Genomic DNA, 272,104 nt, shown 5'->3' on the forward strand with positions numbered 1-272,104 from the left:
GGTCCTGAGGGTGCGACCCATCAACAGCTCGGCTGGCGAGAGGCCTGTGGACAGTGGGGCCGAGCGATAGTCCAGCCGGGCTCAACAGAAGTCAGATCCGGCATCAGCAGCCTTGCAGAGGAGCCGCTTCACGATATGGACACCCCTTTCCGCCTTGCCATTGGACTGGGGATGCAAAGGGCTGGACGTCACGTGTGTGAAGCAGTATGAAGCGGCAAAAGAAGACCATTCTTGGCTCGCAAAACAAGGCCCATTGTCAGACATGACGGTGAGCGGAATTCCATGGCGAGCGAAGGTTTCTTTGCATGCTCTGATGCCAGCTGATGATGTCAAGTCGTGCAGGTGTATGACCTCCGGATAATTGGAAAAATAGTCAATTATGATGACGTAGTCCCTGCCGAGCGCATGAAAGAGGTCCACACCCACCTTTGCCCAGGGGGACATCACCAACTCGTGGGGCTGAAGTGTCTCAGGGGGTTGCGCCGGCTGAAACCTTTGGCAGGTGAGGCAGTTGAGCACCATGTTGGTGATGTCGTCGCTGATGCCCGGCCAGTACACAGCTTCTCGGGCCCTCCGCCTGCACTTTTCAACTCAGAGATGGCCTTCGTGCAGTTGTTCGAGGACAAGCCGGTGCATGCTGTGTGGGATCACAATCCGGTCCAACTTGAGGAGGACACCATCAATGACGGCCAAGTCGTCCCGGACATTGTAGAATTGTGGGCACTGCCCCTTGAGCCATCCTTCCGTCATGTGGCGCATCACATGTTGTAGAAGGGGGTCAGCCGCAGTCTCACGGTGAATGTGGGCCAGACGTGCATCAGTAGCCGGCAGATTGGCCGATGTGAAGGCTACTTGTGCATCGACCTGGACGATGTGCTCACTGCTCTGGACAGGGCATCCGCGATGATGAGGTCCTTTCCCGGGGTGTAGACAAGTTGGAAGTCGTGCCTCCGGAGCTTGAGCAGAATGCGCTGGAGGCGAGGGGTCATCTCGTTGAGGTCCTTCTGAATGATGCTGACCAGGGGGCGATGGTCGGTCTCCACAGTGAACTGCGGAAGTCCATACACATAGTCGTGGAATTTGTCGATGCCGGTCAACAAACCCAGGCACTCCTTTTCAATCTGCGCATAGCACTGTTCTGTGGGGGTCATGGCCCGCGAGGCATAGGCGATCGGGGCCCATAATGCAGTGTCGTCCCGTTGCAGGAGTACCGCCCCAATGCCGGACTGGTTGGCATCAGTCGAGATCTTTGTGTCCCGAGTACTGTCGAAGAACGCCAATTCCGGGATGGTGGTGAGCTTGATCTTGAGCTCTTCCCATTCCTTCTGGTGTGCGGGCAGCCACTGGAATTCCGTTGTCTTCTTGACCAGGTGGCGAAGAGCCGTTGTGTGCGAAGCAAGGTTGGGAATATACTTCCCCAAGATGTTGACCATCCCGAGAAAGCATAGCACTGCCTTCTTGTCTGCCGGTTGCGGCATGGCTGCAATAGCTGCCACTTTGTCGGCATCCGGACGCACCCCTGACCAGGATATGTGGTCCCCCAGAAATTTTAGCTCAGTTTGGCCAAAAGAGCACTTGGCTCGGTTGAGGCGCAGGCCGTGATCTCGTATCCGTGCAAAGACACGCTGGAGACGACTGATGTGCTCCTGTGGTGTGGTGGACCAGATGATGACGTCGTCAACATAGACTCGTACCCCTTCGATGCCCTCCATCACCTGTTCCATGATGCGATGAAACACCTCGGATGCCGAGATAATGCCAAACGGCATCCTATTGTAGCAGTATCTGCCAAAGGGAGTGTTCAAAGTGCACAGCTTCCTGCTGGACTGATCCAGTTGAATCTGCCAAAAACCCTTTTAGAGGCATCAAGCTTGGTGAAAATTGTAGCCCGGGCCATTTTGCTAGTGATTTCTTCCCGTTTGGATATGGAGTAGTGTTCCCTCATGATGTTATTGTTCAGGTCTTTCGGGTCGATGCAGATCCGAGCTCGTCGGAGGGCTTTTTTACACACACCATGGAACTGACCCATGGCGTTGGCTCCGTGACCCGGGAAAGCACTCCTTGGTCCTGCAGATCCTGCAGCTGCTGCTTGAGGCGGTCCTTGAGTGGTGCTGGGACTCTACGAGGTGCGTGAATGACTGGGGTGGCGTCCGGTTTGAGCCGTATTCTGTAAGTGTAGGGCAGTGTGCCCATGCCCTCGAAAACCTCCCGGTTGTGGGCGAGGAGCGAGTGGAGCTGCGCCCTAAAGTCTGCATCCGGGAAATCGGACGTGCCTTCTGGAGACAGAGTGTGTACTCGCTGAACGAGGTGGAGGATCTTGCACGCCTGTGCGCCTAACAGAGAGTCCTTCGAGGATCCAACTATCTCAAAAGACAGTGTGGCTGTGTATGAATTGTGTGCAACCTCGAGCTGGCAGGACCCCATGGCCGGGATAACATTCCCGTTGTGATATAACATTCCCGTTGTAATCAACCAGCTGACAGTGGGATGGCAGAATCGGTGGTTTGATCTTCAAGGTGTGGAAGGCTGACCATGCAATGAGATTGGCGGAGGCACCAGTGTCTAAGCGGAATGTGATTGGTGATCGGTTGACCGTTAGGGTGGCACACTATTCATCGCCCGGATTAATGCTGTGCACTGGCATCGGCTGGTGGGTCCTACTTGGGGACATCCGGTTCCTGTCTATTACCGCAATGCGGAAGGGTTCCCGGTCGTCGATATCACCGGTCTGCACGTCGTCAGGTTATGACTCGGTGTATGGGGCCTGAATGGCCCGCACGTCCCTGCGAGGCGGGCAGAATTGCAGAGAGTTGGCAGGTTGAGCTGCTCGACAGCAGGCAGCGTAGTGGCCCATCCTGCCACAGCGGAGGCATTGTCGCGCTTTGGCCGGACATTGCCGTTTTAAGTGTGCGAATCCACAGTTGCCGCACGTCGTGACACCATGGCGTTCGTTGCACCACCACGCATGCGCGGTGCAGTCCTGCGTAGAGCGCGCCTGCGCATCACGTCCCTCTGCGTCGACGTCCCCTCTTTTGGCGCATACAAGCGCGGGAGGCCTCGGAAAGCGCGCGAAATGGCCGCCCTCATCCGGGCCGCGGGCCGGGAGGAACTCGATCGACTGGACCCGTTCGCCTCGCAGGACCCCTGCCGTGCCGATTCGGCCGCCTGGAATTGGGAGTACCGGCTGGTCGCATTTTCATGGAGGACGCAGGTTTCGATGGTGGTGGCTAGGGTGAGGCGCTTTATTTTGAGGAGCTGCTGGCGTGGGTGTCCGAGGTGACCCCAAAAACTATCTGATCCCGAATCATGGAGTCGGAGGTGGCCTCATAGCCGCAGGACTGCGCGAGGATACGGAAGTGTGTCAAAAGGCTCATCCTTACCCTGCAGGCGCTGCTGGAAGAGGTACCTCTCGAAGCTCTCATTAACTTCCACGCTGAAGTGTTCCTCAAATTTTAGAAGCACCGTCTTGTACTTTGTCTTGTCCTCGCCTTCCTCGAATGCCAGGGAGTTGTAGATGTGGATGGCGTGTTGCCCCGCCGTGGAGAGGAGGAGGGCGATCTTCCTGGTGTCCGATGCATTCTCCCTGTCTGTGGCTTCTAGAAAGAGCTGGAAGCGCTGTTTAAACAGCTTCCAGTTGACGCAGAGATTTCCAGCGATTTGGAGCGGCTGCGGCGGGCTGATGGTGTCCATGGCGCAGGATGGCGGATCTCTGAGGAGGTGCAGGTAGGTCTCAGTCGCTGGTGAGTTTCCAGTCCTGGTATCATGTCGTGTTGGGTGTTCCGATACACAAACGAACCAACACAGTTGTAGATGGTACAATTCTGTTTTATTATTCTGTACAATAATAACTATTAACTTCTGGCTGTGTTTCGTACTTCACCAGCTTTCCTGTAGACCCAGCCCTAGCACTATCTTAGTGAGGCACTCAGCACATGGTGTATGTCTGAGTGGCACGCTGTGAGCTCTGTGCTCTGAGCTATCTCCTGGTAGAATGAGCGGGAACTGTGGTGTTCCCCGTTTTATAGTGCGTGTGCTCTCACTGGTGATTGGCTGCGATGTTATGTGTGTGCTGGTTGGTCCAACTACCTGTCCATCAGTGTGTGTGTGACTGCACCATGATATGTTAATATGGATATCATGACATTCCTGATGGCGTATGTTTTTCCGTGAACCCTGGACTGAGCCCAGCGGCGCCACAGTCGGGTGGGAGCCGTTCCGCGGGCAGGGGGGGGGGGGCTTGGGGTGGTGAGCCTGGTCAAGAGGGGCAGTTTTGGCCAGCAGGGTCCGCGCATGGCCGATGCCATGTTGCACGGCGCGGCAGCTGTAGGCCGCCGCCGTGCACATCCGTGGCCACGGACCCGGCAATTCTCTGGCTGTATCCACAGGTAAAGCCGGGGGCTTTGCGCTGCGTGCCTGCTAGCCCCCCACCGGACGGAGATTCGGTGCAGCTTTTGCGCCGTTTGTTCGGTTGCAAAATGCTACTGTTCCCACGCCGGCGTCAGCACTTGGTCTTCAAATCGGAGAATCCAACCCTAAGTGTGGACGCGAATCGAGAGTCCATGGACTTTCACAACAGAAAAATTGGCGCCGCACCTGCACCAATTCTGCTACTATTAAGGGGCTAGCACTGGTGCCGTGTGGAACACAATCGATTCTAATGGAAAACGGTGCGGGATTTGTCGGGACCATGATTGACACTCAGGAGGTTGACAAGCTGCAGCCGCACATACACATTACACTCCCCACACACATTTATTTCAACCAAAAAGATGGCACTGGTTGTGCTGGAGTGCGCCCTTACAGCTGATGGGCCATCTGGGGCCAGAAGGCACCAAGGGGGGTGCCCTGGTGGGGCACCTATATGACCCGTGGCACCAGGTTCAAAGTGAGCTGTTAGCGGTGTGTGCAGCTGCATGGTTGCCTTGTCAGCTGCAGCAATGTGGTCCGTGCCTGCCCACCCCGACCGCACAGCCCACCTCCTTGCCACCCCCCCCCCACTACTCACCCCAGCCCTGGCAGAAGCCCCTAGCCAGCGGCACAACTGTCAGCAAATTATGGTGATGTTGGACACATACTCCCCCTCTCCCTCTCCACTGCCGCCACGCCAGTTTTACGATTTTTAACAGCACAAGTGAATCACGGCGTCGGGATCTCGGCCCATCGGAGACGGAGAGTCACGGAGGCCCTGGAGAGTACCGGGTCGGGCCCACTAATGATATACAAACGGTGTCTATGTACGTGCGGAGTGAAACGCATTGGCACCATTTTCGAGGTGACAGCGAATTGCGATTTGGCGTCAAATCGATGCCCGCCGTCGGAAGCTACTCTCCGCCCAATCGCATTTCCTGATTTCAGCGTCGGCTAATGGAGAATCCCGCTCAATGTGTTTCCTCTTTCTATGTAAGAAATTAAATGTGATATGAATTAATAGTTGTGATTCCATAAACTTGCTCATTTGTAGTACTATACTGAAGGCCAAAATTGTTTGGTAGAATGGAGTACATGGGTGGAATATACAGCAATAAAACCTGCACCTGCTTTAAATAGTACAGCCTGTAGGTGAAGAGCTGTTGGGAAGCCCTGATCTTAAGGAGATTGAAGGCGCTGCTAGAATATCTAGAACATACCTGTACAACAAAACAATAATCTTATGTCTCACACAATTCCTTACACATCATATGAATTTCTTGGGCCCTGCTCCCCGCCACAAACTCCTCTCCTCCTGAACGAGATCCCTGCAAGACAACATGGCAAGTCAACCCCGGAGCTTACATTACTTTCTACCTTCATGTAGCATATCGGATTGCTTTTCTATATTAAAGACATTATTAGAAATTAAGTTCTTGTTGCTGAGGGATCTCTTTGCAAAGTAATGTTGTAACGTGTGCAACATATTCCCACTACCTCTGAGATTACCTCCGAGTGGGCAGCACAGTAGCATAGTGGTTAACACAATTGCTTCACAGCTCCAGCATCCCAGGTTCAATTCCTGGCTGGGTCACTGTCTGTGCGGAGTCTGCATGTTCTCCCCGTGTGTGCGTGGGTTTCCTCCGGGTGCTCCGGTTTCCTCCCACAGTCCAAAGATGTGCGGGTTAGGTCGCTTGGCCATGCTAAATCGTCCTTAGTGTCAAAAGAAAAAAGGTTAAGTGGGGGTTACTGGGTTACGGGGATAGGGTAGATAGGTGGGCTTGAGTAGGGTGCTCTTTGTAAGGGCCGGTGCAGACTCGATGGGCTGAATGGTCTCCTTCTGCACTGTAAATTCTATGATTACAGTCGAACTGTATTAAAGCCCTACTCAGGAAAAACACGGTAATGGTGTCTTCAGCATTGTAATTATGTGCTAGTCAATAACCCTGATGGCAGGTTAGATTTTATTAGTGGTGGTCTGCATCTCTCCTAGGAAAGCACATGGGTGTCACCAGCTAAGGCAGCAGAGTATATCTATTATCATCCAGGCTACATCCAGTCATTTATTTTCTGGTTTTAAAAAATGGTGGCAAAGTACAACAAATGGTCATTCTGCTGTTAGCAATTTCTGCCCAGAAGTGGAAGCTATAAACTTACCCCAAAAATATGTGACCTACCAGGTGCATCTTTAGACAATTGAGAGGTGTTACAAATATCCCGTGGAGCATCTGGAATGAATCTGAGTCATAAAAATACAGCCAAGAAGTTACTTTTACGGCCTACTCGCAGTGTGCTTAAGTTGGGTTCAGCCAATATGGGTTCAGCACAAAGTCTATTCACTGATAGTTTACATTCTGAATTCACTGCTTCTGCATAATGTGTGGGTCCGAGTGACAGTGTCTGTAACTTCTGTTGGCAGGGCGTCAACACATGGCTACAAGATCCAATGTGGATAGACTGACAAGTCCCATCTAATCTTCTCTTCACCCTCCAAAAGAAGCAATCACAGTGGTGTTCTTAAAAGGAATGACAAAACACGCAAAGGGTCAGGGTGCCAAAACAAGGATACCTTTTAGAGGGAGTTCCCAAGAGGTGCAAAGTGTCACGTTTAAGGATTTGCCAGGACTTGTAATTTAAACGCTGTGGTGTGGTGTGGAAATCACTTGTGCATTTTCCATGTTGTCTTAGCAATGGAGCATGCCTATCTTTAAGGCAGTAGGGAGTGGAGGCACAGTGAAGATCCTCATTAAATATATCAGGGTGCTGGACTAAGCTCTATTGTACGAAACGTGAAGAAAATAAATAATTATAGCCAGCAAAAGAAAAATACAGGTCATAAGTGTTGACTAAATTTTTTAACTTCAACCAACAGAGGAATCTTCAGCAGTAACTGGAACAATATTTATAAAATCCCTATTGACAGGCAATGAGCTTGCATATTTAATTTTATATCACCCATATAACATAAAAATTTAAAACATGTAACCTAACCATCAACTGGGAAAAATAAATAACAATATGAAAATCAAGCTGAACAAGCACGGTTAGATCCCATTCTGTTGACACTATGATAGATTTTACACCATATATAAAATCTTGCTTTGAGTGCATCTGGCCTTTACTAATTATCTAAAACAGGCTGCCTGTAAGTCTGGCCTGACTTACCCAGCGGAAACCACTACTTTCCTATACACATTCTAGTGGATACCTTAATCCTCCATTGTCCTATAAACTACGATGCAATTGCAATATTTTCTAAATAGGTCAGGTTCTATGCATGCAGGATTATAATTTCATGTGTGCAAACAAAATGTTGTCGTTAAGCTGAGTTTCTTTTGATAAGGTGCAATGGGTTACGTGTTGACCTAGTTACCCCAGGAAAGTTAAAATGATAAACTACACAACTATGCTGATTATTTTGGAATAAATCCTAGAAACTGCTGTTGGTGTATCATGGAGGGGTCGATTATGTCACCTCAGAGTTTTCAGTGGCTCAGTCCACTGATTAAACCCCTTCCCCCCGTTTTTCCTGTTCTTTTTAAAGCTTTGCGAAAATGTTTGCTTTCGCACTTTCATGGTTGACTGCGGGCACTGAAGCAGCAGAGTAATAATCTTGAGAACCAGTTGTGAACTGAAGCAAGGAATCACTTAAACATCTGATGTAGCTCTGCAGAAGCTGTTGCCGGGAAAATGGAATGCAGCACAGTTAAGGATGGTCCTGGTTACGAGATTGAGGAAACACAAATGGAAGGTGCCACGAAAGGGGGAAACATTGATTCCACTTTTTTTTACTGACTATTTTCAGCAGCTCTTGTGGCACGAAAAAGAATAAATGTCTTTGTTTGTATGGCCTAACAATGCAATACTGTCCCCCACTTAAATGTTAGACCACAGGTATTCTGTAGTACTGTGTGGTGATATGCCTATGGGCTACAGCATAGATGGATGGTGTGTGAACTCCACCAGCAGGTGGCGGTGTAGACACACCATGCGGTCTCAAGACCAAGGTCATGTGACCAACGCCTCCCATATAAGGGGAGACACATCCGGCTATGATCAAAAGATTGCAGATGGTAGTAAGACATACAAGTGAATGGCCAGTGCTAGGTGTAGTGCCAGAGGAGTAATAAGCAGACTCCATGGTAACGTGCTCTTTAACAGATTGCTATCTTACCACATGCGACTGGTTTGGGCAAGTCATGTCTTTTGGTGGATTCCTTTGCAAGGCATAGAAGACCGAACATAATATATTGGGCGGGATTCTCCGACCCCCCGCCGGGCCGGAGAATTGCCAGGGGCGGCGTAAATCCCGCCCGACGCCGGCTGCCGGATTCTCCGGCCCTGGAATCGCACCGCGCTGTTCGGGGGCCGTTGGTAGCGGCCCCCCGGCGATTCTCCGGCCCGCGATGGGCCGAGTGGCCGCCCGTTTTCGGCGGGTCCCGCCGTCATCTATTACAACAGGTTCATACTGGCGGAACCTGGCTCTACGGGCGGCCGGCGGAGTCCTCAGGGGGGCTCAGTGGGATCTGGCCCGGGGGGGGGGGGGGGGCCCCACGGTGGCCTGGCCCGCGATCGAGGCCCACTGATCCGCGGGCGGGCCTGTGCTGTGGGGGCACTCTTTCCCTCCACGCCGGCTGGTGTAACGGTCCGCCATGATCGGCACGGAGAAGAACCCCCCTGCGCATGTGCTGGGATGATGCCAGCGTTCCCGCGCGTGTGCCAACTCGCGCCGGCTGGTGGAGGCCATTTGGCGCCGGTTGGTGTGGCGCCAACCCCGTCAGCGCCGGCCTAGCCCCTGAAGGTGCGGAGAATTCCGTACCTTCCGGGCGGCCCGACGCCAGAGTGGTTCACGCCACTCCTCAGCGCCAGCACGGCCTGCCGGTTAGGAGAGAATCCCGCCATTGATCTTGTCTTACGTCGCAGCTGAATTTCCCCCAGTTGCCAGTCCAAACCATCCTCTGGGAAAAGTGGCAGTTAAGTGTCAATATAAAGAGCGCAATGGCATGCCTGAGCTGTCTGCTGCATTAAGAGTACTCTCAAGGTTAACTGAAGATTTTTGATTCTTTGAATTTGTGCTGCTTGCTGCTCAGGGACTTTTTATTAAGTTTTAACATTTTATGTAAAATTACAAAACATACAAACAAATACCTTTAAAAAAACACCAATCCCCCCAACAACCTTCCTAAAAGAACAAAAGCAAAGCAGAAAAAGTCCGCACTCGGCGTTTTTGCCAACCTCCAGTCCAACAGAATCTGTCTCCACACCACCAACGAGGTGAAGACCAGAACATCCGCCCCTGCACCCGTTCGCAGCTCTGGCACAACCGATACCCCAAAAATTGTCACCAGGGGCAGGGTCCTAGCTGGATATTTAGCATAGCCGACAGAAACCCACCAGCTTAGGTTAGAACAGGACCAGAACGTGTGGGGATGGTGTGCGGGCCCCCTCGAGCAGCGCTCACACCTATCCTTCACTCCCTTGAAAAACATCTCATCCTAGTCTTAGTGAGGTGCATTCGAAACACTACCTGTAGCTGGATAAGGCTCAGTCTAGCACACAACGACGTAACATTCACCCTCCACTGCCCCTCATTCCACACCTCCTCCTCCAGGATTGGCCCCTCACACCTCTTCTACCAAACTCAACTTGTCCCCCATTATCCGCACATACATGTCGGATGTACTGCCCTCTTCCAACCCCGAAATGGAGAGAATCCGCTCCAATAAGGGGATGGCTGCACCACCGGGAGAGCTGAAAAATGTCTCTTAACAAAACTCCGCACCTGGAGGTACCTAAACATGTCCGAGCCCAACAGCCCAAATTTCTCCTCCAGCTCTTCCAAACTGGCAAACAGCCCCCTCAAAAATAAATCCCCCACTCTCTCCCTTCACGCATAAAATGTGGTGTCTAACTTTGCCGGTTCAAACAGTTGATTCATACAAATGGGAGTCAGCCTGCTGCCCCAAACTTAAAATGCTGGTGCAGTCCCTCCATATTTTTAGAGTGGACACCACCACTGGCTCGGTTGAATATCTTGTTGGTGCCAATGAAAGCTGCGCTGTTACCAATGCCCCCAAACCTTTCCCCCAACATGACTCCGACTCCATCCGAGAGCCTCTGGCTCTCTGCACCACCTCAAATCCTTCTCCATGTTTCTATGTTCTTAAAAACAACCAGACCAATGCCCCAGGCCCATACTTCCTATTCCCATGCCCCAATCCCAGCATACCCACCATGCTTCTCTTTCCCTCCAATTACCATATCAAACACCCTGCTCTACCAACCCACATGACCCTAATCTCCAGGAAAGAAATCCCCTCACCAAACTCCATGAATAAGAGCAAAAAATGTAACACACTGTATTGCAATATTTACAGTCGCCCCAACCCAAAATACAAACACAGGAAAAATACCCCACAATACTCCTCAACTCAGTCCTGTGGGGATATGCCTGTGCACAGTTCTGTATATAGTTAGCGATGCGACCTCCAACCAGCTGATGGCGATGGGACTCGACACACTTTTAGGGACAGCATGGTATCACAGTGGTTAGCACAATTGCTTCACAGCTCCAGGGTCCCAGGTTCGATTCCGGCTTGGGTCACTGTCTGTGCGGAGTCTGCACATTCTCCCAGTGTGTGCGTGGGTTTCCTCCAGGTGCACCGGTTTCTTCCCACAGTCCAAAGGTGTGCAGGTTAGGTGGATTGGCCATACTGAATTTGCCCTTAGGGTCCAAAATTACCCTTAGTGTTGGGTGGGGTTACTGGGTTACGGGATAGGGTGGAGGTGTGGGCTTGGGTAGGGTGCTCTTTCCAAGAGCCGGTGCAGACTCGATGGGCCGAAAGGCCTCCTTCTGCACTGTAAATTCTATGAAATAGACACCCACCAGTTAGTCATAAGTCGTACAAGAGGATAGTCGCACAAGGAGTAGTTCCAGGAGAATTCATTTAGTAGCCATAGTCTATTATAGTTTGTTAGTTATCTTTCCACGTGTTGTGAATAAATCATCTTTCTAGTTAAACAACTAGATGTTCTGTGTACATCATTACAACAGTTATAACGCAGAACACAAGCCCAAGTCCTTTGTCCTTGATGAAGGGCTCAGCCTGCTCAGGCATGTCAAAATAATGATCCCTCAAGTCCAACGTGACTCTCAGCCTTGCTGGATATCCTACCCCAAACTGCACAACCTTCTTGTACAGCACCGCATTTGCCTTGTTGAAGGCTGTCCGCCGGCTCGCCAGTTCAGTACCAATGTCTGGTAGATGTGCACCATGTGCCCATCCCAATCGATGTTCCCACTCTTCTTGGTCCATTCCAGAACCCGCTCCTTCCTCTGGTAACGGTGAAATCGGACGATCACCGCCCGTGGCGGCTCGTTCAGCCATGACCTATTCCGCAGAGCCCGATGTGCCCTGTCCAATTCCAGAGCGGAGAACACCTCATCTCCACCCACCAATCGAGAGAACCATTTCTGAAAAAGCTCTGTTGGCCTCTGGCCCTCTGGGAAGCCCACCACTCAGATTCATGCACCTCAACCTCTTCTCCATATCTTCCATTTTGGCCTTCAGGCCCTTATTCCAGTCTGATATGAGCAGCATCTCAGCAGTCGCTGATGTCCATGGCTGAGGGTCTCGGCAGAATATCCAACTCACTGGGGTACATCAAGGGGTGACCTTGATGTACCAGGCTGACCTTGATGAGATGCTGCGGGACATGTCCCGCTTTCAGATGGGAATGGCCGAGGCGCTGCAGAGCTTGTCCCAGTCACAAATGGGCATTGCCGAGGCGTTGCAGAGCATGGCCCAATCATTGAGGAGCATCGCCAAGAGCATCAACAACTTGGTGTAGACATCAGGGAGCTGCCAGGGCTGGCAGAGCCAGATGCCAAAGGGCTAGCTGGTTCGAGCCCCAGCTGCCCCTCTGTCCCAAGGTGAACCTTGGAGCCCTATGGGCAGGGTGCGCTGGGTGCCAACCAAGTCCTGTCCCATGGACTGGGGATGGTCCCCCGAGTTTCGCCCCCCTGATGAGGCTGCATCTGGAGGTCAGCCCATGGGACAGAGCTGCACGGCTGTGCATGTGCCGTCGGCAAATGAGCTGGGGCCCTCTGGTCCCAGAACCCACAGGTGACGCCCGGCAGGGGCATTGAAGGCCACGGGACGAGGTAAGCAGCTGACTGCCTCCACCTCAGTTGTGCATCCTGGGAAGACACCGAGACATAGCGGTAGAGCTAGGAAGGTGAAGCATGTTGGGGATCACTGAAAGCATCAGGGGAGAAGGGAAAGTGGGTGTGAGGGGGAAGTAGGTAGGGGGTGAGGTGATGGTAGGGAGTGTGAGACCGCACCATCAGAAATGGGGAACTGTATGACACCTGTGACACATCAAAAACACTTGAGCACAACCAGTATGACACCTCTGTCATATTCTTCCCCCGTCCCATGGCAGTCCACCACTCCAGACGTTGTGCCACGCCCCTCCCCAGCCGAGGGTTGTCCCCCACCCACCGAGATCTGGGATGGCAAGCCCAGCACCCGTGGACTCTTTGCCTGTGAGAAAAGATAGCTACTCCCCTCCTCGGCTCCCCACAGAAGACATTCGGCCAGGTTCATGTTTTTCAAAAGGAGTACTAATTGGCGCCAGCATGACCACCTGCTAGGGAAACCGATGAATGACAGAAGGCTATTGGATATGGGAGGCTCCCGTTAATTGTACGGAAATAGGGCTTAAGTGGTGATCATTGGTTTCTTGCCTCGCTACTACGAGATTGCGATTTCGCCTATGGGAGCGGCCGGTTGCATCGCAAACTGGTGCCTGGCCCGGTTCCCGTTTTCGGCCTCTCCCACTTTTCACCAGCCTTGTTTCGCTCGAGCAAGAGCGCGACGAGGCCGGAGAGTCACACCGATAGTTTTACAAACATTTTCTGTCATCCATCTTTTCAACCAGGGCCCATGGTGGACCAATCATATAGTTAAGTGAGCTACGCCAAGTGACAGGAAGCACAAAGAAGTTTAAATCATTCAAATCGTATTCGTTTGATCACACTTTTGTTCTGATGAGAAAGTTTCACACAGATTTTGTGTTGGTCTTCCAGCATCTTTATGATAAATGGGTTCTGGCTCTTTTTCCTGGCAGCAGAGGTGGTCCCCTATCACTTCTCAAAACAAATGAAGAGGAAAAATGGCATAACTACTGCAGATGAAATGAAAACCATATTAAACCACCACAAGCTACGCAAAATCTTTACTAAAGGAGTTCCAATAATTTCCAATTGTTCCATGAGCAAGCAGATTGCAACATTTTGTTTGAAAGCTGGAATGTCCTTTTGCTCAACGCTTTAGATGAAGTGGACATAAAAAGACATGAGTACCGCATTAAACATTTTTCTTTAGCAACCTTGTCTGACTAATTCAGCACCCCACCTCCCCACTGCCCATCCCTCAGGCCCCTATCCCCCTCAACTTACAGGCCACAGTTATCTTCCATCACCCCACATAAATCATTATTCTTCATGAATAAGCTTAGAAAATGGATGTTAGTTGGCCCATGTAACATAACTGCAGTTAAGCTCGACTTTTTTCCTCATTTCCCACACATAACGCACATGCTTTCCAGCAGGGGTCACTGGCATCAATCAAAAGCAGAAACCCTGCACCAAATAGTTTTATGCCAACTGAAACATCAGTGGGCTCTAACGCACGCATCTCAATACAACCATCCTGGCTGTTCTGATTTTTATGGATAGTTGGGCCAATGAACCATAACCAGACTAAACCAAACCACAGCAGGACTTTAAATGTAATAAATATAGCTCAATGTTGTTGCAATTGGTTCTTACCGTGTCACAACATTTACACTTTAAATGGACAATATGGGGGCGGCACAGTGGCGAGCACCTTTTAGACCCGGGTTCGATCCTGGCCCCGGGTCACTGTCTGTGTGGAGTTTGCACATTCTCCCCGTGTCTGCATGGGTCTCACCCCCAAACCCAAAGGTGTGCAGGGTGGGTGAATTGACCAGCTAAATTGCCCCTTAATTGGAAAAAAAAGAATTGGGTACTCTAAATTTTAAAAAAAAGTATATATAAAATAAATAAAAGGACAATACTGCTAAAAGTTAAGGGAGCAGCTCGCCAAGTTCTACCCCACTCCAACTGATTTTAAGACACCAAAATAATTAAAGTAAATAGAAAGACAAAGCCAACGGCAAAGAGTAAAAACAAAAATTAAAGGTAGCAACCACCTGTCAGAGAACGTACCCAGTGATAAAAGCAAATTACTGCGGATGCTGGAATCTGAAATGAAGGAGAAAATTTCAAGTAGCAAAACAGTATAAATGGTTTAAAAAGCCAATTAGATGTGTTTCTGGAGAGAGGTTTGGCAGGAAGTTATATGGGCAATTGAGACCGCATTAAAGGTGCTGATGGAGAGATTGGAAATTGGAACCTTCTCAGACCTGATACGGCTCAAGGACGAATCCTTCTTCTCACCATTCCTGTACACCTACATAGACTGTCCTCCAAATCCCGATTGATTCCAATTTTGCCTTTTACCCATTGATTTGGCTCAATTGACTACATGGCCAAAACCTTCCTGTCTTCGTTTGCAGCTGGGATTTTCCGCCATGGACAAGACCAGAGAATCTGCTGCATGACTGGATTCTGCTCAAGTCCTGCTTTTGGATTCCTACTACATATTCAGCGATTTGTTTTTAGATATGTTTATAATAGAGCCTTTTTTCATATCTCGCCAGCAATTATACCACTAATGCTGGAGTTGCAGCAAGAAAACATACAGAATTGTGGCATGTTTCATTAGGAATTGATCTCCATCCGGTTGCAGAATGGACAACCGATGATGATGCCTCCCAGATGAAAGGTTGACTGCTCCAGAAAAATCCACTGCTGGATGAAACTAGTTGTGATAATGAGTAACTTAAACATCTGTTCAGACTGAATGCACCAATGTGATCAACACATCTGCAGAAGGTTAAGATTTAATTAAGCAATAATGGACATGTGTCTGGCTAAATTGAAGACAGGCTCTTTTCAATACAGGACATAAAATACGCACGTGTTGTTCACCAGAATGACACCTGAGTGCATGTTAAAGCTCTTCTGAGTAGGGATCAAACTACCTTAATGAATAATAATTATGTGATATTGTAAAAATTTCACCCACAAGGAAAAATTGTATGACCAGCGTTCAATGGTGATGATCATCCTTCAACAATCGAACGTCCAAGTTCCCATAAATCTGAACTTTTTAAGGTTACTAAAGTTAGCCAACAGGTGGATTTTAAGCTTATTAAAATTTTCTAACAGGTTACTATCTTGCTTTAACTGCTGTTTAGTTGGTTATTAAATGGGGGCAGACTGAGCACTTATCAAGGGTGCCAAATGCCATTTCCGGAGATATCACGCAGTCTCTGGAGCTTTTCTCCTCTATGTATTAGGTGACATAACAAGATGCAGCTGCCGACAGCTCACACATTTGGCAATGGCGGTTGATGGGAGCTCGACAAGCTCTGCTGAAATTGGACCGGTGTACCAGAAGGCAAGTGTGACTGAAACATAGACGCATACTAATCAGAAAGAAGCATGCAGAGGAATTTGAAATTGTCATGCCTGTGCAGTTGCAAACACTTAATATGCTTTCTTCACTGTGCATTTGACGCCCCCTCCAGTTACCTTAATGTCATTGTGTGCAATCACATACTTAAAAGCTCTTTCCTGGCAGCCGTCCTTACCCCCTTATCCCAGCTTAACATGCGATTGTTACCGTCTTTCCCATACAATTAAGGTTCCACGTAAAGTCCTTCAAATCTCCTGCGATCTTTTTTAAAGCTGCTAAACATATTAAAACCATTTAAATTTATATTGTTCCTAAAATTTTAAGAAATAATGCTCAGATATAGTTTAATTTGAATTCAGTATAAAGCATAATTCGGTCATTCACTTATATTAATATTTTACAATATTGAATATTTTGGAGATATGTAACTTCAAATCAATCTAATCTGAAATAAGCCATTATTGCAGGAAGATTTAACAATGCACTTTTTAAAACTTTTATTCTTAGAACTATGCAAAGATCCCACATTTGAAAGGTGCTCTTCCTGCTTTTCTTTGTCAACAGTAATTACAGGATGGTTGATTTGTTTTTCTGGTGTTGACCATGGGCATGATCTAACGGAAAAGTTTCTAAGTGTGATAGCGAGCGGGAATTGCTGGATGATTCCCGGTGGCCGACCCGGCGAGACCGCTGCTGGCATCTAACATCAATGAAGGCTGGTAATGATGCTCCACGGGCTTAACGTCAGAAATGACTGTCTCGCCAGCTGATTCGCCTGGACGGCGCCTGCCAGTGTCCTGCTAACAAGGGGAGCAGCACTTAAACCGATCCCACAGAGTAAACCGCAGGCAGCACGCGGCCGTGCCACTGCGCAGTCCAGCCCCACATTTCGGTAGTGCCGACCTGGCCAGACTGTTGGACATGGTGGAGTCCAGACGGGATACCCCCCCGAGGGTGTCATAGAGTCAGCCTCAGGGCAGCCAGTGCCAGCTAGCAAGGAGTGGCAGCCGCCGTCAGCGTGAGGAGTGTCACAAGGAGGACCGCCAACCCAATACTGCAAGAAGCTCAACGACCTCCCGGGTGAGTTGACTGCCACGCGCCCCCCACCCCTCCCTCCACCCCCTGATGACCCTGCCGTTGACATCGCACCAACCCCCAAGCACAATACCTTGCCTGTACCCTAGCGTGCCCCGGTACCCACCTGCGCACCCCACCCATCACCGGCAGTAGTGCCCACACCTGACCCCCGCTGTAGTACACCCTCCTTCCGTCCCGCGATGCATGAAGTGTACGGCTCACAATGCCCTCTCTTTGTCCCTGAAAGAGATGTTGGCCCACAACGGACAGCAAAGGGCCCAGATGGGCAGCTGGGTGCCGGACCACAGACTCCTCAACCCCTACAAGGAACCATCTGGAGGTTGCAGAAGTGACCAAGGACAGATTCGTCACCGACGTCAAGGTAAGCCTATGTCACGGAGGTGAGTATCTGGCGTCACCCAGATGATCCGTCACACATGTGTTGTTCATGCCAGACAGAATGATCCCGGGACGCAGCTGGGTCCCAGTCAGATGCTGAGCCTCTGGAACAGGTTATCCCGGAGCTGATGTAGATGCTATGGTGCGGACGTGAGATTCAGAGAGGGATGTCAGCGACTCTCCAGGGGGTCGACAACCGATTGGAGGAGTCCAAAAGGCGCAGGAGATGGCACTGGTAATGCGTGGCACCGAGGCCATCACTGCTAGGGTGGCGACCGCAGTGGAGAGTCTGGAGCATGACGTCAGCACCATGAGCGGTGGTGTCCAAGGGGCTGCACAGTCAGTGATGGTCAAGGCTGAGGGCCTCGCCAGCATGTCCCAGTCACGGAGGACATGCCTCAGTCGCAGGAGGCCCTTGCCGAGGTACTGTGGAGCACATCCCAGTGTCTGGTAGACACGAGCATGTCTCAGCCACTGAAGACAGTATCCCAGGTGGAGGACTGTGTCCCAGATACAGGTGGACATTGGCGCAGCACTGCAGAGCCAAGCCTGGTCACAGAGAGACATCGCTGAGGGCATGAACACCATGGTGCAGACAATGGGGAGCCACCAGGGCTGGCAGAGCGTGATGACGCAGGGGACTATGGAGCTCAACCCAGCTGAACATGGCCCAAAGTGACCCCCAGGGCCCTACCCAGGAGGAGGGAGTGCTGGAGGCCATCCCGTAGCTCACCTACAGGGAGACAATGGCGTGACTAGCTCTCTCCCATCCTGACAATGGTGCGTCTTGGGATCAACGGGCAGAACAGGGTGGAACGGCAAAGCATATGCTACTAGTAAGTGGGCCGGGAACTTCTAACCCCAGGCCCTCCAGAGGACACCCGCCAGGGCCATCAAAGGCCACAGAATGTGGTAAGCAACAGGTTGCCCCACCTTTGATGTGCATCCTGGGGAGCCACCTAGTCTTAGCGGCAGAGCACTGAGGGCTAAGAAGATTGAGTGTCACCAAGAGGGCACTGGGGACTGGGAGGCAGAGGGTGCGGCACCATCGGTAGCAAAGGACAGTTAGTGTCAAGATTGCACATCATTAAAACACGTTACACCCTAGACATGTGAAGCCTCTGTCATATTATTCCACACTATGGGCCGGCCTGCACCCCCTCCCCTGTTTGCCCTCTGCCCTCCTCTGGCCCCAGCCCCCGGGCACGATGGTCCCCCACCCAAGGCATACCCCGTACAGGTGATGGGTGTGAGCGCGCTGTCAGCAGATAGACAGGAGTCAGACTACGGCATAGATTGAGGAGCGCCAGAGCTCAGCTCACAGCAGGTTATCATCACCCGCCTGTCGTATATTGACCCACTGACAGTGCCAACAAAGGCCCATCACCCTGGAGTGATGTTACACAGGCCCTGGGAGGATGACGCAGGGTGATTGCTAGGGGAGTGATTGGGAATGGTTGTGGGGGGACGGGGGAGGGAGGAGAGAGTGAGAAGGGGGTGAGAGGCGAATCGGGTGGCGGGTGAGGGGGATGGTGGGTGGGATTGGGAGAGGGGGTGAGGGGATAGTGGGTGGGATGGGAGAGGTGGTGAGTGGATGGTGGGTGGCATTGGGAGAGGGCGTGAGATGACGGACGAAGCCACATCCTATGTAAAATGGGGGAGGATGAAGGACTGCCTGGCCATCCAGGCATGTCGGGCCCTCACTGTCACCGGCTGTCCTCAATACACCGGCTGCTCTAGTGAGTTCTCCCCAGGCTCGTCCACCAGCCCCTCCTGGTCCGGCTCCTCCTCGCCCTCCTCCTCTGACGAGGTCGCATGTTTGCCTCCTCCACCTCCAGCATGTCGTCCAGCTGCTGTGCAGATTCTGGAGGGCACAGTAGACCACCAGAAAATGGATGAACCTCTGGGGGGTGTACTGCAGTGCACCACCAGAGCTGCATCGGAACCACATTTTAACCAGTCCGATGCACCGCTCAATGAAAGCAGTGATGGCGGCCGACCCCCCCTGACCGGGCCTGTTTCCCCTCCCCTACAAGGCTCCCCCACCCTCCCAAGCATTGGGGCAGCAGCTCCAGTGTACCTGGGCTGATTGCCTGATTTCCAAGATGGCTACTCTCCTCCTCCGATCACCGCAGCCGCCATCCTGTTGGCTTCATGTTTTTAAATAGGTGTGCGAAAGGGTACCTGCATGGCCGCGCACTGGGGAGCTGGTTAGATCATGGGAGGCCATTCGATAGGGGGTCCTTCCTGTTAATGGATGAAGATTGGCCTTAATTGTTGATTATTGGTTTCTCACCATGCCGTGGCAGGACCCAGATCTCGCCAACGGGAACGGGCCGTTTCGATTGGAAACCAATTGGCGCCTGGCACAGTTCCCGATTTCGGACTCCCCCGTGATCTAACCGGCTCTCTTGGATTCACGCCTGACATGGCACGACCGTTAGATCGCGCCCGCCATTTTACAAACCATTAAATAACAGAGTTGATGTTACGTCTTTCGCATCTTCCATCTAATATATACATTGCTACTTCACACTCAATCACTCTTTTCAAATAACTTCATATTTTACATGGGATGTGTGCATTGCTGGCACTGACAGCATTTATTGTCCTTTCCTAATTGTCCTTCAGATGGTGGTGGTGAGCTGTCTTTTGAACCACTGCAGTCCACGTGGTAAAGATACACTCACAGTGCTGTTAGGTGGAGCATTCCAGAATTTTGACCCAGGAATGACGTTATAGTCCCAAGTCAAGATGGTGTGTGGTTTGGAAGGAGATTTGCAGGTGGTGGCGTTCCCAGATGCCTGCTGCCCTTGCCCTTATAAGTGGTCCAATTTGCAGGTTTGGGAGGTGCATGCTGCAATCCATTGCACTGGTGGTAGAGAATGCCGATATCTTAAATGATGGATGGGGGTTGACAATCATGCTGACTGCTTGTCCTGAATGATGACAAGCTTCTTGATTGTTGTTGCAATTATATTCATCTAGGAAAGTGAAGAGTATTTAATCACACTCCTATGTCTTATAGGTGTTGGAAAGGATTTGGGGAGTCAGGAGGTGAGTCATTTGCCACATAATACCCAGTATCTGACCTCTTGTAGCCTCAATATTTATGTGGCTGGTCCAGTTAAGTTTCTGGTCAATGGTAACCTCCTGGATGTTGAAGATTGAAGATACAATATTGCCAATGCCATTGAAAGTCAAGGGAAAGTGTTTATACTACCTCTTGTTAGGGGGAGTCATTCCCTGACACTTGTGTGTTTCAAAAGGTACAGCCCAAGCTTAAGTCTGTCTAGTTCTTGCTGTATGCATGCATTGACAGCTTCATATCTGAGAAATTGTGAATGGAATGTTACTCTGTGCAATCATCAGTGAACACCCTCACTTCTAATCTTATGATGATGGGAAGGTTACTGATGAAACAGCTGAAGGTGGTTGGGCCTTACACAATGCTCTGAGGAACTCCTGCAGCGATGTGTTCAGTCTGAGACAATTAGCCTCCGACAACCACAAATATTTTTATTTGTATGAGGTCACAGAAAATCACAAAATTGTAGAATTGTTACGGCGTAGAAGGATGCCATTGGACCCATTGTGGCTGCACCGACTCTCCAAGCGAACATCATGACTTAATGCCGTTCCCCTTTTTCCCCATTCCCCTGCACATTGTTTCTTAAAGAAAAACAATGTGCCACCATAGCTGGCCCTACCAAGAGCAAGGAGCTCCCGTGGTCATCACTCAAGAGATTGCCAGAGCACACAAACCTCTCCAACATGTCAAGGTGGTGATCCGCTATAGATATGACTCCAGTGAGCAGAGGGTTTTCTCCCTGATTCCCATTGACCTCAAGATGACCTAGGGTTTTTGATGTCACATTTGGTCAAATACTGCCTTGATGTCAAGGGCAACAACTCTCGTCTCACCTCTGGAATTCAGCTGGGTTGTCCATTTTTGTATGAAAACTGTCATTTGGTCTGGAGTCATGCAATCCTGGTAGAACACAAAGTGAGCATCAGTGAGAATGGTATTGGTAAGTAAGTGCCACTTGCTGACACTGTCGGTGACAGCTTCCAGTGAAAGTAGACTGATGGGGTGGTAATTGGTCAAAATTGGATTTGCCCAGGTTTTGATGGTGTTCCCTAAGAGCTTCACTCCAGCTATTCACAGTTCTTACTACTTCAAGGGCAGGTAGCACAAATTGTACCAATATTAATATTTTTGAGGCTCTCAATAATTATTAGTTGATCCTTGTATTTTACACTATTTAGACGCAACCAGAAAGTAGACATTTTGAAATCCATGTTAGGTCGTCTCACCTACAATTTTCCAGTTGAGATGTTGTTTGGAAATAATGCCATCAGCATTTGCTCAGACAATTTGCTTGCTTTATTTATAAATCCACTCAATGGCATACCATGAACCTTCATTGGTGATGCTAGGCGAACTTGCTCACTCATGACTTCACTAAAATTTGATTTCATCTTAAAATACATTTGCAGGAGTTACTCCCTCTGTAGCAACTATGGCTGTGCAATTATCCTAAGAATATATTTCCCCTTTATTTAATCTTCCAGACTCCCTTCATACTATTTGCATCTCCCCGCAAATTACATTTGACCTCCGCTGTCTTTTTATTAACATGGTTGTCTTCCTTCTCCATCATAATGATTCCTTTCCCATTGTCCACATTGTTGGTGCCTTAAACAATTCCCTGCCATTTTCACTCCACATTCAAAATCTTCCTGCTCTTTATGCACTCTGCACCTGTTTTATTCACTCTGTTCCTAATTTTCTTGCTCTCTATCTTCACTTTTCCCCTTGTTGCCCTTATTCTTTCCACTCTCATTACTTTACCTCCAGTTTGTCTATTCTCGCCATTCTCCATCCTCTTCACTCTACCTCCACGACAGTTCGATCTAGTTAAATATCTAAGAATATAACCGACAGTTAGTATTCCACTTTGGCCGTATGGTAACGGTGCAGGGCGAGATTCAGCGGACATAAAACTAAGACGCGTTTAGCGGGGTGTTTCTCAGTAGCTGCAGCGCCGAGAATCATCCTGCTACTCAACGGCACTTTGCTGGATTTTTTGGCCTCGGGGAGTTTCTCTCCACCGAGGCTGCACTGAGAAAGATTTCCTGCTGGCGAGCTGATTCACCAGCAGGAACGGCTGTCCGCAAATAGGGGTGCCATTTTGATCGACATCCTCGATCTTTCTATTCCTTCCCCTTCAGCCCCCCCTGCTTTATCAACCCCCCTCTCCCCTCACACCCCCACACCTTCTCCAAGCCCCTGGAAACCTCCACTCACTCCCCCCTCCAAGTGGCAAGGCCTCTCCAGGCCCGCCCCTTGACAGTGCCAAACTGGCACCTCAGCACCCTGGCAATGCCATCCAGGCAGCCTGGCAGTGCCCTGGACCCCCTGACAGTGCCAGTGTGTGGGTGGCACTGTCAGGATGCCGGGTTGGCTTTGCCAAGGTGCTTAGGTGACAGGGTGAGTTTCAGGGTACCACTCTGCCTTGGCCACCAATCACCCGGGGTCTCCAATGACCTACACGACCCTCTGTGGTGCCATTACGCCTCGTCCAGGTTTGTGTGGACCAGTACTAAATGGTACCCTGGCGAGGTCTCCCAGGCACGACTGTTGACTCCCGGGTAAATCCAGCGAGCGGGTATATAAATCAGCCATTATGCTCATTTAAATATCCAGAGCGTGCTGGGCGGAACGAGTTGCGTGACCCGATTTGGGGCTCGAGCCTGACTCGCCTGATTCCGGGCGCAACAGTGTTGCTGAATCGCGCCTCCAATCACTGAAATGAGTAATAACGATAAAAAATTTAAGAGCGTCATTGATATCCTGAAATTAGATGTACCAGACCATTCAGTATATCTTGTACTAAATCATTATTACAAGTACGACAGATATACAACTGGAGCTTAATTGCTGCTCCTTGTTTGTTTTCTATTTCGCTCCTTATTCTTGCCCTTATCCCTTATTCTTTCTCCCCAACATTTGTACTATTACCAAATGTCATTCTTGTTAATTTTCCAACTAATAATCTCACCATTTATTCTCTAATTTTGCACGTTATTGCCATTCCATACATACTATAGAAGTTTATTAACATTTTCTTACTTTGTTTATTCATCTGCTTTGCTAACTGTTAAGTGATGTGCCTACATGTAGCAGAATGTGATGACACATATGTGGCTGACTTTGCTATGTCTATACACCAAGTATTTATGCCAATAGTATCCATGACAAATCACTTTATTGCATTGTACAGGTGGCATCAATTCTTACAAAATTCCAAAAATGTAGACAACCCTTTCTTGCTGCAAAGGTTAGTTTTTTTTGTGTTTGGATTCCGCAATGGAACCATCGAAAGGTGAAGTGCCTTCGCTTTATTTTACATAATGCAAGGAGACGGGAATATAAAGAAAATATTTCAGATTAACAAGAAAATGAGTCCGATTACATTGAAGCAGGAAAGGATTTGTCAATCATATCAACCGAAATAAACCTAAATGTTAAACTGCAGATTGTTTCTCTCAACCAAACATTGAATATGAAATAAAACGGTGACAACAGTTATGGCGAATGACTCCACTCCCCACTTAAAGAAAACGCAAAGTGGAATGGAGCAAAGGGAGAATGCCTGAAATATTAATTTTACGTGATCTTTGCTCATTACAAAAGGTATAAAACTGAAGCATCCTATAACTGTCCTGTAACTAAGTAATAATTACCCTGATGTCAAATTGATTTCAGTCCCAATGTCGCTTAACTATTTGCCCTGAGGGTGATCATAAAGTCCTAGCTTAACTTTCAGGCCAGGCTGAATATTTTCAAAACACAGGGTCAGGCTACGATGATCAGATTCTCCATTTGATGCATCTCAACTGTGGCAAGACTAAGATCCGAAACTCAGTTTGTGGAGATAGGGGGCGGGATTCTCCACTCCCGCGCCAAAGTGCCCACGCCGTCGTGAACGCCGTCGAGGTCAGGCCCGACAATGGGCTAGGATCGGGGCCGCGTCATCTACACGCGCCAGGCCTTGTCGCCGCGTAAAGGCGGCGCCGCATAGATGACGCGGCTGGCGCCGCATAACTGGCGTCACCCGTGCATGTGTCGTTGCCGTCCTCTCTGAGTCCACCTCGCAGGAAGATGGCGGACGGATCTTGCGGGGCCGCGGAAGGAAGGAGGTCCTCCTTCAGAGAGGACGGCCCGACGATCGGTGGGCACCGATCGCGGGCCATGCCACATTTGAGGTACACCCCGGTGCAGGATCCCCCCTCCCCCGTCCCCCCAGCATTCCCACCCTGTTCCCGACGGCAGCGACCAGGTGTGGACGGCGCCAGGGGGAGCCCGCCGTTTTGGCCTGGCTGCTCGGCCCATCCGGGCCTGAGAATAGCGGGGGTTCCGGAGAATCGCCATTTTCGGTGTCTCCGGCGATTCTCCGGCCTGCGGCCCACGGAACTCGACGGGGCCATTCCCGCCACTTGGGAGAATCGCGGGAGGGCGTCGGACCGGCGGCCCGGGAAATTTTGGCGGCCCATGCGATTCTCCCAACCGGCGCGGGAGTGGAGAATCTCGCCCCATGGAATCACGGTTTGCCATTTCATACAGTTCTAGGAAGTTGCATTAAAGTATTTCTTCTCAGTTCAGTCTCTGAATTTTCCATGCGATTCTTTGACTCTTGGTTGTTTAAACTTAGATTTAAATTTTAACGAAACATTGCTATAACTGACTGTTATCACAATGCAGTTAAAAATTATGCTCTATATGCCCATCGGCCAGGATTTTTAGGGTGGCTTAGTTTCCTTTCTCGCCATCTGAAGTGTCAGCAGAGAACACATCCCCACCGACAGTGCCTGCCCCGAAGCCATTTAACACTCCAAGAAGCATTAATTGGCTGAGACGGGATTGCCACCTCTCACTCAGAAGGACGTCCCATCTCAGGGAGCTGCAGGCCAATCTGAATGGTCATCAACTCTCTAATCCCTGCAGCGCTCAAAGCTGCTGTGGACAGGACTGGGACTGCATGCAGTCCCCGGACTTAAATCCCAAGATTCCAGGAGAAGGTAAATTTGAGTATCCCAGAGTGGGGAAGGCGGTTGGGGCCCGGGGAGTGGACAGAGGGAGTACAGGAGTTGGCAGAAAGACCCCCCAGAGGGAGGACCCGCAATGGTCAGACCTTCTGAGGCTGGGGAGTGGAGGTGTGCTTGATGTTAAAAGAGAGCTGCTGATGGAGGTTCTCCCCCCCGCCATTCTCTTTCCCTCCATTCTCTTTCCCCCCATTCTCTTCCCCCCATTCTCTTTTCCCCCCATTCTCTTTCCCCCATTCTCTTTCCCCCATTCTCTTTTCCCCCATTCTCTTTCCCCCCATTCTCTTTCCCCCATTCTCTTCCCCCATTCTCTTCCCCCCCATTCTCTTCCCCCCATTCTCTTTCCCCCATTCTCTTTCCCCCCATTCTCTCTCCCCCATTCTCTTTCCCCCCCATTTTCTTTCCCCCCATTCTCTTTCCCCCCCATTTTCTTTCCCCCCATTCTCTTCCCCCCCCCATTCTCTTCCCCTCCATGCTCTTCCCCCCTGATATACCCTCAATCCTGACACGAGAGAGTGTCTTCGTAAAACAAAGGCTTTAATAAACAGAGAACTTCGCCAGCCAGAGAGATGAGTGCTCACTGAGCGCCACCCACAGGATGTCACCTTATATCTGGCCCCTTGGGAGGTGGAGCCGGAGGCGGAGTCCCCCAGGGTGCCAAACCCGGTCTTAAAGGGACATTACATGCATGACCTTAAAGGCACATTACCCATTCATCACATTCACCCCCTGTTTAAGAAAAACACAGAGTCCGTCGGGGCAGAAGTGGGATTACATGTCCATTCTCTTTGGAGGCTTGATCATCCTTGACGACCTTCTTAGCTCGGGTGGTGGTGCGGTGGAAACGGACGTCTTCGATGAGGGTACATCCGGGAGCACGGTGGTCGGAGCTTTTGTGCGGTGCAGGGTAAGGGGTTGGGGAGTAGGGTGGGTAGCTGGGGGTGGCGGTTGGGGGGTAGGGAGGGTAGCTGGGGGTGTCGGTGACATCACCGGCGTGGAGGAAGGAGGAGAAGGCGTGAGGGGGATGTGCGGTTGCTTGCGACAGGCAGTGTGGGGGTGCAAGGGGGAACATTGGCAAGGGGGGGAATGTCAGTAGGGGAACCAGCAGGTGCCAGATCCCGCAGGGAGACCGTATCTTGCCGTCCATCGAAGTGCGCGACGAAGCGCACTGGGGGTTTGCATGTAGCAGCTGGACCCTCTCGACCAGAGGGTCCATCTTATGGCTCCTCAGATGCCTCCGGAGAAGGACAGGTCCCGGAGTTGTCAGCCAAGGTGGAAGTGAGACCCCGGAGGTGGACCTCCTGGGAAAGACAAACAAGCGATTGTGAGAGGTCTCGTTCTTGGCCGTGCAGAGGAGCGACCTGATGGAGTGGAGCGCGTCGGGTAGGACCCCCTGCCAGCGGGTGGTTGGGAGACTTCTCGACCGTAGGGCCAAAAGGACAGCCTTCCAAACTGTCACGTTCTCCCTCTCCACCTGCCCGTTTCCCCGCGGGTTGTAGCTGGTCGTTCTGCTCGAGGCGATGCACTCGCTGAGCAAGTATTGACGCAGCTCATCGCTCATGAACGATGTACCCCGGTCGCTATGGATATAATCAGGGAAACCGAACAGGGTGAAGATGCTGTGCAGTGCCTTTATAACGGTGGCCGATGTCATGTTGGGGCAGGGGACAGCGGATGGGAAGCGGGAGAATTCGTCGATGACGGTTAAAAAATAGGTATTGCAGTTGTTGGACGGGATGGGCCCTTTGAAGTCCATGCTTAGTCGCTCAAAGGGCCAAGAGGCCTTTACCAAGCGAGCCTTGCCTGGTCGATAGAAGTGCGGTCTGCACTCCGCGCAGATTTGGCAAGCCTCGGTCATGGCCCTGACCTCCTCGGTGGAGTAAGGTAGGTTGCGGGACTTAAGAAAATGGGTGAGCCAGGTGACCCCCGGGTGACAGAGGTCATTGTGGATAGCCCGCAGGCGATCCTCCTGCGCGTTGGCGCACGTGCTGCAGGACAGGGCATCTGGGGGCTCGTTGAGCTCCCCTGGACGATACTTAATATCGTACGTGTAGGTGGAGAGCTCGATTCTCCACCTCAAGATCTTTTCATTTTTGATCTTGCCCCGCTGCGCGTTATCGAACATGAAGGTGACCGACCGTTGGTCAGTGACGAGGGTGAACCTCCTACCGGCTAGGTAGTGCCTCCAGTGCCGCACGGCCTCCATAATAGCTTGCGCCTCCTTCTTGACTGCAGAGTGCCGGATCTCGGAGGTGTTGAGGGTTCGGGAAAAGAATGCTACTGGCCTGCCTGCCTGGTTGAGGGTAGCAGCTAGGGCGATGTTTGACGCATCGCTCTCGACCTGAAAAGGGATGGTTTCGTCCACCACGTGCATAGCGGCATTGATGATGTCGGCCTTGATACGGCTGAAGGCCGACTGGGCCTCTGCCGTGCGGGGGAAAATCGTGGTCTTTATGAGTGGGCGGGCTTTGTCCGCGAATTTGGGGATGTACTGGCCATAATAGGAGAAAAGCCCCAAGCACCGTTCAAGGGCCTTGAGACTATGGGGTAGGTGTGTCATTTGAAACATGGAAGTCTGGCAATATCTGGTCTGAGAGAAACATGAGAGGATACAGGGAAAGATCCCACAAAGGGTTAACAGCAGCTGCCAGGGAAGGATTGTAAAATGCAGATATCCTTGGTCAAGCAGGCTTAGCAAACAAGACAAACAGGATTTTTGTTTGAAGCCAAAACAATGGCTCACACCTTCATTGAAAGTAATTATCTTAGTGAGCAGCTGGAAAAGAATGGATGAGGTTCAGTTGAATTTGGAACAATTCTAGGTGTGAAATTTTGCTAATACACTGGAGACTATCAGTCTACGAGAAACATAATTCAAAGCCAAAATCAAAGCCAAAATTCTGAGCTGAGGACACAATTGGAAAATAAAACTATAGAAATGACAGGAATTAAAAGTAACACCTTTTGAAGTCAAAGCATTTTGAACATCACAAAGGAAACAATGTAATCAGAGACCTGAGAGCTGAGGTCATGTCAAAATGAGTACTTAGTTGGATTCGAAAGTTTAGATCAAAGATACTTTTTACAATCAAAGTAAATAAGAGTTACATTACAATAAAGTCATAAAAACTAGATAACTGTTAGAAAAATATATAAACACGAAGAAAGGGGATAGCAAGCAGAACCAGAACCAGAACTCAGAGGGAGAGAGGGGAGAAGCAGAGAAGGAAGAAACAGTTCAGAATCAGATTACAGTCAGCTCGGCCATGGGAAAGAGACAGGGCAGAGCAGCCGAGCTAAAATAGCTAATACATCTAAGGAAGACTTTAATTTAAAGAATAGGCAGAGTCAGCTCAGAGTCAACTCAGAGACAGCCAGCAGAGCCAGCTCTCATAACTCGGTACATGGGAAAGATAGGACACAGCAACCGAGCTAACCAGCGAATACATCTAAAGAAGACCAGACTGTCTTCAACCAACCAGAAGGATCCAGAAGCAAGATCTTTTTCCTTTCTGTAAAGAAAGTAATTGCAGCTTCTAAAAGAAAAAATATAATAATAAAATAACTTAATTTAACCTGAAATAGTGGTTATTCCAAAGTCTACTTTACTTACTTAGCAATGCGGGACCCAGGATCGATGCTACTAAGAGATAAGTAGATGAAACCTTCGGTGAAGGTATGGGTTATACCGGGGGATAACTTGAAAACATAGTTTGACCTGAATAGCACCCACTGAAGCTTGCATCGGAGTCGGGGAGTGAGAATCCCTGATCACCATTTAGAATGTCGACCCTTTTTGGTATAGGGGGAATTCTAAGAATAGTGGTGAGTTTTCAAAAACATGGCGCCCAACATTTTAATTAAAACCCTGTTAATTACACCTAGCGGGTTGCTTTATTTTCTACATGGCACCCTGCGTGTTAACACAGTGTTAATTACGCCCAGCCGGTTGTTTTGCTTTCCCCATGGCACCCAGCGTGGAGGCCTAGAATATTTGCCGTTTCTAGTTGAGCAGAATGGGAGCTAGAGTGGGGGCTAGAATATTAGAAGTTTCTAGTTCCCAAGAAACGGTTGGAATATTAGAAGTTTCTAACCAGCACAAAGTTTAGAATATTAGAAGTTTCTGGTCTATGTGTGAGTCAGACTTTACCTGCCGAGTTTAGTCTGGAAAGCCATGTGTGATTGACTTTTGTAAGGATATTCTGTGGATCGAGAGGACATAAAACTCAGGTTGGGTGTGAAATCAGCAGACTAGAAGATGCTGACCCTGAGAAAAAGTCTGCAAGACATCTTGGTGACAGCACTAAAAATCTTGCATCCATTACTGGTAAAAGGAGGCCAAAAAATAAATCATCCTTAGAGAAAGGCAGATTGTGAGGTTAAATCCTAGAGAAATGGGGGACGCCTAGAATCTTGAGAGACCAATAACCAATCGACCCTTAACTAAAACAGGAAGATAGTGCCTTAGTTAGCCTTGGATAGGGCCCAGAAAGGGTACTTATGCTTAACTTCAGATTGCAACTGAAAGGGACAACCAGGAACAGAACTTAGAATTCAGAAAAATGGCAATTAGAATAATCCTCTTGCTCTGAAACACGGTCAAGAGAGTTGAAGCAATGAAACAAGAGTGGAAAAGATTATCAGAGGCAAAAAACTCCTGCATAAATGAAACTTTATCAGCATGGAGGGGTCTCGATTTTTGTTAAGAGTAACTAAAACCCCACTGAATAGAGGTCTAGGATCTCAGTGGATAAATGTGTGTGTGTTTAATAAGGATTTGTGAAACCCTACAAAGTAGAGATCTAAGATCGGAGTGGATGAATGAGTGTGTGTCTGTTTAATAAGGAGTTGTGAATTTCCTTTGGTGTTTATATTTTTTTTAAATGTTGTATTTTGTAAAGCTGAGTTTCACATCAATTAGAAGTTATAAATGGCAGGTAGAAATGTGATCAGTATTATGAGGTGGTAAATCAGTATGTTCAGAGCTAAATTAGTCTCAGAATAAACAGATAAAGAATTTGTACTGGGCAGCAGTCAGCTGCTTGCAGGCTTTGTAACTGAGTGTTGAAATTGACACCGCATAGCTCCACAGGGTCCTAGTGCCCAATGATCACAAGATTCACTACCAAAAATAATGAGGTTTAGAATGTTAAATACAATGAAGAAGGAGCTTTGGAGAATAAAGATATTGGATCAACAGTTAAATTAAGAGAATTACTTGCAGTATAAGGAAATGAGAATCTGATGGCAGGAAAAGATTTGATAAAAATTGATGCAGATAAAATTAAGATACTAAAAACAATTGATAATTCAGAGGAAGTTTGGGTGAAGCTATCAACTAAAACTACAGGCAAAATAATCAGTCAAGCTGTAAAATGTAAAGACAAGATCGTTCAGAATCTGGGTAAACATACAGTTGAATTAGAGAAGAATGGTGTCTGGAGCAAAATAAATTGTATCACAATTAAAACACATGACCCAATTGGTGGGAAGACAGTGAATTAAAACCCATTAGCAGCATCGATTGGACAGATGATAAAGTTAAAATGTCATGTTTGGAGCTTACCTAAATAAAAATCCAGTCGTAATCAAAATAAAGTAATTAAAGTAAATGCAGTAGCAATATCAGGAATGTATCAGAGTAAGGTTTCGACCAGATTGGATCACTGAGTGAGCAAAAGAGGAGGAGTTTGAGATTCTTCGAATGACAGAAGGAGGAGGCTTAACAGACCTTAATTGTGTGACGTATATCAAGGATAAGGAAAATAAGCCAGTTTTTTAAAAAAAGGAAATAAATGGTGGCAAAAGAAATCCGGAAGTCCTGGAGAGGGCATTTCTGGAGTGTCCAAACGAAGATAGAAAGTACAAATTAAAGAATAGGGCCCTCTCCACCCTTGACCTGTTCATTTGATTTTTCAGATGGAAAAAATAAATAACAGACAAACCAGTTCACAAGAAGGAAGAGAACTACACTCCAGAAAAGAATGTTTTAGACAGGATTGGGGGGAAACTAATGATACAATTGGCTACATATTTGAGGGAATTAAATGACAAGAGCCTGTAGGAAAACTTTACGGGTTAGAAACAAATCAAAATTTCAAATTATTACTGAGCAATGAAACCTCCGGTCAGACATCTCTAATTGGACATCAGCTGATGGATGATCTGCCGTCTCCACGGGGTATGTACTACATGGTGGAGTTAGTAAGGGTCTCGGCAGACAGCAGCGACTGAGGAGGAACCCCAACATGATAAATGACAACAGTTTAAGAATTTTTGTAACTTGATGCCATGGTGGGAAAATTGTTACTAATGCAGCAAACAATATTGCATTGAAGAGCTATAATAGTTATTAAAGAAGAAATGTCATGTAAATTGTTAGGGACTGTTCTGTATGATAATGGGGGTATGTGTGCCGTTCAAGAACTTGATCAGCATTTCTAAGATGTATGAATGTTTTAATAGAGGGGGAATAGTGGTAGCATAGTGTGTTTTCTTGATTTAACTACATAGAACATCACAAATAATATTGATGTTGTTTACACGCCATATTTTGTATGTAATGACTATTGGTCCCAAAGCCACAAAGGGTGTGTCGATATTGTACTTTATTTTTAGTATTGAAATTGTGATAACAGTTGCAAATATGTAAAGTTGTAACACACGGTCTATTTGTGTGGTTAGGTGATGAGTAATGTATTAAGATAAGATTTAATTTTTTTTAAACTGTGTATTTATACCGGGAGATACCGGGAGATAACTTGAAAACATAGTTTGACCTGAATAGCACCCACTGAAGCCTGCATCGGAGTCGGGGAGTGAGAATACCTGATCACCATTTAGAATGTTGGCCCTTTTTGGTATAGGAGGAATTCTAAGAATAGTGGTGAGTTTTCAAAAATAAGGGGGAGTTACTTGAGGGGGCGCATGCGGTCGGGGTTGGGCCCGAGGATCCCGTTTTCCACGACATAGCCGAGGATGGCTAGTCGGGTTGTGTGGAAAATGCATTTTTCTATGTTGTAGGTCAGGTTGAGGGCCCGGGCGGTCTGGAGGAACTTTTCGAAGTTTGCGCATGGTCCTGCTGATCATGGCCGCAGATGGTGACATTGTCCAAGTACGGGTAAGTAGCCCGCAGCCCGTACTGATCCACCATTTGGTCCATCGTCCTCTGGAAGTTTGGACCCCATTAGTAACGCTGAAGGGGACCCTAAGGAAGTGGAAAAGCCGGCCAGCTGCTTCAAAAGCAGCATAGAGGTGGTCTTCCAGGCGGATAGGGAACTGGTGGTAGGCAGATTTCAGGTCGACCGTGGAGAATACCCGCTATTGCGCGATCCGGTTGACCATCTCTGTTATGCGGGGGAGGGGTACGCATCGAGCTGCGTGAAGCGGTTTATAGTCTGGCGAGAATCCACGACCATCCGTTTCTTTCCCCGGACCGGACTACCGCCACTTGTGCTCTCCAGGGGCTGTTGCTAGCCTCGATGACCCCCTCTCCCAGTAAACGCTGGACCTCCTGACTTGATGAAAGTCATGTCTTGGGCACTGTATCGCCGGCTCCTGGTGGCGATGGGCTTACAGTCGGGAGTGAAGTTCGCACATAGAGAAGGGGGTGCGACTTTCAGTGTCACAAGGCTGCATACCATGAGGGGGGGCAGGGGTCTGCCGAACTTCAGTGTCAGGCTTCGGTGGCTGAACTGGAAATCCAGTCCGAGCAGCAGGGGGGCGCAGAGGTGAGGGAGGATATACAGTTTGAAACAGTTTGAAACGGGTGTATTTGGCCCCCTGGATCGAGAGATCTGCAATACAATACCCCTTGATTTGTACCGAGTGGGACCCGGATGCAAGGGCTATGGTTTGGGACACGGGATGGGTGCACAAAGAGCAGCGCCTTACCGTCTCAGGATGAATAAAGCTCTCCGTGCTCTCGGAGTCGAAAAGGCATGGACTGTCACGACTGTTGACCTGTACTTTCATCATAGAGTTCTGCAGATGTTTTGGCCGCGTCTGGTCGAGGGTAATCGCTCCGAGTCCTCAGCCGAGTCGGATTCGTAAATTGGCCGCCGCCGTCGGTTGCACGTGTCGGGTTGAGAAGATGGCCGCTGCCAAGATGGCTGCCCCCATGATTCCCACGAGGCGGATGACGCATCAGAAGGGTGTGTCTGGTCGATGCGCAGCCGCATTGCGAGGCCTGCGGGCCTGTGAGCCTGATTTTCGGGCCTGCTGTTCTTTGTGTTTCTGGCCCTTGGGCCTGGCCAGGCAGACCCTCTCAAAATGCCCCTTTTTCCCACAGTCACTGCAGATGGTGAAGCGGGCTTGGCAGCGTGGGCATGGATGCTGGCCCTGCCCACAGAAGTAGCACGGTGTGCCCCCGGTCTGGGCAGGTCGCTGCGCGGCGCAGGCCCGTAACGTGGCCAAGCCTGGGGAAGTCCGAGGGGACTCGCAGGGTCCGCGGGGTACGTGCCCAAATTATGTCGGGCCACTTCCAGCGAGGAGGCGAGCGTTGGCGTGTCCTGGAGGTATTTTGCCCCATTTTCAAGTAGCCGAATGTAGGTCAAGCGGATGCCGGACACGAAAGCGTCTCTGATGTGCAGGTTCATATGTACCTCATTGATGGGTTTTACGAAACGCTTCCTTAGAATCTCGATCGCCGCGCTGTAGTCGGCCGCCTTCTCGATCAGGCCGGAGATTCTGTGGCTCACCCGGGCGTGGAGTAGGCGCAGCTTGCGAGGCTCAGTGACGGGGACTGCCGAGGAGTCCAGGTAGGCCTCAAAACACCAAAGCCAGTGTTCAAAAATGTCTTTGACTTCCGGCGTACGTGCGTCCAGGTCGAGCTTTTCTGGCTTGAGACCGCTATCCATCCTATCGTAATCTGTTTATTAAATTGATATACCCTCAATCATGACACGAGAGAGTGTACTCGTAAAACGAAGGCTTTAATAAACAGAGAACTTCTCCAGCCAGAGAGATGAGTGCTCACTGAGCGCCGCCCACAGGACGTCACCTTATATCCGGCCCCTGGGAGGTGGAGCCGGGGGCGGAGTACCCCAGGGTTCCAAACCCGGTCTTAAAGGGACATGACCTGCATGATCTTAAAGGTACATTACCCATTCATCACACCCCCGATTCTCTTTCCCCCCATTCTCTTTCCCCCCATTCTTTTCCCCCCCATTTTCTTCCCCCCATTCTCTTTCCCCCCCATTCTCTTTCACCCCATTCTCTTTCTCCCCCATTCTCTTTCCCCCTATTCTCTTCCCCCTTTCCCCCATTCTCTTTCCCCCATTCTCTTTCCCCCATTCTCTTTCTCCCCCCATTCTCTTCCTCCCCCATTCTCTTGCCCTCCATTATCTTTGCCCCATTCTCTTTCCCCCTCATTATCTTTCCCCCCCATTCCCTTTCCCCCCATTCTCTTTCTCCCCCCATTCTATTTCCCCCATTGTCTTCCCCCCTTTCCCCCATTCTCTTTCCCCCTCATTCTCTTTCTCCCCCATTCTCTCCCCTCCCCCCCCCCACCCCACCGATACCCACTTACCGCCTGAGGCCAGAACACAGTCAGTTTTCAGGCTACCCCCCCCCCCCCCCGCCCCCCCCGCCCGGAGGTCAGGAGTCTGGGCCGGGGGGGGGGGGGGGCGGGGGAGAGACGGTCTGAGAAATTTTAATGTTACCCTGCCTACAATCCCAGAAAAGTGAATGAAAAATTCTGCTCATAATGGATAATTGATGGAGAGGCATGGATTACACTCACAAACATAGCAACAAAAACAGATCAAATAACAAGATTTATCATGTCGTCAGAGAGCACTCAATCTGTCAAAACAATAAGCAAACTGCACTTAAATGTTATTTTACTGCAAACATTCAAGGTTCATTTATCTAACCTATAACAGATATCTGCCTGCTGCAGAAACAAAACTGCTTGTGGTCTCTAGTGGCAGGTATGATAATGGTTACATGAAATGGAATTGCCTTCTGAAAGATTACAAATAAATGACAGCCCATGTGCTGGAAAAAAAGGTTTAAAAATAGAATGAATAATAATACCAGCATTGTATTTCTATTGATTTGCTGTGAGCAGAGACTAACTCCTTCTGTGGGTTAGACCAGTTTTTTTCAAAGTGGGGGTCAAGACCCGTGGGTGGGTCATGGGTGTTGAAAATGGGTGCCAAAAATGATCCCCAAAGATCACCTCTGATCTTTTTTTCCATTTACTCCCTGCGTAAACATTTGCTGCCCTAGTCTGATCCTGTTCAAACACAAAAGTGTACATTCATGGTTAATACTTAGCCAATATACAAATACAACGGTTCAGTATGAAACCTAATGGGCAGGATTCTCCGCCGGGGGGATTCTCCGTTTTGCCGGCGCCCGGGGCTTTCCGAACGGCATGGGGCTGCCCCATTGACTGGCCGGCGTAACGGAGAATCCCGTTGGCGGGTCGGGGCAGATATTTTGCGCGGGGGGGCGGAGAATCCAGCCCAATATTTGGGGAATCAACACTGGTGACATTACACTGCAACATTACACACAGGTCTGGTTCTGTTTTGTTTAAAACGTGCATTTTGTAGAAGGCGGCATTAGAATGAGGGCATCTCGGACAATGGCACAGCCAGAATAAGGGATTTTGATGTGGAGGAAAAGCCTCGTACTGCCTCATCCAATTTAAGTTACGTGCACTTTATGAAAAGAAAAGTTAAGAATTGGGAGCGAGGTGTATTTTTAAATGTACAGTGAATCCCATTTAGATTGTGATTGTAGCAGCAGTACTGCAGCTTGCCTGGTCAGTGCACTCTGCCTGTGTCACTAATTTCCTGCCATGAATGCCGGCTATGGCTTCAGAGTTTGACAGTACAATCATTATCTCACAACCCAACTCCCATGTGCATTGAAATAATTTGCTGTTGAATAAATTCCCAAATGAGATGACGTCTGAAAAACGCAGATTGCTGATGCACAGTAAATTAATGCATTGTCTGATTTCGGACATTTATTTTGAATTTATGTGTTGACAAGAGGAATAAGATTTATTGTATTTCTTTAAAGTTAAATTCAGGTATCTATGTTGATAGAGCATTACCAGGTCAGGGAATGTATTGCAGGTAGGTTGGATGGTAAAAGGGTGTCAAATTTTCATTGATTAAGCAGCCTTTCAGTACTTTGGAGCCCAGAGTTAAATCTGGGGTTAGAGTTGAAAACGTCCGATTGGACAAAACCAGCGATTTCAGCGTCAGGGATGTAAAACTGTTTGTTGGTAAGTGAAATTTGCAAAGTATAAGGTGGAATTATTTTGTTGCTATGCAACATGGCTTTAAGTATGCAGAACTGAATCCAATTTACCGTCATAAGCGAGGAAGATCAATTATATTAATTTTAAATGCATAAAAGTGAGGACAGACTCACTTAGTTAGTGAATTGTTGTGGGTCGCAAGGGCCAAACATTTGATAAAAGTAGGTCGCTGGAAAAAGGTTTGAAAATCACTGGGTTAGACAGTGAGTTATAGGAGGCTTCATTCAATACAAGTGATCAGGAGCAGGGAATGGGAAAAGGACAGTCTAAAAGACAGTTCACTGGATGACCATCTCAACTCAAGTGTTGCTGAGGAGGACAGATCGGTTCACTTCAGGGGCCCAACAGTCACAAGGAGACTCATGACAAACACTGGACTCTACCACTCCATCCTGTAAAGTTGAGTAAAGGCTGTTCGTGATCCCAAGTCTATTCTGCTTCTGGGCATCAGGATGTGATGCAGAAGTCTCCAAATGTGGGTGGATCGGATTTGCTCTCCACCCCTATTTCTGCTCCTTTGTGCTTAGGAACTGAGCATTCTCCAGCACCGAGAAGAAATGGGTCATTATTATTCATTAAAGATTCTCACTAGGTTCCAGTCTTTTCCTATTTTCCCATACTTCAAATCGTCTAAACGACCTGTGACCCCACCCAATCTGGCTTGGCCTGAACTGCCCAGTGAAGCCTGTCCAAAAAAATCAGTAGCCTGTTTTGAGACACTGTACCTTGATGCAACAATTTTAATATAGTTGTGCTTTTACACTGGCAATTATCATTTTGTTTACTTGTACACTGAGATTGACGGGAAGAGTTAATATGGATCCACTGATTAAATTCTAACAGTAGTTTGTGCATTCTCCAGCCAGCTCTGGGTGCTTAACCAAATCGAAACATTGACCCAAATTTTATGGCAGCACTGATAGCGAAACTAACATTCTGGAATTCAAGCAGTTGCTGTCTGTAATTCATTGCTTCTTCGTAGGGTGCATTGTTGAAGTTCAGTATTTAGAAATCAAGGAGAAATCACTGAGAACTTTCACTTTCACTCTATTAATATCACTGTATAAACCCTTACAAAAAACGATACATTGTTGAATGTGGTTTGAAAACTGTCAACAGGGGTGGTACCAGGGGATTGGAGAGTGGCGAATGTCGTGCCCCTGTTCAAAAAAGGGACTAGGGATAACCCTGGGAATTACAGGCCAGTTAGTCTTACTTCAGTGGTAGGCAAAGTAATGGAAAGGGTACTGAAGGATAGGATTTCTGAGCATCTGGAAAGACACTGCTTGATTAGGGATAGTCAGCACGGATTTGTGAGGGGCAGGTCTTGCCTTACAAATCTTATTGAATTCTTTTGAGGAGGTGACCAAGCATGTGGATGAAGGTAAAGTAGTGGATGTAGTGTACATGGATTTTAGTAAGGCATTTGATAAGGTTCCCCATGGTAGGCTTCTGCAGAAGGTAAGGAGGCATGGGATAGTGGGAAATTTGGCCAGTTGGATAACGAACTGGCTAACCGATAGAAGTCAGAGAGTGGTGGTGGATGGCAAATATTCAGCCTGGATCCCAGTTACCAGTGGCATACCGCAGGGATCAGTTCTGGGTCCTCTGCTGTTTGTGATTTTCATTAATGACTTGGATGAGGGAGTTGAAGGGTGGGTCAGTAAATTTGCAGACGATCCGAAGATTGGTGAAGTTGTGGATAGTAAGGAGGGCTGTTGTCGGCTGCAAAGAGACATAGATAGGATGCAGAGCTGGGCTGAGAAGTGGCAGATGGAGTTTAACCCTGAAAAGTGTGAGGTTGTCCATTTTGGAAGGACAAATATGAATGTGGAATACAGGGTTAACGGTAGAGTTCTTGGCAATGTGGAGGAGCAGAGAGATCTTGGGGACTATGTTCATACATCTTTGAAAGTTGCAACTCAAGTGGATAGAGCTGTGAAGAAGGCCTATGGTGTGCTCGCGTTCATCAACAGAGGGATTGAATTTAAGAGCCGTGAGGTGATGATGCAGCTGTACAAAACTTTGGTAAGGCCACATTTGGAGTACTGTGTACAGTTCTGGTCACCTCATTTTAGGAAGGATGTGGAAGCTTTGGAAAAGGTGCAAAGAAGATTTACCAGGATGTTACCTGGAATGGAGAGTAGGTCTTACGAGGAAAGGTTGAGGGTGCTAGGCCTTTTCTCATTAGAACGGAGAAGGATGAGGGGCGACTTGATAGAGGTTTATAAGATGATCAGGGGCATAGATAGAGTAGACAGTCAGAGACTTTTTCCCCGGGTGGAACAAACCATTACAAGGGGACATAAATTTATGGTGAAAGGTGGAAGATATAGGAGGGATATCAGAGGTAGGTTCTTTACCCAGAGAATAGTGGGGGCATGGAATGCACTGCCTGTGGAAGTAGTTGAGTCGGAAACATTAGGGACCTTCAAGCAGCTATTGGATAGGTACATGGATTACGGTAAAATGATATAGTGTAGATTTATTTGTTCTTTAGGGCAGCACGGTAGCATTGTGGATAGCGCAATTGCTTCACAGCTCCAGGGTCCCAGGTTCGATTCCAGCTTGGGTCACTGTCTGTGCGGAGTCTGCACCTCCTCCCCGTGTCTGCGTGGGTTTCCTCCGGGTGCTCCGGTTTCCTCCCACAGTCCAAAGATGTGCAGGGTAGGTGGATTGGCCATGATAAATTGCCCTTAGTGTCCACAATTTCCCTTGGTGTTGGGTGGAGGTGTTGAGTTTGGGTAGGGTGCTCTTTCCAAGAGCCGGTGCAGACTCAGGGGGCCGAATGGCCTCCTTCTGCACTGTAAATTCAATGATAATCTATGATTAATCTAGGACAAAGGTTCGGCACAACATCGTGGGCCGAAGGGCCTGTTCTGTGCTGTATTTTCTATGTTCTATGTTTAACTGCGTTTTTAATGGCACACTAAATTCATAATTATCACTGAACAGCCTTACTAATCCTGAAAAACTCATTTTATATTTGTGGAATATCAAATTTCTCCATTATAGTCAAAAGAATTGTAGCCATCTGGGATGGCCACTTACAAAGTAAACATGGATACTTGCAAAGACTCACGGGAAATATGGCCAATACAGGATTCAGGCAAACCCAGAGCCTAAATGTTTATTTGCTAACCAGACAGTATTGAAACCCCTAGCCGACTTGCATTCTAATGACCCATTTCCCCAGGACAAAGGACGGGTACTCAGGTATCAGATACAATTCCAGACATATTGGCACCACTCTCTTCACCCAGGAAGCCCAAAAAGCCAAGGTAAATGACCGCTCAGGACACGCCCAGCCATCAAGCACCCGCCCCTTTATTGGCTCAAATCGAAGGCTGTAGTCAAAGCCTGCCGAATTATTGAGTCCAAAGCTGAGGACCGCCCAAAAGAGTGCAAAACCCCAAAGGATAAAGAGAGACACTGCCATGTGTTCGATCTCTTTTGGCCCTGGCACACCGGCACTCTTCGGCCCGGCCTATACCTGAACCCAACTGCAGCACCACGACCAGAAGCAAGTTCAAGATCATCGATCGCTACCAGACGGATGAGCCCAGCAGAACCAAAGTTACTTCTCCAGACCCGACCTCTCCAGATCCGAGCAAAGTTCTTGTTCCTCTGCCTAAGCCGGGTGCCTAAAAGTTAAGTACAGGTTGTCGTAGTGTTGGGTGTAGTTTAGCTTGATGTGTTTTTATGTTGCATGTGTGAGTTAATCTTGTGTGTAAATAAACCATTATTGGACTTGAACTAACTGACTGATTGTTGGTTCTTTGATCAATATCCGGTTGAACCTTGTGGTGGTATCATCTGATACCTGACGACTCTGAAAAGCAATATTACTCGATATTAAGAAGGGCAACAGTTATTAGTGACGCTAGTGGGATAGTATTCCACTCATCAAAATTGGCAACAGAATAGACTTATTTTTCCTTTTAAATTTATTTATGACATTTAATCCCATATGTATGCCCTAATCATTAATTTTGCTCTCTAAAATTAACCTATAAATGAAAAGTTCAGTTCATCTTACTTTCTGGCTTGTTTTCAATGTGAATATTTCGATATTACCCTTTTGCTGACATCTCTACCATTGGATGCCTGGAGATCTCCATGTCTTGGTGGCAGATTCAAAATGGTATTAGGAAAGGGAAAATTAGGGCAGCACGGTGGCGTAGAGGGTTAGCCCTGTTGCCTCATGGCGCCGAGGTCCCAGGTTCGATCCCAGCTCTGGGTCATTGTCCGTGCGGAGTTTATACATTCTCCCTGTGTTTGGGTGAGTTTCGCCCCCACAACCCAAAGATGTGCAGGGTAGGTGGATTGGCCACGCTAAATTGCCCCTTAATTGGTTATTTGATCTAATAATTACCTTCTGTGGCAGGGTGTCTAATTTTGCCTTAAAGCCCTCCTGGGAAGAGCCATGGGACACTTTATTATATTGGCGAAATGTTTCATAGTTCCTTCATTCTCTGATATTCTGCCATAACAATTTGCACATCCCCTGATTGCATCCTGTTTCTGTAATTTTTCTCTTTATCAACTTCTTTAATCTTAGTCTTTCTTGACCACTCCTTTTTTAATCCCTCCTATTCCCATTGACAATCAAATAGCAAAATACTCTTCCGTGTGATAAATGTAAGAAATTGTCATATTTTGTATTTTATATTTTTTTCAAAGTAATGTTATTAAAACCTGGGTTGAGATGCATACAGACAGTACCATATGCTAAAGCTGTGGTTAAGGAGTCTGAAAAGTGAGATAATCATTGATTTTGAAGATAAAGAGTTCTGATAATGGAATATTGTTTATGTTTAAAGGACAACTGAGGGTGTAGATATTATATGAGGGGTGTTGTGTCTGATCCTGAGGAAACAAGTCATGGTACAACTTGTGGGAGTTACAGGAGAATACCTTATGCTCTGGGTGCAGATGATGTAATTAAGAGGAGGAGCCAGGTCTGTCTGAAAAGTTAGTTTTTCTCAGGATTTTAATCTGAACTGAGGTGTTTCAGTTCTGGTCTTGAAATGCACTCTCTCCAAAGATTCTGTGCAGAGAAAATCAAGTAAAAACCTTGTTGTTAACTTTATTCATGAGTGGTATTTGGACTATACTGATTTTCTTAATTGGAATATAGAAGCAGGTTTAAGAAGTAAGTTAAAGTTTCTTTTTCACTTAACAACTGTTAACTGTGAAGCTTCTTCTCTGTTAATGTGAAGCTATTTCTCTATTGTTGATGTGGTTAATTCTGTGATTAAATTTAAGCTTGATTTAACATAAAATATACCTATGGGTCAGTGTTATAACTCCCACGGTGCAGGAACATTTCCTCAGAAATTTACAAATTGCAGATGGTTGGGTTCTTGCCCAGGATCCTGACAAGTGGAAGAAAATATACACACTAAGCAACCTTTAAATTAGAATTGATTGGCCTCTCATCTATAACCAACTGAAAACTCTGATATAAAATGCAAATTAATATTGTGTGCCATTTGAACAATATGAAAGTAGGATTGAAATTATCTGCTCGGCACTGGGACTGTTTTCTGTCTCTTTCAAAAAGGGACAGTAGTGGAAATTAAAATGTTTGTTCTTCCTCTCACTTGCAGCCACTTTTACAGGGGATATTAATCTTGCTGAATTGTATATGTGGCAATTACTGCACCCGTTCTCTCCACTCCCTACCTATTTCTGACAAAGGCACCAGAATTGCCGAAATACCTTTGCATAGTTCTTTCTACTTCCCTGTTAAAGGAAAATTGTCACTATTTTGTGAGGTAAGTGTGGAATGGCACATACTGGCAAAAACTGCAAGAACCATGGATGACTTTGATCTACATGTAGATTGGACAAATCAGGTTGTCAAAGGTAGCTTAGAGGATTAGTTAATTGAGTATTCTTGTGATGATTTCTTGAGCTGGCTATTCTAGACCTTGTAATACAAAGAACAAAGAAAATTACAGCACAGGAACAGCCTCTTCGGCCTTCCAAGCCTGCACCGACTATGCTGCTGGTCTGAACTAAAACTCCCTACCCTTCCGGGGACCACATCCCTCTATTCCCATCCTATTCAAGTATTTGTCAAGACGCCCTTTAAGAGTCATTATCGTATCTGCTCCCACTACCTCCCCCAGCAGCGAGTTCCAAGCTCCCACCACCCTCTGTGTAAAACACTTGCCTTGTACATCTCCTTTAAACCTTGCCCCTCGCACCTTAAACCTATGCCCCCTAGTAATTTACTCTAAAGAACAAAGAAAAAAAAATCTATAGAACAATGTGCAATGATACAGGATTAATTAATTAACTGATAGAAAAGGAACTTCTAAGTAGTGTTAGAAATAATTTATAATTGTATTTGCATGTAAGAAAGATGGATTCAGTTTTATTTTGATTTTTTGTGAACTTGGTGCCAGGAAGTCTGGAGTGCCTCCCAGTTAAAAAAGTTTTCTGAATTTGTTTGAATACATGCATTCTTTGTTTTTGTTGTTTTTTAAAAGTAGTTGAGAGCATGTATGTCAGAGAGGGAAAACAGGAGTTCTAAGCTCTCTGATAAGCAATTCTGAAAGCTGCTGGGTAAGTGAGTTTAGGAAACCGTGTGTTTGTTCTGCGGTTGAAATAATAGTTGAGTTTAAAGTGTGGTTTTAGCTGCCTCAGGGAGAGATGCCAGCTGCGGAAAGAGCATCTAATTCAGGGTTCTTCAAACTGTGGGTCACGACCAGCTGGTGGGTCGTGGGCAGGTGTTGTGAGGGATGCGGAATGATTGGTCGTGACGTTTCTGATCGCGGGAGAAATGTCCAATGGCTGCGGGCGGCTTTTAAGTCGAATGATGCAGTCTTCCGGCCAGAAGCGGTGCCAGAAACAAGGTCACGTGCCAGGCACGTACACTGACAACACGCTTTTGTATGTCCGTGCTTTTGCTGCAAATTCGCATAGGAGAAATTCCTCCATTTTCTTGCGAGCAAGCAAGGCATCAGGACTTTGAAGAACTGACGATGAATCATTGTAAACAAAGACAAACTGAAATCAGAAACAAAGCAGTGTAAAGATGATTTGAAGTATGGCTTTGTTAATTGTGCCAATGCAAATCAGGATGCAAAGCTAATGTGTGTTATATGCAGGGTCGTACTGGCAAATGAAAGTTTAAAACTCCAAACTTCAAAGGCATGGCGAATTTGAGGACAAACCTCTTTTTTCAAAGGATGCAAGGAGAACTTAAATCATCAGCTGGAGGCCTTAGCAGAAATGTAACATTGAATGACAAAGCAAGTAATAATAATAATATTTTATTGTCATAAGCAGGCTTACATTAACACTGCAATGAAGTTATTGTGAAAAGACCCTCGTCGCCACATTCCGGTGCCTGTTCAGGTACACAGAGAGAGAATTCAGAATGTCCAATTCACTTAACTGCACAACTTTCTGGACTTATGGGAGGAACCGGAGCACCCGGAGGAAACCCACACACAAACAGGGAGAACATGCAGAATCCGCGCAGACAGTGACTCAAGCGAGAATCAAACCTGGGATCCTGACGCTGTGAAACAACAGTGCTAACCACTGAGATAGTGAAAGCCAAGCAGGTTCACCTGTCACATTAAAGGTTAGCAAAAATGGTATGGCACGAAGGTCAGCCGGGTTCCAAAGGCCAGCCAGTTGGCAAAATTGGGTCCCAATAAAACGTTTGAAAGACAATGGGCAGGATTCTCTGACGCTGGGACTGGATAGTTGGTGTTCTACTACTACGAAGGTAGCGCGAGTCCCGCAGCAATTCAGGTTCTGTTAATGGGCTTGCACCGGTGCTATGTGGAAGTAATGCAATTCCATTGCAAAACGGCCTCCGATTTGCCAGGGTCGGGATTGACACTCGAGAGGCTGGCAAGTTGCAGCCACATATAACCACTCTACTCCCCACACACACACATTCCAGCCAATAAGATGACACTCAGCAGAGCGGCACACCATTTTGCAGAGGTGAGCTCAAGACCTGCTGGATGCCGTGGAGGAGAGGCGGGGCACCCTGTTCCCTGGGGTGGGAAGGAGACTGCCACCTGCCACCGTAAACCGGGGCTGGGTGCATGTGGCAGAGGCCAAGAGCGCCGTGGGCCCCATCGCCTGGACTGGCCAGCAGTGCCAGCAAAAGCTGCATGACCTCCTCAGGGCAGTAAGGGTGAGTAACCAGCATCGTGCCCCTGGCACCATCCACATCCCACACACCCGTAACCTCCCCCCACCCCCCCACCCCCGCCCAGAGGGCGATCGAACCCCACCCGCTGGTAATTTGCAAACTCCCCATCCTGCACCACATGCCAGCACCCATACCACCCGCCATGCCCCAGTGCCCTGGGCACAAAGTCCAACAGCTGCCCACTCCCTGTGCTGCACACATCCGACTGCGTAACACTGTGCACTCTATGTCCCCCCATATCCCCACCCCCCCTCCCCCAAGGAGAAGGCGGCATATAACCGCAGAGAAAGAGAAGACTGGAGGGGGACCGCTGGACCTGTGGCCCCTTTCCATCTCGGAGCAACGGGCACTGGACCTATTTGGTGGGCCCAGAGAGCGGGCGGTGGCCAAGGCGGAGGTCGACTTCGGTGAACCAAGTGAGCCCCACTGAGCTGCAGTCGCCCTTTAGCACATTTGACACCACTCTCACTGTGTATGGAGGTAACATAATAGCATGGAAAGTGGTTAGCTAACAGGAAACAGAGTATGGCTAAATGGGTTATTCTTGGGTTGGCAAGCTGTAACTAGTGGAATTAGAAGAATGGGAGATGACCTTATTGGGACAAAAGGGTTTCTCAGGGGGCTTGGCAGGGTAATTGCTGAGACGACGTATCCTCTTGTCGGAGAGCCTAGCACCAGATGGCATAATCTCATTGAAAAGAGAAATAAGGAGGGATTTCTTCTTTTAGAGGATAGTTAATCTGTGGAATTTTTTACCGCAGAAAACTATAGAGGCTGGGGCGTTAAGTATCTTCAGGGCTGAGATACACATATTTTCAATCTGTAAGGGAATCGAGGGTTATGGGGATAAGGCGAGAAAGTGGAGTCGAGGATTATATCAGCTCCGCCACGATCTCACCGAATGGTGGAGTAAACTCGATGGGTCAAATGGCCTACTTCAGTTCCCACTTCTTATGGTCTTACTGCCCCAGGGATCATTGCTGGGGCCTCACCTATACAAAACCTATCGACTTGGGTCCGATAGAAGGGTCGAATTTAAGGTTGCTAAATTTGTTGATGACCCAAAAAGATAGGTGGGAAAATAAGTTGGGAAGACGACCTAGGCAGTCTGTATAGGACATGGATAGGTTAAGTGAGCAGCATTTGGCAGATAGCTATAACGTGAGAAAATGTGAACTTGGCCAATTTTGCAGGAAGAATAGAAAAGCAGCATATTATTTAAATGGGGACAGACTGCTCAACTCTGAGGTACCGAAGGATCTGGGTGTCCCATTGGAGTTTAGAAGAATGAGATAGAATCTTATTGAAACATTTAAGATCCTAAGGGGACTTGACAGGGTAGATGCTAAGGGGATGCTCCCCCTTATGAGGAAGACTAGTACTAAGCGAGGCAATTAAAAATCAGTGGTCTCTCATTTAAGACAGAGACGAGGAGGCATATTTTTGCTTGGAGGATCATTAGTCTTTGGGATTCTCTTTCCCAGAGAACAATGGAGGCTGGGTCATCGAATACCTTTAAGACTGAGTTAGATAGATTATTCATTGGCAATCAAGTCAAAGGTTATATGGGGGCAGACAGGAAAGTGGAGTTGAGGCCACAATCAGATCAGCCATGATTTTATCAAATGGTGGAGCAGGCTCCTGCTCTGAATGAGAGTCATTACTACAGGCACAAGATGGCATTTTGTTAACAGAGTGATATGTTAGAGCCACAGCTGATACAGGTGATGTAGGTTTTGTTATCGTCTTATGTATTGATAAACATGATTCAAAAGTTATTCAGTAGTTGTTTGGTAATAATGATAATATATCTTGGGCTTATTTACTGTATAAGACAAAAGGCCCAAATCACTCATACGGGATTGCGTAAACATGCTGTGGGTTCAGTTATTAAGACTGGGCACATGAGAACAGTTACATATAGATATAAAGCTTGAAGGCATGAGAGACTTGTGTCTGTGCTCTGCTCAAAGCAAAAGTGGAACTAAGACTGGATCATATGAAATATTTTCCTTCCTTTAAAGGCATTTTATGACACCAACAAATTCAAAGAGTGGCAGTAATGTGTATTTACTGAAAATGCCATTTTGTTGACGCTTTTAGCCTTGCACTCATCAGGACAACTGCACGAATACCAATATCAGTAGAAATAACAGATTTATATTGTATGAGAAGAGGATGATGATTGCTTGACAAGTGGACTCTGATTGTTGGAGGCAGCGTCCTGGAGATTGCATCAGTTGATGGTGGCTGACAGTTAACTGGTAAACATCTAAAATTTAAACTAGGCAGTTTGATTGGCCAAGCCATTACACTGAGGAATGAAGCAATGAATGGGGATCACTTATTTTGTTTAGCTGAAACAGGCACAATGTGTGTCCACGTTCTTTCTGTCTGCAAAGAACAGCACTCTTTGTACGAATATATGTAGCTTTCAGTACACATAAATGTGCCACACTGTGAGCCCAAATGACAATCTTAAATTGATTGTCAGCTCAACGTTTAGCACATATTTTGCAAATGCTGTCCATCGTAGAATCTAATGTTGGATACTGTGTTGTGCATTTTGCAAGCACTGGCTTATCACTGCTGCCTCACAGTACCAGGGATCCAGGTTTGATTCTGACCACACGTAATTGTCTGTATGGAATTTGTACATTCTCCTTGTGTCTCTGTGGGTTTCCTCCTGATGCTCCGGTTCCCTCCCACAGTCCAAGGATGTGCAGGTTAGGTGGATTGGCCATGCTAAATTGCTCCTTAGGGTGGAGTTGCAGGAATAGGCTTGGGAATAGGGTGGTCTTTCAAAGAGTCGTTGCAGACGCAATGGGCCAAATGGCCTCCTTCTGCACTGTAGGGATTCTATGATTCTATGGCTGGTTTGGTACGGTCATGCTGTCTTTAAGTTTATACAAATGTTCACAAAGGAGAAGGGCCATGTTGTTGAGGAGGATAGTGCGATACAGGCTGGTAGGCTGGAGGAGGTAGATATTCGGAAGGAAGATGTGTTAGAAACTTTGAGAAGCCTGAGGATAGATAAGTCCCCTGGGCCTGATGGGATATATCCTAGGATTCTTTGGGAGGTGAGGGATGAGATTGCAGAGCCTTTGGCTTTGATCTTTATGTCCTCACTGTCTACAGGAATAATGCCAAAAGACTGGAGAGAGGTGAATGTTGTCCCCTTGTTCAAGAAAGGGAATAGGTATAACCCTGGGAATCCTAGGCCAGTTAGTCTCACTTCGGTCATAGGTAAATTATTGGAAAGTGTCCTGAGGGATAGGATTTATGATCATTTGGAAAGATACAGCTTAATCCAGGATAGTCAGCACGGATTTGTGAGGGGTAAGTCTTGCCTCACAAGTTTGATTGTATTCTTTGAGGAGGTAACTAGGTACATAGATGAAGGTAGAGCAGTTGATGCCTTATACATGGATTTTAGTAAGGCGTTTGATAAGGTGCCCCATGGTCGGCTCATGCAGAAAGTAAGGAGGCATGGCATAGAGGGAAATTTGGCCAATTGGATCAGTAACTGGCTATCACATAGAAGACAGAGGGTGGTGGTAGATGGTAAATTTTCATCCTGGAGCCCAGTTACCAGCGGTGTACCACAGGGATCAGTGCTGGGTCCTCTGCTATTTGTGATTTTTATCAATGACTTGGATGATGGAGTTGAAGGTAGGGTTAGTAAATTTGCTGATGACACCAAGATTGGTGGAGTAGTGGATAATGTGGAGGGCTGTTGTAGGCTGCAAAGAGACATTGATAGGATGCAGAGCTGGGCTGAAAAGTGGCAGATGGAGTTTAATCCTGATAAGTGTGAGGTGATTCATTTTGGTCGGACAAATTTGAATGTGGATTACAGAGTTAACGGCAGGGTTCTGAAGAATGTGGAGGAGCAGAGAGATCTCGGAGATCATGTCCATAGATCTCTGAAAGTTGCCACCCAAGTGGATAGAGCCGTGAAGAAAGCCTATAGTGTGTTAGCATTTATTAACAGGGGGATTGAGTTTAAGAGCCGTGAGGTTATGCTGCAACTGTACAAAACCTTGGTTAGACCACATTTGGAATATTGTGTGCAGTTCTGGTCATCTCATTATAGGAAGGATGTGGAAGCATTGGAAAGGGTGCAAAGGAGATTTACCAGGATGCTGCCTGGATGGAAGGTAGGTCTTAGGAGGAAAGGTTGAGGGAGCTAGGGCTTTTCTCATTGGAGCGAAGGAGAATGAGAGGTGACTTAATTGAGGTGTATAAGATGATGAGAGGGATAGATAAAGTGGACATTCAGCCACTTTTTCCTCGGGTGGATGTAGCTGTTACAAGGGGGCATAACTATAAGGTTCATGGTGTAAGATATAGGAGGGATGTCAGAGGTAGGTTCTTTACTCAGAGAGTGGTTGGGGCGTGGAACGCACTCCCAGCTATGGTAGTGGAGTCGGACACTTTAGGAACTTTCAAGCGGTTTTGGATAGGCATGTGGAGTGCACTCGAATGATTGGGAGTAGGTTGATTTGATCTCAGTTTCAGACTAGTTCAGCACAACATCGTGGGCCGAAGGGCCTATACTGTACAGTTCTATGTTCTATGTTCAAATGCTCGACCTTTTTATGGTGGGGAAGGCGCTGCTGGCTGGGGTTAAAGGGTTGGAGTACTCAGTAATTGCAATATCAGATCATGCTCCGCATTGGGTGGATATGGTACTAGAGAAAGGGGTGGTACAGAGACCAGGGTGGAAGTTAGATGTGGGACTGTTGGGGGACCGAGGGTTCTGTGACCAAACTGAAAAGATAATCGAGGAATATGTTGGTTTTAACTGTACGGGTGAGGTGTCGAAGGTGGTTGTCTGGGAGGCTTTAAAGGCGGTGGTGAGGGGTGAGGAAGGGACTCCAGACGAGCTTTGACCGACTATCTACCAAGAAGGCGGTGCGCCAATTGAGGTGAGCAAGGGGGGCAGTTTACGAGCATAGAGAGAAGGCGGTATGTTGGCGGGTCAGCTCCGGAGGGAGGCTGCGGCAAAGGAAATTGTCCAGGTGCGGGACAGGGCAGGGAAGTTGGTGGTAGCTCCAGATCAGATTAACAAGGTCTTTAAGGAATTGCTTGTACAGGTCAGAGCCACCTGGGGGAGGCCAGGAGATGCAGGAATTTGTAGATGGTCTGGAGCACCCAAGGTTAGGGGAGGGGGACAGGGCTGATGTATTGGGCAGGTAGGTTCGATGTGGACTGCACTCTATGCAGGGGAGCGAGAAACAGACGTCTAACACTGGAGAAGATCCAATACTGTTTTATTTAACGATAGAACTGATATACATATTCAGCTGTGGGTCTGAACTGATTGGAGACCTTTTAGTAGCCTGACCAGACTTACTAGCTACCGCATGGTGTTTGCACTTGCTAGCTCGTGGACTCTGACTGTCTCAGTGGCTGGGTCCAGAGAGAGCGGGAAACCTAGTGCCCTCTGGCTTTATAGTGGTAATGTCCTGTCTGGTGATTGGCTGCACTGTGTTGTGTGCTTACTGGTCATCCTGTGTGTCAATCACTGCCTGTCTGCATCTTATTATATACATGAGTGGATATTATGACATCTGCCCTTTTTAAAAAATAAATAAATACTAAGGTGTGCGTGCGTATATATATATATATGCCTGACTATATACAAAATGTGTCTAAATGAACGTATATACATAGGAGGTGTCAATAGTGCCGATACTTGGCAAACGAAACAATATTTACAGAGGTTAAATCGATGAAGTCACAAAATGTACAAAAGTTCAGTCTACAGATTCAGTCTTTGTGGTGGGCGACGAATTCTTGTCGATTGCCGCAGAGGTGGATCAGGAGCCGCCTGCACATGGATAGACGGGATCGCTGCCATCGCGGTGGTCGCATGGGCCGGCAGGATTGCTGGTAGATCGGTGGCCTCGTGGCAGGGTACGTCTGGAGGAAGCATCGTAGGCAGCGGGGCAATTTGGTCAGGTAGCGGGCGTGGAACTCTGCAGTGCCCGTCTGTTGCGCCGTAGCAGGGAGCCATCAGCCATGCGGACAAGGAACGATCTTGGGGCCACTTGTTTGATCACAACAGCTGTGGCTGACCAGCCGCCCTCAGGCAACTGGACACGAACATGATCACTTGGGGCCAGCTCGGGTAGATCCATGGCATTAGCATCGTATGTGGCCTTCTGTTGGAACCGTGACTGCTACATTTTCTGTAAGACCGTGAGGTGGTCAAGGTCTGGAACATGGATGGCTGGAACTGTGGTGCTCAGAGTGCAATTCATGAGCATCTGCGCTGGAGACAACCCAGTGGACAGTGGGGTTGCCCTATATGCCAGCATCGCCAGGTTGAAGTCGGAGCCTGAGTCTGCAGCTTTGCACAGCAACCGCTTTACAATATGGTCCCCTTTCTCGGCCTTCCCGTTTGACTGAGGGTAGTGGGGACTGGAGGTTACGTGACGGAAGTTGTAGGACTGTGCAAAATCAGACCATTCCTGGCTGTAAAAGCATGGACCATTGTCGCTCATTACCGTGAGCGGAATCCCATGCCTGACAAACGTTTCTTTGCAGGCTTTGATTACCGCCTTCGACGTGAGGTCGGACAGTTTCACCACTTCTGGGTAACTAGAGACGTAGTCGACCAAGATTATGTAGTCACGCCCCTTGGCGTGGAAAAGGTCTACACCTACTTTGGACCACGGAGAGGTCACGATCTCGTGCTGTTGCGGCGTTTCCTTGGGTTGAGCTGGTTGAAACTTCTGACAGGTGGGGAAGTTGAGGACTGTGTCGGCAATGTCCTGGCTGATGCCCGGCCAATAGACCGCATCCTGAGCTCTGCATCGGCATTTCTCGACCCTAAGGTGACCCTCATGGAGTTGGCCCAGCACCATAGCCCGCATGCTCTGAGGAATTACGATCCTGTCGAGTTTCAGAAGGATTCCCTCCACCACCGTCGGATCATCTTTCACGTTATAGAACTGGGGACATTTCTCTTCTGCCAGCCATTGGTAAGGTGCTGCATCACATGCTGCAGCAGGAGATCCTTGGCCGTCTCCTCACGAATTTGGACCACCCGTTCGTAAGAGGCCGGAAGGTTGGTGGCACACAACTGCACTTGTGCTTCTATGTGGCAGATGAAGTCACTTTGTTCACACGGTGTGGTAATGGACCTGGATAGGGCATTTGCAACGATCAGCTCTTTGCCTGGCATGTAGACAAGTTCGAAGTCGTAGCGGCATAGCTTAAGAAGAATTCACTGTAACCGAGGTGTCATGCCATTTAAATCCTTCTGGATTATATGGACTAGAGGCCTGTGGTCCGTTTCTACCGTGAATTTTGGCAGGCCGTAAACTCAGTCGTGAAACTTGACTATCCCTGTCAGGAGGCTCAGACACTCCTTCTCAATCTGAGCGAACCGTTGCTGAGTGGGCGTCATGGCCCTGGAGGCATACACCACTGGAGCCCAGGATGCGGAGTCATCCTGCTGAAGGAGCATCGCCCCAATGCCGTCCAGGCTTGCATCAGTCCATATCTTGGTTTCCTTGGTTGGGTCGAAGAACGCTAGAACCGGGGCTGTGGTGAGCTTTACTTTCAGCTCGCGCCATTCCTCTTCATGCGTGGGCAGCCACTGCAATTCCGTCGACTTCTTCACGAGATGGCGGAGGGCCGTGGTGTGGGATGCCATATTGGGAATGAATTTCCTGAGGAAGTTGACCATCCCAAGGAAGCGGCGACCGCCTTCTTGTCCTCCGGGGTTTTCATGGCGTTGATCGCCGAGACCTTGTCGGCATCTGGCTGCATGTCCTGCTGCGAGATGTGGTCACCCAGGAACTTAATATCCGATTGACCAAATGAGCACTTGGCCCTGTTGAGCTGGAGACCATGTCCATGAATTCTCTGGAATACCTTCTTGAGGTGAGTGATGTGTTCCTGGGGCGTTGTGGACCAGAAAATTACGTCGTCAACATATACTCGCACCCCCTCAATGCCCTCCATCATCTGCTCCATGATGCGGTGAAATACTTCGGAGGCAGATATGATCCCAAAAGGCATCCGGTTGTACCAGTAGCGACCGAACGGGGTGTTGAACGTGCACAGCTTGCGACTGGACGCGTCCAGCTGTACTTGCCAAAAACCCTTGGAGGCGTCCAGCTTAGTAAAGAATTTGGCATGAGCCATCTCACTGGTCAATTCTTCACGTTTTGGTATTGGGTAATGCTCCCACATGATGTTGCGGTTTAGATCCTTAGGGTCAATGCAAATGCGAAGCTTCCCTGACAGCTTCTTTATGCAGACCATGGAGCTGACCCAGTCTGTTGGCTCTGTGACCTTCGATATGATGCCCTGGAGGTCCTGTAGTTGCTTCTTCAGACAATCCTTGAGGGGTGCCGGCACCCGGCGTGGTGCATGAATTACAGGGGTGGCATTCGGCTTGAGCAGGATTTTATATCGGTATGGGAGCATGCCCATTCCATCGAATACGCTGTGGTACTGCGTGATAATGTCATCTATGTCGGCTTGCAAGTTTCCATCAGGCGAGGCCGTTGCCGGTGATGATGACATGGTGTGGACTCGCTGAACCAGGTTCAGGAGCTTGCAGGCTCGAGCACCGAGCAGGGACGCTCTGTCAGGCCTGACGATTTCAAATGCAGTGTTGCCTTGATCGTCTTGTTGGATAGTTGACAGGAGCCACTGGCAGCTATGGCATTGCCATTGTAGTCAAGCAACTGGCAGGCCGGTGGAAGAATGCTTGGTCTGGCGCGGATGGTGTCGAGGTCGGATTTTGAGATGAGGTTCGCTGATGCGCCGGTGTCCAGTTTAAATCGGATGCAAGCCTTGTTAACTGTGAGGACAACACACCACTCGTCGTCGGGATCGAGAGGTGTTTTGCCGTTGTGGTGGAAGGCAGCGCATGTGTAGTTATGATGCCCACCCGGTATGGGAACTTGAGGCACTCAGCATCAGGGTCTGTTGGGCTGTCGGGATCGGAATCTGGCATGCCTTGTTGTATTGAGCGGACACTTCTGCACCGCAGCTGGGATCGCTGGCTGCTGAGCGGTGGAGCAGATCTGCAAAGGGCTGCGTAGTGGCCAAGCTTGCCACACTGTAGACACCGGCGTCCTTTTGCCGGGCATTGACACTTTAAATGGGCGGAGCCACAATTCGGACACGTCATGACGCCGTCGTCAGCGCGTTCCGTGCACCATCGCGCAGTGCGGTCGGTCAACGTACGCACCTGCGCAGTCGTGTTGTCGGGCTCGTCGTCAACTCGGTCGTGGCACGCATGCACAGGGACCCGGGAAAAGCGTGCGAAATGGCCACTCTCCTCGATGCTCAGGCCCTGCATTTGTGCAATGGCCTGCACCCATTCCGCCTCGTGGGAGGCCAGCTTTGCAGTTTCTGCCGCCCTGATGTGGGAGTAACGATTCTTAGCATGCTCATGGACATCGCACATCTCGATAGCGACAGAGAAGGTCAAATGTTTGACTTTCAGGAGCTGCTGCCGAAGGGAGTCGGAGTGGACCCCGAAAACGATCTGATCCCGGATCATGAAATCAGCCATCGAGTCATAGTTACATGACTGCGCTAGGATGCGGAGATGGGTCACGAAGGACTGAAAAGGTTCACCCTTACCCTGAAACCTCTGCTGGAAAACGTACCGTTCAAAGCTCTCATTCACCTCAATGTCGCAGTGGCTGTCAAACGTCAGCAGGACTGTTTTGAATTTCGTTTTGTCTTCGCCATCAGCGAACCTAAGGTGATGTTGATGGCGTGGTTCCCCGTGATGGAGAGAAATAGCGCAATCCTCCTGGCATCCGATGCTGCTTCGAGGTCAGAGGCCTCGATGTACAAGAGGAACTTTTGCTTGAAGATTTTCCAATTGGCGCCGAGATTGCCGGAGATGCAGAACTGCGGAGGAGGCTGGATGTTTTCCATTTCATTGGATGGCTGCTTGCTGGTCAATGCTGATTCACTCGAGGTAGGTCCATCAAGATCAGTATCACTCTGGTACCATGATGTGTTAGACAGGTAGGTTCGATGTGGACTGCACTCGATGCAGGGAAGCTAGAAACAGACGTCTAACACTGGAGAAGATCCAACACTGTTTTATTCAACGATAAAACTGATATACATATTCAGCTGTGGGTCGACACTGTACTGAACTGACTGGAGACCTTGTAGTAGCCTGACCAGACTTACTAGCTACCGCATGATGTTTGCACTGTGCTAGCTCGTGGACTCTGACTGTCTCAGTGGCTGGGTCCAGAGAGAGCGGGAAACCTAGTGCCCTCTGGCTTTATAGTGGCAGTGTCCTGTCTGGTGATTGGCTGCACTGTGTTGTGTGCTTACTGGTCATCCTGTGTGTCAATCACTGCCTGTCTGCATCTCATTATATACATGAGTGGATATTACGACAAGGGCTACATTAGAGGGGACGATAGTGGAGCAGGAGATATAAGATGTGATTGGAAGTATGCAGTTGGGGAAGGTGGCAGGACCGAATGGGTTTCCGTTGGAATATTATAAAAAATTCAAAAATAAGCTGGTACAGCTGATGGTGGGAATGTTTGAAGAGGCGATAGGGAAGAGGATGTTACCACAAACTTTGAGGCTGGCATCAATTTCCCTGTTACTTAAGAAAGATAAGGATCCGACGGAGTGTGGGTTCTATGGGCCCATATCACTTTTAAACGTGGGCACAAAGATATTGGCGAAGGTGACAAAACATTGAATTCTTTACCCGTCAGTCTGGCCTCAATAAAACTCGATATGGATTTGTAGGTATAGTATTATTTATTTTTAACCAACTTGCAAGGCTGACTCACTTCACAGAGACTCAGAACACAGAAGCTGTCTCCTAAAATCTCTCAAACCGAGTGAGGTCGGAAACAAAGAGATCTCTGCAACTACATTCAAATGGCATCAAGTTTCACATACAAGATTCCCATTGGTCATCCTATACCCCTCCTGACCTGGCCATATATCCCGATTGGCTCACTTCGCATTCCTTAACCCTGGGCCTCTTGCTACCCAGCATCCTTTTCCCCATCCTCCTTGCCATGCTTTCTGAATTCCTTTGTCCTTTGTGCTTTGTGAACTCACTACTATTAGACTGGCTCACATCTACATTACTGTAACTAATATTTGAACTAACTATTTTATATCACATTCATCATTCCCTCCTTTTATCATTTCATGATAACCTATCTGAGATTCGTCGCTGCATTTCCAATTCCTGTTGCAGCACCCCATCATCCGCTGCACCCTCGTGGATCCTAACAGCCAAGATTCTAGGAACGGCTATCTGTTCCAGTGCACCCTGCATTCTACCCATCACGCATTTAAGGATGGCTAGGCCCACAAAGATGCAGCCGAGTGCCACTGCTAAATACATGGCCATATTTATCAACCAGTCCTTCCAATCTCCGAATCTCCAGTTACCCCAAGAGCCAGGTTCCTGCATACCGTCCAGGTGATCCCATAAGCGATCCATAAATTTAGTGATGTTAGCGGTTAGGTCTTGAACTCCCATGATACACTTGCCCTGCACTATGGCGCATACCCCACCCTCATGGGCCAGAAGATAGTCAAGAGCATACCGGTTCTGCATGGCAAACAACCGCATCTGAGACAATTCCTTGGTTATTGCCCCAAGGGCTCCCAAGGTTTCGTTTCCCAGGATGGTAAGGCCACAAATAAAATAATTCCTATCGCTGACCGCCAAGGAACCCCCCCCCCCCACACCTCCCAGTGTCTAGACGCTCAGAATTCCCCATCCGGCTAAGTGGCCCAGGTTGGGTGCGAGAACCTGAGGTTTTTTTCAGTTCTCGCAGAATTCGGCAGAGACTGCCCGGCGTGCCAACTGATTGTGAAGTATCCACGCCAAGGGGCAGGGGACTGTGATAGAGACTAGAGTCCCGATAGCAATTTGGCGGGGAAATGGGGGTGACTAAATATTGGTCGCTGTGCCATTAAAAAAAGTAGTATCCTTGCTCCGTGTGCAGGCTAGCATCACAATCAGTATATCGGTTGCGTAGGGATCCCCCAGTAGCCCAGTTTATCCAGCTTTGGAACGCCCATTCGGGCCTCCCAGCAATGCGGAAAGCCCTAGTCCCAACAGTGATGTGAGAGACATTCGCCCAGCCACAAAGGAGCTGGAGGCCGGCGTTCAATGGAACGCACGTGGTGTTGTAACAGACGCATTGGCCAGACGCCTGAGTGATATGACACCTCCTGTCCGTACAGGTGGGGAACAGACATTTATATTCATTTCCACCTCTACCAGCAAACAGCCGTACCCGTCACTGCTGAAACAATTCTCGTACGACCGGGAGTCTCTATTGGGAGTGAAGTGGCTAGGTATGTACGCCCTCCACCGTTGCAGCCTATCATACTGTGAGTGGGAATTATCCCGAGGAAGGGGAAGGCAAATAGCCGGTGGTGCTGAACCCGGATCGTAAGGAAGAGTGACTTGCTCGGGCAGTGGCTCGGAACACTGACAATGACAGACAACCCGTCCCCAGCCATACAAGCGGTGGTAGATCTGGTAGAAGAGATTCATACTACCCAGGTTTTCCTCATTCTGGGTCCTAAATGAATTAAGTATAGCTCCTGATAACCTACGTTCTAGTTGTACTCCCCTTCTCACACGCTCCGTCCTCTCTCTAGTCCCCCTCTCTCCCAACCTCTTCCTACCCTCTCCGCACGGTCTGACTTTACCTTTATGGCACCAATCTTAACACATCCAAAATCAAATTTACATGTACTCCAAAAACAAGGCAATGTCCATGTAATGTTCCCTTCCCATCGCCGGGACCGGTGCAATTGCTTCATGAGTCCTGCATTGTCCGTTAACCTGATGACCTTCCACGAGTCAATACCATGTCCTCGTATATGGGGACGTCACCTCTGCATAAGTGAAATGTCCTTGTATTTTGGTTGAGGTTACAGGTGTAGATGATACTTCCCTTTTCCATTTCCGTCGCCGATGTCACTCCAAGCGAGGCGGGGCCGAAGATTACACAGGCGGTGCATAGCCACCCCATCATGCTCCATGCCTGTAAAACAGCTCTGGGGAAGGGAGGCAGGTTAGTGACCAACCTTTTTACAGTGGGGGAGGTGGACCCAAGCACTCCGCCCCTCCACTTTAACTGAAGTGGGGGTGGTAAGGAGAACTTGGAAGGACCCCTCTTATCGTGGCTCCGACCCTTTCCGAGTCCAATTTTTGACCGTGACATAACTACCAGGCTGCACTGAAAGTGAGCTAGGTAATGGAGACGGTGACGGGTAAGACCCGCGGACCTGCCCATGAAGCTTCTTGAGAACCTTAGTGAGGGCTAGAACATAGGTAGTCATTGCTTCAGTCATATGGTGAAACTGAACCAGTCTGGGAACATGCAGGTTCCAGGGAGTTCTAAGGGGCCTGCCATAAAGGATCTCGGCAGGAGAGAGCCGGGCCGATCCCGCAGGTGTAACCCACAGCTGGAAGAGGGCAATGGGGTGCAATTTAAGCCATGTCAGTCCCGTGTCTGCTCTTAATTTAGTCAATTTAGTTTTGAGAGTCTGATTGTGTCTCTCAACCAACCCGGTACGCATAGTGTAACTGCTGGCGTATGCCCAACTGGGAGCAGAACTCTTTGTTAATCTGTCCAATAAAATGAGGCCCGTTATCAGAACTTAACTGAGCTGGTATGCCGTACCAGGGAATGATTTCCCGCATCAGAACTTTAACCACAGTAGCAGCTTTATTATCGGTAGTCGGATACGCCTCGACCCATCTGCTGAACACATCCACAATAACCAAAACATATTTATAACATTGACAACATTGACACCTTTCCAACTCAATGCAATCCATTTGGAGCGTCTCAAAGGGACCACTGGGCAACGGGGTTTGCCTCATACCACAAGGGATACCTTTGCCGGTGTTATATTGCTGACAAATCAAACACCGACTACTGATACTCTGGGCCAGCCCCTGCATTTTAGGGTGCCACCAAGTGTTCAGCAACAAATCACTAGTCCCCCGAGCCCCACAATGAGTTGCAAAGTGTACACATTCGATGACCCATAAAGCCAGTACATCAGACATACAAGTCTGATGTGCTGGCGTGGTCCATAAAGAAGAAACAGAATCATATGTGCAACCTAACCGTTTCCACATTTGTTTATCACTCAACAGCGTCCTCCTGTAAGCTTATGACGTCTTGGATGGTTGGCATTGGCTTGTCAGAGGCAGACCTATTTATTGCAGAATGTTTAGTCTGACTTAACATTTTAGGCACCATCACTTGCTGAATTTGCGCGGCTGTCCGCACTGCACAATCTGCTCGTTCATCACCAACGTCAACTGGGGTCTTACTGTTTGTATGGGCAGCGCATTTAATGACGGAAATCTGCGCGGGCATAAGGAGGGCCTGAAGTAAGTCATTAACTAAACCCCGGTGGGATATTTCTGTGCCGGCCGAGGTAAGGAATCTCCTATTCTTCCAGAGCTGTGGGTTGACATATTCCAAAACGTCACGCCCCAGGTGATGCTGACGTTGAGTGCTAATCGTTTCAGGGACCTCAAAATATTTTATGGAAGTGCCGTCTGGCATGACTTGAAGTGCGTACTCTGTTGGGTCTGAATGATCCACTGCCCTCCTTACCATAGGCCCCAGATCCTTGGCATGGTACAGGTCGTGGACCTGACGTGTAACATGAGGGCCTACAGAAGCTGACTGTGGCCATAAATGTGGTGGTATTGGTACAAAATCGGCTGCACCTTATTTTCCCGTGACTGTGGCTGTAATCTTGACTGGCCATTCGGTCCCATTTAACGGCCGGTATTTGTCCTCCAACTCCCTGTTCTGTCCGGTTCTGTCATAGGCCAGGGTAACGTGGTGCAGTGAATGTTCAATGTCTAACGTCCACCACTGGGGTGTAATAGAAATATAGCACTGTTGTCTCATCCTCCATGATTGAACCGTTACCCCTTCGTCTCCGCACTCTAACTGTAGCTGGAAGATACACAATAAATCTCGGGCCAACAAGTTACAGTCCAATCCAGTAGTCACCACAAACTGATGATCTGTAGACTTATTCTCATAAGTGACTGTCACAGGTTCAGAAATAGGATACTCACACACCTGTCCTTGGAACCCCGACAAATGCTGGGTGTGGTCGGATAGTGGTAGTCGACGTTCTGATTGTACCGAAGACATGGCTGCTCCAGTGTCGATTACAAATGGGTAATGTTGATCTTCAATCTGCAGAGAGATAATAGGTTCCCTGTCCGATTGGAGAGTCCTTATGACTAAATTAGCTAGTCAATCTTGTGTTGGGAAAGGGTTTGCCTGGGAGAAGTCGGTGTACTTCATCTGTCCTCCCCTTGGTGGGTACCCCCTCCTTGGTAGTCTCCTTCTGCTGCCCGTCTTTTAAAGGGGCATTCCTGATGCCAGTGATCTGTACGGCCACAATTAAAACATGCATTGTTCCCTCTATATCTGCCACTGGTTGGGGTCTCAGATCATCGTTTTTCATTACATACTCAGTCTTAATCTTTGTAACTGAGCCTCCTTCCTGGTCTACACCCTCCTTCCAATAAAATCTGACTGCCCTGGCCATCTGGGAAGGGTCGTTCTCTGTCCAATTCATGTTATTACATTTCACAGCAGTAGCCACGGAAGGTGGTAGGCAATGCATTAACATAGCACAATATTGAGGGGAATTCTGACCATTTTGGTACAGCAAGTCGCCTGACTGCCCACGGTAGATTTCATTAAAATGTTCCAGAAATTCCTCTGGCTCCTCAGTCTTTTTAAGTTTGAGGTCTAAGATAGCAGAGATGTTTATGGGCTTTTGAAATGTGGCATTCAACGCATTCAGGATTTGTGCCCGTCTATCATCGTCCAAGGCATGGGCTTGCTGAAGTGCGGCATGGCTAGCATAATTCAAGTGGTTGAGGTTACTGCAGTGCTCTGCTGGGGTTAAAAGCTGTTGGACTAGGGCCCAGAGGTCCCTAGAATCAGCTTGATAAACTGAGATGGTAGTTCTCAGGTTGTCCACGAAAGCAGCAGGAGATTTCTTCCTGTCATTCAACTCCCTGGGTCTCCATGGGAAAAAACGTCTATCGTGGGCTGGGCTGCTGCTGTTGCAACATCAGGGTTGGGTATTTTCCGAATCGGCAACTGTCTCAGAGTCTCACTAGGGGGCGCTTTAGCGGATTCCTCTGGCTCTTCAAAGACTTTGACGTCCTTCCCTTCCACTAGGGGGAGCTCCGGCTCCTCAGAACCATTCCCGTCTTATTTCTTTGTTCTCATACTTTTATGTCCTACCATATCGGTCTTAAACGATCTAGGTGGTATGCGTAATTGTTTCTGGATAGGATCAGGCCCCTCTCTCATTGTCTGAGATCGGGTCCTAGAGCTAACTGGGCTTGTGGAACAGAGCTCCCCTTCTCTAACAGACAGTGAAGGTGCAGAAATAGGACTCAAACTATCAACCGAAGGGACTGGAGAGGCTGGGATGATTTGAATCTGGGGAGCAGTGACTGGATATAAATTATGGTACCCTGGTGGTTCTGGAATTAGAGCAGACAATGCTACTGGTGCAGTCGGGATTCCAACCGACATGGTCCAATTCTCTAGGTCACCATCTGCCTCTGTCAATGCAAGGCCAGCCATTGAACTATGTAGCCCATTTAAAAAAAACTCGAGTCCACCCTCTCTTTACTTGCGCGTTTTTTGAATGCCCATTCCTTTTTCAAGATCTCCAAAGTTTTCTGGTTCCCCCTTCACTAATTGGAATCCCCATTTTAAGGGCATTTTCTTGCCAACTTGATAACATGATCTTATCCCTCTCCTCTTGACAATATTGTCTCCATAATCCAATTAACTCTTTAGCTTTCATACTTTGGCTCTTTTTTTATTTTTTTTTATTTGCCTATTTATGACCAATAGCAATTTTTGCTGCTTGGCAAAGTTGTTTTAACAGTTTTCTTTTAAAACTTAAAATGTTTGAAAATTCAAATTGAATTACTGCAAACTGCGAGCTTAGTTCTGATCTAAACTCAGAACTAAATTTAAGATTTGCTTAACACAAACTTGTATAACTTTTACAACTTAATTAATTCTTTATCTCAACAACTTTTCTTTTAACAAGTTTTTCTTACATTCACAAAAATGTTGGCTGCTATCAATGAGGGAACAGTTAGCTGCGGTGATTTATACCGGAGCAAAGTCAACTGTCATCTCCAGATCTACACTTTTTAAAATGGTGTCAGTGAGTTTCTTTAAGTTTCTATTAATTCACAAATAAAATGAAATAAACATTATTTCAAGTAATTCAAACTTAAGATTCTGGCAATTTCAATCAACTGCTTGCTAAAATAATTAACTTGTATCAAAAAGGTGGAGAAATCCACTGGTTTCCTTTAATTAATTCAAAACGTAACTTTGCTGGAGTTTCACTGACTCGAAAGAAAGGTATCCGATTACACCACAGGCTGCCTGTTATATCAATGCCCATGTGAGAAGCATTGTCTGTAGCCTTTAGCTTTGGCTGCTGTTAACCCTTTGAGAGACTTCTACTTTAACTAACATGCAACATCCAGTTCTATGCGTCTTTGTTTTGAAATTTATCCAAGCAATTCCCCATAATCTCTAACTAGTCCTCAAGACTGCGTTTCATGCCACTATAGTCCATGGATACAATTTTAGCTTAATCAACTATAGTTTCAAAAACACTCGTGGAACTGAACCATCCTTCCGATGCCCCATCAGTTCATCAAAAACACACACACGTGGAATTAAACCATCATTTCGATGTCCCATAAATTCCAAAACACACACGTGGAATTAAACCATCATTTCGATGTCCCATCAATTCCAAAATTAACCCAAAACTGAACTATCAATATTATGATATCCCATTAGTTTAATTTTCTAATCTCCAGACTGACCTTTGATTTCGTCGAGACGATCTTTCCGTACCAACCGTGAGTGACCAGACCAATCAGACCATGAGAAGAGGGGAAAATCAATGTGGTCATTTTCCAGCTACACACACTGTGGGCCCATTTCCACTTTCCTTGTCCAACATCAGTCTAATTCTGATTTCGCAGCTGGCCGGTGACCGTCTGGAGAAATCCCGGGTTTTCGGCACCAAATGACAAAACATTGAATTCTTTACCCGTCATTCTGGCCTCAATAAAATTCAAGATGGATTTGTAGGCATAGTATTATTTAGTTTTAACCAACTTGCAAGGCTGACTCACTTCACAGAGACTCAGAACACAGAAGCTGTCTCCTAAAATCTCTCGAACCGAGTGAGGTCGGAAACAAAGAGATCTATGCAAATACATTCAAATGGCATCAGGTTTCACGTACAAGATTCCCATAGGTCATCCTATACCCCTCCTGACCTGGCCATATCTCCTGATTGGCTCACTTCGCATTCCTTAACCCTGGGCCTCTTGTTACCCAGCATCCTTTTCCCCATCCTCCTTGCCATGCTTTCTGAATTCCTTTGTCCTTTGTGCTTTGTGAACTCACTACTATTAGACTGGCCCACATCTACATTACTGTAACTAATATTTGAACTAACTATTTTATGTCACATTCGTCAAAGGTACTGGCAGGTAGGCTGGAGGAGTGCCTCCCGAAGGTGATAGGAGAAGATCAGACGGGGTTCATGAGAGGGAGGCAGCTCTTTTCAAATATTAGGATGGCATTGAACGTGGTTATGGCACCGCCGGAGGGGAAGGAAACAGAGGGTGGTTGTGGCATTGGACGCGAGAAAGCATTTGACCGGGTAGAATGGGGATACTTGATGGCAGTTCTGGAGCGGTTTGGGATTGGACACAGATTTGTGGACTGGGTAAAGCTATTGTATAAGGAGCCGAGGGCCAGTGTCCACACAAATAACATCAGCTCGGAATACTTTCTTCTCCACCGTGGGACTAGGCAAGGATGTCCTATGTCCCCACTATGGTTTGCACTCGCGATTGAGCCGTTGGCCATCGCGTTAAGAAGCTTGGGGGTATGGAAAGGGATAGTGCGTGGTGGGGGATAGGGCAGAGGGTGTCCTTATATGCCGATGACTTGTTATTATACGTGTCGGAACCAAGTGTGTCAATAGGGGGAATACTGGAGTGTCTTCGGGTGTTTGGGTATTTCGCGGGGTACAAATTAAATCTAGACAAGAGCGAATATTTTGAGTGTCTCGGCCAGGGGTGGGGGCAGGGGTGGTGGGGCTGCCATTCCATAGGGCAGGGACTCACTTTAGATACTTGAGTGTGCAGGTTGCTCAGGATTGGAGGGGGGCTCCGTAGGTACAACCTTTCCAGTTTGGTGGGGAGAGTGACACTGGGGTGTCGGGTACAGGCAGTTAAAATGAATGTGCTGCCGCCATTCCTGTTTATTTTCCAATGCCTGCCAATTTTCCTGCCAAAGGCATTTTTTAGAGAGATTGAAGGAATGATTACCTCGTTCATATGGGGAGGGGAGGTGGCCAGAATTAGAAAGGTGCTACTTCAGAGAGGAAGGCAGGCAGGGGGTTTGGGTCTTCCGAATCTGATGTATTATTACTGGGCGGCCAATGTGGAGAAGAGGGGTTGACTCTCAATGGGTCAGAATGGAGGAGAGTTTGGGTAGGGGGTTGGGATTGAAGGCGCTAGCAACAACGCTGCTCCCGACGTCTCTGGGGAGACACTCAGCGAGTCCGGTAGTAATAGCTTCGTTGAGAATTTGGAGGCAGTTTCACCAACACTTCGGGTTGGGGGCAGGGTCAATGGAAATGCCGATTTGGGGGAACCATAGATTTGAGCCAAGGAAGTGGGGTGGAAATCTTCGGAGATGGGACGAGAAAAGAATTAGGACACTAAAAGATTTGTTTCTTGGAGTCGGTTTGCAAGATTGAAAGAGCTGGGAGCGTAGTATGGGCTGGAGCAGGGGGAAATATTTAGATACATGCAGGTTCGAGACTTTGCCAGAAAGGAGATACAGAGCTTCCCAGTAGAGCCGGCTTCCACATTGCTGGAGGAGGTGCTGACGACAGGGGGACTGGAGAAGGGGGTAGTATCGACGGTTTCCGGGGTTATTTTGGAAGAGGGGAGGGTGTCACAGGAAGGGATCAAGGCAAAGTGGGAGGAAGAGTTGGGAGAGGTATGGAGGAGGGGTTCTGGTGTGAGGTGCTCCGGAGGGTGAACGCCTCCACCTCGTGTGCGAGGTTGGGGCTGATACAGCTGAAGGTGGTCTATAAAAAGAACAAAGAACAAAGAAAAGTATAGCACAGGAACAGGCCCTTCGGTCATCCAAGCCTGCAACGACCATGCTGCCTGTCGAAACTAAAATCGTCTACACTTCCTGGGTCCGTATCCCTCTATTTCCATCCTATTCAGGTATTTGTCAAGATGCCCCTTAAACGTCACTATCGTCCCTGCTTCCACCACCTTCTCCGGGAGCGAGTTCGAGGCACCCACTACCCTCTGTGGAAAAACACTTGCCTCGTACATCTCCTCTAATCCTTGCCCCTCGGACCTTAAACCTATGGCCCCTAGTAATTGACCCCTCTACCCTGGGAAAAAGTATCTGACTATCCACTCTGTCTATGCCCCTCATAATTTTGTAGACCTCTATCAGGTTGCCCCTCAACCTTCTTTGTTCCAGTGAGAACAAACCAGGTTTATTCAACCTCTCCTCATAGCTAATGCCCTCCATACCAGGCAACATCCTGGTAAATCTCTTCTGCACTCTCTCTAAAGCCTCCACATCCTTCTGGTAGTGTGGCGACCAGAATTGAACACTATACTCCAAGTGTGGCCTAACTAAGGTTCTATATAGCTGCAACATGACCTGCCAATTTTTATACTCAATACCCCGGCCTCAATGAAGGCAAGGATGCCGCATGCCTTCTTGACTACCTTCTCCACCTGTGTTGCCCCTTTCAATGACCTGTGAACCTGTACACCCAGATCTCTCTGACTGTCAATACTCTTGAGGGTTCTACCATTCACTGTATATTCCCTACCTGTATTAGACCTTCCAAAATGTATTACCTCACATTTGTCCGGATTAAACTCCATCTGCCATCTCTCCGCCCAAGTCTCCAAATGATCTAAATCCTGCTGTATCCTCTGACAGTCCTCATCGCTATCCGCAATTCCACCAACCATTGTGTCGTCCGCAAACTTACTAATCAGACCAGTTACATTTTCCTCCAAATCATTTATATATACTACGAACAGCAAAGGTCCCAGCACTGATCCCTGCGGAACACCACTAGTCACAGCTCTCCAATCAGAAAAGCACCCTTCCATTGCTACTCTCTGCCTTCTATGACCTATAGAGCACACCTTACAAGGGCGAGGATGAGCCGGCTCTTTGAGGGGGTAGAAGATATCAAGCGTCAAGAATTCAAGCAGGTCTCCCCGCCATGCCAGGGAACGGGGTGGAGAGGTTGATCTCCATCATAACAGGATCTGCATTCGGGCGATCAACGAGGCGAAGGCTACAACATCTGCCTCCGCACCCATTTCCAAACCCGGCTGGTTCGACACCCTGAATATGGTCTCCCGAATGTTGCGGGGGGAGGAGGGGCCACAAACCACGTTCATATGTTTTGGTCCTGTGCAAAACTGTTGGATTTCTGGAAGGATGTTTTTAGGGTAATCTATAAATTGATGCACGTGAAACTGGACCCGGGCCCTCAAGAGGCCATATTCGGGGTGTCGGACCAGCCGGGGTTGTAAACGGGTGCGGAGGCAGATGTTGTAGCCTTCGCCTCGTTGATCGCCCAAATGCGGATCCTGTTATGATGGAGATCAACCTCTCCACCCTGTGTTCTGGCATGGCGGGAGGACCTGCTGGAATTCTTGACGCTTGAAAAGGTCAAATTTGAACTGAGGGGAAGGATGGATGGGTTCTACAATTCAGGGGCGTTATTCATTATGCACTTTCAAGAATTGGAATACATCGAACATTAGTCAGGGGGGGTGGGTGGGAGGGTTGGGGGGGAGGGGACTGTATGTGTTAATGGTGACTATGGGTGATTCCTGATTCCTTTTTGTCATTTGTTTATGTTAACATGCGGGCTAATGTTTGAGGGTTTGGTGGGAGGATGGGATCGATGTTATTGATATGGGGATTGACATTGCATTCGTTACTGATTATTGTTTATTGTTGCGTGTAAATTTGGGAGAAAATGTGAAAAAGGAAGAGAATAAAAAAATATTTTTTGAAAAGTTAACACAAATGCTAGGGAATTAACTGTCAGTCACAATCAACTGGTGCATTCTCCATCGCAATGCACCTACCAATCAGAATCCCTTAGCGACCAATCAGAGTCCTCTTCCCATATAGTATAAAGTTGTTGTTTCGCCTGACATTGGCATTCTTGTGATTGTCCTGTTGAGTGCAAAATGAAAAGCTTCAACAAAATGTATTTTTTCAGCAATAAGTCTTTAATTAGCACTTTCTGAACCAGTATTTTTATAGTATGTATTGCATTTTGGGAAATTTATAGTCCACTCATTAGCACCCCAGTTCAAATTTTCCAAGACTTTGCTTAACGATGGCTTCCATTGCAATCAAATTCATGAGCAATCATTCTTAGTATCAGTTGTTTCCTTTTTTATCTTGTTGCTGTGTCATCTAATATAGAGAAGGGGGGGGGGGCGGAAATGGTGCCGTTGATTTATTTTTTTGAGTGTTCAATCTGGGTCAGGTTTTTGGAAAAAATAAGGAACTGTAACCTTTTGGTAAAAGTTTAACTCAAGTATACACAGAATTTGGAAAGAAGTCATTCAGGTCTGATAGACTAACTGTTCAGGTAAACATCTTTGTTCAGAGCAGTCATGAAGAAGAGCCTCTGTCTGAAACATTAGCTACTCCTTTTTTTTGCAATCCCAATGGTATTGCTGTACATTTCTAGCATTTTACATTATTTAAATCTAAACTGTGGCTGAAAATTAGAGTCAGGTTATTCATCGCATTTATCAAAGTGTAAACCTGGAGAAATCGTTGCACAAAGACTAGTGGCAAAAGAGACATTTTGTCATTTGAATCCGCAAAGGAGAAAAGAGGTGAAGTATGACAAAGAAGTGGAATGTTGGGAGCTCGGGAAGTTCAAGAACATTTATATATGTTCAGATGACAACAGCTAGTTAAAGTGTTGACCCCTTAGAACAATATTTGCTGCACTGAGGCGCAATGACAGGATGTGAGAGCTGTTGAGAATCACATATGGACAACATTTCCTTCATTTTTTCCGTTCTATCTGTACCACTAACGGCAGAGCAACTCAATCAGCAAGCTCTCTGACAACTGCCCTGCTCCATGAGACTGCCTGATTGGTGGTGTGTTAAAATACTCTAGAACCAGGTGCATTTATTAAAAAGGCATTGTATGACTGAGCTTTCTGTTGACATGCCATATAAATCCATATCACACCCAATGTTGGAATGTAATTTAACTCATTGCTTGTCTTTTCCTCACTTGTACGTGTGTCACAATGATGTTCAGTACCAAAAATCTTGATTGGCTTAATCTCATGGTCCACCAGAATCATAATAGAGGCGTTTTATTCAACTGAAAAAAAAATATGTTCCCACTTCACATTACCTGCATCACGTAACTAAGAGATGATGCACTAAGTCAGCCATTGGACCCTCTGTCACGATTAAAGCCACAGCTCTGTTTGAAAGTTTATTTTTGTAATTCAAGGGTACTCAACTAGAAAAAGTGTTAAAAGATTCATTAATAAATTGATAGGATTTATCACCCATCCTCAACTTCTCTGCATCATGTGTGCCGGTGACCAAGGCCATGTGAGTTGACCTGTAGGAAAGATATGAGACTGAGCAATACCAGCTTCTCACTCACTTTCTTTTTGTAGTTTGCTTTGGCACTGCACTTGCAGTACAGCCAAGACTGACAACTCATTGTATGAGGATACTGCAAACATAAACTTAACACCTAACAGTTCAGTAAAATACTGCATCACCACGCATTCTCACAGCATTAGATCAGAATTGATTTGTTCAAATTACCAGTGTTTATGATGCATGGTGCAAAAGGATGTTCAAGGGAAATATATTTTCTTCTATTAATTCAGGAGCCAAATGGCTAATGTCCTGCCATGAATTCTCGTTATAAGCTGTTAATTATGTGTGGGCACTGTTATAATGAAAGAAACCAATTGTCTAACATTAAAGATAGCTGTTAACCAATTAAGCCTAATACAATTATTATGCTACCAATTGACGTAGGCAGGTTGAAGAACAGGATTTCTTTCAAATCACAGGATTACAAAATTGTTCCAGTGCAGATGGAGGTCATTTGGCCCATCGTGTCTCCAAACAAGCATGATGGTTTAGTGCCATTCTCCTGCTTTTTTCCTATACCCCTGCACATTGTTTCTATTGCACATACTGTAAGTATGTGCAAGTCTGCCCCTTTAAATCGGCCCTCTGACCCACAGAGTACAAAAATCACAGTGAGTCTGCTTTTACTTTATTTTTATTCAACAGGCAATTAATTTAGCCAAGACTCACCAGTAGTTTCTTTTTGTAAACAGTCCAGGTCAACAATTAAGGAAGAAAGCTGGTCTTTGTTGAATTAATAATTAGCTCAATTATTTTTATTACTATCTATTGAAGCAGTTACAAAGCGAGAATGCAAGAAGATGTGAAAGCTCAAATCTGAAAGATCAAAGAGAAAATAATAAACAAAAATGCTCAAGATAAAGCGATTAAGTGTTGGACCTTTAAGAAAAAGCTGAGTTCAAGTCCTATGGCTGGAAGAGTGCTGTTCTCAGCTGTCAGATTATAAAAGACAAGAACCCCATTCCTGAATAAGATATATTAGCATTGCTCATATTGACCCAACAGGACTGTAGCTTCTTAAGAAGATGAATCAGTAGGCCCAGTCAGCTCATCAAATCTGCTCTCTCCACAGATCATGTACAATCCATTCTGTAGCCATGTCTATGTCATGTATTTAAACCTTGTGGCTTGGTCATGCAACAACATTGAGAGGCTAATGGAGACGTCCAAAGCCCAGACTGCCTTACCTTCTGGCTCAAATTACAAAGGGTGAGGGTAAAAACAGAAGAACTTGTCCATGTGGGATTTTTTTTTAATGGAACAATTCCGGAACCAAGTAAGTATCTTCCTACAGAGTGCAAAAACACATTAATGACTGACTGCACGGCAAAACCAAGGACATATTTTTAATGTTGTTTCTCCTTTCAGCAGTAATGCAACCTGACTCCAATAATTTTACCCACAACCTGCCAATAAATTTCTCTGTGCACCACATCACATCTCAGATCCCTGCTCGTGATTGCACGTGACAGCTTGTTAAACCTTAAATGCCAATTACACACTTTTCTTGCTGAGTGCAGATTTTTCTCCGAATAATGATGAATCGAGGAATTAATAATCACTTGCCTTGAGCCTTGTTCCACACTGAATTATAAACAGGCAGGTAAACCTGATGCCCATCCCCGATAACTGTATTAGCTGTCAAAAAGATCCTGCTTTACTTCATAAATCTGTCAACACATCTTTATGCTTCTTCGCAAGCATAGCCACTCTGATCAGGGTTTGGAAAGCACATGCTGCCTCTGTCTGCACAAAGAAAACAAAAGTTTCTCAGTAGCAAGATTACTACAATTTGCAAAACAAAATGTTCTTTCTTTCCTGCTAAGTCTAAAGTCAGATCACTTCTCTAGGTTTATGGGTACAAGTATACAGTTTTCATTCTTAAACTATGGAAAAAAGATGTCATCTAATCAGGGACAGTTAATGTGCTCACTGCCAGACCGGGCTCCTTTGAACTGGATAATCAAAACTGGCTGTGTAATATAAAACATCTTTTGAACATAGAAACTGCAAATTCTGGCTGAAGCAGACACAAATACGTAAATTTTGTGAATCATCAGATGTGTTTGCAGGCAATATTATCTTGCTGCAATGAAGGATCACTCTTGCTTTGCCATACTGGAGTGTGGACGGTGCCTGTTTTATTTGGCGTGACATAATTGCACATCTTGAAATTCACAATTTACCGAATTAGGGGATTACTCATGTTGATTGACATGAAGAAGGTCCAGGTACAATATATGATCCCCTTAGACTATTTTAATAAATGGAAGATGCAGAATCCTTTGAAGTCATATAGGCTCCACTTTTATGTTATTGAGCATCATATGACTGTCCATAAGCAGTAAAAGCTTAGTACCATATTTTATTTTAATCAACTCCCAATCTTGGAAATACTTGTGGGCAAGAGAGACTGGGACTGTATTCTCTAGAGGTTTGACAGATGAGATGATCTCATTGTAACATGCAAAGATTCTTACAGGGCTTGACAGGGTAGATGTAGAAAAGATGTTTTCCCCTGGCTGGTGAGTTGAGAACCAGGGGATATTGTCTCAGAATAAGAGGCAGGACATTTAAGTCTGAGATGGGGAGAAATTTCTTCACTCAGAGGGTGGTGAATCTTTGGAATTCTCTAAACCAGATGTCTGCGGAAGCTCAATCTTTGAGCATGTTAAAGACAGAAATCAAAGATTTCTGGATAAAAATTGTGATAACCAGCACGGGATATATGGGGCTGGATTCTCTGAATTTGAGACTAAGTGCTGAAGCCGTCATGAAAACTGTGGTGTTTTACGCCAGGAAAACTGATGTCAAAAGGCCACCGAGTCCCCGTTTTGCTGGGGGCTAGCAGGGAGCCGTCGTAGAGCTCGCAGCTCTAGCTGCCGATTAGGCCCCCAGTACTTCCAGTTCAGAAGCCGCGCAGGTGCACGGCGGCTGTCTACAGCGGCTGCGCCTTGCTCCATGGCGGACTCAGCCCGCGGACCTGGACCACCAAAGTCGTGCCCCACATCAGCCCTGGACCGTCCACCCACATTGCCCCCAGCCCCGAATGAAGCCCCTCACTGCCCGCCGATTGACCCTCCCCCGACTCTGGCCACGCGAGGATCCCGGACGATGTGAGCACACATAAACCACGCTGTCGGGAATTCGGCCGGTCGGTAACAGAGCATTGCAGGGCAGGCCTCAGGCAATGGCCTGAGGCGGTGGATACTCGCTGATTTTCAGGGGCGGAGAATTGAAAAACCGGCGGCATTCCTAATTTTGGCGCCAAAACAGATTATCCGCCCCATCGCCGAATGCAATTTCGCCGACGGGGAGAGGAGAATCCAGCCCATGGTGTGGGGATGGTTGTTTTCCATGTGCACCTCGGGGAATATGAGCCCCTCTCCTCGGGGCGGGATAGCTTACTTGTACTTATATAAAAGATCAGTCAGTATGAAACCGACCGACAGAGATTTTAAAAATATATAAATTTAGAGTACCCAATTCATTTTTTCCAATTCAGGGGCAACTTAGTGTGGCCAATTCACATACCCTGCCCATCTTTGGGTTGTGGGGGTGAAACCCACGCAAACACGGGGAGAATGTGCAAACTTCACAGACAGTGAACCAGAGCCGGGATCGAACCTGGGACCTCGGTGCCTTGAGACAGCCCAACTACTGCGTCACCGTGCTGCCCTATCTGATGAAAGTTAACCTAGGCTCATGTATATACTTGTGCACTTGTTGTTTAAATAAATGTCTTTTACTTTTACTCGTTGTGGACCCCCGTGTCTTACTAAACTGGCGACGAGGATAAACGGGGAGCTGTTGGCATGCAATCAATTCAGCTGGACCACCTCCCCACATTATATTTTTTACATAAGAACTAGGAGCAGGAGTAGGCCATCCAACCCATTGAGCCTGCTCCGCGATTCAACAAAATCATGGCTGATCTTATTGTGGCCTCAGCTCCATTTACCCTCCTGCTCACCATAACTCTTAATTCCTTTACTGTTCAAAATCTGTCTATCTTTGCCTTAAAAACATTTAATGATATTCCCTCAATTGCTTCACTGGGCAAGGAATTTCACAGATTCACAATCCTTTGGGTGAAGAAGTTCCTCCTCAACTCAATCTTAAATCGGCTCCCCCTTATTTTGAGGCTATGCCCCTAGTTCTAGTTTCACCCGCCAGTGGAAACAACCTTCCTGCTTCTATCTTAACTATTCCCTTCATAATTTTATATGTTTCTATAAGATCCCACCTCATTCTCCTAAATCCCAATGAGTATAATCCCAATGTACTCAGTCTTTCCTCATAAGCCAATCCTCTCAACTCCAGAATCAACCTAGTGAATCTCCTCTGCACCCCCTCCAGTGCCAGTACATTCTTTCTCAAGTAAGGAGACCAAAACTGTACACAATACTCCAGGTGTGGCCTCACCAGCATCCTATACAGCTGCAACATAACCTCCCTGTTTTTAAACTCCACCCCTCGAGCAATGAGGGACAAAATTCCACTTGCCTTCTTAATTATCTGCTGCACCTGCAAACCAACTTTTTGCGATTCATGCACAAGGACACCCAGGTTCCACAAAACAGCAGCATGCTGCAATATTTTACCATTTAAAAAATAGTCAATTTTGCTGTTATTCCTACCAAAAATTCCTACAACACTTCAGTAGTTCCATGGTCACCATTACTGAGCCTAGCTTTTTACTCCAGATTTCTAAAATTAATTGAATTAAAATTCCCAACTGCCAGTGTGGGATTTAAACTCATATCTCCAAGTCATTGGCCCAAGCCTTTGGGTTACTATTCCAAGAACAACCCTTAAACTACAATATCTAGGAGGTCCCCTTGTTGAAGGTACATAGATTCATTAGTATCTAAAAACAAAAGATAAGCTACCATTTTGGGCATGATTGTTGATCAGAACCTACCCAAAATGTTAACCTGTCATTGAAGGAAGCAGACCCTATTATCCTTTGATGTGTTATAAAATATTTCCATGCAATAAATCTTCAAATGATAGTGTAACCAGTGCAACTGTGGCCAATTTTAAAAGTTTCTATTTATCACTCTCGAAAAGGAGTTCCCTTCTCTTTATGAATTGAGAGCTAATGCTGTCTCAAATATGTTATGTATTAATTGGGTGTGAATATTGGAGGAATGCCAACATTTGCAGACCCATATAATTTGCATGGAGAATGTTGTGCCAGACACAGGGCTGGATGCCGAGCCGGATATTTATTTCTATTATATCTTACAGTCTGTTAAAAGGAGAAGAAAGACTTGCATTTATGTTGCATTTTTCATGTTCTCAAGAAGTCCCAAGACTTTATAGCCATTGCACGGCTTCTGAAGTGAAGCCACTTTTGCAAAGCAGAAACCCAGCAGTAAGTGCAGCGAGTTTCCACAGGCAACAATTGGATAATGAGCAGAAGTAGGCTTGGTGGTGCAGTGGTATCGACCCTTCCGCTGAGTTCATGCCCCCCCCCCCCCCCCTTCAGACTTGATGGTTATGGGGGGGGGTGGGGGTGTAGTGTGACCAAACAGGTTGATTATCAGCCTGAAAATCCATCCAATGTGCTTGTTGGGAGGCAGTCAAGAGCAGGAGAGTTTCCTGGTCAGTCAAACTGCAGATGGTAAATGCAAACCATGGCAATATTACCAAACATTATCATGGACCTGTCCAATTTTAGTCCATGGTTGCCAATACCCTCTTAGGATATCTGGCCCAGTCCCACTTTCCTTCATTTGGGTCCATTACCATGAGGTTGCAGCACTTCCACGTGCACATCCAGACATATTTTAAATGAGTTGAGGGCTTCTGCCACTACTGCCCTTTCAGACAGTATCTTCCAGGTCCCTACTACCCCCAGTTTTGGAAATGAAATCCTTCTCTCCCCTCTAATTTTTTTATCAATCACTTTAAATCTTTGCTCCCTAGTCACTGACCTCTCTGCTAAGGTAAATAGGCCCTTCCTATCCATACTATCCTGGCCCTTCAAAATTTTACGACTCAATCCAATCTCCCCTCAGCCTCCTATGTCCCAAGGAGAACGATCTAGGCCTATCTAACCTTTCCTCACAGCTCCATTTTTCCAGTCCTTGCAACATCATCTTAAATTTTGTCTCTACCCTCCCGAATGCAATTACATCCTTTCTGTAATGAGGTGACCAGAACTGCACACAGTACTCAATGTTGCAGTCTAATTAATGATTTGTACAGTTGCAGCATAACCTCCTAGTTCTTATGCTCTATAACTTGACTGACAAAGGAAAATATTCAATTTGTCTTTTCAACCAGCTTATTGACCTGTCCTGCTATCTTCAGGAATATGGGGACATTCACTCCAAAAGCCCCCCACTTCCTCTACACATCTCCGTTTTCTCCCATTAATTATGTATTCTTTTGCCCTGTTTGACCTCCACAAATGCATCACCTCACTCTTCTCTGGATCGATTGCTGCTTCAGTAGATTGGTTCGCTGGGTCTGTGTGTCTTCTTGCATCTGCAGCATCCATGATGCTGTGTTCTCAGGTGAGTCTTCAAACCTTTTACTTCTTGTTCCTTTTCCAAGGATTTGTAGGTCGTTCAGATCTTCAGTCTTCTCTTGATGTTCTTTTGGGTCTTACTGTCTGTCCACTGCCGCAATATCTCCGGATCGTGTACATGAAGTCAACAGAAACCATTAGTTGCCACCATGTTTTGTCTTGGGTTTAATAATAATAATCGCTTATTAGAACATAGAACAATACAGTGCAGTACAGGCCCTTCGGCCCACGATGTTGCACCGAAACAAAAGCCATCTAACCTACACTATACCATTATCATCCATATGTTTATCCAATAAACTTTTAAATGCCCTCAATGTTGGCGAGTTCACTACTGTAGCAGGTAGGGCATTCCACGGCCTCACTACTCTTTGCGTAAAGAACCTACCCCTGACCTCTGTCCTATATCTATTACCCCTCAGTTTAAGGCTATGTCCCCTCATGCTAGCCATTTCCATCCGCGGGAGAAGGCTCTCACTGTCCACCCTATCTAACCCTCAGATCATTTTGTATGCCTCTATTAAGTCTCCTCTTAACCTTCTTCTCTCTAACGAAAACAACCTCAAGTCCATCAGCCTTTCCTCATAAGATTTTCCCTCCATACCAGGCAACATCCTGGTAAATCTCCTCTGCACCGGCTCCAAAGCCTCCACGTCCTTCCTATAATGCGGTGACCAGAACTGTACGCAATACTCCAAATGCGGCCGTACCAGAGTTCTGTACAGCTGCAACATGACCTCCTGACTCCGGAACTCAATCCCTCTACCAATAAAGGCCAACACTCCATAGGCCTTCTTCACCTCCCTATCAACCTGGGTGGCAACTTTCAGGGATCTATGTACATGGACACCTAGATCCCTCTGCTCATCCACACTTTCAAGAACTTTTCCATTAGCCAAATATTCCACATTCCTGTTATTCCTTCCAAAGTGAATCACCTCACACTTCTCTACATTAAACTCCATTTGCCACCTCTCAGCCCAGCACTGCAGCTTATCTATATCCCTCTGTAACCTGCTACTTCCTTCCACACTATCGACAACACCACCGACTTTAGTATCGTCTGCAAATTTACTCACCCACCCTTCTGCGCCTTCCTCTAGGTCATTGATAAAAATGGCAAACAGCAACGGCCCCAGAACAGATCCTTGTGGTACTCCACTTGTGACAGAACTCCATTCTGAACATTTCCCATCAACCACCACGCTCTGTCTTCTTTCAGCTAGCCAATTTCTGATCCACATCTCTAAATCACCCTCAATCCCCAGCCTCCGTATTTTTTGCAATAGCCTACCGTGGGGAACCTTATCAAACGCTTTGCTGAAATCCATATACACCACATCAACTGCTCTACCCTCGTCTACCTGTTCAGTCACCTTCTCAAAGAACTCAATAAGGTTTGTGAGGCATGACCTACCCTTCACAAAGCCATGCTGACTATCCCTGATCATATTATTCCTATCTAGATGATTATAAATCTTGTCTCTTATAATCCCCTCCAAGACTTTACCCACTACAGACGTGAGGCTCATCGGTCTATAGTTGCCGGGGTTGTCTCTGCTCCCCTTTTTGAACAAAGGGACCACATTTGCTATCCTCCAGTCCTCTGGCACTATTCCTGTATCCAATGATGACATAAAAATCAAAGCCAATGGTCCAGCAATCTCTTCCCTGGCCTCCCAGAGAATCCTAGGATAAATCCCATCAGGTCCCGGGGACTTATCTATTTTCAGCCCGTCCAGAATTGCCAACACCTCTTCCCTACATACCTCAATGCCATCTAATCTATTTACCTGGAGCTCAGCATTCTCCTCCACAACATTATCTTTTTCCTGAGTGAATACTGACGAAAAATATTCATTTAGTATCTCGCCTATCTCTTCAGACTCTACACACAACTTCCCATCCCTGTCCTTGACTGGTCCTACTCTTTCCCTAGTCATTCGCTTATTCCTGACATACCTATAGAAACCTTTTGGGTTTTCCTTGATCCTTCCTGCCAAATACTTCTCATGTCCCCTCCTTGCTCGTCTTAGCTCTCTCTTTAGATCCTTCCTCGCTACCTTGTAACTATCCATCGCCCCAACTGAAACTTCACACCTCATCTTCACATAGGCCTCCTTCTTCCTCTTAACAAGAGATTCCACTTCTTTGGTAAACCACGGTTCCCTCGCTCGGCACCTTCCTCCCTGCCTGACCGGTACATACTTATCAAGAACACGCAGTAGCTGATCCTTGAACAAGCTCCACTTATCCAGTGTGTCCAACACTTGCAGCCTACTTCTCCACCTTATCCCCCCCAAGTCACGTCTAATGGCATCATAATTTCCCTTCCCCCAGCTATAACTCTTGCCCTGCGGTGTATACTTATCCCTTTCCATCCTTAACGTAAACGTCACCGAATTGTGGTCACTGTCCCCAAAGTGCTCACCTACCTCCAAATCCAACACCTGGCCTGGTTCATTACCCAAAACCAAATCCAATGTGGCCTCGCCTCTTGTTGGCCTGTCAACAAACTGTGTCAGGAAACCCTCCTGCACACACTGTACAAAAAACGACCCATCTAATGTACTCGAACTATATCTTTTCCAGTCAATATTTGGAAAGTTAAAGTCTCCCATAATAACTACCCTGTTACTTTCGCTCTTATTCAGGATCATCCTCGCCATCCTTTCCTCTACATCCCTAGAACTATTTGGAGACCTATAGAAGACTCCCAACAGTGTGACCTCTCCTTTCATGTTTCTAACCTCAGCCCATACTACCTCGGAAGATGAGTCCCCATCTAGCATCCTCTCCGCCACCGTAATACTGCTCTTGACTAGCAGCGCCACACCTCCCCCTCTTTTGCCTCCTTCTCTGAGCTTACTAAAACACCTAAACCCCGGAACCTGCAACATCCATTCCTGTCCCTGCTCTATCCATGTCTCCGAAATGGCCACAACATCGAAGTCCCAGGTACCAACCCATGCTGCCAGTTCCCCTACCTTATTTCGTATACTCCTGGCATTGAAGTAGACACACTTCAAACCACCTACCTGAACACTGGCCCCCTCCTGCGACGTCAAATCTGAGCTCCTGACCTCTATACTCTCATTCTCCCTTACCCTAAAACTACAATCCAGGTTCCCATGCCCCTGCTGCATTAGTTTAAACCCCCCCAAAGAGCACTAACAAATCTCCCCCCCCCCCGATATTTGTGCCCCGTAGGTTCAGATGTAGACCATCCTGTCTGTAGAGGTCCCACCTTCCCCAGAAAGAGCCCCAGTTATCCAGAAATCTGAATCCCTCCCGCCTGCACCATCCCTGTAGCCACGTGTTTAATTGCTCTCTCTCCCTATTCCTCATCTCACTATCACGTGGCACGGGCAACAACCCAGAGATAACAACTCTGTTTGTTCTAGTTCTGAGCTTCCATCCTAGCTCCCTGAAAGCCTGCCTGACATCCTTATCCCCTTTCCTACCTATGTCGTTAGTGCCAATGTGGACCACGACTTGGGGCTGCTCCCCCTCCCCCTTAAGGACCCGGAAAACACGATCCGAGACATCACGTACCCTTGCACCTGGGAGGCAACATACCAAACGTGAGTCTCTCACGCTCCCACAAAATCTCCTATCTGTGCCCCTGACTATAGAGTCCCCAATTACTAATGCTCTGCTCCTCTCCCCCCTTCCCTTCTGAGCAACAGGGACAGACTCTGTGCCAGAGGCCCGTACCCCATGGCTTACCCCTGGTAAGTCCCCCCCCCCCACAAGTATCCAAAGCGGTATACTTGTTTCTCAGGGGAACGACCGCAGGGGATCCCTGCACTGACTGTTTTTTCCCAGTCCCTCTTACAGTTACCCACCTATCTCCAATCTTTGGTGTAACTAATTCCCTGAAGCTGCTATCTATGACCCCCTCTGCCTCCCGAATGATCCGAAGTTCTTCCAACTCCAGCTCCAGTTCCCTAACTCGGTCTTGGAGGAGCTGGAGATGGCAGCACTTCCTGCAGGTAAAATCAGCAGGGACACTAACGGCATCCCTCACCTCAAACATCCTGCAGGAGGAACATTGCACTCCCTTCCCTGCCATTCCTCTAACTTTCTACCAAGATCTGGCTAACAACTAAATTAAATTTTTATATTAAAAAAAAAATTATTAATAACAATAATAAAATATGGTACTTACCTCACACCAAAGGGTTTTATTATTAGGTTAGAGGAGGAGGGCGGGTGGGAGACACTACACGTGTAGTGTCTCGGGTTTCCTCTCCACCAGAATTTATTGGTGAGGGTCTTCCCAGAAGTCCGCGGGTCGACTTCCTGTTCCCGCCTTAAACACTAGAATTTAAAAAAAAAAATTTAAAGGAGAAACTTACCTCCCAGAAATCACTTCCGCACTGCCCCCGCTGAAATGGACTAGCCTGCTCCGCTCCTGCTGAAATCGACTTGGCCTGCAAGGTAAGTAAGTTGTTAATCTGTACTGTCACAGGTAGGCTTCAATGAAGTTACTGTGAAAATCCCCGAGTCGCCACATTCCGGCGCCTGTTCAGGGAGGCCGGTACGGCAATTGAACCCGCGCTGCTGGCCTTGTTCTGCATTACAAGCCAACTATTTAGCCCACTGTGTTAAACCAGCCCCTGGTTTGGGACATGGATGGGATTTATTTAGGATCTGTTGCCCTAAGAATGCTACCATGGAGTGTTATTTGTAAAAAAAAAATCTTGCTTGTTGACAGATCTATGTACATCTCAGTACTCTACATGAGGTTGTACTTCTGTTTCCCAGCAGATCTCAGTCCCTTAGTCATGTGAAATCGTCTCATAGTTAGATCAGTAGTTACATTAAAATTAGGTTCTCCTGATGCTAACCCTTTACTCTACAGAAGCTAACACACTTTCAGCATCCAATTCAGCATCACATTTCATGCATAAAATAACAGTACACATATAAAACTGCATAACCTACACATGTAGCAGAGCATGTGTGCGAACAAGCATTCCAAAACCTTTTGTGGAATGTGTTTACAATGAAAATTTGGTTGTGCGAAATTTCTTTTGGTGAGCATAAAATGGTTAATCACTTTGATGTTAATTTTTCTGGTTTTAACCCAATCTGGCACAGTTTTTCTTTCCATTCTGAGGGAATTTTAAAGTCTAATAAGATCCAGCAGCACAGGGCTTCAATTTGGAGCCACACCTATTAGTTTTGGATCGAAGCATTTTTTGTTGCTAACAAGGAATAGGTTGAAAACTAACTTCAGGCAGCATTGAAAGAATGGAATTCTAATGAAGTGAGAAAACATAACCTAGTACCTCACTGGCCTTACCCCTTCACCTTGGCTAAATGTTTCATAACAGAGAAAATAAACACCTCTTGGGATTAAATTGTAGAAGGCCCTAATTTTAAGAAACTTGATTTCATGGTTGCCTGGAGGAGGAAAGTAGACTGGAATAATAGAGATGGGTGGAATCTCTCATTATTTTGCAAAGATAATTTAAAATAAAAGTTAAATCCTCTTTATCTAAAAAAAAATAAACCTCTGGTATGTCTGGTGATACTAACATGGTTAAATGTCTTGGCCACTTAGAATCATAGAATTTACAGTGCAGAAGGAGGCCATTCAGCCCATCGAGTCTGCACCGGCTCTTGTAAAGAGCACCCCACCCAAGGTCCACACCTCCACCCTATCCCCATAACCCAGTAACCCCACCCAACACTAAAGGCAATTTTGGACACTATGGGCAATTTAGCATGGCCAATCCACCTAACCCACACATCTTTGGACTGTGGGAGGAAACCGGAACACCCGGAGGAAACCCACGCACACACAGGGAGAACGTGCAGACTCCACACAGACAGTGACCCAAGCCGGGAATCGAACCTGGGACCCTGGAGCTGTGAAGCAATTGTGCTATCCACAATGCTACCGTGATCTGAAGAGGTTTTTATCATGCGACTATTATTTTGAAGAAAAAAAAATCGATATTATGGAAATCATCTCTGTACATCCTCTTGTAATATGGATTTGAAACACTGCAGTAATTGTTCTCTCTGAAATCCCTAAGGAGCTGGGAAAATTAATTGGTAACAGATCACATTATTGGTACCAGCTTCCAACATGATCTAAATAGGCAAATATCCAAATAGGTTTAGCACTGTGTGCTCTGTGGAACTCTTTTTGGATCGCTGTCTAGATGTGTTGCCCATTTAGAAAAGATTTCCAACATCTTTGACCGATCTTATAAAGTCAGTACTTTTTCAAAACTTGGAAATCAAGAGCGCTCTCAAATGTTTTAATTTGATCACGGGATGTGGGTGTCGCTAGCTGGGGCAGCATTCGTTGCCCATTCCTAATTGCCCTTCAACTGAGCTTGACCATTTAAGGGTCAACCACATTGCTGTAGACCTGGAGTCACATGCAGGCCAGACCAGGTGAGGATGGCAGATTTCCTCCCTAAAGGACATTAGTGAACCAGATGGGTCTTTTTATGACAATCAACAATGCTTTCATGGTTATCATCAGACTTTTAATTCCCGATGTTTTTTTTATTGAACCTGGATCCCCAGAGCATTACTCTGGGTATCTAGATTACTAGTCTAGTGTCAATAACACTACCCCAGGATTTTTCAAAGTGTGGGTCGCGACCCGCGGTTGGGTTGCTGGCAGGTGCCAGAAGGGTCACAGAGATCAGGGTCGCGGTGTTCTGATCCCATCAGCTGCTCACGCAGAGTTTCCCAACATTAGCATTAAGAAGGCTGCTGGGAACATCCTGCCTAAAATGTCAATCCAGTTCTCTAGACAGAGCAATTATCTGATGGATTTCCTGCAAGCCTTGTACCCCCCCAGCCCCCCCCCCAACCCTGACCCCCAACCCCTTCTTGGCGGTATCTCCGCTTCAAAAATAATGTGGCGCAAAACGGTTGGAGGATTCTTCAACCTCTCCTGGCCAAAGCTGCGGCCCAAGAGTTCACCTAGACACGGCGCACCTGCATTTCCACCGCCCCTGGACATGGACCCCATGTGTTCTGACCTAATGCAGAACAGTGGTCTGGTTTACAACATGTAGGGACCCATATGCCCCCCTCGGGAGACCATCCTTGTGTGTGTGTGTGTGTGGTGTCCCTGTGCTGACAAATAGCTTGAAATCTTTTGCAGATCTTCTTGCAGTGTGGTTGCTGCTGAGGGGCAAGATGCATGTGTGTCAGCGATGGCCTGGAGGCACATTCAGTGGGAGGGAATCGGTAGCCATTGCAACAAGAGCTACATTATAAGAGTCAACAGTCTGCACAAAGTGACTGCAATGACGTGTCTTCTGGTTGGGGAGATATGAACACATCACAATGATTCAATTGAATATCTGAGAAAATATTGAATATTTGAAGAAATTTTTTTCAATGTCCATTTTGTCTGATTAATGACAACCAGAACAGTTAATTTGTCAGTTGTCTGTGGGTTAGTTTTAGCGTTATCAGCATTCATCGATATCAGTGACCTTGTTTATAATAGTGTGCTTTGAAGTTGAATAAACTAAAGGTCGACCTTCCTTCCCTCTTTGCCAATCTAACTCCAGATTGCAAACCCGTCGCCACCAGGAGCAGACGGTACAGCACCCAGGATAAGGCCTTCATCAGGTCCGAGGTCCAGCGGTTGCTTTGGGAAGGCATCATCGAGGCCAGCAACAGCCCCTGGAGAGCTCAAGTGGTAGTGGTTAAATCTGGGAAGAAAAACCGAATGGACTACAGCCAGACCATCAACAGGTACACGCAGCTCGACGCGTAACCCCTCCCACACATATCTGATATGGTTAACCAGATTGCACAGTACCGGGTCTTCTCAACGGTGGACCTGAAATCCGCCTACCACCAGCTCCCCATCCGTAAATCGGACCGTCCATACACCGCTTTCGAGGCAGACGGCCGTCTATATCACTTCCTTAGGGACCCCTTTGGCGTCACTAACGGGGTCTCAGTCTTCCAAAGGGAGATGGACCGAATGGTCGACCGGTATAGTTTGCGGGCCACGTTTCCGTACCTAGACAATGTCACCATCTGCAGCCATGATCAGCAGGACCACGACGCCAACCTTGCTAAATTCCTCCGCACCGCCACTCTCCTCAACCTCACGTATAACAAGAAGTGTGTGTTCCGCACAAACCGCTTCGCCATCCTCGGCTACGTGGTCCAGAATGGAGTTCTGGGGCCTGATCCCGACCGCATGCGCCCCCTCATGGAGCTCCCCCTTCCCCACTGCCCCAAGGCCCTCAAAAGTTGCCTGGGGTTCTTTTCATATTATGCGCAGTGGGTCCCAAACTATGCAGACAAGGCCCGCCCACTCATACAGTCCACTCACTTCCCCCTGACGGCCGAGGCCCAACAGGCCTTCACCCGGATCAGAGCTGATATTGCCAAAGCTGGGATGCACGCTGTAGATGAAACACTGCCCTTCCAAGTAGAAAGCGACGCATCGGACGTCGTCCTTGCCGCCACCTCAATCAGGCAGGCAGGCTCATGGCATTCTTTTCCCGCACCCTCCATGCCTCCCAGATTCGGCACTCGTCCATCGAAAAAGAGACCCAGGCTATCGTTGAGGCTTTGCGGCATTGGAGGCATTACCTGGCCGGCAGGAGATTCACTCTCCTCACTGACCAACGGTCGGTAGCCTTGATGTTCAACAACACACAGCGGGGCAAGATCAAAAATGATAAAATCTTGCGGTGGAGAATCGAGCTCTCCACCTATAATTATGAGATTAAGTATCACCCTGGCAAACTCAACGAGCTCCCAGATGCCCTATCCCGAGGTACATGTGCCAGCGCACAGGTAGACCGACTCCGGACCCTGCATGACAGCCTTTGTCACCCAGGGGTCTCATGGTTGTACCATTTCATTAAGGCACGGAATTTGCCCTACTCCATCGAGGAAGTAAGGATAATCACCAGGGACTGCCAGGTCTGTGCGGAATGCAAACCGCACTTCTACCGGCCGGACCGTGCGCGCCTGGTGAAGGCCTCCAGCCCCTTTAAATGCCTCAGCGTGGATTTCAAAGGCCCCCTCCCCTCCACTGATCGACACACATATTTCCTCAGTGTGATCGCTGAATACTCCCGGTTCCCCTTCGCCGTCCTTTGCCCCGACATGATGTCTGGCACCGTCATTAAAGCCCTTAATTCCATCTTCACTCTGTTCGGCTTCCCCGTCTACATCCACAGTGGCAGGGGATCCTCATTCATGAGTGATGAGCTACGTCAGTTCCTGCTCAGCAGGGGCATCGCCTCCAGCAGAACGACCAGCTACAACCCCTGGGGAAACTGACAGGTAGAAAGGGAGAAGGGACGGCATGGAGGGCAGTCCAGCTGGCCCTATGGTCCAGAAATCTCCCGGCCGCACGCTGGCAAGAGGTCCTCCCTGATGCACTACATTCCATTCGCTCATACTCTGCACTGCCACTAACAATACACCACATGAACGTCTTTTTGCCTTCCCCAGGAAGTCCACATCCGGGGTATCGCTCCCAACTTGGCTCACAGCTCTGGGAACCGTGCTTCTCCGTAAACATGTGCGGCTACACAAGGCGGACCCTTTGGTGGAGAGGGTGCACTTGTTCCACCCAAACCCACAATACGCCTACGTGGCGTTCCCCGACGGCCGCCAGGCTACCGTCTCCCTCAGGGACCTGGCACCAGCAGGTTCCACCCCCACACCACCCCCGTCGCCCCCATCGCTACACTTCCCTCCCCCGTCGCTCCCATCACCAACCTCCCTAGGACCGTCCGTCCTCCCCCTGCCCACGCCCGTTGATGGAGAGGATTTCGGCACGCTCCCGGAGTCAACTTCGATCACGTCTGTGCCAACATCGCCGTCGCCATTTCGTCGATCTCAAAGGACCATCAAGGCATCAGACTGGCTGAACCTCTGACCGGCCCACCGGAGGCCAAGAGACATTATGTTTTTTGCTGCTCTGTAAATATTAAAATTTCTGATTGTATATAGTTATCCATCACCCCCGTCGGACTCAATTTTTAACAGGGGGTGAATGGGGTAAACCACTGTGTTCTGATATTAGAGGTTGTACGGTAGAACTTGCACTACAGGTTCGCCTGTGGCCCCTGCATGCTAGCTCCGCCCAGGAGGCGGGGTATAAATATGCGTGTCCTCCAACTCCCAGCCATTACGCCAGCTGCTGTGGGAGGCCACACATCTGACACTAATAAAGCCTCAGTTTGGATTCAACTTCGTCTCCAGTCAAATTAATCGTGCCTCAATGTGTGACCCTGGACAGTGAACTATTATAGATGGAAGGACAACGCAGACATATATGACCCTGTCCTTACTCAATGTTGACATAAATTCAATGCACCAGAGGCTACTGGAACAGGAAAACTAGACAATTTCTTTTCCCTCCATTTTCTGGTGCAGGAAAACTTTAGTGTCTCAAACACTGGACGCGATTCTCCGACCCCCCACCGGGTCGGAGAATCGCCAAGGGCCGTCGTGAATCCCGCCCCCGCCGAATTCTTCGAATGGAGAAAAGTCGGCGGGGCGTCAATCGCGCCGCACGCCTCGGAGAATGGCACGGGCGGGCGTGAGGCCATGGACTTCGGGGCTGCCGATATTCTCCCGTCCGGATGGGCCAAAGTCCCGCCGACGTGACCCATGGGTCACGCCGGCGTAAATCAAAACACCTTTAAACCGGCGTCAACCAGTGCTCATGGTTGACGCCGACCAGCATGGAGGTGGAAATAACTTCTGTCCAGTTTACATGGCTAAGAAAATGAATAAATTTAATACCACAATAATGTCATCATGACTTTCGCACCCTATAGCACTATCAGTTTCCAATAACAAAATCAATGCTGTTAATCAACCATGCAGCAGCTACCACTTTTCATAGATCTCCTGATAGTCAGCGACGCTACAGCATTCCTCCCTTTGTTTTCTGAATCTACTGGACCAGTTTGCTTGCACCATCATGCAGAACTCTACCATTTTATTTTAATTGCTTGCTTTAGGAATTTCTTTGCAGGGAAATTATTAATATTATCCTGTGCCTACACACTCTGGAGGTCATTGTAGACTGATTTTGGAGCATGCAGAGCAAGATTCTGTTTTCTAAACAGGCTCCAATAGCCCATTTGCAGATAGAGGCACAAATTAGACCGGTAAATAATAGTTAGGAACAGACCAACTTGCATTACATAACACACCTTACGACGGCCCAAAGCAATTAATGGACAAATGAAGGGTGGTATTTTTCATTTGGTTCAGGCGAGCAAAGCTGTGTGTGGCTCACCAGCTACAATGTAGGCTTTTCCCACCAGATTTTAAACATTTTGAAAAAATTGCTGGAGGTGTGGCTCATGCCGTCATACTGGTGGGGCGGGGTAGGGCAGGGAAGGGCCAGAAAAAGCCGGCAGTCAGGAATCCTGATTTTGGGATCTCCGAATTTAAAAAAGGAACCTCTCCCCAACATACAGGAGGAACCCCCCCCCCCCACACCTAAAGGAGCCACCCAGAGGGCCTCCCACTGCAAGTGCCCCCTGGCACTCTGACACTGCCCCTTGCCAGTGCCACACTGGCAGTGCCACCCTGACACTGCTGGGGCAGTGCCAAGGCACTGCTCAGGCATGCCCCTCTCCCCTTGGGGCTATACTTACCTGTGCAACTCCAGAAGGTTCCCTTCAACTACTTCACGTTTGTGAAAAGCAGTTGTAACTCTTGCCAGCGTGACGTGACGTGAATTCCAAAGGTGGGAGGATGATACAGCAGGGAAGCTCCAGCCGCTCCATTACTTCTGCCAGCCCAATTGGGGCCCCCAGGCCCTCCACCAACTCCTCATCCACCTTCGGGAACTCCAACGTTTCTAGAAACTGCCTCATCCCCTCTTCCCCGGCTGGTGGTTCCGACTCGTACAATTTACTATAGAAGTCCCTAGACACCCCGTTCACCTCCGCCTGGTCCAAGACCATATTCCCACCTGTGTCCTTCACTTTCCAAATCTCCCTCGCCACCTCCTGCTTCCTCAACTGGTGCGCTAGCATCCCGCTCGCCTTCTCCCCATACTCATACACCGCCCCTCTCGCCCTTCTCAACTGCCCCACCGCCTTACCCGTAGATAATAGCCCAAACTCCACCTGCAACCTCTGCCGCTCCTTTAGCAGCCTCACCTCCAGGGCATCCGCATATCTCCTGTCCACCTGCAGGATTTCCTCCACTAGCCTTTCTATCTCCACCCGCTCTGCTTTCTCGCTATGTGCCCGAATCAAAATAAACTCCCCCCGACCACTGCCTTCAGTGCCTCCCAAACTGTACCTGCCGAGATCTCTCCCATATCATTAATATCTACATATCCCCAGATGGTCTTCCTCACCTGCTCACGCACCTCTTCCTCCTCGAACAGCCCCACATCCAGCCTCCACTTTGGGCGCTGGACCCCCTTTTGTTCACTCATAGATCCGCCCAGTGCGGGGCATGGTCCGACATCACTATTGCCAACAACATCTTGTCAAACACAAGAAGGTCTATTCGGGAATACACCTTGTGCACATGGGAGTAAAAAGAAAATACTTTTGCCCACGGCCTCCCAAATCTCCATGACCCCCCCCCCCCTCACCTCCGCATGTGCTCCATGAACTCCCGAAGCTCCTTGGTTGTTGCCGACACCCTCACTGACCTCGACAGCTCGACAGGACCGTATTGAAGTCGTCCCTCCCATAATTGTGAGTGTTGTTAAATTAAACTAAGTCTACATTTTACTTTGGTTTTATAAAAAATTGTATACCTCAGAAGGACTGTTTGCAATAACAATATATAATCTACTTGTATGACATTCCTCTCTCTTCTATTTTAACAGAGGTTTTAATATAGTTAAATCCTTTAATAATTGACAGAGGGCCGTTGCACAATTGCACCAAATGTTCATGTGGTCACATCATGTGGATTAAAATGCCCAATGCTAAAAATATGCATTATCATGTGATCGATGGATTCTAGATGGTTCCACAACCAACCAATCACTCACTTTCATAGCAAAAAGAGAAAAGTGGAGACTATAGTTTTTAAGAGTTCCAGTTTAATTCTAATTACACAGAGGGTGCTGAATGATGTAAGGAGGGGGGGGTTAATTTCAATCAATGTCACATGTCTACTTTCACTTCAAATTTTGTAACGCCCTTGTTTGTGCAGGAACTATATAATATATTCTCTGCATAGCATGTTTCTCAGTCAAACATCGTTTTGGCATGCCTCCTACAGACCTCATCGATGGGGTTTGCTGTATTATTTTTGGATGCCGTTGATACCTGTTTGGCATGTCTCACAAGCAATGAATCCCTGTTTCCAAAATCATGTGTGTAAAGAGGAGCTGTAATTTAATATTGGCACCCTTTTGTTTTCTTACTGATTTTTCGGTTAATTTATTTTTTCTTTTCAAACTGCAAATACCCAGGTCTTCATCACCAAAACAGTTTGCAGGAATGATTCAACTCAACCATATTAGGAAATTCGATAATTCCTGAAAATGAGTCTGGAATCACAATGCACACTTAACACATGCCTGCTTCTTCTGATGCTGCTTGCTCATTTGCACAAAGCATACTGTTCAATGGCTACATGCTGGAGCAGTAGGCGCAAAATCAGGTGCACAAGACCAAGCTAGCCTGCGCTACTTAAAGCCAGCATGCACGTATTAATGGGGAGGTACGTTTTGTCTGGCACAGGTACTGGAAGTCATACTAGCAATGAGGTTTCCCCGGGAAAAAGAGAAGATTGGTATTGTAGAGAGAGGACTGCAAAGTTTTCCAATGCAGTGCTCAAGGCCTAAACACAGGAGGTGAACAAGAGGGCCAGGAGGCTGCCCAGAAAAACACTACAAAGGTATGGGAACCAATGTCTGACACCATCAATGTCAACCCTGGCTTTAGTCCCAAGGATCAGGATGTAGCACCACAATAAGTTCAATGATGTCACACAAGTGCTAAAGGTCAGTGAGAACATCTTCAAATGCCATATCCTTTTAAATAAATCAAATCTTCACTCACTGCTTAATGTACCACTACCCTGTCACTTGCCTACCAGCAGCATCTGCCAAGTACTGTTTGCCCGCCTCACACTCACAGCTTGTACGCATTGCCAGTTATTCACCATAACAGGTACATCACCCAAACAGAGTGTACTAAACTCACAGATACTCTTCCCCCTCTCTTGCAGGCACAATATCACAGGCAGCAACATGTAACCGGTGGGAGATGTAGAGTATTGGATACCGTTCAGTAGGTCTTAGTGAAGTCTTCATAGTTTTAAGTAGGTTAATTGTATGTACCTATTAACAATAAGAACTATGTACATATATATCGTAAAGGGTTCAAGTTAGGAGCTGGTTCCACGCTTTCTTGTGCACATGGCTCTTTCCAACACTAGACTGACCCCTAAGTAAAGGAAATATGTTCTTTTACATCACTATGTGGGTGGCACTCCACTCAGTTCCATGGCAACCCTATATGTGCCAGACCCTTATACTACATAAGAGATGGTACAGGTCATCATTGGAGCAGCCATGACTGAGGCCATGACCATTGACAGGGCTGAAAGCATTGAAGATGACAATATGTCTCTACTCAATCCTCCTTCACATGCCTCAAAAGATTTTTGATTTACAAGCTGCAGATGATGTAAACCAGCACCTCTCGGTTTCCTCCTCGCCCCTTCACCACAATCCTACCCTTGTGCCTTTCACCTTTCAGATCCCAAGAACTGCCACCCGGCCAGGCAGTGGTGCAGGAGAAAGATACGAAAGAGAAAGAAGAGACTGTTGCTGAAGAAATGTCATTATTCACTCTTGCACTTGGAGCCATCAGTTCAGACACTGAGATTGTGTATACTGTAGAGGATAGTCTGGAGGATGGAGTGGACATCAACCAAGGTGGAGGACAAGGATAGTGCAGGGTCAGCTTGCTGGAGGGTGAGGTCGCAAATGAGTTCAGCCGCAGGCGAATCAGACGAGAACTATGGAAAAAGATTGAAGATGATGTATGCTGAAATGCTTGATGCATTGGTATGCCTTCCAAAAGTCCCACAGTCACTAGCAAGGCACCATGATGTGGAGATGCCGGCGTTAGATTGGGGTGAGCCCAGTAAGAAGTCTTACAACACTAGGTTAAAGTCCAACAGGTTTGTTTCGAAGTCACTAGCTTTCGGAGCGCTGCTCCTTCCTCAGGTGAATGAAGAGGTATGTTCCAGAAACATGTATATAGACAGATTCAAAGATGCCAGACAATGCTTGAAATGCGAGCAAAAACCTGTTGGACTTTAACCTGGTGTTGTAAGACTTCTTACTATCAAGGAGCACAGAGGAGCCTGGCACCAACCTGGTACAGGGTTTTACACAGAGCTTGGATACAATCCTTTCCAGCACAACCAACCCGATTACCACATGTGCGGACAGAACCATGATGCAGTGCTATCAGAAGCCATCCTGGATTCTGCAGTGGAAGCTCAGTCTGAGGTCAGGAAAACTCAGACTGCTGCCATCTTGGGTGCTAATACCAGTGTTGAAAGGTGCTTTCGGGATTTCACGGCAATCCAGCAATTTGTCCTTCAGTATGAGCCGCGTGGCCAATGGATAGCCCTTTCTCACCCAGTAGCTACCATCTGGTTTGTCATGGTGGCTGGGAAGCTGGTAGTACATTGGACTGATGTGAAATAAAGACATCATAGCTGTTACTAAGATACTGGACATTGAGCTGCATGATGCACTGCGTTTGGGTGCACAGCAGCTGCACATTGAGGAGTGGAACCCTTTACTGTTGTGGCATATCTCTGTATTTCCACATGCAAAGTGTGATGTGTGTAGTCAATGGCACTCTGCACCATAGGGAATCTACTAACCTGGCAAAACCATACGCTCCCTCTGCCTGATTCTCTGGAACAAGGGAATGTAATGTACTTTACCTCTATTTACATGCAGATAGTCAGTGATCGCCATCATATAGCAGTGGATGGAGAACTGCCTGGAAAGAGCCAGACTCATAAAAGACCACAGTCACTTTCACAGTTGCTGGCAGATTTCTTGAACACCTCTTTAGTGAAACGGCGATATCACACACTATTCCTTGATGAGGTTGCAAATGGAGAAATGCTCCCTGAAGACCGTGGTTGGATGTGCTGTCCAGCTGAGAGCCCCTCTTCCCCTTCTCCTCTCGCTCTTCCAGTAGGCCATCCAGTGTTGCTTCTGTTCATTCTGCCAGCAAAGTACTAGTCCCATGTCTGGAAGCTAGAGGTTAGAGCGGAATTCTTGAAGTCAGGACTAAGCTCCTCACCATGTGCCACACCATTCCCTGCAGACATCATCAATTTAAAGTGGCAGTACAAATGTCCAAATACTTTCACTAATTCAGCAAAAGGCGGGAAGAATCAATCCACAACTAACCTGAAAGTGGTTGATCCCTTTAAATAACTCTGGCAGAGGAGCCCTTCCTGTTCCTAAATGTATTTTCAGCTGTGAAGGTGCATTAGCTGCAGCATTCAGATCGAAAATGGTATCACCAGAGTCAAATCAGCAATACACATTGACTGACGCCATGATCTGCCAACTCCACAGTCTTCTGAAGCACTCTGCAAATGTCCATGTTAATGACCTGCCCAAAATGGCTTCCAGCATGACCAGTGATGCACTATCAATTACGACGAGACGAGAGTAGAGAATAATCGAGGCTTTATTATACAGAGGTGTGTGGCCTCCTACAGCTGCTGCCGAAATGGCTGCAGTTCGGAGAGCATACACATTTATACTCCACCTACTGGGCGGAGCCAGCAGGCAGGGATCTACCCCCATACCTGTAGTACAGGGGCCTTACCGTAATACCCTCGTATGCAGTGCAGTATATACAATATAATACAACAGTGGTGACTACCACATTCACCCGCTGTTAAAAATGAGTCCAGCGGGGGTGGTGGAAAACTATTTACATACAGGTTGTCATAAAAATTTCAGAGAAGGTTACAAATTTAGACGGTCGGGCGCCTTGATCCGTCGTTGAGAGCGCCGAAGTGCTGGTGGCGAGACAGGCGTCAGCTCGGTCGTCGGTGACTCCGGGAGCGTGTCGACATCCTCTTCATCCCCGGGTGGGACCAAGGGGAGGACGTGTTGTCCTGGAGCGGGGGCTGCGGTGGGGTGCGCTAGGGGAAGGGAGGGTGGCGCCGGGGCAGAGGGGGGGTGGGGGACCCAGCTGGTGCCAGGTCCCTGAGGGAGACTGTGTCTTGGCGGCCATCAGGGTATGCTACGTAGGCTTACTGCGGGTTTGCGTGGAGTAGCTGTACCCTGTCAACCAACGGGTCCACCTTGCAGAGGAGGACGGGTCCTGGAGCTGCCAGCCACGTTGGGAGTGAAACCCCGGAGGTGGACTTCCTGGGGAAGGCAAAGAGACGTTCATGGGGGGTTTCGTTCGTCGCCGTGCACAGGAGCGACCGAATGGAGTGAAGTGCGTCGGGGAGGACCTCATGCCAGCGGGAGGCCGGGAGATTTGTGGACCATAGGGCCAGCTAGACGGCCTTCCAGACCGTCCCATTCTCCTGCTCCACCTGCCCATTTCCCTGAGGGTTGTAGCTGGTCATCCAGCTCGAGGCAATGCCCCTGTTGAGCAGGTACTTGCGCAGCTCATCGCTTATGAATGAGGATCCCCGGTCGCTGTGGACGTAGGCAGGGAAACCGAACAGAGCGAAGATGGTGTTGAGGGCTTTGATGACAGCGGCAGACGTCTTATCGGGGCATGGGATAGCGAAGGGGAATCTGGAATATATGCCGACCACATTGAGAAAATACGTGTTGCGGTCGGTGGAGGGGGGGGGGTCCCTTTGAGGTCCACGCTGAGGCGTTCAAAGGGGCGGGAGGCCTTCACCAGGCGCGCACTGTCTGGCCGGTAGAAGTGCGGTTTACACTCCGCGCAGACCTGGCAGTCTCTGGTGATTGCCCTGACTTCCTCGATGGAGTAGGGCAGGTTGCGGGACTTAATGAAGTGATAAAAGCGGGTGACCCCTGGGTGACAGAGATCGTCGTGCAGGGTCCGGAGTCGGTCCACTTGTGCGCTGGCACATGTACCTTGGGATAGGGCATCGGGGGGCTTGTTGAGATTACCGGGGCGATACAAAATCTCGTAATTAAAGGTGGAGAGCTCGATCCTCCACCGTAAGATCTTATCTTTTTTGATCTTACCCCGCTGTGTGTTGTTAAACATGAAGGCAATCGACCGTTGGTCTGTGAGGAGTGTGAATCTCCTGCCGGCCAGGTAATTCCTCCAGTGCCGCACAGCTTCAACGATAGCTTGGGCCTCCTTTTCAATGGAGGAGTGCCGAATTTCGAAGGCATGGAGGGTGCGGGAAAAGAATGCCACGGGCCTGCCTGGTTGAGGGTGGCGGCCAGAGCGACGTCTGATGTATCGCTCTTGACTTGGAAGGGGAGCATCTCGTCAACCACGTGGATTGCGGCCTTGGCGATGTCGGCCTTGATACGGTGAGCCTCGGCCATCAGTGGGAAACCGGTGGAGTGAATGAGTGATCGGGCCTTGTCTGCATAGTTAGGGACCCACTGGGCGTAGTACGAAAAGAACCACAGGCATCGTTTGAGGGCCTTGGGGGAGATCCATGAGGGGACGCATGCGATCGGGGTCGGGCCCTAGAACTCCGTTCTGAACCACATAGTCGAGGATGGCTAATCGGTTCGTGCTGAACACACACTTCTCCTTGTTGTGGGTTAGGTTGACGAGTTTGGCGGTGTGGAGAAATTTGGAAATGTTAGGGTTGTGGTCCTGCTGGTTGTGGCCGCAGATGGTGATGTTATCCAGGTACGGGAAAGTGGCCCGCAGTCCGTACCGGTCAACCAGTCGGTCCATCTCCCGTTGGACGATGTCGTTAGTGACGCCAAAGGGAACCCTAAGGAAATGGTAAAGGCGGCCGTCCGCTTCAAACGCGGTGTACGGGTGGTCTTCCTTGCGAATGGGGAGCTGGTGGGAGGCAGATTTCAGGTCCACTGTCAAGAAGACCCGGTACTGTGCAATCTGATTGACCATATCAGATATGTGTGGGAGGGGGTACGCGTCGGGCTGCGTGGACCGATTGATGGTCTGACTGTAGTCAACGACCATCCTGTTTTTCTCCCCCATTTTCACCACTACCACTTGGGCTCTCTAGGGGCTGTTGCTGGTCTCGATGATACCTTCCCGCAGCAGCCGCTGGACCTCAGACCTGATGAAGCTCCTGTCCTGGGCGCTGTACCGTCTGCTCCTGGTGGCGAAGGGTTTGCAATCCGGAGTGAGGTTTGCAAACAGAGAAGGCGGGTCAACCTTAAGGGTCGTGAGGCCGCACACAGTAAGGGGTGGTAGGGGCCCGCCAAATTTCATTGTTAGGCTCTGAAGGTTGCACTGGAAGTCCAGGCCGAGTAGCTTGGCAGCGCAGAGGTTGGGGAGGACGTAGAGCCGGAAGCCGCTGAACTCTACGCCTGGATGGTGAGGGCGGCGATGCAGTACCCCCGGATCGCCACTTGTTGGTCTGCTGAGCGTAGTTCTCCTTCAGTAGTGCCATGGCCACTGCGTAGGTAGGCGCGTCCTGGGTGAGGGGAAAGACATCGGAGCTCAGCCGTGTGTACAGAATCTGGAGCTTCTGTGCTTCTGGGATTGGGTCTGTCGCAGACCCGATGTATGCTTCAAAGCAAGCTAGCCAATGTGCAAAGTCATTTTTGCGATGTCTGCTTGAGGATGCAGCTGCAGGCGGTCCAGCTTGATGCGGAGATCCATCTTTGTAAAATCTGTGTGAAATAAATTGATGCACTATCAATTACGACAAGAGGAGAGTAGAGAGTAATCGAGGCTTTATTACACAGAGATGTGTGGCCTCCTACAGCTGCTGCCGAAATGGCTGCATTTCGGAGAGCACACACATTTATACTCCGCCTACTGGGCGGAGCCAGCAGGCAGGGTTCTACCTCCGTACCTGTAGTACAGGGACCTTACCGTAATACCCTTGTATGCAGTGCAGTATATACAATATAATACAACAGTGGTGACTACCACAACCAGCAGCAAAAGTGAAGTGTGGAGACCACTTTGAACCTGAAGAGGCATTCATAGTGCTGACAATATGGGCACTGTGCAGTCAAGGGAGATTTTGCGGATAGGATTGGTGGTGGTGGCTCTGGAGCAGGTGAATAAGGTGTTTGAGGACTTTTATAGGGGTTGGAGTCGCCAGCGGATGAGACGGGGATGAGGGAGTTTCTGGATTGACTGGATGACTGGAGGTGGGAGAGGAGGAGAGAGCCAGGTTAGAGGAGCCATTAGGGGTGGAGGAAATGCATGGAGCGATTGGGAGGATGCAACCAGGTAAGGCACCAAGGCCGAATGGGTTCCCAGTGGAGTTTTATAAGAAGTTAAGGATAAGTTGGTACCGCTGATGGTTGAAACGTTTGAGATGCGATGATAAAGCGGGGTTGCTAGAGACAATGAGGTAAGCTTCCATTTCATTGTTACTTAAAAAGGAGAAGGATCTGATGTGGGTCATTTAGGCTCATTTCTCGACTGAACATGGATGCCAAGATACTGGCGAAGGTGTAGCTGTTGAGGCCGGAGGAGTCTCTTCCGAAGGTTGTGGGGGAGGATCAGCTGGTGTTCGTTCAGGGCAGGCAGCTGTTGTTGAACGTGCGGCGGCTGTTGAATGTGGTGCTCTCTCCATCAGAGGGGAGGGAGTTAGAGATGGTGGCGTTAGATGCGGAGAAGACGTTTGACAGAGAGAAGTGGAGTTATTTGTTTGCGGTGCTGGAGTAGCGGCAACCCACTTCAGGTACTTGGGGGTGCAGGTAGCGTGGGATTGGACACAGCTCCGTAAGCTAAATTTCACAAGCCTGGTGGGGAAGGTGAAGGAGGATTTGGGAAGATGGGATAGTCTCCCTGTCGTTGGTAGGCCGGGTGCAGGCAGTCAAAATGAATATTTTGCCACGGTTTCTGTTTTTGTTCCAGTGTCTACCGGCCTTTTTGCCAAAGGCATTTTTTCAAGGGGTGGATAGGCTGGTCTCATCGTTCGTGTGGGCAGGGAAGGGAGTGAGGATAAGAAAGGCGGTGCTCCAAAAGGGCCGGTAGTCGTGGGGCTTGGCCCTTCCGAATTTGTTGCACTATTACATGGCGGCGAATGCGGAGAAGGTTTAGGGCTGGAAGAAGGAGATGAAGATTCTCTGGATGCAGGTGGAGGCAGGTTCTTGTATTGGATCCAGGTTGCAGGCGCTGGCAACGGTGTCACTACTCTTCGCCCCGGTGAGGTATTTGGGTAATCCTGTAGTGGTAGCCACGCTGAAGATTTGGAGGCAATTTCGACAGCACTTCAAGTTGAGGGCAGGGTCAAGGGTGATGCCGATAATATGGAATCACGGGTTCGAGACAGGGGGGATGGATGCGAGGTTCCGGGGATGGGCGGAGTAAGGAATAAAAGAGATGAAGGAGTTTCTTCTGGAAATGCGATCTGCAATCTGGCAGAGTTGGGGATGAAGTACAGACCTCAGCATGAGGAGGGCTTCAGGTATATGCAGGTGCAGAATATTGCAAGGAAGATTTCCCCCAGCTTCCCGGTGGCACCGGCCTCCTCGTAGTTGGAGGAGGTTCTGTCGGTGGGGGAGATGGAGAATCGGATTCTACGGCAGGATTATGGAGGGCAATAGGGGGTCCATGGAAGGGATGAAGGCCAAGTGGGAGGAAGAGTTGGGAATGGGGCTGGATGAAGGGTTATGGCACAAAGTGTTGCAAAGGGTCAATGCCTCGACCTCTAATGTAAGGCTGGGGGTGATTCAGTTAAAAATGGTGTATAGGGCGTACTTAACGAGGACAAGGATGAGACGGCTGTTTGATGAGGTGGAGGATAGGTGTGAGCGGTGTGGGAGGTGCTCTGCCAATCATGTCCATGGTTTGATCCTGACCAAAGTTTAGAAATATTAGGGATTGTTTTTCAGCACCATGTCCGAGGTTCTGCATATCCATTTGGAACTGGGTCCCATGGAAGCCATATTCGGGGTGTCGGACCTGCCGACGGAGCAAGGGCAGACGCTTTAGTCTTCGCCTCATTGACTGCTCGCAGGCGGGTCCTGTTGAGGTGGAGGTCAGCTTTCTGCCCCCAGTGCCTCGGTGAAGCTGGGGGATCTAATGGAGTTCCTGTATTTGGAGTGGGTGAAATTTACTCAGAGAGACGGATGAGGGGTTCCACCAGAGATGGGTCTTGTTTATCTTACACTTTGGGTACCTGGTTGCTACTAAGGGGTGGGGCGGAGAGGGTTTGTAAAGTGTTGTAAAAATGTAAAAACTTTGAATAACATTTTTTTATAAAGCATGCAATTGGCCCTAATTTTTCATGGCCTGTGCACTTTTACGCACCGGCCAAGCGGCATTCACGTTTTTTCACCATTCCTGATCTAGGGCAAGGTAAAACGTCCACAATGAAATAAAAGAATGGAAAATGCTTGAGGGTTGAAGTGTTAGGAGTCATGCTGCCAGTTGTTTGATTCTCCATGATAGCAATTGTCATTGGGACAATACTGCAGCTCCCCGAGGGAGCTATCAGCCTTCAGGGAGCTCATTGCAAACACCTGTTGCACTGTCACTTCTCTTGGTGCCTGCCCTCTCCAGCAGTACTCAGCCTTTCAGCGCATGTGTTCCACACTGTCTGGCTGTTAACTGGCCAGCTAGCGTGAAATCGGGCTCCGGGTCTGATCATGGCCAGAAGCACACTTCGCGCCCACTTTGAGGTCTGTCGATTGCGTATGGCCAATGGACAGAAGATTCGGACCTTGGTCTGATAGCTTTTTTTTCTTCCTGTTAGGAAGAGACTGACTTCTACACAATAATTGGTTATTATCTGACTGACCTCACCGTTAAGTACAGGGATGAGCCTATCACTATTAGGTGGAGAATTTCCTAACATTGTCCATTTGCAGCCTGTACCCCTTTCATCTTCCGTTTACCACACATTTGCAGTCTTGCCTCTAAGCCTGTATTCAAGTCTGTCCATTTAGGATTAGGGCCCTTAATACAATGGCCGGAATTTGAACTTTCTGCACCCAAAGAGGGCATGGGGACATTAAAATGCGTAAATCCATCCCTTCCATCTCCAATCCACTGCATTACTAGCCAACGGAAAATTAATGATAGCAAATAATGGTATCAATGAGGCACTCGGAAATGTAAGTGGGGGTCTACATAATAGTTAAAGTCATGGCTGTTGTGTTCTGCTAGTGACTTGTCCAAACCTGGATTCTTATTAATGCACACGTGGTAAGGTAACAATCAGATACAGAGCAAATTATCATGGAGTTTCTTTTTACTCCCCTGGAACCCCCTATGCACGACTGTCCCCTTTTACGTCTTACAACCTTCTGAGGATCACCAGATCTGCCCTGGTGTATATCTGAGTGCCTTGTCACATGACCACTGTCTCGAGACCCCCATGGTGGATCTGTACCGCCACCTGCTGGTTGGAGATCGCACCACCAATTACATACAACACCGTCTACAGGCCTATCACCACATCCCCCTTCCTTAGGAAACATTGAAGTTTGCTTACAAACATGATAACCATCATTACTCTTTACATTAGTAATAAGCATAAACATTATAACAGGTTTGACTAGGGTGTCTATAAACTTGATATGCCTGGTCAGTGTCCGTTCCTTTCGCACAGGTCATTGTGCCTCCCTCACGGGATCGCCCCTGTGATCACGTGGGTTGTTGCCAGCATTTTTGAAAACTGGTTTGCGTGCCGGCCTCTTACTTCCTATCCTATTTACTCTGTGCGTTTGGAAGGCATGCAGCCATGATGGCCACACGTGCATCACCAGCTTCTTTTTTCCCCGTTTCTTGCCACAACGCTGTTTGCTGCTCCTCTGTATGTTTTCTGTCTCTTCTGTCTCTGGCTTGTCAGTTATGACCTCACCTTCCCTTTCACTTTTGACAGTGGGATGAGCTAGCTCTCCCAGTCTTCTCATCTTCCTCCGTCTTGTTTTAACAATTGGTTTGCAAATTCTTTTTCTTTTATGTTTGGGCTTGGCAGCCCCTGGTTCGGTGCTGGTCTGCACCCTGTGCTGGGAGGCCACGCGGATGCTCAGGTGGAACCTGAGACACCGACGTGTCATCGCAGGGTTGTGTGACCGTGCCCAATTCTGCACCCTCAACGGGATGTTGGAGCGCCTCACTTTCTGGTGCCTTGGTGGAGGTTACATCTCTGACAACGGGTGCTGACCCTTCTCGGCTCACTGGAGCAACGCTCAAAGGCTCCTCATCACTGGAACTGATGATACAAACATTCTCCGGGTCTGATGATCCCGGCGTTGGGTCATCCTGGTCTTGCTCGAGAATATGTGTGTGATCCGTTGAGCTACATAACGAGATAGTCATCAGCTCCATTGCTGTTTCACTCTATGAGTTGTCATTGTCTTCAATATCAGAGTTAATATCATCGTAATCATCATCAATACCTTCCCACTCATCATCATCAATATCACTATTGTCATATTCATGATCAATATGTTCCCACTCATCCTCTATATCCTTGAGGATCAGAGGGTTGACTGTTTGAAACATTTCAGAGGCCTGAAACAATTCACCAAGTTTCTCTGGAGAAAGCTTCTCTAAGATTGGCACAATGTTGTCTGTTTCTAGCTTGTTCAGTAGCTGGTTCACCGAGGTATCAGCCACTGCGATCTCAGTTTTCATTTTGGAATGCGCCACCTCAGAGCTCCCCGCCCTTCCCAGTGTCCAGCGCGGTCTGGGCATCCCCCGTGACCACCTTGTCACTCCCGCAAAACCACTGGAGTAGCGCTTCTTCGGCCTCTTCATTAAGCCTGTCATTGCTCCTGCAAAATAGATTTATGAGCATTTCATATTGGTCTTCATCTGGCTCACCTTGTCTGCAATAATTTCTCCTGTAAAATACAACATTGCACAGGGAATTATTTGTTCACGCAGGAGGCAGCCAAGTTCAAAGTCAGCATCAAGTTTTGTTGCTGAACTTTTGTTCAACATTCCACGCTGTCGAACTTCAGGAGGATTGAAGAAGTTATAGAATCCGGATTGCTGCTTAAAAACACACCAATTTTTTTTTATATTACCCGAGAATTGAGGCTGGTGGGGTCCCTTTATACCATCAATTTCTAACTCTATCCTTCTATTGCACCTAGTCGCCAATGGTCACAGTTCACAAGGTCAGTTCGACCACCAAATTTTAACTTTGTCACTGCCGTCGTTAACTTAAAATCTTCAGCACTCTGGTACCATGTTGTGTTCGCTGTTTGATATCTTGCAAGGAATCGACAGAACTGCTGCTGACTTGTCCAAACCAGGATTTTTATTAATGCACATGTGTTGAGGTAACGATCAAATACAGAGCAAGTTATCATGGAGATTCTTTATACTCCACTGAAACTACCCCTATGCACGACTGTCCTCTTGTACATCTTACAACCTTCTCGGGATCATTGGATCTGCCCTGGCTAATATCTGAGTGCTTTGTCACATGACCACTGTCTCGAGACCACATGGTGGATCTGCACCACCACCTGCTGATTGGAGGTCGCACCACCAACTGTACATAACACCGTCTACAGGCATATCACCACAATGGCCTGGTGACATCATTGGCACCCCATATCGTTTTAACCTCAAGTGAGGGTGTGTCGTGCACTGGTGCATCTTGCACTACCTGCAGCCACAGCAGGATGTGCTGTGTGGCAACAAGAATTTGAAACATTTTCTACCCTTGGAACTCGTTGGGGGTAAGGGTGAGCAGGAATGCTCTCCCAGCCCAGGTCACCCAATGAGCCATCAGGACTCTAAAGTCTTGACCTCCCTCTAACTATGCCAACTCTCTCCAGTTGCTTTGAATTCCCAAGCCCTAACCTACCCTCCATTTGCTTGGACCACCTGACCTAATGCTTGCTCACCTCAGAACCCCTCTCCACGTGACTGCCGGGCACCACTTCCTTGGATCCCAGGCAGGAATCTCCTGCTGCCAAATTCCCAATCCCATTGGTCAGGTAGTGAATCTGGCTGGGTATCAGGTGGGAACTTTTATTTAAATGAAGCCCTACTTTCATATCCTGAACTCTGCAGGTGCTCCAGTCACAACCAGGCTCTTGCACACTCACTCCCTGTGAAATGTTCGTGTATGGTATTGATTTCAAAGGGGAGGAAAGTGCAGCAAATTATTTTCTTGATCAAAATAATTTTTGCTCCCCCTCCCTCCCTCCAGAAATCCCCCAACAACCTTTTTCTCCAGAGATAATAGATTTGGGAGGTTTGGTTTCGAATTTATTTTAAATTTGGAGATCTTCAAATGGAATTTCCTTCCTTGCTACCTCGGTCACTCTTGAGGTGCTACTTAAAGGGAATATTCTGGAATGGCAGTACAGGCATCGGACCCTGTATGTGGAAGCTCGGGACCGGACATCTGTCGGGTTTAGGGATGATAATACATAAAATAAAGTGAAAAATAAAAGGGTTTTATTCGGATTGCTACCCATACAGGGTGCCAGCTTCGAATGTAGCTGCTGTTGGGATCCTTTCGGATTTTGGGACATGATAAGGGGCACTGCAAATGCCAAGGGCCGTGACTTCAAAGCCACATTCAAACTGTCTTTCATGGAGATCACATTACTGGCTATGAATGCAGACTTCTTAGAGCAAACATGATTTTGAAACAGTAGCATGCTTCATATTGTACAAATGCACCTTTCAAGCTGACATTATTTCGCAGACAAGTGGATTTTCTAAAAATGTTAAAGGATTACATATTGCACTAACCTCTACAGAAGCTTCCATACAGTTTCTATTAACCTTTTGTTTTCAGAGCTAAAACAATTTTGTTTTTATCTGATGCTCACATTGCAATGAACTTTGACATCTCGCCACAGAAGTTCATAATGGGTCACCAGTTATCCATAATGATTAAAGCAGCCTGGAATCCCAAAGATGGACAATTTTTACCCCACAGGGTCGGGAGGGCACTTCATTTGTGTGAGGTTAATGAATATCCACAGTACTACATGTGCATCTCAGGCATTCAGTTAGTTTACGCTGTTTGAAACGTCAGCACTGACTAGGAGCAACAAGTGGCCATGGCCTTGTAGAAGTTTTATCTTCTGTGTCCTTCACTGACCCCAATCTCTAACAGTACATTGTAAGATATGTTAATGTATTAAGTAATACACTTTACTTTTTATGTAATTTTGCGAAGACTTTTGATGGAAAATGAATGTGTACGTATTAAATGTTCCAAATATATTCTACTTGAACCAATATTTGCGATGTATTTAAAAATTAATCAACAGTCAATCTTAATCTTGAAACGGCAACAGTCCCTTAACATACAGGCTTGTGTTATATAAAATGAACAGAAACTTGTTCCCTGTATTGAGCATGTTTAGGTGTCAGCACGATATCTCCCCGAATCAGCAGATTTCAGCAATGTTCCTATTATCGGACTGGAAGAACAACTGGGTCATGGCTGGGGTCAGTCAGCAGTCGGTAGAATAAGCTGCCGTATACCTACGGTGCTGCCTAATGCAGCCTCCACCTACTCAGTACACGGATGCTAAGACATGATTGGATTAATGATTCTCAAACATTTTTAAAAATGGGCCTATCTATTTAAATTATAGCACAACTGTAGCACAACGTTATACTCATGATATGAAGTTGTTAAATATAACATTTTAATAATACTTCCAAGGAACAAGATACTTACCTACAGATGTCATCAAGATGGGTATGTCTGCTTCTCATAGAATCAGGTCATCATTGGCATGAGCATGGTGAGAGTACAGGAGCACAAAGCATGCGAGAGCCCAGAGAGAGAAAGAGCAGAACATGAAGAAAGAATGAACAGAACAGATTGAGAGCCCCCAAGAGAGCTGGAGTTTAGCTGGAGAAAATCGAAGAGAGCAGAAGCCCGGAGGGAGCAGGAACCTGGAGAGAGCACGCACCCAGAAAGAGTTCAGCACGGGGAGAGCTGGAGCACAGAGAAAGCTGTAGCACAGTGAGAGAGCAAGAGCATGGGGAGAAACCAGGCGGACATGGAGGGAACAGGACTTTGGACGAAACAGCAGAAGCATAGGTAGAACGAGCAGGGGGAGAGCAGGAGCACGGGGAGAGCAGGGGCACAGAGAGAGCAGGGGCCCGGGAAGAGCAGGGGCCCGGGGTGAGCAGGGGCACAGGGAGCGCAGAAGCACGCGGAGAGCAGGGGCATGAGGAGAGCAGGGGCACGGGGAGAGCAGGGGTACGGGGAGCGCAGTGGTATGGGAGAGCTGGAGCACGGGACGAGCAGATGCACTTGACAATCAGGTGCATGGGATGAGCTGGAGCTTGGAGAGTGCAGGAGCACGGGACGAACTGGAGAAGGGGCACAGGGAGAACAGGAGCATGGGGAGAGCAGGGGCACAACGAGAGCAGTGGCACGGGGGAGAGCAGGAGCACGGGGAGAGCAGGAGCACGAGGAGAGCAGGGGCATGAGGCGAGCAGGGGCACGGGGAGAGCAGGGGTACGGGGAGCACAGGAGTACGGGGAGTGCTGGAGCACAGCGAGAGTTGGAGCACGGGACGAGCAGATGCACTTGACAATCAGGTGCATGGGATGAGCTGGAGCTTGGGGAGTGCAGGAGCACGGAACGAACTGGAGCTCGGAGAGAGCAGAAGCATGGGGAGAGCTGGAGCAGAGGGAGAGCAGGGGCACGGGGAGAGCAGGGTCACGGGGAGAGCAGGGGCACGTGGAGAGCATGGGGAGAGCAGGGGCACAGGGAGAGCAGTAGCACGGGGGAGAGCAGGAGCAAGGGGAGAGCAGGAGCACGAGGAGAGCAGGGGCATGAGGAGAGCAGGGGCACGCGGAGAGCAGGGGCATGAGAAGAGCAGGGGCACGGGGAGAGCAGGGGCATGAGGAGAGCAGGGGCACGCGGAGAGCAGGGGCATGAGGAGAGCAGCGGCACGGGGAGAGCAGGGGTACAGGGAGAGCAGGGGTATGGGGAGTGCTGGAGCACAGGGAGAGTTGGAGCACGGGATGAGCAGATGCACTTGACAATCAGGTGCATGGGATGAGCTGGAGCTTGGGGAGTGCAGGAGCACGGGACGAACTGGAGCTCGGGGAGAGCAGAAGCATGGGGAGAGCTGGAATAGAGGGAGAGCAGGGGCACGGGGAGAGCAGGAGCACGGGGAGAGCAGGGGCATGGGGAGAGCAGGGGCACGGGGAGAGCAGGGTCACGGGGAGAGCAGGGGCACATGGAGAGCAGGAGCACAGAGAGAGCAGGAGCACGGGGAGAGCAGGAGCACGGGGAGAGCAGGGGCACGTGGAGAGCAGGGGCATGGGGAGAGCAGGATCACGGGGAGAGCAGCGGCACGGGGAGAGCAGGAGCACAGAGAGAGCAGGAGCACGTGGAGAGCAGGGTCATGGGGAGAGCAGGAGCACGGGGAGAGCAGGATCACGGGGAGAGCAGGGGCACATGGAGAGCAGGAGCACAGAGAGAGCAGGAGCACGGGGAGAGCAGGGGCACGTGGAGAGCAAGAGCATGGGGAGAGCAGGGGCACGGGGAGAGCAGGAGCATGGGGAGACCAGGAGCACGGGGGAGAGCAGTGACACAGGGTAGAGCAGGGTCACGGGGAGAGCAGGGTCACGGGGAGAGCAGGGGCATGTGGAGAGCAGGAGCACAGAGAGAGCGGGGTCACGGGGAGAGCAGGGGCACGGGGAGAGCAGGAGCACGAGGATAGCAGGAGCACACGGGGAGCAGGGGCATAAGGCGAGCAGGGGCACGGGGAGAGCAGGGGCACGGGGAGAGCAGGAGCACGAGGATAGCGGGAGCACATGGAGAGCAGGGGCATGAGGAGAGCAGGAGCACGGGGGAGAGCAGTGACACAGGGTAGAGCAGGGTCACGGGGAGAGCAGGGTCACGGGGAGAGCAGGGGCACGTGGAGAGCAGGAGCACAGAGAGAGCGGGGTCACGGGGAGAGCAGGGGCACGGGGAGAGCAGGAGCACGAGGATAGCAGGAGCACACGGGGAGCAGGGGCATAAGGCGAGCAGGGGCACGGGGAGAGCAGGGGCACGGGGAGAGCAGGAGCACGAGGATAGCGGGAGCACATGGAGAGCAGGGGCATGAGGAGAGCAGGGTCACGGGGAGAGCCGGGGCACGGGGAGAGCAGGAGCACGAGAATAGCAGGAGCACGTGGAGAGCAGGAGCACGCGGAGAGCAGGGGCATGAGGAGAGCAGGGGCATGAGGAGAGCAGGGGCATAGGGAGAGCAGAGGCACAGGGAGAGCAGGGGCATGGGGAGAGCAGAAGCACGGGGAGAACAGAGGCACGGGGAGAGCAGGGGCACGGGGAGAGCAGGAGCACGGGGAGAGCAGGAGCACGAGGATAGCAGGAGCACATGGAGAGCAGGGGCATGAGGAGAGCAAGGGCACAGGGAGAGCAGAGGCACAGAGAGAGCAGGGGCACGGGGAGAGCAAGGGCATGGGGAGAGCAGAAGCACGCAGAGAGCAGAGGCACAGGGAGTGCTGGAGCACAGGGAGAGCTGGAGCACGGGACGAGCAGATGCACTTGACAATCAGGTGCATGGGATGAGCTGGAGCTTGGAGAGTGCAGGAGCACGGGACGAACTGGAGCAGGGGCACAGGGAGTGCAGGAGCATGGGGAGAGCAGGGGCACAACGAGAGCAGTGGCACGGGGGAGAGCAGGAGCACGGGGAGAGCAGGAGCACAAGGAGAGCAGGGGCATGAGGCGAGCAGGGGCACGGGGAGAGCACGGGTACGGGAGCGCAGGAGTACGGGGAGTGATGGAGCACAGCGAGAGTTGGAGCACGGGACGAGCAGATGCACTTGACAATCAGGTGCTTGGTATGAGCTGGAGCTTGGGGAGTGCAGGAGCACGGAACGAACTGGAGCTCGGGGAGAGAGCAGAAGCATGGGGAGAGCTGGAGCAGAGGGAGAGCAGGGGCACGGGGAGAGCAGGAGCACGGGGAGAGCAGGGTCATTGGGAGAGCAGGGGCACGTGGAGAGCAGGGGCATGGGGAGAGCAGAAGCACGGGGAGAACAGAGGCACGGGGAGAGCAGGGGCACGGGGAGAGCAGGAGCACGGGGAGAGCAGGAGCACGAGGATAGCAGGAGCACATGGAGAGCAGGGGCATGAGGAGAGCAAGGGCATGGGGAGAGCAGAGGCACGGGGAGAGCAGAGGCACGGGGAGAGCAGAGGCACAGGGAGAGCAGTGGCACGGGGAGAGCAGAAGCACACGGAAAGCAGAGGCACGGAGAGAGCAGGAGCACAAGAAGAGCTGGAGCACGGGCAAGAGCAGGTGCATGGGGAGAGCAGTTGTACGGGGAGAGCAGGAGCATGGCACAGGATGAGGGAGAGAAGCGGAACCCGGAGAGACCCTGAGCCCAAGGAGAGCAGGAGCCCAGATGGAACATATGCATGGGGGGAACCATTGAATGGGGAGAGCATGAGCATGGGGTGAGCAAAATAACAGGGTAAGCAAGGGTACAGGGAGAGCAGGGGCACAGAGGGAGCCTGTGTCTGGGAAGAGGTGGGGCATGGAGGAGCACCTACCCGGGGGCGCAGGAACATTGGCATAGCAGGAGCACCTTGGGAGCAGAGCGCAGAGGAAGTAGAGCACGCCTGCTGCTGCCATGTACTCACGCTTTGACCCCAATGTCCTGGATAGTCATTCACCTACACGGCTAGTTTTCTGTTGCAGATCCCCAGAAAGCCTTGCAGTCTTAGTTCACAGTAGGTCAATTTATCTGGGGTCTGTCGAACACAATGTAATCACCATCATTCCACATATTTTATTCTATTCAAGAATATTTATGCAACTGAGCTCATTAGCATTTGAGCAGTTTGACTGAAACCGGGTACAATCCTTTGGCAGATGGGTTCTGGTTTGGCTCATTTCTCTTTTCACTGAACAACACACACATGCACAACACCCAACTTTAGACACACAATGCCCTTTGTTGGTGTCCTGCCAATTTTCCTTGAGTGAGTTAGGATGAAAGACAACCACAAAAATAATGGTCTCTACAAACTTTTTGTTTAATGTTCCATGTGCTTGTTGGTTCCTTGGTGTCTAAATCCTAGTAGCTTAGGGTAAGGTAAGGGGGAAGAAAAGAGGGATTGGGGAAGCTCAATTCTTGTTACCTCATTCTGAATAAAATGCACCTGCCCATAGAAGTCCCCAATTTCACAACCAATTGTTGAGATTGGCACATGAGGCCTACCAACTCTGCTTCTGGACATCCTAGCCTTCGTACCCTTACACTCCAACTAGGCCTGCACTGGGACACAGGCATTTTAAAAAAATAAAAGATTTGTGGAAAAGAAAGAAAAAAGAAAGTCAGACTCCCTTTCAATCTTCTAAAGTGCATTTCCTGGTTTGTGGATCATTAAAGCATTCATCACTTTCCTAGTGATTGCCACAAATGGAATTTTCTTCACATCCCCAAACAAAATTGTGAATGTGTGTGTGTTTGCGGGGGGGGGGGGGGGGGCAAAAGGGATGGGAGGTGGGTTGTAAGATTTCTTTTTTTTTCAAATCCATAGGAAAGAAACAAAGAAAGACATCCTGTGACAGATAACAGTGCTAATAATTCCACACAACACAGTAGCATGACAGAACAGCAGTGGTTAGCTGTACAGCAAGATTCACAATAGTCACTAATCAAAAGGACAGGATTACTTCTCTTGATGGCACAGGCTCAGCACAATTCTGGCAGCCAGTGCCTCAGCAACACAAAGGTTAGCACTGTTTGGCTTTGCACAGAGAGTTAATCCCTGATAGTTTTGTGTACTTTTTGTATTACATGAACCCTAAACTGTCTAGTTAGGCGACAGCCTATGTGTTTGTGTGTTGGATCCTTTTGGGTGTTTAGCCCAGCGGTATAGAACGATGCTGCTGATTTGTGCTATTCTTAACAAAGAAATAAAGGAAATCAGAGCAGCCTCAAAATACCAGAAAATTAGGACTTGAAGACTGAAGGTAGGATTGGTTTACATCCCTATAGATGCGGGTCCTTCCATCGCTTGCTATAAGTAACCGCACAAATAAATTGATAGGTGTGCCTCCGCCCCCTTTTTTTAGTTTCCCAGTCGTTTCATGTTCCGATTTGGACGGCTTTTATGTTGTGGGCCAAGGTTGGGTTACGATGCAGCAACAACTACTTCTTAAACAAACAGAAACCACGTAATGTTTGCATCATTTTATTCCTTGTTTGTTATGTATTTCTGGTATGTGTTGCAATTTCAAAAAGTGATGGTTTTGGTGGTGTCTGAATTCGATTTCAGTTCAGCCTCTTTGGGATGAGTTGTATGAAATCAGCAGTGACATTTGTGCACTTTTTCCCTCTTGATTCAAAACACCGGGCATTGTTTTTTTCAATTCAAATTGGAGCTGGTCGAATATAATGGGATTTCCTTAAGGTTTAGAAACTATTTGAATGACCTTGTTAAATAAAACGGACATTTTTGCAAAGTGCTGCGCATTTGGTAAGTCAGCAAATGTCAGGATATCTAAATCACGTCAGCTCAAGGTAAAGTGAGAATAGTGAGATTGTCATAGCCAATTAGCACATATATCTCCACAGCCTAGTTGACATCTTGTGAGGGGAAATATTTCTGACATCACTTCACTGATTGTGGCAATCTGTGAATCTCAGTCGCTTGGAATGATAAATAAATCTAACTTTTGGTCATTTTATAGCACAAGAAAACACATTAATGTTTTTTTTAATGTCACAGCGATGGTAATGTATCTTTAGTATCTCCTGCCATTATGCCACAAAGTCTTATGAGTGATCATCGATTTTTTTTGGGTTTTAAATTTTGGCTTTTTGGGGGATTTTGGTTTTCATGAGTTTAAGCTGTTGTGCTGGAAAATACCCTGGCGAGAAAACCCTTTGATGGAACTGTTGACTGAACAGGGTTGACAGACATTAATATTTTTAACTCCTGGTGACGCAGTCTTGTTGAAGGTGCTATGATCTCTGGATACATACATGTGCATTTATGCTGATATGTTTTATATACCGTGAGCTATATTTACATATTTTACAAATTTAAATCTCAACAGGTTTGAAAATGCTTCTAATACCGTTTCCTATTAATGAATGAAAAGAAAGAACGTGCATTTGTATAGAACTTTCCACAAACGTAGGACACCCTAAAGCCAATTATGGCATTTTGAAGTAAAAACTGAAAATACTGGGATTAATTAGCAGTTTCTTACAGCATCTGTGGAGGGCGAACCAGAGTTAATGTTTGAGGTCAATGACCTTTTGGACTTTGGTTTTGTGCAAGTACTTTTCAAGAGTAGCTACTGTTGTAATACAGGGAAATGCAGCAACCAATTTGCCTCGTGATGGTCACGCAAAAAGTAACAAAATAAATCACCAGCTAATCTGTTTTAATGGTTGAAGGATAAACAATGACCAGGACACCAGGAGGACAGCACTTCTTCAGAAGGTGGCATGGGGTATTTTCCTTCCACCTGATCTTGACAGATTTTCCTAGTTTACTATGTCATCTCAAAGGTCATGATGTGGAGATGTCGGCGTTGGACTGGGGTGATCTCAGTAAGAAGCCTTACAACACCAGGTTAAAGTCCAACAGGTTTGTTTCAAACACTAGCTTTCGGAGCACTGCTCCTTCACCTGAGGAAGGAGCTGCGCTCCGAAAGCTAGTGATTCCAAAGAAACCTGTTGGACTTTAACCTGGTGTTGTAAGACTTCTTACTTTGCCCATCTAAAAGGTGGCAGGAACTTCCAACCATCTAGCACTTTTTCACTAGAGCTCTCCTGGTTTTCTGGCCACCGTTTCTCAACTTAAACCGTTCAGCGTCAGATTAATTGATCATTCCTCCGAGTTTGTTGTGGGATCTTGCTGTGAGCAAGTTGAGTATTACATCTGCCTACATAACAACATGTTGATATTGCAGTTCATTGTTTATAAACCACATCTGGAGAGACATGAGAATACACTGTTTTTATTCGTTCTTGGGATGTTGGCAAATCTGACAAGACCAGTGTCTGTTGCCCAGCCCTGTTGTCCTTGAAAATGTGGTGGTGAAACACCTTCTTGAATTGTTGCAGACCATGTCTTGTAGGAACACCCACAAGTGTTGTTAGAAAGGGAGTTCCAGGATATTGACTCAGTGATAATGAAGGTTGAATGATGTGTCACTTGGAGGAAACCCCACAGCTGTGGTGATTCCATGCTTCTGCTGCCCTTGTCCTTCTAGGTTGCGGGTCTGGAAGGTGTTGTTGAAGGAGGCATGGTGAGTAGTATGCATTGCTGTCACTGTGAGCTAGTGGTGGAGGGGGTAAATGTTTAAGGTCGTGGGTAGGATGTCGATCAAGTGGGCTACCTTATCTTGGATGGTGTTGCATTTCTGGGAAGTTGGTGGAACTGTACTCAGCTGTAATTTTCATTCCTGACTTGTATCTTGTAGATGGAGGACAGATTTTGGGGCGCAATGGTGTGAGTTACTGTAGAATTCCCATCCTGCTATTTAACCAGAGGATTTCAGTTTCTGTTCCATTTCTGGTCAATGGTAACCCCCAAGATATTGATTGTGGAGGATTGAATGATGGTAATGTCATTGAATATCAAGGGCAGATGGTTAGATTCTCTCGTGCGGGAGGTGGCATTCCCTGGCACAAATGTTACTTGCCACTTATCAACCCGAGCTTGAATGTTGTTGAAGTTTTGCTACATGCAGGCATGAATTGCTTCAGCATCTAAAGGGTTGAAAATGGAATAGAGCATTGTTAATCATTAGTGAACATCCACATTTATGGCCTTATATTGGAGGGAAGGTCATTGATGAAGAACTAAGATGGCTGGTCTTAGGCCACTACCCTGAGCAACACCTGCAGTGATGTCATGGGGCTGAGATGATTGACATGTTTGAATGCCAGTTTTGAGTTGCGAGATCTGTGCTGAATCTATCCATTTAGCATGATAGTGCTGCACAGCACAATGGAAGATGTCCTTGTGGTGAAACCAGAATTTTGTTTCCAAAAGGACAGTGTGGTGGTCATCCCTACCAATACTATCAACGACAGATGCACCTGTCACAGGTGAATTAGTGAAGGTGAGGTCACATAGGTGTTTCCCCCATGTTGGCTTTGTCATCACTTGCCGCAGGCCCAGTTTTTCAGTTACATCCTTCAACGAGTCAGCCAGTTTAGTCAGCAGTAGTGCTACCAAGCAACTTTTGGAGAGGGACATTGAAGTCCTCCATTCAGAGTGCATTGTGTGCCCTTACTGCCCTCAGTGCTTCTGCCACGTGGTGTTGAACATAGAGGCTGACTGCTTTATCAGTTGATGGAGGATGGTAAGTTTAGTGACCTCAGATGAGTCTGAGGTGAGGGATAAAAAGAACTAGTTTTATTGCAAAGTAATAGTACTCTTCAGACCCCAGCCGGGTCTGAGGTATCGGTTCCAAGTCCGCCAACTTTTATATTAAAGTCTATTACCCAATCCATGGGCTCCCCGCCCGCAGTGGGGGGAGTTCGTACTCAACAAGGCTCATGGGGAGACTAATTGCTCTAACCCCGTATGTCTCGTGCTGGTTATAAAATTTCACCCCACCCCGCCCTCACAAAGTCTTAAGACTTTTCCGATGACAGTGGAGTAGGAGGATGTATGTGTCTTTTTACTCTTGGCTGAGTCTTTTGCGCCTGCTGGGCCAGACCATGCAGTGTATACCTGGACAGTGAACATTGTTTCCGCACCGAACACCACAGTGGAGGTACTGTTAGAAACTGCTGAACGGCTTGTTCCCTGTCAGAATCTGAATCAAAACCTCTCTCATCTCTGTATCCTGTCCCCCTTGGGGGGATACCCTCGATCCAGAGGAGTCAGAGTAGGCCGGGCAGTAATTGGCTTCTCCCGGGGATCTCTGCGCACCGCTGGTCCCCTGTTCCTAATGTGAGCAATGTGTTTTTTCCATAATGTGCCTGACCCTCGTACGATACCAGCCCTGACTGGCGAAGAACCGTCCCGGGATCCACTGGGTGCCATCTGCAAAGTTCCTAATGTAGACTGCATCACCTGGTACAAACTGACTGGTCCGTTTACATCGACCTGGGTAACACCCTCCCTGCTCTTGGCTATGGCATACTTTCCCGCCAATATCTGGTAACGCGAGACTGAGACAGGCCCGGAGTTGCCGGCCCATTAACAATGATGCCGGTGCCAACCCAATAGTGGCATGTGCCGTGGTTTGGTAACAGAACAGGAATCTTGCCAGCGAAGTGTGAATTGATCCCAAAGTTTGCTTTATCAGCTCCCTTTTAAATGTTTGCACTGCCCTTTCTGCCAGTCCATTGGCAGCTGGGTGATATGGGGCTGTACGGATGTGCCGTACCCCATTTGCCCTCATAAATCCTGTGAATTCCTCGCTGGTAAAGGGCATCCCATTGTCGGTGACCAACACCTCTGGGGTACCGTGAGTGTTGAATGAGAGCTATAATTTTTCAATGGTCACCCTCATGGTAGTCGACGACATTCAGTGGACCTCCAGCCACTTCAAGTGGGCGTCTACTATAATCAAGAACATAGATCCTCAGAAAGGACCAGGAAAGTCAGCATGTAACCACACCCAAGGCCATGCTGCCCACTCCCATGGGTGAAGCATTGCAGTGGGCAAAAGTTTCTGCTGCTCTGACAAACTCGGCATCGTTGGGCCTCCCTTTCTATTTCTGCGTCCAGGCCTGGCCACCAGACTTAGCTGCAGGCGGGCATCTTTGTTTTCCACACCCCTGAGTGTCTGCTACACAGGTCCCGCAAGATGGAGTCCTGGCCCTACTTTGCGATGACGATATGCGTCCACCATGGAAGGATGCCGTCTTCAATACTGAACTCGAATATTTTGGTCAAAAATACCCGTAACTCATAAAAGATGCGATTGGGAGGATGCAGTTGGGGAAGGTGGCAGGGTCGGATGGGGCTCCGGTGGAATATTATAAAAAATTCAATGATAAGCTGGCACTCCTGATGGCGGGGATGTTTGAGGAGGTGATATGGAAGGCGGTGTTACCACAAACTTTGGGACAGGCATCGATTTCCCTATTGCTTAAAATAGATAAGGACCTGACAGAGTGTGGGTCGTATAGACCCATATCACTTTTAAACGTGGACGCAAAAATATTGGCGAACGTACTGACAGGGAGGCTGGAGGAGTGCCTCCCGAAGGTGATAGATGAAGATCAGAGGTGGTTGTGGCATTGGACGCTGAGACGGCGTTTGACCGGGTGGAATGGGGGTACTTGATGGCAGTTCTGGAGTGGTTTGGACTGGACCAAGATCTGTGGACTGGGTAAATCTACTACCAAAGGGGCCGAGGGCGAGTGTCCACACAAATAACATCAGCTCGAGATACTTTTCTCTCCACCGTGGGAGTAGGCAGGGATGTCCTATGTCCCCCCTGCTGTTTGCACTCGCGATTGAGCCATTGGCATCGCGTTAAAAATGTCGGGGATATGGAAAGGGATAGATCACAGATTGTCCTTATATGCCGATGACTTGTTGTTATACATGTCGGAACCGAATGTGTCAATAGGGGGAATATTGGAGCTGCTTTGAGTGTTTGGGTCTTTCTTGGGGTACAAATTAAATCAGACAAGAGTGAGTATTTTGTGGTGTCTCGGCCGGGGGCAGGGGTGGGGGGGCTTCCATTCCGTAGGGCAGGGACTCACTTTAGATTCCTGGGTTGCAGGTTGCCCAGGAGTGTCGGGGGCTCCGCAGGTAGAACATTTCTAGTTTGGTGGGGAGAGTGAAAGCTGATCTGGCAAGGTGGGATGGTCTCCCTCTGTCACTGGCAGTTCGGGTACAGGCGGTTAAAATGAACGTGTTGTCGCGATTTCTGTTTATTTTCCAATGCCTGCCGATTTTCCTGCCAAAGCCATTTTTCAGGGAGGCTGAAGGAATGATTACCTTGTTCAAATGGGGAGGGAAGGTGGCCAGAGTGAGAAAGGTGCTGCTACAGAGGGGAAGGCAGGCAGGGGGTTTGGGTTTTCCGAACCTGATGTATTATTACTGGGCGGCGAATGTGGGGAAGGTACGGAGCTGGGTAAGAGGGGTTGATTTCCAGTGGGTCAGATTGGAGGAGAGTTTGTGCAGGGGGTCAGGATTGAAAGCACTAGCAACAGCGTCGCTCCCGATAGCCCCGGGGAAATACTCAGGGAGTCCGGTAATAATAGCTTCATTGAGAATTTGGAGGCAGTTTTGAGCCAGGGAAGTGGAACGGAAATTTTCAGAAATGGGAGGAGAAGGGAATTCAGCCACTAAAAGATTTGTTTCTTGGGGATCGGTTTGCAGGATTGAAGGAGCTGGGAGCAAAGTATGGGCTGGAGCAGGGGAACATTTTTAAATACATGCAAGTTTGAGATTTTGCCAGGAAGGAGATACAGAGCTTCCCAGTCGAGACAGCCTCCACATTGCTGGAGGAGCTGCTGACAACAGGGGGACTGGAGAAGGGGGTAGTGTCGTGGGTTTACGGGCTATTTTGGAAGAGGAGAAGGCACCACTGGAAGGGATCAAAGCAAAGTGGGAGGAAGAGTTGGGAGAGGATATGGAGGAGGGGTTCTGGTGTGAGGTGCCCTGGAGAGTTAACGCCTCCAACTCGTGCAAGAGGTTGAGGCTTATGCAGCTGAAGGTGGTATATAGAGCACACCTCACGAGGTAGAAGATGAACCGGCTCTTTGAGGGGGTAGAAGATGTGTGTGAATGTTGTGGGCCCCGCAAATCACGTTCATATGTTTTGGTCCTTCCCAAAGCTGGAGGTTTACTGGAAGGAGGTGTTAAGGATAATTTCTAAAGTGGTGCATGTGAAACTGGACCCGGGCCCCCGGGAGGCCATATTCGGGGTGTCGGACCAGCCGGGGTTGGAAACGGGTGCGGAGGCAGATGTTGTAGCCTTCGCCTCGTTGATCGCCGGAAGGTGGATCCTGCTGGGATGGAGAGCAACCTCTCCACCCTGTGCCCTGGCGTGGCGGGCGGACCTGTTGGAATATTTGTCTCTTGAAAAGGTTAAGTTTGAACTGAGGGGAAGGATGGAGGGGTTCTACAATTCATGGGCGTTCTTCATTGTGCACTTTCAAGAATTGGATAACGTCGACCATTAGTTGCGGGAGGGGGAGGTTGGGAGGGTTGGGGGAAGGGGGACTGTATGTGTTAATGGTGACCATGGGTGATTCCTGATTCCAGTTTGTTATTTGTTTATGTTAACATGCGGGCAGTTGTTTGGGGGTTGGTGGGAGGATGGGATTGTTGTTGGTGATATGGGGATTAACATTATATTCATTACTGCTTATTGTTGGTGGGTGCAAATTTGGGAGAAAATGTGAAAAAGGAGGAGAATAAAAATATTTTTAAAAAACATAACTCATTAGGCAGCTTCCAATGCTGGCCACCGTACAGTACTATGTGGCGGACTTTGGTCAGTATGGGATCCGTCAGGGTCCATTCCCATATCCGGCACCCTGCAACCAGCAGCATGTCCATAAAATTTAGCATGACTACTACTTGATCAGACTGAGGAGGAGACAGAGGGGTGTCGGCAATGGCAGTCTGCTTAACGCATCCGCGATCGCAATTTGGGTACCTGGCGGATGCCAGAACGAATACTCCTATGCGACCAGTAAAAGAGCCCATCTCTGTATTCTAGTGAGGCGATGGGTGGGATTGCTTTGTCTTCTTTAAAAAGTCCAAAAAGCGACTTGTGGTCTGTAAGGATTGTGAACCGACGGCCATATTGAGGCACGATCAATTTGACTGGAGATGAAGTTGAATCCAAACTGAGGCTTTATTAGTATCAGATGTGTGGCCTCCCACAGCAGCTGTCAAAATGGCTGCAAGCTAGAGGCCACGCATATTTATAACCCGGCTCCTGGGCGGAGCTAACATGCAGGGGCCCAGGTGAACCTATAGTGCAGGTTTTACCGTACAACCCTTAATATAAGAACACAGTGGATTACCACATTCACCCCCTGTTAAAATTGAGTCCGGCGGGGGTGGTGGATAACTATATACATTAGCAATCTTGAATATTTACAGAGCAGTAAAAAAAATGTCAATGGTCATCCAGCGGGTCGGTCAGAGGTTCAGCCGGTCCGGCACCTTGATCGTCCTTTGGGATCGACGAAGTGGAGCCGGCGATGTTGGTGCTGTCGTGGTCGAAGTTGACTCCGGGAGCGTGCCAAAATCCTCTTCATCAACGGGGGGGGGGCATGGGGAGGATGGACGGTCCTAGGGGGGTGATGGCGGCGGCGGGGGAGGGGAGGGTGGCGCCGGGGGCGGAACCTGCTGGTGCCAGGTCCCTGAGGAAGACGGTATCCTGGCGGCCGTCGGGGAACGCCACGTAGGCGTACTGTGGGTTTGCGTGGAGCAGGTGCACCCTTTCCACCAACGAATCCGCCTTGTGGAGCCGCACATGTTTACGGAGAAGCACAGTTCCCAGAGCTGTGAGCCAAGTTGGGAGCGATACCCCGGATGTGGACTTCCTGGGGAAGGCAAAAAGACGTTCATGCGATGTACTGTTAGTAGCAGTGCAAAGTAATGAGCAAATGGAATGTAGTGCATCAGGGAGGACCTCTTGCCAGCGGGAGGCCGGGAGATTTCTGGACCGTAGGGCCAGCTGGACAGCCCTCCATACCGTCCCGTTCTCCCTCTCCACCTGTCCGTTTCCCCGGGGGTTGTAGCTCGTCGTTCTGCTGGAGGTAATACCCCTGCTGAGCAGGAACTGACGTAGCTCATCACTCATGAATGAGGATCCCCTACCACTGTGGATGTAGGCGGGGAAGCCGAACAGAGTGAAGATAGAATTAAGGGCTTTAATGACAGTGGCAGACGTCATGTCGGGGCGTGGGAAGGCGAAGGGAAACTAGGAGTATTCATCGATCACACTGAGGAAATATGTGTGTCGATCGGAGGAGGAGAGGGGCCTTTAAAATCCATGCTGAGGCGTTTAAAGGGGCGGGAGGCCTTCACCAGGTGAGCATGGTCTGGCCGGTAGAAGTGCGGTTTGCACTCCGCACAGACCTGGCAGTCCTTGGTGAACGTCCTTACTTCCTCGAAGGAGTAGGGCAAATTTTGTGCCTTAATGAAATGGTACAACCGAGTGACCCCTGGGTGACAAAGGCTGTCGTGCAGGGCCCAGAGTCAGTCTACCTTTGCACTGGCACATGTACCACGGGATAGGGCGTCTGGGGGCTCGTTGAGTTTGCCAGGGCGATACTTAATCTCGTAATTATAGGTGGAGAGCTCGATTGTCCACCGCAAGATTTTATCATTTTTGATCTTGCCCCGTTGTTGAACATGAAGGCTACCGACCGTTGGTCAGTGAGGCGAGTGAATCTCCTGCCGGCCAGTTAATGCATCCAATGTCGCACAGCCTCAACGATAGCCTGGGCCTCCTTTTCGACGGATGAGTGCCGAATTTCGGAGGTATGGAGGGTGCGGGAAAAGAATGCCACGGGCCTGCCTGCCTGGTTGAGGGTGGCGGCAAGGGCGACGTCCGATGCGTCGCTTTCTACTTGGAAAGTAAGTGTTTCGTCTATAGCGTGCATTCCAGCTTTGACAATATCAGCTCTGATCTGGGCGAAAGCCTGTTGGGCCTCGGCTGTCAGGGGGAAATGAGTGGACTGTATGAGTGGGCGGGCCTTGTCCGCATAGTTTGGGACCCACTGTGCATAATATGAGAAGAACCCAGACAGCGATTGAAGGCCTTGGGGCAGTGGGGGAGGGGGAGCTCCATGAGGGGGCGCATGTGGTCGGGATCGGGCCCCAGAACTCTGTTCTGAACCACGTAGCCGAGGATGGCTAAGCAGTTTGTACGGAACACACACATCTTGTTGTACGTGAGGTTGAGGAGAGTGGCGGTGCGGAGAAATTTAGCGAGGTTGGCGTCGTGGTCCTGCTGATCATGGCCACAGATGGTCACATTGTCTGGATACGGAAACGTGGCACGCAAGCCATACCGGTCGACCATTCGGTCCATCTCCCTTTGGAAGGCCAAAACCCCTTGACGCCGAAGGGGACCCTAAGGAAGTGATATAGCCGGCCGTCTGCCTCAATGGCGGTGTATGGCCGGTCCGATTTACGGATGGGGAGCTGGTGGTAAGTGGATTTCAGGTCCACCGTTGAGAAGACCCGGTACTGTGCAATCTGGTTAACCATGTCAGATATGCGTGGGAGGGGGTACGCGTCGAGCTGCGTGTACCTGTTGATGGTCTGGCTGTAGTCCACGACCATTCGGTTTTTCTCCCCAGACTTAACCACTACCACTTGAGCTCTCCAGGGGCTGTTTCTGGCCTCGATGACTCCCTCCCGAAGCAACCACTGGACCTCGGACCTGATGAAGGTCTTATCCTGGGTGCTGTACCGTCTGCTCCTGATGGTGATGGGTTTGCAATCTGGAGTTAGATTGGCAAAGAGGGAAGGAGGATCGACCTTTAGGGTTGCGAGGCCGCACACAGTGAGGGGTGGTAAGGGTCCGCCGAATTTAAGGATCAGGCTCTGGAGGTTGCACTGAAAACCCAGGCCGCGGAAAAGTGCAGCGCAGAGGTTAGGGAGGACGTAAAGGCGAAAACCGTGAATCTCTACACCTTGGACTGTGAGCGTGACCGTGCAGTACCCCCGGATCGCTACGCGATGGGATCCGGAGGCCAGGGAGATACTTTGCTTGGTAGGGTGTACCTTAAGGGAGCAGCGCCTTACCGTATTCGGGTGTACAAAGCTCTCGGTGCTCCCGGAGTCCAGTAGGCAGGAGGTCACATGGCCATTGACTTTCACCCTGGTGGATGCGTTGGTCAGAGTATGTGGTCAGGACTGGTCGATTGCCATGGATGCGAGCCGTGGTTGATCATCGGGTAGTGAGGCGCCGTTGAGTTGGGGTCCTGAAACGCCATTGGTATTCATGTGCTGCGGGGTGGACAAGATGGCGGCGCCCGGAGGCCTGGGGATCACAAAATGGTGGCGCCCATGGAACGCACGTTGCGGGTGTGGAACAAGATGGCGGCGATCATGAAACGCACGTGTTGTGCGGGGGAGAAGATGGTGGCGCCCATTGCTCGCACATGGCCTGGGGAGGAGAGGAGGATAGTGGCGTCCATTGTCCGTGACCGGGGGGGGTGTGGGGGCGACCGCTGCCGCTGAGCGGGCCTGGCACACCGCTGCGTAGTGGCCCTTCTTCCCGCAGGCCTTACAAAGGGCAGTGCGGGCCGGGCAGCATTGGCGGGGTGTCTTTGCTGGCTGTAAAAATAGCATCGGGGCCCCCTGGAGATCACTGGCTGGCGTGTAGCGCAGGCGTATTGGGTGGGTAGCGCCCCCGCTGGGGCGGCTGCCTGTAGGGCCCATGAAGCGTAGGAGTGGGCCGCGCGGTTGGGGGTGTAGGACTGGACATTGCGCAGGGCTGGACATTGCGCAGGGCGACCATCATGGAAAGCGCTAGTGTTTTAGTCTCTGCGAGGTCGCAGAGGTCCCTTCTAGGAGCCGCTGCCTGATAACATCGGACCCAATCCCAGTCACAAAAGCGTCCCTCATAAGGAGATTTGAGTGCTCCTTAGCTGTAACGTCCTGGCAGTCACAGTCCCGAACTAGTGGGATCAGGGCCCTCCAGAAGTCCTCGATTGACTCACCAGGTAGTTGAGTACGCGTTGCGAGCGCGTGTCTGGCGAAGAGCGTGTTCGCTTTCTGCTCATAATTTTCTTTGAGTCGAGTCATGGCATCAGCGTAATTGGGCACATCCTGGACCAGCGGGAAGACTTTGGAGCTGAGTCTGGAGTACAATATTTGAATCTTCTGAGCCTCTGGAACAGGGGTCGGCGCCGCGTTGATATACGCTTCAAAACAAGCTAGCCAGTGCTGAAAGTCCTTTCTGGCGTCGCTTGCGTGTGGATCCAGCTGCAGGCGATCTGGTTTAATCCGGAGGTCCATCTTCTGAATCAGATACTAATAAATTGAGGCACGATCAATTTGACTGGAGACGAAGTTGAATACAAACTGAGGCTTTATTAGTATCAGATGTGTGGCCTCCCACAGCAGCTGACAAAATGGCTGCAAGCTGGAGGCCACGCACATTTATAACCCGGCTCCTGGGCGGAGCTAGCATGCAGGGGCCCAGGTGAACCTGTAGTGCAGGTTCTACCGTACAACCCTTAATATAAGAACACAGTGGTTTACCACACATACATGTGCTGGTGACAATTTTTATGGCAATGACGACCAACCCATCTTTCTCAATCTGCGCATTGTTGCGCTTTGCCGGAGCCAACGTCCTGGAGGCAAACACGCTCGGCCGCTTTCTGCCATTGTCCATGCGATGTGACAAAACAGCTCCAATGCCATATGGCAAGGAATCACATGTGACTATGAGGGGTTTGGCAGGTTGTATGCATGAGCAAGCCTGATGAGATCAACTGCTTTTTGACTTGAGCATACCCTTCTTCCTGCTGGGCTCCCCATGCCCACCCCTTGCTTTTTTTCGCAAGAGGTATAGGGGGGCCAACATCGTTGTGAGACCGGGAATGAAATTCCCATAGTAGTTTACTAACCCGAGGAGGAAACGCAGTACAGTCGTGTTCTGTGGTGTGGGAGCTGGTTGGATAGCCCTCACTTTCTCTGGGACACGTTGCAATCCCTCCCTGTCTGCACAGTAGCCTATATAAAGTAAATCGATGCCTGCGCCAATGTGGCTGACAATATCCTCCGGGACATGGAATTGTTGAACATCTGTAACAACAATGGGACTAGCTCACCCGCAAATTTCCTATAAATTTCAATCGCGAGTCCATCCGGGCCCAGAGCCCTTACCCGACTGTATCAAGCCCATGCATTTCATGATCTCCTCCAAGTTCAGCGGGGACAACAACTCCTGCCTTCTCTCTACCACTGGGAAAGACAAGTCAGCCAAAAATCCCGTCATAGACAACTGATCCTTCAGGGGCTCTGACTTATAAAGTCTACAATAAAAGGTCACGAAAGCCTCATTGACCTATACCTGGGGCGGAAACAAACCTGCCACTCGAGTCCTTCACCTGCACTTTTTCCCGAGAGGCTGCCTTAGCTGGTGCACTAACTGGCACCTAGCCTTCTGCCCATGTTCATAAAAAGCCCCCATCGAGCGTCGCAACAGGTGCACTACCTTGCCCGTCGAAAGCAGCCCAAATTCCAACAGCAATTTCTTCCTGCTCGCCAACAACACCGGAGTCGGGGCAAGCGAGTATTGGCGATCCACCTCAAGGATGGAATCCACCAACCTCTGCCTCTCCACCCTTTCATTCTTCTCTTTATGTGCTCTATAGCAGATTATCTACACTCTAATGCCCACCTTCAGAGCCTCTCACAATGTGGAAGGTGAAATCTCCTCAATCCTATTCAAGTCAGTCTACTCCCCAATGGTAGAGGATTTCCTCTACAACAGAACCCCCTAATCCATCAACAATGTCATCTCCAACCTCGGGGGGGGGGGGGGGGGGGGGGGTTGCTGAGTGTGGCCTGACCCCAACACCAAATCCCCAATATGTGGAGCATGATCCAAAATAACTACTGCCGAATACCCCCTTCCTCTCTCTTTCTCCCCCCGGGGGGTGGAGGTGGGGGGGTGGGTGGTGTTCTGTGGGAGATGTACCATAGGTTCCATGGAGCAGTGAGGGTGAAGGTTCTGTGATGTGTGGGGAGGGGTGGGGGGGAGGGTTGGGTGGGGGGGTGTTACATTGGTGTGGGTGAGGGGTTTCCATCTTCTTTACATTGGGCCGCCCTTTAACATGTTAGATCTATAGAATCTCTACAGTGCAGAAGGAGGTCATTCGACCCATTAAATCGGCACCAATCCTCCTAAAGAGCACTCTCCCTAGGCCCACTCCCCCTCCCTCAAAATGGCTTACTCCTCTGCTCCCCGTAGCCCCGTGCATTGATCATAGCCACTCCACTTAACCTGCACAGCTTTGGACTGTGGGAGGAAAGCAGTGTACCCAGAAGAAACCCACGCAGACAAGGGAAGAACGTGCAAACTCCACACGGCCTACCCAAGGCCGCCAGCACAACGTCATGGGACCCATCCCCCTTCCTTTTTTCCCACAAAGTGTTTAAAAATATGGCGGCAATAGCCGGCAAGACAGCTGACTGGCTGCCCTTCATTTCCCCGCCCGAGACAACACTGAAAACAAATTGGGGCATTCAGCCATGGTGTTTTTCCCAATCAGAGGATATCTCAACAGACTTTGCAGCCAATGAAGTATTTTTAAGTGCAGTCGCTGTTGGAGACAGAAATATGATAATTAATTTTTTCTGAATGCCGCACAGCTTCAACGATAGCTTGGGCCTTTTCGACGGATGAGTGTCGAATTTCAGGGGCATGAAGGGTGCGGGAAAAGAATACCACTGGTCTGCTTGCCTGATATAGAGTGGCGGCAAGGGCGACGTCTGAAGCGTCGCTTTCTACTTGGAAAAGCAGTGACTCGTCCACTGTGCGCATCCCGGCCTTGGCGATGTCTGCTCTGATGCGGGCGAAAGCGTATTGTGCCTCAGCCGCGAGGGGGGATTGGGTGGACTGCATGAGTGGGCGGGCCTTGTCTGCATAGTTTGGGACCCACTGAGCGTAGTAGGAAAAGAACCCCAGGCAGTGTTTGAGGGCCTTGGTGCAGTGGGAGAGGAGAAGTTCCATGAGGGGGCGCATGCGGTCGGGGTCGGGCCCGAGAAGTCCGTTTTGGACTATATAGCCGAGAATGGCTAACCGGGTCGTGCTGAACACACACTTCCCTTTGTTGTAGGTCAGGTTGAGAAGAGTGGCAGTGCGGAGGAATTTATCGAGGTTGGCATCGTGGTCCTGCTGGTCATGGCCGTAGATGGTGATATTATCTAAGTACGGAACGGTGGCCACCAAACCGTACTGGTCGACCATTCAGTCCATCTCTCTTTGGAAGACCGAGACCCCATTTGTGATGCCGAATGGGACCCTAAGGAAGTGGTAGAGACGACCGTCCGCCTCGAAGGCCGTGTATGGCCGGCCTGACTTCCGGATGGGAGCTGGTGGTAGGCGGATTTCAGGTCAATTGTTGAGAAGACCCGGTATTGCGTAATCTGATTGACCATATCAGATATGCATGGGAGTGGGAACGCGTCGAGCTGCGTGTACTGATTGATGGTCTGGCTGTAGTCAACGACCATCCTGTGTTTCTCCCCAGTTTTAACCACTACCACTTGGGCTCTCCAGGGGTTGTTGCTGACCTCGATAATACCCTCCTTAAGCAGCCGCTGGACTTCGGACCTGATGAAGGTCTTGACCTGGGTGCTGTACCATCTGCTCCTCGTGGCAACGGGCTTGCAATCCGCAGTTAGATTGGCAAAAAGGGAGGGGGATCGACCTTGAGGGTCGCAAGGCCGCAAACGGTAAGGGGGGGGTAAGGGCCCGCCGAATTTGAGGGTGAGGCTCTGGACGTTGCACTGAGGTCCAGGCCCAACAGGAGTGCAGCGCAGGGATTTGGAAGGACATAGAGGCGGAAGTTACTACATTCTATGCCCTGGACCGTGAGGGTGACTGTACAAAAGCCTCGGATCTGAACGGAGTGGGATCCGGAGGCTAGGGAGTTCCTTTGATTGGCAGGGTGGACCGCGAGTGAGCAGCGCCTTACCGTATCTGGGTGAACAAAGCTTTCGGTGCTCCCGGAGTCCAGCAGGCACGAGGTCACGTGGCCGTTGATTTTCACCGTCATCGACGCGGTGGCCAGGTTGTGCGGGCGAGATTGGTCCAGTGTTAAGACCCGTCAGTGTAGAATCCCGCCAGTGTAGAATCCCGCCAGTGTAGAATCCCGCCAGTGTCGAATCCCGCCAGTGTCGAATCCCGCCAGTGTCGAATCCCGCCAGTGTAGAATCACGCCAGTGTAGAATCCCGCAAGTGTGAAATCCCGTCAGTGTAGAATCCCGCCAGTGTGAAATCCCGTCAGTGGAAAATCCCGTCATTGTAGAATCCCGCCAGTGTAGAATCCCGCCAGTGTAGAATCACGCCAGTGTAGAATCCCGCAAGTGTGAAATCCCGTCAGTGTAGAATCCCGCCAGTGTGAAATCCCGTCAGTGGAAAATCCCGCCAGTGTAGAATCCCGCCAGTGTAGAATCCCGCCAGTGTAGAATCCCGCCAGTGTAGAATCCCGCAAGTGTGAAATCCCGTCAGTGTAGAATCCCGCCAGTGTGAAATCCCGTCAGTGGAAAATCCCGTCATTGTAGAATCCCGCCAGTGTAGAATCCCGCCAGTGTAGAATCCCGCCAGTGTAGAATCCCGCTAGTGTAGAATTCCGCCAGTGTAGATTTCCGCCAGTGTAGATTTCCGCCAGTGTTAAGACCAGTCAGTGTAGAATCCCGCCAGTGTAGAATCCCGCCAGTGTAGAATTCCGCCAGTGTAGAATTCGGCCAGTGTAGAATCCCGCCAGTGTAGAATCCCGCCAGTGTAGAATCCCGCCAGTGTAAAATCCCGTCATTGTAGAATCCCATCATTGTAGAATCCCGCCAGGGTAGAATCCCGCCAGTGTAGAATCCCGCCAGTGTAGAATCCCGCCAGTGTAGAATCCCGCCAGTGTAGAATTCCGCCAGTGTTAAGACCTGCCAGTGTTAAGACCTGCCAGTGTTAAGACCCGCCAGTGTTAAGACCCGCCAGTGTTAAGACCCGCCAGTGTAAAATCCCACCAGTGTAAAATCCCGCCAGTGTGAAATCCCGCCAGTGTAGAATCCCGCCAGTGTAGAATCCCGCCAGTGTTAAATCCCACCAGTGTAGAATTCCGCCAGTGTTAAGACCTGCCAGTGTTAAGACCTGCCAGTGTTAAGACCTGCCACTGTTAAGACCTGCCAGTGTTAAGACCTGCCAGTGTTAAGACCTGCCAATGTTAAGACCCGCCAGTGTTAAGACCCGCCAGTGTTAAGACCCGCCAGTGTTAAGACCCGCCAGTGTTAAGACCCGCCAGTGTAAAATCCCGCCAGTGTGAAATCCCGCCAGTGTGAAATCCCGCCAGTGTGAAATCCCGCCAGTGTAGAATCCCGCCAGTGTAGAATCCCGCCAGTGTTAAATCCCACCAGTGTAAAATCCCACCAGTGTAGTATTCCCACCAGTGTTAAGATCTGCCAGTGTTAAAACCGCCAGTGTAAAATCCCGCCAGTGTGAAATCCCGCCAGTGTGAAATCCTGCTAGTGTGAAATCCTGCGAGTGTGAAATCCTGCCACTGTTAAGACCCGCCAGTGTTAAGACCCGCCAGTGTTAAGACCCGCCAGTGTTAAGACCCGCCAGTGTAAAATCCCACCAGTGTAAAAACCCGCCAGTGTGAAATCCTGCGGGTGTGAAATCCCGCCACTGTTAAGTTAAGACCCACCAGTGTAGAATCCCGCAAGTGTGAAATCCCGTCAGTGTAGAATCCCGCCAGTGCGAAATCCCGTCATTGTAGAATCCCACCAGTGTAGAATCCCGCCAGTGTAGAATCCCGCCAGTGTAGAATCCCGCCAGTGTAGAATCCCGCCAGTGTAGAATCCCGCCAGTGTAGAATCCCGCCAGTGTAGAATCCCGCCAGTGTAGAATCCCGCCAGTGTAAAATCCCGCCAGTGTAGAATTCCGCCAGTGTTAAGACCCGCCAGTGTTAAGACCCGCCAGTGTTAAGACCCGCCAGTGTTAAGACCCGCCAGTGTTAAGACCCGCCAGTGTTAAGACCCGCCAGTGTTAAGACCCGCCAGTGTTAAGACCCGCCAGTGTTAAGACCCGCCAGTGTTAAGACCCGCCAGTGTTAAGACCCGCCAGTGTTAAGACCCGCCAGTGTTAAGACCCGCCAGTGTTAAGACCCGCCAGTGTTAAGACCCGCCAGTGTTAAGACCCGCCAGTGTAGAATTCCGCCAGTGTAGAATTCCGCCAGTGAAGAATTCCGCCAGTGTAGAATTCCGCCAGTGTAGAATTCCGCCAGTGTTAAATCCCGCCAGTGTAAAATCCCGCCAGTGTTGAGACCTGCCAGTGTTGAGACCTGCCAGTGTTGAGACCTGCCAGTGTTGAGACCTGCCAGTGTTGAGACATGCCAGTGTTGAGACCTGCCAGTGTTGAGACCTGCCAGTGTTGAGACCTGCCAGTGTTGAGGCCCGCCAGTGTTAAGACCCACCAGTGTTATGACCCGCCAGTGTAAAGTCCCGCCAGTGTGAAATCCCACCAGTGTAAAATCCCGCCAGTGTGAAATCCTGCGGGTGTGAAATCCTGCCACTGTTAAGACCCACCAGTGCAGAATCCCACCAGTGTTAAGACCCGCCAATGTAGAATGCCGCCAGTGTAGAATGCCGCCAGTGTAGAATTCTGCCAGTGTAGAATTCCGCCAGTGTAGAATTCCGCCAGTGTAGAATTCCGCCAGTGTAGCATCCCGCCAGTGTAGCATCCCGCAAGTGTGAAATCCCGTCAGTGTAGAATCCCGCCAGTGTAAAATCCCGCCAGTATGAAATCCCGTCAGTGTAGAATCCCGCCAGTGTTAAATCCCACCAGTGTAAAATCTCACCAGTGTAGAATTCTGCCAGTGTTAAGACCTGCCAGTGTAAAATTCCGCCAGTGTAATATTCCGCCAGTGTAGAATTCCGCCAGTGTTAAGACCTGCCAGTGTAAATTTCTGCCAGTGTAAATTTCTGCCAGTGTAGAATTCCGCCAGTGTAGAATTCCGCCAGTGTAGAATTCCGCCAGTGTAGAATTCCGCCAGTGTAGAATTCCACCAGTGTAGATTTCCGCTAGTGTAGAATCCCGCCAGTGTTAATACCCTTCAGTGTAGAATTCCGTCAGTGTAGATTTCTGCCAGTGTTAAGACACGTCAGTATAGAATTCTGCCAGTGTAGAATTCCGACAGTGTACAATTCCGCTAGTATATAATCCCGCCAGTGTTAAGACCCGTCAGTGTAGAATTCTGCCAGTGTAGATTTCCGCCAGTGTTAAGACCCGTCAGTGTAGAATTCCGTCAGTGTAGAATCCCGTCAGTGTAGAATCCCGCCAGTGTAGAATCCCGCCAGTGTAGAATCCCGCCAGTGTAGAATCCCGCCAGTGTGAAATCCCGCCAGTGTGAAATCCCGTCAGTGTGAAATCCCGTCAGTGTCAAATCCCGCCAGTGTAGAATCCCGCCAGTGTTAAATCCTACTAGTGTAAAATCCCGCCAGTGTAGGATTCCGCCAGTGTAGAATTCCGCCAGTGTTAAGACCTGCCAGTGTTAAGACCGGCCAGTGTAAAATTCCGCCAGTGTAAAATTCCGCCAATGTAAAATTCCCACCCATGAGTTTAAGATTTGAATTAAGCAAATAAAAGGAGTATACAGAGTTACTCCTTAATCCGGAAAGCTTGTGCTCACAGGGAGCCCAGCTTTTCATGTTATATCTGTAGCCCATGTCTTTCCGTCATGGACCATTCAGGGGTGAGTTGGAAGGTGTGATGTGAGTATCCTGTTTTAATCGAAGTCTAAGGGTAATTGTCCCTAAAGGCAACAGCTGGGGAAAGCCTGCAAAGTGAAATAAAGGTGGAAGTTTAGTTGATAGGTCGGTTGAAAAGAATAAGAGGTTGAACTCAGAAGTAGTAGAGAGGGCAGAGACAGCCAAGCCAGAATTACATGATCAATTTCACAGATACCTGTGATTTATTACATCAGAGGTTTTTAAACTTTTTGATTTTTTTTCAGGTGACCCACTTTAACCAAGTGGCTCACGCATGTGGAGGTCCTGACGCTCTGTTCATAGTTAGTGTTGGTGCTGCTCTGTCTTGTGGACTTAGTGGAGCAGCTAACATTCTCTCTGGCAAATTTAGATATGAGATCCTGGCCAGTAAGTTTATTGATAGTTGGTGTCTTTGACCCTCTCTTTCAGATGACAAAATGATCCATGGATTACATGAAGTTTGTTATTACACAGGTAGCATCGGAAGTGTGTGAATCAACTTATTGAAAGGGAAAGAAAATTGGCATCATTTGCATGTACAGGCATACTGCCCTAGTCATTGCCTCGTGTGGTCATACTGTGTATTGCAGAGAGAAAATGGATTTTGTTTGCCCATAGAAAAGAGGTCGGGGGATCTTTGCAAAATCAATTTTGGTGACCCATTTTTAAAAAAATATTTTTATTAAGGTATTTGCAAAAATTTTATAACAATAATAAAAACAATAACTTTAGCATGGTAAAATAAACATTTCCCCACCCAACCCAATCTTCACACACCTCAACCATCTAAAACACCTATCCGCCCGCCCCCCGCTTCAGAATGCTGCTTCTGCCGCCATTTTAATTTTCCCCGAGAAAGTTGACGAACGGCTGCCACCTCCGAGAGAACCCCAACATTGACCCTCTTAAGGCGAACTTTATTTTCTCCAGACTGAGAAACCCAGCCATGTCACTAACCCAGGTCTCTACACTCGGGGGCTTCGAGTCCCTCCACATTAAAAGGATCCGTCTCCGGGCTACTAGGGAGGCATAGGCCAGGACGTCGGCCTCTTTCACTCCCTGAACTCCCGCATCTTCTGACACTCCAAAGATCGCCACCTCTGGACTCGGCACCACCCGTGTTTCTAGCACGGTGGACATTGCCTTCGCAAACCCCTGCCAAAACCCTCTGAGCTTCGGGCATGCCCAGAACATGTGGACATGGTTTGCTGGGTTTCCCGCGCACCTCGCACATCTATCTTCTACCCCGGAAAACTTGCTCATCCTCACCACCGTAATGTGTGCCCGGTGGACCACCTTAAATTGTATTAGGCTAAGCCTGGCGCACGATAAGGAGGAATTGACCCTGCTTAGGCTGTCCGCCCATAGACCCACCTTTATCTCTCCGCCTAGCTCATCCTCCCACTTGCCCTTAAGCTCCTCCACTGGAGTTTCCTCCGCCTCCAACAGCTCCTGCTAGATATGCGACACCTTCCCCTCCCCCACCCAGGTACCGGAAACTACTCTATCCTGTATCCCCCGTGGCGGCAGCAGCGGAAAGGCCGGCACCTGCTTTCTCAGGAAGTCTCGCACTTGCAAGTATCTAAAACCATTCCCTGGCGGCAGTTTAAATTTGTCCTCCAGCGCCTTCAAGCTGGGAAAGCTCCCATCTATAAACAGAACCCACATCCTTCTAATTCCTGCCCTCTGCCAGCTCTGGAACCCGCTATCCAGCCTGCCCGGTGCAAATCTGTGGTTGTTACAAATCGGGGTCCAAACCGACGCACCCTCTACCTTCTTATACCTCCTCCATTGCCCCCAGATCCTCAGTGCCGCCACTACCACCTGACTTGTGGAGTATCGGGCAGGCGAGAACGGCAGAGGTGCCTGTGGTAATCACCACTGTTGTATATATTAGGAGATGTGTGGTAAGGACCTGTACTACAGGTATGGGGGTAGTCCCTGCCTGCTGGCTCCACCCAGTAGGCGGAGTACAAATATGTGTGCTCCCTATACAGCAGCCATTTCGCCAGCTGCTGTAGGAGGCCACACATCTTAGAGTAATAAAGCCTCAGGTGTATTCAACTCTCGTCTCTGTGCAATTGGTCGTGCATCAATTTATTACACTAAAATTTTCAGAAGATGGACGTCTGCATCAAGCCGGATCGCCTGCAGCTGGATCTGCAATCAAGCAACAGCAAAAAGGATTTTCAACACTGGCTAGCCTGTTTCGAAGCTTACATCAGGTCTGCACCAGACCCAATCCCGGAAGCTCAGAAGATCCAGATACTCTACTCGCGGCTGAGCTCCAACGTCTTTCCTCTTATCCAGGACGCGTTGACTTATGATGAAGCCTTGACGCTACTGAAAGAGAACTACACCCAGCAGACAAACACGCTCTTCGCCAGACACGTACTCTCTACTCGCAGTCAACTCTTTGGTGAGTCCGTAGAAGATTTCTGGCGTGCCTCAATTCCTCTGGTCAGAGACTGTGACTGTCAGGCCGTCACGGCCATGGAACATTCGAACCTCCTCAAGCGTGCCGCCTTCATTATGGGGATAGGGTCAGACCTCATACGCTAGCGACTATTAGAGGGGGCCACGCTCAACCTCGCAGCAACAAAAAAACTGGCGCTATCGATGACGGTCGCCTCGCGCAATATTCAGGCCTACACCCTCAGCCACGCGGCCCACCCCTCCTACGCATCGTGGACTCCGCAGACGGCCGCCCCACCGGGCCCTCACCCATTCAATATGCCTGTGCCACGTGCCAGCCAGCCAACCCCGGGGGCCCCCAATGTTACTACTGCGGGCAACAGAAACACCCACGCCAACGCTGCCCGGCCTGCACCGCCCTTTGCAAGGCCTGCGGCAAGAAGGGGCACTTTGCTGCGGTGTGCCAGTCCCGCTCAGTCACCGCTCTTGCCCCGACACCCCCTCCCGTACGGACCATGGGCGCGCCTTCTTCACCTCCCCGGACAATGGGCGCCGCCATCTTCTCATCAGACCATGCGCGGCCAGTGGACGCCGCCATCTTCCCCTTCTCGGACCACGTGCGGCCCATGAGCGCTGCCATCTTTGTCAACTCCCGCCACGTGCAGCCCATGAGCGCCGCCATCTTGACCACCTCAGGATCTCCAGGCGCCGCCATCTTGTCTTCCCCACGGCACATGGGCACCATCATTGTTCCAGGACCCGTGCCCCCCGGGCACCTCATCGTTCGACACCAGCGACCACCAGCCACGACTCGCCCGCACAATCTAGCCACCGCCTCGACAAGCGTGATGATCGATGGGCACGAGATCTCATGCCTGCTGGACTCCGGGAACACAGAAAGCTTCATCCATCCAGATACGGTAAGGCACTGCTCCCTTGCGGTACACCCCGCCAATCAAAGAATCTCCCTGGTCTCCGGATCCCACTCCGTGGCGATCCGGGGGTACTGTATAGTCACACTCACAGTCCAGGACGTAGAATTCAGCGGATTCCACCTCTACGTCCTCCCCAACCTCTGCGCTGCCCTGCTACTCGGCCTGGACTTCCAGTGCAACCTCCAGAGCCTAACCTTGAAATTCGGCGGGCCCCTACCACCCTCACTGTGTGCGGCTTCGCGACCCTAAAGGTTGACCCACCTTCCCTATTCGCAAACCTAACCCCGGATTGCAAACCCGTTGCCACCAGGAGCAGACGGTACAGCACCCAGGACAGGACCTTCATCAGGTCGGAGGTCCAGCGGCTGCTTCGGGAAGGCATCATCGAGGCCAGCAACAGCCCCTGGAGAGCCCAAGTGGTAGTGGGGAGAAAACTGGGGAGAAACACAGAATGGTCGTGGACTCCAGCCAGGCCATCAATAGGTACACGCAGCTCGACGCGTACCTGCTCCCACGCATATCTGATATGGTCAACAGTTTGCACAGTACCGGGTCTTCTCAACTGTAGACCTCAAATCCGCCTACCACCAGCTCCCCATCCGTAAGGCGGACCACCCATACACTACCTTCGAGGCAGATGGCCACCTTTACCATTTTCTCACTGTTCCCTTCGGCGTCACCAACGGGGTCTCGGTCTTCCAAAGGGAGGTGGACCGAATGGTCGACCGGTACGGGTTGCGGGCCACCTTCCTGTGCCTAATCAACGTCACCATCTGCGGCCACGATCAGCAGGACCATGATGCCAACTTTGCCAAATTTCTCCACACCACCACTCTCCTAAACCTCACCTACAACAAGGAGAAGTGGGTGTTCAGCACAAACCGCTTAGCCATCCTCGGTTATGTGGTCCAGAACGGAATTCTGGGGCCCGATCCCGACCGCATGCGCCCCATCATGGAGTACCCCCTCCCCACTGCCTCAAGGCCCTCAAATGCTGCCTGGGGTTCTTTTCATACTACGCCCAGTGGGTCCCAAACTATGCGGACAAGGCCCGCCCACTCATCCAGTCCACCCTTTTCCCCTGACGGCCGAGGCTCAACATGCCTTCAACCGTATTAGAGCCGATATAGCCAAGGCCGCGATGCACGCTGTAGACGGGACACTGCCCTTTCAAGTGAAGAGCGACGCATCAGACGTCGCCCTGGCCGCCACGCTCAATCAGGTAGGTAGGCCCGTGGCATTCTTTTCCCGCACCCTTCATGCCTCCAAAATTCGGCACTCCTCCGTCAAAAAAGAGGCCCAAGCCATCGTTGAAGCTGTGCGGCATTGGAGGCATTACCTGGCCGGCAGGAGATTCACTCTCCTCACTGACCAACGGTCGGTAGCCTTCATGTTCAATAACACACAGCGGGGGAAGATCAAAAATGATAAAATCTTGAGGTGGAGGATCGAGCTCTCCACCTACAACTACGAGATTTTGTATCGCCCCAGCAAGCTCAACGAGCCCACAGATGCCCTATCCCGAGGTACATGTGCCAGCGCACAGGTGGCCCGACTCCAGACCCTGCACGATAACCTTTGTCACCCGGGAGTCACACGGTTGTACCATTTCATAAAGGCCCGCAATCTGCCCTACTCCGTCGAGGAAGTCAGGGCAATCACCAGGGACTGCCAGGGCAGCACGGGGTGTAAACCGCACTTCTACTAGCCGGACCGTGCGCGTCTGGTGAAGGCCTCCTGCCTCTATGAACGCCTCAGCGTGGATTTCAAAGGGCCCCTCCCCTCCACCGACCGTAACACGCATTTCCTCAGTGTGGTCGATGAATACTCCAGATTCCTCTTCGCCACCCCATGCCCTGATATGACGTCTGCCACCATCATCAAAGCCCTCAACACAATCTTCGCTCTGTTCGGCTTCCCCGCCTACATCCACAGTGACAGGGGATCCTCATTCATGAGTGATGAGCTGCGTCAGTTCCTGCTCAGCAGGGGTATCGCCTCCAGCAGGATGACCAGCTATAACCCCCGGGGAAACGGGCAGGCGGAGAGGGAGAACGGGATGGTCTGGAGGGCCGTCCAACTGGCCTACGGTCCAGAAATCTCCCGGCCTCCCGCTGACAAGGTCCTCCCCGATGCACTGCACTCCATTCGGTCGCTACTATGCACCGCCACTAACGACACACCCCATGAACGTCTCTTTGCCTTCCCCAGGAAGTTCACATCCGGGGTGTCGCTCCCGACTTGGCTCACAGCTCCAGGATCCGTACTCCTCCGTAGGCATGTCCGAGTCCACAAGGCGGACCCGTTGGTTGAAAGGATGCAGTTACTGCACGCTAACCCCCAGTATGCCTACGTAGCGTAACCCGACGGCCGCCAGGATACTATCTCCCTTGGGGGCCTGGCACCAGCAGGTTCCACACACACACACCCCTGCGGCCCGGCTCCACCCCCCCTCCCCCGGCGCACCCAGCAGCAACCCCCCCAGGACCATCCGTCCTCCCGCTGCCCACGCCCGGGGATGAAGAGGATTTTGGCACGCTCCTTGAGTCACCGAGGACCAGACCAACACCGGAATCGCCGCCACCACTGCGCCGCTCCCAAACCCACATCAAGGCCCCGGACCGGCTAAATCTATAATTTGTTCGGGACTATCAAGCCCCCTTGTACTAGACTTCAGAAAGAAATTTTTTTTTTGCTTCTGTATATTAAACGTGCTCTGTATATAGTTGTCCACCACCCCCGCCGAACTCAATTTTAACAGGGGGTGAATGTGGTAATCACCACTGTTGTATATAGTAGGAGATGTGTGGTAAGGCCCTGTGCTACAGGTACATGGATAGTCCCTGCCTGCTGGCTCTGACCAGTAGGCGGAGTATAAATATGTGTGCTCTCTGGACAGCAGCCATTTCGCCAGCTGCTGTAGGAGGCCACACATCTTAGAGTAATAAAGCCTCAGTTGTATTCGATTCTCGTCTCTGTGCAATTGATCGTGCATCAGTGCCGTTTGGTGACCCATTTTTTAACATCCCGCGACCAACCCGAGGGCTGTGACCCCCACTTTGAAACCCACTGTGATAGATGGTCTGAAAAGACATTGTCTATCTCGACCCACTTTTCAAGCTGTTGAGTGGGAAAGTCAGCAACGTAAATGGCAAAAGTACTAACTATATTCAGGCTTGGTGAATTTCTATGAGTTAGTCACATCTCAATCGGTTATGTACAGATTAACTATGAGTGTTGGCAGAACTGATCACTGAGAGAGGCCAGATTATTGATGCCACCATGAGCTGTTGTAGCTTTAGAATCATAGACTCACAGAATGGTTACAAAATGGAAGGTGACAGGGTAAGAGTAGGGCCAGTCAAGGACAGGGATGGGAAGTTGTGTGTGGAGTCTGAAGAGATAGGCGAGATACTAAATGAATATTTTTCGTCAGTATTCACTCAGGAAAAAGATAATGTTGTGGAGGAGAATGCTGAGACCCAGGCTAATAGAATAGATGGCATTGAGGTACGTAGGGAAGAGGTGTTGGCAATTCTGGACAGGCTGAAAATAGATAAGTCCTCGGTTCCTGATGGGATTTATCCTAGGATTCTCTGGGAGGCCAGGGAAGAGATTGCTGGACCTTTGGCTTTGATTTTTATGTCATCATTGGCTACAGGAATAGTGCCAGAGGACTGGAGGATAGCAAATGTGGTCCCTTTGTTCAAAAAGGGGAGCAGAGACAACCCCGGCAACTATAGACCGGTGAGCCTCACGTCTGTAGTGGGTAAAGTCTTGGAGGGGATTATAAGAGACAAGATTTATAATCATCTAGATAGGAATAATATGATCAGGGATAGTCAGCATGACTTTGTGAAGGGTAGATCATGCCTCACAAACCTTATCGAGTTCTTTGAGAAGGCGACTGAACAGGTAGACGAGGGTAGAGCAGTTGATGTGGTGTATATGGATTTCAGCAAAACAGAGGGATATAACAAAGAACAAAGAAATGTACAGCACAGGAACAGGCCCTTCGGCCCTCCAAGCCCGTGCCGACCATGCTGCCCGACTAAACTACAATCTTCTACACTTCCTGGGTCCGTATCCTTCTATTCCCATCCTATTCATATATTTGTCAAGATGCCCCTTAAATGTCCCTATCATCCCTGCTTCCACTACCTCCTCCGGTAGCGAGTTCCAGGCACCCACTACCCTCTGCGTAAAAAACGTGCCTCGTACATCTACTCTAAACCTTGCCCCTCTCACCTTAAACCTATGCCCCCTAGTAATTGACCCCTCTGCCCTGGGGAATAGCCTCTGACTATCCACTCTGTCTATGCCCCTCATAATTTTGTATACCTCTATCAGGTCGCTCCTCAAGATAAGCTGCAGAGCTGGGCTGAGAGGTGGCAAATGGAGTTTAATGTAGAGAAGTGTGAGGTGATTCACTTTGGAAGGAATAACAGGAATGCAGAATATTTGGCTAATGGTAAAGTTCTTGGAAGTGTGGATGAGCAGAGGGGTCGAGGTGTCCATGTACATAGATCCCTGAAAGTTGCCACCCAGGTTGATAGGGTTGTGAAGAAGGCCTATGGAGTGTTGGCCTTTATTGGTAGAGGGATTGAGTTCCGGAGTCAGGAGGTCATGTTGCAGCTGTACAGAACTCTGGTACGGCCGCATTTGGAGTATTGCGTGCAGTTCTGGTCACCGCATTATAGGAAGGACGTGGAGGCTTTGGAGCGGGTGCAGAGGAGATTTACCAGGCTGTTGCCTGGTATGGAGGGAAAATCTTATGAGGAAAGGCTGATGGACTTGAGGTTGTTTTCGTTGGAGAGAAGAAGGTTAAGAGGAGACTTAATAGAGGCATACAAAATGATCAGGGGGTTAGATAGGGTGGACAGTGAGAGCCTTCTCCCGCGGATGGAAATGGCTGGCACGAGGGGACATAGCTTTAAACTGAGGGGTAATAGATATAGGACAGAGGTCAGAGGTAGGTTCTTTACGCAAAGAGTAGTGAGGCCGTGGAATGCCCTACCTGATACAGTAGTGAACTCGCCAGCATTGAGGGCATTTAAAAGTTTATTGGATAAACATATGGATGATAATGGCATAGTGTAGGTTAGATGGCTTTTGTTTCGGTGCAACATCGTGGGCCGAAGGGCCTGTACTGCGCTGTATCGTTCTATGTTCTAATATTTTGAGCCTGTATGACTCTTCAGAGCTTTTTAACACTTGTAACTTTGTTGGGAATATAAGAGTTTGGAATTTCAATGGAACAGCAGTAAATTATACCTAAGTAAACCCTGATTCCAACTGACACCCTCACACCCTCAACACTGCTGACATCTCTCAGCTCTCACACACTGCCAACTATTCAACGAAACACACTGCAGCACTGGCACACTTGCCTCTGTCTTGCAGGACAATGTGGTACACAACTGGAGGCAGGAGGAGCTAACCAGTGGTGACAGACACAGCTGCCTGTCCTTACACCCTATGGGGAGTTGTTGCTGGGCTTTACTGAAGGAGCCATGACTGAGGCCATGGCCAGCTCGGGTCCTGATGCCATTGATGATGACGGTTCCTTTGTACCTAATTCTCCTTCTCATATCCCAGTTCCCCATCAACCTTCAATCTTATATACAAGGTAGAACTATGTGTCTCGCTTTTCCCCATCCCTTCACCATAATTCTACCCTTCTGCCTGGAAGAGAACGAGGTGATAGAGCAAGAAGACAGTATAGAGGAAGAAACGGTGCCGTTTGCTCTCACGTGTATAGCTACCAACTCAGATGTTGGATCTCAATGGCGTAGTAAGTGGACAACGTGGAGGTGAGATTTGTACATGGTGAGGCACAGGCATGAATGGCCTGCAAACAAGTTTTGGGACAAGCTTGTTGCAGGTTGAGGTTGCAAATCAGTTCTGCTGCAAGAGACACAAATAAAAACTTAACTGGAAAAAAGGCTGATGGGCTTGCACATTGAAATGCCTGATGTCCAGAAAGACCGATGTTACTGCTAAGGGGCATGTTGGAATCTGGCATCAATTGGGCACAAGGTTTTGTGCACCTCCTTCCCAACTTGGTAGTGGTGTCAACTCAATGAGAACACTTGCAGACCCAACCACAATGAAATATCTGATGGATGACATCTCTCAGCACAAGCCGAAGCCAGCCAAAGTCTGGTTGCTACAGTGGAAGCTCAGACTGACGTCATACGATCTCAGTCACCCAAGCTCAGGCTGCTGCCTTCATAGCTGAGAATACCAGTGGCCAGAGGTACTTCCAGCATCTCATAAAGGTCCAGCTATCAGTCCTCCAACACGTTGCTAAAGTTACAGTGGCTTGTTGGGTCATCAGGACAGGCAAAGGCACATCGAATACAAGCACAAAGTATATGCACAAGGCTGATTTCCATGCGGCATGATAGAATCTGTATAGAATTTCCATTTGGCACCTGCTAAGTGAGGGAGCCCTCTATGAAGCCAGATGCTTGCTCTGCCTGTTTTTCTCTGGGAAATAAGTATATTCAGCTCTTTTTCGGTATGCAGCTCTCCATTTTACAACAATATACAAAACTGTGTGATGCTGCAAATATTCTGCTGTAAATATCTTCATCCTTCTGTGAGGCTGCAGTTAAAGTAACAGCTGATTTTAATGAGCACTCGTGCCAAAATTGAGATAGGAGAATTACTCCCTGAAGATCCAGGACCTATATGACGTTTCTACTGCTCCATATCTGAGAGCATGTGATTCAGTATAACCAAAGTCTTCACCAGATGCTACACCACTCCCTACAGACTGCAGTAACTTTAATGAACAGTACAAACCAAACATTTCCACTAAATCAACAGCGCGCCAGTGGAAATCAATGAGCAACTAACTTGAAAATTGTTGATCCCTTTAAATAGCGCCAGTGGAGTGAGATGGGTCTGTACAAATCAAAATAGATCATAGTGGAGGATTGAGGTTGAAAATGGCACCGCTGCAGTCAAATCAGTCTTATACAATGACTGTTGTCACATCCGTTAACTCTGCTTCCTTCCTGCGCTCCCTGCGCCCTTGCTAAGGCCCCCACCAAAATGGAATCGGCTGCAGCTAGCACCAGAAGTGTGTAATGTAGACACCATTTTTGACCTGAAATGACACCTGCAGTGCCTAAGATAACTGCATTTTGTGCCCTTACTGTGTCATTTATCTTTGACCCACAGCATTTTGGCATAGTTCACCAATCCATCCTCCTCCGGTGCCTCTCCTTTGTGGACTATCGCTACGAGACTGCCCTTGATTTATTCCACTCTTAGCTGTGTCAATGTAGCCAACTTGTTCTTGTGATGAATGTTTCTCCAACTTATATATTATAACCACCCCAGGAGAACCCCAACATTACTGGGCAGGTTTGCCATCTGGTGATGCCGGAATCGGGGAACGCGATTGGGTGGAGAATTGGTTCCGACGGCGAAATCGCGGCGGCTGCCGATTTACCGCCAAATCGCAATTCTCTGTCGCCTAGACAGCGGCGTCAATGCGATCCAGAACGCGCGTACAGTAAACACCCTTGGCATATCATTAGCGGGCCAGACCCAGTATTCTACAGGGCGTCGGCGATTCTCCGCCTCCAATGGGCTGAATTCACGACGGCGAGTTCACTTGTGCTTTTAAAAATTGTGAAACGGGCGCCATGGCTGCTGAGGGGGAGAGAGGGGGTACGGAAAGTGTCCAACATCCCATAATTTGCTGACAGTTGTGCCGCTGGCCAGGGGGCGGGGGGGAGGGAGCTTCTGCCAGGGTGAGGGGGATTAGTGAGGGGTGGCCAGAGAGTGGTCTGATGGGTCAGGGTGGACGGGCACGGAATACCATTGCCACAGCCTGCAAGGCAGCCACACAGCTGCACACACCGCTGACTGTCAACTTTGGGCCACAGGTTGCGCAACCAGTGCCATCTTGTTGGCTGGGATGAGGGTGTGTGGGGAGTGCAGTGTGTACATGCGGCTTCAGCTTGTCGGCTTCCTGTGTCAATCACCAATCCGGAGAATCCCACACCGTTTCTCATTGGAATCGATGTGTTCCATGTGGTGTCGGTGCTCGGCCCTCAATGGTCGCTGAATCGGTCCAGGTGTGGCGCCAGTTTTGCTGTTGTGGAAGTCCCCGAATCCTGCCCTGGCATCAACACTTAATCTCAGGAACAGCCACCTGTCTTACCCCTTCCCTTTGTATCATTTGCATATGACCAGTGTTCCCTCTGAGTTTCACGCTGGCACAGCTGCGCAGTTCTCTGAATTGTATCATTCTCTGAAGTAAACTGGCTGTTCAACAGGGTGAATCAAACAGGGGGAGGGACTCAGCATCACACCCAAACTGCAAAAGACTGAACTGCTGGAGAGAGAATGGGAGAAAGTGCAACTGTGGTCGGGAGAGAGGGAATCTGTGATTGGAGAAACACTGGGCACGATTCTCCGCTCCCGCGCCAGTTGGGAGAATCGCCTGGGTCGCCAAATTTTCCCGCGACGCCGGTCTGACGCCCTCCCGCGATTCTCCCAACCGGCGAGAACGGCCCCGTCGTGTTCCGCGCAGCGCAGGCCAGAGAATCACCCGAGACACCCAAAATGGCGATTCTCCGGCAACCCTGCTATTCTCAGGCCCGGGCGGGCCGAGCGGCCAGCCCAAAACGGCGGGTTCTCCCTGGCGCCGTCCACACCTGGTCGCTGCCGGCGGGAACAGCGCAGAAATGCTGGGGGGGGGGGGGGGAGGGTGGCCTGCGGGGGGGAGGGGGGATCCTGCACCAGGGGGGGCCTCAAATGGGGTGTGGCCCGCGATCGGTGCCCACCGATCGTCGGGCAGTCCTCTCTGAAGGAGGACCTCCTTTCTTCCGCAGCCCCGCAAGATCCGTCTGACATCTTCTTGCGGACTCGGAGAGGACGGCAACCACGCATGCGCGGGTGACGCCAGTTATGCGGCGCCGGCCGCGTCATGTATGTGGCGCCGCCTTGACACGGCTCCAAGGCCTGGCGCGCGTAAATGACGCGCCACCGCTCCTCACCCATTATCGGGCCCTGAATCTGTCGGGATAGGGGCCGTTTCGCACCGTCGTGAACCTCGACGGCGTTCACGACGGCGCGAACACTCTGCCTCCATTTCGGAGAATCCCGCCCAGTGAGTGTGGGAGAGAGGAGATCTATGATTGGAGGAACAGTGAGTGTGGGAGAGAGGAGATCTATGATTGGAGGAACAGTGAGTGTGGGAGAGAGGGGATCTGTGATTGGAGGAATAGTGAATGTGGGAGAGAGGCGATCTGTGATTGGAGGAACAGTGAGTTGGGAGAGAGGGGATCTGTGAATGGAGGAATAGTGAATGTGGGAGAGAGGGGATCTGTGATTGGAGCAACAGTGAGTGTGGGAGAGAGGGGATCTGTGATTGGAGAAACAGTGAGTGTGGGAGAGAGGGGATCTGTGATTGGAGGAACAGTGAGTGCAAGAGAGAGGGAATCTATGATAATATGAATATACAAATCAGGAGCGGGCACCTCAAGCCTGCTCCGTCATTCAATTTAAACTATGGCTGATCTGATTTTAACCTCAGCTTCACGTTTCTGCCTACCCATGGTAACCTTTCGCACTCTTGTCACTAATCTGTCCAGGGTGGGGGGGTCACATGACATGAGCACGGGAGCAGCTGTTTTTGTGTGCCCTGGCTTTGTTCGTCTTTCAATCCTTTATTTTATCCCTGTGCACATTTAATCATTGTCTTTACTTTGGGGATATATGTCTTCACTATGACCCTGGATGAGCCTGATTGGAGTTCTGTGCTGAGAAGCCGAGTCAAATTGTAGAGAATCCTCGTTTGACTGAGGCAGTTGGAGGTAGCTGCAGTGGGGCCCAACCTGCAATGGCGTTGTTCTGGTGAGCAGGTTTATGCCTCGATGGCGCTGTGTGCCTTGGGATGGTGGCTTTCATTGAGAATGTTGTTCTGGATGATGATCTCAGCACTATGGTGCAGGTCTTTGGTGCTCACTTCAAGGAACTACAAGGTATCCTTGAGAGAATGGTGGAGGTACAGGAGAGAATTCTTCTAATCAATAGAGCACATTCCCTGGTAAGGGTCCCGCCTTCGGATCATCGAGATCCTGCTGCATGGAATGTCGTCTATCCTGACGGATTCGGGAGGTAGGGGATGGACAAGGAGCGTCCATGAGCCCGTTCCCTGGCGAGAAGTGGGAGGCGAGTTCCCAAATGAATTTGAAAATTGGCGGCCATGCTTTAGAAGTCTTGACCTGGAGACTGGGCATGTCAGGTTCGATGGAGCACAATGTATCTGGTCTTTGAGGCCTGGGGTCGGTTGGGCTTCCTGACCACTGACCCTATATTATCCTGTTCTCGATGCTTGTTGTGAGGGGTTGGTGGCTGATTGTGCCACGTCTTTCCCCCATCCCCGGCCAGGGCCTAGGCTGTGGGTCCCTTGGGTGGAGGGGAACAGCATGGTGGGATGTGAAGATGCCTTGTTTGTTGAACATTTTGAGAAATCCTGATGATCATGTAATAACATAATTATCCTGCAGTTCTTCAATAATTCTGGACGTTATTGCCTTGTGATTATGCTGTTAATTTTTTGTTGTTGTCTTTTCTCCTGCAACAGCATGCGAGGTGTGCACGAGGGCGAGAGTCGCCTGTTATCCTGTTCCAGCAAAAAACATTTTAAGTCGATTATGTGATATGCGGTCTGTGCACAGGTTTACTACTTTTTTATGGGCTGCAATCCTTGTGGTTATGGGAAGGGAGTGCATTTTGGACACCCCTTATCTCATTCATAGTGAAGATGAGTAGAGCCACGGCAGAATGATGATTGGATGGTATGGAGTTGTGTGATGAGGTTAGTTAAATCCTCACTGAGATTGAGAGAGGCTGACAATAAGAGCTCATTGTATCTGGTTCTATTTCGAGTTTTGTAATTTGTCTATCTCCTTCAATGGTCTGGGCAGATTATGTATTCTGGAAAGGACTGGATTCCTTCTGACTTTTCCTTTAAGGTGGGTGTTTTTTAAGAGACTCTAGAATGGAAGAAAATGAGCGGCGGCGCATTCCAAGGTGGTTTCCATTCGTCCTTGATTGATTTGTTTAAGAGAGAGTCTATAAGCCAGGCCTTTACGTTGTTGGAGTCCTTCCTTTGTGTGGGGGTGGGATTGATGGGGGAGTTAGGTGTCCTCCTCCAAGTGGTCTTATACGATGGTTTCTTGAGTGTCCTCATCATTGTGGTTGGGTTTTCCATGTGGAAGCAGTGTTTGTGTTTCTGTTGAGGCAGCACTGTCGTATCCCAAAATATCCTTCTTATAATGATGTGCAGTGTTGGGCAGTGGCTAATATTCCTTGTCAGCTCGGGTGTTTCTCCCTTCAGGCAGTTTCTTTTTTTTCTTCGCCTCCTCATCTGAGTGAGCAGTGTACAAGTCCTGGTCTAGTCCGGTGGTCTATGGAGGGTTTCCCTTATTGTACCGGGGGGGGGGTGGAATTGCTCCGCACCCCAGGGCCCCCAGTTATTGAGTGCCTTGACTATTCTTCTCTTTGGTGGTGGGGTCTCCCCAGCTAGAGCTGGCGTAATATTTTATTTAGTGTTAATGGGGGTGGTGCACTGTCCTGGGTGTGGTTGGTGAGGTGCAGGATCGGCTGAGGTGTAGGTTGTCAGGTGTGCTGGAGGTCCTGGGAGTACTGATTCCTATGTGTCAGAATGTGCTGGGCTAGGCTAGGTCGGGTGCTGGGGTTCATATCCCCTTACCCCCTGGGGCTTGGGATGACCCTTTGCAAAGGCACTTATTAGGGACAACCTAAGAGGCTGGGCTTTGCTTTGGAGGTGTTTGAATATCACAGACTTATGGATTCTTCTGTGCATCGGGGCCTGGGGTTGAGTCGAGTCCAGTACTTTGGTTGCTATCCTGTTGCCCCCCCACCCCCACCCCCCCCCTCCCATAGTCGGGACGTTTGAATGAGCGTTTTTCTCTTCTTCATCAATGGATGATGTGTGTGTGGCGGGCGAGTGCAGACCCATAGTTGGGTCCTGATCGTTTTTTGTCCTTTGATCCACTCCTAGTAGATATCCTTTCCTTTCTTTCTTTATTGGCAGGTGCTGATGGCATTGAACATAATCTGAATATAGAGCAGCTGGTCCTCTCTGTACAAATATGTGGAATGATGTTGGTTCTGTACTGGTTGGGCCTGAGATTATGGTGTGTTGTGTGGTACACATATAACATTCTTTTAGAACAGGAGGTCTCATGTATTTTCTTCGTATTTTTCTATTCTTTTCTAAGAGTGGTATAAATAATCCATGATTGGCTCCTGCAAGGGTACTAAACGGGTCTGGTATCCGAGGGGGGGAGGTTGCGGTGTGTCACTGGTGCTTCAGGTATTGCTGAGTTGAGTATTGGTGCGCGCTCGAACGTGGCGCGAAAAGGTTATCCTTTTGCGGTGGTTGTGAGCAATCGCCACGTGGGAAGATGTGCACCATTTTACCATGTCTTCATGGCCTTATCCTGTTTCTCCCTTGTTCTACAGTTGGGCTGAAAGAGGCATCATGTTATGTCTAATGATTGTATTGACTTAATTATACTGCTGGTTTCCAGTTCCCCTCTGTATTCATGTATGTTGAGAATTTTATTTTTTATCTGTGTTGTACCATTCCTGTGTTTTAGTTGTGTTGTTTATTATCGTAATAACCTGCGCGGGACACACGCTGCGGTTTCGATTGTTTTCCCCGTGTGGCTTGATCAGCTCCCTCACTAACTATGTGGCCGATGACCATGTTATATAAAAGGTTGGCCAGATAGGAACTGACCAACACAAGAGAGAGGACTCGAGGTTCAAGTACGCTCTTATAAATAAATGTCTTCTTTTGTTACTCTCTGACTCCCGTTGCCTTTATTAAAGTTACAGTGTAAAACCTCAATAAACATACATTTTAAAAAAATCTATCTCTGTCTTAAAGATCTTCAAAGGCTCCCCCTCAACTACCTTTTGAGAAAGAGAATTCCAAAGTCTCACAGTTCTCTGAGAGCAAGAATGTTTCCTCATCTCTGTCTTAAATGGGTAACTCGTAGAAATATAGAAACATAGAAAATAGAAGCAGGAGGCGGCCATATGGCCCTTTGAGCCTGCTCCACCATTCATTATGATCATGGAAAGTTCAATACCCTGATCCCACCTTCCCCCCATATCCCTTGATCCCTTTTGCCCCAAGAGCTAAAACTAATTCCTTCTTGAAATTACACAATATTTTGGCCGCAACTACTTTCTATGATAGCAAATTCCACAGATTCACCACTCTCTGGGTGAAGACATTTCTCCTCACCTCAGTCCTGGCTGAGGCATTGAACAGATATGTTATGTCAGTCTTCACACTGGAAGACACAAATAACATGCCAATAATTGTTGGCAAGGAAGCTATGGCAGGTGAGGACCGAGAAACGATCAATATCACTAAGGAGGTAGTGTTGTGCAAGCTAATGGGGCTAAAGGTAGACAAGTCTCCTGGCCCTGAAGGAATGCATCCCAGGGTACTAAAAGAGATGGCGGGGGAAATAGCAAATGCGCTCGTGGTAATTTACCGAAATTCGCTCGACAGATTGGAAAACAGAAAATGTGACAAACAAAGAACAAAGAAATGTACAGCACAGGAACAGGCCCTTCGGCCCTCCAAGCCCGTGCCGACCATGCTGCCCGACTAAACTACAATCTCCTACACTTCCTGGGTCCGTATCCCTCTATTCCCATCCTATTCATGTATTTGTCAAGATGCCCCTTAAATGTCACTATCGTCCCTGCTTCCACCACCTCCTCCGGTAGCAAGTTCCAGGCACCCACTACCCTCTGTGTAAAAAACTTGCTTCGTACATCTACTCTAAACCTTGCCCCTCTCACCTTAAACCTATGCCCCCTAGTAATTGACCCCTCTACCCTGGGGAAAAGCCTCTGACTATCCACTCTGTCTATGCCCCTCATAATTTTGTATACCTCTATCAGGTCTCCCCTCAACCTCCATCGTTCCAGTGAGAACAAACCGAGTTTATTCAACCTCTCCTCATAGCTAATGCCCTCCATACCAGGCAACATTCTGGTAAATCTCTTCTGCACCCTCTCTAAAGCCTTCACATCCTTCTGGTAGTGTGGCGACCAGAATTGAACACTATACTCCAAGTGTGGCCTAACTAAGGTTCTATGACGTCACTGTTTAACAAAGGAGGGAGACAAAAGGTAGGTAAACTATAGATCGGTTAGCTTAACTTCTAGTGTGGGGAAAATGCTTGAATCTGTCGTTAGGAAAGAAGTAGTGAGACATCTGGATAGGAATTGTCCCATTGGGCAGACGCAGCATGGGTTCATGAAAGGCAGGTCATGTTTGACTAATTTAGTGGAATTCATTGAGGACATTACGAGCACGGTAGACAACGGGGAACTGGTGGATTTGATGTATCTGGATTTCCAGAAGGCATTCAACAAGATGCCACACAAAAGGCTGCTGCATACGATAAAGGTGCATGGCATTAAGGGTGATATATTAGCACGGATAGAGGACTGGTTAACTGACAAAAAGCAGAGTGGGAATAAATGGGTGTTTTTCTGGTCAGTGGCTAGTGGTGTGCCTCAGGGACCAGTGTTGGGTCCACAATTGTTCACAATTTACATAGATGATCTGGAGTTGGGGACCAAGTGTAATGTGTCAAAGTTTGCAGATAACACTAAGATGAGCGATAGAGCCAAGTGCGCAGAGGACACTGAAAGTCTGCAGAGGGATATAGATCGTTTAAGTGAATGGACAAGGGTCTGGCACATGGAGTGCAATGTTGGTAAATGTAAGGTCATCCATTTTGGTAGTAATAACAGCAAAATGGGCTATTATTTAAATGGTAAAAAACTGCAACTTGCTGCTGTGCAGAGGGACCTGGGTGTCCTTGTGCATAAATCAACAAAAATTGGTTTGCAGGTACAGCAAGTAATTAAGAAGGCAAATGGAATTTTGTCCTTCATTGCTAAGCCTAGCCTGTTCAACCTTTCTATAAAGACAACCTGCCCATTTGAGATATTAATCCAGTAAACCTTTTCTGAAATGGTTCCAACACATATTGCCTTAAAAAGGTGATCAAGGGCACGATCAAATGGCCTCATCACGTCAGAGGCAGTGACGCGACCAGGCCATTAAATCTCGTGAGAGGCCTCTCATGAAATTTGCGATACTTGGAACGCCTCATGAGATTTAAGATCTTGCGAGAATTCGCGATTTTGATCTCGTCCTCACTGGACGAGATCCAGATTTATATATTTGAGTGAGCACTGTCAGGCTGGCAATACAATGCCAGGGTGCCAGGCTGGCAATGCTAAGGTACCCGGATGCCAGTACCCAGGAATAGGGTCCGGTGGTGCCCTGTTCTGAAAAGGTGGGTTGAGGAGGAGCTCAAGGACCCCCTAAGAGGTATGTAGGGGCATTAGGGGGGTTCCGGAGGCCGCAGTAGGGAGTCCGAGGAGGCTGAGAGATCAGGGTAGCATTTAGTCAGTGCAGGAAATGAGGTGTGCAGTCTCGATGGGGCATTCCCAACCAAGCCCCCCAAAAAACAGAGTCCCATTTGACAGCAGGGTCGTTTTCTGCACTGCAGGCTGCACCTGGAAGGGGACTCTGTTTTTTGGGCATTAAATCGCACCCCAATACTGTATACAGTACTCCAGATGTGGTCTCACCAATGTCCTGTATAACTGAAGCATTATTTCCCTACTCTTTCATTCAATTCCCCTCACAATAAACAATAACATTTTATTAGATTTCCAATTACTTGTTGCACCTGCATACTAACCTTTTTCGATTCATGCACAAGGACACTCAGGTTCCTCTGCACCTCAGAGCTCTATAATCTCGCTCCATTTAGGTAATATGCTTTTTTTTATTCATCCTGCCAAAATAAACAGCCTCACATTTTCCCACATTGTAGTTCATTTGCCAAATCTTTATCCACTAGCACAGCGGTTAGCACTGTTGTTCGATTCACGGCTTGGGTCACGATCTGTGCGGAGCCTGCACGTTCTCTCCATGTCTGCCTGGGTTTCCTCCGGGTGCTCCGGTTTCCTCCCACAAGTCCTGAAAAACTGCTTGTTAGGTGAATTGGACATTCTGAATTCTCCCTCAATGTACCGAACAGGCACCGGAGTGTGGTGACGAGCGGCTTTTCACAGTAACTTCATTGCACCGTTAATGTAAACTTACTTGTGACACTAATAAAGATTATTATTATTATTATTATTATTAATAATAATCTATCTAGGTCCCTTTGTAACCTCCTGATGTACTCTTCACAATGTACTTTCCTACCTATATTTCTGTCATCAGCAAATTTAGCATCGGTTCCTTCATCCAAATCATTTATACAAATTTTTTTTCTTTTAAATATTTTTATTCTCCTCCTTTTTCACATTTTCTCCCAAATTTACACCCACTAATAATAAACAATAATCAGTAATGAATATGTCAATCCCCATATCAATAACAACGATCCCATCCTCCCACCAAACCCAAACATCACTCTGCATGTTCACATAAACAAATGACAAAAAGGAATCCGAAATCACCCATAGTCACCATTAACACACACAGCCCCCCCTCCCCCCAACCCCCCCAACCACCCCTCCCAACTAATGTTAGATGTTATCCAGTTCTTGAAAGTGCTTAATGAATAATGCCCATGAATTGTAGAATCCCTCCATCCTTCCCCTCAGTTCAAACTTAACCTCCTCAAGAGTCAAGAATTCCAACATGTTCCCCCGCCAAGCCAGCGCACAGGGTGGAGAGGTTGCTCTCCATCCCAACAGGATCCGTCTTCAGGGGATCAACGAGGCGAAGGCTACAACATCTGCCTCCGCACCCGTTTCCAACCCCGGCTGGTCCGACACTCCGAATATGGCCTCCCGGGGGCCCGGATCCAGTTTCACGTGCACCACTTTAGAGATTACCCTAAAAACCTCCTTCCAGTAATCCACCAGCTTTGGACAGGACCAAAACCTATGAACGTGGTTTGCGCCCCCCCCCCCCCCCCCCCACACCTCCGCAACGTTCACACACATCTTCTACCCCTTCAAAGAATCGGCTCATCCTCTACCTTGTGAGGTGTGCTCTGTATACCACCTTCAGCTGTATCAGCCCCAACCTCGCGCACGAGGTGGAGGCGTTCACTCTCCGGAGCACCTCACACACCTCCTCCATATCCTCTCCCAACTCTTCCTCCCACTTTGCTTTGATCCCTTCCAGTGGTGCCTTCTCCTCTTTCAAAATTGCTCCGTAAACGGCCGATGCTACCCCCTTCTCCAGTCCCCCTGTCGTCAGCACCTCCTCCAGCAATGTGGAGGCCGGCTCCACCGGGAAGCTCTGTATCTCCTTTCTGACAACATCTCGAACCTGCATGTATCTGAACATTTCCCCCTGCACCATCCCATACTTCACTTCCAGCTCTTTCAATCCTGTAAACCAACCCCCAAGAAACAAATCTTTTAGTGTCTTAATCCCCTTCTCCTCCCATTTCCGAAATTTTCCATCCCACTTCCCTGGCAGAAATCTGTGGTTCCCCCGAATCGGCATTTCCCTTGACCCTGCCCCAACCCGAAGTGTTGGCGAAACTGCCTCCAAATTCTCAATGAAGCTATTATTACCGTACTCCCTGAATATTTCCCCATGGCTATCGGGAGCGGCGCTGTTGTTAGCGCCTTCAATCCCAACCCCCTGCACAAACTCTCCTCCATTCTGACCCACTGGGAATCAACCCCTCTTACCCAGCTCCGCACCTTCTCCACATTCACCGCCCAGTAATATTACATCAGGTTTGGAAGACCCAAACCCCCTGCCTGCCTTCCCCTCTGTAAAGCACTTTTATGACTCTGGCCACCTTCCTTCCCCATATGTACGAGGTAATCCTTCCCTCAATCTCTCTGAAAAATGCCTTTGGCAGGAAAGTCGGCAGGCATTGGAAAATAAACAGAAATCGTGGCCGCCAAACTAGAAATGTTGTACCTGTGGAGCCCCCCCCCCCCACTCCTGGGCAGCCTGCACCCCCAGGTACCTAAAGTGAGTTCCTGCCCTATGGAATGGCAGCCCCCCCCCCACCCCTGCCCCCACCCCCGGCCGAGATACCACATAATACTCACTCTTGTCTAGATTTTGTTTGTACCCCGAGAAAGACCCAAACACCTGGGGCGAAATTCTCCCCCAACAGCGCGATGTCCGCTGACTGGCGCCAAAAACGGCACCAATCAGACGGGCATCGCGCCGGCCCAAAGGTGCGGAATGCTCCGCATCTTTGGCGGCCTAGCCCCAACATTGAGGGGCTAGGCCGACGCCGGAGGGACTTCCGCCCCGCCACCTGGCGGAAATGGCGTTTGTTGCCCTGCCAGCTGGCGCGGAAATGCAACGCATGCGCGGGAGGGTCAGCGGCCGCTGACAGTTTCCCGGCGCATGCGCGGGAGCGTCAGCGGCCGCTGACAGTTTCCCGGCGCATGCGCGGGAGCGTCAGCGGCCGCCGACAGTTTCCCGGCGCATGCGCAGTGGGGAGAGTCTCTTCCGCCTCCGCCATGGTGGAGGCCGTGGCGGAGGCGGAAGGGAAAGAGTGCCCCCACGGCACAGGCCCGCCTGCGGATCGGTGGGCCCCGATCGCGGGCCAGGCCACCGTGGGGGCACCCCCCGGGGTCAGATCGCCCCGCGCCCCCCCCCCCCAGGACCCCGGAGCCCGCCCACGCCACCTGGTCCCGCCGGTAAATACCAGGTTTGATTTACGCCGGCGGGACAGGCAATTTCTGGGCAGGACTTCGGCCCATTCGGGCCGGAGAATTGAGCGGGGGGTCCCGCCAACCGGCGCGGCCCGATTCCCGCCCCCGCCCAATCTCCGGTACTGGGGACTTCGGCGGGGGCGGGATTCACGGCGGCCAACGGCCATTCTCCCACCCGGCGGGGTGTCGGAGAATGACGCCCCTGAAGCAGCTCCAATATCCCCCCATTGACACACTCGGTTCTGACACGTATAATAGCAAGTCATCGGCATATAAGGACACCCTATGCTCTGTCCCCTCCCCACACTATCCCTTTCCATACCCCCAAACTTCTTAATGCGATGGCCAACGGCTCAATCGCGAGTGCAAACAGCTGGGGGTGTGGGGGGTGTGGGGGGGGCGGGGGGGGGGGTTGCGGGGAACACAGGACATCCCTGCCTAGTCCCACGGTGGAGAGAAAAGTATCTCGAGCTGATGTTATTTGTGTGGATACTGTATAGTAGCTTTACCCAGTCCACAAATCTTGGTCAGGTCGAGAGCGATGCATCAGGCGTAGCTCTGGCCGCCACCTTCAACCAGGCGGGCAGACCCGTGGCTTTCTTTTCCCGCACCCTCCATGCCTCCAAAATTCGGCACTCCTCTGTCGAAAAGGAGCGCAAGCCATTGTGGAAGCTGTGCGACATTGGAGGCATTACCTGGCCGGCAGGAGATTCACTCTCCTCACTGACCAGTGGTCGGTTGCCTTCATGTTTGACAATACGCAGCGGTGAGGTGGAGAGTTCTCCATCTATAACTATGTGATCTTGTACCGCCCGGGGAAGCTCAATGAGCCCCCTGATGCCCTATCCCGAGGTACATGTGCCAGCGCACAAGTGGACCGACTCCGGGCTCTCCACAATGATCTCTGCCTCCCGAGGGTCACCTGGTTCGTCCATTTTGTCAAGGCCCACAACCTGCCCTACTCCATTGAGGTGGTCAGGCCCGTAACCAGAGACTGCCAAGTCTGCGCAGAGTGCAAGCCGTACTTTTACTGACCAGATACAGCGCACCTGGTGAAGGCCTCCCGCCCCTTTGAGCGCCTCAGCATGGACTTCAAAGGGTCCCTCCCCTCCACCGACCACAACGTGTACTTCCTCAACATAATAGATGAGTACTCCCGGTTCCCCTTCGCCATCCCATGCCCCGACATGACGTCTGACACGGTCATCAAGGCCCTGCACAGCATCTTCACTTTGTTCGGTTTCCCCACCTACATCCACAGCGATCGGGGATCCTCCTTCATGAGTGATGAGCTGCGTCAGTTCCTGCTCAGCAAGGGCATCGCCTCGAGCTCAACGACCAACTACAACCCCCGGGGAAACAGGCAGGTGGAGAGGAAGAACGGGACGGTCTGGAAGGCCGTCCTGCTGGCCCTTCGGTCTAGAAATCTCCCGGTCTCCTGCTGGCAGGAGGTCCTCCCCGACTCGCTCCACTCCATCCGGTCGCTCCTGTGCACCGCCACTAATGAGACCCCTCACGAACGTGTGTTTGCCTTCCCTAGGAGGTCCACCTCCAGGCTCTCGCTCCCAACATGGCTGACAGTTCCTGGACCCGTCCTCCTCCGGAAGCCTTGGTTGAGAAAGTCCACCTCCTCCATGCCAACCCGCAGTACGCCTACGTGGCACACCCCGATGGGCGACAAGACACAGTCTCCCACCTGGCACCCGCTGGGTCCCCACCCACAACCCCCGACCTGACACCGCTCCTCCCCCCCCCCCCCTACCCAGTTGCCTCATTCACCCCTGCGCCACCCACCCTCCCACCAGCGAACATCACCGCAGCCCCCACCCCAGCAGGATCCGTCCCCTCACTGGATCCACTAAGGGGTGACGAAGACGAGGACAACACGCTCCCGGAGCCGCAGGTGACCACATCGGCACCCCGATCACCACCAGGACTGAGGCGATCGCAGCGGAGGGTCAGAGCCCCCGACAGACTCAATCTGTAATGTTTTTCTTCACCCCCGCCGGACTCTTTTTTAAACAGGGGGTGAATGTGGTAACATAACTGGTAACATATTGCATGTATTAGGGTACTGCCACTGTATTATAGGTACCCCTAGATCTCTTTGTTTTGTAACTCTCCCCAACTCCCTACCATTAACTGAGTTAATGTTACTCTGTTAAACCTTAGGACTGTAACAGTAGGTACTCACCAAACAGCTAAATCCTTTCCTTGAAGGAGAGTAAGAACCAATTCCTACTGGGTACAAAAGACGACAAACAACTCCTCAGCTCCCCTCACCCTCTTACCAAATTCTCGGATATGCACTCAATTCCTCAGCTGCACTTTTTTGATTCAAGGAGTAGAGAGCACATGAGAGAGAGAATCTGTGGGTGCAAATTTACAAAATAAAAGTCCCATTTTGGGCAGGTATAGCAGGTGTTTCTCAGAAACTGCAGCACTGAGAATGACCCTGTTTAACGGGACTCTGCCGGTTTTCTTGGCCTCTGCGAGGAACGCACTGCCGTGGGTGCACACACATCATTTTCTGCACTGACGAGCTTAGCTCAGCCAGTGCAGGAAGAGATTGGGGCATCGTTTTTAAATGCCAACCCAAACTTTCGACCCCCTCGGCATCTCCACCGCTGCATCTGGACCACCCCACTACCTCACCTTACCTCTTAGCAGGTCCTCAAACTCCCGCACACCACATCTTAAGGGCAGGGCACCTTTGGGCCCAATCTCTGGCAACCTGGCACCCGGGCACCTTGGCACTGTCAGCCTAATACCCTGACACCACCCCTGCCAGCCTGGAACTGCCACCCTGACAGTGCCCAGAGCCTGACCACCCAGGTGCCTGCAATGCCCTGGGAGACCACTCGTGCTGTTACATGGTCCATGTTTGTGTGGACCAGTGCTAAACGGAGCCAAGACGAAGTCTCCCAAGCGAGGCCATGTGTTTCTGGGCCTCAGGAGAACCCATTAGGCTCATTTCAATATGCTAATATGGATTGCACCCGGCGAGGGCAAGATCCCGATCTCGTGAGATCTCACGAGGACTTTCCAAACGCCGCGAATCTCATGAGAGGCCTCTCGCAAGATTGAACAGCCTCGTCATGTCACCAAGTTAGGTGCAACGAGGCCATTAAATCATGCCGCCATTGGAGTAGTCAACAATGCAGGATAGAGGGAATCTGTGATTGGAGGAGCAGTGAGCGCGGGAGAGACAGAGAGTGTCCAGAGATTGGAGGAGCAGTTAGCGTGGTAGAGAGGGAATCTGTGATTGGAGGAGTAGTGAGCGTGGTAGAGAGGGAATCTGTGATTGGAGGAGCAGTGAGCGTGGTAGAGAGGGAATCTGTGATTGGAGGAGCAGTGAACTTGGGCGAGAGGGGCGGGACATGTGAGAGATGTGGGGAACCCATCTGGCTGTGGTTCTGTCTCCCGCAATTGATTTGTGTGTCCATCCCTTGTCCCACTTCCCTTAAAACCGGTTTCGGGTAATTTCAAGGCAGATTCTGCTCCTGTTCCATGGGCGGGATTCTACGCTCCCGGGACTGAGTGCCCGCGCCGTCGTGAATACCGTCGCGTTTCACAACGGCGCGAACAGGGCTCGGGCACTGCCTATTCTGGTCCCCACAGGTTCACACCGTTCCAGCCACCTTACGCGAGCCAAATGGGCGCCGCACCAACCCACGCATGTGCAGTTGGGCCGCGCCATCCTGCGCATGCGTGGGGAATGTCTTACGCACGGCAGCCCCTCACCAACAGGGCGCCGGGGTTCTGGGTCCGGCCTCGGAAGGAGGTAGGCCCGGGGGGGAGAGGCCGGCCCCATCGGGGGCCCTCCTCAGTGAAGGAGACCCCCTCCCTCCCCCCCTCCCCACAGGCCGTCCCCCCTAGCCTTCCTGCACAGTTCCCGCCGGCCGCTTGGCCCATCCGGGCCGGCGAATCGCCGCTCGCTGTGTGCGCTGATTCTCCGAGCTGCCCGGCTCGATTATCATGGCGCTGGTTTCGGGGGGGGGGTGGGAGAATCGCGTGTGGGTGTCGGGGCGGCATGGCGTGACTCGCGCAGCGCCCCGATGATTCTCCCACCCGGCGTGGCGAGGGAGAATACCACCTCATGGGTGAAATTCTCCGGTATCGGCGCGATGTCCGCCGACCGGCGCCAAAAACGGCGCAAATCAGTCGGGCACCGCGCCGCCCCAAAGGTGCGGAATCCTCCGCATCTTGGGGGGCCGAGCCCTAACCTTGAGGGGCTAGGCCCGCGCCGGACTGATTTCCGCCCCGCCGGCTGGCGGAAAAGGCCTTTGGTGCCCCGCCAGCTGGTGCGGAAATGACATTGCCGGGCGGTGCATGCGCGGGAACGTTAGCGGCCGCTCACGGCATCCCCGCGCATGCGCTGTGGAGGGAGTCTCTTCCGTTTCCGCCATGGTGGAGACCGTGGCGAAGGCGGAAGGAAAAGAGTGCCCCCACTGCACAGGCCCGCCCTCGGATCAGTGGGCCCCGATCGCGGGCCAGGCCACCGTGGGGGCACCCCCCGGGGCCAGATCGTCCCGCGCCCCCCGAGGACCCCGGAGCCCCCCCGCGCCGCCTTGTCCCGCCGGTAAGGGAGGTGGTTTATTCCACGCTGGTGGGACAGGCATCCACCGGCGGGGGGTCGGAGAATCTCGCCCGATATTTCTTGCATTCTAACTCTTGACACAACCCTAACCCACCTGCTTTTGGGAGTTAGTGGGCGTAATTCTCCCATCGGGAGACGAAGTCCCGACGCCGGACTGAAAACCGGAGTGTTTCACTCCGACGTCAGAGCCCACACTCAGCCCCCTATTTTCCCGCCCCCTGGGGGCTAGGAGCGGCGCCTTGTCATTTACGCGTGCCAGGCCTTTGCGCCGTGTAAAAGCGGTGCCGCGTAAATGACGTCATCCGCGCATGCGCGGTTGCCGTCCTCCCCACGGCCGCCCCGCAAGAAGATGTCGGCTGGATCTTGCTGGGCGGTGGAGGAAAGGAGGTCTTCCTTCAGAGAGGCCGACGATCGCGGGCCAGGCCCCTTTTGAGGGCCCCCCCTTCCCCCCCCCCCCCCGTGCAGGCCCCCCCCCCCACCCACAGGCCGCCCACCCCCAGCATCCCCGCGCTGTTCCCGCTGGCAGCGACCAGGCGTGGACGGCGCCGGCGGGAACCTGTCGTGTTGGGTAGGCCGTTCGGCCCATCCGGGCCGCAGAATCGCTGCTCGCCAGTTATCAACGGCGACCGACGATTCTCCCAGCAGCCAGCCGCAATTCTCGCCCTGCCGGTTTGGGGGGGCTGGGAGAATCACGTGCGGGCGTCGGGGCGGCATAGCGGGTCACGCGCGGTGCCCCGGCGAATCTCCCACACGTCGTGGTGGGAGGGGGGGAGAATTCCGCCCATTGAATCCACATTGCTATGAAACAGTCTCACAAATAACTGTTGATTTGTTAATGACATGGGGCGAGATTCTCCGACCCCCCGCCGGGTCGGAGAATTGCCCGGGGCTGGCGTGAATCCCGCCCCCGCCGGTTGCCGAAGTCTCCGGCACCGGATATTCGGCGGGGGCGGGAATCGCGCCGCGCCGGTTGGCGGGCCCCCCCGCGCGATTCTCCGGCCCGGATGGGCCGAAGTCCCGCCGCTAAAATGCCTGTCCCGCCGGCGTAAATTAAACCACCTACCTTACCGGCGGGACAAGGCGGCGCGGGTGGGCTCCGGGGACCTGGGGGGGGGCGCGGGGCGATCTGGCCCCGGGGTGTGCCCCCACGGTGGCCTGGCCCGCAATCGGGGCCCACCGATCCGCGGGCGGGCCTGTGCCGTGGGGGCACTCTTTCCCTTCCGCCTCTGCCACGGTCTCCAGAATGGCGGAGGCAGAAGAGATTCCCTCCACTGCGCATGCGTGGGAAGCTGTCAGCGGCCGCTGCCGCTCCCGCGCATGTGCCGTCCGGAGATGTCATTTCCGCGCCAGCTGGCGAGGCACCAAAGGCTGGTCCGCCAGCTGGCGGGGCGGAAATTTGTCCGGCGCCGACCTAGTCCCTCAAGGTTGGGGCTCGGCCCCCAAAGATGCGGAGGATTCCGCACCTTTGGGGCGGCGCGATGCCCGTCTGATTTGCGTCGTTTTGGGCGCCAGTCGGCGGACATCTCGCCGTTTCCGGAGAATTTCGCCCATGAAACTAGTGTGGTCAGACTGCAATTAAGATGGCCTTAGATGGGGAATTAATTTAAAAGCATTGCGAAGTATACGGAAGTGGGATGTATTCATTCCATCTTTAAAAAGTTTCATTTGAACTTTTATCTCTTGCTATTTAATAACAATCTCCGTGAAGTCACCGGGCGCGGATTCTCCACTCCCACGCCGGTTGGGAGAATCGCCTGGGCCGCTGAAATTTCCGGGGACGCCGGTCCGACGCCGTCCCGCGATTCACCCAAGCGGCGGGAACGGCCCGGTCGGGTTTTGTCGGCCGCAGGCCGGAGAATCGCCGGAGACACCCAAAATGGCGATTCTCCGGCACCCCCGCGATTCTGAGGCCCGGATGGGCCGAGCGGCCAGGCCAAAACGGCGGGTTCCCCCCGGCACCGTCCACACCTGGTCGCTGCAGACGTGGGCGGTGCGTGAACGCTGGGAGGGGCGGCCTGTGGGGGGGGCGAGGGGGGATCCTGCACCGGGCTTCACCTGCAATGTGGGGTGGCCCGCGATCGGTGCCCACCGATCGTCGGGCCGTCCTCTCTGAAGGAGGACCTCCTTCCTTCCGCGGCCCCGCAAGATCTGTCCCCCATCTTCTTGCGGGGCGGATTTGGACAGGGCGGCAACCACGCATGCGCAGGTTGGCGCCACTTTAACGCGGGCGACAAGGCCTGGCACGGGTAGATGACGCGGCCCCGATACTGGCCCATTGTCAGGGCCTGAATCGGTCGGGACCAGGGCCGGTTCACGACAGCGCGGCCACTTCGGCATGGGAGTGGAGAATCGCGCCCACCATGTCGGAAAAAGGGGCAGTATCAGATATTGGAGAGGCACTAGGACCCTGAGGAATGTCCTATCCTCTATGCTTTCTGTCTCAAAGATTTTCAGGCGATAACAGGACTGTGCTTCGTTTGCTGAATTCTGCTACTTCTCCCGTCTGTGCATTGGACATCAAGAGAGCAACAAAGATTGGAGCTTCCTTCCATCAGGTCAGAATTTGTCTGGGTGCTGGGTTGAAGCCAAATGTAATGTGCTTTCAGGAAGTGAATAAATGATCTATAATGCATGATTATATACACACACATTTAGAGGACAGAAACTGACTGTATCTGCAATGTGAAACGAAAAATGAAATTAAAATCGGTTATTGTCACAAGTAGGCTTCAATGAAGTTACTGTGAAAAGCCCCTAGTCGCCACATTCCGGCACCTGTTCGGGGAGGCTGTTACGGGATGTGTAAATTAGTGTACATCTTTGTTTTATCCACGACTTGTTTTTGCACGTTCTCTATTCCAATGTTCTCTCTTCCAAAATGTAGTTCCAAGAAACATTAACAGACCTGTAAGGTAGCATTCATCTGAACCAGCGCTCACTCCTACTTAAAACTAGAATTGTTGAACCGAATACAGCACATGCTTTGCTGTTTGAAGACTGAAATGGAATTTATTTTTAACACTCAGAGCTATTTAATAGTAAACAGATGTATAGAGCAAGTGGTGTTTTCACACCACTCTCGAGCAACTTACTGCATTTCTCAGCAACACTTTTATTACACTTGCACTGGACAATGATCACTCAAACACCATCTGCACCAGAGGACAGCAGGGCCTGGCACCAAGCCAGCACCAAATGCGAAGACATTTTCTTAAGAAAGGCCCATTTAACCTTGAGAGGACCGGTTAGAACCATAATGCGCCAGCATTTCTGTAAGGTTCCATGAATCAGGCCAGGAACTATCAGTGGGCCTCCAGAAAACTTCTGAATCATTATGCCAGGTGCAACCTGACGTACAGATCATTCAGTGGCAGAAAGGTCAGTGCATTGAGTTTGCTTTCCTTGGTTCTGTCACTTTCAACGTAATGGATTTTGAACTTTCTGCCTGTGGCCCCTGTAGCACCGTCAATATGACGCGAGGCAGGTTGAGGTAATGTCAATTGAAGGCTTTATTAAGCAGAACTTTATCCCCAGCAGCGTGGTTACAGAATGCAGCTGCTGAGGGAAATGGAGGGAAAAGCTGGGTTCTTATACCGGCATTTCTGGGTGGAGTCCAGTAGGTGGCAGATCCTATCAGGACCTGGCATCCCTCCACCAATAGCCTGTCGACACGTGGTGTACCGTATTACCTCTAATACATACCACCACAGCCCCTCTGTGCAAATTAATGGCAGGTGAGATTTGGAGCAAAGAATGAGGATTCTTTCAGCCAGATAACACAACCCTGTCAAACCTGAAATTCAGCATAGGCGCACCCTTGTGTCTGTGAAACTTTAACTTTGAGAAGACACATGGTGCACCCCTGGAGTAACTACAGGTCACATGCCAATCAAGCTAGAGATGTGTGAAATGAACATTGTTTCAAATAATTGTCTATTTCACTCACATAACTGGTTTCAGGATCATATTGAAATAAATTTGCCAATTTAAAATCGCGAATACCTGCCATTTTGATAAATGGCCATTATAATACTAATCTTTATTATTGTCACAAGTAGGATTTCATTAACACTGCAATGGAGTTACTGTGAAAAGCCCCTAGTCGCCACACTCTGGCACCTGTTCGGGTACACAGAGGGAGAATTCAGAATGTCCAACTCACTGAACAAGCACGTCTTTCTGGACTTGTGGGAGGAAACCGGAGCACCCGGAGGAAATCCACGCAAGCTCAGGGAGAACGTACAGCCTCCGCACAGACAAGGACCCAAGCCGGGAATCGAATTATGATGGAAGACCGAACTGATTGCCAGTCTCTCTCCTTCTCCAATTTCTTCCAGATACAAATATGTTTGCAGGAGTTGATCCCACGGAGGCTGCCCTTGTTGTGCTTGTTGCAACCGAGGTGAGCAGAAGAAGACAGCAAGTCCAATGTAGGCTGGAGGCGGCACCATGTGTACAGTGGGCTGCTGCACAACCTCAAGACCGGCCACCCATCAAGCTGAGGAGGGGACAAGAAGGGGAGTCAGTGCCATGCCAAGGAGTGCAGGCATCATTTGTTCTTCAATGAGCTGATGAACAGCATATGCCGGAGAAGGCTGCAGCTCAACAGAGAGACAGTGTAGCACCTGTGCCGCGTCCTCGCGTTCATGGCACCCCGTAGAGGAGGCGGGCACTGTTTAGTTATGCTCTTGTCGTAGCATAAGCTGCTTCCTTGATGTGCACTCTGACAAAGGAAGGTCCAGACTTGGAGATAGCTTTAACACGTTAATTAAACTATTAACAATTCTCCTACTTGGATTCGACTCTACTGTTAATCCTTCTATAGCTACTCAGACTGACGAACCAGTCTGCTACAATCCACGTGGTGGGTGTGATGTGTTTCAAATCAACCCTGTGTACACACTGAGTGCCTCCACTGTAAAGAGGAAGATCATGTGTGCTGTGTCTTTATATATGGGTTGGTGTAATGCCCCCCTGTGGTAGTGTCACCTCTGTGTGTGTCGTGACTGCCCATTGGTCGTGTCCTATCTTACTGACCTATTGGTTGAATGTCTGTGTACCATGTCTCTAGTGCTCCCTCTAGTGTCTAGCTAGTGTCTACGTGTATTTACATTAACCCCTTGTGTATTTACAGTGATGCAAATCACCACAGGCGCCTGCTTCAGGTGGCCGTGAAAGTCATGACAGACCTAACTTTCTATACCATTGGGTAATTCCAGGGTTCGAGCGGGAATCTGTGTCACAGTCACCAGCCCATAGGTGCATCTGGGAGGTGACGGACGCTCTGTTTGCCCGGACATCCGACTATATCACTTTCAACTTGCACCAGACCCACCAAGGTGCCCGGGAGCATGCAGCACAGCTACATCCTGGGACTCTTGGAGATCCCCGGTGTCTTCAAGGACCACCCAGGATGATAGGTGATCTCATGGAGGTCAAGGAACAGGGGATGGGGGTGCGGACAGGCCCTCTGTGAAGTTTAAAGTGATAGAAGCTTCATGTGTAAAGTGTCAGATGTTTTAATAGTGAACATTTTAATGTGACAGGATTTCCATTCCCCCAGCTACAGATAGTGACCTCACCAATGCCCACTCAGTGCTCCTCACTCTTCATGATCCTCTGTGGTCTAGTGCTCCGTCTAGGTGTGTCCCCAGGATGCACTATCAAAGGTGGAGGCAACCTGTTGCATTCTGTGGCCTTCGATGTCTATGGTGATTATCCTTTGGAGGGCCTAGAACCAGAGGGCCCCGGACGACTTACTGGTGTCACAGGCGTCACCGTACACCCTGATCTGCCCTCTGCACTTGAGATGCGCTAGTGTCAGGAGGGGGGGAATTGGAAACCATCTTAGTCTCCTTGATGGAAGGCTCCAGGATGGGCTGCAGCACTTCCTTTTCCCTGAGGGCCCTGGGGGACTCCATGGGAAGGAGAGGCAGCTGGAGTGAGCTCAAGAAGCCGCTGAGTCATCTGGCGCTGCCAGTCCTGGAGGTTCCCATTGTCTGCAGCATGGTGTCGATGCCCTCAGCTATGGTCCTCAGTGAATGGGCCACGGTCCGGAGTGCCTCGACAATGTCCACCTGTGTCTGGGACATGTCTTCAGCAAATGGGACATGATGTCAAGGCCCTCCGATATGTCGCCACAGACTGAGCAATGCCTTAGACCCCACTGCTCGAGGAGTGCATGCTCCAGGTTTTCCACTGTGGTCACCACCCTAGCACTGCCTGTGAGCATTGCAGTGCCTGGCACCATCTGTGCCTGAAGGCTTCGGGACTTCGCCAATTGGTTTTGCAATCACTGGAATGCCACTAACACTCCCTCCTGAATCTCACAGCTCTGGGCTTTCGACTGCATCAGCTCTAGGAGAACATGTCCAGAGGCTCAGCATCTGGCCAAGACCCAGCTGAGTCCTGGGATCCAGCAGACCTCCCACTGCTGCCTCACTTGGATGTTCCTGCCTCCACCTGATGTGCATCAAGAGCTGTCTGGTGCTCACCAGAGTGTGCCGCAGAAGCCTGTCCACTAATGTCATCCACTGAGGTGTGTGTCTCTGCACTGGTGGAAGGTGGGGCTGATAGCTGTGACGCATCACCGGTGTTCTCCTCAGAGCTCTCCTCTGAGGTGGTCTCTTGGATGACAGGGTGTGCGACACCGGATAACCCGGCCTCATCAGATGGTGACTCTACGAGACAATGGCTGTGTGGTCAGTGAGAGGGAAGGATAATTTTGTGGGACATCAAGATCTCATTTGGGACAGGTCATCTGGATGAAAGGGGAGTGGATCCTCATGGCTCTGCACAGGCCAACCTCACTATTGTCTCTGCTCTCCCCTAGGGCAACCCCGCGATCTACAGGGCCCATTCTTCATAGGGAGTGAGGATTCGGGCAAAATTCTCCGTTATCGGCGGAAAGTCCGCCGATCGGCGCAAAAAACGGCGCAAATCCGACTTGCATCACGTCGGAAAAATGGGTCAAAGGTCTCCGGCCCGAAATGGGCTAGCAGCGACGTAACGGGATCCGCGCTTGCGCAGTGGTTCACGCCGTGCAGCGTCATACGCGCCGCACGGCGTGACGGCTCATAAGGCCGCGCTGCTCCCCCCCACCCGACCGGAACACCCGACCGCAACACCCGACTGGATGGCTGGCCGCCGCTCAGCCCCGAGGTTCGAGTCACGGGATGTGGAGGCGCTCCTGGATGTGGTGGAGCAGAGGAGGGACGCCCTGTATCCCGGGCACGGCCGCAGAGTTGCCCCACGCCACAGCCGGCGTCTGTAGAGGAAAGTGGCAGAGGCCGTCACCGCTGCGGCCCTGACACCACGGACAGGCACCCAGTGCCACAAGTAGGTGAACGACCTTGTCAGAGCAGGCAGGGTGAGCCTCCCCCATATCCCCCCTCCCCCATTTCCCCCCCTCCCCCATATCCCCCATATCCCCCCCACCCCCATATCCCCCCTCCCCCATATCCCCCCTCCCCCATATCCCGCCTCCCCCATATCCACCCCTCCCCATACCCCCCATATCCCCCCTCCCCCATATCCCCCCTCCCCCATATCCCCCATACCCCATATCCCCCTCCCCATATCCCCCCTCCCCCATATCTCCCCTCCCCCATATCTCCCCTCCCCCATATCCCCCCCTTCCCCCATATCCCCCCCTTCCCCCATATCCCCCCTCCCCATATCAACCCTCCCCATATCACCCATATCCCCCCCTCCCCCATATCCTCCATATTCCCCTCCCCCATATCCCCCTCCCCATATCCCTCCTCCCCCATATCCCCCCTCCCCCATATCCCCCCTCCCCCATATCCCTCCTCCCCCATATCCCCCCTCCCCCATATCCCCCCTCCCCCATATCCCCCCTCCCCCATATCCCCCCTCCCCCATATCCCCCCTCCCCCATATCCCCCTACCCATATCCCCCCTCCCCCCATATCCCCCCTCCCCATATCCCCCCTCCCCCATATCCCCCCATCCCCCAGATGCCCCATATCCCCCCTATATCCCCCCCTCCCCCATATCCCCCCTCCCCCATATCCCCCCTCCCCCATATCCCCCCTCCCCCATATCCCCCCTCCCCATATCCCCCCTCCCCATATCCCCCCTCCCCCATATCTCCCCTCCCCCATATCCCCACTCCCCCATATCCCCATATCCCCCCTTCCCCCATATCCCACCTTCCCCCATATCCCACCTTCCCCCATATCCCCCCTCCCCCATATCCCCCCTCCCCATATCAACCCTCCCCCATATCACCCCTCCCCCATATCCCCCCTCCCCCTTATCCCCCTCCCCCATATCCCCCCTCCCCCATATCCCCCCTCCCCCATATCCCCCCTCCCCCATATCCCCCCTCCCCCATATCCCCCCTCCCCCATATCCCCCCTCCCCCATATCCCCCCTTCCCCCATATCCCCCCTCCCCATATCAACCCTCCCCATATCACCCCTCCCCCATATCCCCCCTCCCCCATATCGCCCCTCCCCATATCCCCCATAATCCCCCCTCCCCCATATCCTCCATAACCCCCCTCCCCCATATCCCCCTCCCCATATCCCCCCTCCCCCATATCCCCCCTCCCCCATATCCCCCTCCCCATATCCCCCCTCCCCCATATCCTCCCTCCCCCATATCCCCCCTCCCCCATATCCCCCCTCCCCCATATCCCCCCTCCCCCATATCCCCCCTCCCCCATATCCACCCTCCCCATATCCCCCATCCCCCAGATCCCCCCTCCCCCCTATCCCCATATTCCCCCTATATCCCCCCTCCCCCATATCCCCCATATCCCCCCTCCCCATATCCCCCTCCCCATATCCCCCTCCCCATATCCCCCTCCCCATATCCCCCTCCCCATATCCCCCCTCCCCCATATCCCCCTCCCCCATATCCCCCATAATCCCCCCTCCCCCATATCCCCCATAATCCCCCCTCCCCATATCCCCCATATCCCCCCTCCCCCATATCCCCCCTCCCCCATATCCCCCTCCCCATATCCCCCCATATCCCCCCTCCCCCATATCCCCCCTCCCCATATCCCCCATATCACCCCCTCCCCCATATCTCCCATATCCCCCCTCACCCATATCCCCCATATCCCCCCTCCCCCATATCCCCCCTCCCCCATATCCCCCATATCCCCAAGTGAATCCACCCCTAACCTTAACCTCTGCAATGCACGCGCAACCGATGGCGTGCATTCATATACCTGCCTAACAGTGTTGCCTTTTACCCCTGCCACCCCCCCCCCGACAGGATAAGCGCGCACACAACAATAGGGAGCATGTGAGGACTGGAGGAGGCCCCGCTGATGAGAGGCCACTGACCGAACACGAGGAAAGGGCCCTGGAACTGGCTGGCGGACCTGACGACTGGGAGGTTGCTGATGCAGAGGTCGGGGGCGTAGTAGCAAGTGAGCCATCGACAGCCCATCCCCATATCCCCCCTCCCCTATATCCCCCTCCCCCATATCACCTGATCACTGCCTGATGTCTAACCATGCATGCTTCATTGTGTATCGCAGGACCAAACGTCCAGGCACCCATCCCCGCAGATGCAGACCGCCCGCAGGATGCCCCTCGGAGGCCACGGGAGACGGAGAGACACGAACCCTCCAGCATGCGACGCCCGCAGGATGCCCCTCGGAGGCCACGGGAGACGGAGAGACCCGGACCCTCCAGCATGCGACGCCCGCAGGATGCCCCTCGGAGGCCACGGGAGACGGAGAGACCCGCACCCTCCAGCATGCGATGCCCGCAGGATGCCCCTCGCACACCACGGGAGACGGAGAGACCCGCACCCTCCAGCATGCGACGCCCGCATGATGCCCCTCGGAGGCCACGGGAGACAGAGAGACCCGCACCCTCCAGCATGCGACGCCCGCAGGATGCCCCTCGCACACCACGGGAGACGGAGAGACCCGCACCCTCCAGCATGCGACGCCCGCAGGATGCCCCTCGGAGGCCGCGGGAGACGGAGAGACCCGGACCCTCCAGCATGCGACGCCCGCAGGATGCCCCTCGGAGGCCCCGGGAGACGGAGAGACCTGGAGCAACAGGGAGACGACACCCCCGTCACGTGCGGGAGCGACCACCCAGCGACAAGGGGGGCAGCCACAGGCCCCCGTCACATCCGAGCCAGGACACCACTACCCAGGACACCGCTACCCAGGACACCACTACCCGGGACACCACTACCCGGGACACCACTACCCGGGACACCACTACCCGGGACACCACTACCCGGGACAGCACTGCTCAGGACTCCCCTACCCGGGACAGCACTACCCAGGAAGACGAAATACCGGACAGTGACTCAGAGTGGATGGGTGGAGACGAACCCCCACCCCAAAGTGCCATGGACTCAGAGTGGGACGAAGAGCACGACACAACGCCACTGCTGTCACCAACACCCTCCACCATCGCTGAAACACTCACCTCGGTTGAGGCGTCTGGTACACTCACTGGTGCGCACAACACAGCCGTCCCGGTACAGCAGGTGGAGGTAGGAGTAGCAGAGGGGCCGGGCGGTCGGAGGGCAGCCCAGCCCAAGCGAACATCTGCCGCCCAGATGGATCCCGGGTTCCTGGAGTTACCACACCCACACATAGATCCGATGCAACCACCGACCCGGAGACGAGCGAAGAGGGTGACGGGCGGCTTGCGGCGGATGCAGTCGCAGGTGGATGAGTCCACCCGCGTCCAGGAGCTGGGAGTGGTGCCGGTCATGCATGCCACCCAGGCCGACACCGCACGGGTGGCGTCCGCGGTGGAGGCAATGGGTGCGACGGTGTCAGACATGGGGAACGGTTTGCGAGACCTGGGGCTTTCCGTGCAGGCGGCGTCTGTGGCCCAGGAAATGGCTGCCCTCTCACAGGAGGCCATGAGCCAGTGCCAGCGCCAGATGGCAGAGGCGCTCAACGCCATAGCCCAGTCTCTGCAGGCCATGGCCCAGTCTCTGCAGGCCATGGCCCAGTCTCTGCAGGCCATGGCCCAGTCTCTGCAGGCCATGGCCCAGTCTCAGCAGGCCATGGCCCAGTCTCAGCAGGCCATGGCCCAGTCTCTGCAGGCTATCGCTGAGGGCAACGACGCCAGTGGCCATGTGCGAGCCGGCGTCGCACTGTCACAGACAGGGTTTGCCAACCCCCTGGGCTCCATTGCTACAAACCTGCAGACCCCTGTCGATACCAGCACGGGCCTCCAGGACTGGCAGCGGCCGATGTCGGGGGGGCGTCGGATGGCCAGTCCGTTCGCATCCCCCACCCATGTAGAGGCCTGGGGGCCATCGGGCACCCCGAGCGAGGAGGAGGTGGTGTGGTCCGTCCCGGCTCCCCCTGTAGGGGAGGCCCCGGTACACCGCGACACCTCAGACTCCCCCCCCCCCCTTCCGTCCCAGGTGCATCGGGTGGGCAACGGGCAGGACAGGCTGGCAGCTCGCCATCCCAGTCGCCCGGGCCGCAGCCTGGCCCATCTAGGCCAGGACGCCCCAGGAAACGGCCGCCAAAGGGATCCAGTGTCAGAGGGCAGGAATCACAGGAGTCCACCTCCAGTTCTGCTGTACCGTCTGGGGAACCACGTAGACGTAGTCAAAGGGCCCGTAAGGCCAAACAATTAGACACTGAGTAAGTTGGCATGGGTGCAGGGCACAGATGAGTTTTAGGGGCTAGGGCACGTGCATGAACTCCTTTCATTATTAAAGTCAATGTTACACCTACAGAAGCTGCCTTTGTGCTCTGTCCAAAGCGTGCAGGGGTGTCATGTACGTTGAGCGCATGTGTGTGTGAGGGGTGGTCTTACCTCAGCCCCAGGTGAGTCTGCCCCCTTCCCCCTGGGCCGCCATCAACATCCCCCGGGCAGAGGACGGGACCGTGCGCTGCAGTGTCACAGCCGCATGCAAGGATGGTCCGGGTGGATGGTGGTACTGTGGCCATGGGTCAGACATAGTCCAACGATGTAGAGCCAGGAGCTCACCGCAGGGCGGGTTGTCATCATCCGCCATGGCCTGCGATAGACACGCGTCCACCCGCAACTGTGTGAGCCCGGCCCGTTTGCCGCAGGTGGATCGGCAATGGGGGGGGGTGGTGTGCATGCGGGTGGGGTGGGTGGGGTTGGGGAGGGGGGTGAGGGTGCTGGGTGGGTGGATGGGTGGGGGGTATGGGTGGTCGGCTGTTGCCATGGTGTGCGGTCTGTGGCCATACTACCTGATTCCCACGGCCATCTAGTCAGTGAAGCGGGCGGCTATCAGTCTGTCCCGTGCCCGCTGGGCCAGCCGGTAACGGTGGACAGCCACCCGCCTGTGTCTACCCCATCTGCCCTGACCATTACCCCCATCCCCCTCATCTGGAGAGGACTGCGCCTCTTCCTGCTGCTCCTCCAGTCCGCCCTCCTCTGCCTGCGGCACATCGCCCCTCTGCTGGGCTATGTTGTGCAGGACGCAGCACACCACAATGATGCGGCCGACCCTATCTGACCGATACTGGAGGGTGCCCCCAGAGAGGTCCAGGCACCTGAAACGCATCTTCAGCACGCCAAAGCACCTCTCTATCACTCCCCTTGTCGCGACATGGGCATCATTGTAGCGGTTCTCCGCCTCATTGCGTGGCCTCCGTATAGGCGTCATCAGCCACGATCGCAATGGGTAGCCCCTGTCGCCCAGCAACCAGCCCCTCAGCCGGGGATGGCGTCCCTCGTACATGCCGGGATGGATGACCGCGACAACACGTATGAGTCGTGTACACTGCCTGGGTAACGGGCGCAGACGTGCAGGATCATCATGCGGTGGTCGCAGACCACCTGTATGTTCATCGAATAGGTCCCCTTCCTATTGGTGAACACGGCCCTGTTATCTGCAGGTGGCCGCACGGTGACGTGCATCCCATCGATCGCGTCCTGGACCATGGGGAACCCGGCCACGGCAGAGAAGCCCACGGCCCGGGCATCTTGGCTGGCCCGGTCCACGGGGAAGCAGATGTAGCGGTGCGCCATGGCATATAGGGCATCTGTCACTGCCCGGATGCACCGATGCACCGATGTCTGCGATATGCCGGACAGGTCCCCACTCGGTGCCTGGAATGACCCCGTTGCATAAAAGTTCAGGGCCACCGTAACCTTGACAGACACGGGGAGAGGGTGACCCCCGCCAGTGCCACGCGGTGACAAGTGTGCCAGCAGGTGGCAGATGTGTGCCACGGTTTCCCGCCTCATCCGGAGTCTCCTCCTGCATTCCCGGTCTGTGAGGTCCTGGTATGACTGCCGGGGCCGGTACACACGGGGCGCCCTCGGGTGCCTCCGTTGCCGTGGGGCCGCGACGTCCTCCTCCCCCTCCTCGTCCTGTCGGTCAGGTGTCCCTCCAGCCTGGGCGGCTGCCGCCTGTCCCTCTGCGGCAGCCTGCACCGCCTCTCTGGAACGCTCCTCCTCCTCCTCATCCAGGGCAACATAGACATTAGCGGCTGCCGCCACGGCGGCCAACATCGCTGGATGATCGGAAATCATGACGGCCTGGTGGGGGGGGAGGGGAACGACGACATGTCATCATTGCCCATATCCCCTCCTCCCCCCCAGCCAGGTGGCATGGACCGCATGGGTCCAACTGTTGGAGGCTGGCACCTGGTGGACCAATTCACTTGCCCTCGCATCCCCCTCCCAGGCACGGAACCCCCCCAACCTCCACCCCGGCACGGACACCCCCCAACCTCCACCCTGGCACGGACCCCTCATCCCCCTCCCCGGCACGGACCCCCCCCCCAACCTCCACACCGGCACGGACCCCCCATCCCCCTCCCCGGCACGGGCCCCCCCCCCAACCTCCACCCCGGCACGGACACCCCCCCCCCAACCTCCACCCCGGCACGGACCCCCCTCCCAACCTCCACCCTGGCATGGACCCCCCATCCCCCTCCCCGGCACGGACCCCCCCCCCAACCTCCACCCCGGCACGGACCCCACATACCCTCCCCGGCACGGAACAACCCCCCAACCTCCACCCTGGCATGGACCCCCCCCCCAACCTCCACACTGGAACGGATCCCCCTCCCCGGCACGGACCCCCCCCCAACCTCCACCCCGGCACGGACCCCCCATGCCCCTCCCTGGCACGGACCACCCCCCCAACCTCCACCCCGGCACGGACCCCCCCAACCTCCACCCCGGCACGGACCCCCCATCCCCCTCCCCGGCACGGACCCCCCCCCCCAACCTCCACCCCGGCACGGACCCCCCATCCCCCTCCCCGGCACGGACCCCCCCCAACCTCCACCCCGGCACCGGACCCCCCACCAACCTCCACCCCGGCACGGACCCCCCCCCCCAACCTCCACCCCGGCACGGACCCCACCCCAACCTCCACCCCGGCACGGACCCCCCCCAACCTCCACCCCGGCACGGACCCCCCATGCCCCTCCCCGGCATGGACCCACCCCAACCTCCACCCCGGCACGGACCCACCATCCCGCTCCCCGGCACGGGACCCCCCCCCCCCCAACCTCCACCCCGGCACAGACCCCCCTCGAACCTCCACCCGGGCACGGACCCCCCATCCCCCTCCCCGGCACAGATCCCCCTCCCCGGCACGGATCCCCCCCAACCTCCACCCGGGCACGGACCCCCCATCCCCCTCCCCGGCACAGAACCCCCCACATCCCCCTCCCCGGCACGGACAACCCCCCCAACCTCCACCCCGGCACGGTCCCCCCCCAACCTCCACCCCGGCACGGACCCACCATCCCCCTCCCCGGCACGGACCCCCCCCCCCAACCTCCACCCCGGCACGGACCCCCCCCAACCTCCACACTGGCACGGACCCCCCATCCCCCTCCCCGGCACGGATCCCCCCCCGACCTCCATCCTGGCACGGACCCCCCATCCCCCTCCCCGGCACGGACCACCCCCCCCAACCTCCACCCCCAACCTCCACCCCGGCACGGACCCCCCATCCCCCTCCCCGGCACGGACCCCCCCCCCAACCTCCACCCCGGCACGGACCACCCATCCCCCTCCCCGGCACGGACCCCCCCCCCAACCTCCACCCCGGCACGGACCCCCCCCAACCTCCACACTGGCACGGACCCCCCATCCCCCTCCCAGGCACGTATCCCCCCCGACCTCCATCCTGGCAAGGACCCCCCATCCCCCTCCCCGGCACGGACCACACCCCCAACCTCCACCCCCAACCTCCTCCCCGGCACGTACCCCCCATCCCCCTCCCCGGCACGGACCCCCCCCCCCCAACCTCCACCCCGGCACGGACCCCCCATCCCCCTTCCCGGCACGGACCCCCCCCCCCCAACCTCCACCCCGGCACGGACACCCCCCCCCAAACCTCCACCCCGGCACGGACCCCCCCCCCAACCTCCACCCCGGCACGGACCCCCCATCCCCCTCCCCGGCACGGACCCACCCCCCTAATCTCCACCCCGGCACGGACCCCCCATCCCCCTCCCAGGCACGGACCACCCCCACACCTCCACCCCGGCACGGACCCCCCCCCCAACCTCCACCCCGGCACGGACCCCCCCCCCAACCTCCACCCCGGCACGGACCCCCCATCCTCCTCCCCAGCACGGACACCCCCCCCAACCTCCACCCCGGCACGGACCCCCCCCAACCTCCACACTGGCACGGATCCCCCTCCCCGGCACGGACCCCCCCCAACCTCCACCCCGGCACGGACCCCCCATCCCCCACCCCGGCACGGACCACCCCCCCATCCTCCACCCCGGCACGGACCCCCCCCAGCCTCCACCCCGGCACGGACCCCCCATCACCCTCCCCGGCACGGACCCCCCCCCCAACCTCCACCCCGGCACGGACCCCCCCCCAACCTCCACCCCGGCACGGACCCCCCCCCCCAACCTCCACCCCGGCACGGACCCCACCCCAACCTCCACCCCGGCACGGACCCCCCCCCACCCTCCACCCCGGCACGGACCCCCCCAACCTCCACCCCGGCACGGAGCCCCCATCACCCTCCCCGGCACGGACCCCCCCCCTACCTCCACACTGGCACGGATCCCCGTCCCCGGCACGGACCCCCCCCAACCTCCACCCCGGCACGGACCCCCCATCCGCCACCCCGGCACGGACCACCCCCCCCATCCTCCACCCCGGCACGGACCCCCCCCAGCCTCCACACCGGCACGGACCCCCCATCACCCTCCCCGGCACGGACCCCCCCCCCCAACCTCCACCCCGGCACGGACCCCCCCCCCCAACCTCCACCCCGGCACGGACCCCCCCCCCCCCAACCTCCACCCCGGCACGGACCCCACCCCAACCTCCACCCCGGCACGGACCCCCCCCCATCCTCCACCCCGGCACGGACCCCCCCAACCTCCACCCCGGCACGGAGCCCCCATCACCCTCCCCGGCACGGACCCCACCCCAACCTCCACCCCGGCACGGACCCCCACCCCAACCTTCACCCCGGCACGGACCCCACCCCAACCTCCAACCCGGCACGGACCCCCCCCAACCTCCACCCCGGCACGGACCCCCCATCCCCCTCACCGGCATGGACCCCCCCCCCAACCTCCACCCCGGCACGGAGCCCCCATCCCCCTCCCCGGCACGGACCACCCCCCCATCCTCCACCCCGGCACGGACCCCCCCAACCTCCACCCCGGCACGGACCCCCCATCACCCTCCCCGGCACGGACCCCCCCCAATCTCCACCCCGGCACGGACCCCCCCCCAACCTCCACCCCGGCACGGACCCCCCCCCCAACCTCCACCCCGGCACGGACCCCACCCCAACCTCCACCCCGGCACGGACCCCCCCCAACCTCCACCCCGGCACGGACCCCCCATCCCCCTCCCCGGCATGGACCTCCCCCAACCTCCACCCCGGCACGGACCCCCCATCCCCCTCCCCGGCACAGACCCCCCCCCCAACCTCCACCCCGGCACGGACCCCCCCCAACCTCCACACTGGCACGGACCCCCCATCCCCTTCCCCGGCACGGATCCGCCCAACCTCCACCCTGGCACGGACCCCCCATCTCCCTCCCCGGCACGGACCACCCCCCAACCTCCACCCCGGCACGGACCCACCCCCAACCTCCACCCCGGCACGGACCCCCCATCCCCCTCCCCGGCACGGACCCCCCCCCCAACCTCCACCCCGGCACGGACCCCACATCCCCCTCCCCGGCATGGACCCCACCCCTAACCTCCACCCCGGCACGGACCCACCCCCAACCTCCACCCCGGCACGGACCACCGATCCCCCTCCCCGGCACGGACCCCCCCCCTAACCTCCACCCCGGCACGGACCCCCCCCCCCAACCTCCACCCCGGCACGGACCCCCCATGCCCCTCCCTGGCACGGACCACCCCCCCAACCTCCACCCCGGCACGGACCCCCCCAACCTCCACCCCAGCACGGACCCCCCATGCCCCTCCCCGGCACGGACCCCCCCCCCAACCTCCACCCCGGCACGGACCCCCCATCCCCCTCCCCGGCACGGACCCCCCCCCAACCTCCACCCCGGCACCGGACCCACCCCCCAACCTCCACCCCAGCACGGACCCCCCCCAACCTCCACCCCGGCACGGACCCCACCCCAACCTCCACCCCGGCACGGACCCCCCCCAACCTCCACCCCGGCACGAACCCCCCATGCCCCTCCCCGGCATGGACCCCCCCCAACCTCCACCCCGGCACGGACCCACCATCCCGCTCCCCGGCACGGGAACCCCCCCCCCAACCTCCACCCCGGCACAGACCCCCCTCGAACCTCCACCCGGGCACGGACCCCCCATCCCCCTCCCCGGCACAGACCCCGCCCCCCCATCCCCCTCCCCGGCACGGATCCCCCCCAACCTCCACCCTGGCACGGACCCCCCATCCCCTCCCCGGCACGGACCACCCCCCCAACCTCCACCCCGGCACGGACCCCCCCCAACCTCCACCCCGGCACGGACCCACCATCCCCCTCCCCGGCACGGACCCCCCCCAACCTCCACCCCGGCACGGAGCCCCCCAACCTTCACACTGGCACGGACCCCCCATCCCCCTCCCCGGCACGGATCCCCCCTGACCTCCATCCTGGCACGGACCCCCCATCCCCCTCCCCGGCACGGACCACACCCCAACCTCCACCCCCAACCTCCACCCCGGCACGGACCCCCCATCCCCCTCCCCGGCACGGACCCCCCCCCCCAACCTCCACCCCGGCACGGACCCACCATCCCCCTTCCCGGCACGGACCCCCCCCCCAACCTCCACCCCGGCACGGACCCCCCCCCCAAACCTCCACCCCGGCACGGACCCCCCCCCCCAACCTCCACCCCACACGGACCCCCCATCCCCCTCCCCGGCACGGACCCACCCCCCTAACCTCCACCCCGGCACGGACCCCCCATCACCCTCCCAGGCACGGACCACCCCCACACCTCCACCCCGGCACGGACCCCCCCCCCCCCAACCTCCACCCCGGCACAGACCCCCCATCCTCCTCCCCAGCACGACCCCCCCCCCCCCCAACCTCCACCCCGGCACGGACCCCCCCCAACCTTCACACTGGCACGGATCCCCCTCCCCGGCACGGACCCCCCCCAGCCTCCACCCCGGCACGGACCCCCCCCCCAACCTCCACCCCGGCACGGACCCCCCCCCCCAACCTCCACCCCGGCATGGACCCCACCCCAACCTCCACCCCGGCACGGACCCCCCCACCATCCTCCACCCCGGCACGGACCCCCCCCAACCTCCACCCCGGCACGGACCCCCCATCACCCTCCCCGGCACGGACCCCCCCCCCCCAACCTCCACCCCGGCACGGACCCCCCCCCCCAACCTCCACCCCGGCACGGACCCCCCCCCCAACCTCCACCCCGGCACGGACCCCCCCCCAACCTCCACCCCGGCACGGATCCCACCCCAACCTCCACCCCGGCACGGACCCCCCATCCCCCTCCCCGGCACGGACCCCCCCCCCCAACCTCCACTCCGGCACGGACCCACCATCCCCCTCCCCGGCACGGGACCCCCCCCCAACCTCCACCCCGGCACGGACCCCCCATCCCCCTCCCCGGCACGGACCCCCCCCCCAACCTCCACCCCGGCACGGACCCCCCCCCCCCCAACCTCCACACTGGCACGGACCCCCCATCCCCCTCCCCGGCACGGATCCCCCCCCACCTCCACCCTGGCACGGACCGCCCATCCCCCTCCCCGGCACGGACCACCCCCCATCCTCCACCCCGGCACGGACCCCCCATCCCCCTCCCCGGCACGGACCCCCCCCCCAACCTCCACCCCGGCACGGACCCCCCATCCCCCTCCCCGGCACGGACCCCACCCCCAACCTCCACCCCGGCACGGACCACCGATCCCCCTCCCCGGCACGGACCCCCCCCCTAACCTCCACCCCGGCACGGACCCCCCCCCCCAACCTCCACCCCGGCACGGACCCCCCATGCCCCTCCCTGGCACGGATCACCCCCCCAACCTCCACCCCGGCACGGACCCCCCCAACCTCCACCCCAGCACGGACCCCCCATGCCCCTCCCCGGCACGGACCCCCCCCCAACCTCCGCCCCGGCACGGACCCCCCATCCCCCTCCCCGGCACGGACCCCCCCCCAACCTCCACCCCGGCACCGGACCCACCCCCCAACCTCCACCCCAGCACGGACCGCCCCCCAACCTCCACCCCGGCACCGACCCCACCCCAACCTCCACCCCGGCACGGACCCCCCCCAACCTCCACCCCGGCACGAACCCCCCATGCCCCTCCCCGGCATGGACCCCCCCCAACCTCCACCCCGGCACGGACCCACCATCCCGCTCCCCGGCACGGGACCCCCCCCCCCCCAACCTCCACCCCGGCACAGACCACCCTCGAACCTCCACCCGGGCACGGACCCCCCATCCCCCTCCCCGGCACAGACCCCGCCCCCGCATCCCCCTCCCCGGCACGGATCCCCCCCAACCTCCACCCTGGCACGGACCCCCCATCCCCTCCCCGGCACGGACCACCCCCCCCAACCTCCACCCCGGCACGGACCCCCCCCCAACCTCCACCCCGGCACGGACCCACCATCCCCCTCCCCGGCACGGACCCCCCCCAACCTCCACCCCGGCACGGAGCCCCCCAACCTCCACACTGGCACGGACCCCCATCCCCCTCCCCGGCACGGATCCCCCCCGACCTCCATCCTGGCACGGACCCCCCATCCCCCTCCCCGGCACGGACCACACCCCAACCTCCACCCCCAACCTCCACCCCGGCACGGACCCCCCATCCCCCTCCCCGGCACGGACCCCCCCCCAACCTCCACCCCGGCACGGACCCACCATCCCCCTTCCCGGCACGGACCCCCCCCCCCAACCTCCACCCCGGCACGGACCCCCCCCCCCCAAACCTCCACCCCGGCACGGACCCCCCCCCCCAACCTCCACCCCGGCACGGACCCCCCATCCCCCTCCCCGGCACGGACCCACCCCCCTAACCTCCACCCCGGCACGGACCCCCCATCACCCTCCCAGGCACGGACCACCCCCACACCTCCACCCCGGCACGGACCCCCCCCCCCCTAACCTCCACCCCGGCACGGACCCCCCATCCTCCTCCCCAGCACGACCCCCCCCCCCCAACCTCCACCCCGGCACGGACCCCCCCCAACCTCCACACTGGCACGGATCCCCCTCCCCGGCACGGACCCCCCCCAACCTCCACCCCGGCACGGACAACCCATCCCCCACCCCGGCACGGACCACCCCCCCATCCTCGACCCCGGCACGGACCCCCCCCAGCCTCCACCCCGGCACGGACCCCCCATCACCCTCCCCGGCACGGACCCCCCCCCCAGCCTCCACCCCGGCACGGACCCCCCCCCCAACCTCCACCCCGGCACGGACCCCCCCCCAACCTCCACCCCGGCACGGACCCCCCCCCGAACCTCCACCCCGGCACGGACCCCCCCCCCCAACCTCCACCCCGGCACGGACCCCCCCCCCCAACCTCCACCCCGGCACGGACCCCACCCCAACCTCCACCCCGGCACGGACCCCCCGTCCCCCTCCCCGGCACGGACCCCCCCCCAACCTCCACCCCGGCACGGACCCACCATCCCCCTCCCCGGCACGGGACCCCCCCACAACCTCCACCCCGGCACGGACCCCCCATCCCCCTCCCCGGCACGGACCCCCCGCCAACCTCCACCCCGGCACGGACCCCCCCCCCAACCTCCACACTGGCACGGACCCCCCATCCCCCTCCCCGGCACGGATCCCCCCCCACCTCCACCCTGGCACGGACCCCCCATCCCCCTCCCCGGCACGGACCACCCCCCATCCTCCACCCCGGCACGGACCCCCCATCCCCCTCCCCGGCACAGACCCCCCCCCAACCTCCACCCCGGCACGGACCCCCCATCCCCCTCCCCGGCACGGACCCCACCCCTAACCTGCACCCCGGCACGGACCCACCCCCAACCTCCACCCCGGCACAGACCCCCCATCCCCCTCCCCGGCACGGACCCCCCCCCTAACCTCCACCCCGGCACGGACCCCCCCCCAACCTCCACCCCGGCACGGACCCCCCCCCAACCTCCTCCCCGGCACGGACCCCCCCCCAACCTCCACCCCGGCACGGACCCCCACCCCCTCCCCGGCACGGGACCCCCCCCCCAACCTCCACCCCGGCAAGGACTCCCCCCCCAACCTCCACCCCGGCACGGACCCCCCGAACCTCCACCCCGGCACGGACCCCCCATCCCCCTCCCCGGCACGGACCCCCCCCCCAACCTCCACCCCGGCACGGACCCCCCATCCCCCTCCCCGACACGGACCACCCCCCAACCTCCACCCCGGCACGGACCCCCCCCAACCTCCACCCCGGCACGGACCCCACCCCCCAACCTCCACCCCGGCATGGACCCCCCATCCCCCTCCGCGGCACGGACCCCCCCCATCCCCTTCCCCGTCACGGACCCCCACCCCGGCACGGACCCCCCATCCCCCTCCCCGGCACGGACCCCCCCCCAAACTCCACCCCGGCACGGACCCCCCATTCCCCCTCCCTGGCACGGACCCCCCCCCCAACCTCCACCCCGGCATGGATCCCCCATCCCCCTCCCCCTCCCCGGCACGGACCCCCCCCCAACCTCCACCCCGGCACGGATCCCCCATCCCCCTCCCCGGCACGGACACCCCCCCATCCCCCTCCCCGTCACGGACCCCCTCCCGGCACTCCCCCGGAGCCCAGCCTACTCTAACCACACCCCCCCCCCCCCCCCCCCGCTGCACACACACACACACACACAACCCGAGACACACCTCTCCTCACGCAATCAGACTGCGGCCACGCCATCGCCTGCCCAGAGCCAACCCCCCAGGCCGTCACTCACCTCCACCTGTGCTCCAGGTTCACGCCGATGAAAAGGAGGTTTAATTTACGTCGACGTGAACGGTCATCACGTCAACGGGACTTCGGCCCATCCGGAAGGGAGAATATCGGCAGGCCGAAAATTGGCTGCCTTGCGCAGACCCGTGCCATTCTCCGACGGCAGCGGCGCCATTAACGCCCCGCCGACTTTTCTTCCTTCGGAGACTTCGGCAACCGGCGGGGGCGGGATTCACGGCGGCCAACGGCCATTCTCCGACCCTCTGGGGGGTTGGAGAATGACGCCCCAGATCTCTGGAGCTCCTCCTCCTGTCTTTGCCCTTTCTCTTTTATTCTAAGCTATTTTCCCCTGCGGGGACAAAGAGAGGGCATTGTGAGCCACAAACGTGATGGGTCGGGGTGGGGTCTATATCAAATGGCATGTATGGGCACCGCAGCTGGACATGAAGTGGTGGTGCTGGGCGGTGCTAGGGGGTTCTGAGAAACAAGCTTGGAGATTGGATGTTGGCAGAGTGCTAGGTGTCAGCCAATAGATTGGGGAGCAGAGATTTGAAATTAGAGGTCGTTCATCTTCTTCCTACATTGGATGGTGGTCCTCTTGATCATGCTCCTGCACTCATTGTAGCTGCCACTGCCTCCCAGGCAGCATTGCTAACTCTGCTAGCGGTCCTCTGACCCCCCCCCCTCGGGGGAACATGGTGCCCCACCTCTCATCCACAGCATTGAAAAGCCTGGCCAGTCGCATCGCCAAAGGAACAAGCAGGTCTCCGCACTGCCATCCTCAAATCTAGACTGGGAGTGAGTGCTGAGGGAGCATTTAAAAACTGCACCCTCTTGTTAGTGGTGAACAGCTGAGGCACGTTTCGGCTGAGTCAGATGACGAGGGAGTCAGGCATGGCGAGATTCATGTGAGGACTCGTTTTTTTGCGCTAAGTGCAGGTGAATATAAGTCGCGATCGCGCCATTACATCCGACACAAAACATGCCGCTAAACTCACCCAAATTGACACTTGGGGCTGGATTTTCTTGTCTCTCCTTCAGCAAGGTAGCTTTGGACTGCATGGGACCATGTAAAGTTCTGTTGACCTCGGGCGGGAATTTCCGGTTTGCCAGAAGTACACATCAACTTGCCTGTTTCACTCACGGGGTTGCGTTGTATCAGTTAGTGCCCCATGCACTGTCTGGCCAAAGCCCAAATCAGGAATTTGAGCAAGAGAATGGTAATAGCCTGCATGATTTATTGATTATCTCTTTAAATTGACCATCTACAAACTGGGTGGTGTCCGGTCCACAGTGGCGGTTTCGCTGGTGAGTGGGCCGATGCTTCTGCGATACCGTTGGCGTTAAATAATAGCTGCCATTGTAAGCCAAGTTGTGGACGGTGGTCTCAGCTCCCCGACACAGATTATCGGTGCCCATACTGATGAACTGTAAGATATTCCAAAGAGAATGGATGAAGCGGAGCTGAGAATCCTGTCAGTCAATCGGGCAGTTTCCTCAGTGGGGGCTCACCTTCAGTCTTTGGAAATCCTGCTGCATGGCATGTTGAACATCCTGGTTGATTCGGAGAGATGGGGCTGGAAAGGAAATATCCGTGCACCAGGTCTCCAGAGGGGAGGCCTGGTGAGTAAAAAAGTAATGTGAGTATTCTTGACTATTCTGGTGTGCCGTTGATCCTAGTTTAGTTTGGTTGAGTAGGTTAGGGCAGTACTAACCAAGTTTATCAGGGTCAGGTGGACGAGGGAGTAGATCACCCTCTCCCGAAATGGCCCCTCTTGGAAGCTTCTGGACCACTCTGCTTCCAGACATTTGGTTCCACTGGGGAGGTATTATCCTGTTGGTGGTGAGGCCTGCTGTTGGTGGTGAAGCCTGCTGTTGGTGGTGAGGCCTGCTGTTGGTGGTGAGGCCTGCTGTTGGTGGTGAGGCCTGCTGTTGGTGGTGAGGCCTGCTGTTGGTGGTGGGGCCTGCTGTTGGTGGTGGGGCCTGCTGTTGGTGGTGAGGCCTGCTGTTGGTGGTGAGGCCTGCTGTTGGTGGTGAGGCCTGAGTGTGAGTCTGAGTGCTTCGGGTCAGCGTTGTTAGTCTTTCTTCAGTTGGCTGTTAGGCTGGGTGGAGGAGTAAGTCGCCTCCCCTCCAAGTAGTCTCCCAGATGTCCTTCTTGAGGCTTGACCTCCCCTGGAGGGTGCAGTATTCTGTTTCTTATAAGGCTGTGCTGTTCTGTTTCGGATATCCTTCTTGCGAAAGTGCACATTGCTAGACCTTGTTGCTGTGTATTCATGTCTATTCCCTAGTTGGAACAAAGTCACTTTAAGAGTTTGATCATGTGATGTACTGATGACATCAGCAGCAGTTTGGACAGGTTAATTGTCAGTCTATTCTCGCAACCTGTGAGCAAACACATCTCTGATAAAAGCTCTTGTTTTTTTCGTGCTTTTGTGGTCTGTAAGCCAGTACTTGAAAAATACCACATCTACCTAATGTCTGGTGTTCATCTCTCGCTGGAGTTTCCTTTCTTTTTCTGGGTAGGAGAGACACTGTTATCGGCTGTGATTTGTTATATTTAATTCTGGAGGGTTTCTCTTATCTTGTCAGGGGGAGCGGACAGGGGGAGAGGAATTGTATCTCTTCCAGAGATACTCTGTTGCTGGGTGTTTTGCCGATTCTTCTTCTCGTTGGTGGGGTTTCCTCAGTAGAAGACGGTTTAAATTATTTGGTGTCGATGGGGCCTAAACGGTGCTTCTGATTTGGCTGGAGTGAATGAGGCCTGTTAGCGAGTCTTGGCATTGTTTAAGTATCCTTGGTTTCTTGGCTCCTGGTTTACTGGTTTACTGCCAAGCCACATCTTATACCGATGGTGGTATCCTATTTGTTCCCCTCTTCCTGGGGTATCCTTTCATTGCTGGGAGGATGAGTTAGGTTTTGATTTTTAACCTATAAGGGATCTTGTATATTATGTAGCTTTATTTTTGTTGACCTGTGCAGGAGGGAGTGTATCATAGTGCCCCGTGTCCATAGCTTTATCCTGGTATCCTGTTATCCCTACTCTTTTTGGTATCCATTTATCCATTCATTTTCCATATGAAAGGAGACGCTGACTTCGACGATTGCAATGATTGACAATCTGAACCAACTGTATGAATATTTGCTGGTCTTCTGTGTGTGTGTGTGTGTGTATATATTTGTGTATATATGTGTGGATCACTCTACTGTACTAGATATTGGGGATTTTTTGCGTTTTGTGGTTAAATGTAAAATACCCCCTTAGAACATATGTCTTTGCGAATTTCTTTTTGTATTTCTTTTTTTTTCTGTTTTGTGATTAAAGATTTGAGGTGGGATTCTCCGACCCCCCGCCGCCCCAACGCCGGCTGCAGTATCCTGCCCCTATGTCCCATAGTGAGCACGTTTAGCTGCATGTTTCCTGGCATTCGGAACGTTATTTAACGCAACTCTGTCTTTTTCAGTATTGATGCCGCATTTATGCTGTACTGGAGCAGTTTAAAGGGTTTGTTGCGTTTTTTTTTAAATGCAAAATATCTGATATAAATATGTGCAAAAATAAACTTAAAATATTTGAAAGCTGCTGCCTGAGTTAGCTTCCATTGTTAGAACCATGGAAACCGCATTGAAATCACCACTGGAATGCACCGGATGGCGTGAGTATGTTGTATCGCGGCGGGGCCTATAAACCAAATCACGCCTTTAACCTTGAGCGATCCGCAGCGTGTCGTAAATCCCCAGGGGACAGGAGTACAGATAGGTAGATTGACATACTTAAACATATAAAATGTTCATTAGCTGCACTTTTAACCCAGGATCGTGGATTTAACAATATGCATGTGGGTTTTGTGTGCTTCTCGTGACACAGAGGAAAACATGGCGAGAGGGCAGTGGGCTTTGACAGAACTGGAAAGAAATGCTTTATATACTGAGGTCTGACACCTGCTGCCTTGCCACGGTGAAAGTATTTTTCTCACAGGACTTGTTGGGAAAGTGTGCTTTCATTACTTTGGAAGTGATTCTCCATACTTTGATAATTTCTGCTACCTTTGAGTTTATTGTTTTTGATCTGCGGCTGTCCACCTTCAGATCAGCATGGGAGCCATGTCTGCAGCTCTACCTTTGCCTTCAATAAGGAGCAGATGGAGCAACGCGAGCATCACCACCAGCAGCTGGAGGAGGAGTAGAAGCGGCCTTCTCCTCCTTAACCACTTGCCAGTTCCAGAGGACAGATGGAATGAGGATGGAGCTCTCGCTCACAAGGGGCAGTATCCCAACATAGGCTTTCCAGACAGGGGATCAGTTTCCTGGAAATGATTGAGCACCCATGTCTTGGGGAAGCTCAGAACTTCCCATCAGGTAGTCGCTGATGTTTGCAGCCTCCTGTAAGTAGGCCTCTTTCCAAGTGGACAAGGTGGACATGGATTTCCAGTGGAAGACAAGGTCAACATACTCCTTAATTTCTTTGCTTCTGCCTTCTTGCACGGATCTGCTGGTGGTATTTGTGGAATCTCAGCAATTTACTGGCTGGATTCCCGGTGACGGATCCTATGTTTGTCAGGGCCAATACTTCAATACTCATGACACCAGCACGAATGAGCAGGTGCTTGGATTTGCGGCTCTAGCCGGCTTCCCACGAGCCCCGAGAGTTATCGACTGCACAGATGCAGCAATCAAGGCACCGCCATTCTTCTTCAATTGAAAGAGATTCCACTGTATCGAAGCTCAATGGTCTACAAGCAACAGAAGATCAATGTGCATCTGTGCAAAGATTCCCAGGGAGCTGCTATGCTGGTTTCATCCTGCACCAGTCAAATCTCCCACAGATAATAACAGCTCGAAACAGAATCCGTAGCTGGCTTCTCGGTGACCAAGCATTACCCTCTGAGAGCGTGGCTGACGATACCTCTGAGGAACCCGAACACTGAAGGAAAGGTACAACAGAATCCACACGAGCACCAGAGCTGTAACTGAGCAAGCCATTGGGATGCCTGGAGAGAAGTGGGGGAGCCCTTGCAGTGTGCTCCAGCCAGTGTTTCTAGGATGATCGTGGTCTGCTCCACCGCGCACAACAGTATCAAAAGACTGAAGTCTAATGGAGGAAAGGAGCAAAGTAAAATATTTGTATTTATGGAGAGTCTTTCATGACTTTAGGAATTCCCAAAGAAGTTTACAACCAATGAAATATTTTAAAATTGTAGTCACTGATTTAGTATCGGAAATCTGGCAGCCACTTTGTGCACAGCAAGATCCCATAAACTACAGCAATGACCAGCTGTATTTTGTCCTGATGTTGATTGAAGGATAAATATTTGTCAGGCCATAAGGGGTAATTATCTAACTTTTCTTCAAAATCATTTACATCCACCTGAGAATGAAAGCAGGGCATCCAAAAGGAGGAGGAATAATTTGCTGTACCCCTCCCCACCCCCGCCGACCCCCACCCCCACAACCACAACACAGATAGTGCCTATAACTCTTCTAATTCTTCACAAGGCAGAAGGGGCAGGTAAAAATGGGCAAGGCGGGACAATGAAGTCGTAAGTACATTTTGAGATTCATTAAGTTGAAAAATAAATGTGACAATAAAAGTGTCGCCCCAGTTTCAGATGACCACAACCTGCTCTCCCCTTTGAGAGGTGATTTAACCTGAGGGTCACTACACCTCGGGCGAGGGGCAAGGTTGAGAAGGTGGGGCCTTCATGAATTACCTCAGCCGGTACAGGAATCGAGCCCACACTGTTGACATCACTCTGCATCATGAACTAGCGGTCCAGCCAACTGAGCGAACCGACCCCCATTAATTCTGGCGCCTTCTGGAGGAATGACAATGTAACGCTATGCTGAACACCCATGTGTACCATTGAGAAAAGACAAGTCCTTTTCCCTCCTTTATTTTACTACTCCTACAAGGCACTAGCGCTGTGGCGCTAGTAAAGGTGGAGGCAGACCACCTGTGTCCCGGCTTTGACTGCTCCGGTTCTCTTGGCTGACATCCTCCTGTGTTTTGGAGCATGTAAGGGCCCTACAAACCCTGGCCTACCTGCATGGGAGACTGGGACAAAAGGCAGCCTGTCAGATCGTGAATGAGAATCTGGAGCAGGGGGAACGGGTCAGAAGTGGAAGCAGTTTGAGTTGCCACCTTTTCTTCTTTGGTCCCACTGCATTTCCCGCCAGTCAGCACTTCAGCAAGGCATTGAATGACAGGAACCTCTCTGAGTGTGAGGTCCAGGAGGCACTCAGTTAATTGGAGTGTCTGATATTTCATGCAGGTGGCTATTCATTTGTCCTCCTTCCTCACCATGTCATGAGAGATGCTTGAAGGCCTGTGCAAGTTTAAAGACATGAATTGGAACTGGAAACGTGGGAAGATTCTAGACCATCACTACTCACATTACCATTTGACATTGCCTGTTGATATCAAGTCAGCCTGAGTGATTATTGTACGCCATGTGGTTGTGTGATATTTCATTCTGTCACAGGTACTAATCTCGATCTCCAATGACCAGGCAAACTGATACTCAGTTTATCTCCATCACTGCAGCTGTCAGTATGGAGATGGCTGGAGGACCACTTCTGTTTCTCTGCCTCCCTCTTGTGATCTGTGCTCTCACCTCCTGCAATGTGGCATTGAAATAAGATGAGAGCGAATGCCACTGGTAGATGGTTAGATGGGGATGTGAGGAGGTGGCTGTACAAAGAGGGATGGATGCATCTGGAAAGTGTGCTGATGTGAGGATTGATGTACAGAAGGCTTAGGCAAGGCAGAGTGAGGTGTTTGTATTGAGTGTACCATGCCGCTACTCTTCCCTGCTATGCGTAGATCATTAAACCTCTTCCAGGAGCATGATGCCATACCTCTGCTGCTGACTTTCCCTGCTACTTCCAGACATGTAAACCTGTTTACAATTGCTGCCTTCTTCCTCAAATTAGTGGAGAGTAGAATCTCCCTTTCAGCCTGGACCAACATCTCCAAAGATGCAGAATTGGAACACCGTGCAGCCACCATGTTGATCCCTTATTATGCAGGCTTGAGCTTCGTCAACACACTTCTATCAGTCTTCAAGTAGGGTCCCTTTAAATCAGTGTCTTTCAACCTTTTTTGCCCAGGACCCATTTTTACCAACCGGCCATCCTTCGGGACCCACGCCGGCCGACCTTTGAAACCCATGCCGGCCGACTTTTGCGACCCCTGGTGTCCGACCTTCATTACCCATGACGCCTGAACTTCACGACCCACCATTTTCACTGACCTTTAGTTTGACAGGTGAGCCTGCTTTGTCCTCACAATCTCGCTTGCTTTGTTTTTTAATGTTGCATTTCTGATAATGACTTCAGCTGATGATTTAAGATCTCACTGCATACGTTGGAAAAAAATCAAGAGGTTTGTCCTCGAACTTTCCATGCTTAGTCTTGAAATGCCTTTGAATTTCTGGGGGTTTTAAACTTTCATTTGCCATTGCCTCCCTGCATATAACACACATGGGCTTTGCATCCTGATTTGCAGTGCCCCACCTCAAGTAATCATCTTTCTGCTGCTTTGTTCCTGTTTTCAGCTTCTTCATGGGTTGTTCACCAGAGGCCCAGGAGTTCACACCAGCACTGCTGGCAGCTGCAAAATGGAGGAATCACTCTTGTGCGTCCAGAACTCATGACGTCAGTGTACGGGGCACGTGACCTGCTCTCTGCCGACACTCCAGGCAGGAAGACTCCGGCGATTTAAAAAAAAAACAACCTGCTCCTGGGTCAGTGCGCTGACATCAGGAGAATGCGTTCTGCTCTGCTGGGCTCCGGGCCTGCGCATTGCCGAAGGGGTACACATACACAGAACGGCCAACATTCTGAAAGCTAGTCCCGGCCGGCATTTCTAAAAGCCGGACGAGCCGTTGAGCACTTCTTCCTGTGATCAGGAATGCCGTGACGCATAGCACCACAACCTTCCTGACACCCAGGGTCGCGATCCTGGGTTTGAAAATGACTGCTTTAAATAGTGCAGTTGAAAGAGACTGACGCAGATCTTCATCAAGCCCACCCACTCTAACTGATTGGGAAACCGAGATGAGTTCAGTTGTCATCGAGATGAATGACAAGTGCTGTTCCGCCACCGCTGACCACAAAATCGAGGCAGTTATTTATCTATCAAATTGTATCAGTGAGACACATGCCAATTTCCATTAGATTCAATTGTAATTTTACTTTCTCGTCCAAGGTACTAACACTAACACAAGTATTTTTTTTATCATTCATAAAGCTGTGGACAGTTCCTCAATGCATGAAATTGACTGGACTTTAAACTATTATTCTTTGTTGCAGGACGTAGTGATGCTGAAATGACCAGGGGCGGAATTCTCCCTCCACCACACCGGGTGGGAGAATCGCCGGGGCGCCGCGCGAGTCCCGCCATGCCGCCCCGGCATCCTCACGCGATTCTCTCTCCCCCCCCCCCCCCCCCCCCCAAACCTGCGCGGCGAGAATCACGGCTGGCCGCTCGGAGAATTGCCGCTCGCCATTTGTAACGGGCGAGCGCCGATTCTCCGGCTCGGATGGACAGAACGGCCTGCCCAACACGACAGGTTCCCACCAGCGCCAACACACCTGGTCGCTGCCAGCGGGAACAGCGCGGGAACGCTGGGGGGGGCAGCCTGTGGGGGGGGGAGAGGGTTCCTCCACCGGGGGGGGACTCAAAAGGGGTCTGGCCCGCGATTGGTGCCCACCGATCGGCGGGCCGGCCTCTCTGAACGAGGACCTCCTTTCCTCCGCCGCCCCGCAAGATCCATCCGACATCTTCTTGCGGGGCGACCGCGGGGAGGACGGCAACCACGCATGCGCGGGTTAGCACCGGTCAACCTGCGCATGCGCGGATGACGTCATTTACACGGCGCCGGCCGCGTCTTTTACACGGCGGCAAGGCCCGGCGTGCGTAAATGACGCGGCACCGCTCCTAGCCCCCCGGGGACGGGAGAATAGGGGGCTGGGAGCGGCGTCCGACGCCGGAGTGAAACACTCCGGTTGTCACTCCGCCGCCGGGACTTAGTCTCCCGATGGGAGAATTGCGCCCCAGATTTATTGCCTATTTCTAGTTGCCCTTGCTATCCCTAGTTGATGATCCTCCAGGACTACGTCAGATCTCTGGTCACAGTATTGCACAGGAAAGTGCAGAATTTTGACATAGCAACAATGAAAGAATGGTGTTATATGTCTATATCAGAATGGTGTGTGACTTGGAGAGGGACTTTCCATAATATTACAGTTCCTGACCGCCTCAGTGTTAGAGGTTGCAGGGTTGGGAGGTGCTGGCAAAGTATTTATGCCAAAAGAAACATAACCATCAAGAGGTCAACGATTTTTATCGGATATCAAAACAGCTTTTAAGACAATATGATTTGCAGCATTCTAAAAAGGGTTAACTTTTTAATTGCTGCAAATATCTTTCCCCCTGGTATAAACAGATCAAATAATTGGAATGGTTGGTTCATGATTCCTGACTTTAAAAGCAACATCTTGATAACCCAGTCAGGACTCTTGTTACTTGTGAGTTGCACATAAATGTTTCCTTGTTCTGTGGAAGACACAGGTCACTATTTTGCACCATTTATAGTATTTTTTTTGTTGCAATAAACGTTACAGATTGAAATCCCTGTTGAACCTTCCCTGCAATTATTATTGTTTCAGATCCTCTCTGTGTGACCCAGAGATGTCTTTGGTATGTCTGTCTGACTTTGAGGCGTATGCTAAAGAACATTTACCCAAAACCACCTGGGATTACTACGCTGCTGGGGCAGACGAGTGCTGTACTAGAGATGACAATCTGATGGCTTATAAAAGGTTGGTGCTCCACCAATTCCTCATGAAACCTGAATCTGCTGAATTGCACAATAACATAAAGTTGCAATATGATAGGGAAGAAAATTCCAAATAGTTTGTGAGTTCTACTAATACAGTGAAATTGAGCATTTCCAGCCTCTTAAGCATGAAATTAATGAATGGACTTTTCTGAATCTTAATTCGCAAAAGAACATTTAATTTCAGGACACCGTGCAGGCAGGGCATGCTACACTTCTAATGGAGTTTGAAATCTAGGACCTGAAATTGTGAGAGTTGGACAGGGCTCCAGGGTGGCACTCTTCTTTGTGTGGGATTTGGATAGAAGCCAGTTCAGATGGAACTCGGTCTTGTAGGAGAAGCCATGCTGGGAGAGAGGATGAGTCTCCTTCCTGCCTGCCTCCCCACATTAAGGGGGCATGTCTGCGGGGGTTTCCGCAAACCCCTTTGCTTATACCCAATTGTGACCAACTCAGAGCTGGTGAGAGTTTCATTCAGAGCATTATCAAGGCCAAAGGCCCCCAGCATTTCGAAAGATGAAGGTGGTCAGTCCCCGGGAAAATTGATTACAGATGGTCATGCAAAAAATGCTGCGCTTCTTTGTTCACATGCTGACCTGGGCCTCTGATCTGCCATCAGAGTTGCATGACACCAATTTGTCACAGATTACACAGAATTCTGAAACCTCGATTAACGCTTTAACCTCATCTATTCCAATCGCACGGAATTACACAATACAACAGTGCAGAAGAGATCCTTCGGCCCATTGAGTCTGCATCGATGCATGAAAAACACCCAGCAATCCCACTTGCCAGCACTTAGCCCATAGCCTTAGATGTTATGGTGTGTCAAGTACTCATCCAGGTACTTTTTAAAGGATGTGAGGCATCCCGCCTCTCCATCCTCCCAGGCCGTGCATTCCAGACTGTCATCACTCTCTGGGTAAAAAAGATTTTCCTCAAATTTCCCCTAAACCCCCCACCCCTCATTTTGAACTTGTGTCCCCTCGTAACTGGCCATTCAACTAAGGGGAACTGCTGCTCCCTATCCACCCTGTCCATGCCCCTCATAATCTTGTACACCTCAATCATTCTTCTCTGCTCCAGAGAAAACAACCCAAGCCTATCCAACCTCTCTTTATAACTTAAGTGTTCCATCCCAGGCAACATTCTGGGGAATCTTCTCTGCACCCCCTCCAGTGCAATTACATCCTTCCTATAATGTGGCGACCAGAATTGCACACAGTACTCCAGCTGTGGCCTCACCAAAGTTCTGTACAGTTCCATCATGACCTCTCTGCTTTTGTAATCTATGCCCCAATTGATAAATGCGAGTGTCCGATATGTTTTTTTCACCACTCTATTAACCTGCCCTTCTGCCTTCAGAGATCTATGGAGAAACACACCAAGGCCCCTTTGTTCTTTGGAACTTCCCAGTGTCAGACCTTTCATAGCATACTTCCTTGTTAAATTACTCGATGGGCCAAATGGCCTCCTTCTGCACGGTAAATTCTATGAAACTCCTTCCAAAGTGTATCACCTCACACTTTTCAGGGTTAAATTCCATCAGCCCATGAAACAAAAGACTATTACTTTTAGTCTTCATTTTTTCACTGTCAAATGTAGTCAATCTAAGTAGTGTGGGAATTACATTCTCATGATAATCTTTATTAGTGTCACAAGTAGGCTTTCATCACAATGAAATTACTGTGAAAATCACCCAGTACACTGAGGGAGAATTCAGAATGTCCAATTTACCTGACTTACCAACCCCTCTGCCTGTCGAAAAAATTGGGCAGGACAGTAGCACAGGGGTTAGGACTGTGGCTTCACGGCGCGAGGGTCCCAGGTTCGATTCCCCACTGGGTCACTGTCTGTGGGGAGTCTGCACGTTTTCCCCATGTCTGCGTGGTTTTCTCCTGGTGCACCGGTTTCCTCCCATAGTCCAATGACGTGCAGGTTATGTGGATTGGACATGCTAAATTGCCCTTCGTTTCCAAAAAGGTTCGAAGAGGTTATTGGGTTACGGGGATGGGGTGGAAATGAGGGCTTAAAGTGGGTCGGTGCTGACTCGATGGGTCGAATGGCTGCCTTCTGCGCTGTATGTTCTAAGTTCTGACATCACTTTTTTCGGGACTTGTGGGAGGAAGTCGGAGTGCCTGGAGGAAAGCCACGCAGACACTGGGTTAACGTGCAGACTCTGCACAGACAGTGACCCAAACCGGGAATCGAACCCTGGTCCCTGGAGCTGTGAAGCAACAGTGCCACCGTGTGTCAGAAGAGTCTACGAAGTACTACTTTCATGTAATTTATTTCTTTATAAATCAACTTCAGTCTACCACAATTGCTACTCAGTTAGATTATTGCTTGCAGACAGTAACTAAGACACCATTGACCAGTCAGTATGTTTCTTTCCTTTAATGTTTCATTCCTTCCAAGAACAAATATGTTTACATATAATTCAAGTGCAAATGCGCACACACACAACATGGCGCTGACACTATTTAAGCCATTCCTAAGACCATTTATTTCCAGCTCCATAACATCCACGCCTATCTCAGCTTTGATGCGACCATCAATTCACACGAAACAGAGAGTAGATGTAAACTGTGGCTTTAATCAACTAGAACAGTGCCTGCCTGCGACTGCTCTGCGAGTGAGAGCCGCCTACAGGGCTGCTGCTCTTTATACCTCCCCTCAAGGGGCAGAGCCAGGGGCAGAGCCCACAAGGGCACCAACATGATACATTCCATGTAACGTCATACAATGGTCCATAGGTGGAGCCCACATGGGCAACAGCGTGATACAGTGACATACATGGTGAATGGTTAATACAATACGTTCACCACAAGCTTAAATGCTGCCAAAACCTTCAGCACTTGCCTTTGAAAATTACAATGTACAATTGGCCAGGATCCTATATTCTATCCTCCATAAGTTTTGAGTTCAACCAGACCTCTGCTGCCGGCATCCTTCCTCGCAGCATTCACCCATTACCCTGTGCTCCCTGATCCACATCAAGCCCTAGTCAAACAACGCCTCGATTTTAAACCTTGTCTCTCCTTGATCTCACTCCTCCCTACATCTGTAATCACATCCGTCCTTAGAATCCTCTAAAATGGCTGCACTTAACAAATTCTGATCTCTCGAACAGCCCCTGATTTGAATCCCTCCACCATTGGTGGGTGAGTCCCTAAGCTCTGGGACTTCCTACCTAAACTTCTCTGCTTGTCTAGTGTTTTTTTCCTTATGTTCCTTAAAATCTATGTCTTCGGCCATCTGCCCTAATACCACCGTCTGTGACTCTGTATCTAACCTTGCTTCATAATGCCCATGTGAAGCCCTTGTGGCATTTCATTACATTAAAGGTGCGAAATAATTAAAAATTGATTGCTGTTGTTCTTTTTCTTCTTCTTCTTTGGGTTGGTTCTTCAGTCATGTAATTATAACAAGTATGTTTAGGGTGGATTTTCACCTCTACTGCCTTAGTGTGAAGTACTTCCTGGGGCAGAAGGCTGAGTGGGAAACCCGGCAGTGACCTGTAATGAAGCCCGCCTGGTTTTAAATGGAACAGAAATTGTGTCAGCTCTGTTATGAGTGTTTGTTCCTCCTCTCACTTTTCCTGGGCGATACTTTATACCCAGGTAGTAGAGGCTAAAATGTTCAGCTTATGAAGGGAGAGGTGATATGACATTGAATTGCATAGGTTAAAGAATTCAACCTAATTTCAAATTTCTGCTAAATTTACAGGATCCGTCTGCGTCCTCGAATGCTAAGAGATGTCTCCGTAACAGACACGAGGGCAACCATCCAGGGCATGGAGATCAGTTTTCCCATAGGAATCGCACCTACTGCCTTCCATTGCATGGCATGGCATGATGGGGAGATGAGTACAGCTCGTGGTACTTCATACTAAATTCTCTCTTCAAACGATAATTGTATTCACATTATTGCAGTAATACAAACAAAGGCATGTTAACATAGCCACATGACAAAATGCAATTGATGTGAGTTTTGCACACCAGTCTCTTTACACCACTTGCAAGCACCAATAAACAAATAAGTAACCAAAGATCAAAATATTCCATAGTTTCTGGCTTTCTATTCCCAGGGCAGGAAATTATGTCAATTTCTCACTATGAAGATCTCCAGTGCCACTATTTTCCGGTCTAAGTAGCAGCGAGTGTGAGCACTGGTTCAAATGAAGGAAATATACGATAATCATAGATTGTAATGGTGGTAGGGCTGTTAAAATAACTTTCTACCTGTTTCGGTGAGAGTTAATCAGTACGAGTGTCCAGCTAATGATGCCATGGTCTAACTAATGTCATCATGTCTAGAAATGTTTGTACTATAATAATGGCATACAGCAGAATCATGTAAATATTCAGCACATTTAAGCCTAATCTTTGATGCAAACATAACTATTGGAACAAAATGACTAATGTCCAATGGTAAATGCTTTATTAATTCAAGAAAGAGAAAAATGTCACCTTCTCTTGGGCTGAAATTGAATCTAGAATTTGAACGACAAGACTCTAATATAATCCTTTCATATCAAAGAACATGGAAATCTTAGCATCAGCGAGTTGAACAAACAACATGGATTTTGATCAGTATGTGTGTGTTGTTTTATAGCTGCTGAATCCATGAATACATGTTACATTGCAAGCACATACGCCACCTGTTCTTTGGAAGAGATTTCAGCTGCAGCACCAAATGGATTTCGATGGTTTCAGCTTTATGTCTATCGGAACCGTAAATTCTCAGAGCAGTTAGTACACCGTGTGGAAGCACATGGATTCAAAGCCATCGTCCTAACTGTGGATGTTCCTTATACCGGCAAGCGGAGAAATGATATCAGGAACAACTTTAAGCTACCACCTCATCTCAAAGCAAAAAACCTTGATGGCCTTTTTGAGGTATGGCTATTTGCCCTTCTAAAGATACACCAGGAAATTAACTGATCTCGGCCAGGGTGGCAGCAGAGCCCTGCCAATTAGCTTCAGCGCTACTGGGTGCAGAGGGGAAAGAGAAACAACCTCCCCACTCGTGATTGCTATTGGGCAAAGTCTGCTGAATTCCATGGTTAAATGTTGGTGAAGACAAGATCAGGGACCATAGAATCATAGAATTTGCAGTGCAGAAGGAGGCCATTCGGCCCATCGAGTCTGCACCGGCTCTTGGAAAGAGCACCCTACCCAAGGTCAACACCTCCACCCTATCCCCATAACCCAGTAACCCCACCCAACACTAAGGGCAATTTTGGACACTATGGGCAATTTAGCATGGCCAATCCACCTAACCCGCACATCTTTGGACTGTGGGAGGAAACCGGAGCACCCGGAGGAAACCCACGCACACACGGGGAGGATGTGCAGACTCCGCACAGTGACCCAAGCCGGAATCAAACCTGGGACCCTGGAGCTGTGAAGCATTTGTGCTATCCACAATGCTACCGTGCTGCCCCTGATGGTTGAGACGGCTAAGACTCACTGTTAGCACCTGCATTTAGGCATAGCATGATCCATGTGAACCATAGTTTGGCAAAAGAGCGAACAACTTCAGGAGAGGAGAGGTTAACATGATGAATAAAACTGGCAAGAAAAAGCGAAGAACTATCTTCATCCTTTCTTCCTCCGCTCTTCTTTTTACACCATCTCCTTCTTCGCTTGAGATACTTGAAAATCAAGGGCTAAAATTTGATTGTACAGTAGTTTTTTTTTTGATGAGAAATAGATATTGAGAAGTACAGGGTGCACACCATCAGTCTGCACCAGGCGTGCACAGTGCACCATATTGGTTAGGCAACCCTGTATTTGTTTAGGGAGCTCATATGAATCAGCTTACTACATATGTTTCACATAATTATAGGCACAGTGTACTTGGTGAACTTAAAGCATTCGCCAACTGTTGTTTAGTACCTGAAAAACATTACTACAGTGCACATTTGCATACTAAGTCATGGAGGTCAGTAAGCAGTTATTCTTAGCAAAGTGGTTAGCACAATTGCTTCACATCCAGGGTCCCAAGTTCAATTCCTAGGTCACTGTCTGTGTGAAGTCTGCACGTTCTCCCCCGTGTCTGCATGGGTTTCCTCCCACAGTCCAAAGATGTGCAGGTTAGGTGGATTGGCCATGCTAAATTGCCCTTAGTGTCCAAAAGGTTGGGTGAGGTTACTGGGTTACAGGGATAGATGGAGGTGTGGGCTTGGCTAGGGTGCTCTTTCCAAGGGCTGGTGCAGACTCGATGGGCCTAATGGCCTCCTTCTGCACTGTAAATTCTATGATCAATGATCTATTCCAATTTAAGGTCTATCATTAGAATAAATTCTAGTCATTGCTTATAATCTTCAGTTCAAATATTTGCCTATTTGACTGTTTTCTTTTTATGCCACATAATTGATATTGAGAAACTACCTGCAGATCGGGTTTAGAAACCATCGATACACTCCCAACTTATCAGTTACCACTGAAGTAGAATTGAGCCAAAGGGATTTAAAATGTCTGGATGAATTACACAGCTCCTACAACCCTCAACTGAGTTTTCCACATAATGAAAGTCTCTTTCCACTGTGCTGATACTTCATTGTCACAATGTAACAATTCTTCTATGCAACAGGATCATACTGAAGCAGAGGTGTACGGAGTGCCAGCCAATTCTTTGGATCCATCCATCTGCTGGAAAGATATCTATTGGCTTCAGTCATTAACACGCCTGCCTATAATTATTAAGGGTATTCTAACCAAAGAAGATGCAGAGCTGGCAGTGGAGCATGGTGTCCAAGGTATCATTGTGTCAAACCATGGAGGCAGGCAACTTGATGGAGGCCCTGCTACGGTCAGTCTATTTATCTCTCTCAAAACCACTCCGTCCTTCTTTCCTTCTTTACTTTCCTTCTTTAATCCATGACGAACTGTTCATTTGTATGAATCTTCACCGTGATTACATCGGCAAGCACGGCAGCCAATTTGCACACAGGCAGCAAATGCAATGAATGACTAGTCAATCTGGTATTGGGTGAAACAGAAATGTTGGCCAGGATACCTAAAGAACTCACTACCCTTCTTCAAACTGTGCCACATTGTGTCCAATTGTACAAGTAGACAGTGGGTAGGATTTTTCCATTCCATTCCCCGCCACTCCCCCGGAGAGCGTTTTGCAGTGGTGGAAGTGGCCCACCATTGGCCGGCAGCAGGATCTTCAGGTCCCACCACATTCAACAGGGTTTCTCAGGAAGTTGCTGTCAGCAGGACCTGAAGATCTGGTCGGCTGGAAAAATTCAATGTTTCAGTTTCACATTCTATCCAAAGAATACAAGTAAAGACATCTCCAACACTTCCTCTCCACTAAACTGAAGTATCAGTCTATATTAAATAAGATGGTTGTGGTTGTTGGTGTTCAACTACCTCAACCCCAGTGTATGGCTGCAGCAATTCCTCTGGTTGATGTTCTACACCCAAGTATTTTCATCTGTTTCATCAATGACCTTCCCTCCACCATCGAGTCAGAAATGGGACTTTAACTGATGACTGTCAAGTGGTCAGTGCCATTCACAACTCCCAAATACTAAAAATAGTCCATGCCCACATGCAAAAATACTTGGACAACATTCCAATGTGGGCTGATAAGTGGCAAATAACATCTGCGTCACATGGGCAGCGTAGTAGCGCAGTGGGTAGCACTGTTGCCTCACAGCTCCAGGGTCCCAGGTTCGATTCCCGGGCTGGGTCACTGTCTGTGCGGAGTCTGCACGTTCTCCCTGTGTCTGCGTGGGTTTCCTCCGGGTGCTCCGGTTTCCTTCCACAAGTCCCGAAAGACGTGCTGTTTGGTGATTTGGACATTCTGAATTCTCCCTGGGGGATTTTCACAGTAACTTAATTGCAGTGTTAAGGTAAGCCTCCTTGTGACAATAAAGATTATTATTATTAATTGCCAAGAAATGACTATTTTGAACAAAAGATTTTAACCATTCCTCCCTGGCATTTGCCAACCAAATTATTGCTGAATGCCCACCATCAATATCCTGGGGGTTACCACTGACCAGATACTTAAAAAAAAAAAAATTATTTATAAATATAGATCCCCAATTATTTTTTCCAATTAAAGGGCTATTTAGCATGGCCAATCCATCTACCCTGCACATCTTTGGGTTTTGTGGGGGTGAGACCACAGACACGGGGAGAATGTGCAAAGTCCACACGGACAGTGACCCGGCGCCGGGATCGAACCCAGGCCCTCGGCACCGTGAGGCAACAGTGCTAATCACTGCGCCATCGTGCCGCTCTTGACCAGAAACGTAATCAGGCCAGCTACATAAATACTGTGGCAGCAGGAACAAGTCAGAGGCTGGTTATTCTGCGGTAACTAACTCACCTCCTGACTTCCCAAATAATGGGAACAAGGCACAAGTAAGGAATGTGATTGAATACTCTCCATTTTTCTACATGAATGCAGCTGCAATAGGGAAGAAGCTCAGAACAATGCAGCACAAAGTCCACTTGATTGGTATCCCATCGACCACCTTAAACATTCACTCCCTCTACCACTGCGCACACTGTGTTCAGTGTGTCCTAGATGTAAGACTTCTTCAATGGTGTCTTTCAAATATGCAACCTATATCATCCCGAGGAACAAAAGTAACAGACCATGGAAACACCACCATCTGAAAGTTCCCTCCAAATCACACACCATCCTGACTTGGAAGTATATCCCTTGTCCTTCACAGTCATTGGGTCAAAATTCTGGAACTCCCTGTCTGATAGCATTGTGAATGTATCAAGAAGGCAACTCACTTACCCCCTTCTCCAGTGCAATTAAAGAAGGACAATACATTCTGATCTTGCCAGCGACTCCCACATCCCATGAATGAAGAATAAAAATTAGAATGTGCATTTCCTCAAATACTGCACAGTGAAGCAGAGAGTCCTTAAGATAATATTGGCTGTTCGGTGGGATTTATTCATTAAGTCCTCACAGTCCAAATAATGAAGATTCACAATCCTTTTCTTTTTAAGAAAATCACAATTCTATTCTGTTTGGTTGTGATTAGTGTTTGCTGAAAGAGGTAGCGGAATCATTCAATATAACTGAAGTTTCACCACGGGCATGATTTAACGGATCCACGCGTGCCGGTCAAATCGCAGGAAAGGCCGAAATCGGGATCCATGCCAGGCGCCAATCAGTTTGTGATGTAAAAGGCCCACTTCCGTTGATGGGTTCCAGATCGCGTCTAGATGCGTTGAGTCACCAATTGACACCAATTAAGACCAATCTCCATCTCATCAACTGGAAGGAAGTTGGGGGGAGCCTGGTTGGTGGGCTTGGTTACCATCGTTTGGGGGTCGCCCGTGGGCTGAGGTGGATGGGTAAGGGGCTCAGTGCCTGTGGGTCCTACAGGCCATCTCCCAAATTGCATACACCCATAACAGGGGCAACTACAGCTGCCGTCTGCCTATCCCACCAAACACTGCCAGGACAGAGCGATGCTCGTAGTTATATGCTGAAGGTCACTTTAACTCCCTTTGACTGTGGGCAGCCTCTGACTGCACAGCTGAAGGCTATTGCAATAAGGAACTGGCATTGTTAGTTACGTGAGCATTTCACAGCTCTCACGTAGTGCTGAAATGAAACAAAACAAAATATTCTGAAGTGGTGCTGCATGTTGCTCCTGCTGCTGGTTGCAAATGCCTGAAGGTCGTGTGTTTGTTTGCTGCCACCCTTTTGCTTTTGTGGCCTGGAGTAAGGAAAGGAAGGTTGTAAGCCCACCTGCTGCCAGCGCTGGAGATGGGGAAGGGGCAATCTTTCTCTCTTCTGGTGTGCTTTGTGTCAGTGTGATTTTTATCTTGCTGAGGTATCTACTGCTAGAAGCTGCAGCAGGGAGAGGGAGAGGCGGATTGATCTGAATGAGCAACTTGATGAATGTGTTGAAGAAATGCTTTTGCAAATTGCTGTTGACTTAATTGTACAGTTAACTGTTTATTTGTTTTCTTTGTATAAATGAACTGTTGTAGTTTTGTGTTTGTACCAATATTCTGTAGCAAAAATGTGCTTTTGTGTGTATGAATCATAGAATTTACAAGGCAGAAGGAGGCCATTCGGCCCATTGAGTCTGCACCGGCCCTTGGAAAGAGCACCCGACTTAAGCCCACACCTCCGCCCTATCCCGTAACCCATGGCATTCCCGTATGGCATGGTGCCTTTTCTTGTTGGTTAATGGTTAGTTTAATATAGGGACTGTTGAGTAGTTTGTTTTCATCTTTTTGCATAAAGGTATTGTTGACTATTTAACAAACAAAATATTCTCAAGTAGTGCTGCGGGTTGTATTTGCTGATTACTCCTGCTGGTAGCTGCTACCTCTTTTGCTCTGAGACCTGGAGTAAGGAAAGGGTAGATGTAAGATGACTGCTACCAACGCTGGAGATGGTGAAGGGGTGCTTTTCCTCTCCACTGGTGTGACTTTCCACTGTTGAGAGTCTACTGCTGGGAGATGCAGGAGGGGGAGAGAGAGGTGGATTGATCCGAATGCAGCTGCAGCTGTCTGGAGACTTTGTGTTTGTTTGCTGCTGCCCCTCTGCTTTTGTGGCCTGGAGTAAGGAAAGGGAGGATGTAAGATAACCTGCTGGCAGCGCTGGGGAAGGGGGAGCTCTTTCTCTCTTCTGATGTGATTTGAGTCGGGGAGATTTTCCCTTGCTGAGGAGTTTATTGCTTGAAGCTGCCAAAGTGAGAGAGAGAGACGGATTGATCCGAATGAGCAACTTGCCGAAGATATTGAAGAAATGCTTTTGCAGATTGCTGGTGACTATGTTGTACTGTTGCCTTTCTCATGTTTAATACCTGGAGGCCGTGTGGGTTTTTGCTACCACCTCTTTTTTGGCCTGGAGCGAGGAAAGCATGTACGATGACCTGCTGTCAGTGCTGGAAAAGGGGAAGGGGTGCTCTTTCTCTCTTCTGGCATGCCCTGCGTCGGTGTGACTTTCCGGTGTAATTTTCCGCTTTTGAGAGTCTACTGCTGGGAGCTGTGGGAGGGGCAGAGAGAGATAGATTGATCCGAATGAGAAACCTGATGAAGGTGCTTTTGCGGATTGCTGGTGACTTTATTATATTGTTGACTGTTTAATGCCTGGAGGATGTGTGTTTGTTTACTGCCGCCCCTTTCAGCAAGGATCCTCCGTTTTGTTGTGGACCTGCATGGGGTGATACTGTGTGTTTAGTTTTCTTTGTACAAGTAAACTGTTGTCGCTTTGTGTTTGTATCAATATTCTGTAGTGAACAGGTACTTTTGTGTTTGGCATGGTACCTTTCCCTTGTTGATTGATGGCTGGTGTGCTATATGGACTGCTAAGTAGTTGGTTCCTCGTTTTTCCTCTTTTTGTAGATTGATACCGTTGATCGTTTAATAAACAAAATATTCTCAAGTGTATTCTCATGGGTATACGAGTTATGTCTCAGACGAGTTTTATTGCCAGTATTCCAGTCAAATTGTGAGGCCTGAACACTTTGCCTGAACCCTGGGGGTATCAACACCACAGAGGCGGCAGCCAACAATCATACATCCAAGATCTGGGCTTCAGCACTGGGGATATCCCCGCAACCAGAGGATGAGTGTGTGGATCGGTCTGGTGTACCCGAGCATGGTCCCCAAGTATTCCCAGCAGGGTCTAGGGTCTAGAGGCTCCTGATGTGACAGGGGGTGAGTGTGCATGGCAGGGTCCCCTGGCACAACTGGCTCCATGGATGGCACTCTGAGAGAAGGCAGGACATGTAAGAATGGGTGAGGCTTGGGGATTTGAGTGTGCCAGGATGGAAGGCCTAACTGATTGCTGGTCTCTCACCTTCTCCAATTCTTTACAGATATAACAATATGGATGGTGTTGTTGACCCCGCAATGGCAACCCTCGCGATGCTGGTAGCAGCCCAGGCGGCCAAATACCAGAGAAGGTGGCAGCAGCATCAAAGCAGTCTCGAAGCGGCACCCCATGTGCAGGCCGCAGTCTGCCTTAAAGACCTGGCCACCCATCAAGCCGAGGAGGGACCCAGAGGGGTCACTGGCAGTGGCCCAAGTTGTGCAGGTGTCGTTGGTCGAGGAGATGAATGACAGCATGTGCCACGTGAGGCTCTGTCTCAACAAGGAGATGGTGCAGCACCTTTGCCATGTCCTTGCGGACTTGGCACCGTTTGGAGGAGGAGGACAGATGCTTCCGGTGGCCATGAAGGTTACTGCAGCCCTGACCTTTTAAGCCACCGGATCATTCCAGGGCTCGAGCGGGGACTTGCGCGTCATTTCACAAGCCACATCCCACAAGTGTATCCGTGAGGTCACAGATGCCCTGTATGCCCTGGCAGCTGACTATACCAACTTTGAGCTGGATCAAAATGCACATTCTCCGCCATCGCTGAGATACCCAAGGTCCAGGGAGTAATAGATGGCATGCATGTTGCCTTGTGCGCACCAAGATCAGGGAGTTCCCTTCATTAACTGGAAGGGGTTCTACTCCCTGATTGTTCAACTCGTGTGTAACCACCGCCTCTGGGCATGTATGTGTATGTACGCTTCCCAGGGAATGTGTATGACAACTATATTCTGGGACACTCGGAGATCCCCGGTGTCTTCAAGGACCACTCCAGGATGACGGGTTGGCTCTTGGGGAATAAGGGGCACCCGCTAAGGTCCTGGCTGATGACGCCAGTATGGAAGCCAGAGACTGAGGAGAAGACCCAATGTAACGAGGCTCATGTTGCAACCCATGCTGTCATTGAGCGGTGCATCGGACTGCTCAAAACGCTCTTTTGGTGCACTGCAGTACACCCACCAGAGGGTTTCCCACTCTGTGGTGGTCTGCTGTGCCCTTCACAACCTGGCACAGCAGCGGGGCGATGTGCTGGAGGAGGAGGAGAGGGACGTGCGGCCTTATCTGAGGGGGATCAGGAGGGGCTGAAGGACAAGCCCGAGGAGGACCCGTGGGAGCAGTCGGAGGAAGGAGGTTAGGCAGTAAATATCCGGCATGCCTCGAGGGCCAGGAAGGCCCACATTCTGACACGCTTCTCATGGGTCGAGGCTTTGTCCATCAGTTCACCCCCTTAATCCCCCCCAAACTCCCCTTCCCCTCAATTTCTCCAGTTCTCCCGATTCCACCTTTCCCCCAACCACTCCTTCCCCCCCCCCTCTCCCAACTTCCCTGATCACCATCCCCATCTATCACACTCCCACCCTTCCTCCCCCTCCGTTCCCAGAATCTCCCACATATCCTCCCCCTCCTCCCCGCCTACTCTGTTCCACCCTTACAGGGCCTGTGTAACATCACTCCAGGGCGATGGGCCTGTGTCAGCACCAACAGCAGGGCATTATACAAAGCAGGAGAGTGATGAAACTTGCTGCGAGGAAAGCTCTGGTATTCCTTAGTCGTTTCCATAGTCTGACTCCTGTCTTTCTGCTGGCAATGCGCTCACACCCCATCACCTGCACATGGTCTTCATTGGGGCCTTCTGATCTAGGACTACTGTGCCCTCGAGGGAAGGGGTGAAGGGAGCAGAGGGCAACAGGGGGTGGGGTGCAGGCCTGCCCACTGTGAGGAATAATGCTTTGTGTATATCAGGTGTAACATGTTTCAATTACGAACATTCAAAAACCCTCATTCTCCATAGCTACAGATGGTGTCGCCCCCCCCCCCAATCCCCCAGTGCCCACTCACAGATCCCTAATTTTCTTAAGCTTCCATGCCTTGGCGATGTCAAGAGAGGGAATTCGGGTGAGGTAGAGGCCGCCGTTGTCTCCCTGGTAAAAGACACCTGGTCGAGCTCCAGTGCTCTCTCGTTAGGGACCTGGTGGACTTCATAGGACAAAGAGGCAGCTGGAGTGAGCTTCAGAGGCCTCTGGTCATCTGGCACTGCCGGCCATGGCCCCTCCCCGTTGTTTGGACCATGGCGTTGACACGCTCGGCGATGCTCCTCAGTGACTGTGCCACATTCTGGAGTGGCCCCGCAATGTCCTCCTGCGCCTGGGACATGCTCTGGAGTGCCTCGGCGATGTCCACCTGCATCTGGGACATATCCTCCAACGACTGGGACATGTTGTTGAGGCCCTCAGCTATGGTCATCACTGACTAAGCCACGCCTTGGACACCACCACTCAAGATGCTGACCTCGTGCTGCAGGCTTTCCACTATGGTCACCACCCTAGCAGTGTTGACCTCGGTGCCATATATAGTCGGCATCATCTCCAATCCGATGTCGCTGACAACCCTCCTGAATCTCACAGCCGTGCCTGAGCGTCTGCATCAGCTCCGGGATAACTTTGCCCAGAGGCTCGGCATCTGACTGGGACTCAGCTGAGTCCTGGGATCCAGCAGACCTCCAACTGCTAACGCCCTTGGATGTACCTGTCTCCACTTGATGTGCATAAGCATCTGTGTGGTGCTCACTAGATTGTGCCCCAGAAGTATATCCACTAATGTCGCCCACCGAGATGTGTGTTTCTGAGCTGGTGGAAGGTGGGGGTGATAGTTGAGACGCCTCAATGGTGGTATCCTCAGAGCTCTCCTCCGAGGAGTTCACTTGGGTGGCAGTGTGTGGGGGTGACCACAGATGGCCTGGCGACATCAGATGGTAATCCTGCGAGAGAATGGATATGTGATCAGTGAAAGGGGAGGATCATTTCATCTGACATGAACAACTCACTTGAGACAGATCATTTGGTGAAGATGCAATGGATCTTCACCTCTGCGGCGCAGGGCAACCTCACTGTTGGTGACTGCTCTCTCCACGGCAAACCCCATGATCTACAGGGCCCATTCCTCATAGGGAGTGAGGACTCTGTCCGGAACCACCCCACCCGTCTGGGCCCTTTGCCACCTATCGTGGGCTGACTTCCCCTGCGGGGATAACGAGAGTCCATTGTGAGCTGCACGCTTGATGCATCAGGTGGCAGGTGTGGGCACTGCTCCTGGGCATGGAGATGTTGTGCTAGTGGGTGCCAGGATGTGCTGAGGCACAAGCGTGGTAATATGCTGGGGGTGGCGGTGAGTGTGTGAGATGCCAGCCGCCGACTTGCAGGGGGGGGTGGGGGGGCAGAGAGAACACGGCCAGGGTGATGGCAGCTGGGACAGATGCCAGGGGCCCGGTGTCAGCTTACCCTTGCAGCCTGGTAGGGATCATAGTCCTTGTTTTTGCATTGGACAGAGGTCCTCCTGGTCAATCTGCCCAAACTGACGGCCGCTGCCACTGCGTCCCAGTTGGCATTGTCGGCCCTGTGGCTGGTCCTCAGACCCCCTCAGGGGAACAGGGTGTCCTGTCGTGCCTCCGTGGTGTTCAGCTGCCTGGCCAGATTGGCATCCCCGAAGCATGGAGCCGGCCTATGTGCAGGCATGGCTGTATGCTGATTGGAGTGTGCTCGGAGGGAGCGGTTAACAGCAGTTGCCCCTTGTTAGCGGGAGTTGCCGGGCGCTGTCCAGGCGAATCGGCCATTTCCACTGTGAAGCTTGTGGGGGTTCATTCTGGCACTAAGTGATGTTAAATACAGGTCATGGTCTCGCCGGCGCGGCTGTCGGGAAGCACCTGGGAAGTTGAGCCCGACACGGCACTTCGAACTTTTCCCGTTAAATCGTGCCACCCATCTTAGTTAATTATCAGCAAATTTCACTAAGTTAGGAAATATTGTCATTTCTCTTAGTTCCAAACTGAATGATGAACTGAAAGACAGTGAGTAATACTTATTTGAATGTTTGCAGATAGATGCCCTATCAGAAATTGTGGACACGGTACAAGGAAGAATTGAGGTTTATTTGGATGGTGGAATCCGTACAGGAAGTGATGTGCTCAAGGCTTTAGCTCTTGGTGCCAAGTGTGTTTTTATTGGCCGGCCTGTGGTTTGGGGTCTTGTTTACAAGGTAATTAATTGATACTTTTATTTATTATCAGTGCCGACCTTCAACTTCTTCATGTATCCATTGCACTGTCGCTAAAAAGGTTTGGAAGTCTCTGGTAGCCTTTCATTTCTTTACTTTGCTTCCAACGATTCTTAATCTCGTATCCTCTCCAATCCCAAACACCCCCAGTGCCTACAATTACGCAACTATCTATTCTTCCATATCCCCAACAACCCCCAAATATTCACCACCACCTAGCTCTTTACCCATTCAGCATGTCGCTGCCCTCATTCACCTCCCCAAAATACTGGTTATTGCCCATTCCCCAATTCACAAATTCAGATTCTAAGTGTGCCACTCTACCCACTCCATCCCCTTACTATTTCACTACCCTAAAAACTTGTTGCTTCATTACTTCCTTCGCCCTCTCAATTACTCCTTGCTCCTCAAACCTCCGTGCCAACTACCTCTTCCAAATTCTCAATGCATTCTTTCCTGTGACTCCATCCCTCCACAACTTGGCATTGCTTAAAGGCCTCTTAAATGCTTCTCACAAGCCATAAAATCTCATTTACCAAAATTAATGTCACAACACATTCACTTTCTGTGATCATGTGGGCAACGCCATCTTGTATTATACTGTAACAGAGGAAAAAGTACTCTGGACGCTTGAAGATTCCAGTTCAGTGATTCCATTGACTCCAAATAAACAAAAACCGTTGCAGAGTTGTTTGCTAAACATTGGCAAGCAGGAATGCCTTACTTTCAGCAGGAGTGAAGATTTATGATTGTTTAATGACCAGGATTCCAGCGGTAGGGATGGCAAAAGGGATTTATTTAACAGAACATAAAGTCTGCCCACGACAGTAATCGGGCCAGCTTTTATGCCCGACCTTACGAGCTCCAGCTGAGTGGACCCCAGCCTACTTGTGGCAGTAAAGATTATAAATTTAAATCTAAATCTATGTTGGCAAGGATATTTTTCTGGAAAGGACCACAAAGTCCAGACAGATTGAAAAGGAGTTTATGGACATTCTGAGCCATGCAATGCCCTGTCTGAGACAAGACAAGTTTGCTACAGAATTACAATGTAAGAATGACTGCCAAGGCAAGATGTTTCTCTAATGGAGTCAAATATCAGACAGCAGTTCTTTTTATATGATTGGAAAATAACTTTTTTCACACCTGCGTTAAATAAATGTACCAACCTAAACAATGACAAATTGAAGGGTTGACTAATAGCTTAAAGCGGAACAGATAGAGAGAGGAGGTTTATGAATATTATGTCAATCCTGTGATATGCTGCAGGATTTCAACAGGTTGCGTGTATTCTGCAATATCACAATCTTTTGAATTCTTACATTGCTACTGAACATTTTTTTTTACTTATCTTGACTAACACTAGTGTCATAAGGAGTGGGAATGACATAGCAGACTCAGTGATATTGTACTGTGTAATACCTGGATGTATTTAAATAATTGAGACAGGAATATAGCATAGTTTCTATTTTTAAAACCTTATATAGTATACTCAAAATTGCGTTTTTGCAGACTGGTGGGTTTAACATTTGGAGTTACAAAATTTTGACAAATCGATTTGAAAACATAAATACAGAATATTATTTTATCTTCAGGGAGAAGAGGGAGTCAAAGAGATTTTGCAGATTTTGAATGATGAATTCCGTTTGTCAATGGCTTTGGCTGGTAAGAACTTTCCGTCTTTGCTGACTGTACAGCAGAATGGGTTAACACACAACAGAGCGTGTCTTGAAATGCTGGCTGGATAAAACACAGATTTTGCCCTCTTGCGTGACAGTTCAAGGTATTTAGGGCATGCACCCTCAGTGTGTCCAACACTACAAATCTCCTCTCACCCTCCAAAAGATTTAGGTTTGACTTGGTCTGACCTCTTGAGTAAGACGTACCAGTCCTATCTCGGAGAACCAAGCGCATGATCTATGCTGGCAATTCAATGAACTACAGAGGGACTGCTGCACTGTCTTTCAGATGAAATGTTAAACCAGGTGGATGTGAAAGATCCTATGGCACTATTTTAAAGTCTGATACACAGGCAACTACTTCACCATAGTTCAGAGATGTCAAACCAAATTACCAAGAATTTCACGCAGGTTGCGATTCTGATTTGGTGCATAACTTGCTCTTGCGATACACCTGACTAAAATCCAGAGAGATTAGGCACCGAACCAAGCCTCCGATTATGCACAGGGATAATCCTAGAGTCTCACAAATTAAAACCACACTGTTTACCAGTACAGAGAACTGAGACATTTTCCAAAGCTTGCCCAGGCAGGAACACCCTGCCCATGAGTTTAAATGAAATTCCAACCCATTAGGATGTCAGTGCGTGCAAATATGAAAAATTATCTACTTTTCCGGGACATTGTTCTGTTCAAACGGATATCCTTTATGCATTACTACTGTTGGGATGGGGGTGGATTACATTCTGGGGTGTCCAAATTAAGAGATCACTCGACTTTAAGATTCTTGCGTTGGTTAGCATTAATCGTCATGGTATTCTGCTGTGCATTATTGCCAAACATTGTGGTATCAACTTGTTTTTAATCAAGAATGAAATAGATGGAAAGTAAACCACTACGTGTGGGGTCTCCAATTCTAGGGCCCACAAGTATAGGTTAGCCAATATAAGCTAAATAAGGAATTCAAAAGAAATGTCTTTCATCAGAGAGTGGTGAGAATGTGGAACTTGCTATCATATGGAATGGTTGAAGAGAGTTGTAAAGATGCATTTCAGGAGAAGCTAAATAAGTACATGAGAAAGGAATGTTGATTGCGTTAGATGAAGTAAGATGGATCAGGTAGACCTAATGACATCTTTCTGTGGTATAAATTCTCTGCGAAAGGTGTGAGGACTTCACCTCATGTGCTGCCTAAGTCAGCTGAAAACTAGCTCCTGTGATGGCAGTCGACTGAAATGGATCATCCACGGGACCTCTGGTTGAAGATGGTTTCAAACGCTTCAACCTTGTCCTCTGCATTCACTGGCAGGGTCCGCCCATCATTGAGGGTGAAGATGTTCATGGAGTCTTCTTCTCCTCTTAATTAGTTAATTGTTCAGCAGCATTCCTGATTAGATGTGCCCAGACTGCAGAATGTGAATCTGATGTGTTGTTTGTGGGGTCATTTAGCTCATTTATCTCATGTGATGACTTCAAGTGCTGACATGTAGATGGAAGTTGCACGTTGGTTGGCTCCTGCTCGAGGCTCGTTTTTTTGGAGTTAAATGCCCGGTCCCAGGGACAGTTTTTGGATAAGCTGGTGCAGGAAGACATAAGGAAGGTGGGGATTGTCAAAGAACCAGAAAAAAGCCGTCGGGAAGAAGGGGGTGAGCGAAGGTTCACCGTCGAGTGAACAGGTCAGCCCAGCAGTAGGAAAGATGGCGGAGGTTGGGTTGTTGGGTAGGGCCGCGCCCTCAACAGTAGAGACTTTGACCGAGGTGATGGCTAGGGTGTTTGAAAAGCAGTTTACCAAACATATGGAGGTGATGCGGAAGGAGATGATGGCTGCGATGAAGGAGCTGGTGAAGGAGGCGATGGCCCTGGTGAAGGCGGCTGTGTTGAAGACATCAGCCGAAGTACAGGAGCAAGGAGAGAAACTGAAGGTGGTGGAGGAAGCTCTGTCGCAACGCAGTGTCCAGTTCACCTCGATGGGTGACGAGCTGCGGAGGGTGCTGGAGGCCAGTAAAGGACTTAGAGCCAAGGTAGAGGACCTGGAGAATAGGTGGAGGTGGCAGAATTTGAGAATTGTAGGCTTGCCCGAGGGGGTGGATGGCCCGAGGCCAACTGAGTACTTTGTGAAGAAGCTGGCGGAGCTGCTGAGCGAGGGGGGGCGGGGGGGGGGGGGCTCCTGGTATGAATTGGACCGGGCTCATCGGTCACACAGGCCCAAGCCGAAGACAAATGAGCCGCCAAGGGCAGTCACTGGCTCACTGGGCTAAATCACTGGCTTTTAAAGCCTCACCGAACAGGCGCCGGAATGTGGCGACTAGGGGCTTTTCACAGTAACTTCATTGAAGCCTACTTGTGACAATAAGCGATTTTCATTTTCATCTCATAATTTGTTTTCCTAAATACCACGTTAAGGGGAAGGTCCTGAGTTGGGCAAAACAAAAGCTTGAGGTGCAGTGGGAAGGAGTTGGTATTTGTACATACCAGAACTTAACCGTGGAGCTGGCAAGGAGGCGGGTGGCCTTTGGTCGGGTGAAGGCGGCGTTCTATAGCAACAGTATGAGGTTTGGCGAAGTCTACCCGGCGAAGCTGAGGGTGACCTACAACTCGAAGGACTTCTACTTTGAGATAGTGGAGGCGGTGGAGGCGTTCGTGAAGGCTGAAGGACTGGGGTTTAAATGAGAGTTGGGACTGCGGTTTGGCTTTGGACTGAGGGAAGGGGGGTAAAATGTTGTATATAGTTTCATTTCTTGTCTTGTTTAAGGATGTTCATTGGATTTGTATGAGTGATGGGAATGGTTGGAAGTTTGGGATTTTTGGCTGGTTGGTAGGGAAGGGTAGCCCAACCTGTGGAATGGGATACAGTGGATAGGAGGTTAATAAACTTTGAGGTGATGGCGGTTTTTTGGAGCGTATTTTTTTCCCACTGGTTTTGTTTGTTTGTCTTTTGTTTTCAGGGACTGGGCATGGGGAGGGGTGGGAGGAGGGGTGCCTGGGCAGGGGCTTCCACACTAGCAAGCGGAGGTTGCATAGTGAACGGGGTGTGGTGGGGGAGGGGCCATGGTCATTGGAGCTTGGTCGAACTGGGAGGCATGAAAGGTGGGGGGATGGGATCGATACTGGGAGAGGTGTTTTCAAGAGAAAGTGAATGGGAGGATTCAAGGAGTAGGGGAGGGGTTCAACGGCAATAAAGGCACTCTGCGGGTCAGGCCCAGTGGGCAGGGCCCGGGGTTTTGATGATGGTGGATAGAAGGAGCTGGGGGGGGGGTTTGAGAGACCCCTGGTCAGAATTGCAGAGTAGTAACGTGGAATGTGAGGGGATTGGGGGGAACGGAGATGTAGGGTTTACAAAGAGGGTGCCGGGTGCCATCCCGGGCTTAGGCACTCATGAGTTAGTAGTAGGGGGACTGGAATATGGTGCGGGAGCCGAGGATAGCCCAGTCAGGCCTGCAGGGGGCGGGGGGGTATGAGGGCAAAGGTGTGTGGTGGTATGTATTAGGGGTAATGTGGTACCTGTGAAGCTGAGAGGCTATTGGCTGACAGGTCCCGGGTCCTGGTTGGATCTGCTGACTTCTGGCTCCGCCCTGAAGGCGGAGTATAAGAGCCCGAGCTTCTCCCCGCAGCCTCATTCTGTTGCTGAGCTGCTGGGGACAAGTCTCGCTTAATAAAGCCTAGATCGACTTCATCGCTTCTCATCTCGCGTAAGTCATTGTGCGCTACAAGGTGCTGAGTGGGCTCATGGGAGGAGTGGACCTGTGGACGTTCCTGCATATGAGGGTGCGAGAATATTCATCTCTCTCCCCGGTATATAAAGTGTTTTCGAGAATAGACTTTTTCATGTTGGGGAAGGCGTTATTGGCTGGAGTCAGGTGGTCAGAGTATTCTGCAACAGTGATCTCGGATCATGCGCTGCATTGGGTGGATGTGGTCTTGGAGAAGGGGTGATCAGAGTCTGGGGTGGAGAATGGATGTGGGGTTGTTGGGGGACCAGAGTTCTTATGATAAGATTGGGAAGTTGATTGAGGAGTATGTGGGATTCAATTGTAAAGGGGAAGTCTTGCAGGCAGTGTTTTGGGAGCCTCTGAAGGCAGTAGTGAATGGGGAGGTGATCTCTTTAAGGCTTAGGTGGACAAGGAGGAGAGGGAGGAGCACCAAAAGTTGATAGAGGAGATGTTGGAGCTGGATAAGAGGAATGCTGGGGACTCGGACCCCTCCTGGACAGGAGGAAGGAACTTCAGGTAAGGTTTGATCGGCCGTCCACAGGGAAGGCGGTGCGCCAATTGAGATGGGCAAGTCTACAAATATGGGCAGAAGGTGGGGTATATGCTGGCCGGCCAGTTCCGTAGGGAGGCAGCAGCAACGGAGATAGTCCAGGTACGGGATAGGATGGGGAAGCTAGTGGTGACCCCAGAGCAGGTTAATAAGGTTTTTCAGGAGTTGTATGAGATGTTCTATAGGTCAGAGCTACCGGGAGAGGAGCGAGGGATGAGGAAGTTCCAGTATGTGTTGGAGCTCGCGAGGTTGGGGGAGGCGGACAGGGCCAGGTGGAGGGGCCGGTGAGGGAGCAGGAGGTGAAGGAGGCAATTGGGAGGCTGCAGTCAGGGAGGGCGACGGGGTCGGATGGGTTCCCAGTAGAATATTATAAGTTTAAGGACAAGTTGGCACCGCTGATGATGGAAATGTTTGAGTAGGTGAAGGGGAGGGAGGTCTTGCCACAGACGTTGGGGCAGGCTTTGATTTCCCTGCTGTTAAGGGAGGATAAGGACCCGGTGGAGTCTGGATCTTATAGGACCACATTCCGCTTAAATGTGGATGCCAAGATATTGGCAAAGGTTCTGCCGGCAAGGTTGGAGGGGTGTCTCCCGAAAGTGATAGGAGATGATCAGAATAGGGTTCTGGAAGGGAAGACAGCTATCCTCGAATGTTAGAAGTCTGTTAAATGTGAACATGTAGGGCAGCACGGTGGCACATTGGGTTAGCCCTGCTGCCTCACGGCGCCGAGGTCCCAGGCTCGATCCCTGCTCTGGGTCACTGTCCGTGTGGAGTTTGCACATTCTCCCCGTGTTTGCGTGGGTTTCACCCCCACAACCCAAAGATGTGCAGGGTAGGTGGATTGGCCATGCTAAATTGCCCCTTAATTGGAAAAAATGAATTGGGTACTCTAAATTTATTTTTTTTAAATGTGATCATGTCACCGACGGATGGGAAGGAGATGGAGGTGGTGATGGCACTGGGTGCAGAGAAGGTGTTTGATCGGATAGAGTGGTGTTATTTGATGGCAATCCTGGAATGATTTGGGATTGGGACGAGGTTGACGGCGTGGGTACGGCTGTTGTATAAGCAGTGTCCGCATGAATAAAATGAGTTTGGGGTATTTTGCTAAGCACAGGCATACCAGGCAGGGTTGCCCTATGCCCCCCCACCCCCCCCCCCCCCGCGCTGTTTACATTGGCTATCAAGCTGCTGGCCATTGCTCTAAGGAACTGGAGCATAGGGTATCCTTGTACACTGACAATTTGGTACTGTACATCTCAGAGCCGAGTACGTCGATGGGGAATATAATGGCTCCAAAGATTCGGGTCATTTTTGGGGTATAAATTGAACCTAGGGAAGGGTGAGTATTTTGTGGTGTCTCAACCGGGAGTGGGGGCAGGGATGGGGTCTGCCATTTCGTAGGGCGGCAACCCACTTCAGGTACTTGCGGGAGCAGGCGGCGTGAGATTGGGGGGGCTCCCAAAATATAATTTTAGTAGTTTGGTGGGGAGGGTGAAGGCTGATTTGGCAAGGTGGGACAACTACCCTCTGTCGTTGGCGGGCCGGATGCAGGCAGTTAAAATGAATGTGCTACCGCGATTTTGGATCCTACTTCTGGGTCTGTTGGTCTTTCTACCCAAATCGTTTTTCAAGGAGGTAGACAAATTGGTCACCTTGCTAATTGAGGGGGCGGGGAGGTGAAAAGTGATCAGGGTTAGGAGGGCGGTCCTGCAGAGAGGGCTACAGGCAGGGGGGCTGGGCCTCCGAAACGTATTGTATTATTACTGGGCGGCGAACGCTGAGACGGTGCGGGGCTGGGTCATTGGGGATTGGGAATCCCGGTGGATTAAGGTAAAGGAGGGCTCGTGCAGGGTGTCAGGGTTGTGGGCGTTGGCAATGACGACGTTCCCGATGGCCTCGAGCAAGTATTCGGTGAGCCCGGTGGTGGCAACTTTGAAGATCTGGAGGTAGTTTAGACAGCACTTTAAGCTGGGGGCCAGGTTGGGGGGTTGCCCATTAGGGAGAATCATAGCTTTGAGCGGGGGAGGCTGAATGCGAGGTGGGAGGAGAGTGGAATTAGGGCAGTGAAGGATCTGTTCCTGGAGGGACAATATGTGAGATTGGAGGAGCTGGGAGAGAAGTATGGATTGGCGCAGTCTATGGAGGGGATCAAGGCTGAGTGGGAAGAAGAGCTGGGGGAAGCGATGGAAGAGGGACTGTGGTGTGAGGTGCTGCGAAGGGTGAATGCCTCAACCTCATGCCTCGCGAGGTTGGGACTGATGCAATTAAATATCGTGTACAGAGTGCACCTCACAAAAGTGAGGGTGAGTAGGCTCTTCGAGGGAGTGGAGGATGTCTGTGAGCGTTGTTGGAGGGGCCCCGCAAACCATGTGCATATGTTTTGGTCCTGCCTGAAGCTGGAAAGGTATTGGAAGGAGGTATTTAACATCATCTCGGGGTGCTGTATATGGACTTGGAGCTGGGTTCCCTGGAGGCCATTTTTGGGGTGTCGGACTGGCCCGAATTGCAGGCGGGTGCAGGGGCAGACATTTTAGCCTTCACCTCGCTGATTGCTCAGAGGCGGGTCCTACTGGGTTGCAGGTCAGCTTCTCCACTCTGTGCCTCGGCGTGGTGGGGGGGTCCTGCTGGTGTTTTTGACCCTGGAGAAGATGAAGTTTGATTAAGTGGGGAGGGTGGGCAAAGGAGGTGTCCTATTTTATGTTCTGTGTTATGGTCATGGTAAATATGCACACAGAACATCTAGTTATTTGACTAGTAAGATAGTTTATGAACAAAATGAACACGTGGAAAGATAACGAATAAGTGAATTCAGTGAATTCTCCTGGAGCTGCTTCTCGTGCGACTGTCCTCTAGTACGACCTACTACCGACTGCCAGATCTCTGGAATCATATGGTGGATCTCTATCGGCACCTGCTGGATGGAGGTCTTATCGATAACTATATACATTCTCTTGTGTCTAATTTAGCAGGAGAGAGGGACCAGAATGTTGCAGCTTGGTCGGGATTCTCCGTCCCACCAGCCCCTTTTCCGGCGTGCCCCCGCTGGCAGCGGAATTCTTTGTTCCCGCAGCCGGCCAATGGGGTTTCCTATTGGGCCCATCCCCACGCCGTCGGGAAACCTGTGGGCATGGGTGCGCTGCCGGCGAAGTGGAGGATCCCGCCGACGGAGAATCCCGCTGAAGCTATATAGAAAACTCGGAAACTGGTGTAGAAATAGCAGCAGAACAGAAGTGTAGATAAAACAGGAATTAGACAGTGGGAACAGACTAACGTGTTGTTGGAATGTGTGTGTGTTAATGCGAGGAATACACAGACTATGAGACTGATGAATTGCAGGCACAAGTTGCCATACTGGGTGATGATATAGTGGCTATAACGGAGACCTGGCTTAAACATGGGCAAGAATGGTAACTAAACATTCCTGGTAGTAATATATTCAGGAGTTCCCTGGGTGACAAAGGAAATATATTGACAAATATTAGGTAAAGAATGCAATTAAAAAATCAGACAGAATGACTTCCGGTGGCGGCTATGGAGGAGTAAGTCGCACATTTAGTGGCTCTCGATCCGGTCGGACTTTTGGACCTTTTCCCCGACTTTTTTGTTCTTTTGAGCGCTGGATCTGAAGGCGTAGGCACTCAGGCACTGACTCCAGACATAGGTGTGTGGAATTAAGAAGCAGAAAGAATCGGAAACAGCTGAAGAAGTGGGCAAACCAGGGCAGTGTAGAAGCTGCTGCTGAGGACAATATGGCCAATGTCCGGACACCAGTGCAGACAGCCCAGCATCTGCTGAAGGTCATCCAAGAGGGCTTTACCGCATTGAAATGGGACAGTTTAGATCCGATTCAGAAATCTATTGAGCGCCTGGAACACAGGCTGGATGCCCAGGATCGGGCGATCCAGAAGCTGGAAAAGGCGTTGGGGGAGCAGGAGGATCACCAAACGGTGGTGGAGGTGGAGATGGAGAGACTGAAGGATCAACAAAAAAGGCTCCTGGAAAAGGTGGAGGACCTGGAAAATAGGTCCCGTCGGCAGAATTTGAGAATCGTTGGTCTCCCGGAGGGGGCTGAGGGAGAGGATGCCGCAGCGAATGTGGCGGACATGTTCCAGAAGCTGTTGGGGGATGATGTTTTCCCTCGCCTGTTGGAGGGGGGCAGGGCGCACAGAGCGCTGGCGAGGCAGCCGCGAGCGGGCCCCCCCCCCCCCGAGCAATGGTGGTCAGGTTCCACAGGTTCCTAGACAAGGAGTGGGTGCTACAGTGGGCCAAGCGCACGCGGAGCTGCAATTGGAACAGTAGTGTCTTGTGCATCTACCAGGACCTGAGCGTGGAGGTGGCCAGAAGAAGGGCAGGCTACAGGCAAGTCAAAGAGATTTTGTTTAAGAAGCAGGTGAAGTTTGGGCTGCTGTACCCAGCACGCCTGTGGGTCACACACGAGGGACGGCACCATTACTTTGAGGAACCCAAGGATGCGATGGACTTCGCCAAAAGAGAAGGGCTGGTGCCGAACTGAGGACTTTTTGGACTTGTGTTAAAAAGACACTAAGCGATGTTTACACGTTTTTCTTGTGTTGTGTTTTCTTCCTGTTTTTTTTTTTCTCTCCTGTATTTGAGCTTTCGCTGGAAAAAGAGGGTAGTTAAGGTATTTGGTGCTGGGGACTTTTTGTGTTCGGATCGGGGTGCTTGGAAGTGCCTATTACTTATTCTGTTTTATTCGATTTGCACTCGAATCGGGGTTTTCTTTGTTTCTTGTTTTTTTGTTTCTTTTCAGAGCAATTGCTCGAGGATGGCTGGTTTGGGGAAGTGGTGTTGATGGGCGGGGGGGGGGGTGGGTCAGAGGGAACAATAGGTGGGAGACTTGTTGGTGCCGGAGTCGAGAGTCACCAGGCTCGCTGGATGAGCTGGTCTATGGAAGCTAGGTGGGGGGGGGTGTATATAGCTAGTTTATGGCAGGGGTTAGGTTGCAGGATGTTGTTGCTAGGGGGAGGAAGGGGAGGTATTTGATCTGCTGACGAGGGAGGGACTTGGGTTCGGGAACGTGGAGGAGGTCGAAGGTGGGGTCTGCCAGGAGGCGGGCCAGGGGAAGCGCGACACAGGAGCTGGGGGCAGCCCCAAAGGAGATGGTTGATCGGCGCGGGGGGGGGGGGGGGGGGCACTGTGCCCCTCAACCAGGCTGATCACCATGAACGTTAGAGGGTTAAAAGGGCCGGTAAAGAGGGCATGTGTGTTCGCGCATCTGAGGGCGCTGAAGGCGGACGTAATGATGCTTCAGGAGACCCGTCTGAAAGTAGCTGACCAGGTCATATTGAGGAAGGGCTGGATCAGCCGGTCTTCCACTCGGGGCTGGACACTAAAATAGGCAGGGGGGTCGCGATTTTGGTTCGTTCTATTCACATGTTGATAAGGTGTATTCCCGAATTGATTTTTTCATCATGAGCAGGGATTTGCTGGCGGGGGTGACGGACGTAGAATACTCGGCGATCACTATTTCGGACCATGCCCCACACTGGGTTGATCTGCAGGTCTGCAAGGAAAGTTTTCAGCGCCCACAATGGAGGCTAGAGGTCGGTTTGTTGGCGGACAAGGCGGTGTGTGAGAGGGTGAGGAAATGTATGCAAAACTACCTGCAGGTCAATGACACAGGGGATGTCTCAGCTGCGGAGCTCTGGGAGGCGCTGAAGGCAGTGGTGAGAGGGGAGCTGATCTCGATCAGAGCACATAGGGACAGACGGACAGGGCAGAAACGGACCGACTGGTTGTAGCGCACAAAGACTCCGAGAGACGAATAGAGTGAAGTCGATGAGGCTTTATTAAGCGTGACTGTTTCCCCCGCAGTTCGGTAGTAGACTCCAGGTACTTATACTCCGCCTTCAGGGCGGAGCTAGAGGTCAACGTCCAACCAGGACCCGGGATCTGTCAGCCAATGACATCATGGCTGCACAGTCCCACATGACCCCTAATGCATACTACCACATTCACCCCTTGTTAAAAATGAACCCGGCGGGGTGATGCTTCGCATGGTGGTAAGGGTTTACAAGGCTGGTCCTGGGAGGAAAACTTTCACATGTTATAACAGTATGTACAAGGTTTTTTTTTTTTTTGTTTCAAACTATTTACAGTAATAGTCAGAAAAAGACAAAAAGTTCTCGTTAAAAGTTCACATTGTACTGTTAGATCGACGCCACGAGTCGGTTGGGCGGTCTGGTCGTCCGTGTCGATCGCCTCGGCCCCGGTGGTGGTGGTGCTTGTTCTGGTGTTGTCTTCTCCGGGAGCCTTACGGTTTCAGCATGGGCTTTATTCATGGTCGGGCCTGGGATGAGGACTGATCCTCCTGGGAAGGGGGTGGTCGCGGGGTGCGGCGGTGGCAGGAATGGGGGGGTTGGGTGATTGGTGTCGGGGGGGTGTGTGTGTTGCCGGCGGGCGCCAGATCTCGCAGAGAGACCGTGTCCTGTCGGCCGTCGGGGTACTCCACGTAGGCGTACTGCAGGTTCGCGTGAAGGAGGTGAACCCTTTCGACCAACGGGTCCGACTTGTGCGCCCGCACGTGCTTTCGGAGCAAGATGGGTCCTGGGGCCGCCAGCCAGGTCGGCAGCGACGTTCCAGAGGAGGACTTCCTGGGGAAGACAAGGAGGCGCTCATGTGGCGTTTGATTAGTGCTAGTACACAGTAGTGACCGGATGGAGTGGAGGGCGTCCGGAAGGACCTCCTGCCACCGGGAAACTGGGAGGTCCCTGGACCGTAGGGCCAGTAGGACGGTCTTCCAGACCGTGCCGTTCTCCCTCTCTACTTGCCCGTTCCCCCGGGGGTTGTAGCTGGTCGTCCTGCTCGAGGCTATCCCGTTGCTGAGCAGGAACTGGCGCAGCTCGTCACTCATGAAAGAGGACCCCCTGTCGCTGTGGACGTATGCGGGGCAACCGAACAGTGTGAATATGGTGTTCAGGGCTTTAATGACTGTGGCCGCGGTCATGTCAGAACAGGGGATGGCGAATGGGAAGCGGGAGTACTCGTCCACCACATTAAGGAAGTATATGTTGCGGTCGGTGGAGGGGAGGGGTCCTTTGAAATCCAGACTAAGGCGTTCAAAGGGGCGGGAAGCCTTAATCAGGTGCGCACCATCCGGCCTGAAGAAATGCGGTTTGCACTCTGCGCAGATGTGGCAGTTCCTTGTGACTGTACGGACCTCCTCTAAGGAGTATGGGAGGTTGCGGGACTTGATAAAGTGGAAAAGCCGAGTGACCCCCGGGTGGCAGAGGTCCTCGTGGAGGGTTTGGAGGCGGTTAATTTGTGCGTTGGCACATGTGCCGCGGGATAGGGCATCGGACGGCTCGTTCAGCTTTCCGGGACGATACAAGATCTCGTAGTTGAGAAAAAGGCCACGGGTCTGGCCGCTTGGTTAAGGGTGGCCGCTAGAGCTACGTCGGAGGCGTCGCTCTCGACCTGGAAGGGGAGGGACTCGTCGATGGCGCGCATCGTGGCCTTTGCGATATCCGCTTTGATGCGGCTGAAGGCCTGGCAAGCCTCTGTCGACAGAGGGAAGGTCGTGGTCGGTATTAGAGGGCGGGCCTTGTCTGCGTACTGGGGGACCCACTGGGCGTAGTCTGAAAAGAACCCCAGGCAGCGTTTCAGGGCTTTTGAGCAGTGCGGGAGGGGAAATTCCATGAGGGCGCGCATACGTTTGGGATCGGGGCCTATTATCCCATTGCGCACTACGTAGCCCAGGATGGCTAGCCAGTTGGTGCTAAAAACGCACTTGTCCTCGTTGTACTTGAGGTTCAAGGCTTTAGCGGTCTGGAGGAATTTTTGGAGGTTGGCGTCGTGGTCCTGCTGGTCGTGGCCGCAGATGGATACATTGTCGAGATACGGGAACGTGGACCGCAACCCGTGTTGATCAACCATTCGGTCCATCTCTCGTTGGAAGACCGAGACCCCGTTTGTGACGCCAAATGGGACCCTTAGGAAATGGTATAATCGCCCGTCTGCCTCGAATGCTGTGTACTTGCGGTCACTTGGGCGGATGGGGAGCTGATGGTAGGCGGACTTGAGGTCCACGGTGGAGAAGACTTTATATTGGGCAATCCGATTGACCATGTCGGATATGCGGGGAGAGGGTATGCGTCTAGTTGTGTGTACCTGTTGATGGTCTGGCTATAGTCTATGACCATCCTTTGCTTCTCCCCTGTCTTCACTACTACCACCTGTGCTCTCCAGGGACTATTGCTGGCCTGGATTATGCCTTCCTTTAGTAGCCGCTGGACTTCGGACCGAATGAAGGTCCGGTCCTGGGCGCTGTACCGTCTGCTCCTAGTGGCGACGGGTTTGCAATCCAGGGTGAGGTTCGCAAACAAGGACGGGGGTTGCACCTTGAGGTTTGCGAGGCCGCAGATAGTGAGTGGGGGTATTGGGCCGCCGAATTTGAAGTTAAGGCTCTGTAGAATGCACTGGAAGTCTAATCCCAGTAATGTGGGGGCGCAGAGTTGGGGAAGGACGTGGAGCCTGTAGTTTTTGAACTCCCTCCCCTGCACCATTAGGGTAACTATGCAGAAACCTTTGATCTGTACGGAGTGGGATCCTGCAGCTAGGGAAATCTTTTGTGCGCTGGGATGGGTGGTCAAAGAACAGCGTCTTACCGTGTCTGGGTGGATAAAGCTCTCCGTGCTCCCGGAGTCGACTAGGCATGGTGTCTCGTGCCCGTTTATCAGCACCGTTGTCGTCGTCGTCTGGAGTGTCCGGGGCCGAGCTTGGTCCAGCGTTATTGAAGCGAGACGTGGTTGTAGTAGTTGAGCGTCTTCTTCGAACCCCGTGGAGCCGTCGACACTGGGGTCCGTTGTTGCCGTCCAAGATGGCGTCGGGGATGAACAAAATGGCTGCCCCCATGCATCGCACATGGCTGGGGGGTCACAAGATGGCGGCGGGGGTGGACAATATGGCCACCCCATGCGTCGTACAGGTCTGGGGTGGTCCAAGATGGCGGAGCACTTCCTCCCCTCGTGGTGGCCGGGAGCCAAAATGGCTGTGCCTGCGGGTCGTACGTGGGGCGCTGGGGGGGTTGGGGAGCGTAAGCGGCGTGCAGGGCTCCCTGTTCTCCCGGGACAGCGGCGACCTCGCGGGACCGGCACACAACCGCGAAATGGCCCTTTTTTCCGCAGCTCTTGCAGATCGCTGCGCGGGCCGGGCAGCGCTGCCGGGGGTGTTTCGCCTGGCCGCAGAAATAGCAGCGGGCGCCCCCGGTGCGACTTGGCGTTTGGACTGCGGAAGCCTGTGGGGTGTCTGGGGGGGGGGTGGGTTTGTCGCGACGGGTACGTACGGAGCCCAATGGGCTGCCGCGCGGTCGGGGCCGTAGGCGCGGGTATTTCGCGCGGCCACGTCTAGGGAGGCTGCTAGGGCCCGTGCCTCTGAGTCCTAGCGACTCTTTTTCTAGAAGTCTTTGGCGGATTTGGGAGGAGTTCATACCTGCCACAAAAGCATCGCGCATTAACATGTCCGTGTGTTCAATTGCGTTCACCGACGGGCAGCTGCAGGCTCGTCCCAAAATTAGTAGCGCGGTGTAGAATTCATCTATTGATTCTCCGGGACTTTGCCATCTCGTTGCGAGCTGATAGCGAGCGTAGATCTGGTTTACTGGGCGGACATAGAGACTTTTCAGTGCTGCGAACGCCGTCTGGAAATTCTCTGCGTCTTCGATGAAAGAGAAAATCTCCGTGCTTAACCTCGAGTGCAGGACCTGTAGTTTTTTGGTCTTCTGTGACCCGGCCGGTGGCCGTTTTGAGGTAGGCCTCGAAACAAGTCTGCCAATGCTTGAAAGCTGCTGCCGCGTTCACTGCGTGGGGGCTGATCCTCAGGCATTCCGGGATGATCCTGAGCTCCATAGTCCTTTTTAGGCACGCTTAATAAATTGTAGCGCACAAAGACTCCGAGAGACGAATAGAGTGAAGTCGATGAGGCTTTATTAAGCGTGACTGTTTCCCCCGCAGTTCGGTAGTAGACTGCCTGCGGGGGAGGACTCCAGGTACTTATACTCCGCCTTCAGGGCGGAGCTAGAGGTCAACGTCCAACCAGGACCCGGGATCTGTCAGCCAATGACATCATGGCTGCACAGTCCCACATGACCCCTAATGCATACTACCACACTGGTAAAGGAGATCTTACAGATAGACAGGAGGTATGCGGAGACCCCTAGGGCAGAGCTATTAAGGGAATGACGAAGGCTACAGACTGAGTTTGGGGTGTTGTCCACAGGTAAGGCTGTGGAGCAGCTTAGGAAAGCGAGGGGTGCGATTTATGAGCACGGGGAGAAGGCCAGTAGAATGCTTGCACAGCAACTGAGGAAGAGGGAGGCAGCCAGGGAAATAGGGAAGGTAGTCGACGGGGGGGAAACTTGGTAGGAGATCTGGGAGGGCTGAACAAGGTGTTCAGGGACTTCTATAGTAAGCTTTACACCTCGGAACCCCCTCCGGGACTGGAGGGGATGAGGCGCTTTCTGGATGGACTGACCTTCCCAAAAGTGGGCAGGGGATTGGTAGACGGGTTGGGGGCCCCGATCAGGAGCGAAGAAATATTGGGGGGCTTGAGGGCCATGCAATCGGGTAAAGTCCCGGGGCCGGATAGGTGTCCGGTGGACTTCTATAAAAAGTTCTCCGAGATAGTGGGGCCGGTGCTGGTTCGGGTCTTCAATGAGGCAGGAGACAGAGGGGTTTTACCCCCGACGATGTCACAGGCCACCATCTCCCTGTTATTGAAACGGGACAAATAGGCCGATCTCTCTTCTCAACGTAGATGCTAAAATACTGGCCAAGCTCTTGGCTGTTAGGATTGAGGACTGTGTGCCAGATGTCATTATGGAAAAGCAAACCAGGTTCGTCAAGGGCAGGCAGCTGGTGGCCAACCTAAGCAGGTTGCTGAATGTGATCATGATGCCCCCGGAGAGTAGGGAGGTAGAGGTAGTTGTGGCAATGGATGCCGAGAAGGGACTATTTATGGGAGGTGTTGGGACGATTTGGGTTCGGGGAGGGCTTTATCGACTGGGTTAGGCTGCTGTACCAGGCCCCGGAGGTGAGTGTAAGGACAAATAGGACGACATCTGACTATTTTAGACTGTACCATGGGACAAGGCAGGGGTGTCCCTTCTCCCCACTGCTGCTTGCGTTAGTAATAGAGCCGCTGGCAATTGCCCTGAGAGCTTCTAGGAGTTGGAAGGGGGGGTGGGGGGGTGGCCGGGGGGGGCGGGGGGGGGGGGGGTGGGGGGTGGAACACAGAGTTTCATTGTACGCTGATGACCTGCTCTTATACATCACGGATCCAGTGGCTGGGATGGATGAAATCATGGGAATCCTGAAGGAGTTCGGCTGGTTCGCGGGGTACAAACTGAACATGGCAAAGAGTGAGTTGTTTGTAGTGCAGATGAGGGGCCAGGAGGGTTGGTTGAGGTGGCTGCCGTTCAGGCTAGTAGGGGACAGTTTTAGATACTTCGGGATACAGGTGGCGCGGGACTGGGGCCGGTTGCACAAGTTGAACTTATCTCGGTTGGTGGAGCAAATGAGGGCCGAGTTCCGGAGGTGGGATGTGCTCCCACTGACACTAGCGGGGAGAGTGCAGACGGTTAAAATGACAATCCTCCCGAGATTCCTGTTCGTCTCCCAGTGTCTCCCCATTTTCATTCAGTGTTCTTTTTTCAAGAAGGTCAATAAAATGATTATGCGATTTGTGTGGGCGGGAAAGTCCCCACGGGTGAGGAGATTGATGCTCGAGAGGAATCAAGGGGAAGGGGGGCTGGCGCTGCCAAACTTTAGTAATTACTACTGGCAGCCAACATAGCTATGAAAAGGATGTGGATGGTGGATGGTGGGTTCAGGGTCGGTTTGGGGCGAATGGAGGCCGCTTTGTGCAGGGGCACCAGCTTGGCAGTCCTGGTTACGGCACCCCTGCCGCTCCCGCCGGCACGGTACTCCACCAGCCCTATAGTGGTGGCGACTTTGCGGATCTGGGGCCAATGGAGAAGGCACGTGGGGGAAGTGAGAGCATCGGTTTGGTCCCCAATCTGCGACAATCATCGGTTTGCCCCGAGGAATATGCAAGGTGGGTTCCGAGCATGGCGGAGGGCTGGGATTGAGAGGATGGGGGATTTGTTCTTGGAAGGGAGCTTCCCGAGCATGAGGGCGTTAGAGGAGAAATTTGGGCTGGCGAGAGGGAATGAGTTAAGGTACTTGCAGGTGTGGAACTTTCTACGCAGATAGATTCCATCCTTCCCACGCCTGCCACTTAGGGGGATCTAGGACAGGGTCGTGTCCAGTGGATGGGTGGGGGAGAGGAGTGTCTCGGATATATACTTATGGGAGCAGAGGAGACGCAGATCGAGGGGCTGAAGCTTAAATGGGAAGAGGAGCTCGGGGTTGAGATGGAAGAGGGCTTATGGGCGGAGGCATTGAGCAGGGTAAATGCGACCGCAACATGCGCTAGGCTCAGCCTGATTCAATTCAAAGTCGTCCACCGGGTCCACATGACAGTGGCCCGGATGAGTAAATTTTTTCGATTGTAGGACAGGTGCGCCAGATGTTCGGGAAGACCAGCGAACCATGTCCACATGTTCTGGGCATGTCCAAAACTCAGGGGTTACTGACAGGAATTCGCGGACGTTATGTCCCGGGTACTGAAAACAAGGGTGGTGATGAGTCCAGAGGTGGCAATTTTGGGGGTTTTGGAGGACCCGGGAGTCCAGGAGGAGAGAGAGGCCGATGTTTTGGCCTTTGCTTCCCTGGTAGCCCGGGGACGAATTCAGTTGGCATGGAGGGACTCAAAACCCCCGAAGTCGGAGGCCTGGCTATTGGATATGGAGAAAATTAAGTTCGCTTTGGAAGGGTCACTGTCAGGGTTCACCCGGAGGTGGCAACCATTTATCGGCTTCTTCGCGGAAAATCAATCGTCAGCGGCGGGGGGGGGGGGGGGGGGGGGGGGGGGGGGGGTTAGGGTAACGTAATCAGGGGGATAGTTAGGCTGGTCCTTGTAGGAGGGCAGCTGGTTTTCTTGCACTATGTTGATTGTTCTTTGCACACTGTTTTATATTGTTGTTGTTTACTATGCCAAAATGTCTTAATGAAATTGTTTATCAAAAAAATATCAGACAGAATCTCGAGAACCCAAGGGAAAGTGAATAATTATTTACAATTTACCTATCCATTAAAATGGTTGCTCAGAGATTAGCATGTCTCGCAAGCACAAAGTAGAAACTGTAACTGATTTGTATAAGTGCGTGGCAGATGTGGTGATGAGGACTGAATATAACCGACAGTGGGCGTGATCGTCCTGCCACGCTGAACCGGAAGAGTAGCCCGCCATGGCACAGCATGGCCGGTAAACTCCCGAGATCTACGCAGCTCGCAACGCCTTTTTAAATGGCGTCCCGATCTCTCGCTACAATGGGGAGTTCTGATGAGTGGAGCTCCCCCATTGTAAAAAAACAAGGCTGAGTGTGGCCTTGGCCGCATGTTCCCCGTTTAGGCCCCTTATTCAACGCGAGTGAAGTGAAAACTGAACAGCCTACGAAAGCATAACTCATAATTTTCACAGAAACACAGAATTGTTATAATGCAAAAGGAGGCCATTTTTCCCATCACGTCTTCACCGGCTCTCCAAATGAGCCAATTTAACATAATTCAGTCAAAAATTCTAGGTTTCAACATAATCACTATATTTTGTTTGACCGTACATTATCATAGATCATAGAATTTACAGCGCAGAAGGAGGCCATTCGGCCCATCGAGTCTGCACCGGCTCTTGGAAAGAGCACCTTACCGAGGCCCACACCACCCTATCCCCATAACCCAGTAACCCCACTCAACCAACCCTAAGGCCAATTTAGCATGGCCAATCCACCTAACCTGCACGTCTTTGGACTGTGGGAGGAAACCGGAGCACCCGGAGGAAACCCACGCACACACGGGGAGAACGTGCAGACTCCGCACAGACAGTGACCCAAGCCGGGAATCGAACCTGGGACCCTGGAGCTGTAAAGCAATTATGCGTGCTTGCCCATTGTTTAATCCGTTTTTCTAAGTCATTGAAAATATTCTCAAATTTCTGTTGAGTGATTTCAGAAGCATAGCGTTAACAGCAACATTAGCAATATTTACAGTAAAAATGTTTATGTATTATATTTTCATGTGTCTTTTGGTCTGTATTTTTCCAGATTTATTAAAGTTTAATGTTGCACAGGTTCATTATTAACAATTTGTACTGTGTACTGCACATGTTTGCGTGGAATTCTCCATGGGTAGCTTGGTTAAGAGTCTTGCAAGATTAACATTGACAAAAGCATCGATAATGCACAAGTTTGAAAATGAATTGCAAGACATGTCATTAGATGTGCTTTCTGAAGTGCACCTTCTGACAGCAGCTGTGAGTCAACAATGAATGGTGCATCTTCCGTTCAGAGAATTCTGTTCTTAGTTCTGCCAGAAACTGTATGGCATAAGTCTAACAGACAGAAACCTATTATGTTATCATTGTGTAGTGAATGGTAGCAGCAATTCTTTGCACTAGGGTTTTATCTAATGTCACCAATGTTCTATCTCTGATACAGGCTGTAGAAATATCTCCGAGATCAACAGGAACCTTGTTCAGTTTTCCAAGCTTTAGAATGATTCCAGAAATAAAATTGAGTACCATATCTGAGTTTGGGCACCTTCGCTGGAAGATCAATATATCTAGAAAGAAAAGAACGTTTTGGACAAATTTGGACCTAATTGAAAAACACTGTAACCAAGGCAAATAAACAAATTAGAATATAGTGAATAACTTCTATTTCATAATGCAATAACCATTGAAGTATGTCTGTTTGAGAAATAATTTTCTTCTTGTTGTCATGTATAAATGTTCTTTACCTGATCCCATTTAATTGCAGCATTGACACCACTGTTAAGCTCTTGTTAGAGGCCATTCTCTCTGCAAGTTTCTCTACTTCCCTCTTTTCCTTTCAAACGTTCTTTGAAATCCAACCAAGCATTTGGTCATCTCTTAAATCTCCCCTTCGTTGGCACAGCATCTTTATTCCTCATGCCACCTTTAAGTCCTTGGGATTCTTTTGTGCCAAGAGTGCTATTCAAATGTAATTTATTGGTTTTGCTGGAGCACAGCCTCTATGTGAAGCATAGATACATTCTGTAATGTAAATTCTGCTCAAAGCCAATGGCTTACGATGGAACCAGGAGGTTTGTGGTGCGAGTGGGACTTGATTATCATTACTCTTTCATCTTTTTAACTTCAGACCAGATAGAGGAGATGCAATGTTCCTTTAGTGGAAGATTGGGTGGCAATGTGTATCAGAATAATATACTTTCAACTCTGCCAACCCAATATTCATCTTTAATGCATTTCCTTCAGATCTCTAAAGAACACCACTTAAGGTATAAAATTGTAACAAATACACAATATTGTCAATGTCTCTGTGACAACCAGCAATGGGATAATCCTTCTGCTAATTCAGATTAAGATTGTAATATGTAAGAGATTTTGACAAGACCATAAATTTCAAGGGAAAAGGTTGGACATTTAATACATTTATTGTCTCCCTAAAATTGCAATACACCCTGTAAGACACTGATGAACTGTAATCACGTATGTAAACATATTGGTGAGCTTTGACAGTTGCGTTTGCAACCACATAGTTACCACATCCATTATGTAATTTGCCAGCATGATAGAAGAAAGTGTGAACATTTCACATAATCAGAATAAAGAATTTTACTAGGAAAATATTTATTGGATGTTCACCGACCGATTTGAACACTATTGACACTTTTAAAACAATAATGGCATTTAAAATTAAAACTCTTCAGGCAGCATTTCAGTTATAATTCCTTCCAATTATTGGAAATTACATATACAGAGCTTAAAACAAATAACTAATACTGGGAACAGTTTGACAAGAGTAATCAGATTTTTTAAATGTTATGATAAACTGTGTTTTGGATTTCATATATTTGAGTATATTGGATTTCATTGTGCAATTTTAATCAAACTTACGAGACATGCGGCTCGTGAAGGTTTGTTTCAAGTTACATTCAACATTAAATTGAACTCAGAATGTTTGTTAGTTGAATACTGTGCACCTTCACACCTGACTGGCTGCAATAATCTGAAAAGTAACTTAAGGCATGTTTAGAAATACAAGTTCTTTAAGTGAGGCAAATGTCTCTAAGCAATTTACTGAATAGGAGAAATGTGGGTCACTGGACAGCAAATAATAAAGGGGGTAGAAAATTGCCTGAGTGTAGTGGAGGAGGTGGGTATTAGAGAAATGCAGTTATTGGGATGGGTAACTTGAAAAGAGTTTTGAAACCAGAGGGCGGGGTGAAGTGGTAGAGTGATTTAGGAAGGGAGTCCCAATGAAGGGGCAATTGTGGGTGAATCATTGGTCACTGCTGGTAAAACAGAGAGGCTGAGACACAAAGAGCAGAGTGGTGATGGAGGAACAGAGGATGTCTGAGCAACATGGAGCTAGAGGAGATCAATTATTGAAGTGGATGAGGAGGGATTTGTTAAGGGGATTTTATGGGCCAATTTGGCAGAGTAAATTCAGCCAGTGAAGTTGGAGAGGGCAGAGGTGTTAGGTGTGCATGATTTTGTGAAGGATTTTAATGCAGAAAAGTGTGAGGTGACTCATTTTGGAAGGAATAACAGGAAGACAGTACTGGGCTAATGGTAAGATTCTTGATAGTTTGGATGAACAGAGAGATCTCGGTGTCCATGTACATAGATCCCTGAAAGTTGCCACCCAGGTTGACAGGGTTTTTAAGAAGGCGTACGATGTGTTGACTTTTATTGGTAGAGGGATTGAGTTTCGGAGCCATGAGGTCACGTTGCACCTGTACAAAACTCTGGTGCGGCTGCATTTGGAGTATTGTGTGCAGTTCTGGTCGCCGCATTATAGGAAGGATGTGGAAGCATTGGAAAGGGTGCAGAGGAAATTTACCAGGATGTTGCTTGGTATGGAGGGAAGATCTGACGAGGAAAGGATGAGGGACTTGAGGCTGTTTTCGTTAGAGAGAAGAAGGTTAAGAGGTGACTTAATTGAGGCATACAAGATAATCAGAGGATTAGATAGGGTGGATAGTGAGAGCCTTTTTCCTCGGATGGTGATGGCTAGCATGAGGGGACATAGCTTTCAATTGAGGGGAGATAGATATAGGACAGATGTCAGAGGTAGGTTCTTTACTCAGAGAGTAGTAAGGGCGTGGAATGCCCTGCCTGCAACAGTAGTGGACTCGCCAACATTAAGGGCATTCAAATGGTCATTGGATAAACATCTGGATGATAATGGAATAGTGTAGATGGGCTTTAGATTGGTTTCACAGGTCGGTGCAACATCGAGGGCCGAAGGGCCTGTACTGCGCTGTAATGTTCTATGTTTTATAAAAGAATGTGGCCTGCTGCATTCTCAATTCAGCCACGTGGAGAAAGCCCGATGTTAACTAGCATTACAAAATGAATTGTCATTCAGAGAGGTCCAAATACCTGAAATACTTTATAATTTGTAGATGACACATTTCAAAACATTTTATTTCTGATAAATAATAACGCTGCTGTTAAATTGCAATTATCCATAGATTTATTTCAGTAATTTCTCTATCTGAAATATTTTCAAGACTATCCAAATTATGTTTATTACTGTTTACGCAGTTGCTGATCCGCTCAAATCATATGTTCGGAATGCATCTCTTTTGTTGTTCGAGCAGTATTCTTTCACTTTGAAATATCTTATAACTAATCCACCCATAAAAAAATAGTTAAATGGTATATTTGAGATGCAAACTTAGTATACTGTGGGTCAAACCACGTTTCTAAAGAACGTCAGTGCCACTTGCTGGTCACAAACAGTTGCACATGCCCATAATATTGCAGACATATTTTGGAATATTGGCCCAAATCTTCTCTCCAGATTGTCAGACAGCGGACCTACCCCCCCCCCCCCCTCCCCCCCCCCCCCCCCCCCCCCCCCCACCCAAAGATGCTCTTTGGAACTCCTCGGAAGTTTCGATATTCTGACTATGTGGAAGTTGCCTGGGAAGTTTGAACTACTGATGGCCAATTCCCCTGCTCCCTAGGCCCCTCTGGAAAAAGTCCCCTACTTACCTGGATAGTTAGCCAGGAAATAGTAAACAGAAAAATCCTAGTCTAACTCCTGGGTAACTATACAACTGATCACCTGATCCCACTTAATTCCCCCATCTGTGCTGACTAGATCCCATCACCTGGCCTGACAACTCCTCCTGGCACAACCTGACAACCCCATCCAGCTCATCTAACCAGATACCCACCTACCAACCTGCCACCCTACTGACCTACCACCCTATTCACCTGTCACCCCCCCCCCCCTCCACCACCCTAGTCAGCTTCACCCTACCTGATTATCTCACCTGCCCTACCCCCTCACCCGCTTAGCTGACCTACCTTAGCCCTCTTACCTGATCCATCCGTACCTACTTATCTCATCGACCCTACCCTCTCACCCACTTAGCTGACCCACCTTAGCCCTCTTACTTTCTCCTCATAGCTTTTCAAAGTAGTTTTTGGATATTTAACGATTACTTACCTGACTGTGGCAGCTAGTGCCATGAAAAGGGGACTTCCCTTTGCAAGAATTCCCTTCCCTAATTCTCCGAGATTTCCTGTGCTGAGTCAGTTTGGAAGAATTTTTATCGGAAGTTTGCCCAGAAAAATTGAAGGCAGGTAAGTGGGCATTCTTTTTTGACTGGTCAGGGTCAGAAATAGAGGGTCCTATCTTGATCAGAAGACTTGGGCCGTTATATCATATCGCTACAACTAACATTTGTGATATTTTTATTGCTTCACTGAGGCAGAAAACATTGTTGTGTGAAACATTTTAATCTGATGTGATAAGATTACATCAGATTGTAATTCTGCTGAATTTAGTGGGGTAACGAGTGGCTAAGTACAGCAATGTCACGCCCTTCCACTGCCGAGTTAATTGGTGAAGTATTGTTATAGTGTAGCCTGTCTGTGAGCGAGCAGCAGCTTTCCATTTTGCATGTTTAACTGCATCGATGCGGACCGAGAGTTCTGTCTAAATTACCCCGTAACTGTAGAAGTTGCTGGGCTGCATAGACTGACGACCAGAGACGAACGAGCAGAATCAATCTGAACAGCTCTTACATTGCTGTGTGTCTGCCGTGCGAGGGAGAACTTCCCCGTCACTGACACATCCCTATGTAGATCACCTGGTCTACAACCCTCAATGCAAAGTCTGGGCAATTGCATTCAAGTTTACGATGTGTCATACAGGTATTATTAACTCATTACTACACTGCTACTGCATACCCTCTTCATACACCAGAGGGTGCAGGCTACCAACAGCTTTACAGACCTACCCTGCAGTCATGTGGTGCCTCTTGACAGTTATTCACTGCACCACAGCTTAAGAAAATGGGAAGAGAACTCACTCAACAACAATAAAACATTCCCCACTGATAAATTAATATTTTAATCTCTTCAACTGGATAAGCTGTTCCAAACATCCTTATTGATCAGACCCACAGTGGAAAAGACATTTAATAGAATCATAAGATGGAATAGCATAGGAGGCCATTCTTCCCATCGAGTCTATGGCAGCTCTTTCTGCAAGCAATCCAGTTGGTCCCATTTCCTACTTTTGCCTGCCAAAGTAAAACCGTTATTTAAAAAGGGAAGGAGATAGAAAACACAGGTAACTATAGGCCAGTTATCTTGATATCTGTCATTGGGAAAGTGTTAGAGTCCATTATAAAGTATGGAATAGCAGAGAATTTAGAAACACAAAATATAATCAGACAAAGTCAGCATGGTTTCAGGAAGGGAAATCATGCCTTACAGATTGTTTAGAAATCTTTGTACCGATAAAGGGGAACCAATAGGTGTAATATATTTGGATTTACAAAATGCATTCAACGAGGTACTGCACAAAAGGCTACTTAATAAGGTGCTAGGGGTAGTATATTAGCGGATAGAGGATTAGCTAACATACAAAACAGAGAGTTGGAAAAAGAGGGTCATTTTCAGGATGGCAACCTGTAACTAATGGAGTTCACAGGGATCAGGACTGTTGCCACAATTATTTACAGTATATATGTTAATAGCTTGGATGAGGGAAGTGAATGCACTATTGCCAAATTTGCAGACAACACAAAAATAGGTGGAAAGGCTAGTGTTGAGGATATAGACAGGTTAAGTGAGTGGGCAATGTTGACCCAGAAAACACTGCTGGATTGGCATAGGCAGACACACAAAAAAGTATACTTGTCTACTGTAACTCTATTTGGGTATTACTAACTTCAAAATCAATACACAGAATATGATTCAGATTCACATTGAGCTCTAGGTATTACCCATCTGAGTGAAGGCTACGATCACTCGATGTGGATATTTTCTTCTCTTGAGCTCAGGGCTCCCCTTCTGTGATTTATGTGTCTGGGGATTCTCAGGTTGTTGCTGACGAAGCATTTCAATGTTCCTTCTTTTCTACAGGATCTGCTGGCACTGAGCCAGGATACCCCCACACTCTTGGCCTGGGTTCTATTACTGCATCAAGACTTACTCAGTAACAGAAAGAAACAGGAAACTCCTGTTCAGCCAGGGTGATTCAATCATGATCCATTGTCCTCTGGAACACTCTTGTATGACAAACTGTTAACCAATTATGGAGTCTGATGGCCTCTTTGTTCATGGTTCGTCCTGCTGCAAAGTTGATCACTACTATCTCAAAGTTACATATTCATGGAATAATAATAATCTTTATTGTCACAAATAGGCTTACATTAACACTTCAGTGAAGTTACTGTGAAAAGTCCCTAGTCGCGACATTCCAGCGCCTGTTCGGGTACACAAGGAGAATTCAGAATGTCCAATTCACCTAAGCACATCTTTCGGGACTTGTGGGAGGAAACCGGAGCACCCGGAGGAAATCCACGCAGACACAGGGAGACGTGCAGACTCCGCACAGACAGTGAACCAAGCTGGGAATTGAACCTGGGACCCTAGTGCTGTGAAGCAACAGTACTAACCACTGTGCTACAGTGCAGCCCATGCAAGGTTTTTTTGTCCTTTTGTGTAAACATGATAATTACTGTAAGTGGGTAATCACATAGGTCCACATAGCAATAATGAGTTTCTGTGTTGACTTGAGTGCTCTGGCAGACGGCCAATATGAATTCCAGCCAAAGATTTATTTGGTAGTTCCTGTTTTGGGCCTATATGTCTTTTCCGCTTTTGTCAGCCTGTCCCCAGTACACAGCAAAAAACTTGGCAGATGAAATATAATGTAGGAAAATATGAAGTTACTGTGAATGTATTACTGCTACCATTCACCATTGTAATTGCATTACATTGTATTGTATTATGTTGATGCCTTTGTGGGCTCCGCCTGTTGCTCCGCCCCATCGGGGGTGGTATATAGAGCTGCAGCCTGTAGGCGGCACTCAGCACAGAGCAGTCGCAAGCAGGCACAGTTCTAGCTGATTAAAACCATTGTTCACTTCAACTTTCCGTCTCGCGTCAATTGATGGTCGCATCAGTTTAATCAGCTACAATATCGCTATGGAAGCAGCCCTCAAACCTGATCGACTGGAACTCGACCCACAGGCAGCTGAAGCCAAAGGAATTTTTTTGCACTGGCTCCGCTGTTTTGAGGCCTACCTCGCCGACTCCTCCTTGCCCAACGTCACCGTGGAACAGAAACTGAGTCTCCTCCACGTCCGGGTGAGCCACAGAATCTCCGTGCAGATCGAGGAAGTGACCACGTACGCAGACGCGGTCGCGATCCTGCAAAGGCAGTATGCGAGGCAGGTGAACGAAGTGTGCGCGCGGCATCTCCTCACTACTCGTCGTCAAAGCCCCGGGGAATCGCTGTAGGAATACCTATGCGATCTGAAGGTACTCGCTCGAAACTGCAACTACAAGGACGTCACGACCTCGCAGCATATGGAACTCGCCATCCGGGATACCTATGTGGCTGGAGTCCGGTCCAACTATGCCAGACAGCGCCTGCTCGAAAAGGGCGCCCACGACCTAGAAGAGACGGTAAAACTATCCACCTCCTTAGATGTAGCGTTCCAGAGCCTCAATGCTTTCCCCTCCAACCACCCGATCCCCTCGTGGACACCCTACCAGAGGGTGTCCCAGGCCTGTGCCGAGCGGCTGCCCGCCCAACCCGGGGGGCTGCCCTGCTATTTCTATGGTCTGAACCAGCACCTCGGGCAGCGTTGCCCAGCTTGGAACGCGACCTATAGCGACTGCGGCAAGAAAGGACACTTTGCCAAAGTCTGTCTGGCCAGATCCAAAGCTCCTAAATCACAGGCCCGACTTTCAGACTCACAGGCCCGCAGACCCCGCAGTGTGGCTGCGTGCCTGCCGGCACCGCCCCCTTCGGACGCATCATCAGCCTCGTGCTGTCCGTGGGGGCAGCCATCTTTAACCCTACCCGACACGTGCTACTCATGGGGGCTGCCATCTTGGCCGCCATCTCCAATGCCGCCCGACACGTGCGACTGACGGGGGCCACCATCTTGGCCGTTATCTTCAATGCCGCCCAACACATGCGACCGACGGGGGCCACCATCTTGGGACTGCCCCACCACCTCCGGACATGTCGGCTACCCACAGCTCGGTGCTATCACCCTCGACCAGTCACGGCCCAAGCACCTCAGGAACTCGATGATGACCGTCCGGGTCAATGGGCACGAAACGCCCTGCCTGTTTGACTCTGGGAGCACGGAGAGCTTCATACATCCAGACACGGTAAGGCGCTGTACTCTCCAAATTTCCCCCACATTCCAAACAATCTCCCTCTCTTCCGAATCGCATTCAATGTAGATCGGGGAGTACTGTGCCGCGAACCTCGCGATACAGGGCGCCGAGTACGCCAATTTTAAACTATATGTCCTCCCCGACCTCTGCGCTCCTCTCCTGTTAGGACTGGACTTCCAGTGCAACCTCAGGAGCCTGACCCTGAAGTTCGGCGGGCCCCTACCCCCTCTCACCGTATGTAGCCTCGCGACCCTGAAGGTCGCCTCTCCCCCGCTCTTCACGACCCTCACCGCCGACTGTAATCCCGTCGCCACCAGGAGCAGGTGGTACAGTGCCCAGAACAGGACTTATATCAAGTCAGAGGTCCAGCGGCTCTTGAAGGAGGGGGTCATCGAGCCCAGTACTAGCCCCTGGAGAGTCCAAGTGGTTGTCGTCCGGACCGGGGAATAGAACCAGATGGTTGTAGATTACAGCCAAACCATAAACCGGTACACGCAACTCGATGTCTTCCCCGGATAGGGACATGGTGAATCAGATCGCACACTACTCGGTGTTCTCCACGGTAGATCTGAAGTCCACATGCCACCAGCTTCCAATCCACCTGGAAGATCGCCACTACACGGCCTTTGAGGCAGACGGTCACCTCTTCCACTTCCTCCGGGTCCCCTTCGGCGTCACCAACGGGGTCTCGGTCTTCCAAAGAACGATGGACCGAATGGTGGACCAGTACGAGCTGCGGGCCACATTTCCATACTTGGACAACGTCACCATCTGCGGCCATGATCAGCTAGACCACGACGCCAATCTTCAGAAGTTTCTCCATACCGCCCAAGCCCTCAATCTCACCTATAACAAGGAGAAATGTGTTTTCCGCACAACCCGACTGGCCATCCTCGGCTATGTCGTGGAAAACGGAGTCCTAGGGCCCGACCCCGACCACATGCGCCCCATCCTGCAACTCCCCATCCCCCACTGCCCCAAGGCCCTGAAAGGATGCCTCGGATTCTTGTCATATTATGCCCAGTGGGTCCCCAACTATGCGGAAAAAGCCCGCCCACTTATCAAAGCCACCATCTTCCCCCTGACGACTGAGGCCCGCCTGGCCTTCAGCCGCATCAAGGCAGATATTATCAAATCCATGATGCACACGGTGGACGAGTCCATCCCCTTCCAGGTGGAGAGCGACGCATCAGATGTCGCCCTGGCCGCTACCCTTAACCAGGCAGGCAGGCCCGTAGCCTTTTTTTCCCGTACCCTCAATGCCTCCGAGATTTGATGCTCCTCAGTCGAAAAAGAAGCTCAAACCATTGTGGAAGTGTGCGGCATTGGAGGCACTACCTCGCTGGTAGGAGGTTCACCGACCAATGATCGGTAGCCTTTATGTTCAACAATACACAGCGGGGCAAGATCAAGAATGATAAAATCTTGAGGTGGAGGATTGAATTCTCCACCTATAATTACGATATTGTGTATCGTCCCAGGAAGCTCAACGAGCTCCCAGGTGCCCTGTCCCGCGGCACATGCGCCAGCGCGCAGGATGACTGACTCCGGGCCATCCGCAATGACGTCTGTCACCCCGGGGTCACCCAGCTTCACCACTTCATCAAGGCCTGCAACCTGCCCTACTCCACCAGGTCAGGGCCATGACCAGGGACTGCCAAGTCTGCGCGGAGTGTAAGCCACACTTCTATCGTCCAGACAAGGCCCACCTGGTGAAGGCATCCCGGCCCTTTGAGCGCCTCAGCATCGATTTCAAAGGGCCCCTTCTCTCCACTGACCGCAACGCATATTTTCTTAACGTCGTTGACGAGTATTCCCGTTCTCCCTTTGCCATACCATGCCCCGACATGACCGCGGCCACTGTCATTAAGGCCCTGCATAGTATCTTCACCTTGTTCGATTTTCCTACGGACCTCCACAGTGACCGGGGCTCCTCGTTTATGAGCGATGAGCTGCGTCAGTACCTGCTCGGTAAGGGCATCGCCTCGAGCAGGACTACCAGCTACAACCCCCAGGGAAACGGGCAGGTGGAGAGGGAGAACGCGATGGTATGGAAGGCCGTCCTTCTGACCCTACAGTCTAGGAGTCTCCCAGTTTCCCGCTGGCAGGAGGTCCTCCCCGACGCGCTCCACTCCATTAGGTCGCTCCTCTGCACGAACGAACGAGACACCTCATGACCGCCTATTTGTTTTCCCCAGGAAATCCACCTCCGAGGTCTCGCTTCCGCCCTGGCTGACAACACCGGGGCCTGTCCTCCGACAGCATGTGAGGAGCCATAAGTCCGACCACCTGGTCAAGAGGGTCCAACTCCTTCACGCCAACCCCCAGTATGCCTACGTGGTGCACCACGACGGCCGACAAGATACAGTCTCCCTCCGGGATCTGGCACCCACCGGTTCCCCTGACACCATCACCTAACCCCCCCACCCTACACCGAACACCGCCCCCACCCCTACATGGCCGACACCGCCCCTCACCCCATCGCCAACCTACAGTGATGAAGCTCCAGAAGAGATGCTCACGGAGTCCACGAGCCAAACACCCATGCCCACAACAATGAGTTCAACACCCGTGCCCGCAGCGAAACCAGAGCTCAGGCGATCGCAGCGAATGATCAAGGCGCTGGACAGACTCGATCTGTGAGCCCACTTCACCCCCGCTGGACTTCGATTGTTAATGTGGTGAATGTATTACTGCTACCATTCACCATTGTAATTGCATTACATTGTATTGTATTATGTTGGTGCCCTTGTGGGCTCCACCTCTGGCTCCACCCCCTCGCGGGAGGTATATAGAGCTGCAGCCTGTAGGCGGCACTCAGTACAGAGCAGTCGCAGGCAGGCACAGTTCTAGCTGATTAAAATCATTGTTCACTTCAACTCTCCGTCTCGTGTGAATTGATGGTCGCATCAGTTATGCACTTTGGCAGAAAAAAATAAAGGAGAAAAATATTATTTGAATGGAGAAAAACTGCAGAAAGCTGCAGCACAGAGGCATTTGGCGGTTCTCATGCAGAAGTCACAAGAGGCCAGCATGCAAGGTAACAGGGAAGGCAAAGAGAATGTTGGCCTTTATTTCAAAGGGAATGGAGTATAAAAATAAGCAAGTCTTGTTTAAACTATATCAGCCACTAATTAGACCGCACCTGGAATACTGTGAACAGTTTTGCTCCGCTTATTTAGGGACATTAGAAGCAGTCGAGAGAAAGTTCATTAGGTTGATCCCCAGGTATGGAGCGAGTTTCTTAAGAGAAGAAGTTGAATAGGTTGGACCTGCGCTCATTAGAGTTTAGAAGAATGAGAGGTGACCTTATTGAGACTATTGGGTTTCAGGGGCTTGACAGGGCAGATACTGAGAGCTTGTTTCCCCTTGTGGGAGAGTCTAGGAACAGAGGGCATAATCTCAGAATAAGGGGTTGTCCATTTGAGGCAGAGACGGGGGGGAATTTTTTCTCTCAGAGGGTAGTGAATCTGTGGAATTCTTTCCCACAGAGAGCTGTAGAGGTTTGGTCGTTAAGTATGTTCAAGGCGGGCAACACGGTGGTGCAGTGGTTAGCATTGCTGCTTCATGGCGCCAAGGTCCCAGGTTCGATCCTGGCTCTGGGTCATTGTCCGTGTGGAGTTGGCATATTCTCCCCTTTTGCGTGGGTTTCGCCCCCACAACCCAAAGATGTGCAGGGTAGGAGGATTGGCCACGCTAAATTGTCCCTTAATTGAAAAAATGAATTGGGTACTCTAAATGTTTTATTTTAAAGTATGTTCAATGCTCAGGTAGACCGTTTTTAATCAGTAAGGGAAGCAAGGTTTATGGGGATAAGCCAGGAAACTGGATTGAGGATTATCTGCAGAGGGGCTCTCCCTACACACAATTATTTGGGCCCTCTTCCCCTCCCCCTCCTCCCCCTGCACAATTAACGGGGGCACCCCTGCACAACCATCGCAACAATTCGCTGGCGCTCCCCTCTCACTGCCAGGTACCCTCCTCACTGCTCACTCACTCCCGTCACTGCCAAGTCTCCCCCTTCAATGGTCCTGCCACTCTTCTCCCCTGCAGCACACATAATAGGAGCCCCCTGACAATTGGCCTCCCCAGAGGGACCCCCCTGGCACTGCCCTGACATAAGTTGGCACAGATTGGCACTTTTGTGGTGTGGTGCTGATCCTCCACAGAGATCGCGGCACCATCCTTGGAAGCCATCGAGGATAAAGAAATGATTGACTAGAGTGCTTTCAATGTTGTGGGATTACTGAAATGTGGACCGAATGAAGAAGCTGGTGTTCTCCTCACAGAACAAAAGGTTAACAAGGGCTTTGGTAAAGCTGTTAAAAGTCATAAAGGATTTAAATAGAGTAAGGAGAAAGTGTTTCCAATGGCTAAAAGGTTGATAAGCAGAGGGCACTGATTTAAGGTGAATGGCAAAATAATCAGAGGCAACATGTGGGAAAGCATTCATATGAAACAAGTTGTTCGGATTTGTAATGCACTGATGATGTGATGGACACAAATCCAACAATGGCCTTTAAAGGGTATGGATAATTAGAGGTGGGGTGGAGCCTGTTGGAGCCGGCAAGGCTGGCTCCACAATGATCGAGGCACCATCCTTGGAGACATTCTAGTAAATCGCTTCTGTATCATAGAATCATCGGATCTCTACAGTGCAGAAGGAGGCCATTTGGCCCATTGAATCTACACCGACCCTTGGAAAGAGCACCTATGCCCCGATCCTAACTTGCCCACCCCCGACTCTATATCGTAACCCAGTAACCCCACCTAACCTTTAGGACACTAAGGGGCAATTTAGCATGGCCAATCCATCTAACCTGCACGTCTTTGGCCTGTGGGAGTAAACCAGAGCATCTGGAGGAAGCCCACGCAGACACAGGGAGAAAGTGCAAACTCCACAGACAGATACCGGAACTGAACCCGGGACCCTGAAGCTGTGAGGCAGGAGTGCTAGCCACTGTGCCACCATGCCACCTCTGCGACCCCAAAATCATCCCCAAAGTAATTGGGCCCAATTTTCACACTGCATTGCACCCGGTGCCGATTCGGGGACGCCGGGTGAATCACGGGAGAGGCCCAGATCAAAATTCACGCTGGGTGCGATCCATTTTCCAATTCTCCCGGCACGCTCCCAATGCCAAGATCTGGATCACGCCCAAAAATGGCGAGAAGGTCATTAAGCCTAATTTGCATTCATTTCAATCTCATTAGCGAAATTGAATGCAGCGACCTCTCGGGAGTCACCCGACTAGCCAGCAAGAAGTCACGCGGGCGTCGTTTAGAAACACGGGAAGCTGGTGCAATGGGGACTGAGGCGAAGTGAGGAGGTGAGTAGCCTTTTCCATTTAGAGGCATGCAGCTCAATGGCACTGAAGTTGCTGCCCTAGTGCTCGGGAGGCGGGGGGGGGGCCTTTCAGGGGGATTGGGGTTGTTCGGGGGGCTAGAGCCTCATCTGTGAGGCCTTCCAGCCATCTTTAAATATTGTGGAGACACATAACAGGGGCAACCACAGACGCAGCCTGTCTGTCCTACCAAACTCTTCCAGGCGAGAATCCTACTACAGTTTTTCTCATGAAAGTCAATTTCACCCCCTTTGATTGTGAGCAGCCTCTACCTTCACAGCTGAAGGCTATTTAAGGGAGGGTTAGCCTTGTTAGTTGTGAGAGCCCATCACATTGCTGAACTCGCAAGTGCCTCCTCAAAGGAACAGGTGCCATGTCTGAGAGGATGATTAATGTACTGGATCTCCTGCAACCTTTGATGCCTGAACAGTGTGCCTGTTCTCCAGGAGCATCACATCATAGAGACAACTTCCTATAATCAAACACTAAAGAGCAGGGCTTCACAGCCTCTCACAGCCGGCTGATGGGTAAGTCTGGATGAGCAGAGGACAGCTGAGCACGGGAATGAGCTTGCAGAGCGAACTTTCCCAGCACAACTGACTCCCTGGATGGTACTCTGAGAGAAGGCAGGACGGTCACAGTAAGAGTAGTAGAGGCTTGGGTGATATGAGGGCCCCGGAATGGAAGACCTAACTAATTGTCGGCCACTCTCCTCGAATCCTTCCGGATACAAAAATGTTTGTTGGAGTCAATCCCGCGGAGGCTGCCCTCGCTGCACTTATCGCTGTCATTGCAGGCTGGAGGTGACACCACATTGAGGGGGGGCATTGCACATCTTGATGTCCTGGCCACCCACCTGGCTGGGGAGGGAGCCAGATGGGGAGGTCAGTGATGTGCCAAGGTGCACAGGAGTCATTGGTCCTTCAATGAACTGACGCACAGAAACTGCGTCTCAACAGAGAGAGAGTGCGGCACCTGTTCCATGTCCTCATGGACATGGCACCCCGTGGAGGAGGAGGGCACCCATTCCCATTGGTGAAAGTCACGCATGCACTAAACCTTGCCAACAGGTTATTCCAAGGCTCAAGGTCGGGCCTGTGTGGCATACCAGGAAAGTCCTCATTGCCCCAAGGTTCTCCTGAGTTCAGGCTCTGCCCATCAGCTCACCAATCCCCGCCCCCCACCCTCATCACACAGCTCTCTTTCTGGCCACCCTGTTCTCAACTCCAAGGGTCTAGGTCAGGGTTTTTCAAACTCGGGTCATAGGAGGGTGCTGGGAGTGATCAGTCCTGCCATTCCCGCAGTGGTGCCGATTGCGGGAGAAGCGCCAAACTGCCGCTACCGGCTTTTACACATAGAATTGCAGCAGCTGCTGCCTTTTTAATGGAGATACAGATTACGCTGCATGGTGTCTTCTGGCCAGAAGCGGCAGCAGAGAGTAGGTCACGTGCCCTGCATGTAGAATTAATGTGAAACGCCGTCCAGGAAGGTGCTTTTGGCGTCAAAGCAGGGAGCAGAGTTGTTTTGATTTTGTAGCTGTTGGCAAGCAAGGCAAGTGAACTGTGAAGATCAATGTTTTTTTTTTGAAAAGTAAGAGACGGCCAGAGACTCAAATAGGCAGTTTATCCATTGGCGAATTTCTGACATCAGAACCAGCTGGAGAGTGCTGCACCGGAGAGTCTAGGGGAGACTGAGCAGTGGTAGTCTTAGAGCTCCAGGGCCTCTGGTTAACTACCCTGAAAAAAGAAACGTAACTCGTATAAAGATGGGGCGGGGTTCTCCCAAATCCCCTGATGGCCGGACGCTGGCATATAAAAATGGCGCGAACCACTCTGGCATCGGGCCAACTGGAAGTTGCTGACTCCTCTGCACTTCGGGGGAGGCCAGCGGCGGAGTGGTTGGCACTGCGCCAACCGGCGCCGAAGGGCCGGCACGAGTTAGCGCATGCGCAGAACCGCCGGTGTGGTTCCGCGCATGCGCACGGGGGTGTCTTCTCTGCGCTGGCCATGGCGGAGCCCTACAGAGGCCGGCGCGGAAGGAAGTAGTGCCCCCATGGCACAGGCCCGCCCGCAGATCAGTGGGCCCCAATCGCGGGCCAGGCCACTGTGGGGGCCCCCCCCAGGGCCGGATATCCCTGCACCCCCCCCCAAGGACTGCACCAGCCGGCCTACCAGCCAGGTCCTGCCGTGTGGGACCATGTCCATTTCACACCGGCAGGACTGGCCAGAAACCGACGGCCGCTCAGCTCATCGGGGCCCAGAGAATTGTCGGGGGGGGCCGCTGCCAACGGCCCCCGACCGGCGTGGCATGATCCCTGTCCCCGCCCAAAAACCGTCACCGGAGAATACGGCAGCCGGCGTCGGAGTGGCGGGGCGGGATTCATGCCGTCCCCCGGGGATTCTCCAACCCGGTGGGGGGTCGGAGAATCCCGCCCATGATTTCTTGAGGTATGGATTTGTCAATTGTGACAATGTAAATAAGGAGGCAAATCCCAGTTGTGTTACCTGGAGGGAAGTACTGGCAAATGAGAGAAGTTTCTGAATTTGAACGAGGAATGGTGTGTGAAACATTACTTTTGAGGTTGATACCCCAGAGGTCATTATTAACATACAGCTGACTCCAGATTAAAAGACTACCCTGCTGCAGCATACGTGTAATAGCACATTAATAGTGCCAAGAGCCCAACCAGGTATCAGCATCCTGAAGTAGCATCTCACAGGAGTATACAGTGCTGGGTAAAACAAGCATTTTGTTGCTATTGCCTTTCACAATGACCTACATGTGTGAGGCTGGATTTTCCGTTTCCGTAAAGATGAAAATGGAACAAAGAAACTGGCTGAGATCTGCACGTGATATGTGCATTGGCCTCTCCTCGTTTGACCCGGATTCAAGTGAGATTGTGAGGAGAAAGCAGGCTCCCCTTTTGCAATAAAAGATAAACAAACATGGCTTGTGTCATGACGGTCGGTCGCCTGTGTCGCGAAGACTGGCCAGACTGGATCATGAAGGTCAGCCGGCATGGGTCCCAAAGATTGGCTGGTTGCCAAAACTGAATCCTTGAAAAAAAAGTTTGAGAAACACTGGTCTAGGTAACGTCACTCAAGGGCGATGGGCCTATGTAGCCACTGTCAGTGGGTCCCTATACAAGGCAGGAGAATGATGACCACTCAGTCTTCAGCAGGTTGGTGAGGATGAGGTCAAGTATGTTTTTCTCTCGGGTTTGTTCCCTCACCACCTGCTGCAGTCCCAACCTAGCAGCTATGTCCTTTAGGACCCAGCCAGCTCGGTCTGTGTGGTACTACAGAGCCACTCTTGTTGATGGACATTGAAGTCCCCCACCCAGAATACATTCTGTGCCCTTGCCATCCTCAGTGCTTCTTCCAAGTGGTGTTTAACATGGAGGAATACTGATTCATCAGCTGATGGTGGATGGTACTTAGTAATTAGCAGGTGATTTCCTTGTCCATGTTTAACCTGAAACTATGAGACTTCATGGAGTCCAGAGTCAACGTTCAGGAATCTCAGGGCAACTCTCTCCTGACTGTTTGCCACTGTGCTGCCACCTCTGCTGGGTTTGTCCTGCCAGTGAGACAGGACATACCCAGGAATGGTGATGGAGATGTCTGGGACATTGTCTGTAAAGTATGATATTGTCAGTATGACTATGTCAGGTTGTTGCTTGACTAGTCTGTGAGACACCTCTCCCAACTTTAGCCCAAGCCTCCATATATTAGTAAGGAGGACTTTGCAGGGTCGGCAGGGCTGGATTTGCCATTGTCTTTTCCAGTTCCTAGGTCGATGCCAGGTGATCTGTCCGGTTCCAGTCCTTTTCATGTTTTTATTTTGTAGCGGTTGAATTCAACTTTGTGGTTTGCAGAGGGCATTTAAGTATCAACCACATTGCTGTGGGCCTGGAGTCACATGTAGGCCAGACCAGATAAGCATGGCAGATTTCCTTCCCTAAAAGGCATTAGTGAACCAGATGGGTTTTTACAACAATCGACAATGGTTTCATAGTCATCATTAGTCTTTTAATTCCAGATATTTTATTGGGTTTAAATTCCACCACCTGCTGTGGTGGGATTCGAACCCAGATCCCCAGATCATTACCCTGGGTCTCTGGATTATTTATCCAGCGACAATACCACTGGAATGGTCTGACAATAAGTCAGGTCAAAGGAAGAGGGAATTCAATGAGGTCTCATTTCTGTTTATATTGCATGTGAAGGCACAGAGTGTGATAAATCAGGCTGGTGAGCTATAGGCATAGATAACTAAGTGGAACTATGGGTGGGATTTACCAGCTGTTCACGCCGACAGGAAATTCCGGAACCCATGCCGGCGTGCAGGTTTGCCGGCGATTAGGGGTGTAGTCAATAGGAAATCCCATTGACAACGGCGGGAACAGTAGATCTCGCTGGCGGGCTGCTTCCGCTGCCAAAAGCCACATGGTGGGGTGGTCAGTAAATCCCGCCCTGTGATGTTGTGGCGATCATGGAGATCTAATTCAAAAAAGGGGCGTGGTATTAAAATGTTCCTGGATGTAGTGTGAGCTTCATATTGCCACTATGATCTTGCCACTATGGATTCTTGACATAGTTCTGTGCTACAGCTATGCATGGCCTATCTTCCCTAGACTGGCTGTAGTCTCATCCTGGCACTTGCTTTAAGCTGATTTATTAATGCCAGATATAAACAGATTGCAGAGTAGGTTTGTCTCTCCTGAATACAGGGTGTTCTATCCTCTTCCTCTGGAGAGAGAGAGTCTGGCACGTGACTGCCTGATGACACTAATACATTATCACCAACATTGCTCATTAACATATCTATTCTATTAACCCATGATACCACTGTGGGCTCGTGAAAGATAGAGAAGGAAAGAAAGATGAAGTGGGCACAGTATTGATTCAGGAAAATAGTACATTGTTGGAAAGGAAAACTGTCCAAAAGGAACCAATAACAGAATCTACTTGTTTCTAGCTTAAGAAACAACAGGCCATGTATTCTGTAGACTACCAACTAGCAGGAAAGATATAGAGGAACAAATTTGGAACAAAGTTCTGAGAGGTGCAAAATCTGAAAACTAAAAACAAACAAAAAGTTAGAATGTGGTATTATGGGCCATAGTTTAGAGAACACCAAAGTATATCATGGAGTTAACCTGACCCAAACTTTTAATAGATTTTGGTTATGGGGAGCACAAGGCTGCCCGCTTTACAGGTGTGATGCAAAACAATGTTTATTCTATGAATCCAGTTAACATTTTATAAACACGCAGTAAGCGTCTTATCAACTACCAACACTGATACTCCCTCCAAAGATACAATACTCTATAGGTAACCCTTAGTAACCTTCCAAATAACATCCATAAATCAAAGACCCTTTTTAACAAAGACAGTAGGTTTGCATTCCTTACAGAAACAGGTATTACTTTGAAATCATCAAGTGATCTGGAGACATTCTTTAGCATGCAGAGAGAAAGACCAAAATACACCTCCTTGGTTTGAATGCAGCTCTCCAACTGAAAATGAAATTAAAACTCAGAGCCAAAAACATCTTCCAGCTCAAAACTAAAGTAAAGAGCAGAGCCAGAGCCCAGCTCCACCCACACACTGACATCATTGCAGCCACTTGAGAAGACAAACATTTCTCAAAGTGACATTCCCATGATACCTCCCCCCAAGAGAAGAAAATAAACCATCAACTTTAAGATGGTTTCATTTTTCACCTTTTCACTTTCTTTTAAACAACATTGACAGTAAATATACTTTTTCGTTTAACAAAGCAGAACACGCAAACATTTAGAATAACATAGTCCATTTTAGTTCATCTTCCTCCACCGAACCTGCTTCTCTTCATCACATTCGTGACAAAGCATCGGCTATCACGTTTTCTCGTCCTGCCACATGTATTATTTTTAAATGAAATGGCTGTAACAATAAACTGCATCGAAACAGTCTGGCATTGTTATTCCGGAATCACTCCAAAAAAGTCAACGGATTATGATCAGTATATATAATTGTTTCAGACGAATTGCTGGTAATATAAATTTGAAAATGTTGCAAAGCCAGCGCCAAGCTCAATCATTGAACACTTCTTCTAGTGCTTATTTAATTTCTTCAAAAAATAACCAATAGGCCGCTTGAAACCTTCGTCGTCCTCTTGTAAAAGTACCCACCTATGCCCACATCACTTGCATCAACAGCCACTTTGAATGGTTTTGTATAATTTGGGATGGCCAACACAGATGCAGTGGTTAACACAGCCTTCAGGCCGTAAAATACCTGTTGACACTCCTCTGTCCACTGAAATTTGCTACGCTTCTTTAACAAGTCCATCAGTGGAGTGACCACACTGCTAAAGTTCGGTACAAATTTCCAGTAAAATCTACTCATGCCAAGAAATCGCATTATTTCCCTTTGTGTCAAGGGTATCGGAAACTCCACAATAACTGTTGTTTTCACATCCCGCGTGACCATTCGACCCTGTCCGATTGTATGGCCAAGGAAAGTGACTCGGGCTTTTCCAAATTCACTTTTGGCTAGGTTTACCACCAAATCCGCCTCCTGAAGTCGATCGAATAACTCCATCAGATGCTTCAAATGTTCTTTCCATGTCTGACTAAAAATGACCAGATCATCGATGTATACCGCACAATTGGGTAATCCTGAAACGACTTTGTTAGATGTGGCTGGTGCGTTTTTCATACCAAATGGCATAACTTTGAATTGGTATATACCATCTGGAGTCACAAAAGCTGAAATCTCCTTCACCCTTTCGGATAAAGGTACTTGCCAGTAACCTTTAAGTAAATCCAGTTTGGAAATAAAAGCTGATTGTCCCATCTTCTCAATGCAATCCTACAAACATGGGATAGGATAAGCGTCTGTTCTTGTAACTGCATTAACCTTTCTATAGTCCACACACAACTGTTGGCTACCATCCGGTTTCAGTCCCATCACTATAGTTGAGCTCCATTGGCTGCAATCCACTTCAATTATGCCATTTTTGAGCATGCTTTCAATTTCCATGTTAGGCTGTGCCAATTTTAAAGGGTTAAGTCTATATGGATGTTGTTTAATTGGAACAGTATTTCCCACATCTATGTCATGTGTAGCCATTTTAGTACTTCCCAATTTATCTCCACAAACTTGCCCATGTGACATCAATCACTCTTTCAGGTCAGTTTGGTTTTCCTCTGAAAGGTAACTCAACAATTTATCCCAATTTTTAAGAACATCCTCGTTTTCCAATTTAATTTGAGGGATGTCAAATTCAAAGTCATCTGGATTCGGTTCTTCACTTTGAGTTAGAATCATTAAAACCTATTCCTTTTGCTCTCCTTCCCTTTCAAAGTACCTTTGAAGCATATTCACATGAGACACACATTGAGTTTTCCTTCAACCTGGCGTTCTTACCACATAATTCACCTCACGTAATTTCCTTACAATCTGGTAAGGTCCACAAAATCTTGCTTTTAACGGTTCACCTACCACAGGTAACAATACTAAAACTTTATCTGCACTGGCAAAACTACGAACTTTTGCTTTCTTGTCCACGACACATTTCATCACATGTTGTGCAATCTTTAAATGTTGTCCAGCCAATTCCCCTGCTCTATTTAATTATTCCCTAAAATTTGACACGTAATCCAATAATGTAAGTTCCGACTGCTCACTCACCAATTTTTCCTTAATCAATTTAAGTGGTCCTCTTACCTCATGACCACAAATTATTTCAAAAGGACTGAATTTGGTTGACTCATTAGGTGCATCCCTAATTGGAAACAGTACGAATGGAATTCCTTTATCCCAATCTCCTGGACAATCTTGACAATAAGCCCTCAACGTTGTCTTTAATGTCTGATGCCACCTTTCTAACGCTCCCTACGATTCTGGATGGTATTGTTTTATTCCTAAACTATCCATAACTTCTTTGAATAACCTTGAGGTAAAATTTGATCCTTGATCCAATTGTATTTCTGTTGTTAGTCCCTATCTAGTAAAGAATTTAAGTAACTCCTCCACAATCTTTCTATTTGTAATATTGCGTACTAGAATGGCCTCTGGAAACCTAGTAGACACATACATTATAGTCAAAAGATATCGATTCCCACTTTTCGTTTTAGGAAGCGGTCCTATGCAATAATTAAGACCCTTGTAAAAGATTCCTCAAATGCGGGAATGGGTATTAAGGGCGCTGGTTTTATAACTGCTTGAGGTTTCCCTATCACTTGACATGTGTGACATGATCGACAAAATTTAATGCATCTTTATGTAGTTCAGGCCAATAAAAATGTTTTTGGATTTTAGCTTGAGTTTTGCTTACTCCCAAATGATCTCCCACTGGAAACTCATGTGCTACTCACAACATCTCCTTTCTATACTTACCGGCAATACCATTTGATGAACTTCTGCCCACTTTTCATCCGCCTGCATATGTAAAGGTCTCCATTTTCTCATCAAGACATCATTTTTACGGTAATAATGTTCTGGTACACACTCAGATTCCTCTTCCGTGTATGCTTTCTGATACATCCATTTTATTTCTATCCATTTTATTTCTATATCTTTCGGTTGTAACTCAGCCAATTTTCCGGAATTAACAAAATATCCTCCTCATCCTCCACCTGTTCTTGCTCTTTTCCAACCTTCTGATCGAAAATCGTTTCTGATAATTGAACTTCAACTTTATCTTCACTCTTTGATTTCTTCTCTTGTCTTAACCTGTGACTTTGTGACCTTGTTACTACACAATCCGGAAAAATCCCAGGATATTCGTCCTTCAACACTTCAGTTGTCTGATTTTCCACTGGCTTATTGACCACAGTAGGCATCACTTCCACCTGTGATCCAGCTATATCATTACGCAAGATAAACTGTATTCCTGGACAAGATAGTTTATCTATTACTCCTACTACCACTTCGCCACACTTCACTGGACTTTCCAACCTTACGTTATATAATGGAATACTACTCTTCTCACCCTGAATTCCACATATTACCACCTTTTCTGGCAATATTCTTCCCAAACTACATAACCCCTCATCTCTTACCATCAAAGATTGACTAGCTCCCGTATCTCTGAAAATTGTGACTTCTTTACCTACTCCTCCTGGTACACCTGAGTAAACTTTACCCACACAAGTAAATTCTTTAAAGAGATCTGGCACCTTCTTATCAATCACCTCTTGATTAGGTTGTACAATCTTTTGCACCTCCTTTGCTTCACTTGGGCTTTCCTTTACCACTTTCACAAACCCCACTGTCTTCTCCTGTTTTATCACATCAGCCTTACCAATGTTTTTCTTCAACCACCAACATTGTGACTTTACATGGCCTAGTTTATTACAGTGAAAACATTTGAAACTTTTCATTTCTCTTCCACCCTCCTGGATTTCTTTTTTAATCTGAGGTACACTCTCCTTATCTCCCATCAGATCTCTTAGCACAGGGCTAAATTGCTGGCTTTGACAGCAGACCAAGGCAGGCCAGCAGCACAGTTCAATTCCAATAACAGCCTCCCCGAACAGGTGCCGGAATGTGGCGACTGGGGGCTTTTCACAGTAACTTCATTTGAAGCCTACTTGTGACAGTAAGTGATTTTCTTTTCATTTCATTTCATTTCCTTTACCTCTACCACTTGAGTATTTCTCTTTTCCACAGTTTCTATCCCTCACAGGCTGAAACCGATGTTGGAAACCAAACTTTGATTTATCTGCCATTTCTGCTGCTAACCTCGCAGTTTTAACCCTCTGTTCTTCCACATGAGTTCTCACTACATCAGGAATTGAATTTTTAAACTCCTCCAAAAGTACAATTTTTCTGAAAGCTTTACACATTTGGTATTTTCAAAGCCCTTATCCACCTATCAAAATTACTCTGTTTAATCCTTTCAAACTCCATGTATGTTTGACCAGGTTCTTTCCTGAATTTCTAAACCTTTGTCTGTAGGCTTTAAGCACTCGTTCATAAGCACCTAAGATGGATTTTTTTCATCTCCTCATACGTCCCAGACAACTCCTCTGATAGTGATGCAAACACTTCACTAGCCCTACCTACCAGCTTTGTTTGAATCAATAATACCCACATGTCCTGTGGCCATTTCATTTTGTTTAGCTACCTTCTCAAAGGAAATGAAAAAGGCTTCTACCTCCTTCTCATCAAACCTTGACAATGCTTGGACATTTGTAAATAGTTCCCCACCAAGCCTTCAACTATGATGCTCTTTCTCTTTATCCTCATCACTATCCTCAAACTGTACGTTTCCCTTTACATCCACCAATTTTAACTGACTGTCATGTTTCATGGCCATTTTCTGAAGTTCAAACTCTCTTTTTCCCTTTCCTCTCTCCCCTCTCTATCTCTTTCTCTCTCTTTTTATTTTTCCCTCATTTCATATTTAAGCTGCTTTAATTCTTTTTCATGTTCAAGTTCTTTAATCTGCAACTGAATTTATGCCATTTCTAATGAGTCAGACTGTATCTCAGGCAATTTTAAATGCTCAGCTACCGCCGTAAGTACCTCCTCTTTTTGTATGCTGTCAGGTAACGTTAACTGCAATATTTTTGGCAAATCTAAAAGCCTTTTTTTTAGTCTCTGTTCATAAGGTACTGTGTGTAACCTTCTCCACCCCCAAAAACTTCTGAGCCTCTGAAAGAGCCATTGTCCACAACACACTCCTTACTTAAACTGGAATACCACACCTGAAAAGCAAACACAAATATGCTCACCCCTCACTGTCTATAAGTACACTAAGCCAACCCAATCTTGAAAGATAAACTTTTATCCCAGACGAGCCCCCAATTTATTATGGGCCAGGCTTTGGAGAACACCAAAGTGTGTCATGGAGTTCACCTGACCCACAACTTTTAATAGATTTTGATTATGGGGAGCACAAGGGCCTACTTTACAGGTGTGATGCAACAGAGATCTAAAGTATTTTTAAACAAAAACAATGTTTATTCTATGAATCCAGTTAACTTTTCATAAACACACAGTAAACATCTGATCAATTACCAACACTGATACTCCCCCCAAAGATACAATGCTCCATAGGTAACCGTTAATAACTTTCCTAACAACATCCATTCGTCAAATACCCTTTTTCACAAAGACAGTAGGTTTGCATTCCTCACAGAAACAGGTATTACTTTGAAATCATCAAGTGATCTCAGACATTCTTTAGCATGCAGAGAGAAAGACCAAAATACACCTCCTTGGTTTGAATGCAGTTCTCCAACTGATAATGAAACAAAAACTCAGAGCCAAAAACAGCTTCCAGCTCAAAACTAAAGTAAAAAGCAGAGCCAGAGCCCAGCTCCACCCACACACTGACATCATTGCAGCCACTTGAGAAGACAAACATTTCTTAAAGTGACATTCTCATGACAGTGGACTTTAGTTATCCTGATATAGACTGGGATAGTAATAGTGTAAAGGGAAAAGAGGAGGAAGAGTTTCTGAAATGTGTTCAGGAGAATGTTCTAGATCAATACGTTGAAGAGAAAGGAGGAATTTCTGGATCTGGATCTGGGGAACAAAGTGGCATATGTGCATCAATACGGGAACATTTAGATGACAGTGATCGTAGTTATCATAATGTTTAGATTTTACGGAAAAGGACGAGGAGCAATCCAAATAGAAAATAGTGAATTGAGGGAGGAGAGATTTCTTTGGTGTGAGAACAGATTTGGCCCAGGTAAATTGGAATCAAAGATTGACAGACTGCCCTTAAAAATAAAGTTGGTTTTGTACTTCAAGGTACGTAAGTACATTCCCACAAAGCTAACAGCAAGGGAATCATGAGACACTCAAAGTTAGCATGCAGGTGCAGCAAGTGATTAAGAAGGCAAATGACATGTTGGCCGTCATTGCAAGGAGATTTGAGTACAGGAGTAAAGATGTATTGCTGCAGTTGTACAGAGCCTTGGTGAGACTCCACATGGAGTGTTATGTACAGCTTTAGTCCCCTTATCTAAGGAAGGATCTACTTGCCTTAAAGGGGGTTGCAACAGATTAATGTCTGGGATGGCAGGATTGTTTTATGAGGAGAGATTAAAGAGACTTGGTTTGTATTTCCAGGAGTTTTGAAGAATGAGGGGTGACTTGATTGAAGCTTACAAAATATCACGGTTTAGCTCAGTTGGCTGGACAGCTGGTTCATGATGCAGAAAGAGGTCAGCAGCACAGATTCAATTTCCGTACCGGCTGAGGTTATTCATGAAGGCCCCACCTTCTCAGCCTTGCCCCTCGCCTCGGGTGTGGGGATCCTCAAGTTAAATCACCACCGGTCAGCTCTCCTCCTCAAAGGGGAAAACAGCCTATGGTCACCAGGAACAATGGCGACTTTATTGTACTTTACAACATTCTTACAAGGTGTGATAGGGTGGATGGAGTTAAGATGTTTCACTTAGCTGGTGAGTCTAAAACCAGGGGACATAATCGAAGGATAAGAGGCAGGCCATGAAATACTGAGATGAGGAGGAATTTCTTCACTGAGGGTGATGAATCTTTGGAATTCTCCACCCCAGAATGCTGTGGAATCTCAATCATTGAACACGTTCAAGACAAAAATGAGTAGATTTCTGAATACTTCTGACATTGAAGGGTGTAGGGATAGCACGGTGAAGAGGCATTGAGGTTGATGATCAGCCATGGTCAAATTGAATGGCGGAGCATGTCCGTGCCTACATTCCGATATTAAGCTGGAGTTAAATTCCATAGGCCTTTCTCATAAAAACGCATTAAAAAGCCACATTCTGTAATTTAAAATGCTCTGTATTCCTAAACGCCTATGGGCCAAGGTTTCGGTCTCTGGATCTGACTATGAGCTAAGATGCATGTCAAGACCCTGTGAAAGTTCTGATGCATCCGACCTACCCAGGCACTTTGAACTGCTGATAGGCAATTTCTCTGCTCCCCGGAACCCTCCACAAATGTCTCTGTTTCCATAGCCGATCTAAACATTATGATCCTTTGATCACTGTCATCGAAATGTTCACCCCGCCCGACAATGCACATCTCCCTGGCAATTTACACCCTCCCAACAATGTTCACCTCACTGACAATGTACATCTCCCCCGACAATATTCACCCCACCGACAATGTACATCTCCCTGACAACATACATGCCCCTGACAATGTTCACCTCCCCCACTGACAATGTTCACCCCACTGACAATGTACATCTCCCCTACCGACAATGTTCACCCTCTGACAATGTTCAACTCCCCCACCGACAATGTTCCCCCCCCGGCAATGTTCACCTCCCCCACTGACAATGTTCACCCCACTGACAATGTACATCTCCCCCACCGACAATGATCCCCCCCCGGCAATGTTCACCTCCCCCACTGACAATGTTCACCCCACTGACAATGTACATCTCCCCCACCGACAATGTTCATCCCACTGACAATGTATATCTCCCCCACCGACAATGTTCCCCCCCGGCAATGTTCACCTCCCCCACTGACAATGTTCACCCCCTGACAATGTTCGCATCCCTGACAATGTACATCACCCCAGACAATTTTCATCCCCCCCGACATTGTTTACCCACTCCCTGACAATGTGCATGCCCCAACAATGTTCACCCTCTTCCTGACAATGAACATGCCCCGACAATGTTTACCCCCTCCCTGACAATGTGCTTGCCCCAACGATGTTCACCCCCTTCCTGACAATGTGCTTGCCCGAACACTGTTTACGCCCTCCCTGGCAATGTGCATGCCCCAACTGCGTTCACCCGCTTCCTGACAATGTACACCTCCCGACAATGCATATCCCCCTGACAATGTTATACATTTTAAAAATATCCAATTAAGGGGCAATGTAGCGTGGCCAATCCACTTATCCTGCACATCTTTGGGTTGTGGGGGTGAGACCCCCGCAGACATGGGAAAATGTGCGGACTCCATTAGGACAGTGACCCAGGGATCAAACCTTGGTCCTCGGCGCCGTGAGGCAGCAGTGCTAACCACTGTGCATCGTGTCGCCCCTTCCCCTGACAATGTACATCACCTGACAATGTTCACTCCACTCGACGATGTAATCCCCCCCCCCAACTGATAAAGCCCGCCTTGTTAGAAAAGGCCAGGGTAGAGTCTGTTGAATTTAAGATGACCAAAATGACAGGCGGCACGGTGACGCAGTTGTTAGCACTGCTTCCTCACAGCTCCAGGGACCTGGGTTTGATTTTGATCTCAGGTGACTGTCTGTGTGGAGTTTGCACTTGCTCCCCGTGTCTGCGTGGGTGTCATGTGAGGGTATCTTTAAGACATGGATGTTTAAGCAATGTACCTTCAAGAAAACAGTGAAGTCATAGAGTGGGTGGAGCTCAGCTCAGGTCAGCCATTTTGCAGTTTAGTTTTGAAGTTTCAGTTTGGTAAAGTGCGTGGCTGGTTTTGCTGAGAGCAGTTTAAAAGTGCCTGGCTGTTTTGCTGTGAGCAGTTTAAAGGTAGAAAGCCAGTTTGAGACAGCAGTTTGAGAAGTTCTGGTTTGCTGTGAGTTGCTTGAAGGAGAAAGCCAGGTTTGAGAAAGCAGCTTGGGTGTGTCTGTGTGTTTCCAGAGAGTTTGCAGGAAGAAAGCAAGGTGCTGGAGCTGCAGTCACCAAGCTAATATATCTCTGCCATTCTACAGGAAATATATATATCCTTTAAGCTGATGTGATACTGTTTAAAGGTGTTAAGTCTCTTGGAAGCTTGAAGGAACATTTTAAGGAGTTATTTACTGTTGCAATATTTTCTGAGTTATCTTTGAAGTAAGGGGTGTTAAGAGATCCAATGTTCATTTAAGATGTTAAGTTGAGTTCATGGAATAAACAGTGTTTTGTGTTTACAAACCCACGTGTCCATAATTGTAATCCCACACCTAGGGAAAAAAGCCGTGTGCTAGGAAAAGCAACAAATACATTAAAGGGAGAGGTTGGTTGAACTCCATGATACATTTTGGGGTTCTAAAAATGACTCGCCCATAACAATTGGGGGCTCGTCCGGGATAAAAGTCTATCTATTGGATTGGCTTTTGTGAACTTAAAGACAGTGAAGGATTGTTGCTTTTCCGGTGTGGTATTTTAGTTCAAGTGGGGAGAGTGTTGTGAACAATGGCTCTTTCAGAGGCTCAGAAGTTTTTGGGGGTGGAGAATGTCACACGTAGTACTTTACGGACAGAAACGAAAAGCAGACTTTAGATTTGGCAAGAACATTGCAGTTACCATTACCTGACAAAATATGAAAAGATGAGGTAATTATGGCGGAGGTTAAGCATTTAAAGTTGCCTGAGATAGAGTTTGACTCATTGGAAATGGCAAAAATTCAGTTGCAAATTAAACAAATGGAATATGAGAAAGAATTAAAGCGGCTTGCATACAAGAGTGAGAAAGAGGAAAAAGAAAAAGAAAGAGAGAGAAAGGAAAAAGAAAAGGAGAGAGAAGAAAGGAGAAAAGAAAGAATAGCCCTAGCAGAACAAAAAGAAAAAGAAAGGGAGATACAGATCAGGGAAAAGGATAAAGAGAGGGAGTTTGAACTTCAGAAAATGGCCATGAAACATGACAATCAGTTAAAATTGGCAGATTTAAAGCGACACGTACAGTTGGAGGAGATGGATGAGGATAATGAGACAGAGCGTCATAGTCGAAAACGTGGTGAGGATCTATTTAAATATGTCCAAGCATTGCCAAGGTTTGACGAGAAGGAAGTGGAAGCCTTTTTCATTTCATTTGAGAAGGTAGCTAAACAAATGAAATGGCCACAGGACATGTGGGTGTTACTGATTCAAACAAAGCTGGTAGGTAGAGCTAGTGAAGTGTTTGCATCACTACCGGAGGAGGTATCTGGAACGTATGAGGAGGTGAAGAAATCCATCTTAAGTGCAGATGAGCTCGTGCCTGAAGCTTACAGACAAACGTTTAGAAATTTAAGGAAAGAATTTGGTCAAACATACATGGAGTTTGAAAGGCTCAAACAGAGTAATGTTGATAGGTAGATAAGGGCTTTGAAAATAGACTAAACGTAAGAAGCTCTCAGAGAAATTATACATTTGGAGGAGTTTAAAAATTCAATTCCTGATGTAGTGAGAACTCATGTGGAAGAACAGAGGGTTAAAACTGCGAGATTAGCAGCGGAAATGGCAGATGATTATGAATTAGTTCATAAATCAAAGATTGGTGTCTGACAGTTTCAGCCGGTGAGGGATAGAAACTGGGGACATGAGAAATACTCAAGTGGTAAAGGTAAAGGTGACCTGATGGGAGATAATAAAGAGAGTGTACCTCAGATTAAAAAAGAAATCCAGGAGGGTGGAAAAGAACTGAAATGTTTCAGATGTTTTCACTGAAATAAACTAGTCCATGTAAAGTCACAGTGTTGGTGGTTGAAGAAAAGCACTGGGAAGGCTGATGTGGTAAAACAGGATAAGACAGTGGGGTTTGGTAAAGTGGTAAAGGAAAGCCCAAGGGAAGCGAAGGAGGTGCAAACGATTGTACAGCCTGTTCAAGAAGTAATTGTTAAGAAGGTACCAGATGTCTTTAAAGAATTTACTTGTGTGTGTAAAGTTTACTCATGTGTATCAGGAGGAGCAGATAAAGAAGTCACAAGTTTAAGAGATACAAGGGCTAGTCAATCGTCAATGGTAAGAGATGAGGAATTATGTAGTTTGGGAAGAATGTTGTCAGAAAAGGTGGTGATATGTGGAATTCAGGGTGAGAGGAGTAGCGTTCCATTATATAAGGTAAGGTTGGAAAGTCCAGTGAAGAGTGGTGAAGTGGTAATAGGAGTAATAGAGAAACTATCTTGTCCAGGAATACAGTTTATCTTGGGTAATGATATAGCTGGATCGCAGGTAGGAGTGATGCCTACTGTGGTTGATAAGCCAGTGGAAAATCAGACAACTGAAGTGTTGAAGGATGAATGTCCTGGGATTTTTCCGGATTGTGTAGTAACAAGGTCGCAAAGTCATAGGTTAAGACAAGAGGAGAAATCAAAGAGTGAAGATGAAGTGGAAGTGCAATTATCAGAAACGATGTTTGATCAACGATGTTTGATCAGATGGTTGAAAACGAACAAGGACAGGTGGAGGTTGAGGCGGATATTTTTAGGTCAGGAAAATTGGCGGAGTTACAACAGAAAGATGTAGAAGTAAAACAGATATATCAGAAAGCATATATGGAAGAGGTATCTGAGAGTATACCAGAGTGTTATTACTGTAAAAATGATGTCTTGATGAGAAAATGGAGACCTGTACATATGCAGGCGGATGAAAAGTGGGCAGATGTTCATCAAGTAGTATTGCCGGTAGGGTGTAGAAAGGAGGTGTTGCGAGTTGCACATGAGGTACCAGTGGGAGGTCATTTGGGAATAAGGAAAACTCAAACTAAAATCCAGAAACATTTTTATTGGCCTGGACTACATAAAGAAGTAGTTAAATTTTGTCAATCATGTCACACATGTCAAGTGATAGGGAAACCTCAAGCAGTGATAAAACCAGCACCCTTAATACCCATTCCAGCATTTGGGGAACCTTTTACAAGGGTCCTAATCGATTGTGTAGGACCGCTTCCTGAAACAAAATGTGGGAATCAATATCATTTGACTGTAATGGATGTGTCTACTAGGTTTCCGGAGGCCATTCCAGTACGTAATATTACAGCTAAAAGGATTGTGGAGGAATTACTTAAATTCTTTACTAGATATGGACTACCCACAGAAATTCAATCGGATCAAGGAATGAATTTTACTTCAAAGTTATTCAAAGAAGTTATGGATAGCTTAGGAATAAAACAATTTAAATCAATTGCGTACCATTCAGAATCGCAGGGAGCGTTAGAAAGGTGGCATCAGACATTAAAGACAATGTTGAGGGCGTATTGTCAAGCTTATCCAGAGGATTGGGATAAAGGAATCCCATTTGTATTGTTTGCAATTAGGGATGCACCTAATCAGTCTACCAAATTTAGTCCTTTTGAACTAATTTTTGGTCATGAGGTAAGAGGACTACTTAAATTGCTTAAGGAAAAATTGGTGGGTGAGAAGTTGGAAATTACACTATTAAATTACATGTCAAATTTTAGGGAACGATTAAATAGAGCAGGTGAATTGGCTAGACAACATTTGAAAGTTGCACAAAATGTGGTGAAACGGGTAGCGGACAAGAAATTCAAAGTTCGTAGTTTTGCCAGTAGGGATAAAGTGTTAGTGTTGTTACCAGTGGTAGGAGAGCCTTTAAAAGCTAGGTTTTGTGGACCATATCAGATTGAAAGGAAATTAAGTGAGGTGAATTATGTGGTAAAATCATCAGATAGAAGGAAGACTCACCGAGTGTGTCATGTGAATATGCTTAAAAGGTACTTTGAAAGGGAAGGAGAGAAAAAGGAGGTTTTAATGATTCTAACTCAAAGTGACAAACCAAATCTAGATGACTGTGAATTTGACATACCTCATATTCAATTGGAAAATGAGGATGTTCTTAAAAATTGGGATGAATTGTTAAGTTACCTTCCAGAGGAAAAACAAATTGACCTGAAAGAGTTATTTATATCACATGGACAAGTTTGTAGAGATACATTGGGAAGTGCTAAAATGGCTATGCATGATGTAGATGTGGGAAATGCTGTTCCTATCAAACAACCTCCATATAGACTTAATCCTTTAAAATTGGCACAGGTTAACAGAGAGATTGAGAGTTTGCTGAAGAATGGCATAATTGAAGTGGGTTGCAGCCAATGGAGCTCACCCATAGTGATGGTACCTAAACCAGACGTACCCAACGGTTGTGTGTGGACTATAGAAAGGTGAATGCAGTTACAAGAACGGACTCTTATCCTGTCCCACCATTGAAGGATTGCATGGAGAAAGTTGGACAATCTGCTTTTATTTCCAACTTCCAAACATGGAAAGAACATTTGAAACATCGTATGGAGTTCTTCGCTCCACTTCAGGAGGCGGGTTTGGTGATGAGCCTAGCCGAAAGTGAATTTTGAGAAGCTCGAATCACGGGCGAAATTCTCCCCCAACGGCGGGATGCCCGCCGACTGGCGCCAAAGCCGGCGCCAATCAGACGGGCATCGCGCCGGCCCAAAGGTGCGGAAGGCTCCGCATCTTTGGCGGCCTAGCCCCAACATTGAGGGGCTAGGCCGACGCCGGAGGGATTTCCGCCCCGCCAGCTGGCGGAAATGGCGTTTGTTGCCCCGCCAGCTGGCGCGGAAATGCGGCGCATGCGCGGGAGCGTCAGCGGCCGCTGTCAGTTTCCCAGCGCATGCGCGGGAGCGTCAGCGGCCGCTGTCAGTTTCCCGCGCATGCGCAGTGGGGAGAGTCTCTTCCGCCTCCGCCATGGTGGAGGCCGTAGCGGAGGCGGAAGGGAAAGAGTGCCCCCACGGCACAGGCCCGCCCGCGGATCGGTGGGCCCCGATCGCGGGCCAGGCCACCGTGGGGGCACCCCCTGGGGTCAGATCGCCCCGCGCCCCCCCCCCCCCAGGACCCCGGAGCCCGCCCACGCCGCCTGGTCCCGCCGGTAATTACCAGGTTTGATTTACGTCGGCGGGACAGGCAATTCCTGGGCGGGACTTCGGCCCATCCGGGCCGGAGAATCCAGCGGGGGGTCCCGCCAACTGGCGCGGCCAGATTCCCGCCCCCGCCCAATCTCCGGGAGCGAAGACTTCGGCGGGGGCGGGGGCGGGATTCACGGCGGCCAACGGCCATTCTCCGACCCGGCGGGGGGTCGGAGAATGACGCCCCACATTCCTTGCGGAGTTTCTGTTCTCCTCAAGACAAAGGGAAATAATGTGATTTCTTAGCATGAATGTCTTTAATCGAACAGCTGTGCAAGAGTTTTGTGGCGTGATTACTCCACTGATGGAATTCCTGAAGAAACGTAAAAAAATTCAATGGACAGCGGACTTTCAACAGGCATTTGACTGCCTGAGAGCTGTGATCACCAATGTTCCTGTATTGGAGAATTGCAAGGGACTCTGTGGTCAGATTGAACTAAAGTATCTGATTCTAAAGAGAAATGCCGAGGAGTAGAGGAATGGATGGATCGTGCAGAGACTTTGTTCAAAGAGGCTGTCAATCGAGAAGGATTTCGGTTGGAGGAAGAAGAGCAAAGAAACATGGACTATATTATTCTACCTGTTTGCATGTGTTGTTGTTTTTTAAACGAAAAGGTATATTTACTGTGTACATTTCTTAATGGATGGTGCAAAAGTGAAAAATGAAAACATCTTGAAGTTGATGGTTTATGTTTTTTTCTTGGGGGGTGGTGTCATGTGAGGGTACCTTTAAGACATGGATGTTTAAGCAATGTATCTTTAAGAAATCAGTGATGTCACAGAGTGGGTGGAGCTCAGTTCAGGTCAGCCATTTTGCAGTTTAGTTTTGAAGTTTCAGTTTGGAAAAGTGCCTGGCTGGTTTTGCTGAGAGCAGTTTAAAGGTAGAAAACCAGTTTGAGACAGCAGCTTGAGAAGTTCTGGTTTGCTGTGAGTTGCTTGAAGGGAGAAAGCCAGGTTTGTGAAAGCAGCTTGGGTGTGTCTGTGTGTTTCCAGAGAGTTTGCAGGAAGAAAGCAAGGTGCTGGAGCTGCAGTCACCAAGCTAATATATCTCTGCCATTCTACAGGAAATATATATATCCTTTAAGCTGATGTGATACTATTTAAAGGTGTTAAGCCTCTTGGAAGTTTGAAGGAACATTTTAAGGAGTTATTTACTGTTGCAATATTTTCTGAGTTATCTTTGAAGTAAGGGGTGTTAAGAGATCCAATGTTTATTTAAGATGTTGAGTTTGTGGAATAAACAGTGTTTTGTGTTTAAAAACCCACGTGTCTCAATAAAGTTTGTTCATAAAATAACAAATGTCTCTAGCAGAAGGAAAGTTGCTACGTTATTGCAAGTAATTTGACTGCCTGAGAGCTGCATGTTCTGTTAAGGTATTGTCTAATGGGAACTAGTGTGTTAAGGTTAAGAAACTGCATGTAATCTGTCAGTGTTACCTTAAGTAAAAGTTTAAATATTGTTTTCTTTTTTGTTTCAATAAAGTTTGTTCATAAAATAAATTAAAAAGAAAATAAAATTTAAAAATTTTAAAAAAAACCCACGTGTCCATAATTGTAATCCCACACCTAGGGAAAAAAGGTTGGTTTAACTCCATGATACATTTTGGGGTTCTGAAAATGCCTCACCCATAACAGTGGGTTTCCCCCGGATGCTCCAGTTTCCTCCCATAGTCCAAAGATGTGGAGGTTAGGTGGATTGGCCATGCTAAATTACCCCTTAGTGTTTAAGGTTAGGGTGGAGTTATGGGGATAGGGTGGGAAATTTGGCCTAGGTAGGGTGCTCATTCGGAGAGTCAGTGCAGACTCGATGGGCCGAGTGGCCTCCTTCTGCACTGTAAGGATTCTATGATTCTATACAGGAGCCAGTAGGCCTAGGACATTTACACCATGCCAAGACTCACAAGACAACTGACCTCTCTCCTCCCCAGCCAAATCAAAGACACCATTCAGGCCCTGCCATCACGAAAAATCTAATCCATTTTCCACCAAGGAAACCCCACTGACAAGGAGAAGGAGAATCGGCAAGACATCCACCAACAGGATATCGCAGGGAGAATACAATTCTCCATCTCCTGACAGGATAAGGGACACCCTCTAGAATTAAATGTAACAAATCAGAGCTTGTATCAGCACCTCGCCTACCCAGATAAAGAAAGGAAACCCCAGAGAGAGAGGAACACCAGGATTAGCCAATAAATGTCAGACATGGTCTAGCATTGTACACTTTCACAGAAAGGGTATCAGGATCAGAACAGCTTAACCTCATAAGAAACTGGATACTGCCCAGGGGAACCCAATCTCTAGAAGGAGACCAGTCCAGAAGCCCTCAAAAGGGGACATCTCGGGGGATGGTCTCTTACTCCAACCCCCCCCCCTCCAACATATCCACTGCCTGACCCAGATAAATTAGTTACTACTGCCCTAACCTACTCAATTGAACTAAACTAGAATCAACAACACACTATAATAGGGACCATCATCTACAACTTGACTTACAATGGCAGCCATCATCTTAATGCCAATGGCATCACCAAAGCGTATGCCCACTCAGCAGCAAAGCCGCCACTGCGGACTGGGCCCCACCCTGGCCATCTCCGACTGTCTCAATCAACCAAGCATTTTCTTGACTTTACTCAGCTCCCCATCGCTAAAATCCAGCCAGGATCTTCCAGGAACATAGCACAGATCATATACATCAGGATCAAATAATTATTGGTTGTGGATCAGAATTAAAATAAAATTAAATGATGAGTAGCGCCATAGATCGCAAAAACCCAGCTGCTCCAGCGCTTACATCATTAGATTCTCCCAAGAAAGACAGATGTTTAAAACAGATTAAAGTAATCCTAAATGTTTAGCAAGGTGAACAAATGTCATGATATCACTGAATCAAAGACAACAAGCCTACGGCTTCCAGTCAATGGCTTTTCTGCAGATATCGTAAACAACCCTCTTACTGCCTTATCAAATATATCTATGGAGGCATCCACTGTATTCAGCATTGGAAAATTAACCATTAAAATGTTAATTGCTTGGACAAGAGACCTTAATTTATTTTTACAGAATAGTTTTCCAGATGAGATAATTGAGTTATCAATGAAAATACACTTCATTTTGAAATAGTGGCAGTCGGAGAGAAGTCACATGACAAACCAAACCTCTTGTGTGTGTTTCACACGTGTGCTTGGGTGTTAAGGACACGACTGCTGGTAAAGGGGCTGGTTTAGCACAGTGGGCTAAACAGCTGGCTTGTAATGCAGAACTATGCCAGCAGCGCGGGTTCAATTCCCTTACCGGCCTCCCCGAGCAGGCGCCGAAATGTGGCGACTAGGGGCTTTTCACAGTAACTTCATTGAAGCCTACTTGTGACAATAAGTGCTTATTATTATTATTATTGAATGCCGAGTTGCCCGAATCCCAGAAGGGAAATTTGAAACAACTGCCCACAGCTGTATTTTTTCAATTTGATATAATGTGAGGTAAGGTTTGCTGTCTAGAAATCGATGTCCCAGACGTTTTGCGAATATTTTAAATAAAATAAATATTTGAGGAAATAAAATAAACAGCAATGAAGTAAACTAGAAATGCACTTAACTAAGACAATGGCTATACGTGTATAGTTAAGTTTAAACAGCTCCACACAATTTTAACTATTTCAGAGCTAACACCTTATAGATTCTAAAATCTGTAAAAAATCCATTAACAGTTAGCACACCACGTAGTTGCATCTCTTTGGGAAAGCTGCTGAGGTAAATCAAGCAGCTAGCTTGTTCAGATTCAAATTGAATGACCTTCATTTCTTAATTTTAGCTTTCGAAGTATAAAAACAAAGTACATTCCCTTGAATCCTTCATCAATCCTCTCTTTCACACCTTGTACCTTCTGCCTTTGAAGCCTTAAGACCTTATTCAAATCTATTCATGTTCTGACCTCTTTGTGACCAATTTGCCTTAGATAAACATTAATTTGCAGTGTTGCTCGGGCTCATCAACATATTAAAGGCACTAGCTCCAGTAACACAGCCATGCTGTATCTGCTTTAATTAACTTACATTTTCCCACAGTTTTAAACATATATAACCAGCAGAATATATTCTAATTGCTTGGATTTTCCTGATATTTTCGTGTCACCAATATTTTCCTGACATGGGACAGGACATAAGCAACCCTTCTCACACTGGGCCCTTTCTGCTAACCTTGGTCTTCGTTGCTGCAGTGAATAGAGTTTTTAAGGAAAGACTTCATTCTTATAACAGCATCTCCAGAGAAGACAAAGACACCAGCTACACCTTTAAACAACCTCAGAGCTGGAAGCAAAGCCCTCGGATCCTATTTGTAGCTGGACATGTCATCAAGCTACAAACCATGAATTTTATTTATCCTTTTCATCAGCTCTAATTTGGACAGATTTATCCTCCTCCACACTGCAATCTGCAATTGCATGTGTGTGTTTATCTGTTTGCATGTCCATGTTTCTGTGGAATTCGGGTGCATTAGTGTCAGTGTGATTGCTAGTTGTAGTGTAATAAAAAATAACCGTGCATTTGTTAATCTCAAGAAAGCCTGCCTGATTAGTTCTTTGATGTAGAGGTTCTGCCATTTTCTAGCTGCGAGCAAGCAAGGCAACAGGACTGTCAAGAACGGAAGATGCATTGTTTTGCCAAAAGGAAGAGAGGGCCAGAGACACAAACAGGTCAGGATCTCACAACTGAATCTGCTGTTCAGTAGAGTCCATGGCAGGACAAAGCAGTGCTGATGTGAGCTGTATACAGAGCCCCAGGGTTTGTGATGAATAGCCGACTAAAAAGAAACTGAAATCGGGAACAAAGCAGTATAAAGATGAATCCTTGAGGTATGGTTTTGTTAATTGTGCCAATGCAAATCAGGATGCAAATCCCATGTGTGTTCTATGCACGGAAGTACTGGTAAATGAAAGTTTAAAACCCTCACAATTTCTAAGGCATTTGAGGATTAAGCACGGCGAATTAGAGGACAAACCTCTTGATTGTTTTCAAAGAACGCAGCAAGAACTTAAATCAACAGCTGAAGTCCTTTGCAGAAATGTAACATGGAATGACAAAGAAAGTGAGACCGGGAGGACCACACACGCTCGCCTGTCGCATTAAAGGTAACTGAAAAAGGTGTGCCACGAATGTCGGCGGGTGTAGGTCCCGAAGGTTGGCCAGCATGGGTCCTGAAGGTCGGCCGGTTTGGTAAACATGGGTCCCAGGAAAAAATGATTGAAAACACTGGTATAAACAGTTAAGAACACTGAATCGGTAAATATAACATTTTAAAAATAAAAACTCTGTTGCAGTCAAATGAGGAATTCTTTGACCCATTCATAAAACATATAGAACATGCAGTACAGAAGGTCATTTGGCCCATCAAAGTCTGCAGCGACCCACTTAAGCCCTCACTTCCACCCTATCCCCGTATTCCAATAACCCCTCCTAACCTTTTTTTGAACACTAAGGGCAATTTAGCATGTCCAATCCACCTAACCTGCATGTCTTTGGACTGTGGGAGGAAACTGGAGCACCCGGAGGAAACCCACGCAGGCACGGGGAGAACATGTAAACTCCACACAGACAGTGACCCAGCAGGGAATCAAACTTGGGACCCTGGCGCAGTGAGGCCACAGTGCTAACCATTGTGCTACTGTGCTGTTGTAACAATTATCATCCATGTACACACATTTTGTTTGTTTTGCCTCGATTCATTACAGCCTGGAACTTATTGCGAACATTGCTTATTGCGCTGGCGAGCATTTATTTTTGTTTGCTTTTGCAGAAGCGATATCAGGGTCACGTAAAAGAAACAGATTAAAACTTAGAACAGCAGGCAGAAAAATATTTGATCAATGTCACTGATAATACTTACAAGTCACATATGTTTAAACAAAGATGTCAACTGTGAACCAGAAATGAACAATCATCTAAGCTTAACTTCTGTCACAACCACGTTAATAGGTATTTCCTCAAAGTGTTCCATGGATTAAGAATTTGAATGTGTGTGTGTATGTAGCCTCCTTTTAAATTCACGAATGACTCCATTTTAAAATAACCAGCAAGAAAGCTTGAGTTTTTGTAATAAACTAATCTTTTTCCTGTTTAAGTGACCCAAGTAAAAAGTAATAAAGTCACTAACTAAATACATAGAAAAATTGTATAAATAAGAATAAAACATGCTTATAAAGATGAAATTGAGTTTGGTCCTTTAAGGACTGTAGAATCATATTGGGCCTAGAACTTGTAGCTGAATGGTTGGATGTCTGGAGTGATGGGTTTACATAGAATTTACATAGAATTTACAGTGCAGAAGGTTGAAGTTGAAGGGTTGTGTTCATCAGATGCGATGGCTTCTGTGATCGAATATTCAGATGCTTGCGTTTTCAGCAGCTCAGCAGATTTTTTGGGGGGGAAGAGAGAGATGGCTTCTAATTCTTCACTAATTCTGTGATTGCCGCACTTTCAGATTGTCTGGACTCTTTCGGCAGAAGAGCAGTTGATTTCTTGGCCATGAACCTTCTCAGATGTTGTCGCTCAGAGTTTTTCCTGGGAGGTTCTGCACCTCCCACTAGCGATGGCTTCTTACAGCTTCCTTTATTCAGTTCAAAGCACAAAATGGCTGCTATGTTGAATTCCAATAAGTCATTATTTCAAACAAGCAAAGAAGTTAATAACATTTAGATTCTGTCTCCTGCTTCATTGGAAGCCAAAGCGTTTTCACACCTTCTAATACATTTATAGAATCATAGAATTTATAGTGTAGAAGGAGGCCATTCAGCCCATTGGGTCTGCACCAGCACTTGGAGAGAGCACCATACTTAAGCCTACATCTCCACCCAGTAACCCTAGCTAACCTTTTGGGCACGAAGGAGCAATTTAACTTGGCCAATCCACCTAACCTGCACATCTTTGGACTGAGGGAGGAAACCCACGCAGACACGGGGAGAAAGTGCAAAGTCCACACAATCACCCGAGGCCAGAATTGAACCTGGGACCCTGGACCTGTGAGGTAGCAGTGCTAACCACTGCTCCACTGTGTCGCCCCCTGGAGGAGTCTTGCATTTTAATGATGCTTCATAGCCTGCTCTGGAAATATGGGGCGTCATTCTCCGACCCCCCGCCGGGTCGGAGAATGGTCGTTGACCGCCGTGAATCCCGCCCCTGCCCCCGCCAAAGTCTCCGGTACCGGAGATTGGGCGGGGGCGGGAATCGGGCCGCGCCGGTTGGCGGGACCCCCCGCTCAATTCTCCGGCCCGGATGGGCCGAAGTCCCGCCCAGAAATTGCCTGTCCCGCCGGCGTAAATCAAAGCTGGTATTTACCGGCGGGACCAGGCGGCGAGGGCGGGCTCCGGGGTCCTGGGGGGGGGGGCGCGGGGCGATCTGACCCCGGGGGGTGCCCCCACGGTGGCCTGGCCCGCGATTGGGGCCCACCGATCCACGGGCGGGCCTGTGCCGTGGGGGCACTCATTCCCTTCCGCCTCCACCACGGCCTCCACCATGGCAGAGGCGGAAGAGACTCTCCCCACTGCGCATGCGCGGGAAACTGTCGGCGGCCGCTGACGCTCCCGCGCATGCGCCGCATTTCCGCGCCAGCTGGCGGGGCAACAAACGCCATTTCCGCCAGCTGGCGGGGTAACAAACGCCATTTCCGCCAGCCAGCGGGGCGGAAATCCCTCCGGCGCTGGCCTAGCCCCTCAATGTTGGGGCTTGGCCCCCAAAGATGCGGAGCATTCCGTACCTTTGGGCCGGCGCGATGCCCGTCTGATTGGCGCCGATTTTGGCGCCAGTCGGCGGACATCGCGCCGTTGGGGGAGAATTTCGCCCATGAGTCTGAAAAGTTTGAGCAAACGCAGAAAGGTGCCATGTTGTCTTTCCATACTGCCATTTTGAAAAAGGCTTTTAAACTCAATGTAAAGGTTTGAAAACAGAAATGTACCTTTAAAACATAAACAGAAAATACTGGACAATTGCAGCAAGCCTGACAGCATCTTTGGAGAGAGAAGGGAGCTAACGTTTTGAGACTGGATGACTCTTTGTCAAAGCTGGAAAGAACTGGAAATAGGATCAGATTTATACTGTTGTGGGGAGAGGGGTTGCATGGAGCAGTGGGGCGGGATAGAAGGCCAGCAATAGGTGGAGATTGACAAAGGTGTCGTGGACAGAAAGACAAAAGGAATGGACAAAGATGTCTTGGACAGAAAGACAAAAGGAATAACAAAAACAATTGTCCATACAATCTGTAATATCAGAATTATACATTTGTGAAACTTCTATGACTGATGCAATAAGATATTTTTTGCAAAACAACTTCCTCAAAAATGAATTCATAGAATTTACAGTGCAGAAGGAGGCCATTTGGCCCATTGAGTCTGCACCGGCCTTTGGAAAGTGCACCCTACCCAAGCCCACACCTCCACCCTATCCCCGTAACCCAGCAATCCCACCTAACCTTTTTGGACACTAAGGGAAATTTAGCATGGCCAATCCACCTAACCTGCACATCTTTGGACTGTGGGAGGAAACCGGAGCACCTGGAGGAAACCCACACAAATGCGGGGAGAAAGGGCAAACTCCCCACAGTGACTCAAGCTGGGAATCAAACCTGGGACCCTGGAGCTGTGAAGCAACTGTGCTAACCACTGTGCTACCGTGCCTGAGAAAAGGAAAAATGTGTGGTGTGGTACTAATTGATGTTCAATGTTGCATATTTGCCCAGAAGATATATTTAGAGAGGGTTTATGTTTTATGCAATTGTATCGATTATTCATTAAATGTGTAGCAGATTAATGCACCGAGACTGAATGTGTTAAACAAAAATAACTGTTAGATTCTGTTCCCTCCTTCACTGTCATTCATATTCACCAGACCCTTTTTCATAAAAATGCTGTGCTTTTAATACCTTAACACATTAAATCAGATCATCGTTAAACCTGACTTGTCGTGCTTCACACCGCTTGACATTTTAATTCAGATTCCCTCAATAAGAGTTTCTACTGTTTCAAATCAGTTGACATTGAAGTCCGCAATTTTCCATCAGCAGATTGCTCACTTCCTAATATTTGAACTGAATGCTACGCCTAGCAATTTTCTGTTGTTCTCAGTTCCTTTCTGTAATTGAGCTTCTTAGAATAATAACAAATTGCATTTGTATGACACCTTTAACACAGTGGGCTGAATTTTCTGTTTCGCCAGCGAGATGTTCTGGTCCCACCGACGGTGAACTCCCCACTACGGTTTCCCTGGCGATGGAAGGTGTGAACAACGGAAAACCCCGTTGACAAGGTGGCTGCCATCACAGCCATGAAAAAGCCAGAGGACAAGAAGGCGGTCCTCCGATTTCTGGGCATGGTCAACTTCCTAGGGAAGTTCATCCCTAACCTCACCTCCCATACCACAGCTCTCCGGAACCTGGTCAGGAAGACGACTGACTTCCAATGGCTTCCTGCCCATGAGCGCGAATGGAGAGAACTTAAAACCAAACTTACCACGGCCCCGGTATTGGCCTTTTTCGATCCAGCGAAGGACACAAAAATTTCGACCGGTGCCAGCCAATCTGGCATTGGGGCAGTGCTCCTGCAACGCGAAGAGGCCTCATCATGGGCCCCGTTGCATATGTGTCACGCGCCATGACCCCCACGGAGCAGCGCTCCGCGCAGATAGAAAAGGAGTTGACCGGTGTCGTCAAATTTCACGATTATGTGTACGGCCTTCCCCAATTCACCGTCGAGACCGACCATCGCCCGCTGGTCAATATAATACAAAAAGACTTGAACGACATGACGCCTCGCCTCCAGTGCATTTTGCTCAAACTCCGACAATACGACTTTCAGCTCGTATATACCCCGGGCAAAGACCTGATCATAGCCGACGCACCGTCCAGGGCAGTCAACACCCCGTGTGACCCAGCGGGATTCGTCTGCCAGGTTGACGCCCATGTGGCCTCCAATCTACTGGCCACGGATGAACGCCTCGTCCAAATTCGGCGCGAGACTGCGGCTGACCCCCTGCTACAGCGTGCCATGCGCCACCTGATGGATGGGTGGCTCAAGGGCCAATGCCCGCTGTTCTACAACATCAGAGACGATCTGGCAGTAGTCGATGGTGTCCTCCTGAAGCGGGACCGCATCGTCATCCCGCACAGCATGCGCCAGCTCGTCTTGGAACAGCTACACGAGGGCTACCTTGGCGTGGAGAAGTGCTGCCGACAGACCCGGCATCAATGACGACATCGCCAACACAGTGCTCAACTGCCCCACCTGTCAGCAGTTCCAGCCGGCCCAATTACGTGAGACCCTACAGCCCCATGAGTAGGTCACGTCCCCTTGGTCCAAGGTCGGCATCGACCTGTTCCACGTGCTCGGCGTGCTCAGCAGGGACTATGTTCTGATTGTAGACTATTTTTCAAACTACCCGGAGGTGGTACGCTTGCACAACATCACATCGTCTGCGGTCATCCGTGCCTGTAAGGACAACTTTGCTTGTCACGGCATCCCACTCACTGTGATGTCGGACAATGGCCCCTGCTTCGCAAGCCAGGAATGGTCCAACTTTGCCAGAAGGTACAACTTTGTGCATGTGACATCCAGTCCCTTGTACCCCCAATCTAATGGCAAGGCGGAGGAGGGGGTCCACATTGTCAAACGGCTCCTCTGCAAGGCTGCCGATGTGGGATCCGACTTCTACCTCGCCCTGCTGGCCTATCGTTCGGCCCCACTGTCCACGGGCCTGTCGCCAGCCCAGCTGCTCATGGGTCGCACCCTGAGGACGACGGTGTCGTCCATTCACGTCCCAGACCTCGACCACGTTCCAGTCCTTCAATGAATGCAATTGATTCATGCACAACACAAGACGGCTCATGACGCTCGGGCAGCTGATCTCCCTGCCCTGGCTCCAGATGACAACGTCTGCATCCACCTTCCGGATGGTGGCTGGTCTGCAACTGCTGTGGTTCTTCGGCAGGTGGCTCCCCGCTCGTTCCTGGTTCGTCTACCTGACGGTTCCATTCGGCGCCGCAATCGGCGTGCCCTTCGTCTCATTCTGCGCTCGCTACGTGATGCTCCGCCAGTGCTACGCCCTCCTGTTGTCCCTGACCTGGACTATGCAGAGATTCCAGATACTCTGCATCCTCCTCACTCCGACGCAGTCCAGCCCGCTCCTCAACTGGTGGCTCCTGACCCACCCTTGAGGCGGTCAACCAGAATTCGTCGCCCACCTCAGAGACGTAATTTGTGAACTTTGCACTAATGGACTCGCTGGTTCTGTTCTTATGTTTAATCGTTCAAGTGGTTTGTATATAATGTTCATCTCGTTATTGGTGTGACACACTGTTTTTCTTCATCAGGCACCTTCCCATGTAAATAGCTTAGTTTTATGTACATCGTCCTGTAAATAATTTGCACACACATAGTCAGGAACATTCGCCACACACTATTTATTGTCATGAAGACACATTTTTTTTTATATAAAAGGGGGGATGTCATAATATACACCAGTATATCATGGTGCAGACACACACACTGATGGACACACAGCAAGACCAATCAACATACACAACACCGCAGCCAATCACCAGTGAGAGCACACACACTATAAAGACAGGGGGCATCAGAGTTCCCGCTCTTGGGAGTAGCAGCTAGCTAGGAGCACAGAGCTCGCAGCCTGCAACACAGACATTCGCCATGTGCTGAGTGCATCAACTGGTTAGGACTAGGCAAAGGTCTATAGTTAAAGCTGGTATCGTATTTACCCACAGTTCAAGTATGTTGAAATAGTGAACCTTGTAATAAAATAGAGTTGCACCACTTCAAGTGACCTGTTTGTGATCCAGAACACCTAACACATGACCTGTTTCCCGTTTTTTAAAACCACAAGTGAAACTCGGGCATCGGTATCTCCCCCCGGCATAGGCGGAGCATCGCGGAGGCCCGGAGAATACTGGGTCAGGCCCGCTAATGATATGCGAACGGCGTTTACTGTACGTGCAGAGTAGAATGCATTGACTCCGCTGTTGAGGCACCGGAGAATGGTATTTTGCCGTGCGCCTGGTGCCCACCACAATTTTGGCGTCACGCACAATCCTCCGCGCAATTGTCTTTTGTGATTTCAGCATCAGCTGATGGAGATTCCTGCCCAGGGTTGTTTTCTTGGCTCACAATTCCTAAATCTCTGATAGTAAACATGCGCAGGATCAGAAGCCCAGTGGGCAGCACGGTAGCACAGTGGTTAGCACAATTGCTTCATAGCTCCAGGGTCCCAGGTTCGATTCCGGCTTGGGTCACTATCTGTGCGGAGTCTGCACGTCCTCCCCGTATGTGCGTGGGTTTCCTCCGGGTGCTCCGGTTTCCTCCCACAGTCCAAAGATGTGCAGGTTAGGTGGATTGGCTGTGATAAATTGCTCTTAGTGTCCAAAATTGCCCTTAGTGGGGATACTGGGTTATGGGGATAGGGTGGAGATGTTGACCTTGGGTAGGGTGCTCTTTCCAGGAGCCGGTGCAGGCTCGATGGGCCGAATGGCCTCCTTCTGCACTGTAAATTCTATGATAGCAAGTTGCCACTCAAAAGCCCATGAAAAGTGTGGGCAGCGAAGGTGTAGTAAACAGCCAACGCTGTTCCTTTCGAAGTAGTCACAAAATGCAGACTATTTCAAGGCAATGCAAATGATTTTGGAGCATATGGCTGTCCAGGAGGCTATGACAAAAATGCACATGTGTGGTGGGATTCTCCGTTGCCTGACGCCAAAATCATGAAACGCGATTGGGCGGGGAATCGGTTCTGACTCCAAAATCAAGGCGAGAGCCAATTTGATGCCAAATCGCAATTCTCCGTCACCTCGATAGCGGCCTCAACAGCCTGACCCGGTATTCTCCGGGGCCTCCGCAATTCTCCTGCCGTCGATGGGCCAAGTTCTCGACAGCGCAGTTCGCTTGTGCTTTTAAAAATCCTGAAACCGGCATCATGGCTGATGAGGGAGAGATAGGAGGTAGGACACAGAGAGAAGGGACTGTGGGCTGCCGGGATGGTCACTGGTCAGGCTGGCTGCAGTTGAAGCAACCTGGTTGGGAGGGGGGAGGGGGGGTGATGGGGGAACGGGCCGAGTGGCCGCAGTGACGGTGACCCCCCCCCCCCCCCCACGGGACTGGGGTGGTGTCCAGTCACGAACCGCCATTACCACGGCCTGCATGGCAGCCATCTTGCTGCGCACCCTAGTGACCACCCTGGTTCTGCAGAGTGACACCATCCCCCCCCACCCCCCCAGCCTCCACCATATGCCCCTACCCTGCCGCCATCCGCCAGCGGCCCACCCAGGGCATCGGCCACAGTAACCCCTATGGGGGGGCGCCAGCCGGGGGCCACGGAGCGAACTGCTGGCAAGGGCAGTGTCAGCCGATGGTACACCTGGCATCAGGGGCAGGCAGCAGGTTCAGAGGCTCCCACGGGGCCAGGGGTGCGGGAATAGGGGGGGAGGGGTGCAAGCAGAGCCCGCAGTGCCAACCGGGGCACCATGTAGCCCATTGGGCCTGGTTGGGCATGAGGGTATGCCCCATGCTAACATGTTGGCCTTTCACCCATGCAGACAATGATATTGGAAATCAATCAGCAATGCTGGCCTCCTGCTAATCATGTCCTGCGGCTGTACGAGCTGGAACTGCTCGAGAAGGAGTAAGCTGCAGCAGTGGAGCCTGTCCCAGAGGAACAGAAGGCGGCCGCCCAGTATGAAGAGCCGGCTGCCGAACAGGCCGAGTGTGATGAATGTGACTGTACCCTTGGGGCTCTTCTCCTATTACGCCCAGTGGGTCCCCAGATATGTGGACAAAGCCCGCCCACTCATAAAGACCATGACATTTCCCCTGACGGCTGAGGCCCGGTCGGCCTTCAGTTGCATCAAGGCCGACATCATCAGGGCCGCTATGCACGCAGTGGACGAAACCATTCCTTTCCAGGTAGAGAGCGATACGTCAGACATCGCCCTGGCTGCTACCCTCAACCAGGCAGGCAGACCAGTAGCGTTCCTCTCCCGGACACTCACCGCCTCTGAGATTCGGCACTCTACAGTCGAAAAGGAGGCACAAGCCATTGTGGACGCTGTGCGGCACTGGAGGGACTACCTAGCCGGTAGGAGGTTCACCCTCGTTACCGACCAACATGTTTGATACCGCACAACAGGGCAAAATTAAAAATGATAAAATCTTGAGGTGGAGGATCGAACTCTCCACCTACACGTACGATATCAAGTATCGTCCTGGGGAACTCAACGAGCCCCCAGATGCCCTTTCCCGCGGCACGTGCGCCAACGCGAAGGATCGCCTGCAGGCTATCCACGATGACCTCTGTCACCCACGGGTTACCCGGCACGCCCACTTTATCAAGTCCCGCAACCTGCCTTACTCCACCAAGGAGGTCAAGGCCATGACCAGGGCTTGCCAGATCTGTGCGGAGTGCAAACCGCACTTCTACCGACCGGACAAGGCTCGCCTTGTAAAGGCCTCGGGGCCATTTGAGCGACTAAACGTGGACTTCAAAGGCCCCCTCCCGTACACCAACCGCAATATCTACTTCCTAACCGTCATCGAAGAGTTCTCCCGCTTCCCATTCGCCGTTCCCTGCCCCGACATGACCTCGGCCACGGTGATAAAGGCACTGCACAGCATCTTCACCCTGTTTGGTTTCCCCGCTTATATCCACAGCGACCGGGGTACATCGTTCATGAGCGAGGAGCTGCATCAGTATCTGCTCAGTAAGGACATCGCTTCGAGCATAACGACCAGCTATAACCCGCGGGGAAACGGGCAGGTGGAGAGGGAGAACGTGACAGTGTGGAAGGCTGTCCTTCTGGCCCTACGGTCGAGAAGTCTCCCAACCACCGCTGGCAGGAGGTCCTACCCGATGCTCCTCTGCACGGTCATGAATGAGACCCCTCACAACCGCTTGTTTGTCTTCCCCAGGAAGTCCACCTCCGGGGTCTCGCTTCCAACTTGGCTGACGACTCCGAGACCTGTTAGAACATAGAACATAGAACAATACAGCGCAGTACAGGCCCTTCGGCCCACGATGTTGCACCGAAACAAAAGCCATCTAACCTACACTATGCCATTATCATCCATTTGTTTATCCAATAAACTTTTAAATGCCCTCAATGTTGGCGAGTTCACTACTGTAACAGGTAGGGCATTCCACGGCCTCACTACTCTTTGCGTAAAGAACCTACCTCTGACCTCTGTCCTATATCTATTACCCCTCAGTTTAAAGTTATGTCCCCTCGTGCCAGCCATATCCATCCGCGGGAGAAGGCTCTCACTGTCCACCCTATCCAACCCCCTGATCATTTTGTATGCCTCTATTAAGTCTCCTCTCAACCTTCTTCTCTCCAACGAAAACAACCTCAAGTCCATCAGCCTTTCCTCATAAGAGTTTCCCTCCATACCAGGCAACATCCTGGTAAATCTCCTCTGCACCCGCTCCAAAGCCTCCACGTCCTTCCTATAATGCGGTGACCAGAACTGTACGCAATACTCCAAATGCGGCCGTACCAGAGTTCTGTACAGCTGCAACATGACCTCCCGACTCCGGAACTCAATCCCTCTACCAATAAAGGCCAGCACTCCATAGGCCTTCTTCACAACCCTATCAACCTGGGTGGGAACTTTCAGGGATCTATGTACATGGACACCTAGATCCCTCTGCTCATCCACACTTTCAAGAACTTTACCATTAGCCAAATATTCCGCATTCCTGTTATTCCTTCCAAAGTGAATCACCTCACACTTCTCTACATTAAACTCCATTTGCCACCTCTCAGCCCAGCTCTGCAGCTTATCTATATCCCTCTGTAACCTG

The 272,104-nt window shown here is 50.2% G+C and overlaps 1 protein-coding gene and 1 long non-coding RNA gene across 10 annotated transcripts; one reads left to right on the top strand and one right to left on the bottom strand.

Moving 5' to 3' along the window:
• Positions 1-70,213: 70,213 nt before the first annotated feature.
• Positions 70,214-87,938, bottom strand: LOC140428743 (uncharacterized). The gene is made up of 4 exons (XR_011948850.1): positions 87,776-87,938; positions 79,785-79,859; positions 75,313-75,581; positions 70,214-70,628 (listed from the first exon to the last, which is right to left on the bottom strand). It is a non-coding gene; the product is annotated as an uncharacterized lncRNA (long non-coding RNA).
• Positions 87,939-88,025: 87 nt separating this feature from the next.
• Positions 88,026-224,661, top strand: hao2 (hydroxyacid oxidase 2 (long chain)). Of its 9 annotated transcripts, none has more exons than XM_072513753.1 (8): positions 88,026-88,124; positions 186,589-186,741; positions 190,488-190,639; positions 191,376-191,659; positions 193,359-193,577; positions 202,464-202,622; positions 204,236-204,305; positions 223,155-224,661. In XM_072513753.1, exons 2-8 carry the CDS (start codon positions 186,611-186,613, stop codon positions 223,208-223,210), a joined length of 1,071 nt encoding a protein of 356 aa, XP_072369854.1. In that variant the 5' UTR covers positions 88,026-88,124; positions 186,589-186,610; the 3' UTR covers positions 223,211-224,661. The 9 variants fall into 9 exon arrangements, 8 of the variants coding, with proteins under 8 accessions (XP_072369854.1, XP_072369855.1, XP_072369850.1 ...); XM_072513754.1 differs by lacking the exon at positions 88,026-88,124 and adding an exon at positions 108,174-108,192; XM_072513749.1 differs by lacking the exon at positions 88,026-88,124 and adding an exon at positions 108,273-108,433.
• The last annotated feature ends 47,443 nt before the right edge of the window (positions 224,662-272,104 follow it).

The sequence above is a fragment of the Scyliorhinus torazame genome, chromosome 8, assembly GCF_047496885.1.
Source record: "Scyliorhinus torazame isolate Kashiwa2021f chromosome 8, sScyTor2.1, whole genome shotgun sequence".
In the NCBI taxonomy this organism is placed as follows: domain Eukaryota; kingdom Metazoa; phylum Chordata; class Chondrichthyes; order Carcharhiniformes; family Scyliorhinidae; genus Scyliorhinus; species Scyliorhinus torazame.

Excerpts from the sequence above, each read along its gene's own strand:
- hao2 (XM_072513748.1), top strand. The coding sequence starts at position 108,600 with ATGCAGCAACAACTACTTCTTAAACAAACAGAAACCAC. Across the intron at positions 191,660-193,358 it reads ACCTTGATGGCCTTTTTGAG|GATCATACTGAAGCAGAGGT; the intron begins GTATGGCTATTT and ends TCTATGCAACAG. Across the intron at positions 202,623-204,235 it reads TTTGGGGTCTTGTTTACAAG|GGAGAAGAGGGAGTCAAAGA; the intron begins GTAATTAATTGA and ends TTTTATCTTCAG.